The sequence below is a fragment of the Mastigoproctus giganteus genome, chromosome 14 (assembly GCF_048544385.1).
Source record: "Mastigoproctus giganteus isolate SK-2022 chromosome 14, ASM4854438v1, whole genome shotgun sequence".
Lineage (NCBI taxonomy): Eukaryota > Metazoa > Arthropoda > Arachnida > Uropygi > Thelyphonidae > Mastigoproctus > Mastigoproctus giganteus.
This window is the reverse complement of record NC_143588.1, coordinates 43324985-43613342: the sequence shown is the minus strand read 5'-3', so window position 1 is coordinate 43613342 and position 288358 is coordinate 43324985. Positions and strand designations below refer to the sequence as shown.

Sequence of the window (288358 nt, the reverse complement as noted above, 5' to 3'; positions counted from 1 at the left end):
TAAAATAGGCAATTTACCAACGCAAAAGCAAAAAAGTTCTAGAACAAATCCATGCCATTTCACGAACACATATAAAACTCTTCGCATCTAAACCTGACACAGCTTAAGAGACTAATTATGAAGAATCAGAATGCCCCTGAAAATATTTGAGTCCTGGTTTAACAGTGTATTTTAGCGTACATATTAATCAGTCCATTATTATAGTATTCACGGCTTCTCATATCCCTATTGCACATTCTTTTCATTGATCCAAATTTTCCAATTGGAATCAATTAAAATTTCGAATGATTCAAATTTTCGCACTTGTGTTTAGTGAAGAGTTCACGTGAACTGTTTACAAATTCAATTAAAAATTGTCTTCGTTGTAAACTAGTTGAGAATCCTGCAAGTTGAATTTTTAGATCCTAGATCTGAACCCATACTCAATGGATTCAAATCGAAGGACTTGGATGTCCAAATGTAGAGCATCAATTTATTTCTTTGAGGCCACTCCGGTTCTTTCTTACCGTGGGCTAAATCATGTTGAAAAATGAGTGATATCTAGAAAATATTCTGAACAAAATACAGTTCTTCGTTAAGCGTAGTGTAGTATGCACGTAAATTAACGGTCTCTTTAGCAACATGCAAAAGTTCTTTTTTCCCTTTGGAATAACGGATGAAAATCCAAACTCTTCTACTCTTTCATGCACAGTGAGCCTACCTGACGAAGTTCCAGTCATTTGACATTTATTTTGAACAGTTCTTGATAGACAAATAGCAATTTTTCTTTATAAGCGTATGAAGTGCTCTGTCTTTTGTTGTAGAATGAAAGCCTCCACTATATATGACTGGGGAGATGGATAACCATTATTCTTATGTTGAGCAATGACTCCTGATGCTTAAAATGGGCAAGAAGAAATATTTGTCGGTCGAGTTTAAATCCTGCTTCATCAACGTAACGGAATTAGAAATTACTTGCGAATCTCATCCTGCAAAAGTGAAAAATCTAACGTGATGAATGATGTTTTGTTGATGATGTTTTGTTGATGTAATACTTTTGCATGCTATGAAGTTAAAAATCGTATTCTTGATTGAGAATTTTTAAAAAATTGCAGTCCTTCGTGACCGTATAGTGGTTTCGCCACTTGTCACTCATTTAGAGAAGTCTTAGTTCGAATTCCATTACAGATCGGATGAATTTAGCTGATCTCAGGCCGTGGGTTTAGCAGGGCTCACACGACATGCATATCAGTCAATACATAAACATAATGCACTTCTTCAAAACCGTATGAAGTGGAATTAAAAAAACATAGTTGTAACTTAACTTTTAGACGCCAGTGTAGTTTGTGTACACTAATAACAAAATTGACCCTGTTAGCCTTAACTCATTTTTCTGGGGATGAACTTGTAATTTTGTTTGTTCAATAGAATGTCCATTATCTAAACAAATTAGGGATTGACAAGTTCTTATAAACAGCTAGACTAATCGATCAATTCGAAATCAAATCTTGAAACTCCTAATCACATAAGAATGGAACATTATCAGTTCCATGATGTTTCGGATTATCGACGTTTCGGATTATCGAAATCCCGCTAATAACTGACTGTGTTCAGAGCGTTTTGTAGAACTATTTTCCGATGCGAGTTTAAACAGCTAACACTGAATTTTGGCTGAAATGGAGTAATGCATGGAAAGATAAACTTAGCAGTTCAAACTACATTTCTTAGGATGCATTTGTTACTATCATTAATCCTATCGGTAGAAAGAGAAATACCTCTTACTATTAATGACCGCATTATGAGAGATAACGAAAGAAAAAGTGAATTACATAAGTATGATAACGAAAACCACGCACAGATTCTAAAACATTAATCAATGTGTAGAAAACAAACTTTCTAGATACATAGATAGGGACACACACAAAAAATATAAAAATAGAAGGAGCGTTCATAAAAAGGAAAAAAGACTGAATTTTCCTCTGTTTGTTGCCCATCTAGAGAGGAAGATACATTAGCCAGCAAAGATATCAGTTACCAATGGAAAAACTAATTATTTTCAATCAGCAAAGATGCCCGTATATTAACAAATGTTTGTTGGTATGCTACAGTCCAATACAGATGTCTTTTGCGTGGATAATTTGGATAATTTGGATATTTTAAATATTAATTATAAGAAAGTCTTCAATTAAAGTTTAAAGCCACTGTAATAAGAAAGCGGCTCTTAAATTAAAGTTTAAAGCCACTGTCATAAGAAAGCGGCTCTTAAATTAAAGTTTAAAGCCACTGTTATAAGAAAGCGGCTCTTATATTAAAGTTTAAAGCCACTGTTATAAGAAAGCCGCTTTTAATTAAAGTTTAAAGCCACTGTTACAAGAAAGCTGCTCTTAAATTAAAGTTTAAAGCCACTGTAATAAGAAAGCGGCTCTTAAATTAAAGTTTAAAGCCACTGTTATAAGAAAGCCGCTCTTAAATTAAAGTTTAAAGCCACTGTTATACTCTTATACCCGCTAATATTCATTAAAATTTGTGATTAAACTTTAATTTTGGATTTGGGGTTAGGGATTGTGTATAAGGAAAGGGATGCTCGAAATAGAAAACCAATAATTGAAATAACTCGCTGTAAATGTTTTGTATAATGCTTTCTGGGTTTATTGATACGAACAAACACAAGTCTTACAATCTGGTACTGCACAGGGTTTGTGTATTCCCACAGATAATGAAGCACCTGTATAATGTCTTCATACGTCAATCGTGGATGGCAGGCGCTATCGTTGCTACACTTGTCATTTGTTTCTACCAATAGAGCGGTCTGGGCAATAAGTGTGGCGAATGGACTCCCACGAAGCACGTGCCATTTCCCCTTCGACACCCTGCGGGTTAGATGCTGGGCGATTCGGTCGTAAGTACTGCTATCGGTCTCGGGTCAGAATAAAACATCCAGAAAGCACATACAACACACACGCACGCACACAAGAGAGCGAGTGCACGCACGCACACATACACACAAAATACAGGACATTCGAACTATTTTTCCCCTAAATGTAAAAATCGATTCTCGGACTCTGTCCACTGAGCATCAGAATTGATAAGGTGTAGTTAGTAACAAAAATATGTCTTCGAATGGAAAGAAAAAATAATCGAAGCCAAAAAAGAAACTCTTGTGAGTATTCATTCCTCTTTTGTGGAACCGACGTGGGGTTTCACAAAAAAAAAAGGTCGAAAGTGGAACTATATAAGAAACATTTTTACACGAAATACGTGTAATTGATCACACAAGAATCTTCAGACGTATACAGGATGGCACAAAACAGTAATTTACATGAAATCCTATCTTAAGAAGATATTTATAACGGATAGTGTACAGTAGTAGACAATAAAAAATGCAGCTGACCAAACCATGAGAACTTTAAAAGAAGTGTACATTATTGAGGTTTTAAGCTGCACCTGGGCTTAATAATAACCAAGTGATATTAAGAATTAAAAATTATGCAACGAATAAACGCTAATAATATTAGATTTCTCTTACTGTAAGTACAGTTTAAATCGTAGTGTCAAACAGGTGTACGTTTATTGACATTTCGCTTTGCTAAGATGACGCTTTCAATCATCAACAAACGGATGTATTGCCAGTCACTCTTTCAACATTCATTTGGAAGTTGAGTTTCAAGAAATTTGAGAAACATAGCATTATATTCTTGAGACAACTAACCTTTAGAGATAACCCTCGTTATAAATAAAAACTCGTGCAATCTGTTGAAAAAAAATCTCATATCATTCCCATCGTTAAGAAGTATCCATTCAATTGTCCCTTGAAATTTTCCAAACTTTCCACCTTGACCATCGTTTTAAGAAACTTATTTCAATGTTCCACAACAGACTACCCGAAGATAAACTTTATAATATGAAAACTCGGAGATAATATAGTGGTTTCGGAACTTGTCAGTCGTTTGGAGAGGTCTGAGTTCGGTTCTTGTCATACCGGAGGAATTTCTCAAGTCCCCTTCAATCAGAACTTACTTAGCCAATCTTAGACCGAAAAAGTAGAGTTCCCTCCATGAATTAATCGGGGATTTTCAGCCGACACATCAAGCAAAACGGCCTATAAACAAATATATGTACAAACATAATACATATTGGCGCTATATGGTCTAAACCGGTTCTGTACAGAAAAAAAAGTAATATCTTATCTACTGTTTCTTCCTAAGACTTTATATTTGAATCTAATCCCTCCTCTTTGCACATTCCTCAGAAGTACATGTCTTTCTTTTGTTGTGGACCCTAGACTTCGATACAATAACATGAAAATTAATGAAGCTACACTCTTTCCGGCCCGACGTGACAGGGAATCGTAGGATTCAGGGAACCCGATTGCGAGAATTAAGGTTGATGGAAAAGGACATCAAGGAGGAATTCTAAGGGTCCCGATTTGTCTAGGTTTGGTGCTCGCTCTTCAGTTCTAAGTCCAGATGTCCTGTAAAGTGCTAAGCGCCCTTTATAGGACACCCGGGCCCACTTCTGATTGTATCCTGGAATATAAGAAGGTTGCTGAACTGATCATGAACAAGAATATCCATTACATAATGTACTATGAGAAATGGTTATAAATATATGTTATATTCCACTTCCCATGCTCGATGAACAATTTATTTTGTAACCTGACATATGGCCCATCCTCTATTTAGAGTTCAAAGGGTACTGTTAGAAAACAGTACATCAATTTGAGCTTCTGAAAACAACCGCAATAGGTTCAAAGTAATTGGTCAAAGGAATTCTTGGAATGACATTTTATTCAATATTTAAATATACAATAAAATGTCATTCTTCATGTGTATTCTTAATGAAATAATGTGTATTTTTATGAAAGTTATTTTTTTTTATTTTATTTTTGTGGTTGTTTATACGTATCAGTCACATTAAATAGTAAAATTCTATATTCTGCAAATGTACTAAGAAATTACTATCATAGAGGAATAAACAAGCGCCTATTAAAACAAAATTCCGCATCCTGCAATGCAGCACATTGTTAAACATCTAATTGTTGAAACAAAATTCCTGCAAACGTGCTAAAGAATAACTGTCATGCAGCACATTGTTAAATATCTTATTGTTAAAACAAAATCATAACAAATAACGGATATAATTGTTGGAATTTAATAATGTGCTTAACAGACCATTGTTAGATGATTGTTACTGCATATGACGTTTTTTTTCCTCTTAATATAAAAAATGTATTTTAGAAGACGCTTTTTCACCTTCTAGCGGACATAGGAAACAGAAATATTGGTAAATGGGGGAAGCTCTAGCAATTTAACAATTTTTTACGCAGTTATTGCAGGCTCACAGTATGGGATTCCTAAATCATTACATTTAAGTCTTATCTGACAAAGACACAAATAATGATCGTTATCAATCGTTTTAATTACTTTTGCAGTGAAGAGGAAACTTACCTTTTCACTACCCACTGATAGCACGAGTCCGAATCTTTTTGAACCCGTACGAAGAGGAGTTCAATGACTGGAAAACGAGGACCCCTTTCACGCACGCGATACTTAAGTTAATACTAAATAAAAGTGTCCAACTAGACTGCTTCACGAAACTTTTCAGTGCACATTAAGCCCAAGAGACCCGTGCTACCTACAAGATTCTAACTCTTCCTAAGGGGCTGTCCGAAACAAAACAAAACCCGTCCACCGAACTCAGCGTGTTTTAAAAAGGAATCAACTTTTAGCCGGTGACTTTGACAGGCAGAAACAACGTGTGTACTGAAACTATGGTAGCAATCGCGTCTCTGAAGGCGTGCACCGGCCTCGTTACAATGCGCAGTCATGGCGGCACGAGCAAAACCCCGAGTCTCCGTAAGTTGTCTCTGCCTGCTGGGTCATTTTCTCTACCCCCGGGTTCTCGACGAACACAACGACACGAAAATATCGGGGAAAGAGGAAAACCCGTCTCGAGTCGAGGTTCGTCCCGAACAGGGTCGAGCTGTACCGCAGACGAGGGAACTCACTTAATGACGAACAGCGGGATGATGTCGGGCGTCACCACTCTTGGGCCGCTGATTTGTTGTTCATCATTAATTTCTGCTGACACGAGAGAAAACAATTTTTATTGTCCTTAATTGCCCGGCCCTTGGACAGGAATGCGAAACACAGTCTAGTGTTGCATGACAAACAGTCGTGGGTACCATTTTTTCTCTTTTCTCAGCATCTTCGGTAATCGGATTCTTTTTTTTTTTTCTATCTTTCTTTTTTTTTTTATCTCCTTCTCCTCTCTTCTTTCCTTTACGTCACAGTATTCGCAAAATAACATCGGAGATTTCGCTGGAGGCTGTGCACGCGCATGGCGGGACGCTCAAAGACGCTGCTCGCGGCGCTCCTATTCACAGCCTGAGTGACGGCTGCCATTGGTTCCCGCGATCACATGACACAACAGAAATGGTCAGATTTCGTTATCAATCCAGAAATGCGCCTCAATGCTGGCTGAATGCTAGCGGTGGTTAGGAGCAGCTCCCTGAAATTTACGGACAAAATTTTCAACCGGTGATGTTGGGATTTCTGTGAGGATTTTCTCAGCATGGAGACCGGCTGTGAGAGCGGGTTTATCAACAGTCAGCCGTCTATGGCAGAATTTATGACAGCCCTACCTCATATCAATGAAACGTTTCACAGGGGGTCATCAATCAACAGCCCGGTCATGCCACCTCCTACTCTCTGCCAACTGGAAAACGTGAATCAGCTGCACTCCGCTCCTGTCGCGTGCTCGGCAACAGCGCCTTCGCCTTCGCCGCCAGCCAAGCACCCTGGGTCGGGTAACGGGATCAGCGTTGCCGTCGCCGAATATCCTTGGATGAAAGAGAAGAAGACTACGCGTAAACAACATCAAGGTAAGGGCTTAAGTCCATTTGTACTTTAAGTCGTCTTTTTTTATTTTTAGTGGCGCGTGTTTCTTAATCTCCCTTCCCTTTCTCCCTCCCTGTTAGTGTGCCGTTGACAGAGAGGTCACTTGTTTCCGTCCAACCTTATGATGTCGTGTCGAGGGAAGTGTACCCATCAAGACCTGTCACATCCTGTTATAGAAGCCCATGTTTTATTCAGAGCGGCTAGGTATTCAATTTGTAAGTTTGATTTGGCGGGCAATCATTGGAGACAAGCGCCCGAGCTTCGTCCACTTGCCAAGTAGCGGCAAGCAGGCAACGGGTATCAATCATGCCGAGTGGCCCGTGTGTCGGTCATCAATCATGACCTCTGCACCCAGAGCCACGCCGGGTCTGCCGTCAATGGCTCATTTTGGTTGGAGTGAATGGCTTCCTTGCCTATCGCTCCTTGGCTATCACCGAAGAGGAATCAATTTGTAGCGTCGCTTCTTCCCCCCCCCCCGAACTCTCCTCTTCGTTTCCCCCCTTTGTTCGTCCATGTCTAACCTCTGTGTGCCCACAGTTAACGACTTAATTAGTTAAAATCGCGCCTCCTGAATATTTAATAGCAGCCTGGAGGTTGGAGAGAAGACATCGCGGTTGCAAGGAATGGTCCCTCGGAGACGAATTCCTGCGTGCAATACCACCTCCTCTGCAACACACATACATGCACAGAGCAAAAGCCCCTTGAGTAAAAAGGAGGAAACGCGTGCTTTCTGTACTCCTACTCCCTGCGTTGTCGACCGTCTGATTGGTCGGAGGGCTCCCGCCGACTGTTCCCTAATAGCGAAGAACGACTGACGGAGCCGGGTCTTGGTTACTGGAGGTTTAAGCCCGCCGATTACTAGACTGGCCCCTTCGCGCTTGGTTTCGCATGACTAATATGGCAGGCGTATGGGAGGCTGGAAGGTCACAAATGTTGTCGACAAGACTTTCCCTATTGACTAGACCTGTTTAGTAGCAGAAAATCAAAGCTGGCCTCCAAACTATTAACAACACGTTTATCCCTCGAAGAGAACAAAATATTCGAAATCAAAAATGTTATTTTAACAAACAAAGCAGCTTGTTCTCGAGATATATATTCCAAGGCTATGTGAAGGACAATTTAACCAACATATACACCCGAGTCCTTGAATTCCATTTATTGTTTGATGTACCCAATGACGTTTTCCTCGAACGTGATGTTTTCTGCTAAAAGATAATCCGCATATAAAACATCATTAAAGATGTTTAATCCAGGAATAAATTGGTCCTTCAATCCAAGGAAAAATAAATTGGTCCTTCAATCCAAGGAAAAATAAATTGGGTTGTCAATGTTAATAATCATCCTAAATTGAATTTAAGCCATCTCATAAATTTCCTCAATATCTGGACAATTCTGTGCTTTATCCCCAAGACTTGTACTATTATATTCTGATTGGCCACTTCGTTTTAATGAGCTGCTAAGAATATTTATGGCAATTAAACCCAAGAACAGATAAATTGGTTTATTTTTTTGATTTCGGTTCTTTATTGCTATTTATTCCAAAATTGTTTCAATGTACGAATGCCCGAAGCCTACACAATTAATTGTGGTAATGTTTTGCGAGCTGTTGTCACACTATAGCTTACATTAATCTTCGCTACCCCGACGAATGGTCCGTAGGACCGAATTATTAAGGTAATGGAATATTAATGGTGATTAGATGTGGAATAATGCAGCTGATGCATTTGGATTTGAATAATTGTAATAAACGTAATGTGTTGCATGTCACAACCAACTCCATCTTTCTAATGGGAGAATGATAACTGTATTACGATTTTCATCTCCCCCCCTCCCCCCAAGTAGTCTTCCAGGGATACTTTTCAAATCCCAATCTTTCGAGATAATTAGGGAATTTTATAATTTCGTCTACTGAGCTCATGGGATGCTTGACAGCCTTTGTGGTTCTCTCAGAGGATACATCACTCACGAGAAATCATTTGATGTTTCACTGCAGTCGGCTGAGTGACACATTTGTGGTATGTTCTTGACTGAGTGGTAACCCTCCCAACTGTAGTTAAATACTAATAGAGATCTGACAGATATCTTCATTAACAATGCGTGGGAGACGTAGGGAGGGTTGGTGATATGTTCGTTTTTAGGTTTAACACGCAGATTTTCTTAAGGTGTTCTCTGTGCACAGAATTTTACCTGTTGATCAACTAAGTTTGCAATGTTGATGATCTTCAGAAAAGCAAATATTTGGAAATAGTCTAAATATTGAAGAAAATAAGGAGGGTTTGTTCATTAGTTAGCATTCTTGTTTCATTAAAAAGTTAAGAAAAAACTCAATTTTGGCTACGATGGACAATAATATTGTCCATCGTAGCCAAAAATTACTCAGCTTTTATTTCTAAATCTTTCATCTCTTCCATCATTAAGTGTGGCAAAAGAAGTCGATCATTTTCGCCTTGCAAAATGAGAGGAGGAATCAAATGATCCAAGGGTCTGAATTTTCAAGTTCCATAGCAAGTTTTAGAGCGTGAGTTTATTTGCCGCAATTGGCAAAGGAATATTCTTCCTATATAAGCAGCATCCAGCCACATGTACAAATTTTACAATTAGAGTTCGTTGTTAATTATAAAATATATAAGCGCGATTTAAAAAGCCTCTAACACAGAAAGGCTCCACTCCTGAAACGTGCTCTTAGGAACTGCTATAATCTTATACAGAAATTATGATATCAGAGATTGTGTAGTCTTATAAGTTATTTTGAAGCAAGAGTTCAGAAGAACGTTGGTTAAAAACAAAAAAAAACCAGGAGAATCCATAGATGAATTATTCTTTTACAGTTCGATTTCTGTTAAAGAGGAAAAAGACACCAGAGACTTGTTGTGATCATAATCCTCCAAGCAGAACCGTAAGGTCATCAACATCAAACATCTGCAACTCATCTTACCACCTGCAGTGCAACCATGCATCCACAGTCCCCCTCAGGACAGAATGCACTAAGCATATGCTCCATCCTACAACTGAATAGGCAAAACTGAACAGGTAATGAAAATTATACTGGTTATACAGCGTTCTCCCTTTGTCTCTGGATATTTTCCAACCCTTCACCTATTTATTCTGAAAACCTTATATTGGTAACTGTTTGGAATGCGCAAATAAGTTCAGTAGTGTTCCAGAGTTCGGCAACGAACAAAAAGGTTGAATAATTCAAGTTACTCTTTCTTCATTTTAATAAATGTTTAAAAGACATTCTGCTGTGAAAGATTCACTCACAGCCACAAAAAAAGCTTCCAGCTTATTGGGCAATGCACAACTTGCCAAAGCGTGGAACATAAAAAGTAAATTGGACCCGACTATGGAGTACGTACTCTTCCATCTGCAGTACACATCCAGCAAATCTAATGATGGCAAAGAAGAAGAAAGTGCCAATTAAGATTAAAAGGTTGTACTCATTAATCTTTGGACAAGTACAGATATTAAGGTGGTAGCGTTTGATGATTGCTCATCCACGATCAAACGTTATCTGTAAGTTGGTTCCAAGCCATGAAGGATTTCGCACAAATCCTTCAGAAACATTTTTCAAATGTTTTTGCAGTCACAGCAGGATTCAAATTCAGGGCCGGTTTTACATAACCAAAGTGGACAGTCTACGATTATGACCTCTCCACTACCACAAGGACATATATCGCTAATCTAGTGATCAAGTGCCATAACACGCTTATTACATCATGCTAGATAAGTTTGGCGTGCGATTTTTCTCAATACATATATAATTTTTATTTATTTTAAATCATTCTGGACTTATTGATAAATCAATTTGTTTCAAAATTTTTGGACACCTCAATATTCACAGAAAATTTATAGAATGCAGCTAAACGATAAACCATGTCTAATCTTGGGCGAACTGATCTTTATACCCTCCACACTACGCTGAATAGCCATTAAAAATAGTACTCGAAAATCCTGAAGACTTAAGCTCAGATGTTACAGAGAATGCAAGGTAACTTCAATTTATATCGGCTTTGATGAATTCTTCCTGCTTTCGTAGACAGCCATAATGCAAATATTTTCGTGATATGTCTTTGTTTTAGTCTCTAAGTTCTCGCTCTCCATATCTACCACACTTTCTACACCTAGGAAGCCCTACAGAAGGCAATAATATCGTTCAAATCAACATTATGGATCAGTAATTTTGAATTGAATGATAATAATGGATACTATGGGTTTAATCCTTAGAATCCTCTAAATATCAACCCCTAAGAATTGAAGGATGTGAAGAATCCTTTAAATATCAATCCTTAAGAATTGAAGGATGTGAAGAATTCTTTAATGTTAAGGTTAACGTGTTAACCATTAACACCAGTTAACCTTAAGGATGTCATCCTTGAGGTTTAGTGGTCCTACCAAAAAGTTTTTGAAAAGGGTTCTAAAATACGTTTGTATTTGGAAAGGCACGCATAAATGAGTGTCAAATTCTAACAAACATCTGCCTGCACGGAAACTGATAAAATATCGAATAATGAAACATGACTGCTAGTTAAAGCAAATGGTAACAGATATCAAAGAATGCGTCTAGTGTTATCTTATTCATTAGTTGAGGGTATGTAGCGAATGATCCTTGTCCCTTTAACAATACATCCACGCAATGCGCGTGTGTGTGAAGAGGGGGCAAAGCAAGATGGACTACCCCTGATTCCAGAACGTGACAGAAGCGAAACAGTTCTCCCCGACACCCTGAATGATATATTTAGGAGCAGAAGAGGGAAGAGGGTGGAAATACAAGAGGGGTAAGATATCGATCTGTGTGAGGAGAAAGGAAAAGTTGGGATGATGACACACTAGCTGTTGGTACTCCTCGTTGCCAAAGTACTGAATAAAGGCATCAACTAAACCAAACATCCTATGTTGTTGTCGTGGCAAGTCTAAGTGATGATTTGTCTTTTTAGATCCGTTTCGCCCTGTAAGTTTTATCGAGGAAACAATTGCCATAGATAATCCGTTATGCATAATCAAAGTCCTGGATATACTTAAAAAGTTCATCCAAAGGAATTTAAGATCAACCTTATTCCTATGAATCTGTTTGGAAACAAATTTGTATCATATCTTCCCCTAAATTGCTTTGTACAGGATAAAGGGAACCACAACGCAATTACGTCATAATTTTGAAAAATGGTGATCACGCACTGAATAATAAAGCGGGAAAGACAGAAGCAGGAAGAGAGAGAGAGAGAGAGAGAGAGAGAGAGAGAGAGAGAGAGAGAGAGAGAGAGAGAGAGAGAGAACAACAAAAATACACATTTGAAAAGTGGATGATATCTCATTGAAGCGATTTTCCCATTAGATGCAAAAATATGGATGTTTTTCGGCAATCTGATGTTCCTCTTTCTAAATAATAAAGCTTCTGATCTCTATTGAGTTCCAGACATTTGGACAGTTCCGCATTAGCTATTACAGCAGTGCAATCTTAGCTATCACAGAAGTGCAATCTTAGCTATCACAGAAGTGCAATCTTAGTATATCTCATAACGAAACACATCATGGAAAATCAAAGTAGAATGAGGACTATTTTAACACCAAACTCTTATATGAATTCTTAGTTGCTCAAATCTTTCATCATTTCACCACTGCAAGTCTTCATTTGAAACCATTCCTGAAATTAGAGTTCGAATGAAAGCGACACTTACACCAAACCATAAATCATAGCAGAGTTGGGAAAAGACATTTATCGAAGGTAGTTTGAACATATCTCTTATTTTGGTTTATTTGGTAGATATCCTCCACTAAGTTTCATTACACAACCATAGTTGAAAAATTGATATACATAAAAGTGCTTTTCATTCAATTACTGCATCTTGAAAGAATGTAGAATTAGAAGTATCACTGTGGAGCAGATATTTACAAAACCAATATTCTTTTTTTTTTCTTTGTTTCTTCTATAAAATAAAAAAACCTTTCATTGCTTGGAACGACAATCTTCAGTGTTAACAGCCTCCTGTGATAATATTTTAAACCTACTGGAATAAATTCATTCGTTTTTGTCCATCTGCTTGTGCCAAAAATAATCTTTATTGTGGACTCTAGCAATGGATTCCCAATGAAAAAACAAGTTGCATAAAGTTTGTTTATTTGCATAACTTTCACATAATTTTGTTAGTAATCTTACAACGTTGCAAGAGACATTTGCCCCTTTAAATTTTGAGCCTAATTTCTGCATTTGGATTTATTTAGCATCTTTTAGACCAGTTTATCCCCAATTTGGCTATTATTAGACCAGTTTATCAACAATTCGGCTATTAGATACGCTTATCAACAATTCGGCTATTAGATAAGCTTATCAACAATTCGGCTATTAGATAAGCTTATCAACAATTCGGCTAGATCAATTTATCAACAACAATTTGGCTATTAGACCAGTTTATGAAAAAATTTGGGCTATTAGACCGGTTTATGAACATTTGGGCTATTAGACCGGTTTATGAACATTTGGGCTATTAGACCGGTTTATGAACAATCGGGCTATTAGACCGGTTTATGAACAATCGGGCTATTAAACAGGTTTATGAACAATCTGGCTATTAGATAGGTTTATGAACAATTTGGCTATTAGTTAGTAATCCTTTAGCCATAAGAAACCTTCATGCCAATTTCTAGATTGACAATGGCACCAAAAATATATGATCCTTACTCAAGCTACGAAGAAGTTTCGTTATAAATCTCTGTAGAAATTTAGAGAAAACATCAATTCTAAAAGACAGTTTTCGTAATTGGACTTCACGCTACGAATGTGAACTGTTTAAGTATCTAACCAATCTTCTGTAAGCTTTCAAACTTAAACAACGAGAATTTTCGAAAAGATCTGACTTTTATACTGCCATATTAAAGATTACTTCTGCTTGAACAACACAAAGAATGGAATAATAGATGAATCCTTACAGATCTACCAGTCGGAGTTTTACCTGATCACTGCGTCAATAATTTCTAATAAATTCAACCAATAATTCTGAAACTTGACACGAGCCTGTTCTATGTGCCACAATATCGAAGTAATATATCGAAACTACGGTATGAAATGCAATGGTCGACCTCCCCCCCACCCCTAAAGTCGGTATGTAGATTTTTGTAATTTCAAAGGGTAGATGGCGTTAATATTTCTATCTACGCTACGTGTGCAGAATATTCGCTACTTTTTTCCCACTCGCTACAGAATACCAAATAGGTAGTTGCTGCCCACAGCTCTCTCAAATCATGGTCCAAAGTCCTAAATGTGACACTGACAAATTGTTTTTCTCCAAGCACATGGAGGTGCCATATTTACTTCCTCATATTTATTCCTCTAACGGTCTTCCACTCACGGTGTTCTAAGAAAGAAAAAAAAAAAAAAAAATCAGTCGGCAAACAAATTGAAATAAATAATAAAAAAAAGACTGCTGACACAGCTTGGGTGAATAGGAAAGGGAAGAGGGGGTTAGGAGTAGTGCTCGTGGCAGGCAGTCCTACTACGTATGTAACGAAATCCCCCACCTCCCGTTGTCGGTCTGGCTGGAGACCTATATTTGGCAAGGCGCTTTTCCTTAGAATGTGACAGGTGGAAGTGCTGCTGCTTGCCGACACTTGACATGGTTCTTTGCTCTTTATTCAGACTGTTTCTTGGCACTATATCCATTTTTGCAGCAAATTCTTCGGTATTTCAAGGATTTATTTCTTTTTTTTCCCTAACTGCTTAGAAACGCTAACTGCTACTTGCAATCACTAAGTGGAAACAATGAAGCTAAAAGTGTAGGAAAAGTAGCAGTGTTGGTTTTTATTGTGGAAAAGCTACTATGGGAATTTTTCCACCACTTTTCCTTCTTTAGAGTACTATCAGGAAAATGTTTCTTATTGCTGAAAACTATTAACAGAGAATGCAGCTAAATGAAACCAAACAGAACAAAAATGGAATGCAAGTAATGTATTAAATGCTAATAATCAAAGCTAAATGTAGTAAAAACCAACCTTAAAAGAAAGAAAAAATAGCAACTGAACGTTATATTGTTAAAAAGTTGCTATGGAAATTTTTACAGTTGACACAGCATTGTTGAAAAGTTACCATGGAAATTTTTAGTTGACTCAGCATTGTTGAAAAGTTGCTATGGAAATTTTTAGTTGACTCAGCATTGTTGAAAAGTTGCTATGGAAATTTTTAGTTGACTCAGCATTTTTGAAAAGTTGCTATGGAAATTTTTAGTTGACTCAGCATTGTTGAAAAGTTGCTCTGGAAATTTCTACATTTGAATCAGCATTATTAGAAAGTTGCCATGGAAATTAACAGTTTCCTCAGCATTGTTGAATAGTTGTTATGGAAATTTCTACAGTTGACTCGGCATTGTTGAATAGTTGCTATGGTAATTTTTACCGTTGATTCGGCATTGTTGAATAGTTGCTATGGAAATTTTTGCAGTTGATTCGGCATTTTTGCATAACAAGTACATTTTTGTCTTTATTGTAGAACTCAAGGTTTACTTGCAAAATGCTTCTTACTACTAAAACGATAGCGACTGACACTGTCCCTATTCTTCAAGGACACTTCGTTAATGATATTCTAAACCCTACATATACACTTATTCTGACAGGCCATTTGCCAAATCATAATAACTAAAGCAGTTAATCTTCACTTAGGCTTCTTACGTCACAGAGAATTTGATCTAAGTCTGACAATGGGCTTTTGCTCTTCCGCCATCTATAAATTGCTGATTAGTTTTAGTTTCCTGCTAGAGCGATCAACAATCTCTTCGTCCAGCTGTTGTCCAATGTTTCCCACGCATTGCAAGGACTAATTGAGATTTATCGTTAGGAATTCATATCTATTGAACAGCGAAGACTACATATACTCGTTTAACTAATGGTTCTTTTCTTTTAGAATTTCTCAAGATGTTACTATATTCCAACGCCAAGTGACTGCAGGTACAACAGAGTGAGGATGCTAACCATCCCAATGCCGTTATTCTGAATCAGAATAGTGTTAATAACTTGTTTTCTCCATCGTATTAATTAAAAGCACCGCACAAACAAGAATAAGTTAACCAAAACTACTAAATCCGTTTAGGACTACATTTGGCTAGACCAGGTTTCAGAATTAAGAACTGGATGTCCAGGGTTACGTATCTAGATACAGACGGATCGAATACATAAATTAGTGGCGCTTACTCCTGTGGTGCTATCGATATGCCTTTGTCAAGGCTCGAGACATCATCAGGGGTAATTTGCGTGGCCAGATATGATAACAATCGTAGAAATTGACACCAATATAAATCAATATGCTTTGGACTGAGTCAGCTCCTAATGTTTCTTCGGATATTATGGCACAGACCTCCTTCAATATTCGATTTCAATATTTCCACTCGCTTATGGCTTCATACTCAGAGTAGTCTCTGATTGGTCTCTGTCCTGTTGTAGGGACTGGTTTTTCTTTTGGCAGACACACTCAAGCTGTCATTATCCATTTTTGACACTCCCATTATTTTGGTTAATGAAAATGTTTCCGAGAGGGTCCCCCATGGCGTACAGTGGATACGCTACTAATTATCTGAACCACTGACCACAAGAAAAGTGGCCGATGAACTCATTTAAGTTCAGGAGGGAAACACTACAGTTATAATATACAGATATTCCTCTCACACGCCTGTTAAATACTCTGCAAGCCAGAAAAGCGTTATTAACCAGTCATTTCATATCGCACTCACTATCTGAAAGCACTGGTGCTTATTTGTGGCGGGAGGGCAGCTCGAACCCGCGACATATCGACATCTGCAAGTAGTTCTGTATGGAAGTTACTATATATAGAAGATGTAAAACAGACTACTTCTGAATTTAAGTAAAACATATGCTAAATAGATTCGACAGTCTCTCAGAAAATGACTGCATATATACACTAAAGAGAATGAAAACCGGAACGCTCCGAAAGAGTGATCTGATTCTGACCAAAGTTGGTGATAATATTAAGAGGAGTTATAAGAATAAATTATTAAATTTTCAAATGATTACAATAAGTTGTATCTGAGATATCAATGAAGTTGGTCGAACAGGTGTCGGATGTCATCTTGAGGTATGTCGTTTCAGATCTGTTCCGCTTGAGCTGTCAACTGAGGTATCGAAAGTGCAGGTATGGAATTTGTGGTTAGGCATCCTTCAGCAGGCTCGACTAGGGATAAATCTGGCGATCTGACAGCGTGGGAAGAAATTCACATCTTGAAGAGCAAATCTGCATATTTTGGCAGTATGTAAATGGACATTATTCATATTTGCCAAAAAAGGAATGACCACTGGTTCGTGACATTTTTTTATGAAACAATAATACCGCCCTCCACAAGCATAATAGCTGTATTCGTGTCATATTCTACAGCTGCCCCAAACTATTAACACCTGGCGTTTGGGATGTGTAGTCTTCGCCTTATACAGTCTGCTCTTTATTTCAGTCGGTGTCGGACGTCTTCTGACCCTCATTCTTCCATCATTCATACCGCGAGGCCAAAAGAGCGCAATCACTAAACACTGCTGAACGCTATTTCAGCATCCAACGACCCGTGCTCGATACGTCTGAAGACGTTCACAATACTGAGCAGGAGTGAGAGGCAAACGGTTCAATGAGATTCGAGATCGCAGTCCCGCATTGGGCAAACAACTGAAAACTGTGCGAGCACGCAGAGCATAACACCCCTAATCTGAACAGAAGTGGCTAACCTATTCGTAAAGACATCGGTCGGATACGACGGTCATTTTTTTTCGGTGCTTCTGGAAGGTCTGTGCCTTTGCTTCGGACATTTGTACATTCCTCCTCTTATGTATGCCCAGCATCGATGAACTGTAAACACCTCTCATCCAACTCTTTCAGCGTTATGGAGGAACGGCATTCCACCCTCTTGTATACCGACTGTCCATCCTTCCTCTGTCAGTTAGATATACGGAGAAGATTGCCTTTTTCTCAGTTTTATTCTAGCAATTCAATAAATTTTAATCTAAAACTTTCCACAAATTGTGAAGTTTTTATGCAATAAAGCAGTAAGTCCAACTCCAAAATCTGTTCGCGAACAATGTTATATCTTTTAATGCTGTGTCAAATTCCTTGAAATTTTACTCCTGTAATCCCTCTTATCATTATTGCCAACTTTGGTTGAAATCATGCCATTCTTTCGAGTTTTTTCTTTTTTTTTTCTGTTGTAGGATTTCTGGTGCATCAACAACTTAGGCCATATTGGGCCGTTTATAGGTCTGCAAATTGCACGTGTTCTGTGGTCGATTTGCTGTTTGTTGCACGAGAAACCCATACTACTCTCTCCTGAGACTGACTAACTCGGCCATGTTGTGAAACAGACCCATAAAGTCATTGACGAGATTCAAACTTAGGTCTTTTCCACCCGGTGTGAGAAGGACGGTGATTATACCAACTGTGCCACTCACGAGGGCTCTTTCGATGTGTTTCTGTTTTCGTTTCCTTTAGTGAACATCGGAATCAGAAAAGCTACTTGCCCTAAATTGATTATCCAATCGTGTAAAATTTGATTAGGGTAAAGGCAAATCACAACAAAAGTTCTCCACAACCATCAATGACAATGATGGAGACGGAAATCCAATTAAGACCAGTACAAAGTACGTCCGTCCCCTACACCGCTATGGAAGTTATGCATTTTGGCAGTGAGTCAAAAAGTGGAATCTGTTATCCTCTTCAGGAATACCCAAGCCCATTATGAGAAAAACCAGGGGTCTTAGTAGCCCAGGAAAGCACACGAACACTGCAAAGAAATTGACTGACATTCGAGGCAGAGCTGCCCTGTTGGAATAAAGAGTTGTATAACCATGATAGAAGCTCTACTTCGAACTGTCCAAAAGGACAGTTCGAAGTAGAGCTTCAACGCAACGTCTACACGAGCAAAAACTTGGGGCGAATGACTGTCCGAAAAGATGGATTTCCCATATTATGTTTCCTGGTAATCAGATGTGTGTGCTCTTCTGGGAATATCTCTTTCGGTAGGGCATCTCTACACACGAATCCTGTTGTTATCGCTTTCCAAAGAGAACCCAACTCCATCAGGCTCTATAGTTGTAGCGTCTAATCATGTCAGCGATTTCAATGGTAACTAATGTATAGCGACTTCATTATCTACTTATGACGCTATTGATATTGGATGTACCACAGATGAATCAGCATCATCCGTGATCATTCGCAGATCTGTTGACCAAGCGTCACGTCGAATAACTGTCTAAGGATTTGTCCAACTTGAACAGCAATTTTCCGGTACACAATCCAACTAATCCAATGTTTTTTTACCAAAAAAACAAAGTGTGCCATAGTAACCACCCTGATGGTTCCAAGTTGCATTATTTAACAGATCCTGAGCTAGAAATTGACCAATATCCCTATTCGAAAAACGCATACGTGTAAGGCTAGCAATTATAGAATTGTATGATCCGTAAATCCTCTGGTAAAGCAAGAGAACTACTTCTTGGAAAATAGTTAACGGATGATAAGAGGATGTATGTAGTTATATCAAGCGTGTTAATGTGGTTTTTGTGGCAAGTGGCCAGCTACAAAACCCCATGCGTTTCTGTACCATTACAAAAGTTGTCCTTCAGAAAGCATTCGTCTATTTTTTTAGAACTTGGAAGCAACACATAATTAAGGGACTAGTCCGTGTGTGTCTCAGGGAAATGTGAACTCAGTCATGTCGTGTAATAGAGGGTGGTCTATCATTAGTGAACGCAACCACGTGATCGCTACGAAGTATCACAAGGAAGTCAACAGAGGCATGACAGAGTGGCGTCCGACAAGATAGATAATTTATAACAAGGGATGACGTAATGTCATGCGGTGTATTCCACGAGAAAGTGGTGCACTGATTGCATCGGTTGTTGGTGAGACTGCAAAGCGAATGCCATTTGTGTTAATACACTGCTCACATATGAAAGTCGTAGTACAAATCTGCGCATATCTTCAGTGGAAGATTTCTGGATAATAAGGATCTGTTCGTAATCTTCGGACCCCTCCTTAACATCACTCTTTATACAAGTTGAACTTTGATGTTCATTAAGTTTCCATGAGTCTGTTTTTGAAATATTTCCTAGCTCATCAAGAAACAGAACAGAAAACAGAGAAGGTTTGACAAATATTAATACATAATATAAATGATTATTATTATTATAGTACCCCCACAAACAGCAATCTTTGTTTATTAAATAAAGTCCTGTTCGTGGTAATGAGATGTTGAACCCTCCTCAATCTGAAACCCTCTTCATCACATTCAAGTGCATTCGACCTTATTGTCGAAAGCGTTTACAAACCAACTCAATGTCAGGTGGAGTTAGATCACAAAGAATGACTACTTCAGTTACAAAAAGTACATTGAAGCCAAGTTTTTTTAAAACTCGATTTAAACTTCCAGTGAGGGCTAGTGGACCAGAGTGAGAGAATGACCCATAACGCTTTAGATCAGGTATCGGAAACCCAAAGCACGAGTGCCAGAAGTTGGCACGCCAAAGTTATGATACTTTGGCAATTACAGTATTCGAATTGCTTTCTGGGTTCATACACCTGTCCAAGTAGCACGTTCAATGTTCATATACCTGTCCCAAATGGCACGCGTGAAAATTTCTGTAGTTGTAATGAACAAAAATTGGCACTTAGGGGAAAAAGGTTGCCGACTACTGTTTTAGAAAGTGAAAATATATTATCACTTTGTGAAATGATGCAAGGGCTCTGACTCCGTCGGTATTTCAAAAAATGGTTTATGTTGTGCAGGCTAATTTATTACATTCTCAGTGGCTACTTATGTTTTAAATAAATAGCGAGAAATTCGAAAACCAAACTTCATTAGAAATTGAACGAATCTTGGAAATTCACGATTCTATGCCTATTTTTCAAACATGACTAAAGACTCCAAGAAAAATTTCTGCTTTTCTTCCAAGTATTAATCTAGCCCACGTGCTGCTAATTTTAATAAATTTCTTTAATAAACACAACTCCCCAGATGCATTCTTACATATGTTCCCAAAGAGGTTCCATCACAGCTTCTCAGACACGCCTTACCTCTATCCAAGAGACTTGTTAGACTAATTAATAACCTACTCTCTTTATTAAAATCCTCCCGCTCCCTGTCACACAGACATTCAGTTTCTGCTAGATGCTTTTTCTCCACCTATTTTTATGGGCAATACTATTCTGAATTAGCATCTTGGTGTCTACCTCTTTCTTCCAAGCCAACCGGAACACATCCGTCTCCCTGCTTCTGTTCGAAGATTACTCACAGAAAACTGTAAAAAAGTTTCATTTTGTTTACCAACTTTCAACTAGAGAACTTCAGATTTCAAACAGATCTTACTCTTGAAATCGCTATAAACACGAACAATATTTTCCATTCCGATATATCTCTTTCTCTCAAATAAATTAAGGCAGACTATTTCGGAATATAGAAATATTATCAGAGGTGATAATATTCCTAAATTATCACCTCTGATATAGACCGATTTATTTCAGTATTTGTGTATGCATCTCTGATATTGGTCAATTTATTTCAGTGTTTGTATCTCTGTTGTACGCCTGTTCATTGCAGTATCTCTACCATATACAAGAACATTTCTGATGTAAGCGTATATGTTTCAGTGTTCAGCATATAGCGAAATAACAAGGCCTATATTGTAGATATAGGCCTTTAGGCTTTATTATGATGTAAACAGGCCTATATCGTAGATATAGGCCTTTAGGCTTTATTATGATGTAAACAGGCCTATATCGTAGATATAGGCCTGTTTATGTCATTTTCTATACTATAAATAGGCACATGCCTATTCATTTCAGTGCGTACAGTACAAGTCTCTGATGCAGACCTATTTATGATTTGTTATCCATCGAACTAAACCTACCCAAAATACAACTCCTTAACATGGAGGCTCAAGCGCAAAAGTTTCTCTCAAAAGACGAATCCTCATCAGTTCAGAAAATCCATCCTTCGTAGATTGTTAACTTTCTAAAAGATCAAAGTCGTTCGTTGGACACATTTAACGGGCGCGTGTCGGTATTGGCGCGAGACGTGGTCACTGCGTGTTATTACATCGGCTTCAGTTACTACGGTACATCACTTCTATATATGTGGTCACTGTAGACACGTTCTAAGACATGATTACGAACTTTTAGCGGAGCTCATTCTCAGAATTAACAGCATCAGGAAGCTTCCGTCTTTGGTCCAATACGTGATTAATTTTAGTGAACGGTTTGAGAAATTTAAGTTTCATCAAGTTGTAACTTAAATTTTGACAAATGGGCCTGGAGTACTGGGGTCCATAGTTTAACAGATATTTATTTAAAGTATACCCAGTAAAATAAAATAAAATAAAATATTTCCAGAAGCTTTCGGAACTCGTGTCCCTTTCTCAACTATATCGTAGATATAGGCCTTTAGGCTTTATTATGATGTAAACAGGCCTATATCGTAGATATAGGCCTGTTTATGTCATTTTCTATACTATAAATAGGCACATGCCTATTCATTTCAGTGCGTACAGTACAAGTCTCTGATGCAGACCTATTTATGATTTGTTATCCATCGAACTATGCAGAAAGTTGAGAAAGGGACACGAGTTCCGAAAGCTTCTGGAAATATTTTATTTTATTTTATTTTACTGGGTATACTTTAAATAAATATCTGTTAAACTTAAATTTTCTTTTGTATTTCGTAAGAAACCTCTACTTCGTACCCACTTGACATTAAAGTGAGGTCCAAGAACTTCGAAGAAATGGGAGGAAGATCTTTATAAACTAGATTCAACTTCTTTTCTCTCTCTCTCTCTTCATATATTGCATTCTGATTTCTTAAACCCGAAGAGTTATTACCTTTATTCAGAATCTATTAACCAATTGTAATAAAGGATTTGTAGCCAGGCAAAATACATGCAATATGAGCCTCCAGATATATCTTTTCAACTCGCTAGAACATAAATTACTTAATTCTTAAGAACTAAGACCTGACGTAGTCGAGTAGTCAATTCCAAAGTGCACACGTTTCAGTTTACCGCGGTTCATGGTCTTCTAAATACGATAAATGATTCTGTTCTTGTCAACATGATTAGCTGTAAACTCTTCTGACTTACGTTGGAGAATAGACATAACTTAATCTAGCCAAAAAATAATTTGCCATATTCCTTTTAAGTAGTAAATAAAGTATGTGGGATATTGACCACGAGGTCGGAATCTCTAGTCAGTCTTCTAATACAACTTTCTACAAAAGCATATAGCGTAACATTTGCACGTAAAATGAGTTGATCATGGACCGGATTTCCTCTTTTGTGGCTGAAAACTTCCGAATAACTAATGGGAAAAAACTTTCCACCTTAGCCTTTGTTAATTTAACCTCTTAGTGAAGATCTGAAGATCTCCAGTCGTCGATGAGATCTGAGCTAAAATTTTATCAACCGAAAGACAAACAGCGAAGCTTCCACATCAACGTGGAGGATGGTTGCCAAGACCATGTCTCTAAATTACATGTATTCTACTGTAGAGTGGCCTTCTTCTTTGTGGGAGGAAAATCCAGAGTTTCCGGGTGAAAGAAAATCATGCAAGTCTTGTCCAAAATTGTCTAACTCCCTCAAGAGGATCACAGCGACCATTTTATAGTTAAATGTCGCATATTGACAATCAATTTCGCACATAATCTAATTTCAGCTTCTTTTTTTTTAAATACTTTAAAGTGCTTTTGAAAATTGGAAAATATCTGCTATCTAGAGAAAGCTAAGCGAAATTTGGGAAACTGAAAAAGTCAAACCGCGGGTTAGAAATACTTGGAATTAACCAAATTGGTCCAATTCTTGTCCAAATTTTTATTTCGATAGAAATAATCAAGATCTAGAATTATGGTATCTTTTCTTATACACTTGTATAGTTATTTTAAGACACTGTGAGTAAATTGGAATACCCTTTTCTCTCTCTCTCACTCTCTCGTTTAAGTGTTTGATTACCGCTTCCAATTCGGCCATGTTTTCTGTGCTCCCTAATTAGATTATATCCTCCACTCACCACGCACAATGTGCGCTATCCGCTCTTGCAAAAGTACAATTCAGTTATCTAATTTACTCATTTTTTGTACTTCTTTCACGCAGACAATCATTCCGTGAATTATACAACCGTGTCATCTAAATCTTTATTAGGCAACTAGATGTCACCCAGATTCTCACTGTTTCTTTTAACTGCATCCTACAATAAACTGTTGCCAAGTTCACTTCATAAGGCCACTTACACCATACTTTTTAATCCTTATTTGGATGAAGAAATTCTTCACTTCATTTAGTTTTTCATCCTTAAAACAGTTTTATCTTACTTTTTGTCTGTGGCGCAAGATTATTATAGAAAAAATACTGACCCTGTTGATGATTTAAAGTTTCTATTAAAAGTTTATGATTCACCAGGAGGACTGAACTTAAATATTTATTAAATCTAACATCACAGTAGACATCTCAGAAAGCAAGACCTAAAAGTATGCAAGTGCTGTTTCATTGATAAAATCGATAGCTAATACTACATTGGTCAGCATAATGCCACCCATTATTATGTTAATATAGATGAATAACTTATATCAGTCTGATAGAATCTCATACAACTATTTAGCATCCAATTTTAGGTTGATAGGGTCTAATAGAATTGCATCATATTTAGAATCCGATGCAGTGTCCTAAAGTGCCTAATATACGAACTGTAAAAAGTAGCATGTATATTCTATTCTATTTATAAACTATGATGAATATTTTAATTAATGAACTTCTCTTCACAATCCCTTTCCAGGTTCTTTTTCACATGCACAATGTTCAAGAACATAAGTTATAAATTTTCCTTTCTCAAACTGCTGATGTCGTGTGGTAAGAGGTGTCTCTAATCAAGTGTCAAGTACCTGGTAAACAATTTGTAACGTGATGCTCACTTATTAAAATGTTTATCATGGTGTATAGAGTGTTAGAAGAGTTTATATCCTGAACTCGTATTAGGCTAATGCAGTCTAAACAATTGCCTAACATCAGCTGTTTATACTTCGTCAGCTGATATAGCAAGTAGTCTGTTTAGGCAACAATAGTATGATATTTAGGCTGTTTAGGCAACAATAGTATGATATTTAGGCTGTTTAGGCAACAATAGTATGATATTTAGGCAGTTGTTTAGTTAGCTCACTAGTCTTATGTTTAGTGGCCTTACTAGTCTGATGTTTAGGCAGCTGTTTAGTAGGTTTACTAATCTGATATTTAGGTAGTTATTTTGTAGGCTTAGAAATCTGATGTTTAGGCAGTTGTTAAGTAGGTTCGCTAATCTGATGTTTAGGCAATTGTTTAGTAGGTTAATGTCATCTAAGCAGTTGCTTACTATCTCTTACTACACTAATAGTCTAAGCAGCGCATATTATCTTGTATTAGACAGACAACAGACTTGTCAGATATGATGCATTAGACAGCTATATCACATTATAGTAATTTCTCTAACAGCACAGATTTTTTGTTGAATGAACTGGAATAGGAACGTGAACATTTGAGAGATATAGCCGAAGCATCTCCAGAAAGTCCAAGATCCCTTTATGATGACAATGGTGGTGGATAATCATTTGAACGAATAAGAGAAACTAATTTACTTGAACATATTCTGAAATATGGAAGAGCAGTGTCGTTTCGAAAATATACGTTTTATTTTATCTAAGTTGTAACAGGTTTGTACATTACGGACCTTCTGCACTCTTAACTAAATAAGACAGTCCATCTAAAGTCTGCAGTTCATCCATATAAGAAAGTATTCTACAAAGAAAGTAAGCAAAATGATAACCTGCCGAATTTTCCATAATGAAGTATTGTGTGGAGATGTGTTTTTTCTACAATAAGAAAACTCAAATCACCATCCCATTTATACAAAACTCATCAGGTGCTTAACTTCCCAAATTCCTTGTAAGAAGTGTTAGTACTGGTGTCCAGCGCGTGCACCATAAAAGATGGGCTTTTTCATTAAATCTGGTAACAGACTGATGGTTGCTTAATGCATATTCCCTGAAAATACAGCCCCCAATTTCTTAATAAATTCCACTTAAGCACAATCTGATTGTAAGATCTTTTTCACACCACTTTTCCAACTTTTCTGCCAGATGACTGTGGAGTGATGATGGATGTTAATTCTAAAAACTGCTGAAGCCAAGTAGAATATCCACTGTGAACTTCATTTCAACACTGATGGTCAGCTTACATCTACTCTAAGACGATTCTGTTTTCCCATGTAAGCTGCTTCCCCCGGAAGAATGTGGTCTACAGAGGGTGGGAGAAAGAAACGAATGTGTGGAAGCGTTTCAAAGAAAAGCTACAAACACTTAACCTCTAGAAATATCACCAACTACACACAGTTTGTAATCGCTCTAATAACTCTGAGCAAGAAAGAAAGAGAGACCTTTTTATTTTTTGATGTAGTGATCAAAAAATTTCTTCAGTTGTTCTTGTACACAAACAGCTCGTTGGAGTGAACGTCTGTGAATTGCAAGAAGTTCTCTCCCTCTCTGCTCTGAGTAAAACAAATGGCCGATGAAGTCATACAAAAACTAGAGCTGTCATATTTATAGAATTTAGCGCAGCAAAAAGACGGTCAGCTATAAAGAATAATGATAGCTGGAGACGCGGATAAGTATACACAGAAGGTCTGTAGATATTTGGGTTACAGAGTAAAGAACTAGGCTACGCCAGTGGCAATTTATAATGTACAACACAGGATACAAGTAGGGACGAGCGATCTAACTGAATTTCTGGGACGCTTTTGTCGTTACAAACAGCGGAGAGACGATAATTTATTACGTAAATTCTGTTCGAATCCAGTTGACGCGTTTTTAGTATCTGTGGGGGCAGGGGGAGGGGTTGAAAGGCAGCTAATGTGAACTTGGGTCGTAATTTACACTGCGAAATTTATAGAACCCCTTCCTCTTCAGGGCTTCAGTGCGAAGTTATTATTTACCTCCTCTAGGGATTCGTCATGGGGACGACGCCCTTTCTGTGCCTGTTCTGTAAGTTAATGATTGGCTATGCACAGGGGGGTGGAATGCCACAGGCTCTTTCGGTCGGGTTCGCGCGAGTCTGTTGTTAGATTTTGGATGGTTTGACTTTCTTCCTGGCACTCCATTTTACACCTTACAAAAGCCATACGGCAAGAAGAAGAATGTTCAAGACATACGGCAAGAAGAAGAATGTTCAAGAAGAAGAAGAATGTTCAAGACATACGACAAGAAGAGGAATGTTCTAGAAATTCTCTTGAACCACATATGAACGCTGGAACCCAAGCGGTCTGTAAACTGTGAGTTGGACTCTGTATAAGCAATGGTGTTATCTTGTGAGAGAATTGATCTAAAGGAACTTATTTCATAAGCTCTGAAATATGCAATTTGACGAAGACTGTATACTGATAAGCCTAACTACACCACTGCTTGAAGTTGCACCTCAGAAGTCCAGTTATGCAACATTAGTACAATTGTGCCTATAAGAAAAGGATATGATTTTAAGTGGGTGACCAATGCCGATTTTCTTATGCAGCTTTAGGAAAACTAAATTTTCTGCTGAGTGCACTGATCTTACATTGTAGTGGAGGCATTCTTCGCCACAGCTTCCTCGGTATTGCACTCTAAATAAAACGCGCTGCTCCAGTAGAAAAGTGTATCATTTTATATAAAATGCTTTCCACTGCCCCAATACCAGTTTTGATTCTTTTGAAGTTAATGTGGCCTAATTCACAACTCATTTTAGCTTTGGGATGACAAGTCTACCCATACTCACATTTCGACTTATTTCAAGTTAATGTGGCCGAAGCCACATCCTCAAAACTTAGAACCCAAAATATCAGTTCAGCTCCTAGTTGACAAGTCTACCAAGACCCGGGTTTCGACTCTTTTCAAGTTAGTGTGGAACAGAAGAGATCATTGCAAACCAACAGCCTCAAAACTTCAAATCATTTCAGGGCCAAAGCGCCCACCAAGACTCGGGTTTCACTTTTGAAGTTAATGTGATAAAACTCAGAACCCCACAACTGAAAGCCTCAATTTGGCTCCGGATTGACAAGACAACCCAAATCCGAATTTCTACTCTGAAGTCTCATCGGTGAGCAGGTTGGCAATGTGAAAACCTTAGCAACCCACCGACGAGAAGTATCCTCAGTAAATGGGTTGCAAAAGAGTGCACTAAAATAAAATTAAGTCAATTAATGGACTGGCGAAAGCGGGTGCTACGAGCGCTGTACAGTATTTATAAGAGGTCTTGCGTAGCGTTGAGAAATCTAAGTTTGCTACTGAGTACACTGATCTCATGTAGTGGAGGCATTTTCCAATGGAAAGATCAGATTCAGACATATATGGTAGCTAGTTAGATTCTTTTTATTTTTAATCATATTTAATGCACAAATTCCTGAACAGTACTGCAAGTAAAATGAAATAATATAATAGGCTTTTCTGTCTGGTTTTAAGTTAAGCAAAAACGACTGGATTGTGTGAGATTTTCAGCAGCACAATCAGTTCAGCGTTCCAAAGCTGGTACGCATGCTTGCAAGACCAGCTCGAATTGCATTTAATGAATGTCCTGCGTCTATAAATTATGTTGGTTCTTAAAAACGTAATTTTCCCACCGAAATAAAACACTAAAAAGACACAGATAAACTTATACAGCTCATAATACTGTAGTTCTGTAGGGAGGGACGAACCAAACTTAAGTTTGTTCCTACCTTGGTTAAACTACATGAGGCAAACATAGCAATTTATTTCGACCCTAGACGATGCCCAAAAATTATTGATAAGTCAAGTCTTCTTCAATTTCTAAAATTGTTTTTGTCCAAATGGGCAAGAAGTTGTTGAAGAGAGCGGTTGATTCCCTTCAGAAATTGTTGAAGGAGTACTTGTGATTGCATCCTCAACATTTCACAGAATGGCATCGTTTCAGTTTGTAGTCTTTCGTCTATCAGCTACAAAACTGAGTCCAAAACGTCGTTAATAGATTCAGGAAAACAATAGAAAAGGTGTAAATTTATTAAGATAGTTTTTCTCTCTCAACCGCTTCCAAAAGAGGATAATCTTTCATAATACTTATATTTACAAAATGACCCACTGCTTATTCTTATCTTTCTACAGAAGGGAAGAAAATGTACCACCAAGTTTAGCATTTCTTCGAGGAATAAGAAAGACTTCTCTTTCTATCAATAACAGATCAGGATGCCTTTTCTATGTTCTCATAACGGTGGCACTAACTGTCAGGCAAAATTTATCAATTTAATGAGATTAACCCAACTGAACAGTGGGCATCGTAATGTGTCATAAAAGACCTTGTGTATCGGTTGGCGTTTCATTGCCAATTTGTCTGTTGTGCGGGATTAAAAACCCGGAACAGTTCAAGAGGGAAAACTACTCCCTCCTCCTCAGGACTCGAAGCAACACCTGCACAAACGGATGAAAAGTGGTGAAACCGTACTGTCACGGAAGACCCGAATCCTATATGACTAGTTCGTCAACAGTCCAGCTACGAGAACATATTAAATATCTGCTTGTTTGTGAGTGGTTTTTGTATCATAAAAGGGATGTTTGTTTGAAAAGATAAGGGGGGGCAGCTTCAACAGTGTGAATCAAGTGATTTTAATGCACCTATAGGTGCAAGTCGTGTAACGTGAATTCCATACATTGCTGATTCGAACAAAAGACTAACCTTTGCCATTGCAATATGACTATTAGGCCCTGAGAAGACAAAGTTATAATTCATTTTGGACATGTTTAGATAATGTCTTGATTATCCCTGGCTTTCCAAAATCTTAACTGATTAATATCACCTCAAAGACTTAAGGTCTACGCTTTTCGCCGAATCAAATAAAACGGTTTCAGTGAGCGACTCTGCAACTTCGCAAATGTTTTTTTCTCTTCAGTTATAGAGAAAGAATTTCATTAATCAGGCATGTAACTTGGAGCAAGTGGAAGTTCCTTCAGTAAAAAGCTCTATTCCTTCCAGACTATACATCCAGATGGATATTTAGAGCTTTCCGTAATCTCTTGGGAGGCTATACAAGGGCAATAAGGAAAGCATCAAAATTTCTAAAGTTGGGTTGTCAGATTTTTTCCAAAAATTGGACTTTCCCGATGGCAGGCTCTTCGATCTTCATCTGAGACATCTAAGGCCCGGATAAAATAGTTCAAAACAAATTCACCTAATCTTAGAAGGAGACTACAACTAGGGACTTTCTAATTTTCAAACGTGCTCATCAAGTGTGCTGAACATGAGAGAAAGCCACAAGACGTGTTTCTTGACCATTAAGTTATGCGCATGCTCTAAAGCAGGGATTTTCAAACTTTTTTAGTCCGCAGAACCCTTTTGCAAAAAATTAAACCTTCCACGGAACTCCACTACCTTTAAAAACAGTAACTCTAGAATCCCTTGCCGATCACTGGGGTTCCTTAGAAACATTGAAAATGAGTCATCTCCCTCATTGAAACTCACCGAATCGTTGGTTCTCAAGGAACCCAGTTAAAAAACCGTTCTAACGCCTGCCTATTTTCGAAATAGGGGACGTAGCTTCTGTAATGGAGGCCAGGGTAAACAGAAAAGGGGTGATTAAACAGAAAATAAATAATAAAAGCCAATATAGCGCAGTGTAAAAAAAATATATTTTTTTCTCTTTCGAAAGTAGGCTGTGCAGAGTTCAAGCTTTTTAAATTCCTTTACTGAACATAGCTTAATAATCCTGAATCCGCTGCTACACCAATTTGCGAACATCAAAGGATGGGGCTGAATTGGTACGAAGTTTTCGGAAGCTTTTAATGAGAGGCAATCTACTATAAAGATAAAGAAAATAATTACTATCCTTAAACAATGCATCCATTTAGCACTAGAGTCATGTTGTATCAACGGACAACTCGGTTTCGACATTAGGTGCTAAGAGTATAACAGCTGGCAGGAATCAAAGATTCGAGGTGCTAAGTTCAGCATCTTCCACTGCCTCTTACTGCACTGGTCTGGATTAAGCTCTTTCATTTGCGTATCATGAATAAAAGATAAGCTATTACGTATACATCCTTGATATCAAACTTTGCTTCCTAACCAAATTTTCTTCATTAAAAAATAATGAATAATATTAATTATTATTCATTACAGGAGGGGTCTAAGTCTTCGGGGTCATTAATAAGTTAAAAGAATTTTACCCACAGCACTCTAAAACCGTCTATCGATCCTGGTGTAATAATGCATGTTAAATAGCCGAACCCCACGAAATTAATTGGAATTTTTAAAAATACCGCAAAAAGCAGTCAGCAGACAATGACTGTGTATGGAAGTAAGACACTCGGGTGACCAGATCCTAAGTGCATTCGTTTAAATTTCTTCCAAAGCGAGGAAGAGGAGGGAAGAGTTAGAAAGGAGAAAAGATTGGCGGCAGAAGCTATCACATCTGTTAAAAGGTCACGTTTTGCAACTGACCAAAGATAATTCAACGAACTGCGCCCCATCTGATACAACACTAGATCGGAACCGGATGTGAGAACGCATTAAGTAATCGAAAAGCAACATCGTACTCCCAAACACTACTTTGATATGGAAAGAAACAATCTTACCTGCGTGAAAATTTAAACAAGTGGCCTGGTTCTGCCCCATCAACGAAAAATTAAGTGAAGAACGGAGTACATGTAAAAAAAAGTTGGAAGTTTGCAGGAGTAGGAAATGAGGTGGTGTCTGCGGAACAGGAACAAGGTGTAGACACCAGTTCACGATCGTGGGGGGTTGATAGAAGCGATTTTCACAAGAAAATAAGCGGGCAATCTATTTCCTCTCTTTTAAACTGTATTAACGGTTTCCATAGCGATATTAATGATTTTCTTAGCATTCACATGTTTGGTTTTTGCGAAAGGTTCCCAGTTTTGTTAATGGTGCTTTGATGGTTTGTTTGTCTCTAGAAACTCGCGTCACGTGTCTTTGCTATACACGGAATAATAATATGACATCGGTTGATGTGAACAGAGAAGTGGTAGATGGAAGAAATCTTATTTGTACCACTTAAGGAAACCCCCATTTGCATCCTATCTGCATATATGTGGAGTAGATCTTGGTCCTTTCATTTTAGTGATGATCACTCCAAAAACGGTTGGTAAGATCACGCAATCAGGTGTTGTACGAACCTGAGGATTGCAAAACGTTAAAAACATTGAACATTATTTGATCAAGTTGGAGTGTTGCAAAAGAACCGCATGAAATAAAATTAATTCGATAAAGAGCGTGAAAGTAGGTAATAAAATCAACACGCTGTTGTACAGACAAGTGAAATATTCTCAAGAGGAAAAGAAAGCAGGTGAACGGCAAGAGATGCTGTGATTGAGACTTAGAGTCATGACAGCTCTACTAGAAACTTAAAAGAGTTATGTGGTCTCTGAAAAGAGACAGGTTCTTCGAGCCAGCGCGTTTATTCGTGGTATATGACTGGCGCTGGCGCCAACGTTTTATATACCGAAGTAACCTCGAGGGGTTAGAGAATCATAAAAGTCGAGTGGTTGCTATGGAAATACGTTATCACTTCTGTTTGCATAGAAACTTGCACAGCATAGGAGAAATGTAGTACGAAAAAGGTCTGGGCAGACAGGAGTCGTAAGAATATATTCAGTTGTCCACGTCAGTCCTCTGATAGAGAATCGATTGGTATCAACACACACTCGCATTTGTACAGCAACCACTCACCGAAGCGGGGGGTTAACCACAAAGGTTACCTGATGGAAACTGGTGGCTAAAAATACCATTGAAAATTAAGAAGTTAAAAATAGGGAACAAAAAAAGTTTCTGCGCGTTAACAGTATTCAAATGTATCCTACAGTGTTGTAAGATTCGGTAAGGAAAGCAGGAATACCCGGAACGAAACCTTACGATTAGAGAAGCATCCATAAATGTCCAAGTGACACTGACTTTTCGCAGCCCTACCATTTTTAAATCATTGAACTGTTTGATTTTTTCTTCCATCCAACGGATCCTCATAACCAAACTAATCTAGTTAAAAAGATCTTTTTTTTTCAATCTGTCTGCGTACTGTGTCTTACATTCACAATATACTATTTATGAAACTGTTACAAGTCCAGCAATCCCTCTCCCCCTTACAAACAGTACTTGTATGACCTAAATGACATAGTTTGATGTATATTAAATATATTTTTCCTCTTCCTGGAGTACTCTTTCTTAGAAGACTCCAAGGATAATTACAGACTATTACTGCTTTATTAGAAAGATTCAAATATTCACACTATGAGAGAGTATTTAATGCAATAATATTCAACTCAGTAATCTAAAACCAAGCAATATTTTTCTTCTGTGAGAGTGTACAGCGTGTATTTCATGATACCGACATCACTTTGAAAGATCTTCCATTACATCACTTTTTTTTTGGAGCTGTTCCAAGAACCAGTGGTTATGTTTTCATTTAAATAACTACGCATACAAAACGCTACTGGCTGAGCTCTCGGACATCGCAGTGAATCTTTACGGTAGCCTCACGATCAGTTTGCAGAATTTCACTGCTCAGAGGGCTGTCGGTCGGTCGCTATGCTACGGGCAATTTTCATCCTGTTTCTGTTCATCCAGAGGTCAATCACTTTGTCCTTTCTGGTTATTTGTTTCTTCGTTAATTGGGAGAATTTATGTACTACACGTCTTAATATTATTTGCTGATCAAAGTGGTCAATCAGCCAGTTTATCCAAATCATTCACTATTTTTCATATGCTTCAAAACTTTTTGATTAAGAAACCGTAAAGCGAGTAGAGACTTTTCGTGTGCCCCTGTAAGTAAACAGGGGGCACTTAGATCTCTCTCTGTCTCTAATGACCCGTTTATGAATCGAGCGTCCATAGTATACTCTCTTTCAAACCTCAATGTCAACATGCTTTGTAGCTACAGCCATATTTGGACCAACGACGTATATATTCGAAGAATCGGGTCACATACTCAAGACGTTCCACTCAGCTGAATCTCTGCCAAGACGCCTGTTGTCAATACTATGATCAATGTTTTTTCTACAACCAACCCAGAGATACCTATATCCTGTAATGTGGCCTTGTCGAATACGAAGGACGGTAAGAAAATTATGTTCAGCCCATTAATGACATTTTCCCACACGATGAATATCCAACAGGGTTTTTCTTTCACTCGTAAAATGCGAAAGGAAAACCTGGAAAACACGCAATCTTATTCGCCTTCGAAATCTGATCTACAGCAAAGTCTTTAACTTTCCTACTAGGATTTATCTCATTGAAGAATTGAAAGAATCTTTGGAATCCTTAATACCATTAATGAGATAAATCAAATATTTTCTTTGATTACTGGAGAGTGAATCCGTCCTCATAAAATTTGTCTCTGGAACACTGCTATAATTTAGAAATGTCTTGTTTTCTTATATACAGGCATCATTAGACTTTATATTGGAGTATTTATTGAGTTGAGGGGCAGTTTTGGATCCCCACAAGCTCCTGTCTGACTTATACATTTCATTCTGTACAATTAGCTCTTTCTTCTTATTTCCCCTTCTCTCTTCACCCGTTTAATACTCTATAAAAATTTTATGAATTATTTCCGCGTCTACAACATCCCTTAACTACTTTCATACTAAAGCTACTAACTTTCCTGCTGTCCAACAGCGACATGCAGCACCTGGATTAGGCCAAGATAGAATTCAACCGCGTCACTAAAAATCCACATAAACAAAAGGTTTGTTAATGTAATATAATTTCTAAGCATCATTTCCTTCTAGAAGAAGCTATTTAGCAAATCCTGTGCGAATATTAAGGTAGATAGCGTAAAGAGACAGCAACGGACAGATGGAAATGCAAGTTACTGCACTTCTTCAGAACCCAACCTGAATACAAAAGTAAAGTTATATTTTGAAAATCTCCCCATTACGGCAGCACTGTGATTATCCAAAGGACTAGTCAGTAATTGTAGGTTCTCGTATTATTCGCTTGTCGTACTGCATTCAGCCACGGTCTCCAGACAAATATTTCTCGTTTTCCTTCAATAAATCTTGGCGAAAATGAAATGCTTTCAACTGTCAGTGGGAACGTATAATTACATCTTCCTTCTCTACTTGGTCATCAGTGGTTGCATGTAACTAGACCTCAGCCTAAAAGGAAAGAAGCAAATTGAACACCGGCCATTTGTATGATCCTAAAAAAAAGGGGGAGAAAAAACTCTAAAAAGGCGTTTTGTCTTCTTTTGTTGTCAGAGATATGCTAGCAGTTCAACTTTCTATTGAACTGTCTTTACAGAAACCGGGATTAAGATAAAAGTTTTCGGTGAGACTGTTGTGAAATAATCCAAGAAAACCTTCCAACTGATACATCTGTAGTTAATGTAACTAAGTACTCGGATTGAGCTGGAACAGCGTTTCATTATTTCCTTAATGAAAAATTTTTATTTTAAAAAATGGAAAAGTTTTATGTTTGCATTCCCGAAGATATATATTTATTATCCGGACGTTCTGGTAGTTTTCACTTAAACCGTTCCGGTATCCTCAGATTTCCAGTCACAACTTTCTGGTACGCTAGTACATCATATTTCAATCAAAGCGTTCCTGTAGTGCTCTTATTTCAATGATGCGTTCCGGTATCTTCCGATTTCCAATCACTGCGTTCCGGTATCTTCCGATTTCCAATCACTGCGTTCCGATATCCTCCGATTTCCAGTCACTGCGTTCTGGTAGTACATCATATTTCAATCAAAGCGTTCCTGTAGTGCTCCTATTTCAATGATGCGTTCCGGTATCTTCCGATTTCCAGTCACTGCGTTCCGGTAGTACATCATATTTCCAGTCACTGCGTTCCGGTAGTACATCATATTTCCAGTCACTGCGTTCCGGTAGTACATCATATTTCCAGTCACTGCGTTCCGGTATTACATCATATCAATCACAGCGTTCCTGCGGTGCTCCTATTTCAATGATGCGTTCCGGTATCTTCCGATTTCCAATCACTGCGTTCCGATATCCTCCGATTTCCAGTCACTGCGTTCCGGTAGTACATCATATTTCAATCAAAGCGTTCCCGTAGTGCTCCTATTTCAGTGACGCGTTCCGGTATTCTCCAATTTCAAGTCAGTGCGTTCCTGTATCCTCCGATTTCCAGTGAGTGCGTTCCGGTAGTACATCATATTTCAATCAGAGCGTTTCTATAGTGCTCTTATTTCAATGAGGGCGTTCCGGTATCCTCCGATTTCCAATCACAGCGTTCCTGCAGTAAATCATATTTAAATCAGACCGTTCCTGTAGTGCTGCTATTTCAATGAGGCATTCCAGTAGTTTGTCCTATATCCAATCAATGAGTTCCGGTATTCAATCAGAGCGTTCCGGTAGAATTCTCTTTCATATCCAAACATTGTATTTTCTAATCATAATCCGAACTGGTTGCAGATGTTGTTCAAAATACTCTTCAGAAATCTCATGGCAAACCCACCGTGTAGCCTACTGGCATTCAAGCGCAGAAGGTTTTAGTTTAACTACATGTCTTCTTCTGGTATTATTTTATAGCCACTTTCCTGAATAGGTTCGCTATTGTCTGTAGCACCGCAATTATTTCCACTTCGGTTCATCTTCACCACGTTTCATTTCACCTCTTAAAATCGATGTTATTTTCCTCTCTCTTTTTTATACCAATTTTTGCCTTGGACCAAAGATTCTTTATTGATTCGGTAACTTATCCCTGTGGTTCGTTCCTGTTAATGTTCGCTTCTTTGTACGATTGTGCACCGGTTCATAGTGATCGTTTGTTTTACCATTTCTGCGAAATAAATATGTAAGGAGTGGAGGATTTGAAAGAAAGCGTACAAAAAATTAAGGGACAGAACGAACGGATGAAAAGTATCCTTTGTAAAATGTGAGCGAGAGAAAGAGAGATTAAGAAAAATCTGTAGACCAGTCAAACGTGCAGGCAGAAACGTTCATTCGATCTAGCACGACCTCACTAAATACGTGTTAACAGCAATATTGCAATCATGAACTCCTCTAGTCCTTTATGACCGTTCCTGAGGGCGAGTATAAACAGAAATGTATATTTTATTTATGTGGCTAAAAAGTTGATTTTCCCTGGATTAAGAATCTTAATTTTTGGACACAAAAAAGACCTTCCAACCTAATCGGAAATAAACAAAGGATCATCAGTTGTTTAAACTGTACATTAAACAACTGATAATCCTCTGTTTATCAGTTGTTTAAGAAATTGTCTCTTTAGAATTACCAAGTACACAAATCTGGATTTTAATATAGAAGTATATGACGCGTAATTTTTGCTAGGATTACTTTTCTCGATGTAAGAATAATCAGATTATTCCTAAAGGTTTGTGGCATGAAAATATCCCTAATTTCTTCAGTGAGATAGGCGATGAAGTGAATATCCTTTAGAATGTCCTACAAGCTCCTCTCAGGGATAGTTAAATCCATTCCTACGAATCGTAATATCTGTTTTAAATACTCGAAGTGTGATCAGGCTGGATCGCATTTATAATTCCAAAGATTGTTTCGATGCTAACGTCAGAAAAGGCATTCGATTTAGAGATGTGGCGTGTCCCTCTAGAAGAAGAGAATTGACAGATATTGATCAATCCTCAAGTATGAAGATAAATTCTAGGTGAATAAGGAAAACATTCTTATTCACCTAGAATTGATGGTGGTAGAAAGTTGAAACCAAATAAATTTAATGAAGTCTTTTCTACCTGTCAGTCATATTTCTGCTATCAATGGGTTCACTTAAGGTGGCCAATTTTGTGGAGCTGTGGTGACCTTCATCATTCTCAAAGATGACTGCATGATTTTCCTGCATGGTTGACTGCAAGAACATCAAATCAGTGATTTGACATTGTTGACTGGCTTCGGCTATGGTAAGGGGATTTTGCTTTAAAGTTACTCGATTTGGAGACTTTCATTACTTTGCGTGTTTCTCACAAAAGTTTTTAAGACTATCACACAATAAGGAACTAGTACCTAGCAGTTTAGATGGGTTTATGTTAGAGACAACAGACGTCCAAATGTCAACAGGATAAAAGAATGATGTACACCGAAGGTCACATTCTCAACCAAAAACTCAAAAATTGCATGCTAGTACATATTGATATATTCAAATGATTAAAAACTAATTTGAAAAGGAAAATAAGCAGAATACTGAATCATTAGAGTGATCAGCGTGACTCATTCTATTTTTAGTCGGAAACGAATAATAGAGAATATTGGTGAAGCGGTTTGTCAGAAAAGATTTTAACATATCCAGACCAAGAAAACATAAAGGTAACGTTTACCATATTGAAAGAGTGAGAATGGGGTCACTGATTCGAAATCAGTGAGGCAGGATCTTCAAACAGAATCACTGCTTTTCAAGTTGGACGATGCTGGCATCGGTGAGCAGTAGAGCACATACCCAAATCTGTAATTCAGGTTTTGGGTTACTGAAACCAAAATCAGCAGTGTGCAGCTGATGGATTTGCCTGTCTCAGAAGGATTAAAAATAATGTTAATTCATCTTTGAAATAACCAGTATCAAGAAGCACCATTATCAATCTGTGATGGTTGATTGTTGTAGGGTTTTAGGCGCATTGCGGACTTGGACTGTATTGCGCCTTATACATTATGTGTGTAAACTGCGTGTATTGTGTGGTCTGTTTGCTGGGCAAAAATCCAGAGTTTTCGGGAAGAAAAAACTATGCGATCTTCAGCTGAGACTTATCAATTCAGCAACGTTAAACGCCCATAAAAATTCCTCGAGTAGTTAACAGGACTCGACCCCGGACCTTTCCACTCGGTGTAGAGAGAGCGGTGCTTATAGGAACTGCACTACTGTGAGGACATCAGACGACGGTTTGTGTGTTAAGCGCAAAGTAACTAATGCTAGGGCATCATTATATTGTGTCTTTAGCATGTATTCTTCGGTCGGTTTGCTGAACAAAAAAAAAACCGACTTTTCGGTAGTTAACCAATAATCCTTCCCCAAACCAAGTAATTAGTTGAAAAAAACTCATACAGTTCCTCGCGTCAAGCCAGGATTCGTCTCCAGGCTTTTTCCACATGATGCGAAAAGATAGTAGTCGCAACCACTGTGCTAACTGCGACTTCTAAGTATGCGACTGCATCCAAGATGAATATTACGTCCACCCCCTCACGAACCCCTATTGTTCAGCGGTGAAGAAGCTAGAATGAAAAATGGTGGCGGATTGCCGCTGATAGAAGGAAGGTCGGCTTGGTTGTTTTGGATTGGCGCCAAGGCAACTGAAGCAATAAGGCGTCAGTAACTCGTATCTGTAAATTGCACTGGGAGTTCAGTGTCAAGAACGCACAGAAATTCCTCTGCCTTGACGGAATTCAAATCCGGTCATTTTCTACACAGTGCGGAAAGGCGATTATAACCATCGAGCTAGCCGCGATGGTCAACAGAAAGAAGACTCCTTGTGTCTTGGCACGCTAATGAGAGACGTTTCTCCCTTTAATCAAGAAAGGCGTACAAATCTAAGAATAGTAATCATGATTCAGAGCGCTATTTCTTCGCCGCTGGTTTTAGTTTGAGTTTCACCTGTCGACTTTATTCTGCAAGTCTACTTAAATCTTTAATTTCTCCAACAGTATACAACCTTCATTCCAATTGGACAATCCACACTTCACACAACTGATGTCTGAGAGATTCTCTCACCCGCTTTCCCCGTCTCCTATTTAGAATGTCTTAGACACGAGAAGGTAACAAACTGAGCCACGCCTCAACCAGCCCAAAGGAAACAGTAAACCTAAAAATAAAGATATTCTTCCAGCGGAGAGAATATCAAGTACTTCTGACTTATTAAGAGAGGAATAAAACTTTATTCCGAAGTACGCTACTTTCCATTAAATAAAGACCTTTTGTTCAAAGTTTAAATCATTTGTTGCCTTTTTTCTTAAAGTATTTATACCAAGACTCGGAATCAACCTGCCCTTTTAGGGTGGAACAATTTTTCGGGCACTGAGTGCATAAATTGTTTCTATCATTGTCCATAGTTGATCTGTCACCAATGTATTGCAGTCGCTGTTTGTTTATTGGTCGTTGGTTCATCAAGCATCTTAGGCCATATTGCGCTGGGAGTTCACTGGGTCCGATTTACATATTATAAGGGGCTAAATATCCAAGAATAATTATGACAGCGTGATGAGACATGATCCTTCAGCTTATCTGTTTCGCTGATTTAGCCTAACTTGATAGTGTTAAACTGTTTGCTCTAATCCGAGATATCTCTTATTTCTTTCAATCGGATGGACAATGAACACTAATTCAACAAAACTTATTCTGTTTTATCCAATTACCAGACCGGATCCATCTCTCACTTCTTATCTTATCTTTCTTTGCTCCATCTTCCCTCCCTTTCGTTCCACGACATTCTTATTTTCTGTGGTAACCTTTTGGAAACTCCACTAGTTCACGACATCCTTTGTCTTATTCTCTGTAACCACTGTCATGGCTACAAATGTTTCATAAAACTAAAAGGTTGTTCCATTCAACCAGGGCCATTTTCCTATTTCATTTTGATCTTATTTGCTTAATGTTCTTTGTTTGTTTGTCTTTTTCTCTCTTTCTTTTTTTACAATTCGCCGGGGAACCCAGCCAGCCATCAGCTCATGTGCATGCGCGCTTGTGTTCATGGTTGTTGTCTCTGCCTAAGCAGATGAAAGAAAAACACACGATTCACTAGAGAACAGCTAATTTAATCAGCGGATCAAAATCAGAAATTATAAGAACGTAATGCAAGCCGCTGTCCCCGAGAACAAAAAAAAAAAAGGGCCCACCAAAAATGGGAGCATAAAAAAGTATAGTTACATTTTTTTAATGAGATTATCCACGAGAAGATAATTTTATATTTCTCGGAGTCTTTATACAAATATTTCAAGTAAGATAACATATCTGAAATTTTATAAACAGCAGACTTTAAATCAAGCAACCTCTTCATTCCTGAAATTTTGTTGTTGATTATAATTTTATAAATTTTAGTTATTGAGTTTAATTCTTTTGGCTCCATACATTCTTTGACTCTTCCAATCAGATTTTTTCCCATAAAAATCCAGTCAATTTTTCCCTATTTATTCATATATCTATCGAATGGTAACTAAGTTGCACATCATGGTTTTATCAAAAAAAAATCTGTGAATGATCTTGTAATTCTTGATAGCTGTAGTTAAAGATTCTCAGATTGGCTTACAACATCTTTTGATAATGCGCACAACAAATATTTCTTTTTCGTGGTTTGATAAGTTTTGTGAGGGAAATTTTTCATACCATCGTTCCACCAGAATGATGACTTGAGATCAAAGACATCGAGTCCTCATTTCATCTGAGTTGTTCGAGCAAACAGTGTCGGATCCTGCATTTTTGAGTGCCTGGATATGACCCCAAGATCAAGGCACGAAATTTCCAACGGAATGTAACGCCATCACCAAGGCCAAAAAGGTTTTTTTGACGACGACAGTATGGTGTTATCAGAATTCGTTCGTGAGTTGTCCCTATCAATGTAGCATACTACTGAAGAGTTTTAAAATATTCAGAGACGCAGTCCGCTGTAAACGACCCGATTAAATATCAAAATGGTTGGCTCCTTCACCACGACAATGCTACTTTTCACAAGTCACTCGCCGTCCAGCAGTTTCTGACTTGGTACCATGAAACCTTTGGCTATTCCCAGAATTAAAAATTAAACCAGGGCTTGAAAGGCAAACGAGTTGAGCCAGTTCAATAAATGCAGTCAAACAAGACGGACCACCTCAAAATATTTACGAAAAAATGCATCCAAAAATGTTACCATCAGTGGCAGGCAGACACGATGGAACGAATAATGTTAATTGTTTTTTAACATTCACCGAACATTACGATCAAACCTGGAAAAAAATGCTTTAAAACCCCCGAATTACTTTTTTATTTATTTACTAATATAAACGAATCCTAATTGAACCTGACAAAGTAAATGATGAGATGCGCTGTTGATTCCTAAGCTCAGAGTCTTTAAATTTCTTGGAAGTTGCTTAAACCAAAATCTTCGAAGAAACCCTTCTAATGACGTCATAAAAGGTTAGCTCCCAGCGCGAAAGTGACACCCCCAAGAACATTAGTGTGGTACGTACATCCTATTACCCTTCTTCATCTCCTATACGATGCAGGAGACATAAGCGAGTATTTTAATGACGCCAGATGGCGTTAGGATAAGCTAGTCGATTAATTTTAGCCCGAATAATACGTGTAAATAAAATTCTCCCCCCCAGAACACTCCCGTATTTGTTCGTCGAATGGAAGCGTGTGAGAAGTGTAGTGATGCGATTAAAATGACACTGAAAAGCCTTCCAAAAATGTTAACCTTTCATGTAGGCCTATTATATAGTCATGTTGCTAGGTATGGGCTACACGTATTCAGATTTTTGACAGAGAAATCTCCTCTGATGGAAATTTAATAGTCATAAGTAAGAAAACGCGTATCAGTAACTCTTTTAGGCACTATCTGGCATTTTTAAGGCAGACAGTGTTCACTGAATGAATACATTCATATCAGCTGCGGCCTAGCAGTTTCCCTGCCTAATCTATTGGTTGACAATATCATTTGACAACAAGTAGATTTAGTTTACAATCTGTAAGCTAAATTGTTAGAAGGTACTGGGCGTTGAACATGGCCAGGGCAAAAATTTTCTAGTTAGCAGGGGAGAGGGAATATATACTAATTAGTATCTTAAAATAAGGAAAGGAAAAGCCAATATCTATCCGTTCAACATTCTAGTATATTGTCCAAATGCCGATTTTCTTTGAATTGAAATAATTTCAACTTATCATCGACAGTAGAATTGTGTAGTGTCGATATGTCACTCAGCATCCAAGAGTTGGTGGAACCTTAAATCTTCAGATGAGTGTCGTAAAGAGATAAAGTCCCACCAACTCTTAAATATATCTGTTTTATAATTGTGCTCAGGAGCAATATAGATGTTTTGTGGCTGAGAAACCTTTTCAGCAAGCTCATTTTTCCGATAGGATCTTAGAAAAGTGTTATAGGTTAGTTACTATATCCTGTAAGCTACAGGTTAGCTTCACCAGAGAAAATGAGACGTTTCCTCTACATCTTGTCAGGATCACGTAACTCACGAGGGTATAAAACATAAAAAGCACCGAATACAGTACATAGATCTTTCTCTTTAGTGAAAGCCTATTCACGTTCAGTTCTTTGGTGATACAGCACTCAAATTTCTTTAGAGACAACAGAATTCTGTTATCTCTAAAGAAATTGGTGGCACTTCGTCTCCTTTCGAAGCTACCTGCGCTTCTTGTCAACCCACTACCAATCTGGAGGAACTTGGATATTATTGCTCGCTTTGATGGAGGATGCTTTCGAAACTGATTTCAATAAAAGCCTTTTCACAGATTTTCATGCGGTGTATCCACGGTAACAGACACGTTTTACAAAATTATCAACAAAAATCGCTCGAGTTGTGGAGGAAATCCTTTGAAGATTTCCAGCGAAGACGAAGTCAGTCCTTTTGACGTGTTTCACGTGAATTTCAGTTAGGAAAATCAACATTAAATGACTGTGTCCATAGGAAATCCTCGCTAATTCGTCTATTAACTTTTTTTGGGGTGTCCCGTATTTCCACAACTAAAGCAACATCGTTTTCACGTGTCCTAGATCATTCAACTTGTCGTGGTGACCGACTGCTTGGTCATCATCTGACATCGCCCCTGATTGTTGCTTTCTGTGTTAAGGACATTATTCATTAATTATTCTCCCTTTCTGTTCACGTTTCACAAAATATTAATCGGAACACACAAAGTACTTTCCATCACTGCCAAAATCAAGTCTGGACTTTAACTTTGCATGAGGAGCAGCGTGTATCTTTCTGGTTGAGCCCCGATTGCACCAGAAATTTATAAAATGTCCAGAGTATACACAACACTGATGATTTTAAATTGTTAGTCGGGTTCCCACATTACGTGTTGGAATCTGCACATCATTAAAAATTTGAGTTCAATCTTAGCAGAAGTTACTATGTTTGGCCACTGAAAATCACTGCAAAGTAGTCTGTTCCTAAACGACCGTCATAGGCTCACCCATAAGAGGACACGAGCTCCTGAACAGTTTGTTTTCCATTATATAAATAAATAAATTTTCTGTTTATACTCCGGGACGGCCGTACGGTCAGAGCAGTTCATAAGATAGAGAGAGAATACAACAAACAGCACCGTATTCAGCAGTCACGGGCTTGAATCTCAGTTGCTCAAAGCACGTGTACTTATGCGCCCTCGCGCTTGACCACTGGGCTACGGTCGTGCTGAACCTTGTAAAAGTTATTAGTGTGGAACGTACAGCCTCCATTTGCTTCTCCCTACAAAATTTGGGGTGCGCTGCTGACGCCCGTCACTGTATTTCGAGATAGAATGGTTGTTATTATTAATAAGATGTTGGCAAACTTTCCATCTCTTTATCACCGATTTCATTTATGAAATTCTGTTTGATTATGAAATTATAGATTTCTTAATGTTCACATCACGCTCTATGCGTTTAAATACTTTAAGAAAAAACCTCCACACACTGAACCGATTATCTGCAAGAAACTCTTTTTCTATAAGTCCTTTTCTTTAAAAAACGAGGTCTTTCTTAGAAATTTCAGGAACAATTATCGGTTTCCATTATTATGGCATTTTAATGATATTTGCCTTTATCCAATAAGTCACCGACTTCAAGAACTTGTTGACTTGCAACGAACCTCTTTCCAACAAGAATAAAGCAGCTTACAATCTCCCATCATATTGTGATGATTATATTTCTATTAGAAATACAATCATCAAAATATGGCAAAGCTACCATTATTGGACATGGACAGACGTTCTCCCAATGTTTAACTACGCTATTCAAAATCACAACCAAAATTACACCTCATTTATGATTATGAAAATCATCGGTACACTTCGAATGTGTGATCGGGATGCATGTCTGTAATGGTGGCTTACTCACATCATAGAAAGCGTGGGGGTTTGTTGATGTAATGAACAAGTCCTTGTGCTCTTTTTTTAATGTGGTCATACCCTAACGCAGACCAACCATAAAATTACAGTTCTTCTAACATAACTGAACAACTACGGCTTACTCTGCCACCCAAGAAAGAGGAAATAATAATAGAAGGCGTTTTCTGCAACGTTTCAACTTTATTTCATCCTTCTCGAGGCATTTAGTACAGAAGGATAGTCTAACTCGGTGATGACAAGCCTCATTTTGTAATGAAAGGCCATTGCCAAAATTATTATTATCACAGAGTTTCGTTGTGGCCATTTTGTCTTGGGAAAAGTCTGGAATTCACGTGTGCTTTTCAGTTATAAAACCCTGAAACAGCGCATGAACAGATAGCAGAAATGCTAAGGGCGAGTGTATTTCTTCTACAAAATTTATAAAATCTGTAAAATGATGTTTTATTATTTTTTGGTGTCTACTGTTAACAGTTTTGAATTAGATATTTGTGGTTTCTTCTATCAAGTACAGTAGAAAGCTTTCTGGCAGTACTAGACTGATGATGTGTGCACCCTTAGACTAATTAAACAAATGTTTTGGAAGTGCTGATCATCTGGGTGCATCAGACTGCCTACTTATAAGGTTTAGGCAGTACACATCATTAATAGTAATCAACAATAATAGAAATGTTGTTAAGTATACAACTTAAATAGAATGTTTCGCGTAGTATCCGCCTAATAAAATTCCAGGATTCATTAAAACGAAGATTTTAAATTAGTTAACATAAACATATGAAAAATTTTGTGCGTGTTATTCAACAGTTATATTTTGTAAGTAATACTACCAGCACTTCTAATTTTAATTGTAATCTACGAGAATAACTGAATAAAATTTGAATTATTTTTGTCCGATTAAATTGCAATTTTGGGAAGCTGTTTATGAGTTTATTTCGAAATTAATACAAAGATATACAGCACGCATTCAAAAATTTTGTATTCTACAAAGTGTCGTTTTTATTAATAAGTTGAATTAACGATACCAGAAATGTATTAACTAAATCTGTTTGGAGTTATCTTGCTTTAAAATTACTAATACAGAAATTAATTAATAATATTATGAGAATGAACTAATACACATTCTTAGAGTTTATCAACATTAAAGAATTTTTACTGACAAATGGGTTCATGGCTCTATTAACAGTCGTATAGCCCGGGTCATTCCGTGTTTTCTCTGATTAAAATACCTTTTAAAACTAGACAAACAGATACAGTAACTTATTTTTAAAGACTTACACATTCATTTATTCGTAACAGTCAGCAAATCAAATTAAAATTCGAAGGCAGTTTGGCAACTATAAGAACAGTTGCTATTTTCTGTATGTACCACTGGATGAAGTGTCCAGCTGCAGCACGTGTAACCATCAGTTAGGTTTAGCAGATCATCAATTATTTGAGAGTATTGCAAATCAAGCTGCATTATAAAAGTTCACCATTATAACCTCTATAAGCATATCCGGTATTGAATTCACATTTTAAGTATTTTGACAGCCATTTTCATCCAGCAAGACATTCATTATTCATGCTGTCCATTGGCAGTTTACCATCGAAAAACAATTGGATGAAACACCTCCCCCACACGACCTGTTTGCTTATTTTCTGCCGCTATTCAGACGTTATTTATCACGTGTCATTCACGATTCGTGTATACATTATTCATCGGTTAACCCAGTAATATCGCTAGACAAAAAGGTCACATACTAAAGTAATCTCAGCAATATCCTGCTATTCTGAAGAACCAAAAAGCTTCGTGTTTTGGTATGCGAATGGCACGCGTGACAATGGATTGCTAATGCCTGACTTATTAAGACAATGGGAGTCCTACATAAAATAAATCTGGCGCCTTGTTGCCTTTTTTTGAAACACTAAAGCTATCCACTGAAAATATCTATAGTTTCGAGGCATTTAAAGAAATTATAAACCTTATTTCATTTCCTTAAATCAGCTGGTTTCTAAACTCTGTCAACATATAGAGATGTACCGTCTTAGGTGACTTTTCCAGTGTCATTTGTCAGTTTGGTCAGAGTCGGCAAGAAAATTATTCATTTCACTTAATGCCTCAAACAAGGTCTTTTCGGATTTTGTAGGTAATACTTGTGTATTCTTCATGAATGTATTTTGAAGAAATTTAGACACAGCGCTCTGGGTTATTTAGGCCTATTACTGAAAATGGCAATTCCTGATAATCCATATTATCAAAAAACGTTCAAAATACATATGAAGCCGACTACATCTACTAAAAATCACTGTTGGGGTCGTCTACAATCCGTGGAAAAAACGAGGGGAACGTTTAAGACATCCCCATAATCCCACCCGTGAATAGTAAGGGATCAATAGTCATAAGAGGGTGATACAGTTGGGGAACAGAAGTATGTGGAAGTGGGAAAGAAACCAGTAAGCTTCTCCAGAATCCTCACTCTGATATCAGCAAAAAATTCCACCCCTAGAGGAAAGGAGGAAGAACCACCAAGGTTAACGAAACCTTCTTGGTGGGGGGGGGGGCTAATAGTTGGTATTCGTGTTGCAGAAGAGAAAACTGAAATTTGTTGTGTAGTTTGGACTTTCATGCAAAATGTGACCCTAGTCCTCCGTGACTCTGCAAGTATAGTTTGGGTTAAAGAACCATTTCCTGCAATAAAATATGGTAAAAAGATTTTGTGTGAACCAAACTTTATCCTGTTTAGACGCAAACTCAAGGGCGCCTCCTTAGCCAGGTGGGAAGGAGCAGCAGTGCATAGCGCACGCTTCTTGATTAGACCGGGGTTCGAGCCCGTCACCACCAAATACGGAGGATGCGGAAAGGTCAGGGAATGACCACCGCATATCCCGGAGCAATATGGCCTTAGTTGCTAATGCTCCTACAAACCAAAATAACAACAACAACACAAACTCAAATGTAGGTTGTTTAAACATTTGGACAAGTGTCCTCTATCTCTTCCAGTAGGCAGTAAAATGCTCTCTAGACTCAGTTTTTCTTTTTTGCCTTATTTTTCGCAGATTTCTGCACAGATGTTTCAGTTTCTGTGCAAGTTCCTAAATAATAATATACAGAACGAGCGGAAGCTTGCAAGCAAGAAGTTCACACTCTTCTGCAAGCTATTCAGCTGCAGAATTATATGGTTTGGATCTTGTCCAGTTATATGCGGATTCCCACCTTGAATGCGAGATGAAGCACACGATTACACCATAGGTTAGGGCAGAAATTAAAGAGAGAAATTAAAGAGAGTAGATAATCTCAGGTGTTGTTTGTAGGTTCTCAGGCGCATTAACAACTTATATCATATTGCCCCGTTTGTCTCTAAATTGGGTATATCCTGTGGTTGATATGCCATTATCTGAACGAAAAACTCGAGTTTCCAAGAGTTAAAAACCATGCTACCATCATCTGAGAGCGACTAATTCAGCCACGTTGTAAGAAAAGCCCATAAAAATTCCTCCCATCGTTTACGGGATTCGAACTCGGGTCTTTCCACCCAGTTTTGGGAGGAGGCTGTTTATATCAACTGTGCTTCCCGCGAGGATTTTAGATGTGTGTATGCATGCATATACGTATCTTTGTTATGGAGGTATCTAAGAATTCCATTATAACCCGCCTTATGGCCCTGTAATGAGCATATCTGCGTAACCAATCATAGGAATGGATAAAATATCCGTTTATTCTTATCATCTATGGTAACACTCCGTTACAGCATGGTAACTAAAAGGTGATATACGTTGTTGGAGGACTGTGTGATTAGTGATGTGTTATTATGTTGCATAGCTTCTAGAAGCGATCACTTGGCAAGTTAGCCCTTCTAGCCACTTAGTAACCAGACAGAAATGATTGCAGGAATGTTCCTGCTCGTTCCCATTCCTGTCGATAGGAGGTGAGCTATCTACTAAGAAAATGCAACTCGGATGGGGGCTTCCTTTCGCTACCCTAGAGTCTTAGAAGGCTAGTCCATGATGATTTTGAGAAAAATAGCCAAGCGCGACAGTAAACGAGTGGGATAGGGTATATGAACGGTGGGAGTAGAAAGAAGAAGGCTTCTTCAAAAGGTTAATCTCAGATCAAATCAAATTCAAATGATTATTATTTAACAGCGCCAGAACTTTTCGTTCATGTAAATATCGGTGGATTTATCTGTAGAAACTTGTGATCGTGGGCCGATTGCTGGCAACAAAATAACTCACGGGTAACCCTTCCCTCCGCACAAGATCAGCTAACTACAGCACCGAATGAAAAGAATTTCAGAAATTTCTCAGTCAGCGACAGGAATCGAACCAAGTCCTATTCAAGCAAGTAGTAAACTGCGATATATCGTGCAGATTAAGCTGCCACGGAAGATCAGAGAAATCCGAAATGCATATTGCTTGAGTGCGCTGCATATCATTCCCACAGTTTACACTGTATGGAACAAGGCATATGATTGAACATGCCTTGTCCCTCCGAGTTCACCATTAACATTATGGGATGAAATTAGTCCTCAAGGTGGACTAAGATATATTTTTGGAGCGACAGATCCTTCCAGGCTAACAACAGGCCCAGCGCTGTAGAACGAAAACAGGGTTCAGTGAAGAACATCGTCATCATCATCGTGCATAAAGGGTAGGATGTACTTCGGTCGGTTATTTCATGCGGCCTACTGTACACCTTCGTGTGTCCATCAGTGCTAAAACACACGAACTCTGATTCATTTGACCATATTACGTTTCCAGTGCTCCCCTGACCACTGCTGCCTTTTCTCCGAAACCACTGAAGATGGATTCGTCAGTTTTTGCTCACACACGGAAGACTTGCTGATTACCATGCATCTGCGTGGATTGATTTCTCTGAGCTGCACTGGTGGAAATAGGTTCCTGCAGTCCGGTTGAAAGTTTTAGTGATTATCTGAAATGTTCCCTTCTGATTTTTACAGACATCGTGGAACAGGGACCTTCATAGCCGAGTGGTCAAACGCGACAGTACAAAAGTGCACGCGCTTCGAGTAACTGTGATTCAAGTCGCGTGACTATTAAACATGGTAAAATGTGTGGTCGACCCGGTGTATAAACAGAAAATTTATTTATTTAGTTAGGGACTTCGACCAGCAGCCACTAATCCCTAGACAGTTTGCCTTGATTACAAGGGTAAACCATCAAAGGCCATTTCATTTGCCTACTGATTATGTGTACAGCCTTAAACTAAATAGGCAGCACGAATGCGATGTTCATGTAGTGCATCCAGACTGCCTATTTATTATCTTTAGGCAGTAGACATCATCAATCAGAATAAAATAATAACGGAATGTGTTGATTACTGAACAGTTTGTTTTTATTAATGTGTCCAATATCCTGTGCAGGTATTGGAATCCGTTTCTATAAACAAATCGTTCCTACTTGTAATATTCTTTCGCCATATCTAGATCTTTTTGCTTTCCTTTTCAAAAGTAAACCAAATACAGATGGTAAATCTTATATAACTGATATTAATGCTGAGTCCCTCAATTTCGCGCTCCCAAGAGGAAGATCGCATACTTTAGAGATAGATGAGGCAGTGAAAAGAATGTGGCATTGCTTTGCCACTTGTGAAATATAGTAATGGTAATTCGCAGACTAATTAACAACATTTTTTGATTGTAGAACTGTCTGAATATTTTTATGATTATATTTTTATTAGACGTAAAAGCAGAATTCGTTTTACAGCTCAAAACTATCTCAGACAATGAACGTACTTTCCGAAATGAAAAATCTTTTCCGTTATCTCCAATTCATAACTTACCTTTCGGAAAGCTAATAAAGAAATGAATTTTTCCTTAAACCGATTACAATTCTTGAGCAAGCTAAGAGTTTTGTAGAAATATCCAATGTGTTTGTTTAGGGGTGCAAAAACGGATAAAGAACATTCCTCATTTCAAGTAATCTCTTCACAATTTCCACCAAGCTATTAGCAACCCACAGCGACTTCTGCAGTCTTTTTGCATTCTAAGAATGAATCTAATGGAAAGAAAAGGGGGAAAAAACTCCTTTTTTTCTTTTTGAATCATATCTTAAAAATAAAATTTCGCAGCTGGATCTTAACGTTTTTCTCTTTTAAGTTCTGCTTTCCCGGGGTTTGATGGGGCGGGGAATGTCCGCTTTACGTTTTCCGATAAAGCATACTCTGCAGTTTCATTTTCTTGCATTCGCTATAAAATTAAATCTCAGCTTTGATGAACTCAAGACTTGGGCGAGCAAATTTCGAATTATCGTACAGAAGAAAGACTTATACAGAACCAAAAACAGACCAGTTGGGAAAACCCCTTTAAAAAAACGGGACTTCGTTTTGGAGAGCGGTTTTTATAAAGCGATTTCATATTTAGTTTAAATATTTCCCTCGGATATGATCGAACTTCGAAGATTAACATTGCTTTATTTTTTTCAGAGATCGCTCAGACAAGAAAGAAGCAAATCATCAATTTTATAAGAGAAAGAACTGGCCTTACCTTCTTTTTTTATAGAAAAATATTGAAGATATTCTTAATTATTCACAAAAAACACTAAACTACGCAGAGTAGATCATATCCATTTTTACCCAAGATAGTGAGATTTGCAAACGTTTCGAGTTTGTATTTATACGCTCCTCCTCAATGCGATAACAGCAGAACCGAGAACAATTCGAGATATATAAGCGTAGCCCCGAAACCGTCTAAGAAAACAGAGCCCTCTGACATCATCAGTGGCTCAAAAATCTGGTATAAGGTTGGCATACTTTTCTTCATTTGAGGTATCGTGATGTGCCATCTGGTGGAGGTTTCTTCCTGATATCTTCGCCTTGTACGTTAATGATAACTTCAACTTCGTTTTAAAATTACGCAAACAAAGTCAAAATCAAATCTTAGGCGTGTCTGAGAAAAATTTCTCACAAACTTTAGAAATTCCGACATTCGATCTCGTTTAAATTGCGACATTTAGTCACGTGCAGTAAAACTCACCCCGACAAAGGGCACACGCGCACCTCTAGTTTCTGTAAATCCACAAACTGACTGAGCGCACTTGCTCAAATCATTCAGGACATGTAGCGCTTCGGCTATAATCACTATCGTTCCAAACAGACTGGAAAAGACCCAAGTTCGAATCCCATCAATGACATGGAGATTTTGTGTTTATTTTCGCAAACGTGCGGAGTTATCTGTCTCTGGTGGGGCGTGCATGTTTTTTTCAGAATATACAGAAGCCTAATTACTTTAGATGCTTTGGTTCTTAATATGTTCTTAATGCTCACTGACCATCCAGAAGAAATGTTCAAGTCAATTTCTATGTTTCTGAAGTTGAAGAATTATGCCAAGTCTGCCCAGGGAAGTACCGGCCAATGAATTTCAGACTATTCTTTATTATATTCTGTTCTGGGATGGGGAACGGAATGTACCATTTGAGAAGAAGGTATGGCCGGAGAACGTCTTAGTGATTGTTCTATATTGATTATTGGCAAGTTTTCCGCATAGACTTAGTTGCCTTGAGTTTTAAAACAGCTGCCATACATGCGACCGCGCCTTAATCAGCGCTACCACCACCTACTGGTGCCTTTCATACACGACACTTTTTACAAGTTGTTCATTCGGATAGCATCTTCTTAATTACAAACACGAAATTCTGGTTTCAGTGATCGCTTCTTGAATTTCAGATATTCTAAAAAAGCATCTTTCAGTTTTCTTACATTAACCTATTGTTCACTTATGCTGTACTCAAACATCACGTGCAATGTTAATCATCACACTAATAAGAAACAGTTTTGGCTTTCCACTGTATCCTACAACTCTCCTTTCTTCGTGCTCAAGACATTATAATTTTAAATTTTAATTGAACGTCTCGAAGGATCAAATCTGGTTTCAAATCATGTTCATACTTGTACCTAATGAAATAAACTAAAAGGAATTAGGTTTACTTTTAGAATCGTTGCGCATGTGTAGTAATATAATGTATGTTGTTATGGTAACGCCAACTTTTGTATTAAATCTTGGGGTGATTAAAAAGAAATTAGTTAATCGCGATTTAAAACATACAAAAGGAGTAACTATTAAAAGTGAATTAGTATAGTTTGTCATAATTCGAGTACTAAATAGCAAATACACTCATTGGCCAAAAAATTAGAAACCTTGTTTAAATGGCGTCAATAGACGTATGGTATGCAAATGCCAGTTGTGACATGATATGATCACAAGTTCCTTGTTATCGGATAAATAATGTACGCTATCCTGGGTCTTCTGCATCAGGAGCCGAAGAATATTGGATTTGGTAGTCACTAAGTTCTATAAAAAAATCAAAAGATTCAACTGGGGTAGTCCTCCAACCCAAGATTGTGGTGTGGAAAAAGATCATGCGGTTTAACAGGTCTCGATTTATACTTTTCTGTATCAATGGCTGACGGTGGTATCATGGTATTGGGTGGGTTCTGTTGGTACGAATTGGTCCGCTCAACCCGTTAGAAGGTCGTGTTACCTCTCCAATGAATATCCGCCTGTCAATCGGACCAACTTCGCCCTGCAATGCATTGCGATGGATTCTTTTAAACGACAAAGCAACTGTCCACCGTGTAAAAATCGTATCTGAATGGTCCGAGATACAATCCCACGATTTCCAACATCTACTCTGGCGTGTAATTCTCCAGATCTGAATCCAGCTTAGATGTCGGTTACCCTGGAAAGGGCAGTTCGGCTTCACAGTTCTCTACCGACCAAAATACAGCAGCTGACAAATATCCCGATAGAAGAGTGGTCAAATTGGGCTCCCTCAGACACCTAATTCATGCTACGAAAATAACAGACTACAATTCAGCAAAAGGTGGCCCCACTAGATATTGAATAAAGGTTTCTAAAAGTTTTTGGCCAAATAAAATTATCAATGAACTACCACTAATCACCTTTTTAATCACCCGCTAGTATGTAGAGTGAATGAATGTGTTTTTTTTTAAAAAAGGGAGGATGGAAATGTCACTTTAAGCTTAAACCTTGAACTCTGCGTGATCATCTTTCTTTTTTTTCTTTTTCAAGGTAGGAGAGAGTGTAAGAATGAGCTAAAAGCAGAAAGGCTGTTATCTGGCAATGAATACATGCCCGGTAAGTTATCTTTGATCGCCATTGTATACTTTTAATAGAATAATATTAAAGCAAAATAAAAAAAAAGAAAAAGAAATATTAATAAGTTCAATGGAATTCGAAATAATTTACGGAATAAGCATTGCGATAAATTCACCTAAATTGTCTAAGATTTCATTTCCATTAGGGGGAAAGGATATATTTCTGTGTTTAAATACATTTGGGATTCGGCGAAAAGTTTGAGATTGTAAAAGAGTTCTCCGTCCTAAAATGGTTGAAGAGGAGGAGGCATATAGGAATTCCAACATTTCCCGTATTTTCTGGTAAAACTATTTTAAAACACCTCCTCCATTCTCATATTCTTTCTACATAGGGACTATACATTAAAATTTAGGCAGTATTAAATATTAAGGCAGTACGAATTATTACTTAGGCAGTATTATAGAAGTTTAATTTTCCGTTTATGCCATGTCCAAAATCGGGCGCTAACGTAGTTTCTGAGCAAAGTGTCCACCTACCCGTTGGATAATTGCGATTATTAAAAATACTCTAATGGTGATATTCATATGACTGCGAATATGTTTAAGGGGAAAAAATCAGTCTAAAAATTAATCGCTGTCAACATGATAACCTATCTTATTTAATTTTTGGATTAGATGGAATAAGCCTGTTATACCTATCATCTACTCTACATATTTAATAAGCCCGATTTCTTTAAATCAAAATATCTGTACGTGCATCCAAATGTGTGATACTCTCCCCAAAGGGTCACCTTGGGAAATTTCAAGGTGACCTCTTACAAAGGTCACCTTGGAACTACTCAAGGTGACCCCTTCTAACATATTATTCTTTAAAATCGCCACAGAAAGAATTTCAGTGGAAGCGTAACTTCTTCATATGACACAGGGATTACAAAGACGGTAGAAAGCCTTATACATAAAAATGTGGAAACGTTTTAGAAACTAAAATCATAAAATAACAGGTTATATTAGGAATAAATCGCTGTTATCAAATGTATATTATTATTTACGGCATAGTTATTCATGCGCGTATAACCACGTTTGATAAATATTCGAAAGTGTCCTATATAAGGAAACCAAAACTATGAGGAAATAGGCGGCACAAATAGAAGTTAACTGAATACGCCGAAAACCCATCTGAAACCGAGTAAGGAGGAGAGATCACCTGATATTACTTTTACAGCAATTATAGAACATCAAGCGAAACAAACTATTCCATCTCACTGCCCTGTAAATTCAAAATTTTCCTGTAAGAAAAGCATCTTTAGGCATATGTCTGAACTTCAGTTCCTCAGAGAGGAAACTTAAGAGTCACATCAACTGGTTATAGACGGACATTGTGGAAAATGAATCTTTTGAAAATCGGAAGTCCTGCACACACTCCATTCGAAGTTCAACCCAGCTGAGACATTGGACAAATTAAAGATGGCAGCACTTATATCAAGTGCATTGTGTAACAACGGTTGTAATGTTCCAAGCTTCCAGATAGAAGCGATAAACTTCTGTATAACTTCTTGTATAAACTTCCTTTTGCATTTAAATTCTTGAGACTGTTTACTACAAGGGTCTATAAAGAATGACCCAACAACGCACCCCTTTGTCCCACTTTAAACGCCATTACGAAATTCTACGAGTGGCTAATTAAGTTTTATTGGCGCGCATAATGTGACACTTAAAAATGAATTTCTCTTAAGTGTTTATAAATTTTATATCTCTCTCAACAGCGGATTATTTTTTAACACAGAATATAGTGAAGTATTTTCATACGACAATGAACAGTAGGGATCATATCTTGCGAATCTGTCAATAATATTGGAAGCTGTGCAACCCTTCTATGCTTCTTAAAGTGCATAAACATGGCTCATGTTCTCGAGGGCATTAACTTACTTTAAAATTAAATAAACAGGGCCATTAATGGCTGAGTAGTCTAAGTTTTCGTTAATATAAGTGGCTAGGAACTTATCTATTAAGGTTAACGTTTAGACTCAAAATGTCTGCGTCTTCAACAGCAGTTTCTAAGGTGGTTTGTGAGAAATATTACCTAGGAATAAAACACGCACTGCTTATTAATAATAAGTAAACGTGTCATCAGAGAAAACATGCTCAAGCAGTGTGGACAAACAAACCTTCAGCATAAATCTCGGAGAATATGGTTTCTCGCTATTAAACTGCTTAATTTTTCATTTAATATTGAGTATTAAACTGTGGAAAACGGAAGTTTCTAAAATCATTTTCATCACCTAGAAGAAGTTTGACTAATATCAAAAGAACCTCCAACATCAACAAAATTTATACAGTTTTTTAAAATAAATCCGTTTTCAAGTTGTGATTGCAAATTCTGGAGGTTTTTGAACCTTCATTTAAGATGTAACAAATAAATAAATTATTTCGCTGTAAAAACCAGCGCACAAACAGAGGGTTGCGAATAAAGTTATTAGTCCCCTAACGGTGTGTCAGGCAATAGATATAGAAACATATCCTTGTGTTTGCGCTGATGCATCGTTTCACAACCATCTGAATAAGATAAATAACCACTACAAATCCATACATCTATCTTTGTCTCCCTTTCTTCAGTGCTTCTATTTGTAGGCAAATCTATAGGTGCATGCATATATACATAGAAAAGAACGGAAAATTTCGGAGGAGTTTTACATAGTTTTTTTATGTATGAAATTCCGGTTCGTTTGTAACAGTCCAAATGTGTATATAGGTGAGAGTGTTTTTTGAGGAGGGAGAAATAAAGGGGAGCTGACAAAGAATGCATTAACATTTCAATATCTTATAATGGTCTTTCGTTGTCTAAACTTTTTGTTGAGCCCGTATAATGATTGCAATATGGAGATGTAGGCAATTTTTGTGGTGTAATCCGAAATAAAAGTTTCTTAACCAAACTAGTATATAAGAGTTATGATTATAAAGTAATAAGCCTGATTTCTTTAAATCAAAATATCTGGGCGTGCATCCAAATGTGTGATATCCTCCTCAAAGGGTCACCTTGGGAAGATTCAAGGTGACCCTTTCAAAGGTCACCTTGGAATTACTCAAGGTGACCTCTTCTAACCAGCGGTTATCCTCTCATTGTTCTGAACATATTTGGAAGTTCTCTTTGTGGAAGCAACTTTACAATCTTTTTAAAACTTCTGGAAGAGATTTTAAAATCTGAGTTACTTTGAAACATCACAATGGCGGAAAATCTTTGTCTTTTGAAGGTGGAGTTCGCTGCTGAAAACAACTGATAATCATTTGGAGCAAAGTCTGACAATAAGGTGGCAGACTAACTAAATAGGACCATTTTAAGTTTAAAAATGTCAAAATAGACTTGTTTTCTTTAAGAGATTTTTAAGAGGGTTTTTAATCAGGTTATATTTTAAGCGACTTTAAACAGAATTGGTGCGAGTAACTTAATCTTTTCTATGAAATTCTCGGCAGTTTCTTACTGACATCTACAAAATGAAAACGAAAGGGGGAACAGACCTTACCATGAGATTTTAATTAACCAGTGTACAACTTCTCAAGTGGAACCTCAAATTTTAAATGCAAATCATACAAACGGGAATAAAGAATCTTTTGTTATTAGCTCACAGTTGATATATTTCACGCCCTCTTCCATTCCCCCCCCCCCGGTACTGTATTCTATACATATGTTAATCGCTACACATGTTTACAAGCGTCTAATCGATCATGTAGGACAGCGTGACGAAATAGAGTATCGCGTGAATCAAGTGTGACAAGCCTTACATAATAATACTCAATGAGTATAACAGCAAATATCTAGGGATACCGGGAGAGAAGTCATACGCTCGATTTTTAGTAATCGTGACGTCATCCGTTACGTTCCAACGACTTCTTGTGTGTTTTAATCAATTTTAAACTCGCAAATATCGCCCACAACCTTTAATATTTTGATCTACTTCTTCAGAATATGAAACTTATTACCAGATATTGTCAACGATGTTCAAAACAGAACTCAGTAAACACGCTAATGTAACTACTGGGAATAAATATATGTCCAGCGGTACGAAAACACAATTATGCATTCTCATACGACTACAGCGTATTTTAAAATAATAGCAAAATGCATATGATAGGTCCATAGAAAAAGAGGATCACAATAAATGATCCGCACAATTCCCAGATAACGGAGAAAAGACTCATCTTTATGTAATAAGGACGAAACTAAGAGTGTGTCAAATGAATTATTCAAGTTGTTAAAGTATTTTCTCTTATGCTGTTATTCGGCAGTCCTCTGAATATGTAGATGCGAAGACATGAACAAGGACCTGTAGCCAAACCTTCATTACTCTAATGGTGTTTCCGAGACAAAATTCGGTTTTGCAAAAACAAGCGCTTAATACGAGCATTTTCAGAGGGATGTTCGAACTGTATTTTCTCCAAGACATCATTCAAGAATCTCTTTAATTTCACCTGCCATTGGAAAACGTGTCAAAGTACACACGGTACTATTTATTTGTCTTAATATCGCCGTATTTGTCGAATAAATAAGCTCATTGATAAATTCTACAGCGTGGTCCAGATGTGATAAACACACTGCTGAAAGTTTGGGGGAAGAAGACATTACTCCAGTCTTCTCCTATCTCGTTAGTGCATCGTTCATTAAAATCACAAGCTTCCACGAAAGACACGTGCTTCAAGACTGTCCCCATATTTTAATTATCTTTAATCTAAACTGTCTGTCTAACTCCCGGATCTAGAGCGTATTCTATTCCTAGATTTAACATTACGTCACTCTGAATAAGATGCCTGCTACAAAGATAAAGTGTCCTCCATTGTTCAGAATATCTATCACTCGCTTAAGTATTATTTACACTAGTAATATGTTGATAAGGGTGTTTCTTTTAGAGAGAATGCCTTGTTTTTACAGGGAGATAAACAGAACGGCTGAAAGTGAATTTAGAATATGTTGGGTAGGTTAAAGTTGTTTGTAGTACTTACTTACACACACGCGTACGTCAGTCTACATTCTTACAGCCTGCCTGAAAGTCGCTTTCTCCGTTAAAGTGTTGGAACTCTTCCCAGGGCATCTATCACCGGCCCTTCCATGCTTCCTTGGCTGTCAGAACCCTTACCTACGATGTCCCTTAGTAGTTATATGCAAGCGTAAAGCTTGGAATAAAGTTCTTCATGTTTTACTTCGGATAACCTAGCGAAGGGGTACAAATGCGTTTGAAAAAAAAAATAAAAAATAACAAAAGCCAGATAAGAAGAACCTTCCCCCCCTCCCCCATTTTTGTTACTGTCTACACGACAAGAGTCTTGGTGTAGACAGTAACGGTGTTCCTCTTTTACGGCTTTCTTAGGTCACGGGGCCTGGGATAGATACGTCTGGTATTTGTTGGCAAGAACAAAACCCTCCCTCAGATGTCTTCCATCATGTCTGGAGACGAAAATAGTGGAAAAGACAGAACTTAGATAGGATGTAGACAGGAGAAAGACTCTCAGACAATTAAATCAGAAAACTTGTTTTATTTTTATTTATTTATTTTATTTTTATTTTTTTTTTTCGCTCAAATGTACAAATTTTAAGTCGAGTTAAAACTTCAGATGGTAAATGCATTTTAAAAAGCAATGTAGTTCTGCTATTAATAACAATAGTTTATTTTTTAAATCCCATTCGTTTAGTGAACTTGGAGAGAAACACAATTTAACCGAACTTGGACAGAAACACGATTTAACTGAACTTGCATAAAATCACACGAATTAAGAACAATCATAAATATCTATGCACTTCCGGTTTCTACAAAATGGCCGTCTTAAAAAAAGGAAAGGTGTCTAAATAAAATTCAGTTTAATAACTAAACAATTTAACATTTTAATTAATACTTTAAAATTTTCAACTTAAATTTTACTTTCCAATTTTTTTTATAAAAATTATTCAAAATAATATGAAGATTTGGTTTTTAAAATTTTGTGTGCTAAGAAAGTAGCTTCTGTAGCCCAGAAAGTACCCCCTTCCGTCTTTTCTATTTTGCTTTACTTTTTTTTTTTTTTTATGAAGTCTTTCACCTGTCCTCGTGCTTATTTTTTTTCTCAATGTCTAAAAAAATTGCAAGGTGAACGACTTTGTTTTCATGTTCTAAATCTTTAGTGAACAACATGATGCATGCTAAACTGTTGCTTGATATAATTTTGTAAAAAAAAAAATGTTGATTGGCTATTGCTCATTTCTAAAATTCTTCTGGCCCTCGATAACAACAAAAAAAAAGTATAAGATATAACTTTAAATTTAGAAAATATAGAATATTAAACAGAAAGTGTAAAGAAACAATTTATTTTATTCCGAGACACAATAGCTTAATCTGTAATAATTTTGCTTGGAAATTGACGCATGCGCAGACACTCTATGAAGGCTGAATATCAAAGCTTAGGTGGCATCATGGGTGAAACTTAAACAGATGGGTTTTGCACCAATTCCTTTTATTTATTTATTTTTTGCACAAATAATGGACATCTCAACGTTCATTTAGATTTCACAGTAAATGTACTGCTTTAAATAAAAAGGACTGGAATGTTAGGGTGTGAAAGAGAAATTACTGCTCCTGAATGGCGAAAAAGAATGATTGTTTTATTATTTATCAGCGATATTAAAGGAAGCAGTAAGGCTGCTGAATACCTGTTTCAAATATTTGTTAATGACACCGATGTTGTAATTAACAAAGGTTAAGGTGTCATTAAAGTTATAACAGCCTTGATGTCGAAGTGTGCTGGGGGCTACAAAGGTTTGGGAGGGTGGTTAACGACAGCAACGTGTTAGAGACAGCAGTGGAAGTGATGCCAGTTCGAAAATTGGCATCTGCAATTTTATATTCAAAAAGAATATGAAACTGTTAGTGCAGGTCAAGGTTTCTCAGGCTTGTAGTGTGCTATATACCCCAAAATTATGTGCTCTACTCCTATTGTTTTACATTCGCACAGCTTCAGTAGTTTTTCCCGACAGATTCTTCACGGGATTGCTATCACTTAATTTGCAGTATTCTGACTCCTTGCACTCTTTCCCCATGGTCTTTCAGATGTAAAGATCTTTGCAAAGTACCTGTTCGACTTGTCTGCCAGTCCTACGACACTTTCTATGATTCTTACATTTCCATCAAGGGCCTATCTGGTTCACTCTCTCTTCTGTTTTGTATTCACGTGCCGAAAGAATTCTTTCCGTCCATTTTTATTTCGCTTCGTTCACGATTTCTCGTATTGGGCTTTCGTTTGTTTTACTCAATCAGTGGGTTTGTTTGTTACGTACACTCAGTGACCACTGAATTATGACCACTTACCTATTACAATGTTGAGACATCGTTCGCACGGAAAACACCTACTATTCCCTTAGCCATCGACCCCACTAAATGTCTTAAGACGTCCGTAGGGATCTGCAGCCATTCTACCTACAAAACTTTCCATGTCGGAATAGATGACGGGTGCGTGTCCATACGCCTCACTTCCTGTACAAAACATTCCACAGGTGTTCAATTGGGTTGAGTTCAGGCGAATTTGGAGGGCAATAAAGGCGGTTATATCTTCACTGTGTTGTTCAAACTAATTGCGCACAGTGCGGCTAAATGACACGGGACATTATCATCTTGGAAAGTCCCGTTAAAAATGCAACTTGCACATTGTCTCCTAAGAGCTGCCGGTAGACCTTAACCAATGAAAAAACGTTGGTCCTAGTTCTTGACAGCAAAAATGCCCCACCGCCACCTGCCTAGATAGTGGGCACCACGTATGATGGATCCATGGACTCGTATTGCTTGGGCCACACAAAGGCGTCCGTCTGCGTGTTGCAGGTATTTCGGAAACGAGTGTGCTGGTCGAAATCATCAGACCAGCTCACTCGTTTTCAGTCCTCCAGCCTCCAATTGGTCACAATTCAGTGATCACTGTGTACAGCTGAAGAAATACCAATTCCCTATAGTTACCTCTCTCTCTCTCTCTCTCTCTCTCTCTCTCTCTCTCTCGGAAATTGAAGGTTTCACCTTTGACCACTAACCATTTTGTGATTTTGTGGCCACTACCCGCTATTGGTTTCTGCACTGTCCAGTTTATTAGATCACCCTCTACTTTCTCTGACATTTTGGAATAAATAACAATCACCGGATGGCTCAAAGATCTAATTCCCATTAGAGTATTGCCTGCCCACAATTTCCAGTCTACAGAAAGCTGGTTGAAGTCTCCCACGATGACGCAATCACACTTGGCTCCTCCTTTCAAGTTGGCTAAAGATTATATGTTCCTTTATGTTTTAAATCATTAGTATCCACTTGGATCACTGTAGCACCCTTTATTACCCTAAAACCTGATAGCTAGTTAATCATATCATCAATTTTCGAACCTGACAGACATACTGTTCCATCTATCTTTATTACAGAATATATTTAAGGTTTTTCTTACAATCGAATCCACAACTGCCTTCTGTGGAACCAGAGTATACTGCACTGAAAGAGCCAATGATGGAGCCGAACTCAGTAGAGCGTCGCTCAGTATAGGATGAAATTTGGGTTTCTATCGAACCCTCAGTTGAATTTTTCTCCAGAGCATCAACTCGTGTCAACAAAGACTCAATCTCGCCTAATAGCAAAACTAATTGTAATTCAAAATCTTTCAAATCCTACATCTAATTACCCACAGCTAGGGCAAGTTCACACGACAGCATTAAAGTAAAGATTTAAATGGAAAAAATATAAAATTAAGCGCTCAAAGTTTATCTTTAAAATTATCCCAATTGAAAATTAAACTAAAATTACAAAAATTATCGCGATTTAAAGAGAAACTCTCCGAAATCATCTTATTTATAAGAATTTGGCTGGAACCAAAAGTCTTTTTTAATTTTCGTTCCCATCTTAAGTGATAGATTTAATCTGTCGAGAATAGATCGAAATTTTTAAGACAAACCTAAAATAAAATAAGAAAAGGGCACAGAAACAATTCTCCTGAAAGGCACCGGTCATTGCTAAAACACGAGAACAATCTCGACATTCGTAAAGATATCCCGAGCGATGCCAAGCTGGATTTTCTCACCACCCTTTACAATTACATTACCGTTATATTTGTTTCCTCTCTCGAAAGAAAGAAAGCCGAAGAAAAAGAACGAAATTCCTCGAAGACTGTTGAAAGTGAACGCAGAGAAATTTCTAGCATTGACGACAGCGGGATCAGAGGACAAAATGGGTTCGTTTTAACTTTCTTCTCTGGACGCTATCGATAAATGACACCTGTTCCTGACAGCCGCATAAATTAGTCCACGGCGGGAAATTACACTCCGCTTCATTTACATTCCAAATGAGCTTAACACCAACCACGTGACTGAAGGAGGAATTTGTATGAAGACTGCGCGAAACCATTTTTTTTTTTTTTTTAAAACTTCGATCAGAAAGCAGCCACTCTTCCTTCGCTTTCTCCTGCAGTTTCTCCCTTTCTCTATAAGATAATATATTAATATATGTCTGGCAGCGACTACAGTTGTGAGCAATGACGTGACCTTCAAAAGTCTTGAAGAATTTCCACTAAGAATATGCCGTAATTTACGAAATTTTATTCGAAGGACTTATGTCACTTTTGAGCCCGCAATTGTGTACATCGAAAAGCATACAGTAAAATGTTTCCTGTTTTATCTTTCTTTTTTTAATAAAAAATGCGTCCTGAATACGAAGAAAACTTCTGAGAAATTTGTTTCTTTTAAATATTTCAGCAGACCTGAGGGTTAGCAACTTTCCTCTTCAAGTGGATCCGTGTATTCTAGAAATTGCTCAAAGGGTCGGAGGGTAGTCACAAGGGGTTCCAGAAAATGTTTTGAAAGGCCTTCCATCTTTTGCTTCATCTGGAAAATGGTTCGGGGACTGCCCCTAACTTTGTCATCACACCTCGTATAAAAAAAAACTAAGGATTTGACTTATTAGTAATCCAAAAAAGACTGGAAGAGTCAAATGCATAGGAGGTGCAATGAATACAAAATCTGGTGTATTGTGGGTAGAAATATGTTCCAAGAATTATTTATCGAAAGCCAGTTAGCTTTCCTCTTAATTTTTTTGTGGAGTTCTTTGTACGAGTTAATGCAGCAAGTTTTTCAGAATGGTCCAATCTTCGTCTTAAGAGTTCAAGATTTATTTGAATCTATTCCACGTATAATGCAGGCTGTTTTAAAAACTAGGGGTTGGCAAGAGGGACGACCGGATTATATTTCGGTATCTGCTGGCCCAGTCCACCTACGATTGCGAACCCCTATTGAATTAAGAACCAAAAAATGGATCTACTTATTGGTGTCATCCCACGTTTCGAACAATCCATTGGCTTCCATTATGAGTTCTGGTTTCTCATTCCGCAAGCAAAGCGATCTTAGAACACAGACGAAATACCAAGACTTGGATTGTAATGTTTTAAAGGAAGTGTGGAGGCAAGTAAAGCTAAGCGGTGTCAGCATGACATGGGAGGAAAAAATTTGTTCGAATAAAACCGTATGTGTCCACAGAAGATTTTAACTGGTCCGAGTAAAAAAAGAAGCTTTTTTTTTTTTTATAAAATTGAACTTCTGAACTCCACCAAACGGGTAACAAATGGCGAAGAAGAGATATATACAATCCATCCCTTCTTAAAAGGCCATTAAGAGTAAGAAATAATGTACAAGGGAAAGAAAATCTTTCTTCCCCAGCTCCAGTGATTTCTAAGTTTGAAACAGCGACTCAAAATGGCCTACGCATGATTAATCAGTCATCAAATGTTGCTGTCATTATGAAATAAATAAATAAATATTCTTTAAGATAGAAAAACAACACTATGTTAAAGATTACAATTTTTTTTTTTTTTTTTTTTGTGTTTCAAGAAAACCTTTAGGCGTGCAAACGATTTTCTTAAGACCAATCAGTAGTGATTGGTCTTCAGACCAATTCAAAATATTAAAGTTTAATAGCATCAAGAACAGTCTACCACAAAATTGCAAGGTCGTGATTTCTTTAACTCTCTTTCAGTTTATTAAGTTTATTAATAATAAAAGCATTTTTTTATATTTTTTTTATAAATAAGGAAATAATTTTTATTAAAAATAAAAGCATTTTTGTTGTTTTTTCAAGAGCCCAGAAAGAATTTTTTTGTAAAATTAGAATTTTTAAAATCGTTAATCTTCCTCTATTCAAGAATACATATATCGATTATGTTTAACGCTAATAGGTGTATAAAAAAAATTATATCAAACGTTGAACACAAATGCCGATTTTTTGAAAATTGTGTATATAATATTTATGTATTGGTATATCCAATAGCTGTGCCAAGATTTTGAAACCCACATTGGAACCACCCCACCCGAAAATGTTAAACTCACACCTGGATTCAAGCATAATAGGAACAGTTATTATGGCGGATGGTTACATATAGATATAGCGGATGGTTACACATTCTAATTCACAGAATTAGTGCGTTTAGAAACTTCACAGTTCCCTGGGAGCACTTTGTTTGTGCTACAAATTTTCGAGCGGGCCAGAGAATTCCCAATCTACTTGTTAAACCCACAGCAATCTACAGAAAAGCTCAGCACCAATCAGAAAGTCCCAAAGGACTTTTTTTCTTTCAACGACTTCCTTTATAGAATGCTTTAGCTACTAACTAAGACGCTCCCTTTGGGGAAAATCTTCGCGTACAGCCACAAAGGAAACTTTACTAAACTTTTTTTTATATATATATATATATATATATATATATATATATATATATATACACTCCATACTCTTATTTCTTTCAAAAGTTAACTCGCTTTTTTTTTCAGCAATTGTTTCTCAACAGTCGCTCAATTACCATCTTTAGGAGCTTTTAAACTAATAAATTACCAATAATTCTTATTAATCAAGTACTGCATACAGAATAATTACAAAAGTGGGAATTAACTTTCTAGAATATATTTAGTGTAATAGGTATGGCTACAGAAATAAATCTGTATTTATTTACCATTTTACATAAATAAAAGTGCACGTTGTTTCTACAAAAATACGACAAAATATCAATTAAGCTCACTAGATGGCGCTTGTGGTAAGACATGCTGAAAATCAAAGTGTCTGCGGTTTCTTGAGCCACGAAGGGCGAAAAAAATTTACGATTTCTGTATTGGAAAATAAAAACAGTAGAAATCTTTATTCCAGTTACAAAATATGGATCAAACAGTTAGATATTCTATTATCTAGTAACCCAATTCAACCCGTTGTTTGCTAACTGGTAAATCCAAGGCCGAGATCGGGATTTCTCTTTAAGAAACAGTTCGGAATTAAGATGTATCATACACGTTACTTCCGTAATTCTTGAAAGGAGGTGAGCTTATTGGGCCACAAGGATTAAGACACCGGAAGTTACTTCCGTAATATAAGACTCTACTACTGAAGCCAGGGGTGGTCGCTGCATGAGCTGGGAATTCCTACTTGTGTACAATAATCTGTACTAGGATAGTAGACCTCGGCGCTGACGTAAACTTCTGTGGTGCCGCAGTTTTCTGGCTAATGCAGTTCCGGTTCTCAATAAACCGGCTTTGGGATAATGACAGAAGGTAGGAATTTCATAAACTCCACACCTAATCAGTCGAGTCATTAAAGAGGGCATGTTAATAGAAATTATCCAAGAAGATGGCTACATTCAAGTGTTTACTGATTCGTGTTTGCGATAATCCTTTTATCTGTAAGGTAGGATATTTGATAAGTATTGAATGACTAGATGAGCATTTAGATAATTATTAAATATCCTAGAAATCCATTTAATAATAATAATCGTCAGTGATAGAGAGTGAGAAGCTTAAGATATGCGTATTTTCAAGAACACGACTTCCTAAGATAGTTTTCAGTCACTGTTGATCAGTGACTGGATTAAAACGATAGTATCATTTCACTGAATCGATTGAACAAAGTGATTTAGTCACTGTTGGTCAGTAATTGGTCAGTAATTGGATTAAAATGAGTATGAGTGATTCATAGCAAAGAATTTGTTAAATAAATGATTCAGTCACTGTTGTGACCAAATCAGCAACTCATCAACAGTTAACTAATGGAGTGTTAAGGCAGTGATTAGGTTAGAACGACCGACTGTTATTTTCCATTTATATATATAAAAAAGTGGTGTTAAAGATATTAGCAATTTTTGAACACTGGATTATTAATCAATCGGTTAACAATTGAATATTTAATGATAACAATGGAAACAGAGATAATAATTATAATTAAATTTTTGATTTTGATTTTTGGCGATTTTGAGGCAAATTATATTATCTGAAGCACTTTTTAATTTAATAATGAAGGATGAATTTTTATTACCATTAGAAGAGCAGATATAGAGGAAGTCCTCAGCACGTTCTTAATCACAGGTCACGTGACATTGTATCGAATGAACAAAAATGAAGCTTTTAAATACCCAAATCCTCTCGGGCCATTTATGATCGTTATTTTGCTAAGGACTTTTAATTTCTGCTCCATTCTCGAATACTTCGCGATTGGTTTTAATAATTCTTTAGTAATCGGTTGACTTAAGTAATTTGCATGTACGCAGCAGAAATGCGAAAAAACGCTTTGAACTATGCCACCTAATGTATTTTCACGCATTCCATTCGCCGTTTAGCATTTGTGTCTGCATTCCATTACAAGTAAAGTTGCTTCTGCTAATTAGTATTAATAAGATCGTTAATTCATGAGCAAAGTTTTATTTTTCTTCGGTTGCTAAGACAGCTACAGTGAACGGCTTAAATGCGTCGTGGAGAGGTTTCTCATACTTATAGAACGTACTTGTTGGTTGCAAATTTCGACACGAATTTTTCAAAAGTTTTTGTACGAATTCGCCTCCGAGTTTCAGATCCGTGTTATTAATTGAATCTTTCTCTCTTTCCAGAGAACACCGACAATGGGATGCCCCGTAGGCTGCGAACTGCTTACACCAACACCCAGCTGCTCGAACTCGAGAAGGAGTTCCACTTCAACAAGTACTTATGCAGACCCCGGAGGATCGAGATCGCCGCGTCGCTCGACCTGACCGAACGCCAAGTGAAAGTGTGGTTCCAAAACAGACGCATGAAGCACAAGCGACAGACAATGATGAGCAAAAACGGGGACGAAAAGAACGGTTCCGGAAGCAACGGTGACGGTAGTGAGTCAAGCAGCGGCAGCAGAGGAACGCCTACTGTCAACGGAGGCGAAGCGGAGAACAAGGACTCGAACGCCGACGACAGGTCAGCGACGGAGACGTCGTCATCCGTGGGAAGTCCGGACCAGCCTTCACGAAGCAAGGAACGCGTAAAATCGTCGTCTAACAGCGGAAGTGACACGTCGGCTGACGGCTGCTGCCGGCAGCCTGCCTCGCCGGCTACGTCTGAAAGCATTGTCGGCCTGAATTCTTCGGATTCAGAACAATCTGTATCTCAGCAGCATCACCACTCTCCCTCATCCCTGTCTGGCACAGCTGCCACCAGCGCAGACGTATCGCCGGTCGCGACATCGCATGGAAGAAAGAGTCATTCTCCCGGCGACCTCAAATCACCCAAAGGTGACGCCGGCGTCTCGCTATCTACGAACAGTGACAGGTCACTCATATCCACCACTCTGGCCAGTCCTGACGACAAAACAACCCGGATGTGTACGGGAATTTCCAACGGACATATCGGACCACCGACTTCGTCCTCGTCTCGCAACAGCGCGTGCTCACTGACGCCCACGAGCAGGAAGATGCCCGAACTGTGTCCCATCGACAGCGGGCCCTACTGCAGCCCCGTCTGCAACCATCTCAACTGCTCCCCTAGTCCCAACAACGGCGCCCCGGGCAGCCCGAGCAGCAGCTACGTCACCATCAACCCCGCGTGTCCTCCGAGTCACATGTCTTCGTCTTCTACCTGTCATCGTCCCAGGAGCTACTCCGGACCCTACATTCCGGACGGGGTGAGCGGATATGGTCAGCCGAGTACACGTGGTGCTTCGCCAACCATGGTTCCGTCGTACTGCTATCGGACGCCTCCGCCAGCGGCCATGCACTCGTCGCCGCAGCCAATGGAGAACGGCTACTCCATGAACATGTCGCATACCTACACCACCCCCGCCCCTCACTCGCAGTCTCCCCTCTACTACCAGCCGTCTGGACCTTCCCACGACCAACTGGCCCGTAACCAGCACCCCGGCAGCGGTTGCGGCCAACCCACAGCGTCTGTGTGTCCGACGCAACACGTGAACCCGGTACAAGACCACGTGACCCAGATGAGTGGCAACGCCATGTCGATGGCCGGGCCGTCTGTGCAACAGAGGTCCTCCATGCAGCCCATGTCGCGGTCGTACTCGTACAGCGGGGGGATGGAGCCGCTCGCAACCCAGCCGCTCTCCCCCACCCAGTCGCATCATTACATGCAGGACTACAGGGGAACCACGCCCGACTACGGAACCGCCACTCGGGGTTACGGATACGAACAGGACGCAGGCACCATGAACGGCGGCGGCGGCGGCGACCAGTACGTGCCGAACAACATCGGCAACGAGAACTATTGTTACGGCAACAATTACCGCACGGACGGCTACGAGGACAATTCGCAGACTGTCTACTACGACCTGAGCAACAGCAGCGGCAATAGGGTGCCCGACTACAGCGCCACGGTGCCGAAACAGAACTTCACCTCCACCACCAATTACTACGACATGAACGGCTCCGTAGGCGACACGGCCCACATTCCCAACTACGGTCAGTCGTCGGAGCAGTACAACGGACAGTGCTCCGTGGACACGGACATGAACTACAACTACTACGACTCCAACGACAACTACTCAAACGCCAACAACACGTGCGGCACGAGCGAGTTCAACTTCCTCACTCTGGCCAGCGAGTTCTCCTCCCCCGAGTACTACCAGCTCAGTTGATTCGAACGCCAACCGGAAGTGTAGAGTAGCCGGAAGTTGTCTCTCTCTTTTCTTTTGTTTTTTTTAGAGTAGGTCTGCATCTTTTCGAACAATAAAGTTCTAAAAATGAGTTCAACGTCGATGTGTGTGTTCGACTAGTTTAAAACCACGAAAAACTTCGATCTGGACACTTCTCCCCCCTAAGAACTGACGGGGGGTGCAGCTACCTGGACGGTCTTCAAGCTCCCGTCTTAATCCAGCGACGGAAAACAAAAGGCGAAGTGCATTAAGCCTGCTAATGACACAAATCATATCCCAGTGTAAAATAACTTTGTAAATTTTCTTCCAACTGATCTGCGAGAGGTTCAGATAGACAGAAACGTGCCACGTGGTGTCCCTCCTCCTCCTGTCCTACCTCTCTCTCTCTCTCCAAGCCATCGTAACCAAAAACTTCTCGCGACGAATGGTTGTGCAGCCAAAGAATTAAAGATTCATACGCAGACGACACGAAAGACAGATTATGGAAGCAGACGATACTCGGAAGGCATCTTTAAGTGGCTCTTCATCAAAACTTTCCGTGTCATTGGATCTTACTTCGGTCTTGCAACTCATCCATTAGAAACTTACCAAATGCCAAATACTGTTAAGTAACTTTCACCAGAGGAAGTATGACTTCCCTCCCTAATGCTTCATAAGCTCCCTCTATAAACACATCCTTTCTCTCTCTCTCTCTCTCTCTCTCTCTCTCTCTCTATGTATGTCTGTCTGTCTGTGTGCGCGCGCGCAAATGTGTATACACGTGATAGAACACCCCGGCACTAGACACAGCGAGAGTAATTACGGCGAACAGCGGCTGTAATTTCATCTGTGTTCGCCAGAAAATCCAGCCCCTCCCACCCAGAGAGAAAGGTGGGGTTCCCATCTTCCACCAAAGCAGCTTTAACCCCCCCCCCCTAAAGAAAACTTACGGGAAAACTCCAGCCAAACACGCAACTTGGCTATAATTGGATGATCTTTTCATGCCAGTGAAAGTGATTGTCGATAATACCACGAAGGATGCTTTGTATTTTTCCCCCTTTACGGCCCTAGGCCTAGCAATACTGTGTGCAACATTATGTTCTAAGTTGATGATCACAGTCGTAAACCAGACTGCAAACTGTAAAGGTCTACAAAAGGGTAAAACGAGATGTTTTTCTATTCATAGTAATGGCTTTGTACATGTCATCCCTGGAGCTGTCAATTTTAATTTCCCGCTCATTTTTAATTCATAAAAAAAACCCAAAATTCATTCATTTCTAACAAAATATTAAATACGCAACAAACTGCCATGCGCAGAACAGTTGATGGGAAATGGATTTCTATATTACGCATAATTTGAATTTATGCTAAACTATACGAATTTTCTACGAGTGGAGAGCGTGCAGGTACCGATTTTCCACACACCATGTGTTTGAACCCGCACGACGTCACCAAATACGCCGTCAAAACCTTCAGAATTCTACAGACAGAAAGGACAATACTCACTGCGCAGCTCATAGGCGCATTTCACATATCACAGGTTCACGCATGCGTAGTTCATACGATCACCTCTTGGTCTACGATGCCTTTGCATCGTAGGCCAAGAGGATTAATTACAACCTAATTTTAATGATCTTTAAATTAACTTGGGTTGCTCGGATTATCGCCAAGGCTATTTAGGTAATGAGTCGTCCTCTTGAGAGAATTAAACGTCTGTTTTTGTAATCGGGAGAGCCAGCCAGTGCTAAGAGAAATTTACAACTTCAGCATTATGGTATCCTACATAACAGCTCTCAGTCTGCGTTCACATGACCATATACGACATCCTAAGACCAGAGACTCCAATTCAATGTCTTCAAAAAAAGGCTTCTGTTCAAGACTTTTTAAACGCCCGGATGTAAAGAAAGAAAATGTCACTCATCTTCACTGGACAAAGATTCAGTCAATAAATAACTTTAACTTAATTTTGTTAATTAAAATTTTTTTAGTCGCCAGTGTCACGTGACTAAATGGACAAATAGATTGTTGGCAGCTCCAGTGGTTGGCTCCGAGTGTAAATAGACAGTCAAGTGTGTGATGAGCGAAGAATTTATTCTCTTGTTGGCTTAGATTAAGTGGTGTACAAATCCTGTTGTCACCGTTGTCTGTACTATCTAGTTGTAAATACCCGTTTGTGACTTTGTAAAAAAAAAAAGAAATTGCGTTATTAAAAATCTGCGCCACAACGTTTCGTTTGGTATAACCAAAGATTATTGCTGTGTTTCTCTTGTCTTCTACACCAATACGAGTTCACGATTCAGAATAGAATTATAAATTCAAAAAGTCAAATAAATATCGAAATTAGCTGAACTTGTTCGAGTAATGAAATCGATTGAAAGTTTGTGGCTAACCAAAGCATACATACACATATGCATATCCACATACAAAAGAAATTCAAGAATTAAAATTGGCCACATTCCTGGATCATTTGTTATTTTGCCATTCCATGGGATTCTCTGCATCTACTAGCGGCAAATATTGCCAAACTTTCCCACAGATTTCTGTAAACAGTCAAGACATGGCCGAATAAAAAATTCGCAGGATTTTTCACCTTTATTTGATGAAAACCCAAATAAAGGCGAAAAAATTCCAGAAAACGTCTCGCGAGGACAAATCAAAAGCCGTCCTAAGGTTACTTCGCCACAGGAAAACCCTTAAAAAAAATACAATGCATTTTAATGTTGATTTATCCACCCGTTATTCTTCTGCAAGTAAAATATACACCCTTGTGCAAAAGTTAAGAAAGCCACATATTGTTAAAAATATCTATCGCCAACTGTGCAAAATACAATAAAAACATAATGAACAATAAATATTATAAAAAATGAACTCATGAAAATCATACAAATCTCATACCATGAATAAAAACTTACACGTGGATTAATTTGGAGTTTGACCACCTCTCACTATTATATAACTCTCATACCGCGTCCTTTTACCATACTTTGAGGGCTGATATCCCGCACCACATTTTCTTCAGTTGTAATACCATCAATATTAAGGCTGAATCTTGACTCATATAAACAGAAGTTGACTCCACTGCTCGGCATCCTGATTGTGGCACCTTGACCTATATGATAAACCGGCTGTCTTGAGGAATTAGATTTGAGAAACGCAAATCGTTAGTTTCCTATCAATACATTCCCCCTTTGTAAGATACTCGATACCCTTATACAGTACGATGGACAAGCTAATGAGATTTCCAATGCAAGTTGAGTTGCACAGAACTTGCACTGGATGCTATGCCAGCTATTGGTCAAAATTTCGCTGGATTCGTTCCCTGGACAGTCTTCACCTTACCGGAAGACATATTCCTGTCTCCTAGAATTGCTTCCATGGCTTGAGGTGATAGTTTCAAAGACATCGAAGAACCTGACGACTTCCACATATGGTTATTCGTAACCACCCTTCCAACGGTTCTCCATCGCTAAGATTAATACAGATTATAACTTCTTGCCACGTTCTATAGTCCTCTGAAATAAAGCCTATACGACACGTTTTCTCTCCTAGAAGGAATAAATGAAAAATACTGACACCATTAAAGCCTATTTCCAGAAGAGTATGAATTTTGCATACTGTGGTCCTTTTATTACGCATTTTACATGAAATCCTTGTTCATCTGCAAGTCATCCGAATTTCCAGTGAAATTCTGATGACCTTCAGATGACCTCTATTCGAAATTCTGATCTTCTGACCTTTTGACATTGAAAATTAATCTTTTTGTTGACACAATCCAACGTTTTCCACGAGACTAATAATTCAGCGCCATACCGCTAAAAAGAATAAGTCCAAAATAATTAATTATTTCCGTATTCCCGCAGTAGTTACAATTTTGTATATTACTTTAGTTAATTTTATTTAATAGTAGTTCACTTTAATGTTTTTTATGACAAATATTTTTTATCTTCTAGAAGAAGGATTATAGAAACTGTCCGAAACGTCCCTGTATTTTTATTGTATAAAATAAACTTTTTATTGGAATGTAAGATAGCGCCATCTATTCAAACACGTCAAGATAATGTAATGGACTCATGAGGGGGGGGGGGGGACAGAAGGGGCCACAACCTCTGTGGTGAAGTCGGTGGGGAGGTGGATCTTTTTATTCCACTAACACACTGTTCAATTATAGAATTATTATTTTTTTAATTAAGTTCATAACGCATCACATACAAAATATTTCGCATTTTTTCCACCATTTCTCTGTATTTAATTTAAGAATTAATTAATCTGTAATGAATAACAAATTTAAGCGAAGTTTTTATTGTATTAACAATCCTTTTACTTATGCGTGTACAGTACTCCAAAAAAAAAAAAAGGGGGCAACGTAATTAATTACAAACACTACAAAAAACAAAGTTGAAATTACAAACATCCGACCTTTTTTGAAGACATTTCTTTATGAGGTGTAAACACAGGTGTTTCCGTTGATCATCCCGTATCCATAACGTGTGTTTATTTATAGCTTCCGAGAGCGAGAGAGACAGAATTCATCATCTGTCTATGATCCACCTGCACATCAGAGCCGCTTTCTCTTTCTCCTTTTAAAAAGTCATTACAACTATTTCGCTAAGCCTTAAGTCACAGTCATTTATCAGATTAAACTCGCAACGCAAAAGATCCACCTCTAACAACCCGATTAATGGGATTTTTTGCCTCTCGTGACTACAATGTCACCGCCTGAAAGAAGGTTTGCTGTAAAATGATGAAAACATTAAATTATTACTGTCGTGACCACGTGCAATTCTCCTTATAATTGCGGCAAAAGTTCTAATGCGGCGATGGTACATGGGAAGCGTTCAATTTACATATTTCTCCTGAGGGAAGTTTAGATGTCGTGAAGTTTTCAAATATCAATATTTTATTCAATTCTTTGCTCTAAAGGATTTGGAACGTGTTTGGCGTCTACGAATTAGACGATTTATTTCCCCGTATTCGCTTCCATAATTAATACGAAAAGAATATTCTGCTCCTTCGCACGTCATGAATAGTTCTGTTAATATTCGTCCATAAAATACAGCAAGAAGCTAAATACAGAAAAATGCGACAATTTTTTTTTTTAAGCTCTATTGATCGACCAGTTTAATGAAAATTAGATAAATTATTTTTTTTTTCGGCTTGATATTTGCTAAATGAATTATTAAAAACCACTTCCCTTGATAAACAGCTGAACAGAAAGCACCAAACGAATATTTGCAACAATGATGAGCAATAAACAACTTAACAGAAAGCACCAAACGAATATTTGCAACAATGATGAGCAATAAACAACTTAACAGAAAGCACCAAACGAATATTTGCAACAATGATGAGCAATAAACAACTTAACAGAAAGCACCAAACGAATATTTGCAACAATGATGAGCAATAAACAACTTAACAGAAAGCACCAAACGAATATTTGCAACAATGATGAACAATAAACAACTTAACAGAATTCACCAAACGAATATTTGCAACAATGATGAACAATAAACAACTTAACAGAAAGCACCAAACGAATATTTGCAACAATGATGAGCAATAAACAACTTAACAGAAAGCACCAAACGAATATTTGCAACAATGATGAGCAATAAACAACTTAACAGAAAGCACCAAACGAATATTTGCAACAATGATGAACAATAAACAACTTAACAGAATTCACCAAACGAATATTTGCAACAATGATGAGCAATTTGCAACAATGATCAATAAAAAACTGAACAGAGAGCGCCAAACGAATATTTGCAACAATGACTGATCAATAAACAACTGAACAAAATCACCAAACGAATATTTGCGACAATGAGTTGTCATTTTCAATGATATTTTGCAAACTACCGTAGAATTAAGGGTGCGAATCAGAAGTTAATGGAATACCTAAATAATAAGCCTCAAAAGGTGATGCCATCCTTCGTAAACCGAAAGCAAATTGTCCAAAGTAATGCACTGATGAGCAAAAGTTAAGGTACAGTCGAGTTTACACACTTACCCTTCCTAAATCGAACTATAATTGGATACACAGACCTATAAACTGGTTAAAATGCAAATTAAAGCATTGCGCACGTCTATACCTTAATCCGAATAAAGTTTCACTGCACAATGGCTTGGCCACACCATATAAGTGATTAACTGCTATGAAGTTTGGTGGGCAGGCAGCCAGCCGGCCAATCACTGGCGGCATGAGCTCTGAATGTCCACCTATATTTGACATCCCGATTGTGTAGGCAGGTTCCATACCAAATATTTTGATAAAAATCAAAATATTTTGATTTTTATCAATTATTTTTCAAGCTGTTGCACTTTTCTCATCTACATCTTAACTTTTGCCCATTAGTGTACGTAATGGTCACAGAATTATAGAATTTATATTTCTGTTAAAAAGGCGTAAAGCAATATACTGTATATATATTAAGCCATAACCCATACGTATTAAGAGCTGTAGCAATAAAAATTAAATACTAAAAATAGCTTTACAGAATTACAGATAGCTTATCATATTTATAAAAAAAAATTGAGAGAGCCTGTTATTATCTTAGAAACAGTGACTGCTGTTTTATCTATTGTTGGACACAATGAGTTATAAGTTCCAATTTATAAAACCTTAAGCTGACCTAACGCTAGGAATTCTGATGTCATACAGAAGCCCTTGTGGCACTTCAAGAAATTCAAATCCAGTTCTTTGCATCCACCTTGACTGCGTATACAGAGTATCGTGACTGTTTCACCGCCTTCGAGTGAACTTATGATGCCTTTAAGGCAACTGTCGTATGAAATTCTGACAACCTTCAGGTGAACTTCACTGGAGATTCTTATGACCTTCAGCTGACCGCTATTCAAAATTCTTGTGCCCTTCAAATGACCTTTGGACATTGAAAAAACTGAATATACCGCTCGTTTGCATCCACCTTGGTCGTGCAGTCTCTGTGAATACATTAGGCCCATGAAAATCAACGCACATAAATGTTCATGGATCCAAGTATTCTTTGAGAATGAGTTAGGTAAATATGATGTTTAACTTCAAGGCTAGAGTAATGAGAAGAAACTGTTATTTATATAACCGCGTGTATTTTATGGTTGGTTTGCATGTTTCCGAATGAGGAAACCCAGAAAAAATTTCAAACTGCCACGCGAGACCGGAAATCTTAGTGATACAGAAATTATCATAATCCAACGAAATAGCTCCACTGAGCAATCCCTAAGAGCGGCGATAAATCCTTTCCAACGCAGATTGTTATATCACTTATTCCTTCTCTTGAACACGCCGCTTCTTGATGAAGATCCGCTCTTATCGCCGGTCACGTGGATTTCCCTCAAAGTTCGCTTTCATTTCGATAGATCCAGGAGACCATGGAACCCTCGCCTGAGACTGATTAACTCGGCCATGATGTGAAAGAGGCTTAAAATTTTCTCGATCCATTGACGGGATTCGAACCCGGGCATTTTCGATAAAGTGTGGGAAAGACGGTCATTATATTCACTGCGAGGGCATCATCGATAAGTTTAGGAAACTTATGTCAGTATAATCAGAGGCAAAATCCTTCAGACAAACAAATACATCTATGAACAAGTTGTGTTGAGGACAAGAATGGCTTTAATTTGTTGTTTAGACTAAATGCGAAGGCAACCTGGATCTATGATCCGTTTGTTTTAGGGATGAAAAACCCAATGCTCTGGGAGAAAAATCGAAGCAGTGCTCATCCAAAACCGACTAACTCAGCCACAGTGAGACAATACACGCAAATTACATAACCAGACCACATATGACACTGTGTGATTTTAAATTTAAAGCAATGATTAAGGCTCCAGCAAACCCAAATGGTGTTAAGGATTGTTAACTAGCGTATAAAGAGACTAGAAGAACAACGAGGCTGCTGCTGCTGCTGGACTTTTTATCTGCTTCTGGTTTTGTAAACGCTTTTTCAAAATGGCCCCAAGTCGCTGGGATTTAAATCTGAGCTTCACAGAGGCCATTTAATATCAAAACTCCAGCCAATGAAATTATTGTCGAAAGCAATCTTGATGAGGTTACGCGTCATCTTGCTGGAATATGGCTCTGGTAGGAACATTTCGTCCCTCTAATTTGTGCAAATGGCGCAACTGTGGTGGTTTACAGTGCTATCAAGGTACAAATGAGCCTCGTCTATATCCTCACCATATCACACTGTTGGGTAGGCCTTAACATTTTCTCCACAACTCTTAATATTGTCCTCTTTGAAACACTCAGTAATTAAGCCTAAATTTGACAGTACAGCGATCTCTCAATCTGTCACTCGTTTACGCAGATCTGAGTTTGAATCCCATCGAAGATTGGAGAAAATATTACGGTTTTTGTTCCTTCGTTTTAAATGCAACTCAAGCTGTGAATACGCGGGCAGATGAGCCAAAAGGCACAGGCAAGGGCATGAATCAAGGAATTTTTTTTTTTTTGGAGATGGATGGCTAGACACTGTGGTATTTTAAAATCTAGTTTAGAAAATATGCAGTATAGTGCGTTTTGTACTTCCTCATCAAACTGACTAACTCAGTACTGGATAAGGCAGCTCTGAGAAAACGGCTGTACCCGGTTTTGGAGACTTCGAATGTTTACTAAGCCATGGAAGCTTTCAAAGCCTAGAAAATAATCAAAAAATGGCCCCAAGCCATTTTTTCTCTCTCTACTTACTTCGAGATACAATACAAATAGTAAAACCTCTTTTTAAAGAGACCTCGCCCATTACGATCTTATCTAGACACGATGGAAAATTCTATATGAACTCCTAACTGGATATTTGATTCTCGTGCACAACAATTAGAAATATGATTTAACAAACACGTGACACGTATTTATGTTAGCGCAACATTTAACAATTGGATCTTTCTTTTAGCAGACGATTTGCACCGAACATGGCCTGTCCCTTCAGTCTCCGACTGAGGAATTAATAGGAAATGGGGAGGGGAATGAGAGAGAGAAAGAGAGCAGTAAACCGTTAACGACAAAGAGAGAAAGAGACAGAGGGAGAGAAAGATAAAAAAAAAAAAAATCAATATCCAAAGGTTGAACAAGCATTAAAATGCAGTGAGCGAAATGAAATTCCAGCTCTCCAAAGAACCGGAATTCAATGCAAGAAGTTAAAAAAAAAAAAAAAAAACTTTCACTCAAATATGAATTTTTAAAGCCTTTCTTTCTTCTACTACAGGCACTGTTAACAGCTTTCCTTTTTTTTTCTTTCTCAGGACTTGGGCGGTTATGCATGAAAATGCAAGCAATGACATCATTCAGCCTTACTTATTGATTTTCAAGCGTTTATTTAGCGAAGTGATAGCAGGGGTTCTGACGATGCACCTAATCTCCGCATGAAGCAAAGCTCACCCCCCTTCTTTCGATATCCAATTGGTATACAGGTACGAAAAGGAAAAATATTCCCTTAAACAGTTCCTCGCTGTTTTTGACTTCAACATCCAAGTGCTTAATTAAAGCATTATGATCTATTATTTGCTATATTTGCTATTAAAAATGTCATGTACATGCTCCATTCGTTCATAAACCGAACCTCTATATTTCAAGAACCAACCGCTAGGGGGTACCGTATGTCTTGTTTGTTGTGAATATTGCATTCCTATATGAGAAAAGATATGGTGTGATCTGTAATGTTTTTAATTGGCTGTAAAGCTAAAATCAAACTGATAAGTATGAAACAGCTTTTTATTTTAAATACTTTTGTATAAATTGTTTTTTCCTATTTTGATTCCTTCCCCCCCCTGTTTTTGATATGGCTTGTCAGAAATAAACTTCTGATGTCTATAATAAAATCACAATTCTAAATTAAATTTCATTTACTAATTGTTTGTAATTTTGAATTGCTTGTAGTTTTTTTTTTTGCTTATTGCAAAAAGAGAAATTCATAACTCATTACAAAAGGAGAAATTCATAATTCACGACTAAAGGAGAAATTCGTTACAAATCAACTGATTAGAAAGTAGCGTCATTATGACGTCACTCAAAGCAAAACTAAACTAACAGTCAGCATAATTAAAGCTATATGATGTAAGAAATGGTTTGTACTTTAAGTTATCTTTCTACTTAACTAAATTTAAGATAAAAATCAAATCTCATAATTGTATTAATCATCTTTTTTAAATAAAAATGTTCCTATTCAGATTTGTCTTCCGTTACTGCATGATTTACTTTTTCCTCGGCACACACTTATCTATAAATCCGCCATTATTTCGTTGTATTTCTAAGATGATTTTAATTGTTTTCGTTTAGATGTAATTCATCACATGCGTTGAAAATAAAAGACAGCATGGCGGGCGCACAGTGTAAAAGTTGAAGTAAATGACGAGCAATCATTCATAGCTAAAAGGAGTGCTTAGTTCACTGCTTTATCGACACCCACCCCTTGTACACCAGTAAAATTTTCCACACACACACACCAGCGGCGCAAATTAATCCCAGGAAGTAATATTTGTTCAGTCTTCCTAATTATCAGTTGTAGTGCTAATTAATTACTTGTAAGCGTACTACCTTCTAGTCACACTTTGATCACTGTACTCTCGTTCTCACAGCTCACACAGAAAAGGATTGGCAGGGCCGGTTATAGTTTACCACCCAGACAATGTTATTGACCTATTGTTTGTGGATAGGGTCGAGTGGCGTTGCCACTGACAATATTGCAAATAAGGTGAAAGCGTGAATGGTTAATAATGGATTTAAAAGAACTGATTATTGCATATTTAAAGAATAAAAAAAATGTACGTTTTTTATCCGGGTACTCCACTTTTTTTTTTTTTTGTTCTTTTTTTGATTGAAACGTAAATCCGGCAAACACGATTGAAATTGCAACTGCAACACCTGTTTTTCTTTCTTATTGTTTTCCTTCAAGTCACCACAGAAACAATCACGCATGCGCACGAGTTCTTTCTTTCTTCCCCCTCCACAAGTACTACAGCCCCCCAGCTTCTACTACAGACTTCGTGTACCGAGTTTAACTAGATAAACGGGCTTAATAGGCGAAACACAGTCGGCTTTTAAACTCGTTAAGATTTTAGCAAACTTGAGACAGTGTACAGAAAACGTTGTAACGTTCCCCAGCTGAATCTTGAAGACCTCTTACTAAAAGCAGTTGTCTTTATTAAAGCCTTTTGTTGAAGAGAAATCGCCAGTCTCTCTCTCTATCCTGCCCGCTTGAGAAAACAAGGTTGGAACTCATTTCTTCGTTATTGGATTTCAATTAACTGTAGCTACCGATGTCGTCAGCTGAAAAAAAAAATTGGAGACAGAGTACGCGAGTGAATGAACGAAAGAGAGAGAAAGAGCGAGAGATGGGGGAAGAGGAGAGACGATGACAGACGTTGACTCTAGGCATGTCTTAGCGAGGTGAAGAGGTGTTCAAGACATGAGCGCACGACCGCCCATTCTTGTATGCTTTTTGTGCTAATCCTGTTAGGTGGAACTGGCGTTTTTCCTTTGACACGTATTCCTGGTTCCATACTAGCTCGTGTACTTCTTAAACAAAGACACTTTTCTGCCTTGGCGTGAGCGAACCGAAAGTATTAAAAACAAAACACGTTTTTTTACTGCGAAAAATAAAATTATACATTTCCCCCCCTCCCCCCGAATTTAGGAAAATACTTTAAATACACATGCGGAATTTCAGATTTAAAGCATTTTCAGACAAGTTGTGGCAATTGTACTTAGTACGTTATTTTACATTTCTACTGTTGTGATCTGTGGTTTCTCATCCATATAATGTTTCTGGAAGTGGCAGCAGCTCTGAATACAATATAAATACTTGGAATTGTTTCGGAGTCATAGCTACTTCCGCCGTTTCCCTGCGCTTGATTTAATACAATATGAGATCAGTGTATTAAACCTAGTTTCATCATTGTGGGTAAATCGTGTGTGTTCTATGGTCGATTTTTCTATTTATTGGGTGGAAAAGCTATGTTCTCCTTGTCTGAGACCGACTAATTCAACTGTTGTGAAAATTCCTAGCGTCATTGACGGGTTTCGAACCCGGGATAGTCATCGCATTCCTAATAGATGAAAAATCCAGTAACAATGTGGTTTCATTAGATAAGGTGTAAAAAATTTTACTCAGTCACTTCCTGTTTGTCACACACCCATTTTTTTTTTTTTTAACAATTATCTTTAGCATTTTGCTCAGTCGTATACTAATCAAAAGCAACATTAACACCTACTAACTACTTTTTTAATTCAAAATTTCTACCCTTTCTTTTAAATGTTTACATCATAGCATTTTATAATACTTCACGAGAAAATGTAAAAAATGCGGTAAGCATAAACAGTACTCTCTTTATAGAAGATCAGTAAACCAAACCCTATAGACAAGTTTTGGTGCAAGATTACATGGTTACAAGATTACACTCGGCGTATAAATCGATCTTAAAATTATAAATGACTCTTTAGCGCTTGAGAGGTCGACTTATAAGCCGGCATATAGAATTATTTCAGGGTTAACTACTCCCGCGAGTTATCCACGATTTGTTGAATTATTTAACTTGATATTCAGCGAATTTCAGTTTCTAATTTATACATTGTCAAAAGCGAACTTCAAAATAATTTTAAAAATAAAACTAAAATCAAATAACAATGACTTTAATTTCAAATTCGATTTATGTGATGTTAAATGGAAAAAAGATGAGTACTAGGCATGGTGTTGAAATAATGATTTAAAAATCCACTATTGTTGTAGGTTTAACAGTGTAAACATTCAGAATTGTTGGACACCTTCCGCCTTTTACCCTCGCGTGATATTAAATTTCTTACAGTATATTCGCTATCAAAGCGAACTTTACCTTTCTTCCACGACCAATTGGAGTTATTTATGGTTACATAAACAGAACACTGTATACAAATCGAATTTGGAGGTCTGAAATTCTTGTAATTTTATTCAGTTGAAGTTCTTATTTCGCACAAAGAAAAAAGAAAGATATTTTGTTGGATAAAATTGTCCTTTTCTAGCCTCGCTACCAACACATTAGGCAGTTACAAATAGAGAAAGCCACTTACCCACGATATGGGCTAATTACTATGCCGAACCCGACGTTAGCTTCAAGCACCTGAGCAGGAAGTGAGCAGTGCTCAAGACAAGAGCAGACCCGCTGCTATGTTGCGGCCCGTAATTACACAACCCATCTCCCTTGCGGTGCCAATTAAGCCTCGTAATAAGAGGGAGTGAATTAACACATCTCGAGCGGTGTTACGGAAAAGATCCCGTTGAAATTACCGGCGAGGTTTCCACGTGTGTCTTTTGCCTCTCTCTGCCTGTTTTCGGTGTTAAGTCAAAAAGGAAGCGGAAATTCTTTCAGAGTCTCAAAGAATACATTCTTGTGTGTATGTAAAATCTCGCTTCTGTTGTTTAGGGTTCCGCGTGGTAATTAAAACCACGTACGAAAAGGGAAACGCACTTCAGTTCCATTTTGTGGTTAGTTAGGCTGCGAAAGTGGATTCCTAGCTTGACTTCGCTTACGTGTCCTCAGTCAGACATGCTTCCTCCCATCACACAACTCAGCGGGCATTAAAAAGTGCCCGAACAATACGACACTGGTGACTGAGGCATGTAAAAGGTAAAATATCTAAAGCACGACGAAATTTAAAATGAAATAACATCGCTTATTACTATAATTCTTACTATGCACCCGCGTAAATTGTTTAACGCAACGTTTCGATGCAGAATCAATGACATCTTCATCAGAAGTTAACAATTAACCGCGAGGAAAAGTTTTACATCTATCAAACAATTGGCTTCTATTATATGGCTATTGTTGTCTGCTGGAGATAAAGCGTATCAACCAATACAGCACAATCGCAATTTATGAATAACATTCACTGACACATCACGGCCTTAGTTTCCTGGTGTGTGGATTTTAAAAGAAAAAACTGTATTTCGTGGCATTACATGGCGTGCAGAACTCCGTAATGGTAGCGTGATCACTTAACTGTTTACGGCAGCCGATATAACAGCGTTCAGCTTCAATTGCTGCCTCGAGTGTCTTATCTCATAAGAAAAGGAAGGTTGCCATATTTTCTTTAGTATTTACAGAAGGATTTTGTAAACTATGTACTTTGTTTTGTTAATACTTAAGGAGAAATAGGCACTCTAGATCTCTGTAAATATTTTACCTCAAATGACCTTAATTTAAAGACGCTGTTTCCACCAGTAATCGAGAAAGAAATGGCCACAATACGTTTTCTTACGTCAGAGCTTAGTGCTTAAGTTCTCTTGTCTCAAAACGTTAAATTACTAAACTTAAGTCTAAATTCAGCTACCATTAACAGGATCTTAGTTAGAGGAATCCTTTTGTCAAGGTATGCATTTCTATGGAGGATCTCTCTCTGACCACTTAAGGAAAGTCTTTTGTCTTCTGGTGGAAGATAGATAGTTTAAAGTGTGATGTCTACCAGGTCTTAGGATGATGGTGTTTTAGGGGATTTGAGGAGGTTTTCTTTATCAAAAGAAAGTAGTTTGCCCAATGGCTTCATTTTGAATTTTTGTAATGTATTCTCAACAACGTTGTAAAAAAAAAGTTGAAATGTTGAAGAAGAAACTACAGATGGGATAATTAATTTGTGTAAATTGTTCATTCAGTCTTCCTTAATTTTTGAAGTTTTTAAAACTATTTAAAAACTAAAATAGACAATGTCCTTTTTTATACTTTGAAAGTGAAACGGAAATTAGGGTTATGAGAAATTAGGGTTTTGGGTTTTCTAACTAGATAAAGAATTATTTTTTAAAAAAAAAGATGACATGGTAATAGATAAGTCAAAATCACTTAAAAGTTCCCAAAGTAATTACAATCTGGTAATTACTTTGGGAACTTTGATAAGTTGGTCACTTATCACCCAAGCACCACGTGTCTGACAACTATAAATATGCTAGTAGGCCTCAGAAGACAATTGTATGATTGTGAACGCAAGATGCCGCGATAGATGGAGTTAACAAACTTCCAGCGTGGAATGATAATAGGGTGGCACATAAGCATTGGATCTGTACGTGACATTTCAATAGCACCCAAGGTCATAAGGGATCAGAACCACATGAAAATCACAAATGGAAGTGAACTAGTATTGAAACCGTCACCAAGAATCTCTGCAGAGAATTGTCCACTCGAAACACAAGTCGACGTTGTCGCAGCGACACACAAAAGCCCTCGGTGAGACAGTTGGAACACATGTCAGCATCAGTATAGTGCATAGGACGCTGCATGATATGGGTTGCCATGTTCATGCAGCCGTCCACAAGCCACTAATCACCCTAACTAATGACAGACGCCGTCTAGCTTGCTTTAAGGCCGCCATTTTTGGATATATTAATAGCAGGGAAGTATAGGATCAAAATATCTAGGCGCCAAGTGCGAATTCTACTTTCCAGTGGCGAGTGGGCACCTGGGATTGTTCCAGCCCTATCATAAGTCATCCAAAAGAGGATTAAAGAAAACAAAGAGTAAAAACGAAATTGAAATAATTAACATCCAGCGTACATAACTTCGAACATGCACGCTACCACAATCTAACGGATTTTTAATTTATTTCAAGTAGTGACCGTGAAAAACAAATGGATAAATTTTAAGCGATTCTAATTATCCTAAATTTAAAAAAAAAAAAAAATTTTTATTCTCAGAATCATGATTTATATAAAAAGCAAAAAGAAATATAAGCCTTGCCACTTTTAGAATTAATATTAAAACACGTAAGGGAAAACGTTAAAAAAAATAAATAAATAAAAAAAAAGGGAAGCTTTATCAGAAGTCCATATCTCGAAGAGTGCGAAGGTTTGGTCTGTAGCAGGCTGGTACAGTAGCGTGGTCATGTGAAAATATTTAAGCCTCAGCCAGTCCCAATCGATTGTGCTGTTATCTGCGGTATACATAAATCTGTCAAATTATTTGGTCATTAGGTAAAGACAATGCACGCGCGCATGCAGCTGGTTGAACCTCTATAGCATATGCTTCTTGTCGCGGAGGAAGATAATGGAATTAGTCAGTGAATGAAAGGAAAAGAAAAAAATCTAACAAGATCTGTTAGCGGTGTGGTTCACTTTCAAACAAAGACCAGATTGCTCCGTCTCCTGTTTTTTTTGTTCTTATTTTCTCGCTTGTATCCCTTTCGCGTATGGTAATTAACTAGTCTCGACAAGTTTGGCGTAAATTTATTGACAAAAACAAGTCCTTATTTCGAAATAAGTGAGATGTTCCCTTGATATGTGTTCAGTTCACTTGTCACAACGGATTAACAACAAAAGAGATAGCGCAGAAGGATGTCCTAATGTTTTTTCCCAACGAGAAGCACCATTTCATTAGTTCAAAACCCATTACCTTCATGGTTGAATGGAAATGAGGCTTAATCCCAGCATTACGACAACTGCCTTCACGCTTTGACATCCCAGCGTTGAAAGATCTCATGTTGTCCGAAAGACGAATCCTCTGCGTGTCTGGTCCGATGTTTGATTAGAGACGTCAAAAGTAACTTCAATTCTTCCTCCAGTTTTTTTTTAAATTATTTATAGTCCAAAAGAGTTATATTTGTAATAAATTAAAGTATTTATTAGCAAGGAAGAACACTACCAGTTATCTCAAGAGATATGTCACGGGCACGAGCTCAAATTGGTGGTCAAAAGTTATAAAAAGGATAATCAAAAGTACCTCTGTGAGTGGAAGGGAGGTAAAATACTTGAAACGTTAAAAGAAATGGAATCTAAGCAAGAAATTCAAAGTTTATATCTTTAATGAGGGGAATACCTGGTTAAAATCATCTGTTATCAGTAAGGCATTTAGTGAAGTTAAAATAATGGGGCCAAGAAACGTAGGAGCAAAATTAAACGAATCAATAAAAAAACTTCACATATCCATCAGCATGGTGTCAGTTAACTGTGTGACATGTCCGAGAGTGGATCAGCTGTGACCTGCGAGAAGTCTAATTATAGTTTGCCATATTCGGTACTATCTAAACAGGACTATCTTGAGGTTTTAGTTTTAGGGTGCAGAGGGCTGTCAGAAGGCGGAGATTTTATAGCATGTGTTTCTAACAGTCGCAGTGATGAAAAGCAAACGGTGTGAAAGCAGTCATGTGTTAGAGTCACTGTATAAAAGGCTATTCAAAGGGCCCCTTTTTGGACAAGGCCTTTCTACTAGGGATATGACCGTACAATGTAGCGCTTGCGTAGGACATTGTCTAAGGGAGGTGGAGATTAAACGCAAAAAGACAGGGCAGAAAATAATTAAGATTAAAGGTAAAAAGTATCACGTCTAACACATAATGTAAAAAGTTTTGTTGGTACTAAGTTTCGTATCCATGTTGCGTATAACTTTCGAAGTTACAATGGAGGGGGAAAGAACTGACGAGCTCTGGATTTTCTATAAAAGAAGTAAAAATTTCAAACACTGATGGAGGAGAGATGAAAGACCGCATCAGCCAAGCAGATCAAGTCCATTGGAGAGAGATACAAAATGTCCCCTTGCGAGTTCTTCGTTGAAAATGGACTTGCTGTATATAGCCATCGCACTGTATTGACCAATACAAGAGAAACTTTTTTAAAGACGCCAAAAAAAAAATCAATCATTGTTCTCCCTAACTACTGTCATTCTCATTACACTGTGAAATGTCACCGACGCATTTTTTTTTTTCCCCCCGAAGATAATAAAAATTCCGGTAATGACTTGGTCGTCATCTTAGAATCGAACCTGTGCTACAGCGGTACTAGTAAGTCAATCATAATAATCATTACTCTGTCTCTCACCCATCTTACGAGAACTGATAAGAATGAAATAGGAACTGAGTGTACTATAAGGAGTAGAAGTCTGGACTTCTTATCAACAGCGTTGTAAAGTCGCAAAAAACATTACTTTGATGGGAATGATTATTGTAGTACTCGGTCCACTTTACTGAGGGGGGACTGGTAGATCCCTTATTTCGCTAAGCCTAACACTAAGCTTTTGTAACACAGCATATGAAAATATTATAAAACTATATTAATTTATAAACACTATATAACACTAAATTAATTGCTGAATTTTATATAATTAAACTAAAGTCTAATTATATAAAATTCTTAGTATATATTTTTCTTTACGCGATTGTTTTATTCTCTATACATTTTTAAAACAATTACAGAAAAGCATAAACTTGGAGTTTTCGTTGCTAGTTCTTTATCAAATACCTAAAGTCTGTTGTTCTTGAAAGAACAAAATTAAGTGAAGGAAACAGTCTTCGCAATTCAAAGCATAAAATTAAAGCAAAATTTTCTTTTAAAATATGGAAATAATACTATTAGAAATCGAATTCCGTTAAATAGTTCGAATTCTAAATAATTTAGATTTATCATTGGATTGCACAGTGGCTCCCTCTATGACAACAATTTATTAATAATTAATGGCTGACGATTTAGTTCAAGTTTGAATGTTTTATTTGAAGGTAGACATTTTCTGGCGCATTGTACTTGTAAATTCACATGTTGGCGAATAGATTGAATAAAAAAAAAGAATAGAAAGACAGAGAGAGAGAGAGAGACGTGCTGGCATTCCTAAAACGAACTTGTATTCCCCTTCAGCTGTAAGCCTGGATCAAGTCTGTCGTTAGCAGGTTTCCCTTGGACACTGCAAGCAGGACACACAGGCTCGCGCGCGCGCGCACACATCCCCTCCCCCCCATGCAAATGCGTTATCGGTGTCTGTGGACCCGAGAGAGAGCGAACTAGTCGACGTCCATCAATCACTAGCAGCCTCTCGCCTTGACATCCGCTGTCATCTTTCGGCAGCTGTGGCTTGGCGCCAGAGGCTCGTGCTGCCACCACCGCAGCCCGCGGATACGTGACGAACTAGTAGCTGTGTGACAGCAGCGTTGCCTATTGTTGCAGGTGACATTCGCCCGTTTCCTCCGCCACCTTATCTTCGGCTGCATGCTGAGTGTTAGAAGCGACTCCCTCCTTTGGAATTAGCTGACATGTATCGGAAGGAAAGGGGAAAGGATATTTTCGATGGGCTTTGTTTCACTCATTGTGAGTGTGGTTTAATTAAAACACACACCTATATGGCTTTGTAGAAAGCCAAATGATGTTCGAAAGGAATGGCTTGTGTTCTTTATCTGGAGAAGCTGTGGTTTCGCACAAAGGGCTTTGCAAACAGACAGGTGTGGGAAACATAGAGCTAATTAAAGAAAATAATTATATTCGATTGTTTTCGAGTAGAACGGCCAGGTTATCGGTGTATGTGTCTACCTGTTCTGGTCGCGTAATGCGAGTCTCTTAGAAATGCGAACTCGAGTCTTAAAAAGAAACAAAGATTGGTTAAAGTAAAGCGCTTAATAATTGTAATGAACGTTGATAATGAGAACAGAAGCTAATTAAGAGAGATTAACGTATTGTGAGAAGCTCTAGTTCATTTAGAGAAGCATCTGAAACTAAGGATGAACACGTGACTCCAAAATGTAGCGTCTGAACTCCATTTCCCATCATTTACAATAACTTTTCGAAATATATCTGCGAACTACATTTGCCGTTTTCAATTCGAGCGAAAACTGGAGTACCGGGAAACAAACCTTACTCTTTGAGACTAAATAACTCGCAATTGGGCTCCAGTGTTCTATATAGTCAGCTATCGGGTATGTAGACTTGCCAGATCTATAAAAAATAAACTGGAGTACCGGGAAGAAAACTTACCGCTACTATCTTACACCATCTAACTCAGTACTGAGCAATAATATTTCGTACGATGAGAACAGACCTTCAGTTGTGCTTAACAAGCAAGAGATTGTTTTTTATCTAAATTTTATAAAAATAAATTGGATAGAAAATGTAAAACGCTGCAAGCAGCCGAAAGACAGATTGAGGTAATTACACACGTGTATTTGAGGAAATAGACAGTTTAAAGAAATATCCGTTTGCCTGAAAAGTATGTTAAAAACACCGAGTGAAATAAGAGGAATAGTGATTCACTTATCCACCTCATAAGTGTGTCTTCTCTACGTTAAGATAATAAAATTCGCAGACTCACTTTGGTGGAATCCCATTAGGTGCTGATAGTAATAGGTCCCCGGTTTCTTTGGGCAGAAATGGTTGTAGAAATGGCCAGGCTCTTCGCTACTGTGATTTTCCTCTTCTAAAGACCACCTTATTGTACTCTCGGGAGGCTGACAAACATTCCAGACGAAATCATAGTCATTTCTCTTGAAAAAGTGCGGTGTGCACTCTCCGAATCACTTTTTCTTCTGCCAGAATCCACAGATTACGTGGATAATTTCGGTGCACGTGTCATTTACCTTTCACTGTTTGCATTAAGTTCACAAACACCCCCCCGCGAGGCAATCATTATGATTCAAAACAAAGCAAATTAATAAAATAATCTTAAAAAGTCGAATAATGTATAAAAACCCCCCTAAAGTTATCCGGTTGGATTTTTCAGAAATAAAACAGTAGGAGGGATGTTCGAAGTAAAATTAAGACCCAGAAGTATTAAGGGAAATTAAATATTGCCACTCAGAAACGATTAAAATTAGAACATAAAACAGTCTTATTCGAAAAGGTAAGTGGAAAAGTCAGTGGGGTTTGATGGTGAAGTGCAAGAGATGGAAAACTTTGCTGACCCTTTTGTAAGTGGACTTTACCCCAATTAGTTATTTTTCAAATAAACCACAGTGGGTTTATGACAGTTGGGCGCGCCCCTGTCCATCTTAGATGGTCATCTGTTTGGAAAACTACATCAACTGACACAGTTGATAAACTTCTTGTTCTTCAGAAGGATGGGACTCATCTGTAGGGAACATGAACTAGTCTACCACCTCCCTAATATTCGGGAACGGGGGATTACTGTGACTGTGGTCTGTGAATACCGATCTTCGTATATTTCAGAGAAGCACCTTGACTGCTCAGGAGTACAGGGAGGAGATCCTTGGGCCTTAATGACGCTTTTAAGAGATCCATATTTCTTTACAAACTTGAATAGATGCATGGTCTCTTTTCATGGAATTTATTATGCTAAGTATTTCCACAATGTTTAAATAAGTTACTTCGGTGATCGTTACTTTCAACGATCGTAAATGTACCAACAACCCATCTGCCATAGCAACGAGTCACTGTGGTAACATCACAACAATATTAAAATTTAATTCGTATTCATAACGTGGTTCCGATTTAAATAGTCACTAAGTTTTGAGGTCTGCGCCGATGAGATCCTTTCACCCTCCCCCCAACAATATTTGAATGAGGAGACATCGTATTGGACGAAAGGGTGGTGGTATCAGATTACAATAATGTTCCTAGTGAAGAAAACGTCATTTATCCCTAGTGCAATACTAAACAACCCTTTACGAATATACCATTGCCACAACGATCAATAAAACATTAGTTTCAAACCGGAAGTTCTCCCAATACTGACAGACAGCAACCTGCTATTGGCATGGATTTTTTAAAGCTTTTTTCCTTAGAGCTTTCCACTCCATCTGGCAAGTTTCTTTCCAGTCTACCTCATTGGACAGTAAGTATAAACAAGCACTTCCGGTGCATTGTTTTATTTCTAAATTATACCAGTTGGTGTTTATCGCTCTGTCTAAAAGCAGATGCCAATCTACCCTATAATTTTGTAGGTGTGTAAATTAATGTAGTAACCCCTCAATTAAATGAAAATCTACCACTTCTATAAATCATTAAGATTTGATAAACGTTCTTACTGAAGAATACGTTTCCACCTGCTGTTCTAATGACTGTCATTCGCATTTATGCATTAAAGAACATTAAATGAGTCTGCGGCGAGATATTCTTCACTGCCTATTTAGTGGTGCCAGCGTATTCGATGTTAGGTTTTGCTTTTAGAGTCATTTAGTGTTTGTGCACAATTTTTCTTACTGTATCTGTAATGTCCTCGCCTGTGAAGATATAAAAATGCGTCCTTTGGTGCATATTTCATAATTCCAAAACTTTTAAACTCTCTCAGATAAGAAATATGTATCAACTTTTAATGATAATAATAATGAAGATCTACAAAGTCAATCCGATAGTGACAAATTTCCTTGGAGAAACGATGGCGAAATGGAGTACCACCATCAAGATCGAGAATATCACAACTGGACCGATCCCCATCAGGAGAGAAATCTTTCAGGAAGATGCCCTGAGCCCACTGTGCTTCTGTCTAGCACTCAGGCCACTATCCACCATGCTCAACGACAGCAAATAATGGATATAACCCCAAAGAAAGGAAAAACCTAATGAACATGAATAACATCAAGCTGTGACATCAATTGAGCAAAGATATCAGGATGGAATTAAATCTAGACAAATACAAAACTTCGCGGATTGCATCGGTGGAAATTAGTCGGCCGAAACTACCAGAAACAGACTGGTAAAGAGATCGAACCCGTGGCAGAGGGAGATCTATAAATACCTGGAGATGATGCAGGCTCAGCAGTTAGAGCACTAAGAGATCAAGGTCTGCCTTACTGAAAAATACCATCAGAAATCTGTTCAAAGTTTAGCTGAATGGAGAGAACACAGTTAAAGCCTTAAACACCTATACAGTCCCAGTGCTAACGTACTCCTTCGGGGTCATAGATTGGACTAACACCGAGCTGGAGGATATCATGAGAAATACAAGAACGGCCAACACCACTCAAATTTAGCCGTGGAGAGACTGACGATTGCTCGGAAAAGAGGAAGGGGCCTGATAGACCTCATAGAAAGATTACTTCCAGAAAAACCTAGCAGCACTCTACCTGGCCATAAGGAAGATAGACAAGCGTTATACCCCACTCAACCAAAGTGAGGAGTCTCCTCCCACCCACACGAAGCTAGAAAGATGGGCAAAGAAGACACTCCATGGCAGACACTACATGACTTCCATCAAGACCATACAAAAAATGGCTTCCAATGTATGGCTCAAGAGCGGGTCGTTCTTCCCTGAAACTAAAGGATTCAGGCTCGCAATCCAAGACCACTTAATCAACGCCAGGAACTATAAAAAAATACACGCCAAGGAGCCCGGAGTGTCAGATGACACCTGTTCTCAGAAAGGATTCAACACATCACCTTGCATCTTGATACCCGGTCGTGTCTACGACACGACATACATCAAATGCTAACGAGGAAATACAAGTTGATCAAAGTGTACCGTATTACAATTATGAATCCCCCCCCCAGGCAGTACTAGAGATCCCAACCCACAAGCTGTACTGGGACCAAGCCATAACAACAGACAGCACATAATCTTCGTCGACAAGAAGGAAAAGCTACCTACTTAATGATAAAATACAAATAGAATTATTACCAAAAGGTCTAAAAATCAAAACGTGGTGAAGTACTCACATATATTTTTGGTTTTGCTTTTGATTCTGGGAATCTTTTAATGTTCAGTCTGCTAATACCGAAAATTTGATTATTTTGGGCAAAAGAAATACTGATAACGCACGAATTTTATAACTGTCCTGATAGGAAATACGGTTTCATTTGAAATCAAACAATAAATTTCAATTTTAGCACTAAACAATGTTCAATTGTTTTAAAGTCCAAACACTTAAACGGGCTTAAACAATGGATGGTTGCTCATTTGTTTTTGACGTCATAGACGTAACTCTCGCTGATTGGCTACTCATGCAATTCACAATATATGAAGAAAATGTTTGAAATTTTTGAAATCAATAGTAATAGTAATCGTGGAATGTGATGCAAGAAAGCAAGCGTATGATATTATGTAGCATCAGCCAAAAAAAAAAAAAAAAAGTACTCAACCAATCCCTCCAAATGCCTGTCCAGTTCCTCCTTAAATTTATTCAACCTATCAACTTCCACAACGACAGATGGAACTTTGTTCCAGCAATTAACCACCCGCTGATTAAAATTCAAATTTCCACACATCTATTCTACATCTATCTTTTCTTAATTTGAATTTATGCCCCCTTAGGTTCGTAATCTGAACAAGTGGAAGAATCCCATCAGAATTCAGCGTGCTCAACCCATTCAAGGCCTTATACACCCCAATCAGATCACTTCGCAGGTGCCTAGTATCCAGCCGCTACAATTTGCAGAACTTAAGCCTCTCTTGGTAAGAGGACCCCTTCGTTCCTCTCACCAAACTTGTTGCCCTTCTCTGTACTCATTCTAGAAACTCTAAATACTTAAAATGAGGGTTCCAAAGTTGTACGCAGTACTCAAAGCGTGGCCTAACCATTGCCTTATAGGCTTATACAAAGGTATAATCACCTCCTTTTCCGTGCTAGCAAAATTCTTGTATATCATTGACAAAACCCCATTATCTGCTCTTGCAGCCTGTCTGCATATGCTCAGAAAACTTCATATCTGCCTGCACAATTGCTCTCAGGTCTTTTTCATTTTCTACCACACAGTTGGTACGTTCCTCTGGGGTTACTGCTACCCATATGCAGTACTTTTCATTTGTCAATGTTAAACTTCAGCTGCCACTTCTCAGCGCATTATCCCAAACTTTCTAGATCCTGTTGCAGTAACACACTGCCATTACTATCACTAAAAACCCTGCCAACCTTTGTATCATCTGCAAACTTCGACACTAAGCCTGATATACCTTCATCAATATCATTGATAAATATACAGAACAACAGGGGGGCCCAACACCGAACCCTGAGGGACTCCACTAATAACATTAACCCACGAAAAGCAGTGTCCATTGATAACCACTCTCTGTCTTCTCCCACTCAACCATCCCTTTATCCATAGTAGCAATTTGCCTCTAATGCGACACTGCTCCAATTTGTGCAGCAGTCTTCCATGTGCAACAGTATCAAAAGCCTTTCTAAGATCCAATACAATAACTTTGATATATGATATCAAAGTTATTCCCTGCATCCAGTTCCTTTGCCACCACATCATAGTATCCAATCAAATTGGTCAGGCAAGACTTTCCCTCACCAAAACCATGCTGTATCCGAGCTATAACTGAAGTCTTGTCTAAATGATCCTGCAGTGCTTCTTCAACTAGTGCCTCCATTAATTTTTCTGGAACAGAAGTTAAACTCACAGGTCTATAATTACTTGTGCAACCTTTGATCCTCCTTTGTGAATTGGGGTTACATTTCGACATCTCCAGTCCATGGGTGGAAGAAGTCGAAAAAGCCATCAAAGAACTAACGTGTGACAAGGCCTCCACTTTCCTTTCAGTTATTATAAAATCATTTAGCTCACTGCCAGAGTTTAATTCACCTCTGGCATTCCCCTCCCTGAATAACTCCTCATGTGTGAATGTCGATTCAAAATACTCATTTAGTTTGTTAGCCACCTGAGCAGGATCATCAACTGTTGAACCATCAATATCCAGTGGACCAATCTGACTCATCCCCTTCCTTCTAGAGTTTACATAGGTAAAGAACCCTTTTGCTGTTTTTCTTTGCATCCCTTGCCAAAGTTTTCTCATAATCTTCCTTCGCCTGCCTAATCTCCTTTGTGACTTGGTTACAGACCAGCTTATATCTATCATAGGCTTCCATGTAACCCATTAATTTATATGTATCCCATGCATTTTTCATCTCTGTCACATGTCTAATTGGTTCACCTGACATCCATTTAGGCCTAAACCTTGAATAATATTTTTTTGTTGGTATGAAAAGCCTAGCAGCTTCCCATTTTGAATTTGCTGTTGGTAACATCATCAGTTGGTCCCACTGTATAGAATTTGAATACTGTCTCAGACCACCGTTGTCGCCTTTACGAAAGCAAAAACCCTTCCCTTTACCCCTGATGGTAGTTACCTCTTTGAGTAAATCCCACTTGAGCACACTGTGATCACTGCCACCTAGTGGTTCCTTTAGAATCACTACTGATAATCAGATCAAGAGTATTGCTCCCTCTTGTTGCCTCCCGAACATGCTACTGTAGAAAACAATCATCCAATAAATCCACAAAAGCCCTGCTAGTGTGTGAGTGACCAGCCCCCAAATTCCAGTCAATATCTGGGAAATTAAAATTCCCCATTATAAGACTCTCTGATTTACTGGCCCACTCTATTTCCCTGTACATTTTCTTATTGTACTCATCAGAGTCATTAGGCCTATAACACACTCCTACTCTCAATTTTGATCTCCCAATGCTTATGTCACACCAAACTGACTCGACACTGCACTTCCTTGGATTTTGTGTGTTTCTTAACTAACAGCATAACTCCTCCTCCCTTCCTATCTTCTGTACACATTGTACTCCCCAAATTCCAGTTCTGCATTCCTTATATATGTGTGACACCACGTTTCTGATATCCCAACAATATCTGCCTTTGAAGTTTTCACCAACACTTCAAATTCATTTACAAACTCCTAGCATAGGTGTACATGCACCTATTCCTATTCTTAGCTACCCTAACACAACCCATGTGTTTACTTGTACCGCAATGACTTCCAGCAGTCTCTGAAATCCCCTGCACCTTGTTTTCCAGGCTTCTGCTCATTCTAATAGAAGCAGTGCAAGAATCACTTACACCTCTGCCAGTGGCTACTGTTAATCTATTAGTCCGTGAATCTACCACCCTCCCCCAAGCTAGCAGTCTTCCGACCCAACCTAACTGCATCGATAGCATCAACAAACATTCTTGCACCCTTTCTATTTAGGTGTATCCCATCCCTGTAGAAGCAGTCTCTCCTGTTAACAAGCAGAGACCAGGCTGAAAATTCAACTCCCTCGTATCGTGTCTGGGCAGAACTGAATTTGAAATCTGAATTAGGGTTGAATTTGAAAGTGTCTTGCATACGCTTTTAAATTCAACAATTTTGAAACTTTCAAAACAACTTTCACTTTCAAATTTGAAAGTGTCTTGCAGACACTTTCAAATCTGAATTAGGGTTGAATTTGAAAGTGTCTTGCAGACCCTTTCAAATTCAACCCTAATTCAGATTTCAAATTCAGTTCATATTTTAAAAGCTAATTTATACAAATATTTTAGAGGTGTTTTGAAATTAACATTATAATTTTTTATTAATATAAAAATTTCTAAGCAATTCTTCAAACCAATTTTAAAACAATTAATTTCCCATATTATAATTTAGATATAAAGAAAATTAACAATTAACGTAATAAAACAGGCTTCGAAAACAACTGTCTATGAATTATAAATGAAAAAAAATATATAAAAAATACTATTTTTGGCTGATGGCGCTGCAAACATTTTCACTTGTTCTTATTCAGCAGCTGTAAGGACGTAGTAGTGTTATTCAGAGGTTATTTGGAATGAATATATTATGAAGGGAGGATAAATATCAAACTTAATGATAAAATACAAATAGAATTATTACCAAAAGGTCTAGAAATCAAAACGTGGTGAAGTACTCACATATATTTTTGGTTTTGCTTTTGATTCTGGGAATCTTTTAATGTTCAGTCAGCTAATACCGAAAATTTGATGATTTGGGGCAAAAAAACATACTGATAACGCATGAATTTTGTAACTGTCCTGATACGAAATACGGTTTCATTTGAAATCAAACAATAATTTTCAAATTTAGCACTTAACAACGTTCATTTGTTTTAAAGTCCAAACACTTAAACAGGCTTAAACAATGTATGGTTGCTCATTTGTTTTTGACGTCATAGACGTAACTCTCGCTGATTGGCTACTCATGCAATTCACAATATATGAAGAAAATGATTGAAATTTCTGAAATCAATAGTAATAGTAATCGTGGCATGTGATGCAAGAAAGCAAGCGTATGATATTATGTATCATCAGCCAAAAAAAAAAAAAAAAGTACTCAACCATTACCTCCAAATGCCTGTCCAGTTCCTCCATAAATTTATTCAACTTATCAACTTCCACAACGACAGATGGAAGTTTGTTCCAGCAATTAACCACCCGCTGGTTAAAACGCAAATTTCCGCACATCCATTCTACATTTGTCTTTCCTTAATTTGAATTTATGCCCCCTTAGGTTCGTAATCTGAACAAGTGGAAGAATCACATCAGAATTCAGCGTGCTCAACCCATTTAATCAGATCACTTCGCAGGTGCCTAGTATCCAGCCGCTACAATTTGCAGAATTCAAGCCTCTCTTGGTAAGAGGACCCCTTCGTTCCTCTCACCAAACTTGTTGCCCTTCTCTGTACTCATTCTAGAAACTCTAAATATTTTAAATGAGGGTTCCAGAGCTGTACGCAGTACTCAAAGCGTATCCTGACCATTGCCTTATAGGCTTATACAAAGGGATAATCACCTTTTCCCTGATAGCAAAATTCCTGTATATCATTGACAAAACCCCCATGACCTGCCCTAGCAGTCTGTTTGCATTGCTCAGAAAACTTCATATCTGCCTGCACAATTACTCCCAGGTCTTTTTCATTTTCTACCACCTTAAGTGTAGTACCACACAGTTGGTACGTTTCTCTGGGGTTACTTCTACCCATATGCAGTACTTTGCATTTGTCAAGGTTGAACTTCAGTTGTCACTTCTTAGTCCATCTGCCCAAATTATCTAGATCCTGTTGCAGTAGCACACTGCCATTACTGTCATTAACAACCCTGCCAACCTTTGTATCATCTGCAAACTTCGACATTAAGCCTGATATACCTTCATCAATATCATTGATAAATATACAAAACAACAGTGGGCCCAACACCGAACCCTGTGGGACTCCACTAATAACATTATTCTACGAAGCGCAGCGTCCATTGATAACCACTTCTCCCTCTCAACCACCCTTTTATCCATTGCAGCAACTTGCCCTTAATGCTATACTGCTCCAATTTGTACAATAGTCTTCCATGTGCAACAGTGTCAAAACGTTTCCTGAAATCCAAATATATGATATCAAAATTATTTTTTGCATCCAGTTCCTTCGTAACCACATCATAATATCCTGTCAAATTTGTCAGACAAGACTTTCCCTTAACAAACCCATGCTGTGTCTGAATTATTGCTGCAGTCTTGTCTAGATGATCCTGCAATGCATCTTTAACCAGTGACTCCATTATTTTACCAGGAACAGAAGTTAACTAACTGGTCTGTAGTTACTCGTGTCACCCTTCGATCCACCTTTGTGAATTGGGGACACATTTGCACATCTCCAGTCCGTGGGAGCCTCCCCTGAGTCCAAGGATGCTCTCATAATTATGGCTAAGGGTTTGCTTAGTTGCTTTGCCTCCTCCTTTAATATAACTGGATAGATCCCATCCACCCCAGGTGCTTTTCTTATGTTTAACTTCAACAATGTCTCCTCCACTTTGCTCTCAGTTATTACAAAATCATTAAGCACATTGCTACAAATCCCACTGCACGTAGTATCTCGTACCCTGATATGTACTTAGCACCCTCCTAGCACTTTGCCGTCCCGGGGTGGTTCCCTTTACTGGAATAAACAGATGATAATAAAATAATAAAAATAATAATATGCATCCCATGCATTTTTCTTCTCTGTTACGAGTCTCATTAGTTCATCTGACATCCATTTAGGCCTAAACCTTGAACAGTATTTCTTAGTTGGTATGTAAAGCCTAGTAGCTTCAAAGACAAATTCTTTGAATGCTTCCCATTTTGAATTTGCTGTTGATAACGTCGTCAGTTGGCTCCACTGTACAGAATTTAAAAACTGTTTGACCACCCATGCAAAATCAGTGCAAACACTCAAATAGGCTTAAACAAAGGATCGATGCCCATTTGTTTTTGACGTCATATGACGTAACTCTTGCTGATTGGCTAATCACACAATTCACAATATATGAAGAAAATTGTTCGAAATTTCTGATATCAATGTATAACAGATATTCAAATAAGTTCTTTTGTGATTTCCCCAAATGTATTGAAATTATGAAATCCTGAAGGATATACTGCAGAAATATATTCTTATTTATTCTGTCTTCACACTTTCTCATGCACAGCCAAGAATCGTGAAAGCATTTATTTATATTTTTTTTCCATATTCAATAGTAGGGTTAGGATCGGGTGTATGTGCGTGCGTGAGTGGGGGCGCGTACGGTACACGCACACAGACACCGAAAAGAACGCCTGAAATAGCGACACTAATGGTTAAAATATACAAGACGCTGACGGATAAGACTGTATCGCCAGGGACACTGATATTGCCTCAAACTTCTAACCTGCTGTTAGCTGGCTAATGTTCTTCTAATGTAGTCGGGCCTGCAACGTTCCGGCGTTGTAGCCGAAGATTAAAATTAGAAAACGCATTAAGGATGGCCAAGTAGAAGGAAAAGTTATTTGAAACTGAAAAATTTCCCTACGGATAGTGAGATATTGAGGAGTTCATATTAAAAAGAATCCCCCCATTAATTATATTAGTCTCTGATGGGAAACGACTTCACCTGCTAAAGAAAGTTTTCTGATAAAGAAGAAACCCTAATTAAAAGCCATTTTTTGGATAATTGTTGGATTTTTTGGCTATATTTCGCTATAAACGGCTCATCTAGCAGACTTTAATACTTCTTTTCTTTCTCTTCGGTTACGAAGACGCTCTTTGAAGGCCAGTAAGATTGCTCCCCCTCCCCCGTTCTCTTTAAAAATCTTAAGATGCTTGAAATACATATAATAGAGATCCAAGTTAAGAAACTAAATGCACGAAGTGATCATAATGTCAAAAAATGAGTAGGGTCCATGGAAACCTTGGTGGGCATCAGGGCATTAATTACAAGGATGGGGTACTGCGATGGAATCAGGAATTTATGGGTTTCTTTTTTACTATTATGGGAAGGGTTTAAGGGATCCTGGAATATAAACTCATTCTTTCCAGTTGAGAAGTACCAAAAGAGTAAAGAACAAGATAAAGAATGCCACTTCTCAATTTGGACTTGAGTCTCTTTTCTTAGATTGAAGGATTATTCCCTTGAACTGGAGAAGTTCCAATGTCTTCCCAATAACCAATCCAATCCATACGAGGAGTCCCTAAAGTGAGTGCCAATTATAGACCAGTGATCTTGACTTCCGTGGTTGGTAAGACAGGAATCTATGGTTAAAGAGGCAATACAAGTCTATCTCGATAAGCATGGCATCCTAAAAGGGTGTTGGCATGGTTTCGTAAAGGGGTGATCTGCCTCTAGATCTTTCTGGAATTTCTTCAAACTACCCACCTGAAAAACACCAGATGGAAGTCTCTTTTTATCCGTCCGCATGTTACAGAGGGACTTCCAGTGCATGGATTTTAATGAATTTTTATATTTGAACCTTTCACCAATATATGTCGAGCCATTCCAAATTTCATTAAAATAGGACCAACAGAAATCCGGCAATTATTTCTTTTTCCCATATTGCAGGGACCATACATCTAGATTTCAGTAAAGCTTTTGATACAGTTCCTCATAAGAGATTATTGGGTAAATTAGAGGGGTTCGGAACAACAGGGAGTATCCATCAGTAGAATAAAGTTTGGTTGAAGGACTGGAGACAGGGATGGTCAAAAAGGGACATTGATCAGTGCTGAACTGATCCTTCAAGGATCAGTTGAGCACTGATCAATTTTTTAGTCAGTGGAGGAAGGTTATTAATATAAAAGGGATTGAAAAATTGTGTGGGAAAAAGTAAAGAAAACGTTTTCCACTATGTACTGAACCATGAGGAACACCATCATCAGTGAAGTTAGAGGACAGAGAACCATCTACCGCCACCCGCAGTAAGGGGTCAGATAGAAAACTGGATATCCAATTACAAAAACACGATCAAATGTTTTGGAAATGTCAATGCAACTGTTCCAGTTTCAACGAAGTATTCCATCGAATCTGTCCAAATACGAGTAACATAAACAGATATATCACACATGTATCGTAAATGAGAGAATCCATAGTGCGATAATTGATCAGTGGAAGATTTCATGATAGTATAAGAGTTGGAGATTGATGGATTTGTCCATTATCTGAAAAAAATTGAGGTAAGGGCAATGGTGTGATAATCGTATGAGAGAGATTTGCTACCCTTTTTAGGAACTGGCTGTGGATATGAGTAAATTTACAAGCAGAAGAAAAACCACCAGTGGAATAAGAAATTGTAAAAAGGTGACACAGAACAGGAGTAAGCTCAGGAGCATAGGTTTTTAAAACAAGTGGAGAAATACCATCAGGATGTGGAGTTTTCTTGGAATCAAGCTTGTTCTGGATTCTTCAACCATCTTTCTGTTGGAAAACCAGAGGAGGCATCGCGTAGAGTGTACTGAGTATGACAGGATATGATTTACCAAGTTCCCTGTAAACCATCTCCTGAAATCATCCTAAAAAAGAAAGTTAGGATGAAAGTAAGTCGACCTTATCTTTAGTTGAGGATGCAATGGGTCCACTAGATTCTAATGCCTTCTCAGTGCTGAAATTAAAGGTTAGGAGAGTGATTAATGACCGAAAGAAGGCTATGCTGCTTAAAAGAGTGTTAGAACCGACTCTAAGTGTGGTTGAAAAATAGTAGCTAAAGTTTAATATTGACAAATTGAATTTTTTAAACAGAAACCCAGGAGTAGTTTACAGATTGGGAGTGGAAAGAAATTAATGGGTGTACTGAATGAGGAACACTTGTGGATCACAACAGAAAGGTCAACAAATAGGTTGGAAGGGAATATGGGAAGGTTCATTATAGAAGATAAAGAGGAGACCTTGGAAAAATTTAAGGTACTTTTTAATATGGGAATAATATTAGTACTAATACCAACAACAGAGAGAATGGGACAGTCCTAAGTACATGTAATGTCAATAAAGGCAATAGCATTAGCTATTTTATTTTATAAGTATTATCCAAATGTCTGTGGATTTCATATAATCAGTTCTGGGTACTCTCCCTGAAAATCGGGGACATCTAGTAACTCTTAAAAATTCACGATTTTTCGTCAGTATTTTGAAAAATGCACTCAAGATAATTCATACATCACTGAATGATCACTGAATTATGACCACCTACAAAAGAATTTGTCCAAATACGAGTTCAATACAGTGTTGGAGCACCGTTCGTTGCTATTCGCCTAGGCATTGACTCCATTAGATGTCTGAAGACCACCGTAGGGATCTGTGCCCCCGTTTCTGTCCGGGAAAAATAAAACATGGCAGGGTGCACATGGTTTCCTAAGAGCTGAAGGTAGACGTCACCAGTGGAACGTTGGTCCATGCCCACCAGGGGTCCTAGTACTCTAGCAGTCCAGTGAAGCATGTTGACATTGCAGAGAAACTGTTTTCCAACGTTATCGGTATGGGGTTGGGAAATGCCCTGTAGAATAAGGGATTTCGTAAAGGACATGCACAGTTCAAAAACTGATAACAGCGAATGGAACAATTCAAACTTAAAGAAGAATTAACAAAATTTCTTTTCGCATAGGAACGATTATCTTGTATGCAGACGGCAGTCGAATTATCCGGTCCTTAATCCATGCTGCTTGTCAGGGCTGTTCCAGAACAAACTGGTTTTTCAATATTGGCCTCATTTTGCCAATAATAATAGTGCTCGGTGAGTTAACCTGTGTTATAGGAGGATAGCACGATTTTCATCCAGCGTAGTTCGGTCTTTGTTTTCCTAAATTGAATTCTTCAGTCATCTGTTGCGCAATAGACCTCTTTGGACACGCAATTCGCTTTAAATTCCTGCGGCCTCGTTGTTGGAGCACAGACATTTTACGCACTTCTTTTTAGAGCTGCATTCCCCTTTTGTCTTCCACTCAGTGTATACTTTTAAGATGTATGTTTATGCTTTTACAACACGCTCCAAGGTCAACGATTGAACTCTATCCTGGCTACTGCAGTGTTCCAGAGACATTGTAACACTGCAGTAGCCAGGAGAATTCGCGCCTCAACCCAACTGAACATCTTTGGAATGAAACAGAACACAGATTTAGAACAATGCAGCCTTCTTCGTCAACGGAACTCACCAATGCTTTAAATGGAGCGAATGAAACGTATCTCAGGCTTCTACTAGAAAAATAAGTCTTCCAGTGGCACTGAATGAGTCATTACAGCCAAAGATGGGAGAATACGGTTTAATCTCTCTGAATTAATATATATTTTGTCCATATCTGCAAGAGTCAGATGAGGTTTTCTAGGATGGAGTACTTAGGATTGAAAGTTATTTCTGTTGAGCGCGATCCTGATTCAGGACTCGTCTGGAATACCACTCTTACCTTTTTCTTCGGCACTTTAAAGAAAAGACAACCAAAAATGTGAGTTAATGCAAAGAACTGACTGGTTCTCAATCCAAGTGGCGTCCAATAGTATCTGTTTTCCATATCAAGACCAATCTATCATATTAATCTTTCTGCCATACCTTTGAAGCAGCAATTTTTTCCCCTAAAAATCTCCTACCACAACTAATCTCCAAGATCGATACGCTTGGTGTTTTCCAAGTTATTTCCTTCCTGCAGAAAGAAATAATCATGACGTCTTCGTTCAAGTATTTCTTTGAGTTAAAAATATGTGGAATGATAGATATGAAATGCTTTTTGCACCTCTGCTGTGAGTTGGACAACAGCTCTGATATGATGAGATTTTGACTGACTTCCAACAGATAAGTGGAGGTCAGTGAACATTCATCAACAACTGTATCCGTTGGGCAACAGTTCTGATGAAGGTACAATCCAAGGAACTGTCCATATCAAGGCACTGTCGGTATATGAGAGTCGTATATAGATGGACAATGTCCTGGTGGCAAATAACATTTGGAACATAGCGTATAAAGGGCAGAAGCACTGGTCTTAGAATGATTTCAATGTCTTGCCATCAATGTGCTATCAAATACCATCAGCTGCGATAACTGATGGCTCCTCATACCACGATTTTTGGGTTGGTCAGGTACTGTTGCTCTTTTATGTAGGCCGGATGACTTCTGTCCTAGCGTCTCCAGATGCGCATACGGCCATCACTGGATCCCAAACAAAAACGTGATTCATCCCTAAAGACAACACGATAGCATTGTTGTCAGTAAGGGTGCCCACCAGGCACCACTGAAGACGATGAAATGGCGTCATGGGCACACGAGGCAACTTATGCCGAGGATGCAACCTGCTTCTCGCAATCGTCTGCTACTTGTACTTCACCCACACAAACGCAGACAGAGCGACATTGTGGTGATGGAAGTCTTGTGGATTGTGACAAAATAGTTGGTGGATCCGTCGATCGTTTCGTTCGTCTAATGCCACCACAGCCCTGTCGTGTACCTTCCTGTGTTCATTATTGCCAACAGCGTCCAACCATTCGGGCATCAACCCAAACAAAACAGCGATTTGTCACGTTAATCATAAGTCCATAGATGTCACAGTTATGCACACAAGCAGGTTTTTAGGTAAGTCCATCCATTCTTCTTCCTTGAAACTTGAGTGACGAGTAGTGCATTACTGTTTTTAAAAGATGCCGAATTTTCCGAAGGGTTGCGCGAGCGAAAAAACGCTAACGGACACTTACAGCTGTTAAGGGGTAGAATCATTATTATTTTTAAATCAATACAATTGGGGGAGGGGGTCGAAGTGGAAAAATTTAATAAATCATATGTACATAACATCCAGAGCTTATTCGAAAATCAAGAACCGCTTTTTTTTTTCTTTTTTTTTAGAATCAACACATGCGCAGTCGGTATCCCACTACAGAAACCCCCCTTTTCCGTCAAGCAGACAAACTTAAATCTCTTCCCTCACCCCTAATAGCCGGAAACCGCAAACGATCCCCCTATTCTCAAACCACTCGAGGTTCAAAACCGGTTCTACGATCAACAGTGTCCAACAGACTACCGCACCTGCGCACAAGGTACGATGACGTCACCCACAGACATCGGCAAGGTGGATTTGCACTGCTGAACACGATCAGTACGCTCCCAGTGCGTCTGGCAGCCTTGCTTTTAAGAAACGGACAGTATCCTCCACTCCCCCCTCTTTCTGCTCCCACCCTTCATTACAAGAAGACGTCTGAGTGTCGTAATAAGAATTCTATGAAGATTAATTTTTTTTCTGCCTGGCAATGGTTTTATATGAAGACTTAGCGTGTTTTTTTCCCTTTCGGGCTGCTGTCATATTAGGATATTGTTTTACAAGTTTTTATGGTTTCCCTTGTTATCCACAATGTCACTTAATCTAATTCCCTCATATTACGTTCCTTCTTTTGCATGTATCACGTAAGACGATAATGTTTCATAATGAAGAATTATTTCTTTAGGTTTTAGAAGAACTGTTTACAGTCTCTACGTTTCGTGGTGGTTGTTAACTTCGTCATCATCATAAAGTTAAGTAGTGTCACTCCACGAGCCAGCACGAGAGCCATTGTTGGAAGTTTACAGCTAACGAACTCCGGTTAACAAATGCGTGCTTTGAATGACAACAAAAGGAGACTGCGTCTCGTTACCTGTGTCTTCTGCGCTCATCACCTCTCAAGCGTACTTTCATTTGTCACGCGCTCAAGACAGACTGCAAACGGAAGTAAGACTGCACACACATTAAGCTCGAGACAAGTGCCGTCCTTTGTTTTCCTGTCTGCCGTCTTTTTATCGCCCAGTCTTTGCTAGCAAAACATTAAGCCTGTCATTATTTTTAGAGGCGTCTTAGCACTACGATTTTTTTAATAATTGGCCGAGGCAAAGAAAGACAGAAATAATATTGCTGACAATGCAGAAAAGAAACTTTTCAAAAATGCAACCCTCCTACATAAAACCAAGTGTGAATAATGGCAGTTTTGTTATTCTAGAAAGTTTTCTTAATATTTTTTTTTTTTTTTTTTTAAAGGTTTATTACGCGAGTTTTGTCTATGGAAGACTAGCCTTGTAATTAGATTATTTTTCTATGGGAATATTCGAGTAGCCGAGAAAAGGAACAATGTCTTAGTGAAACATCGTAAGATGATAAAAAAACGAGTTTACATAAACGTAATTTATACAATTATACAGCTTCTTAAATAGGTTTAAGTATAATTACAATTATGAAATGTATTTAAAAAAATAATAATAATTAAATAAAAATTTCTTAATACACCATTTTTCTTTTTCGCATTTCTATTTCTCTTTATTTTTCAGGGCCCTAGAATGTGGGTGGTTTTCCTTGTATTCAATATAAGAAAGAGCCTGAAAGGTTAAGGCTTTGAGAGAGAGAGACAGATGTTTGGAATCAGGATAATCATAAGCAGGACAGCGAACTAACTATTATATTCCCTAACTATATTATATCTATTTATTATTAAGACGTTGTTGATTGTGATCTGCAGTTTTCGGAGTTGATCTGTAGCTTTGTTGAAAGAGTACAATACCAGTGCAACTCTTTACAAATGTAAGTTTGTTCTGCTATCAGAATTAAGACCATTGCTGTCTTTCGGCACGAAAAAACAGAAGAAAGGACAAGAGAGTCATTTTACAGTTAAGTTCACTTGACTCAGTTGAATAATCATTGAAATGTGCTCAACCAGTATCTATATACTGCAAAGTCCCACCACTCTTAAAACCTTAATAAATCACTCAAATTAAATCTCCTTTGAGTTAGCCATCATGTGTGCCCACATCGACAATTTCTCCGTTGTGGCCCCTTTCCCTAAAGTTTACAGACTAGTCTCGCCATTCTTTCTCCAGATAAGGATGTCTTAAATCGGATTATAGACTGAATTCGGACTAATCCTTGAATATCACATTAGAACTTGCTGTAGGATCCATCAGCAAAGTTGGAAATGGTGGTAGGGTATTTGCTAAGATGGAGTTGCGCTGTTGTTTGAGCATCAGCATATATTATGCAGCTCTGCGCATTGCTAGAAGCAGTTGTTTGATGTTACAGTTTTCAAGGGACTTTTTTCCTCATCGTCGGAAATATGTCACAGTAAGGTAGGTTGGTGGATCAAGTATTTTAGTTTCTTGAAGGTGTTTTCAAAGTGTACATTCTAGTGCAATAGAATGTTATCAATTCAGGATTGAAGAGTAGCGGTTGATTGGAATGATCTGGAAGGCCTTTTAAGTCTTGCTGAGGTGGAGTGGAGGTTCGTTTGCTTGTATATAGACACTTTTGACAGGGGATGTGGAAAAGCCCCAAGTTCTGTGTGGTATTAAGTCTTTTATAGCTGAATCGTAGGCTATTGCACCATAGTCTAGACGTGACTTGATGAGAGAGCGATACAAATGCAGAAGAGTAAATCTATCTGCATCGCATGCCATGGCAGAGATGGTCCTGAGTATATTGAGTTGTTTTCAAGCAAAGGGTTCTAAGATAAGTTAAATGCACGGCAAAATTGAGTACCGCATCCAATGTTAAACCTGAAAAACGGATACTGCTGGCAACTTGTAGTGTTCAGTCTCTGGATGTAATTTGCGCTTTCTGCAGAAATGAATTGCAATTATCTTTTGTTCTGACAGGCGATAACCATTTTGTAAGGTCCATGTCTCTAACTAATTTATGGAAAGTTGTAACTTCTCTCAATTGTATTAATGTTTGGTGAATGGCATGATCGTCGGCATACATATATATTTCTACGGTTTCGGTTTGTTGTTGTTTTTGTCCAACCTATGACACTGTAAAAAAGTAGAAACGGGAGTTCCAGTGCGGCCGTACATGTGTCTTTGACGAGCCAAGAGAACGAATGCCATCCACATCCAGTGAGAAGTTGAGCAGCTGGTGCTGAATGACAGACGTGTGACAATTCATTTCATCGCAAATGCAGTGGCAATTAATTATGGGTCTGACCACAGCATTTTACATGACCATCTGCACGATGGGATCCAAGATTGCTGACGCCTTTGCAGAAGCAATGTCGAATGCAATGTTCTCGCCAACTGTTGGATTTGTGTAATGCGGATGTTGAGAACTTTTTTGATTGGTTGGTGACAAATGACTAATACTTAGTGTACCAGTATGATCTGGAAACTAAAGACATGTCAAAGCAGTTGAAGCACACCTCCTTCAAAAGGCAAAGACCACCCCAACTGCGACGAAGGTGATGTTGTCTGTATTTTGGGACAGAAAAGGGGTTATCCTGACAGATTGCCTACCTCATGGTTCCACACATTCATGGAGAATACTACAGAAACCTTTTGAAAAAGTTACGCCATGCTTTGAAGGTGAAAAGGTGTGGAATATTAACCAAAGGTGTCCGTCTTCTGTCAGACGATGCACCGGCTCACATGGCCGTTGCCACCACCAACTTTGTTGCCCGGGCGGCTTCGAACTACTTCAGCACCTACCCTATTAATCTCCTGACCGAGCACCGTCAGATTTCTTGTTTCGAGAAATGAAGAAACCATTGCGCGGACGACGCTTTGATTCGTCTCAGGAAGTCACCAATGAAGTGAAATCGTGGTTTCAGGCAAAAAGTGTGGACTTCTATGATCAAGGCATTAAACATCTGATCCATAGATGGAAGAAATGTGTTACTATACATGGAGAGTACAAAGAAAAGGATAAAGTTCCTGTGAAGTTTCACCTTTCTAGGACTATTTTTTCTAGGTAAGGGTACGAACTTTTTGATATCCCCTCGTAAGTGTGATGGCCAGTATTTAGTAAGGTTAACTGCTGTTGGTTCAAGTAAGGTCTCAATCAGATTTCCTCTTTGATCCAAGCGAGACGTCCCCAAAATGGGCGATGCCCATTGAAGTCTCTGAAGAGACAGCAGGGCGTTGGCACTTGTACTATAAGATCTTCTAGTTCCTTTAGAGTGAAGGGACTAGTTGATGGAAGGTATATTGAAGCGAGTGTCAGCTAAATAAGATCGCCAAACCTCCATGTGCGGATTTTGCAGTATTCCTATCTTTTCTATACATTGTGAAGTTTTTGATTGAGAGAGTTACCTGTGGTGTTAAATTGGTTTCTTGTAAACCAACAAACAATCCTTGGATGGTATCTATTGATCAGGTTGTACAAGTCATCAGTATTAGCATGCATGCCTCTACAGTTCCATTGACGTATGTGCTGCATACTTCAATGTTTTTGTTTTCCCTGGTTTTTGGAGTTTAGTGAAAGAGATTACGGTACAGTTATCTATGTCCTTGATCAACGCTGTATAGACCTTTGAAATGCTTCTGTCTTCTGGGATTGTCTCAGCAATCGGAATACCACATTTAAGCGGACTTTTTTCAGTTCTATTTACAAAGGGAAGTTTGTAAGCTCATCAACTGATGAAGGGATTTATAATGACCGGAGAGAGGGCTCCACTTGCCTTAAAATTAGAAAGCTTTGGCTTTCCAAGCCTCTTCCATAATCCGGCATGATTCTTCTGGGTTGAAATGTAGACAAATGTGGTTCCCAAAATTTATGTAATGCAGTCCCCTTAGCAACATTTTCACTGCGTCCCCAATCTTCGTAGAAGGGTGGTCATCTTACAAGAGTTACGTAATCACGTGTTCAAATGCAAGTGGTCCAGAAAATATGGAAATATTCTTGCTATTTCTTTATACGTGAATAAATTTACAAGACGTCAAGCCATACATACAATGGATGACAAAGGCCAGAAGGATTTACACAGATCTTAACATAATATATAAGGCATATAGCACGACAGTTTATTGCGTTTTGTATTTTTCGGGATGAAAAATCTGTGTTTCCGAGTAAAAATGCCATTCTTTCGTTCAGTTAACTCGGCCTTAGACAGTTATGATTCCTGGTTATATTATCTCCTAATAAAGAAGGATCTACTTTTATATAAATCAGAGGATGAATTCTGAGCGGGGGTGGAATCAAAATTGACGAAACCTTCTGGATTTCGTGACACGATTCAAGCTCGCAAATTCCATTAAATCCTTCAAGGCTAAACGAGTCTCTCATTATCTAAAAGTGCCCGAAACATGTTGTAATATTCGAGCTTTAATTATTTTTCGCTCGCCAGAAATATCCTACCTCGGTGAAGAGCTTCCAGAGTGGCCCCTCCAAAGTTAATACGTTCTAACAAACCCGAAGTCGATTTTTATTTGTGCTAACAGAGATACAAGCACTGTTGCTTGTAGCTTTAAAGTTATTAATCCATGTCACCGGCTCTTCAGGGCGAAAAGGTAAACAATAGACGCTGTACATCGTTATCAACAGTTGACCTTATCAGCGTATCACTTAATAGCTCTCTCTAACATTGCGGTGTGTAGTTATCTGAAGGGGTTTTTATTTAGTCCAACATCTAACAAGACACATCGCCGCTTAATCTGAACATTGACAAGTCCTGCAACCACATAAATCATTGTTCTTTCTTTTCGCTATTACACACAGCGTTCAGTTAATTATTGTGGGATTAATCAGTTTCCATAGTGTTCGATTCCCTGTATATTGTGGATGATATTGATCATTGAGAGAAATAAAAGTTACGATGTCTGGATAATCTAAATTAACTCGAGTTTTAATTTTTGGAGTTTACTGCATCGTAGGTGGCGCTGTTGTGTTCGACAACTGATACGTATCGATCACTGCATTGTTTTGTCCATTTTTGAATTCCGATGACGTTAGGCACGTGATAATTGCCTGTATCAGCACGCGAGTTATCAGGTCTGAATATATTAAGCTCTTTGGGATATAGCGGAACATTAAAACCTATCTTTAACCCAATTCTCTAAACAGCGCTAACCAAAGCATGTACCCCAAGTTCGTGACAATATCTGTTGTTGGTGTTCTCATTTATGGGATTTTTCATCCCATAAATGAGAAGACCGCACATAAAATAATCTGAGCGCGTGCCTTGGATTATTTTATGTGCGGTCGCATTAAATCCATAATTTAATCTACCCTTATTATCATCAAGACGAATTATATTATGTATGGTGGCTTCTGAAGGTTAGTTTAACTCTGTATGCAACTGAGACATCCCGTTTTGGATGCTGCCGAAAACCATTTCGAGAAGATCTGAAACTATAAACGTGCCAGAGAATCGTGGATTCCTCGCGCTGAACAAAATGCCTCGTCCTAAAATATAATTAACCTAGAATGGGTCTACAAAGCCGCTTTAAAAATCTAGGTCTTGCAATACAAAAAAACACGAATTCGACTTTTTTTTTTATAGATGTTCTACCAAGGACAGGCCCCCAGCATACACTCAGATAATCTCTCCATATCTTCCTGTTCTCAGCTCCCCTCCTTCATCTGCCCATATCCACCATTCCCTCTCAATCCATCTATTCTTTTCCCTAAATCGCCTTTGGAGCTCTACCTTTCATCACATTCTTCATCAATCCCCCATCTAGCAAAACAAGTCCAATTGCGCTGCTGGACAGCAGCACAATTTACTCTCTGTGGTGCATCGAACAAGGACTGGACAGCGTAAGGTACTCTTTACTGATGAGAGTAGATTCGGTCTCAGCAGCGATTCTGGACGTCAGCTAATCTGGCGAGAGGTTGGCACACGGTATCACACCGCAAACATCACTGAAAGGGATCGATATGGCGGTCGAGGTGTTTTCGTCTGGGGAGGCGTTATCTTGGATGGACGTACACGACTCCAGATACTGGAAGGCGGTACTGTAACCGGTGCACGCTACTGTACTGAGGTAATCCTTCCCTATGTGCGTCTGTTCCGAGGTGCCATTTGTCCCGAGTTCGTGTTTATGGATGATAACGCCACACCCCATCGCACTGCAGCTGTGATATGCTTTTGGAAAGTGAGGACATTGCTCGTATGGATTGGCCTGCCCGTTCCACCGATCTAAATCTCATTAAACACATATGGGGCGCTCTGGGGAGACGCCAAGCGGCACGTCCACACCCACCAGAAAATGTTCACCAGCTGAAGATGGCGCTGACAGAGGAATGGACGATGTTACCGCAAGAACTTATCAACAACATTGTTTTAAGTGTGGACAGGCGATGCAAAGCCTGCATCGACATTAGGGGTGGCCATATCTCCTATTGAGGACCACCTCTTCCCTTTGTTCCATCTTTGGCAGTGATGCATCTGTATCATGGCAGCCAGTGCTATGTTGCCATTTTTGAATAAAGTCCCTTTGTACCGTTTTGTTTCCGTTGTTGTGTCGATGTTGTTTCCTTCATCATTTCTGTACTTCACGAGGTTCCTTTGGGATGCTTTTCCCATATCCAGTTAACTCCTATGAGAAGCTACAGGAGGAAACATGGCTAGTCCTTAAGTTTTGCACACCAGTGTGTCTTCCATTTCTCAATGTGCATGTCTCTACTCCGTAAAGTACACACCATGCGAAACATCTTACCAAAGAGAAAGATTGACACGATTAATCGAAGTAGGCGATCTCAAAATTTGAATCTTTTATATCAAAATATTAAGGATATAATCAAAATTCAACTCTGATCAACCATATGTTTAAATTTCCTAGGACAAAAGAATTCTGCCACTTACTTCGACATATACCATCTTCGGTAGAAAAAAGAGCGTACTCACTGAAACATCTTAAACGAGTTGTTATACTTAGGAGCCCAAGGTCTGGTGACTGAAATTCCATTGTCTTAAAGCCATCCGATGAAGTTCTTAATTTAAACGCGAATAAGTTGAAACTTAATAGCAAACAAGAGGCCTCAAAATGAATCCATATCACCTCAATAAGCAAGCCATAGTTCAACAGAAACATAAAGGTAGCCTGTAGTAGAAGAAAGCCTTCAGATGATTCCACTGTGTCTCACAGAGGTGAGGCTTACTCCCCTGAAACTTATAAAAAAAACTACCTTTGGATTGGAGTACTGGACGAACCGAATCGAGGTGATACCATTCATCTTCAAATCGTTCTGTACTCTAACAACAGTGCCATCCCATGGAAATACTAAATCCTCATCTAGCATCTGTACACTCTCTAAGCTAATCATCAATAGAACTGACTCACCTAACATATTCAAGAGAATTTGCTCTCCTCCCAAAGAGCACAAAATAATACTAATCCACCACTTCCGTTAAAAGTTGATGTATGTAATCTGTGAAGCTTAGAATACCTGCTTATATTCTCACCACATACAACCAGATTGGATTCGATCCTCAGAAACATTGCGCAGACAATCGGTTGTTGTTATGGTAGGGTTTTAGAGCATCAGCGACTACGGCCATCTTGCTCCGTGTATATTGTCTGTAAATTGCGTGTTTAAACGGATAATAAAGGAAGCAACTTTGAACAGCTGCTGTAGATGTTTTCAATTTCTTTTTATTTTCTGCAATTCATAATTACCGTTTAATATTTCGGAAATAAAGAAGTCTCATGAATCCTGCGTAAATCTATTCCTCCACACTGTGAGCTCTCAGCACCAATGTTGCGCTGGGATTGGTGCCAATGCAACACAGATCATGATAAGTTGATGGTGTGTTACTTTCGGGATGAAAACTGCTTTGGATGTACGCCCACGCACATAACTGTTCACAAGGGATCTACTGTGAAGAATCTCCCAGATACCAAGTAGCGAATTCAGTAGGAGTCAACCCCAAAAAGGGAACAGATATATTTCTTAATATCAAAGCCATCACTGACAGACAATATCACCATTCCGACTTCAGTATCATATCGAATTCATATTCCGAAACTTCTACTCCATTATTTAAGCAATTCTATGAGGTTGTAACAAGTAACAATCTTAATCGCACGTTCTTGATATCCAGGTTTATTTCGCAGGGGAGAGTCGGGTTCACAAAGTGCCCAAGACCTGTGCTGCAATCTCCTTGCGTGACACTTTCAAGAAGGCAAAGAACCACTTTCACAATAAACATAAAAGTAGAACCCTCTTAAAATTGGTGTCAAGAAATATTTAAACTCCTTCCTTTAAAATTCCTTCATTATGGAAACGAAGCGTTGCAGTCAAGTTGGTCCTATCGGACCAACTTGACTCTGCAACGCTTCGTTTCCATCTGCCTGCGATGGATTCATTTAAGACGAAAACCCAACTATCCACCGTGCAAAAATTGTATCTGAATGGTTCGAGGAACATTCCCAAGGTTTCCAACATCTACCCTGGGCCGCTAATTCTTCAGATCTGAATCCAAATGAGAATATCTGAGATACGTTGGAAAGGGCAGTTCAGCTTTGTATTTCTCTACCGACTAAAATACAGCAGCTGACAATTATCCTAATGGAAGAATGGTCATATCTGGAGCCTCAGACACCTAATGGAATCTACGCCACAATATGTAAGGGCTGTAATTCGGGAAAAAGGTGGCCCTACTAGATAGTGAATAAATGTTTATAATTTTTTGGCCAGTAAGTATACGCATGCCTTGTATTTATTGTCTATTTCTTAAATTAATATACTAAAAACGTGCACTACATTCATTAGCTATTATGGAATTCTGCACTGAATTCACGCTTTCACTTAAAAATTTCATGTCATTTTTTTATTTACCGTCGTCTGGCTATCTGTCTGTCCGTTCGCATGTAGCAACTCGACTTCTAGAGGATAAATTTTCAGAGAGATTCGCCCATTCATTTTAGATTACATTAAAATGGGCGCAATTTGGAATTATTATTACTGTTTTTTTTTTTTTTAATTTTCCATATTTCTCTTCAAGGAAAGATTGCGAAGTGTCATTCTTCAACATCCGTTCTGAAGTTCATTTTCAGCACCCTTAAAAATATGAACTCTTTCCCTTTTAACCTATTTTTAGAGATTCGGTTGTTATTTATTTATTAATTGCATGACCACATCGAAAAGCATGCCATGTGATGCCAAAGTGGCAGCTGGCAATCAGATTCTCAACGTGGGACGCCCCAACAGACTCCATGCACTTACTAAGAAAAGGCGTTGAGGTGTTATATATATCGAGTGATCAATATCGTGTCAACAAGCTTTGCATATTCTATGGTCAGGACGTCGATTTTTCGGGATGAAAAATCCGAGTTTCAGTAGAACTACCAGATCATTCTATACAAAAGCTAAAGCAGAATATCATATACAAAAACACAAATAGCATTTCTTAGGCCAGTGTGTCTCTTGGGAGAATTGCCTTTTTGATTCACTGGCGAGTTACAGGCTGTTTCCTTAATGATGATAATTTCATAATCATTCAGGGATTGCCCTGGAAAATATCAAACTGGAGGCTCGAAAATTACAAGCGTCCGGTAGGCAGCCAAGGGGCACTGTCCAGAACATTCGGGCATCAGAATGGATTATCGGATGAAGATTACTTATGGAATAACCTCGAGAGAAGGACTCTACAAAGCTTGTGGGGAAAAGTTTTTCCCAACCCGGCCTGCCCTAGTTAATAGAGGAATTTATTTTGTAAGGATGGGATTCATTTGAACAGTAGAGGTGCAAGGGTCTTTGCTAATACCATAGATGAAGCTTTAAGCGTTACCTCAACTGCTAATTGAGGCTGCCAGAATCGGGAAGTCTCTGGCAATACTCAGCTTAAGGGAATCAACCAAAGTTACACTTCCATCTTCCTCGAGAGTACTTGTGCGGTGTTCCTAACTCTATACAAATAGAAAGATCCCATGAATTAGGCACAATGACCTCCACTAGTTACATGTCACAGAAAAAGACGGCTAAATAACTATTAGGGTACTAAAAAAATATAAAACTTAACATGATGGTATAGTAATGCTAAGAGTCATAAATAAAATGAGTGAACTTCAACTCCTGGTCAGATCCCCTAACGCTGATACTGTATGAACAACTAAATTGAGACGGTAGGTGACGAATTTCATTACAGTGTGTTCACAGAAGATGGGGAGGGGCCAAGAGGTGGGGTGGAGTTATGCTATTTATAAAAAGCTGCTTGAAAGCAACAAGGCAGTTCCTAGAACATGATCAAGTGCAGGCAGATGTTGGGTTTGAGTGGTGTGAGATGAATAGTGAAATGGAAAGATGAGAGTGGGAGTGTGTTAGAGGAAAAACAATTTCAAAAGTACGATAAAAATCTCCTCAGGCCAATTTTGTGGGCAAGCAAGAGCCACTGCGTCATTATGGGCAACTTCAATTTCCCTCTTACAGATGGTATCTGGTCTTGGCACGGTTTCGGGAAGGGGTGACATCGCCTAACTAATCTGATAAGGTGCTATGAAGAGGTTAAAAAGCAGTTTAATTTTTCATAATCCTCGTGAGAGGTTGCTGTATAAATTAGAGCAAATCATAATAACACGGAAGATCCATCAGTGGATTATGGTTTGTTACAGGATCGCAGATGAAGTGGTCATAAATGTATTGTTCACACTGGAGTAGCAAGTGAAATCCCTCAGGGATCGATGCTCAGACCTATCATCTTTATCTTCTTAAAGGTTTATGAGGTCGTTTAGGATCAACAAAACTTTGACATTAGGATACAGAAAGGTCAACGTGCAGATGGCTAAAAAGGAACACAACGTATTATATCTATAATTTAGAATTTTGCGATTAGAGAGAGAAGAAAGACATTATCCCTCTTCTCTAAGAGATGGTGCAACTACACCTGAACATTCAAATCCAGGTCTTGAAGCCGCATACAAATAAAGATACAGAACTTCTGGAGAAGATGCAAAGAAAGATGAGTGGATTGATGAAGAGAGTTAAGCATTATCCCTATGAGGAATGACTCAGAAGATGTGGTCTGAAGCGTACAAGGGCTTGAGGGGATTAGTAAAATGAACGAGAGCAAAATAGTTTCACTGGTAAGTGAGACAAGATCTAGATTCTAGAGAGTGCAACTATGAAATCTCTGGGAAGAGTAGACCTAAGTTATGAAGTATACCTTCAGGAACATTTAACTGAAGGGATAGTCGAAACGGAGGTTTGATAAAATTCAGTCTTTAATCGATTATAATGAACTCCATCAAGTCTATTATTTTTCTGGATGAAAATTCCGTGTCCATCCATCAAAAACAGGCATAATGGCCACCAAATACACGCAATTTACAGGCTGTTGTAGGGTTTTAGCCGCATCAGCGGCAGACTACATTGGGCCGCATGTACCGTGTCTGTAAATTGCATGTATCATGTGGTCTTTATGCGGTTTGCTGCACGAAAAACCATACTACTCTCACCTGAAACTGCCTAACTCAGCCACACTGTGAAAAAGGACCATAAAAATTCCTCACATCATCGATGAAATTCGAACTGCACTACAGCGAAGGCGCAATACATTGACGCCTCGTAGCCTTAGTTTCTTTGGCGCAAAAACAAAATTTTCTCCTCCGCCAGAAACCTTAAAAGGGTTATTCCTTAGTGCAAATGGATTTAAGGAAATTAAAACATATTCAGATAAGAAACCCTACATTTCTTATCCCAATGTAACAAGTAGTTGGATCTTTACTCCTTATTCGAAATTAATTAAAGAAGCAATCGGCATCTAGAATTGACATTCAGAATCCTCAAAAATCTTTCGAACTGCTACAAATCTGAAGATCATAACCCAAAGAAGTTTATTGTTACGTGAAAATAAAAATCAATGAAATTAACTTGTCATCAGGAAACAAATCTTACTTCTCTCACTGAAAAGACTATTTTGGAAGACATCCATCCAATATGATCACTCCCAGAATGGATCGTCACCCAAGAAGTCTGTAATCTATAATTCCTTTAACATTCGAACACGCACGCTGTTACTTCTGAACTAATAACCCCCTCCCACCAAAGGGTGCTCGCTGAAAAACACTCGTCAAACTCGCCATGTTCCAATAATCGTAATTCATACGTTATCTGTTCAATATACATTTATTTGGACAATATAATAACCACGTACGACACGTAATTTACGCTTGATAATATCATCTGTTAACTGGCGAACGAGCAAGATTTTTTTTTCATTAGGTTTCTCCGTTTATTTGCCTCCACCTCCCACTCTTTTCCTGTTCTCGGTGGAGCGCTGATATTCACGCTGATTGCCCTCACAACATATTGTGTGAGCCTTCCGTACCTCCACACTTATCGGAGAGTTCCTATCATTTTTACTCTTTTCGCCTTCAACCGTTTCTGTTTTATTGCCGTATCGGTTTATTTAGAATCAGTTAAGGAGTAAGCCAATATAATCTCCTTATTTACCGAAGGCTTCTGGCGTGGGCAAGAAAAGAAAAAGAGGGAAAAAAATTAAAATAAAGAAGGCTTAATGGAATACAATAGTATGGAAGAAAGACGTTTATCGGAGCTAGGAGAAATAATATCGCCTTACATCTCAATGTTTGTCTGTGGCACCACGTTATCAGTGATCTTTGATACTGCTGGCACAAAAGGCAAGGAATTATTGACAGCTCTGTCTTTCTTAGAACTTAAACAGTTTGTGTAGCAGATATTGATGAAGGAAACATTGTTTGGAAGGTTTGGCTTTATTATTAACTATGTAGGAGATAAAAGTAACGATTTTCTCAGACACTCCTTTTATAAGACGAACTATAACACAGATATCACTTCTCTCTTCCCCCTTTTTTTAATGTTTCGTTCCTTCTGTCTTTAGCTAGACTATTGACATGCGTATAAATGCATCACTACGCAATAATCTATAGATTTTTTTCCCTTTCGTTCATGGTTGAATGATAAAATGCTCACATTCTACAGTCAGATAAAGCGCTATCATTTATGTTTTGGTTGGGGGGGAGCAGGGGGGCAGACTGTGCCTACTAGGAATCGCGCGCAGACAAACGTTCAATTACAAAACTCAGTCTTATTCCCAATGAATTGCAGTGCATGTTAAAAGAATTAACATAAGGGGGCTAAAAATCAGGGTGTTATTAATGCAGCATAGGCTTCCTTGAACCATGTGGCCATTGCTAATACTAAAGATTAACCCTTCGTATGCCTTCTCATCAATTTGGGAATGCACCACTTTAGGTCTCATTGACACGCGCAGCGAAAGATGCCAAGTAAGGGAAAGGAAGTCCTCCGCAAGAGGAAAATACATTCTTAGTCCATTATTAGTCAAAATACGTTTGCACAACTTCATTGACCAAGGTGTTTACTATAATAAAACTACGGGGAGAGGAGGGGGGATTCGAGTTACAAAATATCTAGCACACTCTATGATATTCCTTTGAAGGTTCTCTGTTATTTGTACAAACGGAAGTGTTATTAGTAAGCTTTGGTGGTCCTCTTAAATGAGAGAAGCTTTAACACTTATGACTAGCATATTACTTTAAAATACGTTCATATAAAGTTAATGACGCTCAAAATCTAGCAAGACTATTCCAAACCTCCTTTTCTTGTTTTTCTTTTTGAAATTGCAAGTGTTAACAAACATTTAATGGAAGGCTCAAAACCTAAAACATTTAACCTAAAATTTGAACGAATTTTGTCGTAAATACACAATATTAACAAACCCTAAACTCGCATAAGCTATTAATTGTATTGGAATGCTGTAACTCTCATTGGTCTTCATGGTTTTAAAATGTGAAATTTCTTTATCTTAAGTCCCTCTTTTCGTTAGATTTTCGATGATTAAACATAAATTAGACAACTTTATGTCTAATTAATAAAAATAATTGAAATGTTATAAAATATAAATATTTATTACGGAATTAGAGATAATAAATGACACCTACCTTTTTAAATTACACCAAAAATGGATAACAGGTGTTTGATGACGTACACTTTATCAATAATGTCACTAATCCAATTATCAACAACGCATTAACACAATAATTAGCACACAAAAACAATACAGAACCACACTGCAACAAAAACTTTGGACAATAGACGAATGATTGTGACTGCACATGCTTGACTTGTGATGACGTCACTGATACTAGTTTGAAGTGCTCAGAAGTTGAGAGCGCAATCTAATTGCAATGCAATGTGGGGGGGGGAGAAGAAGACAACTCAAGTATACAAAACTAAAGCTTTGTAATATATTTTTTTCCAAATTTTGGGGGATATATCCCCACTGATTTCCCCATCCCCTTTGTGTATGATCCTTGTATGAACGATAATTAGGGTGGTCATATACTTTTGGAGCAAAACCGAGACAATGTGACTGTTTGAAAGAAGGGAATCCTGGGACAACATTAGTGTTCGCGGATTTTTAATTGCATGTACCTTCATAAGTGAAGTAAATTATTTTCTGATTTTCTAAGTACTTTAATAATATTTTATTTGGTGTATTAATAAATAATTTAACTTTAAAAATCCGTTTAAAAACGTGCAACAAAATACGTAATGAATCAAATTTATAATTTTTTTAAAGGTGGGATAATAAAGTTATATTAAAACCTGTTCACGTGAACAGATTTTATAAATGAAAAGAAAAGAACTGTGTTTTTATTTTTTTTTTTAATTTTTGTTAGTTGAGTAGTAATCAATACAAAAAACCAAGTACACTTAATTAAAACCCAAGAACATTTTAACTAAGATAGACCGAGACTGACATCACTGAAAATAAAAAAATATTTTATTAATTATTATAGATAATTAATAGTTAATTATAATTAATTAATAAGTTTGCAGACTGCAGGTGCCCATAGGCTGTCGTATAGTTTAGCTGGTTCACTGTTGTGCAATACTGCAGTGTTTGAAATTTAGTATAGCATGATAATTTATTTATATTTTAAGATCCTACATTTATGAATAATGCTATTATTAAGTAACTGGGAAGCCATAAATTCCTTTGGAAGTTAGTGTTAATTAATCTCTATGGAATAGAAAAATATACCAATAAAGAATTATTAATATGTATAATTAACCACTCTCACACCACGTGGAGTTATTAATATATATTTTATTTAAGCATAGCCTAAACTAATAAATAGAATTGGGTAACGTTTCAGGTATCTTGCCGATACCCATCATCAGACCGTGCTGCTGACAGTCCTCAATAAAATTATATTAGAACTAGGTACGGGCCAATCACTGTCTGTCTTATCCGCGAATTAGATAACTATATTAGACCAATAAACATTTACAGTTGAAATTAAAATATTTTTAATATACTAAACTTGCCGGGACATCAGTCTAAAATCTGGGACTGTCCCGGCTAAACCGGGATTTAGCTAATTAAACAACTTAAATTTAATTAAATTAAACAAAGACGATTCTTTGTTGATAAGTTGAAATAGTATGACAAACTCAATAAAAAAAACCAGAAAATTTGATAATAATAAAATTTTCTGACAAATTTAATTATTAACTAAATACAATAAAATTTAATAAGAATAAATCCGTTTAATAAATTTAAAATAGTAAGATTAATGAACACCATTTACGTTTGCGAATCTTTAATGCAAACCATAAAACTCATACACAACAAAATTGCGCGTGTACATCAAGTGCTTTTGTCGAACGTCGATAACGATTTCATAAATTTTCCGTTGGTGGCGCTGTTTTCCAGGGGAGGTTTGTCTCTCCTACTCCAACTGTTTGTCTCCTACTCCACTGTTGCATGTGATCATCCGTTTCTTTTAAACATATTCCAGTCGCTCCGCATCGGTGTTCGCCGAACGGGAATACCAGCTACGTGTCGAGGTTAGAGATACATTTTCTGTGTCGGTGTTCGTGGCACGAGCTCGTAACCTGCAAAGAGATAGACAGAAAAGACCAATAAGACTACGCATTATCCGATGTATCTGCCTTGGAAGTCATCAGGGGTGATTAACCGGGTGTATAGCTACGGAGGTGCCTCAAATAACTGTAATCAGGGCCTCCGTTACGATCACGTTTGGGACACACACAATAGATACTCTTTAATGGCAAATTGAATTATGAACAATCATGCCAGTCGATTGTTTAATATTAATAACTTCGGGGTGGATTAACGACATCGGATTGGTTCGGGGCGAGAGGGACGGAGGGAAAAGGTCTGGAAAAGCATAAACGTGTAGGATGCCAAATGTTATTATTTATTTTATTGTTTTGTTTGTTTTTTTTTTTTTGCCTCTAATTATGCAAGACAGGGAGAACGTTTTGTTCTGCACATGAATATGAAAATCCAGAGAAATTCTAATCTTTTATGTACACTGTCTGGCCAAAATATTAGAAACCATATCCTCATTAGACTGACGCGTATACTGTATAGACGTGATAAATGTAGTATAAGGATAATAATTATTATTATTATAACAATGATGGTGCTGTCATTAATGGAATTTATTGACGTCATAATAATGACACTAATTACTGTATCAGCAAGGAAAACAGACTAATGATATCGAACTTAAAAAAAGCGAGGGAGAGTCAAGAGGAAGGAAAGTTATACCAGAGTTTATTCCTTCTTGGGAATAAAGTGATATAAGGTGACGCACTATAGACGTTAGAAAACTACATCGCACTTCATAGGTTTCACCATGGGACCAGAATGAAAGAGCATTAAAAGGGTGTGTTATAACGGGAGTTGAGCCACTAGTTGAATCTATATCACGTCAAATTCAGAAAGCAGTTCGAGCACGCGGGAGATCTACACGATACTATGGCTCGGTTTCTAATATTTTGGCAGGGCAGTGTAAGAATTAACGCAATGAGATCTGTGCTATTAAATTTTATTCGTTTGCTAGCAACGATAAAGGTTAAAGGGCTTTTGTTGACTCTATGCCATGGCTGCAGGCTGCAGTTCGAGCACGCGGAGGTTCCACATGATGCTGTGGTTTGGTTTCTAATATTTTGGCAGGGCAGTGTAAGAATTAATGCAATGAGATGTGTGCTATTAAATTTTATTCGTTTGCTAGCAACGATAAAGGTTAAAGGGCTTTTGTTGACTCTATACCATGTCAAATTCAGGCTGCAGTTCGAGCACGCGGAGGTCCTACATGATGCTGTGGTTCGGTTTCTAATATTTTGGCATGGCAGTGTAAAAATTAATGCAATGTCTGTGCTATTATATCTTATTCGTTTACAGGCAACGATAAAGGTGGTCTCGAGGAACTTATGCTTTACTATAAGGCATTTTTTTTTTTTTTTTTTTTTGATATACAATCGAAGCTCTTTATAGCGACCCTCTTTTTAACGTCCCACACGTTATAACGTCTTATGGTTGGGCCCGGCCAATTTCTCACGAACTTAATACTATTTCATGAACAATCTATATAACGCCTTCCGATATAACAACCGTTTTATTTTTTCGTTACCTGAGGGTCGTTATATAGAGCTTCGACTATAGTAGCAAATGGTTGGCCATAACACAAACGTAAACGTTTTTCTATTTTTTCATTTTTCTTTTTGAAAGAGAGCCAAATTTTATGACACCACGGAATATACACCATTTTTGAACCAGAATAAAATTACAATGTAAAAAAAGACGAAGAAATTAGAAATTGTTACTTTAACTACTCTAAACGATTCGAAGTGAGGTCGACATATATTTTTATGTGTACGGTGGGCTCTGTTAAAGATCGCTAACTTCGTCGCATCCCTCTTTTATAACATCCTGTCCTCACGGGTGCACCCGCTCGGTTTATTCCCTCATCGAGTAATATTAGGATTAGACCTTTCCTCCCCACGAAATGTCGCACTTACAAAAGCCGATTCCTAGTTGGACAGTAAGTTAGATCGAATCGCACATTTTAGCCTCCGATACTTGTGCACTTTTATCTTCAACTTTTTCTCGACTTTCTGAATAACTTTATCAGTGCTGCACATTTATCGCAGACTTCCACAGAAAAGTATTTAAGCAAGAGAGGGGAAAAAAATCAAAAAAATCCACGCAGTCCTATCACTCCAGACTTAATGAAGTGATAGGCGCCACTGAGGACGCTGAGGCTGGTCGAGGGCAAGTCATTAACCTACACACATTCTTCTGTTCTCCGTGGCAAGGTGCTTACAACTCCATCTGGTTGTAGTTTGTGAAGTCCTTGTCAGTCAGCCAGCAAGTATTGTGCTGTAAGAAAGCCAGAGTGTGGCCGTTTATTAATCAGCCAAATAATCTATTGTTTTCCTGTTATGATAATTCGATTATTTTAAAAGGGTACAATTTTAGGGCATTAATAAAAGATACAAAGTGAATGAATTCTGAATACTTGTGTTTAGAGATGAGTACGTTTCTTTGTGACTATTCGGCAGTATTTGTGCTAAATATTTGAAATAATTAAATATTTAACTTAATTATGCAGTTATCTACGCGGATATTTTAATATTATTTAAATATATGTGAGTTAAAGTGTAAAAAAATTAAATTAAAGAAGAATTAAGAGTATTAAGAAATACGAGAAAAATTTTGCGAAAATTAAGATATAAAAGACTGGCTAAAAATATTAAGAAATAAGTTAAAAATTAAGAACATTAATGAATAAGAGGATAGTTAAGAATTTAAACAAACTAAATAATTAAAATCGAAATTAAGAAATTAAAGAAAAACAGCGAAATGAAGAAAAAAGGAAAACTTTAGAAAATTTAGAAAAAAAAAAGGAAAAATTTAGAAAACTGAGAAATAAAAGACAGATAAAAATATTAAAAAATAAGTTAAAATTAAGAACATTAATGAATAAGAGGTTAGTTAAGAACTGAAACAAAAATAATTAAAATAAAAATTAAGAAATTAAAGAAATAAAGAAAAAAGTGAAAAAAAATTGAGAAAAAAGGAAAACTTCAGAAAATTGAGAAAAAAGAAAAAATTTAGAAAATTGAGAAATAAAAGAAGTGGTTAGAAAAATGAACAATTAAAGAAAAATTACGAGATTAAATAAGAATTAAGAGATAGATATGAATTAAGACATAAGGAGAAAATGGAGAAACAGAATAATAATTAAGAAATAAGGAAAAATTAAGAATTAAGAAAAAAGCATAAAACTAAAATATAGAATTAAGAGATTAAGAGATTAAGAGATAAATAAGAAATTAAGAGATTAAGAGATAAATAAGAGATTAAGAGATAAATAAGAAATTAAGAGATTAAGAAATTAAGATTAAGAAATTAAGTATAAAAATTAAGAGATAAACTAAAAATTACGAGAGAAATCAAAATAAGAAATAATAATTAAGAGGGAAATCAAGAAATGAAATAATAATTAAGATAAATTTTAAAATGCAGTAAATCAAATAAAAATGAAAGATTAAAATAAAAATTTAGAATTAAAATGAAAAAGAAAAAAATAGAGGCACATTAAGAAATTAAAGTAAAAATTAAGAATATTTTTGTGGCAATAAAAATAACTTTCTATTTTTACTCTTTTTGGAAAAATTTAGAAAATTAAGAAATTAAAGAAAAATTGGAAAAATTAAGAAAATTAAGAAATTAAAGAAAAATTGGAAAAATTAAGAAATAAAACAAACGGCTATAAAATGGAGCAATTAAAGAAAAATTACGAGATTAAATAAGAATTAAGAGATAGAATAAGAATTAAGATATAAGGAGAAAATAAAGAAACAGAATAAGAATTAAGATATAAGGAGAAAATAAAGAAACAGAATAAGAATTAAGAAATAATGAGAAAATTAAAATATAGAAGAAGAATTACGATGGAAATCAAGAGAAGAAAAAATAATTAAGAGGGAAATGAAGAGATAAAGTAATAAGATAAATTAAGAAAAATTTTAAAACGCAGTATTCAAATAAAGATGAAAGATTAAAACAAAAAATTTGAATAAAAATAAAAATGATATAATAAAGATACATTAAGAAATTAAAGTAAAATTATGAACAATTTTGTGGCAATAAAAATAACTTTCTATTTTTACTCTTTTTGGATAGTCATATAGTATCAGAGGAGTTTACACTGCTGTACAATGAAATAAAAGAAAAATTTAGAAAATTAAGAAATTAAAGAAAAATTGAGAAATAAACCAAACGGCTAGAAAATTGAGCAATTAAAGAAAAATTACGAGATGAAATAAGAATTAAAATATAAGGAGAAAATGAAGAAACAGAATAAGAATTAAGAAATAAGGGAAAACTTAAGAAATAAACTAAGAATTATGAGGGAAATCAAGAGATGAAATAATAATTAAGAAAAATTTTAAAATAAAAAATGAGAATTGAAATAAAACCAAAATAATAAAGAAACATTAAGAAATTAAAGCAAAAATTAAGAACAATTTTGCCGTAATAAAAATAACTCTTAATATTTTTACTCTTTTCGGATATAGCAGAGGAGTTTACACTGCAGTATTAACAAAAATTAACAACAAAAAATAACAATTAAATTAACAATAAAATAACAAAATAATAATTTAGTGTATGAGGAAATATTTTACAAATTATGTGGATTCTGTGCTATACTAAATTTGTTGATTCTCTAAATATTAGACAATTTCTGAGAAATATTTTTTTTTAACTGGAAGTTAATAAAAACAGTATTTTATTTTAAAAAAATTACCTTACACAGTCTGGAAACTAAGTAGCATAAATTAAGTTGAGAATTCTTAAATACAACTTTTAAATACTTTCGTTATTTAAATTCTTAATAATTATTTTTATATTATTAATAATTTTTAAGGAAAAATAATTCATTTTAAAAAATGGGTAAAGCATATTCTGTGGTTTAAGAACTAATTAAGATTCTCGATGAAGATTAAATAATACCTTTTTTATCTTTTTTTTTAATACACATCAAATAAAATAAAGGCAACTCTCGATTTGCTCTACCAAACCGACAATCATGACAAGGTGTTTTGGGATCCAACGAGATTACAGGTAAATAAAATCATCACTATGGTGAAGAAGTCTTTGAATACATATTGGAGTGGGGGAGGGGAGGGGAGGTAATCCAGCATAAATTCAAAATATAAACAATAAACTGCCCTCCTCAACCACTTCATATTGTTAATAGACAGCTGAAATTCGAGTGGAGAAAAACTAACAAAGATCTGACACTTTTCCTCCCCCAAGGATAATACCTCACCACACACACACACACGTGCGCGCGTCCTACGCGCTGAAGCCTTTTATTTTTATGGTGTTAATTAGCAGCTAATTAAGCCTTAATTCATGTTAATTACAATGCATAAATTACGGGGTTTATCATTAAATGTTATCATCCGTGTATTAACACGGGTAAATGAAAATCAACAATACGCCACCTAGCGATGGGAAAGATGCAACAGATTTCTTTTTAATGTAAATTGTATGCTGGTTCCCATCGTAGAGCATGAGGTCTGAATACCGAAACAGGTTGATATTAAAAGTGATTAAACGTATATTAAATGCTTTTTTTTTTCTTTTTTTTACGGCAATTACTACAATGTCTTTTACCTTTAAAAGTACGACAAACAAATTATTGTTAAAACAGTTTGGATAATGCACTTAATAAAAAAACGAATGAATAAGTTCCAATTAAAATTATAAAAGGAATTAAAAGTGCATTCGAGCCTAAATAAGTAATCCAAGTCCCTAATTGCTCCTCATTGCAGACAGGAGCCAACCGTCTGATTTAATTAGTGCATTTATTGCAGAACAAATCCCTAATACAAGAAACCTTGTACCAAAGCACGTCTTTGAGCATTTCAACGACTTCCGGAGACCTTGTTTCAGAAACAAAGGTGCCACGAGCTCGTATTCTCTCCTTCCCGACATCGAAATGCGCAAACAATCCGAGCAAATCCAGTTGGCACGAGACATCGCTGTTTAAACAACGCGAAAATGCTCTCTTTTGCGCGCATGTTTTTTCCTCGGAGGAAGTCGGAGCTGCACGTGGAGGCTAAAATATGGAGTAGCCACGTGCTCCGAGTGAAGAATGGGCCCTTGATGACGTGAGCAAACAGTGAAAGCGAGCGGCCAGTCTTCCCGGCACGCTCGGCACGTTTATCATCCCACGAGCCTTCCGAAAATTTATATCTTGTGGGTCGGCCTGGGTACAAGCGGAAACAACTAGTGTGGCCCGTGATAGCGGTTATCGGTGCAATATTTCGGACCTCCTGCCACTAAGAGACGAGATGGGAGCAGGGAAGTCTTGTGGCTGCAATCCGTCATCCTTTTATTCCCTTACAAGTACAAGCTGCTCGGACGGCAGTGGTTTTATCACTCTGCAATAGCCTTGTTGATCGCGCCACAGGATTTGTAAGACGCTCGTACGAAGAGCTAGCACGTTCGCACGTGCTGGAGAGATTATTTTGCGAAACAAAGGAGAGGAAGGGGAGACCTCTTTCTTTCTTTTTTTTTTTTTTTAAATATATTATTCATTCATTCACTCACTCGCTTCCGAATGAGCAAAGTTCGTCCCTTTTTTTTTTTTGTTGGTTTTTTAACTTTTAACCACTGGAGGACTGTGAAAGCCCAAAAGTCATTAATTACAGAATGCGAGAATTAAAAGTGGAATAAAAGAGATTTTAAATTTGTTTTTCGGGTGAAAGGTTAGAAAGAGAATCATTAATTGAGTTGATTGCCTAATAGAAGGGGATAACAAGAGCGAATGTGAAAAATGATCCGCTGATATCAGAACTGTTCGGTGATGGTTGAATCTGAAATGCGTCACTCGGAACTTGACAGTTTGGTCAATGTGTGTGTGTGTGTCCACATATCCTAACTTTAATCCATGGCCGATTTATCTGAGTTTTTAATTATTCGGGATGAAAAACCCAATTAGGTAAATTTCCAAGAAACTTTGTTTTCATCCGAGGGATAAAACTCAAAGTTTCCTGCAGAAAGATCCAGTTGTTTGCTGCGAAGGCTCTTTCTCTCTCTTTCTCTCCATTTAAGATGAATGAGCATAATAAACGTAATTTAGATGGGCTGCCAGAATTGTTACGAACTCTACAGGATCGTTTGTTTTCATATCAGTCCTTGTCATCCACCTGCCAGATTAATGTTGCATTCAACGTATGTGAGAGATCACACAAATACAACACGCTGATAACCAAAAAATAAAACAGCATTAAGCGGCCGAAATTATTCGCAGACTTTATAGCCATAATATCGAGACACAGGATGTAATACAAGGCCTAAGGATTAACGATAATCACTTATAGCTCAAAGCACAACCTCCACTTTCTTAAAGCAATTTTCTTACCCCGCTGTTCTCTACTTGCGGGGATGGAAGACACGTGAATAATCGCCATCTGTGAGACAAACCGTGACGGCAAATTTGATAAACACCAAATGCGACAGGCAACTATAAACTTAGTTCTGATAACAAATACAGTTTAACAGATAAAAACATAAACCTGTCAGCCATAAAGAAGTATAACGTGTTTATTGGACAAGAAAAATTGAGCGCTTTGCCCGAAAAATGTTAATGCATCGAGTGAATAAAAAGTATCACACCAGAAACAACACGTGCGATGTCTGAACAGTGGAAATAAATCTCTTTTAAAAGAATGGTCAATCAGAACTTAAAAAAAAAAAAATAAATAAATAAATAAAATATATATGGTGTCCCAAGAGAGTCATTGAGTATTTTGGTGAAACACTGTGATTTTCAAATAAATTTCATTACAACAAGTATATTTATTCTTTTTTTACATAAAACATAAGTATTTGTATGAGTTAGAGATGTTATTATAATTTTTATTATTTTTTTAAAATAATTTCTTTTCAGGCCCATAATTCATGATGAATGTTCAAAAGCGAATTTTTGTTGTACCATTTGGCATCAAAGGAATGAAGTTTTATGAAATAAGGGAAAGATTTTCAAGGAGATTTCCTAGTCCAGGTCCTAGAAACAACGAGATTCGTGCACTGGTGAATAAAAGAACTGGGTCTGTGCGTGACGAGGAGAGACGTGGAAGCCCAAGAACAGCACGTGAAAAGCATTGAATCAATTCGAGAAATGTTCGAAGAGGACCGAAAATTATCAGTTAGGGAGGGAATCTCGAAAACTGATGAAAAAGCCCTACCGCATCCAACTGTTGCATGACCTGCATGAAGAAGATTTTCCACGCCGAGCTGCAACGTGTGCAGAACTTGTCAACCAAAACAACAGCTTAATGGACCACACTATGAATTCTCCTTGAAAACCTTTCCCTAATTTCACAAAACTTCATTCCTTTGATGCGGGATATTCTTGAACTCTTGAACATTCATAAAGGTCTGAAAAATAAAAAAATATAATAACATCTCTAGCACATTAGTGGGACTTTTGGAACACCCTGTATAATAAGATAATTCTGCCGTTAATAATCCCACCAAAAATTTATAATAAGTAATCAAACGCAACGTTAAAATACTGAAGAGCTTCCAAAAGTACGAAACTAAACAATCCCAACCTTATAGAAATAAACACATCCCACATACAAACAGCTTAAACCTTCAACTTAATGACACGTACTTTAATGATCGACTAGCAAATAAATTAGTCACGGAGGATGATTTGCCGCCAGGGAGCAGCACTAATGTTATCTAATATTCACGTGTCGATGCCTCATAATATACTTTTAGTTGACATCGTAGCAAACTGGAATACGGCAAATCCATTAATCATAGGTGTTCGTCACCGGGAACATTTATCATATAGAGAACAGAGCGGAGTTCATAGCATACAGCGTTTGGCAATGAAGGCTGCATTCAGAATGCTAATAATGAGACCAAACCCGCATAGATAAGCCTACTTTACTTCTTTTTCTTTATTTTGCTATTCGGATGCAAACTAGATAAATGTATACGAAAATCGCGTATTTTGTAAACTACTAATGCCGCACTAAGGCGGTAGTGTATGTGGTGTTTACACCCCACATCGATATAATTAATGGGCTGTTAGTCGAAGCTGAATGTTGCTTAATGACAATGTGTAATCGACTGCCTTTGTCACATTCACAGGTCAATGCAACACAAAGTTTAATACGAGTTTTATATTTAAAATTTAAAGTTAAATGCCATATATATGGCTGAGCTGAATAAATAGGTAAATGACTTATTTTCGTACGCAGGAGAAAGGGAACAAAATAAATGAAAGATATGTCAACAAATTTGTGTTTAATAACCGTTCTGTTTAAGAAATTTGCAATGAATTTAATCAAATAAGTAAAAATTTTAGCGTTCTTATCTGTCAGTAAAATTCATTGTGATAATTTTTAAAGTCAATTATTTAATAAAAATTTCCCTATTTTATAAAGGTCTTACGAAAGCTTGTTATGTAAAAAACGCTGTAATTACTGTATATAAAGGAAAGGTGTATCAATAAATGTGTGTTTAATAACCATTATATTTAAGAAATTGCAAATAAATTTAATCAAATGAAAGAAAAATTTTAGGATTCATATCTTTTTATGAAATATAGTTTATAAAAAATATATTAGGCTATATATTATAGACAATTTTCTTGTAAATGTCAGTAAAATTCATAGTGGAGATTTTTTGTCAATAATTTAATCAAAATTTCTATATTTCATAAATGTCTTACAAAAACTTATTAAGTAAAAAACAGATGGCTCATAAAGAAATAAGACACTGTAATTACTGTAAATAAAGGAAAGATGTATCAGTATATTTGTAATTAAATTCTATTTAAGAAATGAGCAATAAATTTAATTAAATAAAACAAAAATTTTAGCGTTATCTTTTTATAAAATGTAACTTATAAAAATATATTATAGACGATGTTCTTGTAATATCAATAAAATTCATAGTGATAATTTTATATTTATTTGAGGTATATAAAAATATATTACAGACGATTTTCTTGTAATGTCAGTAAAATGCATAGTGATAATTTTTAAAGTGAATAATTTAATCAAATTTTTTTATTTTTCCAAGTCAATAGTTTAATCAAAATTTTCTATTTCCAAGTCAATGTAATCAAAATTTTTCTATTTCATAAACGTCCTCCGAAAACTTACGTAAAAAAACAGATGGCGCATAAATCACACTGTAATTACTGTCAATAAAGGAAAGGTGTATCATTAAATTTGTGTTTAATAACCATTCTATTTAAGAAATTAGCAACAGTTTTTATCAAATGGAACAAAAACTTTAGTTTTCATATCTTTTTATAAAATAAACTTTCTAAAAGTATATTAGAGATGTAGAAAAATATACTATTGACAATTTTCTTGTACTGTCAGTAAAATTGAGTGATAATTTTTAAAGTCAGTAATTTAATCATAATTTCCGTATTTCATAAACGTCTTACGAAAGCTTGTTACGTAAAAAAACAGATGGCTCGTAGAGAAATAAAACACACTGTAATTACTACGACATCTGTTTTTCCAACAGCACACAATCCGTCATCTTGTGGCTGCATAATGATACAGTCCAGATGAACTCTTTATCATCATTATTGGGTGTAGCTCGAGCTAAAAAACCATGCTGTTTTGGCGTCTGTATATCTGTGTCTGTCAATTGAACCTAACATCTGTCCTTTCCTGCTGTCTAATTGCCTGTGTATGCTGCGGAAAACTAAAGAAATATTTTCTTCCTTTTCATGAAATCTAAATATATATACCAATATTCCAGAAAAATATATGCAGATTGAAGAATTACTTTATGAAAGTATGTTTTCATGAGCGAGCACGTTACTTTGTCTATAAAAATAGACAAAGAGATAAATAATAATTAAACATTCGTCGTGCTACCCCTGTAAAGCACGTTTTCCTGTCACATCTTCGACTGTGAAAGAGATGTACTTGCCTTACTAAACAAACTAGGAATGCATCTGTAGCTCATATTTCCATCTTGTTTTTATAATATGATCAATGTATGCAATTAGTATTACAAACAGGTGTTGACAACAAACCCATGTTGTTGACAGAACTGCAGGAAACACAACGCAGGTGATGTTAACAATGTTAATCTCACCCTAAGGATATGAGGTGTTTTGAATAATCAGAACGTTGCATGTACTAATATTTCAAAACGAATTACATAATTGACATTAAAATGATAATACAGCAAAAATGCAAAAATGTTTAAACTTGTGACGTCATGGTTTTAGTTAGTTATAAACTTGTGACGTCAATTCATATCTGCGAAGTTTCAACTACTGATGACAGACTGATAACAGGCTGATAACAATACAAATAAGCAATGCTCACAATGACATCTTAACCTGCCCACTTAGAGTACAGAAAAGAAAATAAAGAAAAGGGTATATAAATGAAGTTGCATTTGGTAATCATTAAAATTAATAATTTAGTAATTAAATCAATTAGATAAACAGAAATTTCAGTTTTTAGATCATTTTATAAAAAGTATTGTGTAGAAACATACCAGCGACGCATTTTTTTTTTTTTATTATTATTATATATTAACCAACCTACATTCTTATTGCAAACTCAGTCAAATCTATTATGCATTATCAAAACTGAAGTGTTTTGTGTATAATGAATAAAAAAACCCAGGTTGTTTCATATATTTGTTCACGATATTGATCAGGAATGGAGCTCATAATATTAACCACAATTTAATGAGTGAGAAATCAAGTAATTAATGCGCCTGCGCAAATGACAAATTGATATTGTAAATCAGGATACCATAACAGCTGAAGTGTAATGGATAAGAAAGTTGCTTGTTTCTATTACTTCGAGTATTCGTGATTAAATCAAGAGGAATGCGCTTCCCCCCTTAATTCCTCGATTCCTTTCACAGAAAAATTAAACGAAGTGAATTTCCTAATTTAAAAACTAACCACTGAACATTAAACTAGAACTTTATTCTTTATATTCCTCATATTTATGTATTCTTCATATTACTCATAACTCGAAAACACTAATGACACACATGAAAAAGAAAAGTCCACATTATTATTTAAAACCATTTATTTAAAACCATTTATTATTTAATAACCGTTGATTATTAAGGATTCCTTTCCTGTCCGTTAAGGATTCCAATGAGGTATAACAACATCTTGGCTAACGAATATGACCATTTCTTATACGAATCTTGCGTAAAATAGTACTAAATATTGCAGACCCACATTCTAAATAGTTACTGTGACTTCACCAGTCAAAATGTTAACATTACAGTAATTAAAATCCTAAACGAAGCAAACAATATTTCCTTTCGTTTAAGGCAAATATTTTGTTTATCTATGGGGTTAAATATAAGGAAACGTGTGCAGAATTGTATTTGATTTGACACTGAAAATATTCATCTCCATTTACGCAAAATATTATATATTATATATATATATATTATATTGCTTATATATCTAATATATATTATATTAGATATATAAGCAATATAATTTGCATAAACATACATCAATGTTTGAAATATGCTTTAGAAGTAGAAACAGTTCCTAAACCTATTTAAGAGTTCATAGTTCCATGAATCCACTCACCAGTCGCGCATGCGCAGTTTAAGACTACGTCACGCAGTGCTAAACCTATTTCATCAATCTTTCACGAAATAACTTATTTTGAGGGGTTAGTTAAACTGAAGCGCTATAAGACAGGAAGTTGGTGTTCCTTAAATAATTTATAGAAAACGGGGAGCTTCAAAAACGAGTTTATTCACTGCGGTGGACTTCGAAGACGTGTTTAAATTTTTGAAAGAATATTCCCATGTCTAAAAGATAAACTGTCCACATCGAAGAGAAGTACGCTGTTAAAATGAAAACACTGAAATAGGTTAAGAAGGAAGGGAAATAAATATATTATTAATAAACGTGGTATTTTTAAAAGAGACAAGTGATCCTTTTGCTGTAGCGGATACAGTACATTTTAAGGTTGGTTAAGCTTTGCTGTCATGCCAACAATAGTAAAGAAAAAGGGTGTCGTGTGCACCAGTTGAGACTATAATTATGCAATCAATCTTGTATGTTAGAAGGTAACTTTTGGGGATGTTAGCAAGCCCACAGCAGGCTCGACATGGGAGATATGTAAATAACCTAGTGTCCGTAACCAGAGAGAGTGTAGCCGTAGTGGAAAGTAACCGTGTTGTTCTGGTATTACAGTGACACTTTGCGGGATTTGCAGTCGACGTTCCACGTGTAATGCTTCATTTCAATGAGTTCCTACCGAGGTGATCCATCATCTGGCGAGTCAGACAGTCTTTAGAACCCATCACCTCTTTCTCCAGGTTCACCTAATTAAGGTTACGGCTTGTGAACGAAGGAGTTTATGCAAACTTGTTCACTTCCGCTTGGGGGCGCTCCTGACAGTGTCGACAGTTAATTTACATGATGCAGCTAATTAGTAGATAAGCTAAAAACATGGGAAGAAAAACGTAAAGGGATCAAGCCGTGACATTCTGAGGTGGTGAAAGAAATGAAACGACGTGATTGACTCCTACATAAGTCGATACCTTCTTAAGGTTTCTTAATGTGGTTATCTTGCCACGGTACAATGATTTAATCCGGACTAAGAAGTATGGCACGCTAACTGCAGTTACTGTTTTATGATAAGGCACGCTGCAGGTGTTGTTAAAATGTAGAAATTTATTTCCAGATGTATTTAAAAGATGACAGAACACGCATGCGCTAGATTATTTTCTTTTAAAAAATTTAACCTTTTTTTTTTAATGTTAAATTCTAAAATTTACATAAATGGACGGAATTTTATTTTTTGAATAAGTCTTGTTTTCTTGAACACATTGTATTTAAATTAAATAATTTTTAACGTACAGAAGACTAATTTTTAAACTTTCCTGGAATGATTCTCAAATAATCCACTAATTTGCGTTTGAAATCCATTAATAAACATTAAGTGCGAAATTTTAAAATTAGTTAAATAATAAATTTAAAATTTAACTAAAAATTACATTTAAAAAATCGACCATAGTTTAATAAAAAAATTAAAATTATGATTTCTGCAGAACAACCCTTTTTTTTAAAAAAAAATCACAGAAATTGCAGTTATGTAATATTCCGATACGAAAAGTTCCCATAAATCTATTAAAAGTTAATTAAAAAATGTATTATTATTTTTTTCTTTTTCATTTCAGTATTAAAATAGTAAACCGCCTTTCGCAAATATTTGATTTAATTGGAGAAAAAAAAAAAAATAGCCGGAATAGTTCCACTTTCTGTCGATAGGTGGCGGCCCATCCTTAGCCACGACCGTGTCTTTCTTTTTCTGCTCCGCGCAAAAGATTTATAAATCGAAATCCCGTTCCGCAGTGTGTTGGTAAATGTGACGGAAGAGCAATAAATCTTCTATTATAAGCATTTCACGTAGTGCCATTGCATTTTGACGCAAAATAAATGGTTTTCAGAGAATTCCGTGTGATGTACTTCACACTCTGGCTGTCACTACAGCAAGAAACGTGCCATAATTCTCATTTAAGGAGGCAGTGGGAGGAGAATGATTAGTTTTAATCGTTTTCACACAAGCTACCTACAGATTATAGCATGAAGCCAAATAGGGTTAAATTAATCTTTTTCGGATGCTCAAACAGGCCTCGAAAGAAGGTGGGTCTTTATAGCCAAATGATGCTCGAAAGCCTATTTATTAAGTTATAAGAGGTAGAAAAGCGTTTAAATTCAAAGAGGTTTGATTAATGAATTTTTCAGACTGCTGCGCGCTTACCCTACCTTACCCTACCTACCTTTAACGATAACAACGGATGGTTACATCCTTTTAAAGATCATTATGAAGGCTGTCTTTCATCCCGCTGCAGTTCTCAATACACCGCCCGTGGTTATACAAATAAGTAGATATTTAAGTTCTTTATTAAGTGCTTTTTAAGCCTACCGCAGTGAATAAAGGCATTGTGAAAAGGACGTTATTTAAGGGATGAAAAATGTTTTACATCGCCAGCGCATGATTCAGCCTATTTACATTTCATTGTTGGCATCGTCTGCTAATAAAAATGATTGTTGGTATCGCTGCTAATAAAAATGATTGTTGGTATCGCTGCTAAAAAAATATTATTGGCATCGTCTGCTAATGAAAATAATTGTTGGCGTCAACTGCTAATGTAAATCTATGTTGGCATCGTTTGCTAATAAAAATCATAGTCGGTACTGTCCAGTGTGGAGGGGGGAAAATACAGACATTGGACAAAAATTAGTGAGCTCGTGTAATTTTTGAATTAATAATGTGTAACCCCCCCTCCTGTAGCACGAATCAATTAATGAATTTTCGTTAATAGGGGTTCAGTTGGACCCCTTAAATACTTTATACCAGTATTAGACCATTCTGAAAGCCCGGAAATCTGACTAAAGAAGTAATTTATTCATGTTTTGAGGATGCTATTGTTGCGTTTCCCTTTAAAATAATCCCATATTTTGGATAGGATTTAAATCTTAATTTGACCGGCCAAGTTAAATGCCCTGCCATTCCCTAAGACCCTTTTTTATGCGCAGCTGGTCTTTTTCGAGGTACCCGCTTCCGTGTTATGCAATTCTCTTCACAGTGTTCTCTCAGAAATCGCTGATGAGGTACTTGGTTAACGGCTTTTGCAGAAATTATTGTCTTGTTTGAAATAATTTTTCTTTTACTAAATGAGATATCCGTCACTGAACACGATCGCTTAGCAGACATTTTGGGCTACAATTCTGCCGCTGATTTCTGGTTGATTTCTACTCACCATTTCTTAAAAACTTTTATATTATCCTTTTTGGATCAACAGCAAATTCGGCTACTTTTTTTTTTTAACAGGATGTTCTTTGGACCTGCCAGATGCAGTTGGTAGATGCTGTCCCTCTTTTTTGCCTCTCACTAACACCTGCGCCCCATATTTTGTGGTGGAAAACCTTGCTTCTTCACTCACAGCTGGATTACCTGTAAATAGAGAAAACGGATTAACCTTATACTCTAATTTCAGTGCTGTAAGCAAATAAGAATAGAAGATAGACGTTTTCAATCAGTTATATACCCTAAATAACAAGTGGCCAATATTTTTCCAGGTGTCTGTAAGTGCTATCAAATTTCTGCACCACACAATGGTAAATTTCCCTTAGAAATGAAGGAACTCTTTAATGATCAAAGCATGAAAATATAAAATTCTACTCAGCATCTTTGTCTTTTTATTCCTCGTGTGTACCACATTTGGTATAATTACCGTTCTCCAACACCGGGTGGAAAACACCTGAGTTCCAGTTTCACGTCGATGATGTGAGGAATTTTTATGGGCCTTTTTCACAACGTGGCTGAGTTAGTCGATACCAGGAGAGGGTAGCATGTTTTTTCTCCAGAAAACTGGGATTTTTCATCCAGAAAATCGACCACAGAACATACGTTGGTTGTAGGGTTTAAGGGACATCAGCAAATTAGGCCATATTGCGTCATATATAATACAATAAAACCTCTAATACCAACCACCTCCTTAGGTGACCAAAATTTGATGGAACGGTTTAAAAACGATACCATATATGCATGCTAGTTACCTCTCTAAACCGACCATCAACTATCTGACACCCTCTCTTCGCGATCACAATTCTCACAACCGAGTTGATGAAAAGATTGATTTAGAGGTATAATTTGAGGGATTTTCCAGGTATAAGGAGTAGCGGGAAGCTATTAACTAATGTTTTTACTATTGATTGTCATATTGTTACTAGCTGCTGGAGCCCTTGTGGGTAGCACAGTTCGTAGAATCGCCATCCTCCCCACACTGGATGGAAAAGACCATTCGAGTCCCGTCGATGACGTAAGGAATTTTATAGGCCTTTTTCACAACGTGGCTGAGTTAGTCGGTCTCAGGCGAGGACAGCATGGTTTTTTCCCAGAACTCGCGTTTTTTTGTGCAGAAAGCAGAAAATTGACCTCACAGCACACGCAATTTACAGATAATATATCAATATGGCCTTAGTCGCCGATGCTCCTAAAACCCCTACTACAACAACTCGTTATTCTCATCTCATCTTTCGAGGAATTAATTTAAGGAGTCTATTGGACTAAAGGGCAGGAAACATTCATTAATTTCAGTTACATAAACTAAAAAGAATGTCATGCCACGTATAAAAGTGGAGGGGGGAGCCAAGATTTCCGTTGCTTATCTTAATTATACTGCAATTTACATACGCGCTTCACTGACTCACCTCTGTCAACTTTCGCTAAACTACTGGTTAGCAAAATAAAAGATGTCAGCGAACAAGAAAGTGAACACATTAGAGTTAAAACGCCGAAAGCGGAATGACTGGATGAAAAATACTACTGCTGAGATCCAGGGATCAATTTGAAAAATAAGGAGACGATAAAGAAGATATGGTCTGAAAATGCCAACAGAAATCTTCAGAAGGAAGTTCATCAAACCTTCAAGGAGATCAACGATTTGACTCGTTCGTGGTGCTTGTGCAAGAAATTTGCCGATAAGTGGCTTAATATTAAAACAGAAAGCAGAGTTTTGCTAACGTACTAAAGATTGGTAATTTTAGAACTAGTAAAGGGTGGCGTAAAAAGTTTTGAAATCGAAACAAATATTGTGCTCAAATATGTTTGTGGTGAAAGCGCGTCAAATAATCCAGATGAAACCGAGGACTGGCTTTCAAGATTAATGGATTTGATTGAAAGCTACGAACCAAACAACACCATTTTAAATGAACTGGTAACAGCGCTTTTTTTTTTTATCACGCCTTGCTCACAAAATCGTTGATTTAAAAGAGTCTAAAAGAGGCTTTAATGTCAAAAAAGCAAAACAGATTCACAATTTTGTTCTGTACAAACGCGAAAAAGAAAGACCACTAATTATAAGCCCTCGTCGGTAGCACAGTTGGTAGAATCGCCATCCTCCCCACACCTGGTGCAAAAGACCCGAGTTCGAGTCCCGTCGATGACGTAAGGAATTTTTATGGGCCTTTTTTCACAACGTGGCTGAGTTAGTTGGTCTCAGGCGAAGGTAGCATGGTTTTTCCTCCCGGAAACCACCAAACAGAAAATCGACCACAAAACACATTCAATTTACAAACACGGAGCAATATGGCCTTAGTTGCTGATGCTCCTAAAACCCTGCTTATCCCCCCCAAGTTAGTTATACAACATTGGCCTTCTAGACGTTTATTATTTATTTTCTATAAACCATACTTTACAGTGCACATCTCCGAATTCAGTTCATGTTAACAAACTTATCTACTAGAACATAAATTAAAATAGGGCTTCGTGTATTAATATATACAAAGAAATTATCCATGGTCCCAAAGGTGATCCTCGTGGTACTGCGTTACAGGCAGATATTACCTGGATAATGGTTGATTTTGGGGTAAAGGATTTCGTGCGGGATTCCTTAACAGAATTAGAATTATAAAATTAGAGAACTAGCTGAGATCATTGGTAACCAAATTAAATTTTGTGAACACTTATTGCAGATTTAATTACGTTGATAAATATTTATGAATGACTGCGTCATTTTATTTATTTTGTGATACTGTTTATTAGGAAGTTAGAAGAAACAGTAAGATGGCATTAAAAAAAAAGAAAGAAAATCATTCTTCTGTTCATCCAATGCAAGAGAACAAAATATGATCCGGTTAGAAAGCTACCAAAATATGACCGAGCTGAAGATTAAATGTTAAGCGTTCAGAGATTTCTGAGTGTGGACATTAACTGCATTTAAAACTGTGGGGATAGATGCCATTCTCTGTGGAATTATTATTAAGACGTTATGATATCCATTCAGGTATCAGGGTGAAACCCCAAAAGACATTAGAAAAGACACAGACCTGATCTTTATCATGCATTAAATACAGTAGAGGAACTACAACTGGCGGCCAATACAAGATCCTCCATTTTGGAGGATCAGTACCGCCTAGCAACTAGATGTACGCGTTCTCTAGTTTATATAACTTAATTAAAATGATATCCAGATTATTTAGTTTACTCAAGTCTTAACACCTCAATCAAATTTCCACGTAATAAACGTCTAAACTAGTTTCTTCTTGTAAAGTGGGGATTTACTTGAAAACTAAGAAGATTGTGTATGCTTAAACCACTCATAACATTACGAAAAAATGCATAAGTGACATCATTACTGGAAAAAGTTCGAGTAATGACGTCACTGAGACAGTTATAACCTAGGAAAGCTGAAATCTTGAAATTACTAAGTGAACGTTTGAAATAATTATTGTTTCAGATTTTTTGAGTGTTTTCTTCCATTGAGGTAATATAATTGATTATTACGCGATGTTGGAGATAAATTAAAGTGATTATAAGGAACAGTAGTGGAAGAAGGCATTAGCCAATCATTAAGTACATAAATCCGTATATTTCACGCATGCGCAAAAACACCGTTCTTCGATCGTTGTTTCAAGCTCTTTATTTATTTTGTATTATCGTTTAATTAATTAAAATGACATCACTAAAACATTAATTAAAAATTAAAATGACCGCGAATTTATTAACAAAAGCCAAAATTTAATAAATATTTCAGAAAAATAATTATTAATATAAGAAAACACCAGCTCATCTATTACATCAGATAATAATTTTCATCAGCTGAGAGAAGAAATATGGGTTTATTTTGCATAAAAAAACTATATTACTTGGCCTTGAAGACAAGTGTTAAAAACAAAGAATTTGTTCATCAGGAGTTGTTTTCGTGTTTACTTTTCAAGATGGTCAAAGAACTGAACTAAAAACTATTTCTAAAACTCCCCGATTCTCCCTCCTAATTAAAGATTAGCTTCTTTCTTCCTTTGAGACCGCGATGGATCAGTCTGTAGCAGATACACTTCCTCTAACCATCCAACATGGGCGCTTCAGCTGGACGCTCCTCACACTGCCCTAGCCAGAACGCAACTCCGAGTTCAAAGCGCCACCTACCCCTTAGAAGCTTAGAGGTGCACAAGTTTAGAAGCGGTAAAGCCCAGTAGAAAACAAGAGGCTGTCAAGATTGTATTTATAATTCACATACGTCCGCTAAGTGTTAATAGAAGAGGACGATGTCCTTGTAGGTAATAAATATTTCTGAGGAAACAGCGTTTGTCCAGCTCTCTCGGCAGGGCATCTAGTGATAATCAATTTCACCACGGACTCGCGGAACAATACTGAACCATAAATATTTAATATATCCTTCTCTTTCTTTCTGTCACCCACATTACATGTGACCGATGTGTCTCTCGCTACATCGCATTATCATCAGCAACTTAAGTTAACCTGACACTCGTCTTGTATTCAAAGACGTCCTTTATGACGTGAAAATTTAGCGGCAAATTGGAAATACGCTTTGCTGTACTCACCAATTTGAAAGCAATCTTGTAGGCTGACAAATTCTTTACTTTACAAGACTTGGTTTTTCTCTCTCATCTCTATTCCCTGGTGCTAGTTATGTTACCACGCTTTGATACCCTAGTGCAGTCTGCCTGCACGAGAGATAGCGATTCATCATGTGGGCTTGTTATTGCTCCGGGTGTAAAGACAGACACTAGCGTTCCTCTTCCCTACTCCTCCTCCTCCCCCCTCCCAGAAAGCTCCTTCCTTCCCCCTTCTATCCAGACCTGTAGCAACAATACCGGGGCCATATAAACAGATAGGAGGGGTGGGCGATATAAAATTCATGTCCAGCGCAGCCAGTCCTACTCGTGGCTGAGAACAATCAGTCACTCAGCTAGGAAACGTGTCACATTTTCCACTCGGCAAAGTCGGCCGTTACGTGAGTCCGATCATTGCATGTCTGGCGGCCATAAATCAACATGCTATAGGCGAACAAAAATTTTAAATATTCACACACGCCCGGAATAACCGCGTTGTTCTTTTCTTAGAAGTTTGTGGGTGCGCTTTTACTGCTCGGTAACACCTACCATTAAAAAACACGTGATTGTGTGTGGTGTTGGAGAGAAACATAAGGGGGGAACAACAAAAAAAAGCAAGCTTTAACAGCTCCAGTCTTTATTTTCACAGGGCGGATAAACCTAAAAGTTCCAGAAGTGACAGGATGAAAGGTTGTGTAGCTTTTTGGGGTTGAGTAACGCGTAAATTTTGAATGAGGCCGCGAAGTGCTTCATCCATACGTACATGCAAGTTGACAGCTGCTGTATTAAGCAGATATCGTGCGTAAAATGTTCCTTCTCTTACCCGCTGTCTTGTCGCAGTCCAGTAACGAAACAAATTGCAACTGGCAAAGACCACACCTCGCTGCAAACTAATTTCGCAATTTTATGATTTCATTTGTGAAGAAAGCGATGTTCGCTTTAAAGGCCAAAGTTACTACGCATGAATCCTAAGAGAAAAACGGTTACTTTTTTAAAACTGTTACTTTTGAAAACTTACTGAAGCACTGAAGTCGTGACGAACATCGAAAGCTGATAGCTCTTCTCGTCACTACGCATGCGCAGACACAATCGTTAATTATCTTTTTTGTCTCTAAAAATAGCCTAATTTGCATATAATTGATTGTACATAATATTGGTGTGACTACACCATAGATCACATTTAAAGGCAAAAAACTACGTTTGTAGTGTAAAACGGCATCATTTTATCTGTATCTCATATTGTGCTCTTCCTTCACAACGAGTTGCCATGTATTGCACTACCTCGAATAAGTAACGCTTCACTAAAAGAGAAGACTATTGTTGCTTATTCTCAGTGAGCACCACCCAGACACCGTTTCAAGGCTTTTTGGCCTTTCATCGGTGGGTGGGCTGGTAGCGTGGTATTGCAGACATGACAATCCAGTTGTGAAGATAATCACACAATATGAGATAAAATGATGCCCTTTTACACTACAAACGTAGTTTTTTGCCTTTAAGAGTGATCTATGGTGTATTCACACCATAGATCACTCTTAAATAGATCACACCATATTACACAGATTATTTTACCCTTAAACCTATGATGCCTTGAGTTTAACCTATAATTGATTGTAAAAATGCCATAATCGATTATTTCAATTATGATTCTCGATTATGCCGGTCACTACACGTAACCTTGCTTTCCAAATTTATTATGGACGTAAACATGGAACAATATGGGGCTTTAAAGTTTTGCACACGATCGAAAGAAGTTTCAATAGCTTAGAAGATCTTGTAATGAGGGTTGAGATGACGAGATATTCATCTCTACTCCAATCCAAGATAGCATTCAACCGTATCAGAGCGCAGACCAACACGTGTGCATTACCGAATTTAGGTAGTTGGTTGGGGAACCTGGTTCGCATATTTTTAGAGCTCCTAAAAATAAGTCCAGGAGGTGTCCAAGATCAACAGTGATTACTTTGGTACGCGCCCTCAGCAAATTTGGGACCGGGGAGCAACTATGCTACTGCTAATCCGACCTTCGGAGCATTCATTAACCTTTCCTTGAAAATCTAGAAAAGACTGCATCAGTACCGTGTCAGCTGATGCAGCAATAAACCTCGTATAGGTTTTTGAATCAACTTTAAAACAACGGAATCAAGTTTCTGGTGGTTTTGTTGTTTTAAAGTTTGGACAAATGGATGACGATAGCAGCGAATTCTAGAAGCCCGTCCACTCAGTAGAAAGGGTTAAAAAGTCGCTGGAGTGTGCGTAATTTAATGAGAAATGGCAAAAGATTGACTATTCGCCAAGTGGCCGAAGAGGTAGCATTTCTTATGGCACATATCTGGTTCTTTTAACTGAAGACCTGGGAAAAAAGCAGTGCATCTGCTTAACTCGTACGATAGTTTTCAGCTTAAGATATTTAACAAGTGAGTCAGCCTCCATATTAACTGGATATGGCTCCCTAAGACTATTGCTGTTCCCCTAACTTTAAAATACACAGAAGCCTCACGATGTTCGTTCCCTTGGCACAAATACTGAACCACACACACACACACAAAAAAAAAGACATTCATCAGAATCAACATCGAACTATTAAAAACAAAATAAAAACTGAGCCTCCACTCTGGAACTTTTTATAACAAAGCCACGGTTTATTAAACATGCAAAGATCAAATCGAAAACACAATCAAACCTCCGAATAGTTTAAAATTTCAAAAGAGAAGGCTAAAATCGATCGCTTCGTCCACTGTAATAAGACGCTCCTTGTAAAGTTTCTTACATGCGAATATACTTTGAGGTGCTGCGAAAAGCATAAAAATACGGACTGAAACAGGCGAGTGTAAACCACTGTGAAGTAAACTCTAGGGAGCCCCGTATCGACATTTCTCGTGTAGCCAACCACACCCCTATTTAATGCAGGGCTTTAGATTCAGCTCTGCCATTTACATAACATTACAGAAGTTATCTAGGTTGTGTCGGAGACTTTGGGCGAATATCAACCTGACGGCGTGACACAGACACTCTCCAAGAAGTTCTTATCGGGATGCATTATCTGAGCGAGAGTTTTGATCTGTTCGGATATTTTTCTTCTTGGATGTTGTTACGAAAGAGGATGAGTTGGCAGGCCAGGTAATTGGCCTCCCTCTTTTCTGTAATCAAACTTATTAATAAACTCTGGGAAAGATGACGGATCACGCGGTGTTTTCCTCCGAAGCAACTTCCAACTGCATTTTTTTTCTTCCCCATCCCCTCCCCTTCGAAAACTGAAGGCTGTTAAGACAGGAACGGCTGCAGAGAATGTAGCTCCCTCTGCCGATTTGTCATAATTTATTATACTAAACTTTGACCACATTTTTCTTTTGATAAAAACCGAAATGCCACGAGCAGCACTCAGTTTGGCGAAAACTGGCCAAGAGCAGGTACTTTTTCAATTATAATTTTAATTGATCTGTGTTGTCTTGTTTATAATGTTGACCTCGAGGCACAAGTGGTAATTAAGAGCTGTTCTTATATCACTTTCGAGTGGTAGCGAAATTGCTTTCCGAGACATAAGTGATCTGATGCTGAAGTTAATTTGATGATCCGAAATGTGAACCACACTTTGAATTTTGATTATCAGTAATAGTAAATTAAGGAAAAGTGTCGTCCATAGTAATATAATGATATATGCATTGCCATTCTCGAAGTGGAGCTTGCCAAGGCGCTATTTCGAAAAATTTATCTCCAGTGGATTACGTCAATATACTTGATTCCATCAGCTGCCACACTTCACCAACCAAATCGGAACAGTTCATGCCAATTGATCTTTGGACCTTGTGTTTGGACCTTGTGTTACCTTTTATCTTAAACGTCAGTAAGAAAAACAAATGGGCTTAATCAGGTCCTACAATGTCCTCCTGATAAGGACCGCAAAGTTAGGCGACAAATGGAGCAGGATCCCATTCTCCACATACCAAAGCTTGTAGAAAGTTCCACCAGAAGGCTACTGATAAATCATTAAAGTCCACGGAGTCGAAGAAATTGAAAAACATTTCTAACGAAATGTTTTTCAATGTCCTAATAATCTTTTAACGTAGTTGTGAAACTGGTCCTCTCGATGCCCAAAAGGGCTAAGATCGGAACTCAGAGTCGGCAATTTTGATGGTAACACATTGTCTTCAAACAAGGTAATCGAAAATTGCCACCACACTCCTCTTCTTCCATCAGAATGTGGAGGGGTGCGATTCATCAGTCGAGAAAATATATTTCCAATCCTACGAACAACAATAAGAATAAGTTATCTTAACAGTAACAGTGGCATGTGATGCAAGAAAGCAAATGTATGAGCTTATGTAGAATCAGCCAAAATATATATATATATATATAAATAAATAAATAAATTCACACATCCATTCTCTCTAAACGTTTGTCCAGTTCCTCGAATCTATTTAAGCTATCAACTTCCACAACAACAGATGGAAGTTTGTTCCAGCAATTAACCACCCACTGGCCAAAGTAAATTTCCGCACATCTATTCTACATCTGTCTTTCCTCAATTTGAATTTATGCCCCCTTAGGTTCGTAATCTGAGCAAGCGGAAGGATCCCATCAGAACCTGACTGCGTTTAAAAAATTAAAATTTCCAGGAGCTCAGGGATATTCCCCCCCCCCCCTCCCGCATACGAGTATATATATTATGTGTGAACTGTCAGTTTCTCAAGGGCAATAACACAAATATTATAAAACAAAAGTCATTTATCATACAAATTACAATACTGGTGTTAATTTACATCTAATTATTAATTTTTCTCATTTAATCTATTAATACACGCTATCATTTCCATAAAATGTCTCTCAATTAACAATCTCAACTCTATAGCTTCAAACGCTAAATTAATTCAATCTTAATCACTTCCTCATATTTCTCTTATTCACCAATATCAATTCTCTTCACAACAGCAATCCACAACTCGCTAATCAATGCTATCAATTCCATGTGATCCCTCTTAATTTAGCAATATCAATTTTCTTTACAACTTCAACCAATAAACAAACTCAATGTTAAACATTTCCTTGTTTCTCGTGTTTCTTCAACTCCAACCTTTCTTTAAAATAATCTCCCACTTTATCTAAGTACCATTTCCAAAACAACACAGTTCAGAGGGACTTCTCTTTCACGGTGGGATTCCTTTGTGCAGGTTCCTTCTACAGAGTGCGGTGATTTCTCGCTCTCTTCTTAGGTACACTGCATCCTGCTGTACAGCTCTTCCAGTACTGTCTTATTTCGGGATTTCGAGAACAGTTCTCTGTTAATACTGAGGGAAATTACCAGAGCAGTAGTAGAAGCCAGGGCAGTATCTGACTGGCTTGTTATTCAACTTCCGGATTAACTTCTAGCACAGGAACATGCCCGGCGGAACCCTTCACTATATAGTTGGACACTCCCAGAATTGGACCCGAACCGAACCCAGAACTACCACTGCAAGTATGCAACCCCTCCGAACAACAACCACAAGCCCCTCTTTTGGTGCGGGCACCTTATTTATTTCCTTCTCATTTATTGAATTGATTGCAAATTACAATCGCCCCTTGTACTACTTTTTTATATGCAAACTTATGTGCAAACCCCTCTGGGGTTTGCACGTATTTACGTATCTCCCCTATCTAATTTAAACCTGACCCAGTCACTGTGTTATTCTTTAAACTCACTCTTCTTCCTTTGGTGGGAAAAACAGAATATTTTTCCCACACAACGAAACGCTTTCATCTTTTACCTCAACATCACCTGTTCACAATTCCTTTGAACTGCTCCATTCCCAAAATGCACTAAATGTCGCATCGTTCAGAAGCTTTTAATTTTAACCCTGCCCTACCAGGCCTGCTGCCACTAATGGAAATATTTCTGTAATGATGTTTTCGTTATTCCTTAAGTGCTTTACTTCCACACACACTATACTTACTAAGAGAAATATATTTGTAAGATTTTATGTCTTACAGTTTCATGATGTTTTCAGGTTCCGTTGCATTTGTACTGCGTATAACAAACCCTCATTTGCAAATTCAGCAATATTAATTAATGATTTATTGTTGTCGATTTTATAACCTTTATGTGAATAAATCATAAACAATTATTTTTTTAAATTAGTGCCGAAAAACCGGTATTTTTGAATCAATACCGGGATTTGAATACCGGAAAAAAATTACCGGTATTCGGGATCCCGGAATCTTGGTATTGTAAGCCCTAATATGCAGTACTTTGCATTTGTCAAGGTTAAACTTCAGTTGCCACTTCTTAGCCCATCTGCCCAAATTATCTAGATCCTGTTGCAGTAGCACACTGTCATTAACAACCCTGCCAACCTTTGTATCATCTGCAAACTTCGACACTAAGCCTGATATACCTTCATCAATATCATCGATAAATATACAAAACAACAGTAGACCTAACACCGAACCCTGTGGGACTCCACTAATAACATTAGTCCAAGAAGAGCAGCACCCATTGATTACTACCCTCTGTCTTCTCCCACTTAACCACCCTTTTATCCATTGTAGCAACTTACCCTTAATACCATTCTGCTCCAATTTGTACAAAAGTCTTCCATGCGCAACAGTGTCAAAAGCTTTCCTGAAATCCAAATATATGATATCAAAATTATTTTTTGCATCCAGTTCCTTTGTAACCACATCATAATATCCTATCGAATTTGTCAGACAAGACTTTCCCTTAACAAACCCATGCGGTGTCTGAATTATTAAGTATGTTATCTTAGACTGTGATTATCTTATAATCTTCCAATACGTTTTATAACAGTCGATGTTCAACTTTATGTTGTCTGAAGTATTAATAACGAGAATCATTCACCATGACTGAGGCTTTAGTCAAAAAATATTAACCTACAAAGTTGTCATTTTGTCTATTGCCACACATGCAGCTGCAGTGTGATTTACTGGAACCAGGCTTTCCACTTTCAAGAGTAAATTGTGTACTTACAACGCAATTTTATTTTACTTCTATCATACTTTTAGGATTGTCTCGACTCCTGCTTTACAAGTATTGTCTGGTTCCATGCCCCTTGACTTGTTCTTAGCTTTTCAAGGATTTTGCTTTTTCTTTAAAAAGAATGTCCCTCTTGACGTTGACGGCTTCAAATTGATCAATCGAAAGATCCGAAAAGAGAAAACATCAGTCTTCAATAACCTTATGTCAAGTTGGGCAGCAACGTTGGAGTGACTCCCCTAACGGTGAAGTTACTAAATCATTTATCCAGTGGTTTGGGCTTCTCGGGGTACGGGATTTATTGATGGCATCCACTGGTATCGCAGTACCTCCCACACCCACTGGAGATACTGGTATAGCAGTACCTCCAGTGGGTGAGGGATTTCGCCCTTTAGGGCGGACAATGATTCTAGTGCCTAAGGTCCACCACGTTTTCTCTCGTGGGTATCACAGTTGGTAGGAACGCCGTCCTCCCAACACCGGGTGTAAAAGACATGAGTTCGAATCCCGTCGATGATGTGAAGGATTTCTATGGGGCTTTTTCACAACGTGGTTGAGTTAGTCGGTCTCAGGCGAGGGTAGCATGGTTTTTTCTCGCTTAAATTCGGGTTTTTCGTCCTGAAAACGGAAAATCGACCTCAGAACACGCAATTTACAGACAATATACACAGAGCAATATGGCCTTAGTCGCTGATGCTTCTAAAAATCTACAACAATAGCAACCATCACGTTTCGTGCTTAGTTGTGGCCCAACTCCCCGTGGTGTAGAGTCCTGTAGACGGACATTGGGCAGGCTTTCCAGGTGACGATCGCCTTCCTCATGACTAAGTGGCCAGAAACAACTTAACAACACAACAACACACACTGCACAAACATAACATCACACACATATCTGGCCTTTTACAGAATTATGTATTCATCATAGTGTACCTAGGCGGAGTTAAACTGATGTTCAGGTGCTGCCCCACATAAGATACCATACATGTCTACGTGTCAATGAAAGCATTGCTATGTTGTTTAGTTGTTTATGGCCAGATGAGTCACAACACTCAGGACTGTGCAAATCGAGGTGCATCGGATGCGGTGCACCAGAACCCCGATCTAGGAGCCCCCAATCGAGGGAGCCATCAAAGTCTAAACATATATAAACGACGCCGTTAACCTCTTTTGCATGAGTTTTACTTAAGATAAACACTTTTAAAGTAAAGTTTTGTAAGGCCTGGAAGTTAGTTCTGTTACTCACAAGATCGTTATGATCAAGTGTGATATATCCAGTAGTATCGAACAGCTGTTGTCTAAAGACTTCATAAAGAAGACAGTCAAAAAGAATATGCGAAGAATCCGCCCGAACACCACACAGACAAAGATCAGCATCAGAAAGATGAAAGTAAAATAACTTTGAATTAAGAGAACTATGTCCAGTCGATATGAAAGTTGTGAACAGACTAGGAGCCAGCCACTTTAAAGTGGCTTTATTAAAAATAGTAGGTGTCGAAAAAAATTGAAAAGTGACTGTACCCTTCAAAGAAATTGTCCAGCGAAATTGGCATCTGTTTGTTAAGATCTGCAAACAGCGTGTTTTTTTTCCAATTTCGGAAGGACAGCAGGATCAGTGGAGATACCACCAAATTCAACAACACAACCTTTCCCAGTGAAAAAGGATAGTCTTCTAAAAACGAAAAATTGATCTAGTGATGGGCAACCAGCAATAATTTAAAGCGCAGGAGTGGAGACCGCGAGACAAGCACGAGTAGTGACAAGCAAAAAAGATCTTTGGATGGAATTGAGTTTGTCTTGAACTGTGAGGAGCCTAGCACGATGAAACCAGGCCCCACCACCATAGGTAACACAACAGCTTCATACATTGGTGCGAATGTTTTAGCGCTCAATCGCCACCGCTGATGAGAAATACAAAGGAACATGGAAGAGAATTTTTTTTCCTAAGTTTTGTCCCAGTGATGTCCATGAAAACATCTCCCAAACCATTATACCACATCCGCCGGTGGCTTGTTTTGTCCAATCTTGCAGTCTGGTTGCAACTGTTCACATGCTCGCCGTCGAATACGCGTCAGGCCATCAGCCTGCTGGACCTGGAACCTTGATGCACCAGACCAGGCGCCTCTTTTCCAGCTGACCAATATCCACGAACGGTGCTCTCACTGCAGGCGAATGTGTCGATGACGTTCGGTTAACATTGTCACATGAACAGGTTGACCCAAGAGCGTCTGTTGGATGGAATGCTCGGAAACGTTCCTCTGCGCCCTGGTTGTGGCCTGAGGTCAATTAAGGGATCGTAAGCCGTCTGTTGTCTAGGTCGACAAGCGCCAACTGCCTCGACTGTCAACCAGTGGTGGTTCCCCCGTTCCGGCACGTTGGGTAGTTGTGTCCCTCTTCGGACCATTCCACCATACTTTCACTATGGTGGCCTTTGAACAGCCGACAATGCCTGCAGCTGGCAAGATGCTGGCCCCGCCTTATTAAAGCCAAAAATAATTTCCCGTCCAACCTTCATCAGTCCCTTTCCTTTCCTCATTGCAAGAGCTTCGTAATGACGAACTGAGAGGCACTACCGTGCTGCCACGTCGGCTAGTGACGTCATTCCTGAGTGCTGTAGGATGCGTACACTCGTGGAAACACGGTTGGTCATAATGTTTTGGCTCATGAGTGTACATAGTAAGATATTTATTCATAGTCAGCACATGATTGCGTATTCTTGTTTATTTATTTTTTATCATTGAAAACTCCAAATATTAAGGCATTTTTTAAAATTGAAACAGATAAGGCTAAATAAACTTAAAAGTTTATACAGCCTGGGACACTTGGTGGCATGAATTCCATTAGGTGTATGAGGGAGTTTAGCGCCAGATTAGACATCAGGATATTTATCAGCAGCTATAGCGTGGTGGGTTGAGAGCTGAGAAGCCAAAATGTCCTTTCCAACATCCTAAACATTCTCAATTGGATCTAGATCTGGAAAATTAAGCGACTAGCGTAGGTGCTGAAAATCTTGAGAATGTTCTTCGAATCATTTAGGTACAATTTTTCACGTTGAATAGTTGTGTTTTGGTCTTGAAAGAATCCATTGCAATCCTGGTTAAAATGAAGCATTGGAGGGTGAAGTTATTACGATACGACAGAAAGATATTCATTGGGAGGAGGTAAAACGACCTTTTAACGGGTTGAATGACCCAGTCCCTACCAATAGAACTCCATATATCATGGTATACTCCATACCGTGAAACTGCCTCCAATTCCCTTGAGTGGTGGACACAAGACAGTCTAGATGCATGAGTTCGTGAGGTTCACACCATACTTTCATCCTACCATTGGTACAGAAAAGTAAACGAGACTTGCAAATGGTTTCTTTAGTTTTTTAACCAGTGAGTGTATAGACATATATCCGTCCAGAGTCGAATATACTGTATGGCTATATGAGCTTCTTCATTGCTTTCTCCATCCTCAAACTACAGAAATGCTGAAAATTCTTAGTTGATTATGGAATTACATCCATAGTTTGTCTTTATTTTTCCTTAGAGTATGTACAAGAGATTTAGCCAATCCCATTGAATCACTGAACATCAATCACGCTATCACCCTTTTAAATGTGCTTAAGCACTGCACGTTTCACTTATAAATTAATAACTCGTAGGCCTCTGAGGAGATAGTAGTACAGTTGTGAGTGCAAATGCCGCGATAGAAAGAGTTAATATACTTCCAGCGCGGACGTGTGACACATAAGCAATCGATCTGCATCTGACATTTCAACACCATTCAGAATCTCTAGGTCGACGACTGGTGACGTGATCTGAAGAATCGGACTGGTTCTGAAACCGTCAACTAAACGACCTATAAATCCCTCGAAGCTGACGGGATGGGACAGAAGAGCCCTACAAAGAGTTGTCCAACGAAGAGCCCTGCAAAGAATCATCCAGCGAAGAGCTCTGCAAACTCTTCCCGTCCGCGTTGTCGCAGCACGCACACACAGACCCTCAGTGATTGGGACACATGTCAGCACCAGTATAGTGCACAGGATAGGGGCAACCACGGTCATGCAGCCTTCCAGAACCCACTGATCACTTCGACTAATCCTAGATGCCGTCTAGCTTGATACAAAGCCCACCGTTCTTGGACCGTAGATCAATGGAAAGCTGTGCTTTGGTGTGACCAGTCGCAGTACACGGTCTACCTGTCTGATGGACGTGCCCAAGTGAGGTGGAGGTACAAACAGAACTACCCGTCGAACTGTATCGTCCAAACAATAAATTTTGGCGGAGGGTTTGTGATGGTCTGGGACTGTTTTTCAAGGTTTTTGCCTGGAATCATTGGTTGTTTTGGACAAACCATGAAATGCTGAGGTATATCTAGACGTCTCTGACAATAAAGCATTCCCTACGTTGTGGCACAACGTCGGGGATAGACCATACCCATATCAGCAGGACAGAGCTCCATGTCATAGTGCTCGCGTTGTGATGGTCTGGATTGAGGACAGGAGCATCGAAAATTTGGCCAGACCAGAACACTGACCTAACCACATCAAAGGCGTAGGTATAAAAATTTAAAGGAAACGTAAAGGTCCAATTAGAAACAAATTTGTGAAAACTCCAGATCGGGGCTGGAACCAGTGCCAAAAGTTCTCAGCAGGCGACATGAATCCTATGATTATTTCATAAGTTGTTCATTAAATTTTCAATAATTGCATTCTGCACTTCGTTTTGTATAAGTTTCGGAGTTATATACGCTTTTTAATTTGCTGAAATAAATAAAAATAAGTGCGTATTACCCTTACTTACCCATTTATTTTTGTTATCCAACTTAAGACTTCCACGAGACGTAGAGCGGCCGGTTAATACTCACCCGATTAATCCACACCCCAGATTAAATTAAAAATGAAAAAGTATGCAACTATACACGATCCAATCAATTAAACAAAATTATCAAACATAATTCTGATAATCTAAAGAATGAACTGCTAGTAGCGCCTCCCTGGTGTCTAACCACGGAAACAATGCGTGGCAATAAATCTCATCATTTAGATAATACACCAGTAGTTCACTGTCAGTCAGGGGGATACAATTTCCTTCTTAAATGTCAAATAAATTCTTAGCCACTCCCACAAAGTCACTGGGGAGATAATTCTACTTACAATATCGTTAAAGGGAACTTCTAGCATTAAAAATAAATTTACAGAATATAAAATAAAAATAATAAAAATATAAAATATAGCTTTGTTCATCGCGAAGGTGAGAAAAATCGCACAGAATCCGCTCTCCTTTGAAGGTCTTTAAATCCCGCTTTTATCAGAGCGTCCTCTCATCGCTGTTTGGCCTCCAATCGGTTCAAACCCCCCACGTAAACAACTTCGAACCAATCGGCTAGCTGGTGCCATCTCCGAACTCGTCTCTCTCTCTCTGTCTCACCTTGTCACAAATGGTAGCGACGTGCGCATGCGTGGTTCAACCGTCAGCGCCGAGTCGTGTGTTCGCTGTTTAATGGGATGTGTAAAATATGGCGGTAATTTGTCGCAGTTGCATTTTAAACCTCGGCCATGGATTAGCAGAAAATCACGGAATTGGCCCATTAGTCATGGGTGTTTAGACGGAGATTACGAGAAGGGAAGGGCAGGGAGGAAATGATGCGCTAACGTCCGTAACTTAACTTACCTTTTCGGAAAGATTAGGGTAACCACCATTAAACTGGTGTGACACAGGAGTCTTTAATGAAGTCATTAACACCCGGGTCACTAGACGTACGCTTCGCGGGCATTATGTGTGCGTGCCGTGTCGGGAACCATTAATAGATAACACTTTTATCAATTAGTTGTATGGAAATAAATTTTGCTAATTAAACCGACACACAGCGTGAAAAAACTGTATTGGTTATCACGCGAGCAGTTGTAAAATTGGGAAAGTGGTCCAAGGCTGGAAAAAAGTTTGAATTAAGAACAGTTGAGCAGCGCCACATCGTTAAAATGTAAATCGGGTTTTCAAGGGTAACGCCAGATGAAAAAAAATAATAATAAATAAGAAAGAAAAGAAAGAACACTCTTTCGTGCGTTCTAAAGGTCGGTGTGTCTGTTTTAGGAAATTAAAAATCGTCAGATTTCCACTGGAAAACGACGATTTCAATTATAAAGGAATCGGAGTAGTTAAAAATTCGCGCAATCCAAAATGAAAGAGCTAGTTTTAATTTTAAAAAAATAAATTAGTTTTCCGTTTATATTCCGTGCACTACTGTGCTCCAAATTTGTAGGATACACTTACATAAACTTATGCATGCCGGTTTGTTCGTGACGAAACCATCATGGCGTATTTGCTGTCTGAAATTTCTCAAAATTTGTGGTTTCTCAAGATCCCCAGAATTAAAGATAATACCAAGGTGAAACTTCGAACATAGACTTTCAAACATTACAAAAGGTAGCAGAATGTGGTGTAAAAATTCAGTGCATGTATTCCAGAAAAAGGTGGGTTTTCAAAATTTATTATATTTTTTGTGATTTCTAATTATCATTATCTTTCTTTACATTAATATAATTTTCCTCCTATCTTTCTTTACATTAATATAATTTTCCTCCTAGTGATATTTATTCAGCCAATGGGAGAAGAGAGATGCGGGTTACGTGGTAATACGAAGCAAATTCAAAAATACGGTTAAGTGTTAAAGGCACCCACCGATGAAAAGCCAACTAGCTTTGAAACGGTGCCGTCTGGGTGGTGGTGCCCACCGAGAATAAGTGACAATAGTATTCTCTATTAGTGAAGCGTTACTTATTCCAGGTAGTGCAATACATGGTAACTCGTTGTGAAGGAGAGCACAATATGAGATACAAATGTAATGATGCCTTTCACACTACGATCGTAGTTTTTCTTTAAGAGTTGTCTATGGTGTATCTACACCGATATTATAGAGATATCGTAACGTATTTATGTATTCATTGCTGAGGAAGAGATACACACAGAGTCGAAAGCTTCTGTAAGTATTTTATAACAATCCTTCGAAACTGCTGTATTTAAGTAATGCAATACCGGGGCAACTCGTTATGAAGGCAACGTTTGTTTTTAATTGAACATTAAGATCTTTGTATAACTAGACAGTGTAACTGGCCATAAAAACACAAAAAGAGGGATAGTTTCCATCATAATACTCCCTAAGTAATATGTCCGGAGATCCTATTAATATCATCATAGTATTATGGAATCAAACTAACATTTTATATTGTTTAGGGATAACAAAACCTTTTCTATAACCAGCCATCTAACTCTTTCCGTTTTACTGTGTTCTTCTTGTCCAAGGACGAGCCCGGGGCAAGTAATATAAAGAAATAAACCATCAAACGCATTGTAAAAGGACAAAACCAAGTACAAAGCTAAGACCCCAAAGACTCTTATTGACTCCCGAGAGCTGGCACGAAAGAAATCTGAAAGGAAGTCAGTCAATAAGAAATAAATCGATCTGCCAGCCTACTGAAAATAAGACATTCGAAGTTTATACAGTTCACAAGGCAAACAAATCAGAGAGATAAACTTTCTGTTATATTGCACAGAACGATAGATACAGTGGAACAAAGAATGAAAGATAAAGGGCTTTCACCGACATTAATGTATCAACAATCTTCTTCTTCGTGATCTTTTGATGCACGGATTACTTTGAGGTGAAAGTAATATCATTTATTATAACAGTATTACGTCAAAGATGGTCAAAAGTTTTGAAAGTTAATTGAACTCCTGTGCCAACCATCAAACATGAAGAAAGATCAATAATTGTTTTTGGGCAGCAATATCTTCCTATTCTTTAGGTTCTATCATAGGCAATGGTCAGTCCACACCTGGAGTACTGCGTACAGGTCTGGAGGCCTCATTTTAGGAAGGATGTAGAGCTGCTGGAATGAGTACAGAGAAGGGCAACAAGATTGGTGAGGGGAATGAAGGGGTCCTTTTACGAAGAGAGGCTTAAGTTCTGCAAATTGCAGCATCTGGAGACTAGGCACCTGCAAGGTGATCTGATTGAGGTGTATAAGGCCTTGAATGGGTTGAGCAGACTCAATTCTGATGGGATTCTTCCTCTTGCTCAGATTACGAACCTAAGGGGGTATAAATTCAAATTGAGGAAAGACAGTTGTAAGATTGGTGTGCGGAGAGTTTCCTTTAGCCAGCGGGTGGTTAATTGCTGAAACTTCCATCTGTCGCTGTGGAAGTTGATAGCTTAAATATATTTAAGGAGGAACTGCACAAACTTTTAGATGGAATGGATGTGTGAAGTTATTTTTATTTTATTTTTTTTTATTGAGAGTGACTGGGTTCATCACATGGTGTAGATACTGTTTCCTACAAAGGATGCCGTGTTTCTAGATGATAATGCTCCAATACACTCAACCAGATGTATCCAATCTTGGTTTGAGGAGCTAAGCCTCAATGTCATGCTCCTCAAACCAAGATTGGATACATCTGTAGGCCCTACACAATCACCAGACTAACGTTTATTGAGCCACTGTGGGCATATTTGGAGAGGAGAGTAAGAAGCAGATTTCCTCCACTTGAATGATGACCTTAAGGATCTTGAAACGTTCTTCCATGAAGAATGGTCCAATCTTCGTCTTAAGAAGTTCAAGATTTATTGGAAGATTGTATTCCACGTAGAATACAAGCTGTTTCAAAAGCAAACAGTGGCCCAACACCGTATTACTGCATACCAATTATTCTTATCACAGGTGCTTCCATTATTTTGTCCACCCTTGTATGTTTGCTTTGAGCCTCTTATTTATCAGACAACCAGTTCGTGGGCAATTGAAATGAGAGCATTAAATTAAACGAAACAATTTACAAATTTGTATGTAATATTAATTTGTAAATATTATAAAAATTTAGAATGTATCGAACTAACTTCTCACAGCAACAGGCTCACACCCTGTAATGTTGGCTTCTTTCAAGAACAGCACCCTAACGAGCAGAAAGTAGATTGATATAATACGCCCCCAGGTCCCCAATGCTTTAATCTACCATTGGCTATCTTCTTTCTTCCTCATTTCTTCGACTTTCTCAACTGGATAGGGGTGGGGGTGGTTGGGGGAAGAAAGCCTCTATTTTCAATTAGAGTCGATCATTCCTCGGGAGCGTAATCTTAATTCAATATCTCTCTCGCCACTCGGAGATATAAACGTCATCCCCCCCCCCCCCCTATTTACTGATCAATAACCACGTGATACAGCGTAAGATAGGAAGTCACTGCACTTAATCTACGTCGAGTAGTGAGCAAAATAATGGTGTACTTCCCCACTGTCTTAGGTTATCTCTTAAAAGCTCGTTTCTGCTAATTAGTCATCAAACTTTTCCCCTTTATTTATCGGTCACATTTTTTTATTTATTTCGGACTGGATTTGCGTCCCCTATTAAATCACTATCCCTTAATGAGTGCCTCGGATAGCTGCGTGCCATTCATAGTTGGAACGATGGGAGATTTGTGAGTGAAGCCGCTGCGGATTTAACAGTGGCATTCTTTGGCCGGAGAATGACGCTGCCGGAAGGTTGACAGTGATAAACTGATATATCTTTACTAACCCTTCCGCTTGGCTTACCCCGCTGAGAGTCTAGCTGTGGTCTGGCGTTTAGCTTACCTACACCGGCTCGCATCTCCCTGTGGTCTTCGGAGAAGTGACAATAAATACAGAAGAGAGCACTTAAGGGGAAACGACCGGGTGGGGGGAGGATAAATAGAATGCCTTCGGCACTTGTTGCTATTCCAAAAGCGAAGGGGTTGACAGGATAAAAGATTCCGAAAAGAGATAATCTAATGCAGGAAATAGATGCACGAAATTAGCATCGTTCGAAGATGCGGAATATTTTCGTTTGTTTGTTTATTTGATTATGACGGAAGACGCGCACCAAGCCGTTATTTATCGCTTTATAATTACCTGTATTTAAAGCTAACTGCTTCTGATAAGTTGTGATTTCGGATACGTTTGTATCACTTGGGGGTCCACTCCTCATTCCCCGCTGAGCGTGATGGATTAATTATACTCTCGACAACAGGTTTGGCCAGACAGGATGCTTTCTTTTTTCTTTTTGCTGGACGTTATTCCCTCCTTTAACTTCGCGAGGACCTCCCATTAAGTAATCGTGACCAGGATTCCCCAATACCAAACTTTTTTTCACGCTTCATACATATTTGGGATTAATGAAAATTGGTATAAACGTTCCAGGCTAACTAAATAATTTTTCATTCAGGTTAAATTAAGGGATAATAAGTTTTTGATGCGAAAACATCTATGGTGGCACTAGAGTAAAATCGATTGGTAGCGAAATTTTCTTGTAACGGAAATGACGCAATCGATGAACTATTTTTTTAAGGAAATGACGCATTTGACGTCACTTCCTAAATGGCGCTAACGATGCTAACTCAGTCACTAATGCTCATTCGGTACAGTAAGCGGCGGGTAATAATATTATGCAAGAATAAAAGCAGAATATTATGCAAAAGAGCGGGTAATGATATTATGCAAGAATAAAATGCAGACTTTAATAAAATCTGCTTCTGAAGATAAGTAAGTTTCGATCAAACCATTCAAAAATTTAAGCAGTTTTACTGCAGTGCCATCATAGATGTTTTCACTTAAAAAAAAACATCTTTTGTGCGTACAGGGTGCACATGCTGATTTTTTTTTCAAAAGTAAATTGAATTAATTAAACAGAGACCAAATACGCTTTTTTACTGTAAACATCATAAAAACCCATAGTGAGCATTCTTCACCTTCACAACAAGTTGCCTCAAAATTAAACTACATCAAAAATCTATTTTCTGTCACTATAGGGAAGTGCTGTTTAAGCAGAGCAGTACCGAGGCTATTCGTTGTAAACAATGTTTATTCTGAGCTGCGGGTCATGTCTCATGCGGCTATTTTTTTCTGTTTATGGCCACAGTGCACTGCCATCTTTGGCGGCAGCACCTACTAAATTTCGGACTAAAGTAAAACCAATTGGTGACGAAAATGTGAAGCGAAAATGACGTGAATTACGTCACTTCCTAAATGACGCTAATGCAGTCAGTAACGTTGTTTCGGTAGAGTAAGTAGCGGGCGTGAGCCCGCTACTTATTTTACTGAATTTGTCACGAAAATGTGAAGTGGAAATGACGCAAATTGCATTAGGAAGTGACGTAATTTGCGTCATTTCCGTGACAAATTTGTCAGGAATTTCAAAAATAATATTTTAATAAATAAAAACAAAAAAACTGGATTATCAATATCGGTAGTTCAGCAGTCAAAGACAGAAATTAAAATTGTTCATTAAAAACTTGAACATAATCAGATGGCCGAAAGCCTTTGAAATTTCTGCAGCAACTGCTTGACTTACTCCTATTTTTTTTAATGGAATTTATCCACGCGAAGATATCACCGCTGAAAGAATCGACACTGGTGATGGTTTCAAGACAGCCTAATTTCTGGCTGTTGTTGAATTTTTCCTTTATTCTGGAAAGATTGCAAGTAAAGTGGGACAAAGATTGGAAGGGACTTGTCGCCCTTTTTGGAACTGGCTGGATATGCAAAAATTTATAAGCATAGCATAATCTCAAGTGTTAAATACGAGTGAGGATCTGTCATCAAAGAATTGAAGGCTACTTCGCATGCAGATTGTTCAGAATTTTTTTAATATCCTTCCAGAAGCCATGGAATGCATTACACAAGATGCGTTTTGATGTCAGGTGCTGATTTACCAAGATCATCAATGCAAGGGTTAGGACATGAATAAGTGAACTTTGTCTTTAAGTGAGGATGGAGAATCATGAAGATGTTAACAGAAGTGGAAATATGGATGGCCAGAGGTTACGGCAAATAGGTTTGACCAAAGATCAGAAGGCTTGATCATCATTTGGATAGGAAGATACTTTTCTGGTCTCAGTCATTCCAAAATCGAGTTTGGATTGATTAACACACAATTTTACAACTTTTGTGAGCAGTACAAGCAGAAAATGAAACTGTAGATTTGGATGCTCACAAATGTAAAGTGCCTATTGTTTTCACCATGTCCGTCCGTCCGTTCGCATGTAACAACTCCATTCCAACGGACAGATTTTCATAAGATTTTATATTTGGATCTTTTAAAAAGATTTTTCGTGCCGCCCCAAACTTCGATAAAAGTGGACAAATAGATATCTGTCATTTTATTCTTTTTTTTTTTTTTCATGCACACGGTGGACCGGATTTTGTCAGTTTACAGAGACATAATTTGCACATTTTAAATCCTGAAATCAATTTCATGTCCATATTACTTTACTAATATCAATGTTATATCTACAAGATATTACTTATGATATATAAAATGGAGATGAACTTTTTTATATATCACTTAAACATCATGTAATATTATTTATTAAAAAATTTCTTTTTATAATTTGGTTCAGTCACATACTGGAAAGAAAAACTTCCTTTCAACTTCATTGTAAATATTATGGCAGCCGATATACCAGCGCCCAGTGAATGCTTAATTTTTAATGTTTTTGCTTATTTGATCGATAATAAAGGACTGGATCTCTTTATAAAGCATTAATATGTGCATTTTAATAAGTTAGTTAATAAAAAAAAAAAACATACAGTGGCCAAAAGATCAATTTAGATGTGATCGCATTTTGAACATCACGTATCTTCAAAAGTTCTTTTTCTTTTTTTCGATTCCATCCATTCATTTCTTCCCTCTTCGCTTACCAAACCTGTTATCGTGCAGGTCACAGATTTCACCACTTCCACCTGACTTACAGTTGTGTAAGAGTCATTCGGAATTTCAATAACACGCACACCGCTTCTTATTATGCGGGTCCTGATTCCTAGAACAATAGTGTATCTCCACCCGACATGAACACACATAAAAGAAAAAAAAAAAAAAAGGCTCGAGATAAGGCTGCCACCTGCAGCAAAGTTTGACAATGAGATCATCCTTTGCCACGCCTTCCCAAACGTCTCCACCCAGATAATATGTGCGACCACCGAGAAACCAAAAGTACTATTTAAGATAAAGAACTAGAATGACATTTAACCTCAAAGCAGGCTTGTCAACTCTTCCTGACTGCCAGCGCCATCTGTTCTTTGATGCCGTTATTAATTAGCCTAGAGCTTTATAAACAAATATAATAATTCGCGTATTAATGCTTCGTTATTAAAATGCATGATCAAAGTCACGTGATCGAACATGGCCCGAGAGGAAACAAGCAAAACGAAGGCTTTCACACGCTAATTTCATAATTCAGTAACTTCGATGACAATTCCAGTAAGACAGCATTGACGAAGTCCAAATGTAGTGAAGCGTGTTATAATTTAAGTCCATTTAAGATAAACTGTCATTTTCTTAAACTGAGTCGTCCGTTCGTTCTATTCAAAACTTCACGAAGACACGCATCGCTGGAGCTATTTACAAATAAACCATGTGTCAGATGAAGAAATCGTTGGCCTAAAGCAATTTGGATGGTTTACTTCTTAAAAGCGTCATGGTCTGTTGTTAGAGAAAACTAGCAGTCATCATTATCTAATTTCGAGCTTTGTGTGGAGTACAGAGCAGACATCTGCAATTCTATCAAGCAGACTTTCGATTTCAAAGATTTTGAATTTCTAGTTGGCCTTCTTCGAAGGATACGTGATTTGTTTATTAAACACGGTTTTTTAAGTATTTACAAGTTTATCAAACTATGCATCACATCTATAACTCATTGATAGGTAACTAAAGCCACGAGGTATCGTTATATTGTGGGATGCAAGTGCAAAACCCAAGTTTCACTAACTCGGTACAGCATGAAATGCCTTTAAAATACTCCTCCTGTTCCATCTCTATGTTCTTGTATAAATATATGAATCACTTGGATGGCCAAGTTACTTTTATTTATTTTTAATAAGCATAAAACAGCTACAAAGCCATAAAACTGTGTATATAAAAACGAGACTATATTCAACTGAAGTTAACACTCATATTTCCATAATTATGCACAGAAATATCAAATTAAAATTATAGAAAAAAACTGAAAGTTCAGATTTATAAATAGAATTTTCATTCGTGAAAAGAGGCTGTGCCCGACATGCGCAATGAAATTCATTATTCATGTCAATTAAAAAGTCATGCCTTTTTAAAACTTTTACATTTTATTTATATAAAACATCCCTTCAACTATAAAGTTATATAAAGATCACAAACAATACTAAAATTAAAATAAATCAAAATACATAAAATCTACAAATAAAAGTAGATAGCAATAAATTTTTAATATGGCAATGGAGCGGTAAATAATTTCATCCCTGCAAAGACTCGCCTGATTTAAAAAAATAATAATAAAAAGATAGAGAGAGAGAGAGAGAGAGAGAGAGAGAGAGAGAAAGAAAAAACCAATCTACTTCAATAAAGACTCTACTCTGGCGCAGTCTTCACAAACCATCAGCAACAAAACTATGGTGGAGAAGGAATTTATTTATAAAAGGAGGTCACTGTCCACAAAAAAAGTTCAACAGAATATCAATACTATCAGGCTCTCCTGAGGTAGACGAAAGAGTATTATGGTGATCTGCAACCAAGAATGGAGGCCACAATGATGTTGGGAAATCGTGAGTGTGCGGGGCCCCTTACGATTTAGAAATTTTTAACAGTAAATCTGTCAGAATTCAAAAATGAATTCAATTCACAGGATGTTTAGAAAGAGCGGGCTGGTTTAAGCGTGGGGGCCCCCCGATACAGTTTCATCGTTGACACCACTATTAAGTCAGCCTTGGGCAGAAAGTGTCATATTAAAACCGCTAGCGTTCCACCAAAACGCCGACTATGTGCCAAATAATTTAAACCAGTGGGGATAGCAAGGGCCTCGTTTTCAAGACTGGATCCTCAATTTCTCTTTCTCGGGAGAAAGTGAGGATCCTCAATTGAAAGAGAATTGAAAGAGAATTTTAATTAAAAGTCAATTGAAAGAGATTCTCAACTGACGGAGAAATTGAAGATCCAGAGGACCCTCAATTGAGTAGAAATTTCAGAAATGATCCTCAGTTGAGTATCCTCAATTTCTTCTTGAATCCAGAAATGATCTTTGATGGGCTTCTGTAACCATGGTCACAGAAGGCCATCAAGAATCACTCCAAAATTGCCAACTCAAGGAAGCAGAGTTACAATTTATAAAAGTCCTGAAATATAAGGTGCCAAATTCACTGATCTTTGAGCTGTGAAAATAAAAAAAAAAGGTGTAAGCAGGAAAAAGAAATGTACTTAGAAAAAAGTCATCTTAGATTCAAAAAAAAAACAAAAAACAGGACGTCTGGTACTAAGCCTATACATTTATAAACAAATTAAGTATGATGAATTTTTAATAACTTTTGTTGTTGTTTTTTTTATTAATTAGCAAACTGCCTTTGTGTGATTAGTTATAAAACTGAAAATTAAAAAAAAAAAAACCCTAAAATCCTCTTTTAACCATTCTTTCTATCTTGTGAACTCCTCTGGCCGTGTGGGACGTATCTTAACAACCATCATTGAAATAATAAAGTCCAAGAACTCGCTGAAAAACAAAATTCGTGTTTCAGAAAGGTCTAAAAAAATAATCAAAAATTTAAAGCAAATTGGAAAACGCATAAAGTACACCATCTTGAATTTTACTTCTGCTTCTTATATAATGATATAATAACAAGTTTGATTAATGTGTAGAAATCAGATACGTTCAGTAAGGGTTTAAAGTTTCAAAACTGATTAATAGGGACCGACGTCCCCCAGCGTGGGGGAACAGACACATCGATACAACACTTGCCATTGTCAGACACATATTGAAAAAGTAGAAAAATACTGAGGCAGTTAATTTTGCGTTTCTTTAAGGCTATTATTGAAACAGTAGATGTCAGGGGTCCTGGAGACCAATAATATTTAGTGCAGTTTCTAAATATTGGCAGGCAAATCGAGCTACACCTGCGAGTCTATAAAAGCAACGGTTCTGGTAAAGTCTTCGCAAAATTATTACTGGGTGACATTATAGTATGACCCAGAATGCGGCCAGGGAACGACCAGGTGTGATTGACATACAAGGCGGTGCCTCTGGTGTTGCTGGCAGTAGCGTGAGCTCAAAAGTTCTTTGTTTCTGCACAGGAAATGCCGTGAGCGTTTGACAAGAGAAAACTTAGCCGTGTACGGTCCAAGTAGACCGCTTCGATGGCGTTTTAAAAGTGGACTACATCTGTGGCCTAAGCAAAATTAGCTTTTGTTTCACAGGGACATGACTTCGATTACAATCATTATATAAGCGAGTAAAAGCTTAAATAGAGGGTATTTAAAGCTCCACTAGTTCAATCAAACATTAACTTTGCTGCTTTTTTTTTATATGAGGTGAAAATAGTCTAAAAAAATATGTAACTACAACCAAGATGGCGAAACACACGTGTGACGCAAGATTCGTGCTTATGCTACGTTAACAAGAATTAAATCTGCCTCAACGGTTTGTTTACTCAGTTAGACTAGACATCGGATTATACGCATTTGCATATGTAAATACGTATAAAACAAGTTAGGGGACGGTAATAATTCATGATTTATAACAACAAAAATGAGCAAAGAGCAACGACTTTTATGCGCGAACCGAGAAAATTTCGTTTCTGCGCATCCCCCACATTGGCCATTTATTTCTCCAACCTTACAGATTTATATCGATTCGATTTTAATGTAATTTTGGACAAATCATGCTAAAAGGTCCAAATATAAAATTTAATGAAAATCCATCAACTGGGAATCGAGTTGTTACATGCGGACGGACGGACAGGGTGAAGACAATAGGCACTATATGTTTAACGCGCCTAAAAATAGTTGTTGATGCTCTGGATACTGCAGCTATTATAGCTATTGGCGCTGCTAAAGCAACCCTTTCTGCTTCTTTGGTTAGAAAACGTGCAGTTCATCGAGACTCATTTTCTTCTTCCCAAGAACTAAAAAAATTTCGAAAATGCTAAAAAGTAATCAAATAAATAAATTATTTACTGCATTCCAACCATCCATAATACACTTAACTTCGTACAGGCATGCTACCACATGTTCAGGAACAGTCTGAGATTCATTTTAAAGCAACACCAGTTTGCCGATAATATATTATATGATATATTAATTAAATCTGTAAAATACACGGATACTGCAAGGTTCTTCGACAACCGTTGGGAAAAGATGTGCTGCCATGGGTTCACACAACCTTATGTTAGATTTCCAATGGTTTGGAGATCCGGTTGTCAAAGTTAAACGATAGGCCACACTTCTTATTGACCATCAAAGACTTGTAGAGGTGAGAAACGTCCATTAATTGATTAACAACACACTTCCCCTTCTAATGAGAATTAGATCAATTGCTGAAGCTACATTAATGAACCAGTTAAGGTGTTTTATCAACTTTAATTATACGATAATCTATCGTTCAACTACGTTTAATTTGGAAAACAATCTTCGAGGGAACAAGGCTTTCAAAACTAATTCATTTTCAGAACTGGGGGTAATGTTCTTTGGTGCTATAAGTACCATTCCTACTTTAACTCCAGCAGAAACAGGGAGAGATGGGGGACGCCACCAACCAGGAAAACAAAAGCAGAGAAAAGAGTTAAGATGGGAAAGAATGCTTCATTAGAGCAAATACGTAGATAAGTGTAAAAAGAGACTTTTTTAGCAACCCTCCCGACACCTCTTGGATAATGAGATATCAATCAACAACGCGTGATGAAAAAACACGCGAATCGAAAAAAAAAAATTGGAAAAAAAACAACGAAAAAATGTCGAAAACGGGGAAGAAGTAAGAAAAATTCAAACCCGAGTCCAAGACACCCTTGGGATGTCTCTGGAAGGTATTTTATCGTGCCAGATGTTCCAAAAAACACGCTAGCGTGTTTCAAGGTCGCTCGTTAATTGCCCTTATCGATCAACGTGTACTGAACCGTCGGAACTGCGGGCCAACATCGCGTGACGCAGTAGGAGCAATAATAGTCGCTTGTGTTCTCCCGACTAGCCATCCTGATTCCACATAACCCGATCCCCTTCCCCCGTACTCCCGAGTACACGACGTTGAGTAAACGGGGATGCAATAAAAACACAAACCAGTTAGTCCAGCTGTCTCCCACTTTCAAACTATGCGTTGGGTCCGTGGAGCGTGGTTAGAATCCTTCACAACATCCATACCGGATCTTTCGGGGTTCCTGGAGTCACCTGTGTAGGGTGACCCGTCACTCGTGATAACAGGCGGGCTTTCGAGAGAAGAATTTGATACCTCCTCTTATGTTCTTTTTTTTATCCTCTGTTTTTCTCTTCGACATCGTTAGCAAAATGCTAAACATTTCTGCTGTCCAATAGCAGTCCCTCAAGTTTTCTTGTTCACTTTGAATACGAGGAACTTAATGTGGTAAATCCAGCACCGATGTATTCTATAACCCACCCTAAGAAATCCAGAAGAATATCTAGTTTCTTTCAGTTAAACAGATTAGTTAAGATTATTTCTTAATTGTTTTTAAGGAACTTCAAGTTGCCCTACAAATCAACTGCCTCTGTATTTATAGATATTGTTCCCGTCATGCCTTGCATTGTGTGTAATGTGCCAAAGCAACTAAGGCTATGAGGCGTCAGCATATTGTGCCTGTAAATTGCGTGTACTCCGTTGTTGATTTGCGTTTTTGGTGGATGAAAAACCGGACTTGACGGGTTTTTCATCCAGCAAAACTATGCAATCTTCACCTGAGATTAACTAACTTGACCACGTTGCAAAAAAAAATTTCCTTGCGCCATTTATGGGATTCGAACAAAGGCTTTCTCCATCCTGTATGAGGAGGATAGTAGTTATATCCACTTGGCTACCAGCGAGGACATTATTTAAGTAAGTTGGTTAGCCGATGGAAACGAGGTTTTATTAATATTAATAATACTTATTTTATTAATAAATTGCTGTTAGTTAATTAGGTTAATTATATATTTATTAATTAAGTAAATTATATTTGTATTCAATGCTCAACTAATAAGGATGGATCAAAGTTTTCGTTCAGAATGAAAAGATCACTCCTTTAACACTTTTTATTATTATAATGCATTCCTTTCTTTAATATCCTGCTGTCGTGGACAATTGACCTCTTTGGATGTCCTTCTTAACAGTTGCCTTCGTATCCTATTTTTCTCCCTACTAATGGAGATCAATTTCTGATCACATATCTAAAATAAGATTGTGTGAGCCAGCCTAAACCCGTGGTAAAACAAACCCCTACTTCGAGGCCTTTTGATGATGAAAAGAACGTTAGGTGCCATTTCCCAGCTGACTAACTAGAGTCAGAGTGTGAAAAATGCACAAAATATTCTCGCCTCTTCCCCCACATGATTCCTGTCTCTGGATAATGGGAAATATGGAAGACGCCTGAAATTTGAGGATAGGAACCATGTCACCCATTCACACAAAGCAACTGCTTTACCCTATAAGTAATTACATTAACGAATTAATGTTCACTTTACATTAACGAATTATAATATACGGGTCGAGGAGTTGAGCTTAGTTACTCTTCCAATGGAGAACCATCGTAAGATATCACGTTAGCAACCAACCTTTGTACCACTGCACTAAAACTGCAATGCCAACGAGTTCACGTTATCATCAAATGGTAATGTCGCGGTGCTACAACAGCCAGAAAACATTCGGACAGATCGCAAAAACTGATGGCAACAGACAGGAGGACATTCAGAAGGAGTGGTATATAAATCCCGCAGGTCCTCATCGAATATTGTCAACCAGGAGCTCAAGGAAGGTCCAGGAACTGATAAAGGGAGATACGTAAGGAGCTGTATAGCATTCCATTGTACGGAAGACCTGCAGCACAAACTAAACATCACAGCGTCGACTTGCCTCGTGCAGAACCCATCATAATTGGTACCTAGAACATTGGAAAGCTTTGTTATGGCGAACGAATTACCGATAATCGCGTTTTGGTTTGGAAAATGCCCAGGGAATGTTATTTAACAGAGCGTGTCATCGTATGAAAAACTGTTTCTCGTAGTTTGGTCTTGCACCATTGCTCGTCGATCCCAGAACAATGAATGCCATGAGGTACTTGACATTCTGGACACTTTCGCTCTTCTTACACTGTGGTAAGTGTATAGGGAGAGCCCTTTTCTGTTTCACCATTACAATGCTCCATATCATCCTGCACAGCCTGTAGTGACGATTATGCAGACATGGGCGCGCAAAATCTCTACTGGTCTATCCTGAGTCCCTACCTAAACCATTACCAAAAGTGAGAGACAGCAAATACAATCTTTGAAGACAGGATTCGCGTCCATTAATAACTGGACTACTCTGTTTAGTATCACCTTTGGGTGTTAACGTATCTTTTATTAAATCTTCGTTTCTTTACGATATGTGATTTGTAGTGACCACTGGGGTGGAGATGGGAGGGCTTCACTATACACCCGCTAAAATCATGTAAGCCAGAATAAAGAATCAGTAGTATAAAATCATTAAGATGCTGGTACTCACACCTGGGCACAACACTTGCAGGAAGTCATCAATCAAAGAAGCTTTCCTCCTACCGTTTCAAAGTGTCCGAGCTGCTTTCTTCTTCCGCCCTCTTTTACTCGCCGATATAAAATTCCATAAACACTTTTCTTGCAGGGAAGAAGAAAAAAAGATAAAAATAAAACTAGCAATGTGCGTACTTTGATATAGATGTGTGTCGCTATCATCTTTAATAGTAAAAAAAAAAATCCATTGAGAATAGATAATGTTATAAAAGAAACATCAACTGTGTGCGATTGGTCAATCGTTATTTTACAAATACAGTACCATCGCATTCTAATGGAATTCACTGATTAAGATACATTCCTTGACGAAATTAACAGAACAAAATGTTTTTCATGGATATTTTATTGTGAACAGTGTCGCCGGAGGCGAATATTTGATATAAGAGGCATCCTGGTATGCAAATTTCGAGTATCAAATAGAGATCGATCTACCACCTTACCGAGCTACACATTATGCAAATTATTCATGCCTATATAAACACGGGTTGGGACCACATCACTTCATTCCCGTTTTTTTGGCATGCTCAGTGGGATAGCCACATCTCCAGTACTCAGGATGGCAAGTCTTCGTCGTTTAGATGATTCTGTGAGATGGCGGGATGCTGGACAACTTGAAGCCGGGCAGTTCCAAGTGGAGGTGGCACATTGGCTTAATGTGGCCAGTGGTTTGTATCCCATTAGCCCCAAATCCCCGCAGAACTCGTCGAAACTGATGCCATGAACATGTGACTTGGATCCCTGACAAATGGGGTACACTTCTCTTCTCTGATGAGACCCGTTTTAGCATACAAACAGATTCTAGACGTTATTTTAGAAAACCATGAATGCGGTACCATCCTTCCAACATCAGATAAACGGACACCTACGGTGCAGACTGCGTTCTCGTGTGGGGCGGAACCAGGCAAACTGTACAGTAATGTGGACAGAATTGTACTGTAAGAGCTGTACCCATGTCGAGGGTACAGCTCTAAAACGATGTTGGCAGGTCGGCCGCTAGTTAGTACACCGGACCGAACCTATTAGTAACTCCTTAGGCTTCTGGATCAGCTAGTGTATAATCTTGCTACCTGTACTCTGCCAGAGAGTGACTGGAGGGAGTCCGAGCAGTGTGTATGCGGGGGGCATTGTCGAGGCCACGTTATGTCAAGGATCTGGGTATATTCTTACCATGTGTACGCCATATCCAAAAATTTCATTACTTCATACAGCATGTCCCCCCCCTCTTTTTCTTACCATTCAACACAACATGAATTGTCAAACTAATAGAGTAAGCTTATCTGCGAAAAGATCTAAACCTCTCAAACACTTCTTAATTCATTTCACAAATATACGTGGTTTCAATTCTAATCTCAACGATGTCCATTTCCACTTGCAGTCTGCCAAACCCCATTTCCTTATTCTGACAAAATCTCAGTTATCAGTTGATTCAACTACTGCTCATCTCAGATGCCCAAATTATTCGCTGTATGATTCCTTTCGCCTCAAAGGTGGTACTTGTGCATATGTCCGTTCTGATATTCCCTGTCAGAGACTTGGCAATTTGGAATCTCCTCTCTTTGATCTTCTCTGGCTTAAAATCTCTCTACCTCATTGTGTCAGATTCATCTGTTGTCTCTACTGTTCTCCCAACTCCACTAATCACTTGGAGCTCTTTGACTTCCTCTCTTTGCAACTTGACTTTCTCCAGTCCAACTTTCCTAACAGTGAGGTAATTTTCCTTGGTGATTTTAATGTTCACAACTCCAGCTGACTTCCGTTTTCTAGTCACACCGACCAAGCTGGTCGAGATGCTGAGGCTTTTGCAATTACTAATGACCTAGCACAGATTGTTCATTTACCTACAAGAATACCGGACAATCCTAACCATACAGCCAACACGCTTCACCTTTTTTTCACAAACAACCCTTCTAAGTATACGGTCGGAGTGCATGGTCTTTTAGGCACCTCAGATCACAATTTGGTGATTGTCTCTTCTCCAAAGGAGCCTTTATCCCGTGGCTGTTCTCACCTTCGTATTGTTTGGCATTACAAGAATGCAAAATGGGATGACCTGCGAGATTTCTTTTCCTTGGTCGGATTACTGTTTCAAAACTGATGTCAACGTTTGCTCAGATCGTGTCAATGAAATTATTCTTGTAGGAATGGAATCCTTTATTCCACACTCCGCTTTAATATCTCGTCCTTTATCTAAATCTTGGTTTTCCAATAAATGTGCTAAGGCTGTTCAAGAGAAGAACGTTGCATATCGTAATTGGCTTTTTTACAATTTTTCAGTTTCATTTTCTGCCTACACTAGAGCTCGCAAAAATTGTAAAGCAGTCATTAATCAGTCCAAACAAGATTTTGAGCAGGCTAAGATTAGAAAACTTGCTTCTTGCCCTAATGGTTGCCGAGCATTCTGGTCTCTTGCCAAAGTTATTGGGCGAAACTTTTGCCCATCTCTGCTCCCACCTCTGTCCAAACCAGATGGTTCTGTTGTTACTTCGGCTAAGGATAAAGCTGACCTGCTAGCATCCCATTTTTCTTTCAACTCATGTATTAATGATCTTGGTAAAACACCCCCCACCATTCCCAACACGCTCCATTCAATGCCTCCTGTGGTCTTCTGTCAAAACGATGTCAGAAGGATTTTGAAACGAATCTTGATGCTAAGAAAGCTCCAGGTCCTGACGGTATCTTTCCACTTGTTCTCAAAAAGTGCACTCCTGAACTTACTCCTGTTCTTTATCGCCTTTTTCACTTTCTTATTCCAAAGGTGTTTTTTCTTCTGCTTGGAAACTTGCTGATATCCAGCCAGTTCCTAAAAAGGGTGACAAATCCCTCCCATCCAATTATCGTCCCATTGCGATTACGTCTACTCATTCCAAATTAATGGAGAAATCAATTAACCGCCAACTCTTAAACTACCTAGAAACCTTCCGTCTGATCAACGATCGCCAGTATGGATTCCGTCAGGGTCGATCCACTGGTGATATATTCTGGCTTATGTTACCCATTTATGGACTAATTCAATGGAAAGGTTCGGAGAAACATAAGTAGTTGCTCTTGACATCTCAAAGGCTTTTGATCGTGTTTGGCATAAAGGTCTTCTAAACAAGCTTCCATCTTATGGTTTTCCAACTGTTTTTAGTAATTGGTTATCCAGTTTTCTCTCTGATCGCTCACTGAGGGTGATGGTAGATGGCTCTCTGTCTTCTAACTTCTCCACTAATGCCGGTGTCCCCCAAGGTTCAGTTCTTTCCCCCACTCTTTTCCTCTTGTATATCAATGACCTTCTTCCATTGACTGGAAATCTTTTCCATAGTTTTGCCGATGATAGCACATTGCATTCCACTTTCCATTTTGAGAAACCTTGTCCTGCTCAATCAGCTTCAACTTCTCGAAAATCTGCTACCAATTCCTTAAATGCCGATCTTCAGGTAATTCTCCAGTGGGGCAAAGACAACTTAGTTGATTTCAACCCTTCTAAAACTCAGTCTTGCCTTATATCTCGCAAAAAGGATTCTTCTACTCCTATGCTTATCTTTGGTGACACTCCAATTTCTAAGCAAGATGATATATCTCTTTTGGGGATTACCCTGACTTCTAATCTCTCTCGGCACAATCACATTACAAATATTGCTTCCTCTGCATCTAAAAAACTTGGTTTTCTCTTTCGTTCTCGGCGTTACTTTTCTTCGAAACAGTTGCTCACTCTGTACAAATCGCATATCCGCCCTACAATGAAATATTGTTCCCACATCTGGAGCAGTGCCTGCAAAACCTCTCTTAGGCTTCTAGATTCCATTGAAGGTAGTTAGGTTAATTAATGATTCATCTCTAACAGAGTCTCTCCACTCGCTCTCTCATAGACGCACTGTTTCTGCTGCATGCCTCTTCTACAGATACTTCCATGGGCACTGTTCTTCTGAATTGGCTTCTATAATTCCCGCTCTCTCCTTCAAAACAGTCCCAACACGTGCCGCAACCAGCCACCATCCATTTACTGTCCAACCTCAAACTCACAGAACGAACTTTTCATCTTCCTCATTTATTCATTCAACTGCCGTTTTCTGGAAGAACCTTCCTTCATACGTATTTCCTGAAAATTACAGTCTACAGAAGTTCAAGTCCAATGTAAACAAATATCTTCTTTCATCTTCTCAACCTCCAACCCAAGCACGGTACTAAGTACTATAGGTTCTAATACCTCTCGTGTTTGGGGTTTTCATAAAAAAATAAAATAAATAAAATAAAATCAAGAGTATGTCTGTATAAATATACTGTAAACAATTCCTGAAACTTATTCTGTGGTTGGCTCTGGGAGATGAACCCGAATCCTCGATGTGAGCACCATTCCCCAAGGCCTTTGTCCACCATCCAATGTAAAACTCCTGGAATTGCTGCTGGAAGGGTATAAAATTTCTAATAAAGCTCAAGAGGCCAGCTGTTTAGTAGCTCAGTTAGGAAACACTCAGTAATGATTGTAAAAAATATGCTACACACAATTGTGAAAATGGTTGATTATATAAAAAAGTAGACCTCTTAAATCATGTCTTTTTGCCAAGCTTTGCAAAGAAGCTGTTGCAAAACATGTTAATCTCCAACTTCATACGGAAACAAGATGGCTTTTTAGAGGCAAAGTATTGCCACGAGTTCTTGAACTCAAGGATGAGATTCATTTTTCCTTTGTCATCGAAAAGCAAGAAGAATTTCGTATGTTACTTTCAGATGATAATTGAAATGCCAAATTGTCATATTTAGTTGATATCTTTGAAATTTTAAACAAGGTTAATTCCAGTATGCAAGGCAAAGTTGAAAATATCTTACCTTCAACTGACAGAATCAAAGCTCTAAGAGATAAGTTAAGCTTGTTGATCATCGTGGTGAAGGGAAGCAACGTGGATGTTTCCACACGTTGCTACAACTAACAATAAAGAAATAATACCATGATTTCTGAGAATCTTGTAGCACTGGAAAAAAAAAACATTCAGTACTTTTAAAACTTACGAAGACCATTTATTGCATCAGTTTCAAGCCATTCTAAGCTCAATGTCATAGATCAGGAGGGGTTAACTGAAATACGTAATGATGGCAGTTTGAAATTAAAACATAAAGAAGTATCTATCGACCAATTCTGGATAGAGATGAAGAATGAATATCCTTATATTGCAAAAAAAAACTGGTAATTCTGTTGAAATTTTCTACATCTTACCTATGTGAGGTAGGATTTTTTGTGCTTACCACTATAAAAACTAACACTAGGGAAAGACTACAAACGAGTGAGGAAGAAATGGGAGTGTGTCTCTTCAATATTCCACCTAATATCAAAACACATACAGGGACGGACGAAAAAAACTGCATCGCCTTAAAAAAAGTAACATTTGTAGTGAAACGTATAAGATATTGTTTGATTACAGTCATTTTGTTTGTCGCAAAGAAAAGGTATTGCGTCAGATAACGCTTCTATTGCATCAGACAGCAATTTCAAGGTATTGCATCAGCCGTTTCTATAAAATTTATTTTTTTATTTATTTAAATACGGCGTTGGAAGGGTGTACACGCTCATTAGTATCCTGTTTTACGGAGGTGTGAGCATGGCTCCATATGTTCAGTTGACACCAAGAAAAAAAAGGTGTAGCTGTTGCTCTGTCACAGGAAGGGCTTTCTATGCATGCTATCGCTGATAAAATAGGCTGCCACCAGTCAACAGTATCCCGGGTGCTGAAATTACAACGTGATGTGAAGAGAAGACCTGGATCAGGCCGTAAGAGAGTGACTACGCCTTCCCAAGATCGATATTTGAAACGGCTCCTGACCTAAAACTGGACTTTGTGAGATGGCCTCTTGTGTTGAAACAAGTGCACGAACTATGCAAAGACGGCTTTCGGAATGTGGTTTGAATATCTATCGGCCCAAGAAGAAGAAGCCTTTTTGACCCAATAAATGAGGAAGAAGCGACTTGCTTGGGCTAAAACGCATGTTTCAGGGAAAAAAGAGCAATGGGACACCGTCATCTTTTCTAAAGAATCGAAATTCAATCTGAATGGCTCGGATGGAGAGCGGTATGTCAGAAGACGAAAATCGGTAGAGATACCATCCTGACTGCATAACACCGACTGTAAAGTTCTCCGCCAATCAGATGGGCTGGGGATGCATAACAAGCAAAGGGGTGGGGCAAATTAAGTTTATTAACGGAACGGTGAATGCAGAAACCTACACTGCTATCTTGGAGGAGTGCCTGAAGCCCATTATTAGGTATCACCACACAGACGTCCAAAACTGCATTTTTCAGCAGGACTCAGCACCTTGTCACACAGCAAAATTGGTAAGTTTTATGCTATTTAGATTTAATGATGAGTTTGTCTTCTTGTCTCACAAGGCTTAAAACATACTTACACCAATGTTTTCCCTCGTCTTTCTCCCTTAAGGTGCAGTCATACCTCAAAAATGTTGGCATTACAGTATTGGACTGGTCCGGCCAGCAACAGAGTAGATTTGAACCCTATTGAAAATTGCTGCTACATAATATTGTCTAAATTTGCTTAGAAGATGCCATCAAGTAAAATTCAGCTGCAGGAGAGCATTGTAAGGGTGTGATACCACGAAATTGGGCAACCGTATTCAGAAGTTGATTAACTCTATGCCAGATCGTTACAAGGCTGTAGTTGCAGCTCGAGGAGGAACAACAAAATGTTGAGGACTTATTTTGCGGTACATAATAGTATTACGTTAACTTGTCATGTCAGTTTGTACACGTAAATGCAATAAAATGTATGTTTGGTTGTCATGGTTGCCATTTGCATAATTTCTCATATTTCCATTAATTACGCATTTTACCCTTTGGGAAGATATTTATGGCAATTAGGTATATCAGGTGGAGTCTTTTTATTGGATTTCATTCACAGAGATATATATCCCATCTGACAAATGCATTTCGAACATTTCTGCAACCCACAATGCAGCGCAAAACACATTATTTGCAAAATTCACAAGTGATGCAGTTTTTTTTTGTCCGCCACTGTATATCTCATTAAAAAGTTACCTAAACCACGTGTTTAAATACCGTCACATTTGTACCGTATCTTTTTAATTTTGTGGTGATCCATAATTGATGTTTATTTAGTATCTCTATATAAAAAATAAAATTATTATATAAGTATATATAATTTGAATTATGAATTGCAATTTTTTTTTATAATTATATTATTGCGATAACTATCGTATAACATATTTTTTAATATTATATATATATACACACAGAGAATCGGATCTGACAGGCAGTAAACATTCATATCGTACTGTAGTTTGTTTTTTCATAAGTGATAGAAATTTAGAGCAAAGAATTGTTCTTAAATTTTTAGTGAAACTCGGTAAAAATGGTGCAGAAACGTTGGAGATGTTACGGAAAGCGTAAGGCGATGAAACCACGAGTCAGCCACGTGCGTACGAATGTGCAAACGTTTCAGAGTTGAGAGAGTTTTAAAACAATTCACAACATTGGAGCACCCGCCTTATTCGCCAGATCTGGCACCGTGAGACTTTTATCTGTTCCTGAAAATTAAAACCCACCTCAAAAGAAAACGATTTGAGGACCAGCAGAACATAACTCAGCAATTAAAGGCGGTATCTTCCGAGGACTCCTGCTGTTGTTTTAAATCCTCGAAATCACGAATGGAGAGCTGCACAGGTGCTGCTGGAGATTACTTTGAAGGGGATAAACACTGAAATTGTTGTACCGTATTTAAAATAAAATAAATGATTTAAAAAATATTTCCCGTTTCTTTTTTACAAATCTGAGACCTAAAACTTCTTGCATTCAGTTTGCTCTCTACTATTCTCATGAGAATGCAATTAATGGAATTTTCTTCTAATTCCTGAGATAAGTTCAGTTTATGACTTTGAGGAAGTCCTCACAGAAATCTCAGTTTTTTTTTTTTTTTTTCAAGGAACAAGAATATCCTACTCCTTTTATCCACCTCTAAGACAGTGAACCAGTTTGTTTGTCCCCGAATTCGTCTAACTTATATTTGAATAATATCCCATTAATACAAATGCAGTGTATAACACTGGTATACATTGCCTGGCCACTTTATTAGGATCACGAGCTAATAACGTGATGAACCGACATTCTTCAGAAGCACTGCTCCGAACCAGCATGGCGTGGAGTCAAAAAGATGTGGAAAAGCAACAGGAGGAATATTGGACTAACAAAAATCCCCTCAATTCATGATGCGGCAGAGGACTGAGCAGACGAACACGCCTTTCCAGTTCATCGCACTGATGCTCAAAGGGACTCAGATCTGCATATTTGGCTGGTCAGGACGGATGAGCTCCTGTCCTTTAAACTGCCACATAGTGTCCATATCTCAACTGCATTTGCTCCTCTGCTAACCAGTCTTGAGACGGACTAGATGATCCAATAATCAATAGGAATATACAAACTGCTACACAAATGCTCACAGGTAGATTAGCTCCAGCATGCACTGGAAGAGATTGTTTCCAAACCTCGCACCACATCTAGATGCAATGGAGAAACAAATCCCCCGGCAATTATTTACAAATCTGGTTGGCCCTCTAAGATTCTACTCAACAAAAACAACAGAAATGTTTAACTTTCTACAGATAGACACACAGAAAAGCTCTGCGAAGATTAAGCGTCCAGGAAAGAGATATTTCAAGATTCTTATAGGTTTACAGGAACCGCGAGTGAGATATCATCCTTCCAAATGTTTATGCACGCTTAAGGACAAATATGAACAGCCACACTGTTATATGAATGTATTATATGCACAACATATGAACAATAATCGGTTACCCATCGTATACAAGTTACTTTTGTCTCCATTCTTCAATATCCAGCTTACTTATAAAACTAAATTGTCAGCTTCATTATTAGCGAGTCAATAAACTGAATATTTAGACTGAAAATCAGTTCATTATCTCCATGTATCTTAAAGGCAAGAAGTTGATAAAAGAAAACTGTTGTGGGCGTGATGAGTGACAAGGGGTCGTCTCTCTCTGAAATGAGGGCATGTCAGCGATCGCTACGTAAGGGTGCTGTTAAAAGTAAGATTTCTATAGGCGTGTCTAATAAAATCACTCAGCAGTTGATCCACAGCAGCAGCATTATGTAAACTAATTCATCTTTTTCCACGTGCCCAGCAGGTGGAAAGACCGGATTGGGACTGACTACTGCTGGATTGATATGATAATGTAATTATTTCAAAATGTCTCGTGTCTTTCTAATTTAGTAACATAATCGCTGAAGACAAGCTATTCGATTATAAAAATACAACAAAGGGTCAACTCACACATGACAAAAAACCGAATGAGTACAGTAGGGTACTGCAAAAACTTCCTTATAAAGTTGTATACTTAAAATAGAGTAAATAAATAAAAGTTTTAAGACACCTTTATTCGTAAACTATATTTAAATATCGATTATAACCAATATGTTTCGAGTCACAGGCTGTGACGTGTTATATAAACAAAGATAGTTCAAAGATGGCCGTACTAACCATAAAAAAATACAGTTACTCTTTTTAAAATTTTGGAGGTGGGCAAAAGAATCTCGGCCGCATGTAGTACTCGTATCAGAGCACTGCAGCCAGATTTTAGTATGCAAAACGACCCAAAAATGGGTTGTTTCGGGTTCTACAGAAATCCTTTAGGATCACGTCGACTTACTTTATAGCGAGTGTCAGAAGTAGGAAACGAAGTCCTGCTTAACTTTATTTTTCTGTTTAAGGAAAAAGAAATATGTCTCACAGAGCTAAGCCGGGACTAGGGAGGAAGAGGAAGGGGGTAGATGCTATACAGAAGAACTTTCGTGTTTTTGCATTAAGTTTCTTCACTTTTCCTGACGTGAAAATATATTTAAATACTCCTACACTCATGATGGTTATCTATTAGTACCAGCATATGACTTGGACAACTCGTCTGCTGTGATGGCATTCGGTATATTCTTCTGAATGTCATAAACACAATTAAATCGGCGTCCTTTCAATCTCAAATTAGGAAACGAAAAAAATTTGCCAGAGCCAAGTGAGGACAATAAGGAGGGCGCGAATGCGCACTGCAACCTGCTTCTGAGCCATAAAACGGCTGCACGTTGATCGCTATATGAGAAGGCGCATTGTCATGCAACAGCCGCAAACCAGACTGTCCCAAATCTTGCCACACGCGCTTGATTCTTACCAACAACGTTTCAGTACCTCTAAGCAGTAATCGCTGATAATAGTCCATCCTTCTGGAACTAATTCCTTGTGGATTATACCTTTGTGATCGAAGAATGCGAAGATCTTGGTGGGATAATGCTGTTTAGGAAACCATGTTCACTAGCTGTTTCTAAAACAACGGCATTCCTCAGTGGAACACCATTTCAATGAAAGAGACGTAACTTTTGATTGAAATCCGTGTTGCCACATCATTTCTAGTTTATACAAAGTTTGCATTTGTTCTGATTTTAAAAGAATTTCATTTTTATTTTCCAAGTTATTGTGGCGTTTACTTTTCATTACCATTCATTAAACGGAAAAGTCTGTCAGCTGAAGTGTGGCTGTTGATGAATACGATGCAGGATTCATTACTAGTCCCTACCATCAATCACTTAATACAGGTTTTAAAACAAACAGTCTAAAAAAGCGGGGGAAAAAATATATTTGAGCCTGTTTATGGCCTTATCTGCTAAATACGCTTCTGTATGTCGTTAGTTCTTCTCTTATTTCTCCGCCTATCGGGTTGCATCATGCCCACCTTGACCTGAATATCTTTATACAATGTATATGAATCTCCAGCATCTCGCTGCCGTGGTGGGTATGTTTAGAGAAAAGTGGAAAGTCAGATGTAGCGGTTACAGAGATAAAAAAATAAAGGATAACGCTTTCTCCTTGAAAATATACGTTTCGATCAGATCTTATGAAAAGGAAGTAACATCAGCACAAATATATAACACGAGAGATGCTAAACTTCAAAATGGAAGACATCTTAGCACACAGACAAGTCATTAATGGTTGTTGCAAAGACCTAGGAAACTTTGCAGACAGTTCTTCATAGTTTTATGGATCATGACAGTGGCACATACAAACTAAAACTTCTCCATTGCTGCAACAGAAAGGAAGACGGGGTTAGTTGAAACATTTTTTGTTTCAACTATCCCCGGTCAACCTGGGTCACTTGAAACATTTTTTTGTTTCAACTAATCCTAGTCAACTTGGGTCACTTGAAACATTTTTTGTTTCAACTAACCCCGATCAACTTTGGTTAGTTGAAACATCGAAGTCAGTGAAAAAACAATGCAGACTTCAAGTCATTTTAAAAAATTTTGTTTGAATGGTTAATTTGATTGGTTAACGCATCTCATCTTTATTATTTATTTATATTTTATTTTCAGCATTCTAGACACTCCTTATTTCTCTCCAAACGCGGCGAAATTTTATACAGCCCCTATTTACTTATCCCCACTAAACATTATCCTTAAGTGGCCTTTAATATTCCTTTGCCTATCTGTGATACGCATTTTAAAAAGATTCTCTACACTCACTTGAATCACAATAGCCTTAATCGATTTTTAGTTTTAACTTTGGGTAAATATACAGCATAAAAAAATAAAATAAAAAAGTTCCAGGTATAAATAATACATAATCGACAGAATTAAAAAAAAACGATTCTTCTTCGTTCTTTGGATTATTTATACACTTTTTCTATTATAGTGTATGTGGTTCTAATTCTTTAGAATATAATTTTTCATTTGTTTTCTCCCAAATCATTTAATCTCAGGGAATAATTTTCAAGCTTTTAAATGTTATTAAAATTTAAACTTATGATCAGAAACGACAAGGAGTTTTTTAATAAATATTTCATACCTATGATAATAAACAGTTCTGAAACACTAGAAAAATAGAGTGGTGAAGTCTACGCTTCTTAGACACTACCAAAATTTGGAGGATACCATGGTTGACAACGAGGAAACATCAATACGTCACGGTGGTGAACACAAAGAAGCTATTGCAGGAAATAAGGGGCAGAAGAGAAGTCATTACAAGATTTATACAGAGGGAAAGACGAACGGAAAGACTATGGAAATTTCCTGCTCCTATACAGCTGTGAGGGGGGTTTCGGATTTGAGGAACACGTCTCGTGTTGCTGGCTTCCCAACTATTGATCGATTCCGATTTCTGGTGACAGACAGAAGTAGGCTGCAGTATCGGATTAACCACAGGCGAGTGGAAGTGATAGCTCTTCTTTCACAACTATCTCGTTCGTTCTTTCACCCCCCTCATACTTCATATTTCACCTCGGTTAAGATTCTACCTGAGGAATGCAACGTAAGAAATATTAAGTTTTTATTTACCACAGACTGCATCCATTTTGATACGTAAGCCCCAACTCCATCTTCTCTTTACCAAATGAGTCAAATCTGTCCTCTTCTTTAATCTGATCTGTTTCTTCAGTTAACTACGAATAATTAATATAAACTACTCTGCAAAGCCTTCTGGGCTATAGCTTGCTCGTGAATACATACATTTTCTCTTTTTATCATGCTTTATGTAACTCCACGAAGAATATGTGCATCAGTAGAGCGAATGTAGTTCTCAGTGTTCATATTTATTACAGAATGCCTCCTTATTGTGAAAATTATTTGGATGCGAGGTGATGTTCCAAAATAATAAAAAAAAATCCGTTTTACGTGCCGCGCTAATAAATGCTGTACTGCTCCTGAAATACAATTGCTGTCACAATGGAACTGCCTTCTGCCACCTGTCTAAAAATATCTCACCTAAAATACAATAACATTATATGCTCTGTTGTTATAGTTATCTGGTTGCACACCGTTGACTAAAGGTTTGAGCAATAAGTAGATAATCCTGCATAATAATATGAATAATACTCTTTCAATAAAAGAAAATCAAGCTAAAATACTTCTAGAGTTTGCGAATACAATTTCAGAATACAATTTCAGGATATTTCAATAGCAAAAATTTTGAACTAATTTATTTTACAAAAATGTATTTATTTTTTAATGTATTACTTATTAATTTAAAAAATTCATTAAGAAAAAAAACGAAACACCTATTTCATAAATTTATATATTTATAATATTAATAGTGTGCTTAGTTTTAACACTGAAGGAATTCATTATTACTTTCGTCGGTTAATTACCAAAATCGAAAATTTAACTTAAAATCAAAAAGGGAGGAAAAGCAAATAATCAGGGTGGGTGGTTCTTAATCAACTTTCACAGACTCCTTTGGGACTCTAAACCATGGCAACTGTTTCTGATTTAGGCTGGACACTGTTGAAACTGCACATTAAATCTTGAGCAAATTGATTTAAAGAAAGCCTATGATCCTCTAGGCACACTCTAAACTGATTTATTAATTTCCGTCATCTGCGACAACATCGGTATTAATCTCCCACTTGTTAGCGGGAGTGGGAGATACTGGTTTCCATAAGTGTGCGTATTGTCTATGACAGCACTAACGAGGTAAAGTTAATAGTTGTGTGTGTGGTCAGAAATCTTGTTAGGCCATTAGAAGAACAAACCTGCCGCTAATATTTACACCCGGCACGTGACATTCGATTCTGTCACGAGCTGGGTATTGACTCCGCAGCGAGGCGAAGTCGGTGAGGGAACATGATAAATCTGTTGAAGACCATCGATCCACCGGTTCTCCGAGTAAGAATGATTAATGAAAACAACTTCCTCCGTTAGCGTGCCTTTTTTTAGCCCTTTTTTTTTCTTTTTCTTCTTCTTCCTTCATCTTTCCCATAGAGAAAGTGTCTGCAGAAAAATTGATAAACACGCTCGAGTTTACCAAGAACACATCATCATAACCTTTCGTTACTGGAAGCTATGGGAGAGCAATAAATACACTATAAAGATAAACACGGGCATTGATGGGGGGGGGGGAATGCATACGCACCAAAATGGGGCATACAGCTCACTTAAAGTTCCGCTTAACAGCGCAACCTGTAACCAGTAGCCTTAGCAAAGTCCGTCACCCTACACGCCCATAATGCTCCTGCACACACTCACACACAGTTAAGTTTTCACGAAGACGAGCTGATCGATGGTCCCATTTATCGATCATATGGTCTGCCTTGTGGCGAGCGGCTAGCTTACCGAACCTAGCTGCACAGAATGCAGTAGCCAGGTCATGGGGTGTGGTGATGCAGGGGAAAGGGGGGGAAGATAGTTGCGATGACATAAGTTCAACAACTGACAGTTCTTCGAGTGAAATAAATCCGAGTAATCAGAGACGTTGTAAGCTATTATGAGTGATTCGTGATGTAACGCTCACACCTTTATTTATTTGTTTACTCTTTCTTGCAGACCTCTCACTAAATCCTTTCTATTTCTTAAAGATTGTATTCAACTAGAATTGAGGTTCAGAAAACCCGACCTTTTATGCTGTATATTCAAAAAAACACTACCCATTACAAGAAGGAAAACATAACAATCCCACGAAACAAAATGTCTAATTAAAATATATAATTAGCAGAAAGGTGCATTTAAAATTTAAAATATACAGGGTCACTATCTATTTGGCTAAATAAGATGAATTTCATAAAAATGCCCAAATAACACGATTATACGCATATTTTTCTACAAAATATAGCTATTTACATTGTTCTACAACTTTTCACAATTTATTAATCATAATTTTTTTCTTTCCAGACCCAAATATACATATAATATTGTTATTAAAACATTTTTTTGAAATTAGCCTTATTTAGCCTAATAAATAGTGACTTTTGAGACACCCTGTATTATTAAAATTAAATTTTTAATAAAATACTAATTTTACAGAATAATTATTAAACAATTTTATATTTTTTCTAAATTTTTGATAAACAAAACAAAAATTATTATGTATTATCATCTCAAACAACGTCAGACAAACAATCGCAGGGGCAATGACCCCCCCCCCCCTCAAGTTACCATGGCACCTACTTGAATAATTACTGTTATGATAAATTACAGTATATAAACACAATCTCAAGAAAATTTAGTTGCTTAAGATGGTGATTAATAAAACTACATGCCCAATATTAGATTTTATTAAATTAAAAAATAAGTAATTCTTAATATAACGTAAAATAATGTTATTTAAAATATTAAATTATTTTATGGCGAAAAAATTAATTGTAGCTCGTTATATTTGTTGTTTATATTATTCATAATGATTCTTCAAATTTGATAGCTGTAAATAAAAATCAAATTCTGTTAATTAATCTTTTTATAAAATGAAACGGTCTTTCTTTACTACACTCCATTTATTTTAATTCGATTACTTTTATTGTTTCCTTTAAAGTTAAAAATTTAAAAAGTTTGACTTAAAATTAGAATTAAAATTAAGAATTTGATTTAGAATTAAAATTATGAATTAGGAATTTGAATTAGAATTTAAAGTATCGAAAAGAGATTGTCATAACAGTATCTCATTTTAAAAATGGTAGACTGACAATGACATTTGTTTAAAAGTAGTGCAACACCACGGCAACTCACGGTAAAATAGAAGTTTATAAAGGTTATCGAGACCAATATTAAGCCAGGGAGGGCAAGTACCAATCCACGATTCCTGCGAAGTGGTCCCCTGTCAGCTCTACAATTTATTACTGATTGGAACGCGGAAAACAAGGCTCAAGTTCATCACAAAAACTGGATTTGAATTCATGGAATTAAAAGTGGATTTTGCAAGTGGAAATGGAAATGTCCTCTGGGCTGGATCTACGACTGCAGATTCTCTAAAATCCTTCGTTCATTTCTTATATACACTGGGTGAAAGTGTTGTTAAACTCTGAGAGGTAAAGAGGAGCAACACGTGGTATAACAGAGTACTCTGGCGTGAAAAGTTTGACTATTGAGGAGTCAGAAAAAAGTTATCATCTGAAAGGGAACTGTTTCGCTTGTAGACAATTTTCATATAACTGATTACATTTAAAATGCCATTAAATGATAGAACTGAGGGGCAAACTGTTGTTTTCAAGGTTCTGTCCTTGTATTTCTCAAGAAATTATTCAGTTTATACAGTTGAAAAAGAAAAACGTTGTCCCACATCTAAGACTAAACTTTATACAAATAAGGAATCAAGAACCTACTTTTTAATGTTTAGTTATTTCAGTAAATTAACTGCGATATGAGATGGAAGACTTAATGCCTTTGCATTTCTGGAGGGGAACTGTTTTGAAACATTATGAGTGAACTTATTGGAGGAATCTGATTTCAAACCATTATCAAAAATTAATTTGAAATTCGTCCACCAGGAGATTAAGCCATTTATTTACTCCAATAAAGAAATTAAAATTTCAATTTCTCAAAAAAGGAATGATTCTGGACTCGGAGAATCCTGGTGTGTGCTCGTCGTGGTCTTATTTTACATCAAGATAAAAAGACTGAAGCTCTAACTTTAAATAACCCAGTCCAGTCAAGTTTGTTTTAAAATTTTGCCTATAGACGAAGAACTTTTAATTAAAATTTATTTCAAAAACATCAATAATGTTGTTGCAGCCCTTAGAGCGTTTCAAGGGCAGAATATCCCAAGGCCTCCACGTTCGAGAAGGAATTAATATTTCAAGCCATATTAATATTGTAAGGCGCTTAAAATAAGGCTACCTAATTCCTAAACCCAGAAGTTATTCAAAGAGTTGATGACGTGCACCACCACCACCAACAACAAATCATCAAATTCGTAGAGATTATCTAGTGCTCGCCACAAATCTCATGTGGCTGGTATTTCCTGGTACTTAAAGGCAGACCTCCACCTTTCCAGATAAAATCAAATATCTGCATCGACTGGAACGGCAAGACTATAACAGACGTCGTGATTTTGCCCGGTGGATGATTGACAAGGTTGCGCTGCATCTAGAATGGTTATTTAACATCCTATTGCACGAATAAACCGCACTTTCACCTCGATGGATCTGTGACAGGCAAAAACTCTCGAATTCAGTTAGACAAATATCTTCATGTACACGATGAGAAATCGCTGCATCCATTAAAGGCCACAGTATGGTGTGAATTTACGGCATGCTATTATTAGTCCCTTTTACTTTGAAGCCATTAATAACTGAGGGCGTTCTGAGATGTGCACGATTATTAGCACACGATATCTTAGACTACTGAGGATCAAAATTATCCCAGAGACTAATGGACTTGGTTTACATGGAAGCATAATTTTTTTTATGCAGGATATTACTACGCTACACATCAACAATAATGTCGAAGAACTCCTAAGAGAAACCTTCACAGAAGAGCGAATTATCAGTCGCCATTTTTCACAACTCTTGCCTGCAAGATCATCCGACCTAACTCCATCAGACTTTTGATGATGAGGATATCTGAAATACTATGTTTAGAGAGAGAGGTCCCTTCAGCATTTCAGATATGAAGGGCGCAAGGGGCTATGGAGGACTACTTAGAAAGTAATGATCGGGACATGGAGATTTGATATTCAATAAATATTGGTGAAAATTTTATCGTGTTATTTTTCTAAATTAATCACATTGTGCCCTGGTGGTCAAATTTCGACTAAATTTTATTGTTTAAAAAAATTCCACGTATTCTGCTTACAATATAAAATAAACTCTTTTTGATGCGAACCAAATTCCAGTTATTAATTATTAAAAATGGAAAAGACTTTATAACCTCCTGTACTTAATTCTGTTTTGAATTAATTTCTAGCTCGATCGACAACAAAAACAGAGCCAAACCATTCACAAGTAGATGCAATCAGTTATTAAGAGCCACAATTTTGATGGATATCGAAAGATCAATTTCTCTTCACAAACTAACCACTTCTTTTTAACATGTCACATTTTAGAATACTTGTATTTCGATTAAAATAGGTTGAATAATTATATTAGCGAATCCCTCATTCAGATGTACATATGATTCACTAACCGCTATTTGAGTTCACAACTGTTCCACTTCAAGACGCTTTATTCTGCCTATTAGTCTGTGGTACAAAGATCCTTCCACAGTATGGAAGGTGCTTTGTACCACTATTCAGCATAACAGCTGTAAGTGGCATTTCGAAGAACGAATCCTCATATTTGAATAAACTGTATTCCTTAAACCAACAATAAGTTCATATTTCAGTTTTAGAAGTTAGTGTATTCTCTATCATATATAAACTCTTGTCACCGATCCGTTTAACAAGATTGTCAGGGTGATTATATAATGAGTTCCAGGAGTTGTGGCACTATGTTCGCCAAAGTACTTATTGGAAACAATAACTTTTGGAAAATTTCTGTATCAGTCATATACTAAAACATACTATACGTGATATTTGCATGATTGAGTTGAGTTAAGGAAGCATTGATACACTCAGCAATACAATACTGAAGATGCGTTATGGGAACATCGGTGTGTGATCATCTCCATTGTGATCCATGTTCCACTAAGTGCAATTTTATAAAACACATTGGAGGCTTGACGTGCGATGGATCGCGCAAAAGACGACCTTATAACGAATATTAGGGAAGTCTTTGCTGAAGCTGAAGAGGATTGAAGACCATTCCATCCCTAAGATTTATTCCTGGTCTTTGTCAGTGCAAGCAGCATGCGAGCCGTCCCATATTGGATCGTGAAAGTACGTTCAATAAATTAATATTTTCAAGAGAAAATATTAATTTATTGAATGATATTTTTTCTAATAGCAAATAAATAAAATTTTTATTATCGTGTACTTTCATTCATTTCAATTTATTATAGCTAAGGAAATATATATCAGTCAATAAATTTCCATAACCCTCTAAGAATTTTAGAGTTTATATATTCACTTACAAATGGCCAAGTGGAGTTTCTAATTTAAAATTAAAAATATAACAGCGAACACATCAGAGCTTTCCTCTAGCACGTACGCAATCATTCTGTTCTTTCCATTAGCTAGAAATTACCCTGGGAACTGTGGGAAACCGCTGAATGCAGCTGCCCTAATCAAGATGTTCTCATTCACTTAAACCTTCCTCTCATAGACCGAGTAATCTTCTCCTTTAAAAACATTCAGGTAAGTCAAATCTTTTCTTGGCTTACAACGCCTCTATCTTCTCGGCAAAGACATTCGACTGTTACTACAAGCTCCCTCCAAGGAGGTGAAGCTAGCGTGACTGCAAACCTCTTCTGGCTGTTGCTTCACGAATTCATTAAGGATAATCTGGGGTTGTTTGTCACGGCGTGGCTGTTGCCTCTCACATACATTTCGAACTTTATTCTACGGTCGGTTCTCGAGCGTGAGCGAATGACGGCCCAACAATTCCATCCACGTCAACACCAATATCACTGCTGCCGACATCCGTTAAAGGGAAGCGTTCGAAGGGCACGAGACTGACGGAACGGTTTCGGGTGGTAGACAACTTCGACAATCGTTCCGGTTAAGATTGCTTAAGAAAGTCGAGATATTTCATTAATTAAAAGAATAAAGGTCATCCTTAAATGTATGCTTTTTGAGATCTCCAAATTCTTTCCAAAATATATCTGTTATCCACAGCTTACGTGAAATAATAATAAAAAGTAAAATTACGACTTTTCTGGGTTCCATTTGAGTTCCTCAGTAAGCCTAGAACGATTAATATATCCATTCTCTTAGTTGAGCACATAAGCATTAAGAGATATATTACTAAAAGGTCCAAAGAGTGACCTTTCCTTAATGTTTATTAGTACTGTCACAGCCCTAACCTGTTGAAGACTAAACATCTTTTGATGGATTTTGAAACGCACGTCCACCACATGATTAACGTGTCACACTGTGTCACGTTGATCATGCAGTGAATGCTAATGAATACAAGATTTATTTGTAGCTCCATCTGGCGATTTTGTTTCATAACATTCTAACCAATGAGTTTTTATTACTCAATTCCTCTTTGATTAAATTTGTGGTTTGCTTCGTACTAGAATTAGGGCTAGACATAATAACGCTGAGCTCACTTCGTCTACCATCACACAACCATCATAACCTTTGACACACATCAACACCATCTAGAAAACCTCTAAAATAAGACTTAACCGACCCTATAAATCATTAACTTAAAATGAAATTTAAACTTGTTCTATTAAATGTATTAATTTTATTGGTTGCTAAACAGAATTTATTTAGACACCTTTTGATTATTTTATAAGTAAAGAACTATCAGGAAAGGACAAGTTATGCTCATAACCTCAAGCAGGAGCAGGCCGTCCTAAGGGTGCACTGCACCCGGGTGCCAACGTTCAAGGAGGCCCCTGAAAATCTGAAACTTTCATACACATATGAAGAAAATTTTAAAAAGGCGCCAAATTGCGATTTGCACCAGGGCGCCACACTCCCTAGGAACTCCCCTTACCTCAAGTGGTCAATACAAAATACCCCAGTGAAGCTTTACCCTAATTTATATTCCGATAAAAATCCGATTTCATTGATTAGTTTTGTATTTCAGGAAAACAGGGTTTTGGTTGCCTCCCTGAAGTTAAAAAAATGCGTATCAATATACTGCACCTCATATTAAACTGCTTTGCGTCTCACAGTTTGTGAGGCACTAGGCTAAGAATTATGAAATAAACTAATCAGAAGAGAAAGGATGGAAAATAAAGAAAATTGGCAGGTATATATCCGGAGAAATACCATCACGTGACATAAAATGGCGCAGACCATCTAGAAATATAGATTACTAGAAATAAATCGTAATTAATTAAATATCTGCGAAAGGAAAGAACATGCCAAATTATGTGGAGCATTTCTTTCTGTTGCAAATCTAATAATAATTTAACCCACCACTTAAAATAAGTTATTAGCTAAATAAAGAAGCGAATTGTATTATTCTGAGTGATGCGACATTTTACTTCTAATTAGACAAAGCTGCACTTTTGCCTTTCACATCCCCCACCCTGTGGTGCTCTAATACCACATGACTTTAGCATGAACTTTTTTTTTTTTTTTCGTTTCCAGTCCTTTAATTTAAAAAGACAAAAACTGAAGCAAATCCACAGCTGTACAATTTACCCTGACAGTAGTTACGAGATAATAAAAATAAAAAATAATAAAAAGTGTGTTCCTGTCTCCAGTGGGATGGCACTCTCCGATATTAGGACAAAACTGTTGGTAGAGAAACATGCCATGTAATTAATAGAAAAACTTGCTGAACACACCGAGACAGAAATGTTAAATTAATATAATTATTTCTATTACGTGCATCTCAAACTCAACGGAAAATTCAGCTAAAGGCTAACACACACACAGAGGTTTTAATTAAATTCGATGGGAAGTAAACGCAAAAATTATCCTACTTGTTTAATAACAGTAATGAAAAGAAAACTTTTTTTTGTAGCTTTAGTTATGATGATACCCTAAGTTTTGACAAAATTATGAAATTCTTAAAAACTAAATATATTTTTGGTCTTCCAGTTTTTTTTTTCCAATATTTAGAGATTCCAATATTTAGAGAGCTAAATTCTGTCTAAAAATAAACAATAAAAATTAAGAAAAATAAATAAATTTCCATGAAAAATTGTGGAAATTTGAACAATCAATTTAAAATTTAAGTAAATAACTGTCAAAGTGGTGTATGAAAATACGAAAAGGGTTTCAGTTAACTTAAAAGTACTCTGAAATACTTTTAGTTTAATAATAATAATATGATAATAAAATACTCTGAAATACTTTTACTTTATGATAATAATAATATAATAATAAGTGATAAAAGTAAAAATATTTTAATCATAAACTAAAATACTTTTCATTTATGATTAGTTAGTCATTTTGAGAACGGCTCTAAAAATTATTTTTAAAAAATAAATCTCGCACACTGCAAGGTGTTTAATGGAATGTTTTTCCTAAAAATATGTTGAAAACATTAAAAAAATGCCTGTTATGAATTTGAATTTGAATATATATATACTGACGTATATATATATTCAAATTCATTAGGAAAAGTAAGGTTAAATTAACTTAACTTTTATATATAAGAATTCTGAATTTTTCGATAAAACTAAATCGAAATTATTCAAAAATGAATGGAATTCTGCCATTCATTATCCACCGTCAGATTTAGTCCAAATTTGTCCAGAACAACAATAAAACACTATTAAAAATCATATTAAAAATCACACCAGAGTAGGAAAATCGCACATCAAATTAATTCAATTTAGTTTCTAAACCTTCGACTGAATTTTCGCGACTTTATTCATAATGGCAACAAATTTCCGTCAGTTCCTGTGTTTCATTCAGTTGGACTTGAGTCATGAAAGCAAGGCTAAGGTTCCACATGCTATAAAATAACAGGGTTATGGTTGGAACATATGCAGTGATCTTAAGGTTATTAGTTGGTTGTTGGTTTGCATAGGGGTTTCACAAAATGTTGTTTTTTGTGTTTGTAGGACATCCGTGCGACAGAAGAACATTATGTTGGACAACATTGGAACAAGTGGGATGGGTTCATGCCAGGACAATGTAATTTAATGTAAAATATATTCCTGTAGTGCAATCAAACGAAGTTCTTCTTCCACCCGTGCACATCAAACTTGGATTGATGAGAATTTCGTGAAGGGACTAGATAAAGAAGGTAACGTAATTGAGAAGCGTGTTTCCTAATTTAACATATGCCAAACTTAAGGAAGGAATTTTCCTAGGAGTCCAAATTAGGAAACTCCTGAAAGACGATGTGTTTGAAACCCAGTTAAAGGAGGTTGAATTGGCAGCTTGGCGATCATTTAAGGCTGTAGTACATGGTTTTTGGGTAATAGAAAAGAAGAAACTATGAAATGTTGGTGTATAATTTACTCGAGTGCTACAAAAACATGGGCTGTCGAATGTCGTTGAAAATTCATTTTCTTCTTCATCCCAGCTCGAAATTCTCCCCCAGAATCTGGAAGATCTGAGTGATGAACAAAGGGAGTGGTTTCATCAAGATATTTCCACGATGGAAAAACGGTACCAAAGTCGCTGGGATCCTGGAATGATGGGGGATTACTGCTGGTTCCTTGTGAGGGAGAGTAAGCAGGAATACAAAAGAAAATCCCTTAGTGGCAAACATTTTTAAGGACGATTACAGGTATGCTGATTATATATTACTGAAATACAACTATTTCGTTATAATTTATGACATATTTTCCGAAGTTAAATGAGTTATAATATTTTTTACACTTGTATTACAAACTTGAATTATACATATATATATATATATATATATATATATATATATATATATATAAAGCATCCATAAAATTACTGAGTTTAGGTTGTAAAGATGTAAAATTATAGTTAAAGTGTAATATATAGAACACCCAATTAATGCCATCAAACGATCGAACATTACATCGGACGTTATGTATATACTAAATAGATACGTTATAGTGTAAAGTTAATATCTTTAAAGTTTGAAAATCCATATAGCCATAGTCCTGCCATATCTCCAGTATACATGAAAACCAAAATATAAATCATATTAAGTAAATTAATAAAATAATAAAATAATAAGCCCAACACAGGAAAATTATTTTGCAAGGAACTTTGTCGAGGGCTAAACCCTTACAAAATAACCAACCCATGCTAGACTGAGCCATCGGTTTCTGTTATCATCTGCCTGTATACTAAAGCCAAAATAATATAATAGTGGAAATGTGGAATAATTTAGTATAACATTAACGTAAGATTTGAGACAAATGTAAGTCTAGAATGCCAAAACAACAAGTGTCGTACCGTAATACATAACAACAATTTATAAATGATACAGGCTGGATGATATCATCCAGCCTGTATCATTTATAAATTGTTGTTATGTATTACGGATGATATCATCCAGCCTGTATCATTTATAAATTGTTGTTATGTATTACGGTACGACACTTGTTGTTTTGGCATTCTAGACTTACATTTGTCTCAAATCTTACGTTAATGTTATACTAAATTATTCCACATTTCCACTATTATATTATTTTGGCTTTAGTATACAGGCAGATGATAACAGAAACCGATGGCTCAGTCTAGCATGGGTTGGTTATTTTGTAAGGGTTTAGCCCTCGACAAAGTTCCTTGCAAAATAATTTTCCTGTGTTGGGCTTATTATTTTATTATTTTATTAATTTACTTAATATGATTTATATTTTGGTTTTCATGTATACTGGAGATATGGCAGGACTATGGCTATATGGATTTTCAAACTTTAAAGATATTAACTTTACACTATAACGTATCTATTTAGTATATATATATATATATATATATATATATATATATATATATATATATATATATATATATGTATAATTATAGGGATATATATATATATATATCCCTTTATTTTAACATTAAACGTTGGTACATCTTTTGATGTACACGTGATAGAGACTTTGTATGGTGATTTTCAGAATCAGAGCGTTTATTTCTTCCAGAATCACATATTTTCACTGATCATTATGACAAAAAAATATTTTTTGTTGGCTAGCCTAATTACTTATAATTCATAGCATGTTTAATTAATTCTCTGAAGCCCTCACTCTCCTTAAACATCAATAAAGATGAACAATAAATAATATACCCATCTAACTTAATTTTAAAATCACGACCTGCGACAAAGCTAAATTAAAAATCCCATTTTGTTTTTGATTGTGAGATGCAGCGTGAAGTTTATCGTGCAAAAGTGTTTATTCCTTTTGGTATTTCCATAATTTAAACTAGACAGAACAAGAAGACACGGGGTACAGACCAACCTCCATAGGTCTGAGTACAACCCAATCTACTGCCCCTTAACTTTTCCTTGTCTGATTGCTCTATCCAGGCAGCCAATCAAAATACTCAGTTAACTTCTGATACAACATCAACACACCGATGTGAATCAAAGCAAATGTTATTGGTTCCAAATAAGTAGTGCTTCAATTAAACCGTTATAGTTTGAGCCATTCTACAAAAACAAGAACCACTCTGCACACAAATTACAGACCTAAAAGAAGCGGGTTTAATAAAATATCCATGTTGGTTGTTTCAGTCTTAAGGTTTCATTTATATCGAATCTAAGACTTCATAATTGCATAATCTTTTTCTAAACACAGTTTTCTTCACACCTACGAATCATCACGTAATAATTTGAGCATTTCCCCCCCCTTATTATTACTATATAAATTTAGTAACAGAAGTAAGATTAGTATGCAGCAAAGTGTTTCACGTAATATTAAATTAATAATAATATGCTAAATCAGCTCTTATAATCTACGAGATATTAAAGCAACAAAAAGTTCGGTGGTCATTTGTTAAATTAAACTGGTCCACCTGTGATTGCATTTTGGGCAGTTCTGAAAAACATTAATTGGACACACGACCATAACCAAATTACAAAAAACAGAGTAGAAAAAAAATGAAAGACTCAGTGGGAATTTCTTTTATATTTTCTAATTATCGAGATTAATCTTTCAGTATTTTTTGGTTCATTTTCAAAATTAGCTTTCTTCAGCCAATTTTTTTACCTTCCTCTCTCTCACTGATAATTAGCTTATTAACCTATTAGATCATTAAATGTATACACACTTCTTATGATTGGTTTTATTACTGCTTTTAGCACATGATTTCGTGTAATAAATCATCCTAAATGTATTCTAATACATTGAAATGAAGAAAAACTTCTGTGGACCCAAACTCTCTCTTTAATGCACGAGGCAATAGAATTTCCCTTAATGAGATCCCCGATATCAATGTCAGCTGATGGGTCAACCGGTCGGGGGTGGTGTTTTTTTTTTTTTTTTTTTTTAATTAGAGCAAATTCAACTAAGGCCATGAAGCATCGGTGGATCTGATTCGTGTACATTACTGTCAAAAAGTTAAATTACAACCACAAATCCCAGATATCAATTAAAATATACACTTGATGAAGTTCTATAAAATCTTTGCTGGAAGTGGATTATTACAAAACTTAATTATATTGTGGTTTGAAAAGAAATAGTCTTCTGGTTAATGAATCATAATCATGACTATCGAAAATAAGAGATCAATCCAATTCTCTATAATGCGGATCTTGATACATTATAATATATATTTTAAAGTTTATTTACTAGTAAAAAAAAAATTACTTCAAATTTATTGAAGTATGCAGATTAATCCTATTTGAATTGCAAGATCAGCATGAGCCAGCTATTCAAACTAAGGAGACACATGAATGGTCTCATAAATTTCAGTTACATTTAATGTCGCGAAATGCAAGCTCCTTAAATTAATATTTATCAAACATATAAAAAGGTTTTCTTCTTTAAGTTAATTGTGTTTAATAAAATTCATTTATTATTTCCTTAAGATCGTAGCTATTAAATTCAAATTTGCTAAGACACCTTTTCTTATTTCTGATATTCTGCTTTTAATTGAAGATAAGATGGCTATATTTGCGCTAATTTTAATAAATGTAGTCGTTAGTACACTTTTTCCGGGCAATGAAGCATTCCTTAATCCCACCATCAGAATCCAGAATGATTTATCCGGTTGTCTTATGACTTTCCTCATGATTCAACATTTAAAATGCTTTTGAGGGGTGTGTTATCGGGGAAGAAGACAAAACTGGGAATGCATATAAGACCACGAGCGTAACGCATCTTGAGATATATTCCTTTGTTAATCCAATGAGCTCTTGCTGTCTAATCCACAAGGCGTTTCGAGTCTTTTCCTTGGCAGTACCACCAATCGTAAATCAGTGACTGGATCACATTTAGAATACTGAGTTCAGGTTTGGAGACCGTATTTAAGGAAAGACGATCCACTTCTTCAAAGGGTCCGAAGACGCGCCACTCGTCTGGTGAGAATAGTAAAGGGGCTCCCATCTCAATGGGGACAGGGATGGGTCTGATTGAGGGTGTAAAAGGTACTGCGAGGAGGAAGCAAATTAAAATACGGTGGATTTTTTTTTCATTTCTATCGTATTACTTTATTCTTTACAATTTCCTTTTAATTTTGGTTAAAAAGGGATGATCCTGAAATCGGAAAGCATCCTTTCGAGAAGGTCTAGATTGTTGGATTCCAATCATCTTAAAAATATCACAAAAAAAAGTAGTTGGGACAGTCTTTTCTTCTAATAGCAAACCTGTAAACACTATATAGCTTATGGATTTAAAATTTCTGTCTCTAGTAAGCATTAGTACAACAAATCTTGTTATTGGAGTGTCGAGGGCTTCAAAAAACGAATGGTGAAATTTCTCCCATGATTTTAACTTAAATATACAGCTTAGCTTACTGCTAATTCATCAACAAAACCGTGTAACCCTGATCTTATTCACTTATTTTGTTGAAAGATTATGAAAATTCCACAAGGGAAAGTGATATTCTCCGCATGGTAAAAAAGAAAGATTCATGGGGAAAAGATAGGGATTATTATTAAGGATAAATGCTCAACCGGAAATATTTAAGGAAGTAATTCTAGTAGTTGCTAACTTTTTATACGATTAAAGAGATTTTTCAAGATATAGATCAAAATGGATGATAATAGAAGTGAAGGAATTAGTGGTGGAAAATAAGGTAGTATGTTAGGACTATAAATTATCAGAACACTTCTGAATACAACAGCAAGTACTCGGTGTATTGTGTCTGTACACTGCTTTTACTAAAATTAGCAAAAATAAGTTTCACTCTCATGAAGTGTACAACACTGTAGTGAACAACGATACAGAAACCACTAACTGGAATGACTCAGTTAATGCCATCCTGGATCGCTTGCTTCCCCTGGACGATCTCACCACAGAAACTGCAGAACAATTATCTATCAGGAAATGCAACTCAACCTACCACTCCTCATATGAAACGGATCTCTTCACTCTTCCCGAAAGCTGGCCCTAAGCAAAATAAATATTCATAAATGTTTACAGAAAATGCTGTAATTCTCAAATTTGCCGAAATCTTTCCAGAAATACTTCTATGTACAACAAATGTCTTACTGAGGGGATCTGTCCTAATCTCTGGAAGTTAGCTTTGATCAAAATTATTCACAAACTTGACAAAAATAAATCTGATCCCAAAGCATACAGACTCATCTCGCTTTTGGCAAACCTTGGCAAACTATTTGAAAGATTGTTAGCACACAGAGTATCAGATTTAATTGAAGGTCAAAACTTGTCTCCATCCCAATTTGTCCTGTGAGGACGCCTTGGTCTCTTCAGTTAACCACATATCAGCTTCCAGGGCTAAATATGAACTGGCCATATTCATTGACTTCGAGGGAGCTTTCAGTTCCCTCTGGTGGGAGAGCGCTCTCAATTATCTTACCAAAGCCAAGTGCTCTCAGCAACTGTTCCAAGTTATTAGAAGCTACTTCCAAAATAAACTCATCCAAGTAATCTCGAAACAGCAGTCTTTCTCAAGGACCATCTCAAGAGGATGCCCCAGGGATCAGTTCTGGACCCCTCTTCTGGAACATAATTTTGGACAGCTGGCTCATGCATAAATCTGACAATATCTTTGCCTTCGTCTATGCCGATGATTTGGTCCTTCTAATTGCAGGCCGATCGCATCTTCAGCTAGAACAATCAGCCAATATAACTTTTTCTGAGCTAATCAAGTAGTCTAGTATAAATAAATTACGAATATCTGCCATAAAATCAAAACTGGTGGTTTTTAAGGGCAAGCTAGATTACAGAAGACCACCTAATATAAAGATAGACGGTAAGCAAATCCCTTTTGTACCTGAATTAAAACATCTTGGCGTAATTTTAGATGACAGGTTAACCTCTCATATTAATCACCTCACCCCGAAGATTAAGAAGTTCACTGCAGCAATTATCCGCATTTCCAAATCGGACTGGGGACTAAATAAGAAGACTCTTACTATATTATACAGCAGTATTCGTACCAATAACAACATATGCTTCGGGAGTCTGGTTCCATAGAGCCGTTAATGTTAAACTCCGTTCCAAACTCATCTCCATTCAACGGTTTATGCTGCTTGCCATGCTCCAGGCCTGCAGGACAGTGTCCTCTGCTGCTCTGCAGGTCCTTGCTGGAGTCTTACCACTAGACCTGCATTTCATCTTCAAAGGACTATGCTATCGTCTAAAGCACGGAGTTCATGGAGAGATTCTCGGCATCTCATGTAACCTAACTGCTAACATCAAAGACGAAAAACGGGGAATTTAGAATGAACTTATCAGTGTGTGACAATCACGATGGGATTCCAGTACTACTGATCAAGGCACCCGCTCTTTTGTTCCTGTGGTTACCTTCCCTCTTAACAAGAAGGTCCGCCAATGGTTTTCTCCCAGCTTAACAACATCATATACTTTCTGGGCACGGCTGGGTTTTTGACCTCAACAAGATCTAGATAAAGAGATCTTCAACAAGATAGATAAATTATTCAGCTGGTCTGAAAAATGGTAGTTAAGACATACACTGGAAAATGCAAGGCTTTGAAGTTGAGTAGCAGTAATCTTAGGTTAATGTACTATTTAAGTATCAACGAACTTAATACGGTGCAATATGATATGAAGTTTTCTTTCCAGGCTGCTTCGACTGCTCACAGAACACATTCCCAATTCTTTAGCGATGTCTGTAAATCAGGCATCTGTGTATTTGAATGAGGCAATGAAAGCTTGAAAAAGGCAAAATAAACTAAAAAAGAATTTAAATTATTAAATTCTTTTAAATCAAAGAAAGGATAATTGCAGACTACATTTAAAAAAATTTACTTTTAGCCCACAACTGGACACTGGAATAAACTTTCACGTAATGTTCTGGAACTGGAAAGATCGTGTATATATAAAGCAGAATTGGATAAATAGTTCGATGAAATATGTGAAGGAATGAAAGAATAATAAGTTTTTATATTTAACTTTTTTTTTTTTTTCTTTCTTGTTTTTAAGTTTAACGTTAAGCGAGCTTTGCATCCTTGCATAATTTTATTAATACTAATATTAATGTTAAATAATATTGAAGAAACCTTTGTATTGGTTTGAAGAAAGATCCATGACAGGGGCAAGGGAGAGGATAGCGATTAACATTGGTGTACAATTAGAGTCAGTATTCAATACTTAGGAAAGCTTTCAGGTTGCTCGGTGGGGCAGAGGACCAAATCCATGAAGCATACAGTGGGATGGGAAGTATACATTTCAACATATACTTTTTGACAAGATCTGGGTTTCTAATGCCAATTAACTCCTGTTTGGCAGCCCAGAGCGCTGCATATGTTTTAGCTTTGATGTAATCAAAGTGCTCGGAGAATGTTAGTCCCTCATCCCATTTTAGGCCAAGGTCTACGTGCGATTTAACCTTTGAAACTTCGCATCCGCTTACCAGCATAGAGATATTGTTCTTTTTCTTTGTAATTGTCATCTGGGTTAGTCTTGGCGCATTATGGCCACAGCTGCCAATGCGCCAATAAAAAACCAAAAACAAACAAACAAACAAATCATCTGGGCAGATTTGTTTAGGTTCAAACGTAGTCCAATACAGTAGGTAATGCTCCAGTTCATTTATTGTGTTATTAGCGTGTTGATTTGTTTGCTTAACTTGTTGTAGATCTTTAGATTTAACGACAGCATATGTGATAAAGTTGTCTTTATGGGATGCAAAAAATGGCTCCAGAGCTGCAGCAAAAAGCAGTGTGACGCCTCCCTGTGGCACTCCCTGCGAAATGGAGTAATGGGCAATAAAATCGTCATTACGGATTATGAGGCGTCTTTCCTTCAGAATGCTACATAAAATCTTCAGAAGATTGCCTTGTATTTTGAAGTAGAAAGATAAAATTTGTTCCAGAGCCGTTATCGAGATATTGTCAAAAGCTGAGGATATGTCTAGGAAGATAATATCGAGCTTATTGTTGAGAGCTTTCTGCATCCGGGGAAGGGTCTCAAGGAGATTTGTGACGGTTGATCTTCCAGATAAGACGGAGTGTAGGTGCAGAGGACGATGCCCGAAGCAGTGTTGGGTGAGAGCTGAGAGAAGGGTCTTCTCAAAAATTTTCAAGATGGTGCAATTTATGGTCTATAGTCTTTGGCATTTTTTTATTTTTTTATTTTGGGAATGGGCCTGACTATATAGATGTTCCACATACAGGGGAGAGTACCTTTTTAAATGATTTCATTGAAGGTGTGACGCAACACCTCAATAATGTAAGGGCTGCTGATTTTTGCCATGAAAAGAGGGAAGTTATCAGGACCAACAGTTGCTTTATTAGAAAGTTCATTTATGGCTTTCATGAGGATTGTTAGAGGTGTCTTTCTTAGTAGGTTTGAAACGGATTCTTCTTTTTCTGCGATTCGGTGAAGGAGGTCAGTTATTCTCGTCCTATTTTCTTCGGTTACTAATTGGTTCAGCGCGGGAGGTTGTCCAAATGTCTTCTTGGACCATTCGGTTAAGACCTCGGCAGTCATGAGACCCTTTTTTTCTATTATCACCAATGATCCTTTTTCTTTGTTTGAGCTTTGATAGTACAGCTGCGTAATGTGCTTGTCTTTTCAACTTTATAAAGTGAGCACTCTCTTTTTTGTACAGAATCTAGTCATTAGGATGTCCTGTCTTCAGCCACTTCCTATAAAGTCTTTGCTTTTTATGAAAGACATATTTTATCTGTGGATTCAACCAGTTTTTGGATTTCCCGGTTATCCTTATGACCCTCGATGCTCCTTCACAAGCAATTTTTGTGAGCTTTAGGGCCAGTAGTTGGACAGCTTCCTCTGCCGGCTTCGTGTTTAGTTCTTGCCATTTGCATTCTCGAAGTTCTTTGAGGATGATGTTTGGCTTGATGCATTTTAAAGAAAAGGTCGTTCTAGTCGGCCATCATCATGCAGGTTTGTAGAGCAGGAAGCTTGTTGGAAATGCTTCGAACGTTCTGGAAAAAACACCGCACGCTGCCAATCCCCTGTCTCAGAGAAGGGGAAGTATTTGGTTGCTACTGTGACATTTCATAAAGGCTGTTTGATCTTGATTTTATCATCCATCTACCTTGAATGAATTACTGTTTGGAAACAAAAGGAAGTATTCTTATTTTAACTGGAAATAATAAGTTTGTGTTCTTACTATTAATTCTTATTTAAACACAAAATGTTCTTCTTTAAGTTAACTATTTAATAAAATATATTTATTGTTTTCTTAAGTCTGTAGTTATTAAATGCAAATTTATTAAGACACGTTTTCTTTTCTCTGATACTACGCTTCTAATTTAAAGTAAGAAGACTACTAATAATGTAGTTGTTCCTGAAGGTTCTGGACAAGACAATAAAGTAGGCTTAAAGTTCAATCATATCCATTTACAAAAACGATTTAAATTGCAATTCTTTTTAGCATTCCGGTTGCAAAACGCAGCTTATTTATAACTATAAATAAGATAGTTCCTGTTCCAGCAGTTTGCCATCACTATTTTCATCATAAACGTGGGATAAAAAATGTGATTCGAGTTTTAAAGAGTACACTGTCTTACTAGCAGACTTAAGAATGTTTGAAATAGTATATTTTCCTTCTAGGACTGCATTTATACACTAACTGTTTATGATAGTCTTATGATGTTTGTGATGCTCCTCACCAGTAGGTGAAGATATTCAGCGTCATCCCAGATCATCTTGGTGTTGTGTGATCGATGGGTTCTGACTGCTATTGGCAGCTCTGACATTTTTCATCGGTCTTCTATGATGTGGGATTTCCTGAAGGGTTCTCGCAGAGACAACTTGATCTCCAATAGCTATAACGTAGCCTTTGATCTCTCAAACAGGAACCTATTTGCTTAACTATTTAAGAAAAATACTTTTAGGGGCGGTGTTGTAGTAATGAGGTTTTTTTAAGAAAAAAAATGGCCTTTTAAAGCGCGACTACCTATAAAAGTTTCGTGCTTCGTTTTCTTTTCTTCTTTTTTCTATTCGTCTAAATTATTATTGTAATTCATATTTACATGCCAAACTTGTTATTTTTTTTCTCCCTCAACAAGTGTATACCTATTTTGCTGCTTTCCATTGCAATCATACCCTTTTCGGTTTAATATAAAATTACTTGAAATAAATGCGATAGTACATTTTGTAACTTTTTATCGGTCTAAGAGTTTCATTCTCTGCACATTGTGGTTCGCTCTGCTTCTTTTCTTTTTAATTTTTTTTTTCTTTTTTCTGTCTAACGTTTCACTATACGATTTTTATTCCGATCAACTATGAATAACACATGTTGCCTCCATCTTACAAACTACTAACTACTGTTTTTATTGTTGATACTTTTTACCTATCTGTTGACTGTTTTAAGCCTAATCAATTTCTTCTCTCTTTCAGGCTACTTTGTCGTTCCCCATACGCTCGTACACTTTCTTACCGCACTCTGTTAAGCCCTCTTAATCATTATTATCTATTCATTGAAGTGCCTTAAGCTTATCGATAACTTATTCCTGGTACTTAATTCCAACCTAAACGTTGTTCTTGATCGTGAAGACTTCGCAGTATTTCCTTGCCAACACTTGCACGTACTTTCCTGAGAAACTTTTAATCTCTCACGTGCAAAAACAGACGCTAACGTCGGTCCAAGCCTGCGTGTAGCAACAACGTTCGCTCCACTAAGGGATTGAAACGCAGGAGTCGATATCGCTTAACGACGGGGCCCAAAAAACGTCCCTGTTAAAATTCATCAGTAGACGGGAAACAACAGCACGAACGAGCCACAAGTAGGGAGTTTCACGCACGCAAACATCGATCGGGCGAACGAGAGAGCGAAAGAGAGAGAGAGAGAGAGAGAGAGGATATGACGGTGGGACCCTAAGCCTAACGTTTCCCTTTTCCCGATACACACAGCGTTGAACACATGGAGTCAGTAACTGTGCACGCTACGGCCCACCTGCACACTTATCGGACTGCCTGCCACGAGACAGACAACTCGCCCGAAGCCGTTTCCTCGTTTAATATGCTCACCTGAAACACAACTGATAGATGTACTCAACTGTATGCGGGTCTTCGCCAGGATCGCTTGAAACTGGAGGGGAGAGGAAAAAATCCCCCCCCTCGAAAAGCGAACCAGCAAAACGACCACGAGTGGACTCCGAGACAACCGGACCCTTTCTGTAATTTAGTCTGCCAAAGGGCAGATCTCTTTGAGTGATTGTTAGACCCCCGCTTAACTCCGCCCCACCCCTGGCTGCCGATAAAACGGTCGGTCTATGCGATGTCCAACAGTGTTAATCAATCAGGTATCAAGTCACTGGTTCCGTCACTGAGGTTACCCGTCTGGGCGATCTATCGAACGACTACTGAGCAAAGTGCGATCACAGCCATGTTCTCAACACACCCAGCAACAGCGCCTCGTGCAGGGCTGAAAGTCTAGCACGCTCTAAAGTTCTGCTCGAACACGAAAAGTGGAAGAGAGGAGAAGAATCCAAAATAGTGCGCGGAAGGAGGGTCCTGGAGTGAAAAACAAAATCTTACCGTGTCTCCGAGTAAGTTAAGAACTTCCTCAGGCCGCACTAAGCAGATGACATCACCTTTAACCTACTTGAGACGAGATAAAGAGACTTACACTTCACTTCGGCTAGCCTGCCACATCAGTCTGCCAGGGACGAGGCTTACAATGATGACGTTGTTGTTGTACCGTCTTGGTAGCGTGCTGGTAAGGCAATCTGTCGTCATCGAGGGAATGCGAAGAGTTCGGCAGCACCTCCGCGAGAACGTGCACGGCGAATACACGCTGCCACCACTGGTATAAACGAGAAAAGTAATTTGAAGAAAAGTTGTCACTCGATCTATCACGGACTAATGCTCGGCAGCTGGAAGGCCCGCCAGTAGCGCCATTGGTCGACCGGAATCACGTGGTTCATTTAACTCCCATATTTCTGTCAACTGCTCCCGATGATTTAGCGACCGTTTATTTTCTGATTTATCTCCTGGTGCGACAGCTAATTTGCGGATCGCCTTTAAAAAGCACGGCTAGTGAGGACGCTGAAAGATTATGAATTCTAATGCCGTGTACACCACCATGTGCCGAAACGGGGAGACCACATCCTACACTACCCAGCCTTACAGTGCCGACCTAGCGGCTCAGGTGTACTACCAGCAATCGGCCGACCCACTGTCGGGGGCCGGAAACCACTACTTCAGCGGTAGCCTAGTCAGTTCGTACGCCGCAGCTCCGGACCCGAGAACACCCCCGGTGCACGCAGATACGAACGGACACGGAAGCCATCAGATCATAAACGAAAGTAACGGGCTCAGTTACACCAACCTTGACCAGCCGGCGTACGGACAGCAACGCCATCCTCACCCGGGAAACAATAGCACCCTTCACCACACGTACGGTCCCGTGCCTGACATGACTCCCAGACCGCCCCACGGAACCTACTACCGAAATCTGGATTACCACCACGACATCAACAGTCACAATGTACACCAGCCTGCGGACCACCAAGGGATTGGGCTGGGTGCCGAAAGTGCTCGCGTAGTTCCCGGATTTGGTGTCTCCACGTCGGCCTATCCTTATCTAGACTCCTTAGGTCTGTCCAGAAGAAATGGCTACGGTTACGACGCCTATGACCCCTCTCTGCGGGACAGCTGCCAAGTGAATGGCGGCTATCAGTATTCTCCGACTGTCAACAGGCCGAGGGTGGCAGTGGCACAACCCGCACCTGTTCCGACGTATAAATGGATGCAAGTCAAACGCAGCGTTCCAAAACCTGGTAAGTACTCCCGTCCTTTCAGTGACCTTATCGAAACAAAAGAGACATTTGGGGGAAACCTGTAGAACATAACTGTACCTTCAGTTCATTGATTGTCCAAATATTTCTATTTGCATGTTAAGTTTGGGGTGGGGGATAGAAAGAGGTGATAAATCAGGATTCACCACAAGCAACATACCTTCACACATTTATTGCACTAAAGACGTTGCTGTTTTTAACTCTTATTATTCAACAATGTCCATCATTTACTTCTTCAAAAGGAATGCACCTTAATCTCTATCTTGCAAACTTCTTTGATCCCGTAGGCCATCCAGAGTATAAACAGAAAATTAATTATGTACTTGATGATCAGGAAAAACACTTCAATCCACTCCTTTTTTCCCATATCTCATTGCATTTTATCACACCAATATAACTGTTCCCTTTTCATTCTCTTGGTTGTAATAGTTGATATTTTCTCCATTACACTGTTATCTAAACTGCAATAATTATATTATATCTTTTTTTTTTTAATTAGCACTTCAGATTTCGTGCAGATGGACCAATGTCCTTTCATACAAATGATGACATTCTAATATGAAGAAAAAAAAAAAAAAACAGAATTACTCAGAGAAACTAAACTACTAAGAATTAAAATTGTTTTTAAACCTTACTGAGAGCATGGTTTATTTAGTAAGAAAATGTGCATTTTATTACCAAATTAACTAAAGGGGGAATAATCCAGGTTTAAAGTATCCATCTGAGATTTATTTCATTAGTTCTCTTTTAGTCTTAGTTTGGATTCTTAATTAAAAGTGACTATTACGATTTAAGCATCAATTATAATGGCTACAAAACGTAATATTTACTAAGCAACTTTCATTTTGATAGCCATAGTGAACTAAACACAATTATCATGTACTAAAAAATCCTGGTTTAATTCTAAATCAAATAACTACTTCAGTGAAATAAATTCTATAGCTAAACACGTGGTCAATAGTACAGCATGCATTGCCATAAGGTTTATTTTTTAAAGCTTAAATAAACTTACTTTTTTTGTATAAATTATTTGTTTACAAACAACTGTGTACACTAAGTTGCGTACATTAATATCACAGCAGTTTCCAAGCAACAAATGAGAGAATAATAAACAAAAATAATTTATTTCTACCAATTTTCAAAAATCATCGTTGAAAAATCATAAGCAAGAGCACTTGTCATATATATATATATATATAGTTATTTATAAGAACTGGCTTATAAAAACAGAAAGGTGTATAAATGAATTTAGTTTAATAACCAAAAAATTTAAAATAATAAACATAAATATTCTTTAACAGTTAATTAAAATTAAATAATGTTTTTTTATATAAAAGCCGGTGCCCAGTTTATAGCGAGTGTAATACAGTGTAAAAATAAATAATTATTACATTTTTACACTGGTGTACTATTATAATATATCAATAGAGTACACTGAATATACCAGTGCTCCATTCTGAAAGAGTATTCTGGGGGGCTTCATTTAGAAGTCATAAAAGAAAGCGCTTTATACCTTACAAAATATTAAATAATAAAATACAATATTACAAGAAGAATTTTATCAATTAACTATAGCTAGGAACGCCATAAAGATACCAAACACTTGCAATAGGTAATTTAAAAATTATCAATTAATAAAAAAAATAATCTTAGCATAAACCAGCTTTTTGAAGATCCCCAAAGTGTTCGTGTGAAGCAAATCTTGTTTAGAACATACTTTCCCCATAAAGACGGTTTAGTATGTTTCTGGCAGTAGAGCAATTATAGGGATCCTTAATTAGGCCATATGTGCCTAATGGCCTGGTATAAGAGATAAAATCTAACTTGCAGTTCACCCCATAATTACTGTAATACAGTACAGGACATTTAAATGACGATGAAGATGGATTACGAAATGACATATTAGAATTCAGACCGTGTATGTATTATTTATATATTTTTTTTTTTCCTAAAATTATTTGTCACGAAAAAAAAAGAAGCCAAGTCAAGGTAGTCGTTTAACTTTGTTAAGAATTCAAGACACCTTCAGTTAAGGTTAGTGACTGTTGCGATAAGTTTATCATGAAGTTACGTTGCGTAAAGAATAACCAGGCATTGCACAACTACATGAATGGAGTCCCAGTTAATTCTTTCATTGCATACATTGTAAGATGAAGCTGGACTTCCTGATCCATTTTATAATTCATTATAGAGTTGTTATCCACCATAGAGCTATTTCACAACGACAACCAGATTTTATATATTCAAATAAATGAGCTGTATTATAAAAATATATTCTCTTTTAGAGAAATTAATATCAATTAGCTTTCTTTTATTATAATTATATCGTATGTTTAAAATAAAATCATATAGAATTAAACGAATACAGTAACCTAGTTTCTAGTTAAAATTCCAAATATTTTGTTATAACCAAAATGATATGTTCAATCATGATTGGTATTAACAAAGTTTGACACCTGTTGCTTGTCATTAGTGAAGTGAAATAATCTCCATGATTTTGATAAAAATAAAATCGTATAGAATACAGTAACGTAGTTTCTAGTTAAAATTCCAAATATTTTGTTATAACCAAAATGATATATTCAATCATTCCTGGTATTAACAAAATTTGAAACCTGTTGCTTGACATTAGTGAAGTGATCTCGATACCAGAAAAAAAAAAAAAAATGAAAAGTGTTTCTCTATAACAACAACTGGGATTAAATGGTGTCGTAAAGCAAATTAACTCATGATGTCAATAGCTCGTTGGTTACCACAATTAAACCAAAGTACCGAAAGCGGTAAGAGTGTGAAAAATAAAAAAAGAGAAGAAAAAATGGACTTGAGTAGAAACGATTAACTTCATCTAAGAAAGGTGTGAAAGCGCAGCGTGAACCTTAAAGGAGCCCTCGAGCCAATGACAAATAGTCTCGGAAAGCAATAATTGTCGCGAAAAACCGCAGGCGGCCAACCTGTAATCCGGTAATTACCCAAACAAGCTCTCCTGGCAGTAATTTATTGCCCTCTTCAGCCATTTTTATTCCGCGATAGCTTCAAAGAGCCTATATGCTCAAGCTGGGGGTGATAATAGCTGGCTTTAACACGGACAATGACGCTAGGAGAAAGCTCTCTCTCTCTCTCTCTCTCTTTATTTTCTTTCGCTGGGCTTTGTCTGCTACGGAACACTATGGAGCAAATACTTGTAAAAGTGGTACGAACAGATGACATGTCTCTCTCACTTAACAAGTCTTCATCGACCTACTTTTAAAGATTAGACATGCTGCTTTCCTTTATTCAAACAACTAGGAAATAAAATTAAAGAAAAAAAATTACTCGACAGAAAAATAACTCGGGCATCACCCATCGTTGTAGCATCTCTCTAAAAGTGACTTCATTATTAATCCTATTGTTTGAGATTCTTCCCAGCATCTGTTTACTTTTGTCTTGACCTGAAAAGGGATATTCGTTGCATTGTTCTGTTTACAGTCGCTTATCACAAATATACCTCATAGGAAATCAGCTTATAGTCCAAGAAAATTAAAATGAGGCCTGTTTAGGAAGATAAAGTATTGAGCGATATTAACACTAAAATATATTTGTGGATAAACGCTTTCTCTCTCCTGACGTCATTGTATTTTAACTTTAAATATAAACTCGGTATGCATCTTAACTTTTGTATAATTTATCGAAAGAGAAGATATTTCAGATATAAAATTGGTGTACAATAAAGATTACCAATCACAGGATATTAAAACAACACACCACATTTCTTTCTCGTATATTTTCTTGTTTCATTTTAAATAATGAACGTTTTATCAAGCGGTATTCTTTTTATTGAACCATTATAGTTGAATTTTTCAATCCCTCCAATCTCGGAACTGAACATTTTAAAGACTGATAGGATGTTGTGAAGAATTTGGATGATGTGAGTTTATTATTCGATTTAAATAAGCCTATCCAGAAAAAAATAATAATTTCTCCATCGAGTAGCTTTCTTTTAGAATTCAGTAGAAAAAAAAATCAGAAAGTACGTCTCGCGTTTCTCTATTTAATGGTCTTCCTTTTAGAAACTTAAATAACTTCCAAAATGAAGAGCTATTTATTAACAGTTAACAGATTTTTGGTATAAAAGTTGACTGTGAGACTTTTGTTAATCCCATAACCCTACACAGATTAGCCTAAATTGATCTAGATATTCATTACTAAGCTGTTTAAGTAATTATACTTAGTACTAGTTGTATAATAAACAATATATACTGTATTTACACACGTGTATGTGCCTCTGCCCAAATTAAGAAAACGATAAAACCACTATGCTAAATGCAAAAAAAGTAAATAAATAAATAATAAGCTTAAATTATTTCATGCCACAGATTTAAGAAAAACAGGGTATCAAAAAATTAAAAATTTAAACGAGAGGTCAAATGAAAAAAAAAAAAAAAATTTGAATTAACCGTGGTTCAAGTTCATGTGACTACAAAATCCTGTATTCTATTTTGTAAACTCCCTCTCATTATGTATTCGTCTCGAAGTGTAAACAGAAAATTTATTTTATATTATTAAAATTTAAATGAATAATTCTTGTATTTTAGTTATGTAATTAAACAACATTAAGTAATAAATCAATTAAAATATTTAATTAAATGAAAATAATGATATGCCATATAATGAAAATAATATTAATTGTTATTATGCAAAATAAAATTAAATTTAATAGTTATATATATAATTTTATACATGTTCTAATATTGTATAAAATTATTGGGGATTTTTAATTTTTTAAGGTGATTAACACTTAATAAACGTTAGAAACTAACAGAACCTTTTCATCTTTTAAATCTAATTAAGATTATTAACGTCATTTATAAAGAATTTGAATTTAGAAAGTAGAAATTGTAATCAGGCTGTTTTTATGGAAAATAATTCTGTACTTCAAAGAGTATGCAAACGACCAACTGGTACCAGAAGGGTGGTATCAAGCATTTAAAAAAAATGACCTTGAGATAAAAGTCACCACAGGTGGTACTGATTGCCTGATCTCAAAAGTTCACCATTGGCATCACATAGTCCAGAAGCGATTAAAACTGGTACATTACCACTAATTAATTAGGATTAATCACTCAGTGATCAACCTTTTACAATCGAATGTTTTTCTTGATGGCATAACCTATTTATTATTTAACCGAACACTACCAACTGAAAACAGTAAAGAGTGTCGAATTATGAACCTCAGTTCAACAAGCTTCGTGTCATGCTGGTAATGTGCCAACATCAATAAGGAACTCCGAGGGTAATGACACTGAAATATAAACAACTGACGTGCAGCATAAAAATAAAGTCCATCGATTAATTTTCTTTACCAACCACACTATATTCGTATCCTACTAGTGACTTTTCAACGTTGGTTTAGGATTTTAATGAAATATTTTATGGTGGCAGGTAAAACCGCTCTTGGTAATGACAATGAATCACATTATCTAAAATTTATGAATTCAAAATCACTCAGACCGTTATATAATTACCAGAAGCATTAATTTAGATTAGGTTACCACGTTAAGGAGAAAATCGACGGATCAGTCACCAAGTGAGCCTTTGGTTTTGCACGAGTCTCACTTGGCGACAGGAAATTTTTCAATGAAGCTCCTCCAAATGAGGAAGGGGAATTCATCGGGTGGAAAGGAAGTAAGGGGGATGGAAATGGACTCGAACAATCTCCACGTTGATAATGCCAACGGCAGCATATTCAACCAAAACACGCTCTCAGTCTTTAGAAGAAAATTAATCATTTGACTAAGATAACAACCTCCATCGTCCCTTACTTAGAAAGTATTATTTGGGATAGATTCAACCGGAAAGGAAACAGGATGACGTTCCAAGTAATCCTGGGTTGTACACGCAGATAATTAGTTTCTGGAACAAACAACAGGTGGCTCTGTTACCAAATCCCACTTCAATTTATATAAAAAAGGCACGGGGAAGGGGAGAAAAGTTTATTTCCCATCAGAAAGATTAATTTTCTTGTAAAGAGGAGCACAAGACAAGCAGCTACTCTATCAAGGAAGTTACCATCACGTCTCACAAGGCTAATTTTGATTTAAATCCTCGACAACAACCCGAAGAAAACAAAGGGATCTTTTAAGTGTTGATGAAGTTACCATTCGATTTATTAAGGTGAAAATGCCGTAAAACTTTAGCCGTACTCTTCCTCCCTTGTTGGAGAATAACCGATGACAGCCAGCTGAGCAGTTAAATGATATTACTGCGAAACAGCCCAGCCGTACTAGCGGCGGCGAAGTGCGAGACTGTGATTAATTATTTGGGTTCACATCATGTCGTTGCTTGTCTAAGTATTTCGCTTAAAGTAATCAGGATGATTAATAGGCTCATATGGCATATGTGAGAAGACGGGAAGGTGCCTGTATTCACAGCAGAAAAGCGAGTCTCTCTCTCTCTCTCTCTCTCTCTCTGAGAGGTATTCGACGTTAGTTTGAACCTGATGTGAAACTCCGGGATGTTTTCTCATAGCTTGCACCAGAGTGTTTTAGGACAAATGACTCATTCTATTGCGAGAACGCATCTGGTCTCTCTCTCAATACACCGGTCTCATCTTCCTCCACTGATCTTTTTATGAAAGAGCGGAGATAATTTGGATCGGTATTTGTGTGAAAAGGATGGTGATATTTTTTTTTTCTCTAAGGATAAAAAAAAAAATTCAAATTAAGGTATAACAACAAATTAAATTTTAATTGACTGGTTGGAGCAAGTTGATCAATTATGGGATCATGATACAGACATAAGGTGCTATTTATCATAGTCAAACAACGACAGGGAGAAAAGTATGAAGGCTTTAAATAAATAAAGGGGGAAAAAATGCTGAACGTTCTTACTTTGTTCCAGTGGGGAAAAAATACCGTTTAATTTTTATTAGGATGCGTGAAGTGAGTAGATAATGCACTGTAGTTTATGTTGAAAGAACACATCGGAGAAGAGTTTAGACTGCGTTGTATTGTTTATAATACATCGGAGCAGAGATTGTTTAGACTACGATGTATTGTTTATGGTGGAATCTTCGATTACTCTGACAATCCCCTAATTACTGGCAGCAGCATCTCTTCTCCTTCTCTCTCAATACCTTCTTTAACTACACACCGCTTCCATTCTCTTGTTCATCTTGCACAAATGCTGTACTCGAGTTTCAATCATATTTCCATTTTCCAACAGCAGAGGATAAGGTTAAAATTAATTTTAAGTAGTTTTTGCGATATAAAATTGAAAATATTGGCGCTTACAAAATGGCCGATCTTTATAAATTATAAGTGTAAGCATCCAGTAATGGTCTTTGAAACGTTAATACATGCTCATGACTGATAGGGATAGATGAGGAATTAGAGGAGGAAGAGGGACGGACTGTTTGGAGCACCAGTTAGGAGAAATAAGAATGCTAAGATGAATGGAAGGAACCGCTATATAGAGTTCACTGAAAATTTGAAGAATGTTGAAATGATGAATAGGGGAGGTTTACGAAGGTAATGAAAGAAGATAAATGCTGGAAAAAAATACAGCATGATCAACTGTTACTTGAAGGTCACGGAAAACTTTGGCACATAACCTACGATGCTTTCCATCACCCAGAAACTGACTACTGCCTCGATAAACTCTCAAATCTCATTACCAGAAGTCACAAAGATTAAGGTCCGGAGAATGAAGTGGCAAACATTGGCAAAATTCAGAATATGATGTGACCAATATCAATATGGCGAGAAGAAAATGTTTGACAGACCGAGTAAGGTGGTGAAGGAGGAGGTTCCATCGTCCCTCTGGAAGGGCATTAATTGTACAGAGTCGGGAAAGATCATTCACTCAAAGCGATACACAGTTTTGGGACCATGTGATCGGATCTCCAAGAAGAAGAGTTCATTTATGAAGTTTGCTGTGAAGCCACATCAAACAGTAAAACCTGAAGACACTGGAGAACTTTAGTAACCCAGTAATCACTTGCAGCACTTACACGGAGCCCACAACAGAAAAAGATAACGATTCTGAAGTAAGAAGTTCTGTATATGAAAGAAACCGTCTAGAAATGTTTAGTGGGCAGAAAGGGGAGTAGGGGGATAAACATTTTACGTTAATCACATGAGTCAAGAGCACTTTGTAACTCAAATGGAGTTTTGTTACGACTTATAAACAGAGCTGAAGGTATGATGTACTCAAGAGGAAAGTGGTACTTTTCTTAGATGTGGCTTCCATTAAATGAAATGGGATACTCCTCCAGTAATAGCACCCCACGTTCGTGCCATAAGATATAAAAGAGATGTTGTATCTATCCAATTCAGTGCGAGAATGGGTAAAATGAAAAATTTAAGTGATTTTGAACAGTGGCAGTCAACATATGTCGTGGCAGACAACACCACATGTGTCGGTATGAATATCTTAGAAACTGCAACCCTTCTGGGGCGCAATATGATCTAAGTCGCTGATGCGCCTGAAACGCTATAACAACAACAACGACACCGGCCCTGAGTTCATTTTCATGGACCACAATGCTCTTCTACGCGGGATTCATCTGGTCGACAAATTTATTCCAAGCGAAAATATCCAACGAATGGAGTTGTCAGCCAGATATACGGACCTGAATCCGATTAAACATATGTGGGACATGCTCACATCTTCGACCTACTTTCAGACCCTTCCACGCTCTAAGATCTAATCTTGTAGAGGAGGGGGGGGGGATTCATTACCACAGGCACTTAACATCAGCCTTGTGAACAACTCATTACAAGAATTGTTTGACTGTCAGAGGTGATTATTTTATAACCCATTCACGCGAACTTAATAAATGATGTTGTTGCCTATTTTTCTTAACAAAATATAGGAATGCAGAACCCCAAACGTAGAAGCCTTCCAGCCTGTTGCGCTGCTAATTCTCTGATTACGTGAAGATTAAATTATGGTGTATGATTGAAATTATTCATTGTCACGTTAGTTAATTTATTCGATTTGGAACTTCGAAAGTGCAGCCTTATGTAATAAACAGAATCCTTTAACCCATTACCTCATCAGACCATACAAGATAGGAGAGTTTTACTAGGCTCATTATCAACATCTTCACTCGATGAGTACATTTTCGCGTGCGTCTTAGCTGACTGTTGTCGTAGATTGGGATCATCACTCAGCACCTCGTTAATGTAAACATCTTTTGTGTACCGCATATTAAAGAAGCGCATTTAGAAAACAATCCTGTGAAACGTGATTGGTCTGAAAATTGTATGAAGATGTCGAATTCGGTCTTCGAAACATAGCACAAAAAGACATAATCATCCAGCAGATAAATCAGGTGGTTAATAATCCAAAAATTGCTCCCCTCCTAAACTTAATAAGAACAAACTTTCAGCATTACATGATCTCAAAAGAAATTCGTAATAGTTGATAAAATAGATTATATAAACAAATTAAATACCGTAATTTCTGACACTTTTACTTATCAAGAAATTAGCGCATACTTGTTTCTGAATCTGGTGAACCAATATAACAAACTGCTGACCTTATATCGAAAGGATTATATTTATGTGGCCCAACTAAATTATTAAAAGCTAGAACATATAATATTCCTTCACTTTTTGGTCAAATTAAGCTACATAAGGCAAACTACCCCATTCGTCCAATCGTCTTGTACAAACATTCAGCTTTCTCGTCGTTAGCCACCCATCTATATAATATAGTAAAACCATATGGCCTCATGGCCTTTCCTTCCTAGGATCACATATTATGGTACATATCCAGATGACGTCCTTTGTATCACTGACTCTACTACTATACAAAAAATCTTATACTTTCAATAATATCCACCCTAGACTACCTTAGAAACTGAGAACATGGATAATAGGTCATTAAATTTTTTAAATTTTACCCTACCCTTACTCGTAACATGAATGACATTCTCTTTTAAAATATATAGGAAACCTACAAACAATGGCATGTTTTTACGCTATGACTTCTACCATCCCTTCACGTATAAAAGATCGATCATGTTAAATCAATTCATAAATGCATTTAAATATTCTTCATCTGAATCTACTTTACACAACGAAATAGAAATATTGACAAACAGATTGCGAAATCGTGGCTACCCCCATCTGTAATTAGACATATTAAAGAACAAGGGGAAAATAAACTGAACACAAATTGCTTCGAATAGAAACAGTAACAAGAAAAAATATTTTATTTCTGTACCTTGCATCGAATGGCATAAACAACTCAATCAACATTTCAAAGACACACAATTTAAAATTGTTTCTAGAAAATTACAGACTGTATTAAATAAATTATTCTATCCGATCATCTTTCACGTTTCAAATAAACGATTTAGTTTACCATATTTCATGCGAAGATTGCTCTTACTATCAGGGATCTACACGATGAATTCTGCATACAAGGGTGAAAAAACACACGGCTTCAGTACTTGCTTCACGTGCCGCGGCCTCAGAATTGGCTTTTCATACTATCAGATATACGCTTTTATTTAATGATGTTAAAATCATTAATGTCCAACATAACTATACAAAATTATTAATAGCTGAAATGCTGGCAATTAAATTACTCTTAATTCGATCAACGTACGGCGCCCCTACCCTATTTCAGACTCCTGGTCTTTTACGCGCATGCTCCATGACAACAAATAATCTCTCATATATAAATTCAACAGTTCATTTTAAGTTTACTATCCTGTGGTCACGAGAAAAGTCGAAAAGTCCTAATTTGACGGGTTTGGTGTTGAAAGTAACCCTCCCTCTGGTTAAAAGAAGAACAGTATTTCTAAAAATTATAACTCAAAACAACCCTTACAAAGTTAACTGTTTGTCGTTCCACACTCGAAATTTTGGAGAGGTAAGCCACACCTTGATAATCTGATGTGTAGCATCTCTCATCAGATCCCTCGCGCTGTTTCTCGATCGAGCGAGACAAGACGGTGTATTCTTAAAGACCTTAATAATGAACCATCTGACCAGGTCTTAAGAGAAGTTGTCTGATCCCATTCGATCCAAAAACAGCAAAGGATCTTAACGAATCCTAGGTGTACTTGCTTAGAGTAATTAGAAAGGCTGTCAATTTAGGCCACGGAGGCTGGATTCGTGTCACGTTTATACGCAAGGAACTTTTAGGGACTTTGTGGACGCTCTGGCTGAGTTAGTCAGGCTCGTGAATTTTCCATTTTTTTTCTCCCCTCTCTTGGAAATTGGAGTCTTCATCAAGCAAAAGCAAATTACGCGCAATAGAGTACACCTCATGGACTTAACCTTGACATAAAATCTAAGCAACAACCATAAGAGCTGATTTTAGTTAATACCTTCGTAGGCAGCATATGAGAAGTGTAGATGCGTTTAAACCGCGCAGTATGGATTTTATATTTCAAACGTACAGGTTTAAAACGGCTTTCACAGATCGACCACCAAATAGTCAATTAGACTGAACCTACTAGCAAAACTAGAAGGCAATCCGATCAGCATGTGTATAATCTCGTTGAATCTTCTCTGCCAACTGTGATGAAGGGAATCCCAGTAGTTTGTATAGGGACTGTCGAGGCCACGTTATGTCAAGCAGCTGATTATATTCTTTTTGGGCGTACACCATGTCCTTTGTGACAACTTACTCGGTACAACACATCAGCGTCTGCCAATCATTTAGGGAGGTCTGAGTTCGATTCCCGTAAACGGCCGGAAGTATTTCTAGTCCTCCTCAATAGCGGCTGTAGTTAGCTAATCTGAAGCGGAGGGTGTAGGGTTTTCATACGTGAGTTATTCAGGGTTTTTTTCAGCCAGCACACCTTGCAAATTGGCATGTCAACTAGGCAAATACACAATATACATATAAGAACAAAAAGCTAAAACTTCCTCATTCATTTCACAGATATCCGTGGTCTCATTTCCAGTCTCAACGATGTCCATTTCCATCTACAATCTGCTAAACCTCACTTACTTTTTCTGACAGAATCCCAATTATCAGTTGCCTCAATCACCACCAAGACGTCTCCAGGTCTATAAATTCTGGAGTTGTTAAAACTTGGGCTCCACAGTTAATATCTGTTTTGTGTAGCCTTTTTACACTCTCTTATTCCACTGTTTTATTTATTTATTTTTCTTCTGCATGGAAGTCTGCTCATGTCGAGCCATTTTCTGAAAATCGACAGGGGTGACGAATCCCTCCCTTCCAGTTACAGTCCCTCTGCACTTCTCTCTGTTCTTTCAATCATGTTCGTCATAAAGATCTAAACAAACTTCCATCTTATAGTTTGTCTTCCGCGTTTTGAAATTGGGTAGCCAGTTCCCACTCTGGACTCTCAATGTGTGCGGTGGTAGACAGCTGTCTTCTCAACTAATGCTATTTTTCTCCAAGGTTTTGTTCGTTCTCTCACTATTTTCCTCGTGTATATGAACGACGTTCTTTCGCTGATTGAAAATCCCAACGATAGTTTTGCTGATGACAACACATCAACATTCCACCTTCTAGTTCGCCAAACCCGGCTGTTCAAAATTCAACCACAACGTCTTGAATACTTCTGGAATATCCATAATGCGTTCTTTCAATGTCAATATTCGTGTAATTCTTCAACACTGCTAAGAAAATTTAGTTAAATTCAATCCTTCTAAAACTTGTTCCTGTTTTGTTTCTTACAACAAAAAGTCAAAAAAGAATATGACGCTGCCATGCTCATTGTCGATGACACTCAATAGACTATTCGTTCCATATCTGTGGTAGGGCCCCAGACCCTCTCGTGAACTATAGACTCCTCTGTCCAGAAAAGGGTGGTCAGATTAATTAACGACCTGTCACTTAGCACCTGTAATTCTAGGTCCATCTTCGAAACCATTCCAAACACGTGCCTCAATTTGTTAAAATCCATTCACAGTTAACCTCCCAACTCACAGAGAATTAACAGTTTTTCTTTCTCATTTATCCCTCCTACTTTTGTCCTTCGAAAAAATGAGTTCTATTACTTTTCGTAAATGGAATTACCATTTAAAAAAATATATAAATAATAATAATAATAAAATTAAATGAAATAAAACAGGGCAAGTTCTTATGAGGGGAGGGGATGCAACACACAGAGGGCTCCAATTTACAAGGACCCCAAATACCAATGAACAAAACCTCTCAGCCTACACAAGAAAGGCTCATATTGCCTTCTTTTTCACCCGACACAAATAAAAAAAATGCTTATTAGTTTAGATGAAATCAAAGATGAAGATTGTCAAAATCTGTTGCATACGATGATGTAATTATCATCACGGGTAAAGGGAAGGTTTCATGCTTTCGTAAGGGTTTCAGACAGTTATTCTAAATGGGAGGCCTTCAGGGAATGAATCTTGGAAGCTACTAGGCTTTTCATTCCAACTAAAAAATACTGTTCAGGGTTTAGGCCTAAATGGATGTCAGATGAATTAATGAGATTCGTGGCAGAGAAGAAAAATGCATGGGATTTTTTTTCACAGGCAAAACAGAAGCCAATGGCAGATATAAACTAGTCTGCAAATCTTTGGCAAAGGATGCAAAGAAATACAGCAAAGAGTTCTTTACTTATGTAAACTCTAAAAGGAAGGGGATGAATCAGACTGGTCCACTTGATATCGATGGTTCGACTGTTGATGATTCTGCTCAGGTAGCTGACAAAATGAATGAGTATTTTGCATTCACACATGAGGAATTCTCTAGGGAAGTGGAGGACAGAAGCTTATTAAACTCTAACATGGTGCTTAAAGATTTTGCAATAATTGAGAGCAAAGTATGGTGGAAATTCTTGAAGTTAAACATAAGAAATGCACCTGAGATGGATGGGATCTATCCAGTTATATTAAAGGAGGCGGCAAAGGACGTTTGCAAACTCTTAGCCTTAATTATGAGAACATCCTTCGACTAAGGGAAGGTCTCCATGGACTGGAGATGTGCAAATGCAATCAATTCACAAAGGGGGATGGAAGAGTGACACGAGTAATTACAGATCTGCTAGTTTAACTTCTGTTAAGAGCGTCTTTAACTTCTGTTAATAGCGTCACTTGTTAAAGATGCATTCCAGGATCATATAGACAAGACTGCAGCAATAATTCAGACACAGCATGGGTTTGTTAAGGGAAAGTCTTGTCTGACAAATTTGATTGGATACTATGATGTGGTTACAAAGGAACTGGATGCAAAAAATAATTTTGATATCATATATTTGGATTTCACGAAAGCTTTTGACACTGTTGCGCATGGAAGACTACTGTACAAATTGGAGTAGAATGGTATTAAGGGTAAGTTGCTAATTAAGGGTAAGTTGCTAAGGGTAAGTGTTATCGGCCCATTGTTGTTTTCGGTATTTATCACTGATATTGATGAAGGTATATCAGGCTTAATGTCTAAGTTTGCAGATGATACACAGTTTGGTAGGGTTGTTAATATCAGTATGCTACTGCAACAGGATATATAAAAGTTAAGCAGAAAAGTGGCAACTGAAGTTTAACAGTGACAAACGCAAAGTACTGCATATGTGCAGAAGTAACCCCAGAAAAATGTACCAACTGTGTGATACTACACTCAGGGAGGTGGAGAATTAAAAAGACTTCTTCTTCAAGAGGGGTGTTTCCATTTACAATGGGTTTCCTCAGCCTACAAGTTATTTTTTGGTAGAAAATTTTTCCCCCATAAAGTGCGGTTCAAGGTATCTTGGTCGGTTAAGCCTCGGGCTGTCATGAACTCCCGTACTCCATCCATCCATGTCCTCCCAGGTCTTCCTTTTCTCCTTCTTCCAGGAGGTATAAATTCCAGGATAGCCTTTGGATATTTGGTTTCTTGCATCCGTTTTACATGTCCATACCATGTTAAACGCTTTTCTTTGATAGTGTCAATAACATTTTTTTTCACTTTCATGTTCTCTCTTTATGTCTTCGTTCCGTTTTCTGTCTCTTAATGAAAAAAGACCTGGGGGTAATTGTGCAGTCAGATATGAAGTTTTCTGAACAGTGCAGACAGGCTGCCGGCGCAGGTCATGAAGTATCATCGATGATGTACAGGAATTTTGCCGGAAGGAATAAAGTGGCGATTGTCCCTTTGTATAAGGCAATGGTCAGGCCACACCTAGAGTACTGTGTACAGGACTGAAGGCCTCATTTTAAAGATTTAAAGTTACTAGAATGAGTACAGAGAAGGGCAACATGATCGGTAAGAGAACAAGGGACGCTCTTACTAAGAAAGGCTTAAGTTCTGCAAATTTCAGCCGCTAGAGACTAGGCACCTGCAAGGTGATCTGATTGAGGTGTATAAGGCCTTGAATGGGTTGAGCAAGCTGAATGCTGATGAGATTCTTCCTCTTGCTCAGATTACTCACCTGAGGGGGCATAGATTCAAATTGAGGAAAGACAGATGTAGAACAGATGTGGGGACTTTTGCCTTTAGACAGCGGGTGGTTAATTGCTGGAACAAACTTCCATCTGTCGTTATGGAGTTAATAGCTTAAATAAATTCAAGAAAGAACTGGACAAACGTTTGGAGCGAATGGATGGGTAAAAGGACGTTTTCTTTTTTTTAACAGTTCCTGTAGACTATTTGAAAATAAAATTATTTATAACCTTTATTTATTTTAACAGCTCCTTTGACTACTTTAAAATAACAAAATAATTTGATTCGCTGTTCGCTGGTTTTGTATTACGTCAAAATTCAAAATAATAAACATACAGATTTCACTCAAAAAAATTAGACAAAATTTCAACATGTTTGTTCCATTTTTAAATAAAGGCGAGTCACACAGAGTTTTAAAAGGTATACTAAAATTTACTGAAATTTTCCCATTAATATTTTAAAAAACCTAAAATTCTCTAGTTATTTTTAAAAAAACAATTAAGGTCTCATATTATTTTATATATATATTATATACTGTTCTCTTCTTTAGGTATAAACAGTACGAAATTAATTAAGAAGCCAGAAAACTATTGATGTCATCGAACAGGTTCAATACATACACTGCCTCTGCAAGAAATTAGTACACGACAGAATTGAGAAGTCGCCTGATGGCAATGAGGGCGCTGCAAACACTTACGCGGAAGTCGGTTATCCGTTCGACTAAGTATAATAAGTCTAGTCTGGGGTAAGAAAAATAGGACCCACACTCAACAGAAAATGTTCGACTTCTTCTACAAAGACAATCGAGTTCAAAACACACAGTAAAATACAATAAGTTGGAGGGGACCGCCTACATCTGATTAAATTTATAGTTATTAATGTTCTACACATTAATTAAAATTGGTTGTCTTAAAAAAAGTATCAATTTAATCGCTACATAGCACATTTTCCAGCATATCCCACACATTCTCAATAGGATTGAGGTCAGATTAATGTTGGGCCCAGGGAAGATCGTGCCAGAATAGTTCGGAGAGCCATTCAGGCACGACCCGCTGTTGCATTGTCATCCATAAAGTGGCCATCCCCTTCGGGATAAAAGTGTAACCTTGCAGAGTGCAGCAGATCTGATACAAAATTCAAGTACTCCCTGGATGGCCTTAGACCTTCCACCGATATCAACGGACAAGTCCGTGACAACAAAAAATTCCCCATATCATGATACCATCTCAAGATACTTCGGTTTTCTTAACAAGGAAAGCAGAGTCCATCTCTTCGAGAGTTTTTCGCCACACTCTTTGCCTACCATCAGTGCAAAACAGTGTATCGTGATTCATCTGCGCACGTGACTTTCTTCCATTTTTCTGTTGTTCTCTGGAACAGGCGACCACCAATACCCAATTTCTTCAATTCTCTGCACATGATACGGTTTAAATGGGCAGTTATGCACTTGGTTGAATTCAAATGTTAGCCGAGTGGTCAGATGGAGGGTGCATACGTACACGTGCTTTGAGCGTTCACTGTTCAAACCCCTGATTGCTAAATACGGTGCTGTTTCTCGTATTCTCTGGCCGTGTGATCGTCCCGGAGCATAAATAGAAAATTTATTTTATTTATTTGTTGCACGCTGAATGTCTTATTTTTCTGTACAACTCTCCTTAGAGTACAACTGCTTCGAAGAACCGCTTGCTTTCCAGTCATTAAAAAGCTTTAAGATGGATGTTTTAGAAACCAGTTATGTCCTTAGTTTCTTGAATCATGGCTCCTGCTAGGTGTACACCCACGATAACACTTTTTTCAAAGTCTGATACGACACGCGTTTTTGAAAGGTTCGTTTTTTTTTTTTTTTTGTTTTTTTGTTTTGGCCACTGCGTGGCTGCAAGATTATGAATAACTTTGCTTCTTTCTATGACCTACAACTTGAAAATAATTATATACACTGAGCGACCACTGAATTATGACCACCCCACCCCTGTGAAAACTGAATGCGACCCGTTGACCACGTGAGGTACAAGAGTGAGCAGTTAGTCGACCTACGTAGCATAGATTAGTTGTCAGTGGTTCAGCAGGTAGTAAAATTCCGAGTGCGATGAGTAAAAGGAAGGATTTATCGGACTTTGATAAAGGACAGATTGTGGGTGCTCAACGAGCTTGTGCCTCGATTTCCCGTCAAAATGGTCAAACAACGACCCGACGGCAAAACTGCAAAGGTCAGTGAAATTTTGATGTTAGAGGTGGGCGCAGGGTTCGACGACTCTTACAGGCGAAAAGGCACAGCACTGTTCAAGGGTGGACTATCCAATACAACATGGGCCAACCCGGAACAATGTCTGGCATGACCATGCGTCGCACGCATGGGCCATATCAGCAGACGACCCCTACGGCATCCTCTCCTAACCAAGGTTCATCGGCGTAAAAGACTCGTCTTGTGCAAAGTGCATGCAAGTTGGACGTTAGAAGATTGAAAGACGGTGTGCTGGTCGGATGAGTCACGTTATTTACTCCACACTGTGGATGGTCGTGTACGGATTTGGCGTCAGCATCATGAGGCTCTTGATCCAACATGCATGGTATCAAAAGTGCAGGCCGGTGGAGGCGGTTGTATGGTGTGGGGCATGTTTCACTGGCAGGAACTTGGACTCCTGGTGCATGTGGAACAAAGTATCACTGGTCTTCGCTATCGTCAACTGCTTGCTGACTGTGTACACCCCGCTATGTTACACTTTTTCCTGAATGGCGATGGTGTCTTCCAAGATGACAATGCGCCGAGCCATCGGGCACTCGTTGTAAGAATGGTTTCAGGAACACAGTTCTGACTTCCAGCATATCGATTGGCCTCCGAACTCCCCCGATATCAACCCCATAGAGCACTTGTGGGACACTATAGAAAGCCATATCAGGTGTCTGGATACACCAATCACCTCCATACCTGCATTACTGACCGCATTACACACAACTTGGTTGGCCATACCATACATCTTGTTGAATCAATGGCACGTCGGATAGCTGCTGTACTGAGGACAATAGGGAGACCTACGAAGTATTAGGTAGGTGGTCATAATTCAGTGATCACTCAGTGTATATTGTAATTATATTCTGTAATCCGGAGCAATTAGTCGAACACATTGTAGGTTTTCTAAACACCGCGTTAATACTCTTTAAAAGATGGGATAAAAATGCTACTACCGAAATGGCATTACTACGACCAAAACCTAGACACTACCAAAAATGAAAAAGATAAAATTTTACATTTTAAAAGAGAAACGGTGTCTTGATAAATTTAAATTCAGTGACCAAAATATTTAATAAATTTATTTTTACTTCATGAAACACAATTACTTTAAATAATTTGTTGTGTTTTATAAAAAAAAAAAAAAAAAAAAAATTACTAATGCAAGCAGAAGTAATGTATTTAGTTTTCTGACATCATTAAAATGCGGCTCCAAAAATTTGGTGTTGTAAATTTATAATTTATCTATTACTAACTCCAGGAAAGACATTTCTAAATCACTAGTAATAAAAGCTTTAATACTCCACAGTCAATAAATGGTAATAAGTGATGCGTCTGTTTAAAAGTCTGAATGCAAATTAATAATGAAACTTTATTAAGGCAGTTTATTAAGCTAACTGGATCTAAACGCTCATTACCTTTTTGTAACCTTAAAAAGTTTAAAACTTTAAGACTTTGTGAGTGAATATTATGTTATCAGATACTGTAATAAAGACTATCCTGTTATATACAATATGTTAATAAAATAAATATAGAAACTATCTTCCTATAAATCCTACGATGAGTAAAATAAACGTAATTGATCAAATCCAGATGTCTTGAACTGCCTGTCCCAAAACATGATTAAGAAAAAAAGTCCAATGAGAAAGTAAATTAGCATTAACATTCGCGTATGATGCAAGAAAGGAATATAGCATCAATAAAAAAAAAATTACATTTCACGCTACCATTCCCTTCAAAAGTTTGTCCAGTTCTTCCTTGAATTTATTTAGGCCATCAACTTCTGCAACGACAGATGGAAGTTTGTTTCAGGTTTCCACACATCTATTCTACAACTGTCTTTCCTCAGTTTGAATTTATGCCCCCTCAGGTGCGTAATCTGAGCAAGAGGAAGAATTCCACCAGCATTGAACCTGCTCAAACCATTCAAAGTCTTGTACACCTCAATCAGATCAGCTCGAAGGTGCCTAGTCTCCAGCCACTGCAATTTGCGGAACTTAAGCCTTTCTTGGTAAGAGGACCCCTTCGTTCCCCTCACCAATCTTGTTGCCCTTCTCTGCACTCGCTCAAGCAACTCTACATTCTTCATAAAATGAGGCCTCCAGACCTGTACGCAGTACTCAAGGCCTAGCCTGACCATTGCCTTATACAAAGGGATAATCAGCTCCTTCTCCCTACTAGCAATTCCTGTATATTATTCACAACACACCATGACCTGCTCTGGCAATCTGTCTCCACTGCTCAGAGAATATCATATCTGATTGCACAATTACTCCCAGGTCTTTTTCATTTTCTACCACCATAAGCGTAGTACCACACAGTTCGTATGTTTCTCTGAGGGTTACTTCTACCCATATGCAGTACTTTGTATTTGTCAACGTTAAACTTCAGTTGCCACTTCTCAGCCCATTTTCCCAACTTATCTAGATCCAGTTGGAGTAGCATACTGTCTTTACTGTCGTTAACAACCCTGCCAACCTTCGCATCATCCGCAAACTTGGACATTAACCCTGATATACCTTCATCAATATCATTAATAAATACAGAAAACAACAATGGGAACAACACCGAACCCTGGGGGGGGGGGACTCCATTAATAACATTGGTTCACGAAGAGCAGCGTCCATTGATTACCACTCTCTGTCTTCTTCCACTCTACCACCCTTTTATCCATTGCAGCAACTTGCTCTTAATGTCATACCTCTCCAAATTGTACAGTAGTCTTCCATGTGCAACAGTATCAAAAGCTTTCCTGAAATCCAAGTATATGATATCAAAGTTATTTCCTGCATCCAGTTCCTTTGCGACCACATCGTAGTATCCAATCCAACTGGTCAGACTAGACTCTTCCCTAATAAGCCCATGCTGTGTCTGAATTATTACTGCAGCTTTGTCTAGATGATCCTGCAATGTCTAGTGACTCCATTATTTTCCAAGGAACAGAAGTCAAACTAACAGGTCTGTAATTACTCGTGTCACCCTTTGAACCCCCCTTTGTGAATTGGGGATACATTTGCACATCTCTGGTCCGTGGGAACCTCCCCTGAGTCTAAGAACGCCCTTATAATTATAGCTAAGGGCTTGCTTACTTCCTTCTCCACCTCCTTTAATATAACTGGATAGATCCCATCCGCCCCAGGTGCCTTTCTTATATTTAACCTCAACAATTTCTCCTCCACTTGGCTCTCAGTTAAAAATTAACTAAGAACAAATTTTGATTAAAGTTTTATCTGTTCCTCTTTCTGCAAGGGAAACCCAAAATAATCCAGGAAGAAATGGTCGCTGTTTATGAAGATGAGACCTCGTGGGCAGCACAGTTGGTAAGATCGTCGTCCTCCTCACATCTGGTGGAAAAGACCTCAGTTCGAGTCTCGTCGATGACATGAGGGATTTTTATGGGCCTCTTTTTCACAACGTGCCTGAGTTGGTTGGTCTCAGGAGAGGGTAGCATGGTTTTTCTCCCGGAAACTCAGGTTTTTCGTCCAGCAAAGAGAAAATCGACCTAGGTTTGTTGCTCATTGGTAAAAACAGTTTAAATGCGGAAAGACCTTAGTCCATGACGAAGACTTCTGATGCCTTAAAACAAGAAGGAAAGGGCACATGTGAACATGAAATGTTGTCAATGAGCCAAGAAAAACTTATATTGCCGCATCTTTTTGCTCCGACCTTGCGCCCTCAGATTTCTTCCTCTTTCTTACCCTGAAGTCCTTCCTTCGTGGAAAACACTTTGCTGCTGATGATGAGGTGATTTCTACTGCAGAGTCGTGGTTTGAAGGACAGAGGACTTCTATTAAACTGGCCTTCGGAAGTGTATTGAGAAATGCCACCTCAGCTTTCGAGCATACAAAAGCTGCCTAAACATGAAAGCAGTCACTTCTGGATAAAAAATGAAATAAATTTAGCGTATATGTCATCAGATAAGTTTCTTAAATCCATCGAAGACATATGCTTTATGAATGGTGACGGTACATAAGGCATAAAACTTGACACGTGACCTTTCGTATGCCTCCGTGATTAAAATATATTTCCTTCGCATCCTATCAAAACAAAATTTCTAATATTTTGGCCAGGCAGCGTACGCATTGCAGTGATGCAATACTCTTAGATGCCATAACTATTAAAAAATTGTTTCTTAAGACTGGGTTTCCTTCCCTTGTTCCCCGGGGTTGTTATCAATGAGGAAGAAATCCCAGGTTCAATAGAAACTGTACACACCGCTGTTCCATAGATCGTTAATCATCGTTTGGCTAGAAATAAACGCAGTAATAAAAGACTTGACACATGACACAGAAGACTTTATCTTCATTGTGACGTAGACGGCTGTGACAGACGAAACAACTTTAAGAAACAGCCTTAACTAGCAGACAGTGCATCTTGAAAGTACATTTTACAGCGTTTACAATCTATTTATTAGGTAAAGACTGCATGCATTGGTTTGTACATAAATTTGACACGAATGTGACAAACTGTTTCATTGGAGGCGCTTAATCTAGGTAAGGGTTGCTAAGATACTGAAAGAGAAAGATCTCACGAGAACCTTAAGTTCTCCAGAGATCTTTAATGACAGTAATTATTTGATTTGTGCCGATGGTTGAAGAATCACGAACACAAAATCGCGCATGCGCATATTGTATCACAACTCAATACACAATAGCGTGCGTGTCGTTGCTTATCTATTTTTATTATTTTTCTTTCTTTCCTCTGTTACCCAAAACAACATAAGAGTCCTTTTCTACAGATCATAATCGCAGTTTTCAGCAGAGCTTTGGACGAATTTTAGAGTTATATTGAAAACCTGTCTCATCGCAATCAACAAACAGATAACGTAAGAACCGGAATCACATATTCTGCTACATCTGCACTTTAATATTCTTTTCTTTTTCTTATAAACAAGCCGCCCGGATGTAGTTACCAGTTTATAGACTGCATTCCGTACTACACAGACAATCCAATGCTGAAAGGTAACTTCTTTAAAATAACTCGAAGAGTCTCTGGATGATTGTCGCTTTGCATAACAAATGAACCTTCACTGCCTTCCTATAGCCTCGCTACACGACACTTCCACGACTTCAAAAAAAAGATCACCTCACTCTCGATTTACTAAAAATCTATGTAAATTTTAAATTACTAACAAATATATCGGTCCGTCCGTCCGCATGTAATAACTCGACTCACATCGGATTGATATTATCTGTTAGAACGACTTTTCGAGCCTTCCCAAATTTCATTAAAATGAACAAATAGAATTTGTCGATTACTGTTATTAATTTATTTATTTTATTTATTTTTTATTTTTTTTTCAATACGTATCACATAGGCTATCCATATACCGTAGCTAAAGCACTGGAATTATTTTTCATTGCGGTTCGCTGATTGAATGAACAATAGGATGGCTGCGCAGAAGCGAAATGGTCATGGTTTGCGCATAACAGTTTCTTTTTTCTCGTTTTATTACTATTATTATTATCTTTTTTGTTATAAATAATGAATTATTACTATTTGCTATCCTGGCTAATACGTAAAGTACGCGCTCGCTCTCCCCCCTTACTCTTTCCCGTTTTCATTCTCTCTTTTCCATCCCTATTTTTCGTTTGCAGTCTCCCTTTTTCGCTCTCTTTTACACATGCTCTTTTTTCTTTCGCTGTATCCCTTTTTTTTCTTTCTCCCTTTCCCATTATTTCCTTTTATTGCTTTGTCCCTTTTTTTTTTTTGGCTTCTCTTCTTTTTTTTCGTTCACTCTTTTTGATACTGTTTTGTTGCATCCCTTCCCTTTCTCACTTTCTCCCTTTTCGTTCTCTCTTTTATATTCTTCGCCTTTCTTACTTTGTCTTTCTTTTTTACTATACCTTCTCTCTGTATCCATAATGGGAAAATAATTTTCTTTTAAATTTAACCGTCTATAACAAACCATTCCTTTGAACAGAACGTTCACTATTTCAAAACCCTCTGGCTGCATGGCTAAGATCATGAATGAAAAAAAATAATCCATAACTGTTAGCCGTTCTCCCTCCATTATACTTGTGTTACGACCGGTTAGGTCGTAACACAAGAAAAAAAAAAAAAACATAAGAACAAAAAATAAATAATAAAGTTATTTATTAATTATAAATATTGTTCATAAAACTTTTAAAAATAATTATTTTTTTCTGTTTGTACTATTAACACCTGAAATATATTAAATGGTCATGGTTCCAAATATACATGGTGCACGTTGTACAATTTTTATTACAATGATTTCTGCTCCATCGACAATTGTTCCACATCCGAATGGGACTATTTCTATCATATTCTCTTATTGGTAAGTTAAGCAATTCTTGCTACGATTGGTAGAAATAACTGCATGCGGGGAAATGTTCTTTTCAAGGGAAGGCAGCAAGCGTTACTTTTATTTTGCTTTTCTGCTTGTTTTTCGATTGCTGTGAGGACTCCTAATCCCCTCCCATTACGGTAATAAGAGAGAAACAAAATTAGGAGAGATAAAACACATGAAATCCCGTGGCAAACTTTGATACTATCGAACCCAAGAGAACGGCTCGTTTGGAAGGTGACTGCTTATTTAATAACAAGTCTCGCTTCATTGGCCACATACAGCAGTAACCAATTAAAAGAAAAAGAAAAAAAACTGGCCTATAGTTTTTAATAGTAGTGAGTAGCCTATAATTAGGGGACACGCTTTGTATCGCTCATCCCTCTTCATGCGTCCAGGGACGCTTTACTCTCCTCCCCTTCCTTGTAGAACTTCTGCAGATATCAGCAGGAAGTTGCAATTTTTTTTTTTTTTTTTAAATACATGTGTGTCATTCTGAGAATGGACGCTAGCATATTTTTGACATATTAAATAAAACAAATATTACCACTGATTTTATAAAGGAAGGGTGTTCTAGAAAATGGAAGTTGAAAGAATAAATTAGGAAGAAGAAAAGTTGGTTCGTGAGTTGGAAAATAAAAGGATGGTGACTGATTGTGGCACGTGTTCGGACTGTTTTGAACCAGAGAGCGAGAATTATAGAAACCAATTCAGAAGAACAGTGCCCATGGAAGTATCTATAGAAATGAAAGCAGTAGAAAGGGAGAGTCTAGTTGAGAGACTTTATTGTTCTTGTTTATACTCCGGTACGACCACCAGGTCAGTGGAGTTTACAATAATCAATCTATATAAATGTGAATCGTATTTAGCAGTAACGAGCTTGAACCCCGGTCTATTCAAAGAGCATGTGCCACTGCACTCGCGCTCCTGACCACTCGGCTACGTCAAGCCTGCTCATTGAGGTTACAGTATAGTTTAGGGCTAAAGCCTCAGGTTACGTGAATAGTTTAACTAATGTACTAGTTAGTGCATTTGCATCATTTCTGTACATAGCCAACTATATAAGTACAGTAGTTATAAATTGGCATCATTAAGTATATCTCATATTGTGAATACCTTCACAACGAGTTGCCATGATATTGCACTACCTCGAATTAGGAGAAGTAGTGACTGAGAATAAGTAACAATAGGCTTCTCTTATGGTGAAGTGTTACTTATTCGAGGTAGTGCAATATCATGGCTACTCATTCTGAAGGTATTCACAAGATGAGATATACTTAATGATGCCAATTTATAACTACTTATGTAGTTGGCTATTTAAAATAAATAAATGCACAAGCATATACTTTAAGAGTTTGGTATCTATATAATATCGGTGTTTAGATACACCATAGATAACTCTTAATAAACTACAAAGTAGTTGTTGTAGGCATCATTTGCTGTTTCTCATATTGTGCTCTGCCTTCACGACGAGTTGCCATGATATTGCACTACTTCGAATAAGTAACTCTTCACTAATAGAGAAGACTATTGTTACTTATTCTCAGTTGAGTACCACCACCCAGACAGCACTGTTTCACGTGAAGGCAGAGCACAATATGAGAAACAGCAAATGATGCCTACAACAACTACTTTGTAGTTTATTAAGAGTTATCTATGGTGTATCTAAACACCGATATTATATAGATACCAAACTCTTAAAGTATTATGCCTTGTGCATTTATTTATTTTAAATATTGACATCTACACCTCTTGGCATCTCTCATATTGTGTGATTAACTTCACAACTGGGTCGTCATGTCTGCATTACCAGGGTACCTGCCCACCCACTGATGATCGGCCAATAGCCGTGAAACAGTGCTGTCTGGGTGGTGGTACTCAACTGAGAATAAGTAACAATAGTCTTCTCTATTAGTGAAGAGTTACTTATTCGAAGTAGTGCAATATCATGGCAACTCGTCGTGAAGGCAGAGCACAATATGAGAAACAGCAAATGATGCCTACAACAACTACTTTGTAGTTTATTAAGAGTTATCTATGGTGTATCTAAACACCGATATTATGTAGTTGGCTATGTACAGAAATGATGCAAATGCACTAACTTGTACATTAGCCTACTCATTAAGTAATCTACCTGCCCTCTTTTGAATGGAATCTAGGAACCTCACAGAGCTTTTGCGAGCACCACACTAGATACAGCCTACCATGGAACAATATTCCATAGTAGGGCGGATTTGCGATTTGTACAGAGTGAACAGCTATTTGGAAGAAAAGTAAGGCCGAGAACGAAAGAGAAAACCCAATTTTTTAGATGCAGAGGAAGCAATATTTGTAATGTGCTTATTCCAAGAGAGATGGGAAGTCAGGGTTATCCTCTAATATATAATCTTGCCTAGAAATCAGTGTCATCGAAGATAAGCACAGGAGCAGAAGAATCCTTTTTTTTTTTTTTTTTTTTTCAGAGGAATCCTTTTAGACAGGAATGAGTTTTAGAAGGATTGAAATTAATTAAGTTATCTTTGTCCCACCTGGAGATCGGCATTTAAGGAATTGGTAATGGGTATTCGAGAAGTTTAAACTGTTTTAGCAGGGCAAGGTTTCTCAAACTGGAAGGTGGAATGCAATGCACAGCAAAACTATTGATAGGATTTTCAGTCAATGGAAAATATACAAGAGGAAAAGAGTGGAGAAAGAACTGAATATTGGGGAATACCTGCATGAGTGGAGAAGTTAGAAGACAGAGAGCCATCTTCCATCTACTCCTACTATCATCGGAGAAAAAACTGAATATATACCGATACATATAATTTTGGTAGATCCATAGCTGAAATCCGATTTTAATCTTAAGAACCTGCAGGTTTCCTGGGATTTATAGTTAAGTGAATAAAATAAGATCAGGAATTTGAACATCTAATCCTGATACTAAATTCGAATTCGAAAGACGACATCGCACCTCACTACAAATTTATGAATATGAAATCTGTAATTAGTCTCACAAACTGCATAAACTGATTTTGGCTTGGCGTTAAATTGGACCAACTCGCCTTTAGGTAATTTTCGTGGGTAGGGTAACTATATAAACAGGCGCAGCCGTTAGTAATATCAACTAGTAGTGCCAATATAAGCAAAAAAATAAAGAAAGAAAGAAAAAGAAAACTGTTACAATATTGCTTTTCCCATAATATTTTAAAAATGTCTGCCTAATCATTTAACTACAAATTTATCATCGCATAATGACAAGAAACTTTTTAATAAATAAATTACTTATTCATTATTCATTGCGAATAAACTCTAAAACGAAAGCCAACAAAACTAGAAATTGGAGCCAATGTTTTTCTGGCGCAATCTAACCATGATTCAGCATTCCAAAGCGTCACTATGCGCATGCGTAGATCATTTGTCTTACGTAACAAAGAGCCACTTTCAAAATCGCATAAAGCTTCGTTCTGTTGACTTACAAATACGAGTTCATTAAATGTTTGTAATCATCGACTATAAATACGAATCTGTAAAAAACAAATTAAATATAAATTAGCGATAACTACAAATATACAAAGCGGTGTTTATTTTTTTTTTTAGTGTTACCATGGCAGTGTAGCTAATAAACGGCTCAATGGCACTTGATAGCCATCCACCACTTATTATAGCTATCATGAATATAATCATTTTAAATACATTATTATACGTATGTTTAACAGAATCTCTATTAATATTATTATTTTTATCAAAATCCTAAGCACGAGAGGTATTATAACCTACAGTACTTAGTACCGTGGATGGGTTGAAGGTTGACAAGGTCCTTGTTAACATTCGACTTGAATTTCCACAGATTGTAATTTTCAGGAAATACGTGTGAAGGGAGGGAGGTTGTTTCAGTAAACAGAAGTTGAAGGGATAAATGAGGAAGAAGAAAAGTTTGTTCTGTGAGTTTAAAGTTGGACAGTTGCGGCACGTGTTAGGAGTGATTTGGAAGAGAGAGAGCGAATTGTAGAAGCCAATTCAAAAGAATTGGCCATGGACGTATATAATTCAAAAGAATTGGCCATGGATGTATATATAGAAAACGCATGCAGCAGAAACAGAACGTCTATGAAACAGAGTCGAGTGACTTTGTTGGAGATGAGTCATTAATTAACCTAACTGTCCCCTTTTGAATGGAATCCAGAATCTCGCAAAAAGGATTCTTCCTTTTTGCGAGATATAAGACAGGACTGAGTTTTAGAAGGATTGAAATCAACTAAATTATCTTTGCCCCAATGGAGATCAGCATTTAAGATATTGGTAGTGGATATTCGAGAAGTTGAAACTGTTTGTGCAGGGCAAGGTTTCTCAACATGGAAGATGGAATGCAATGTGCGTTCCACTTTCTATGGATAAGATTTCTGGTATGGATAGGATGAATGAACAGTGGGAACCACCAGCATTATTTTGAGAAATTAGAAGACAGAGAGCTGTCTATCATCACTCTCAATAAGCAGTTAGAGAGAGAGCTGGATATCCAATTACAAAAAATAGTTGGCAAACCATAAGATGTGCAATGGGATGATAATTGGGTGATAGGGATTTGTCACCCTTTTTAGGAACTGGCTGGATATGAGCAAATTTCCAAGCAGAAGGGAAATCACCGGTGGAATAAGAAAGTGTAAAAATTTGACATAGAACAAGAGTAAGCTCAAGAGCAAAGGTTTTGAGAACAATTGCACTATCAGGACCAGGCGCTTTCTTGGCATCAAGACTGTTCAAAATTCTTGTGACATCCTTTTGACAGAAGACCACAGGAGACATTGAATGGACTGTATTCGGAATGGTAGGAGGTTGTTTACCAATATCACCAATACATGATTTAGAAGAAAACAGGATGCTAGCAGGTTAGCTTTATCTATAGCTGAGATGGCAATGGAACCAAGGTCGGATTAAGGATGAAATAAACCCCCGACCATATTTAACTTTGAGTCCCCTTTAATAAATACACTGCCCTGCCACTAACATCAAGACACCTGCCTTTAGACAAAAAAAAGAGAGCTTTTATTGTGTCATTTAATATTTTGTGCTGAAACCTTTTGCTCATATGACGGCCTTCAATCTTTGCGGCATACTCTCAACCAGCTTTTTATAAATGTCAGGTGATATGTTCCTCCTCTCGGCCTTTAACGCAGCCACCAGTTCGGCCTTGTTCTTTGGGCGATCTCGACGTGCACGTACCCGACGATCCAATACATCCCAAAGATGCTCGATAGGGTTCAAATCAGTATTCTGGGCTGGCCAATCCAACTTTTCACACCCATGTCCTCAAACCACTCTGTTACGACCCGAGCAGTATGGCATGGCTCGTTGTCTTGCTGATATGGGCCTTACCCAAAATAATGCCATAGTGTTGGAAATGCATAATTGTCCAGGATGTCCTGGTATTGCACAGCATTCATAGTTTTGTCGATAACGACTAATGAGCCCAAGCCAAACCATGAAAAGCAGCCCAATGCCCCAAACTTCATTACTGGGAGGATACAATCAGGAAGGAACTGTTCCCCTGGCATTCGCCACACCCAGTTCGGCCATTAGACTGGTAGAGGACAAACATCGACTCGTCTGTCCATAGGACTGTTTTTCATTACTCTACAGTCGAGGATTCGCGCTCTTTACACCATGTTAATCGGCGTCTAGCATTTACTGAGGTGATAAATGGCTTGTGAACAGCTGCAAGACCATACCATTGTAACCCACATCATGGAGTGTCCTTCGTATTGTACTAGTGCTGACATTAGTTCCAATATTCTCACAAAGGGGTTCTGTGACTTGAGACAATGGCAAATTATGATTTAGCGTACAGTTCTTCGCAGAATTTGCTTGTCCCGTTCTGTTAGTTTTCGGGGTTTACCAGGCCGTTTTTTTTTTTGGCAACTTCAGTCCTATTCCTCTCCATTTGCGTATGACATCACTAACCGATGACCTAGGTATCCCCAGAGTGACTGCGACATCTCGTACAGAACGCTTGCTTATGTGGCATCCTACTATCAGTCCACGTTGGAAGTCTGTTAATTCTGTTGAACGTGTCATCTTGCATGACCGCTTTTGCCATTGTCTGTTCGAAGCCCAGTATGCATATTTATAGCAGGTTCTGTGAGGTGTTGCACGCATAGAACTTGTTTCCCCATTCATGGAGGGGCGTCTGGATATTAATGGTAGGGCAGTATGTATAAAAACTATTATTATTATTAGAAATTTTTAGCGCTACTTGAGAAAATATTTACACTGAAAATGAGGCCCCTCTTCGAGTGAATCCCCCAGCCATGGCCGGTTTGACCGTAGCTTTAACGCGGCCCTGAATAGAACCATCTAGTTTTGCCAGAGGTGGGAAGTGAGAAGGACTAAATTTGCGGCCAATAGCTTTGACAAAAGAGACCAGAATGTGACTGCTATTTGGACAAGAAGCAAGGTTTCTATTCTTTGCCTGTTCAAAGTTTGGACTGATTAATAACTGCTTTACAATTGTTGTGAGCTTTGGTGTAGACAGAAAATGAACCTGTAGATTTGGATGGAAGCCAATTCCGATATGCAACATTCTTACCTTGAACAGTCTTAGCACATTTATTGGAAAACCAAGGTTTACATAAAGTATAAGATTTTAAGGTGGAGTGTGCAATAAAGGATTTCATCCCTACAACAATAATTTTACTGACACGATCTGAGCAAACACTGACATCACAACCTTGGAAAATAACAATAGAAATCACGCAGATCATTCCATTTTGCAATCTTGTAATGCAAAAATTATAATGAGATTATGAAATATTATGGGATTCTTTTGGCACATTATAATTCTAAAGCGTAAGAGTAATTTAATTAAATCAACTAATTTATTGACATCTAAAAGATACCATAATGTATGCAGATCTAGAATAACAATTTACATGGTGACCACTAAACACGCAGTGTATGTGCGCAACTTAATATCTGCGCATGCTTGACATACGAATGTACGTAATCAATAGATTCAGACATGCGCACTCAGTCAGTTGCTACAACAGAGATAGTTCTAATACAATACAGTATAAAAATGTCAAAACAATAAATGCTCTGTAGCACTGTATATTGGCAAAGAATAAAATTCATTATATATTTTTCTAAATAAAATTTATTGAGCTGATAAACCGGGCTTACAGAAAATTTATATCGTGATTCTATTGCGGTTTGATGGAGAATATCAGTACCATAATCACTTTTATTACTCTTACTTGAACAAATATGGAAAGAATTCCTTGAAAATGCGAGACAACAACAACTGAGGAAATAAACGTATTCGATGGATCATGATATTCCGAAGTCAGGGAAGTCAGGGAAGTATGAAATCGACTTCATCCTCGCTAACAGAAGATATATTGTGAATGACGTTACCATCCTGAACAAGGTAGATGTTGGAAGTGATCACAGAATGGTAAGATGCACACTTGATATAGATGTAAGAAAAGAAAGAAAAAACTGACTCGAGTAAATAATATGAAGGTCTTTGAGATAACAGAAGAGGAGAAAAAGCAGTATGTACTGGAACTTAAGAACAAGTTTGAGCTTCTGCAGACTGTTCAGGACCAAGATATAGAAGAGGAATACTACAACCTGTTGAAAGTGATAAAGCCCAAGAAACCTATAGGTAAAAAGAAATCCAAAGAAGAAAAAATTAGTCAAGAAACACTTGTCATGATGAACCGAAGACGGCAAGGGCCTGACGTAGCCCAGTGGTCAGGAGCGAGAGTGCATAGCACGCGTTCCTTGAGTGGACAGGGGTTCAAGCCCGTGACTACTAAATACGATAAATATTTGTATTGACGATTTATTGTAAACTCTACTGACTTGGTTGTCGTGCCGGAGTATAAACAGAAAAAAATGAAGAGCAAGATAAACACGGACAAGGATAAAATTGAGTATGCTGAGTTATGCAAAGCCAATAGAAAGAGACTCGGAGAGGACATAAGAAGATTTAACACAATAAAAGTAGAACAAGCACTAAGGGAAAACAAAGGACTTAAATCAGCAGCCATGAGCAGTAATACAGAAAGACAAATGATACTGAAACTAAAGAATAGTGATGGTGTACTTATAAATAGCAGAGAAGGCATAATTCAAATAGCAGAAGACTACTATAGAGAATTATACAAGGAGCGAGGGAATGATGCCAGCAGTGGGAAAGATGGAGTGGGGAAATTAGTAACACATACGACATACCCGATATTCTCCCTGATGAGGTAGAACATGCTTTGAAGAAAATGAAGAATCAGAAAGCCCCGAGGGAAGATGAAGTTACTATAGAGTTGTTAAAATTGGGAGGAAGAGACATGACACAGAAACTGGCAAGACTCTTCATAAAGTGCATTAGAAAACGCGTTACACCTAAGGAGTGGAATAATGCAATCATAATTTTGATGCATAAGAAAGGAGATAAATCAGAAATTGGAAATTATAGACCAATTAGCTTGTTATCCCACATCTACAAGTTGTTCACAAAGGTCATTTCTAACAGATTATAAAGAATACTTGATGAGAATCAACCGAAAGAGCAAGCTGGCTTTAGGACAGGATTCTCAACTATGGATCACCTTCACGTAATATCACAGCTAATGGAGAAAGCAAATGAATATAAAACACCATTATGCCTGGCATTTGTGGATTATGAAAAGGCATTTGACTCCATACAGCACAAGGCAATGTTTCGGGCACTGCAAAGACAAGGCATAGATACCCCATATATTATGATTTTGAAGAAAATATATGAGAGTGCTACCTCCTTCATTAGACTACACAAAGACAGTAGCAAATTTAAAATCGAGAAAGGAGTTCGACAAGGAGACACAATATCTCCGAAGTTGTTTACTGCTGCCCTTGAGGAAGCTTTCAGAAGATTAGACTGGTCGCAGAAAGGAGTCAATGTGAACGGAGAGTACTTAAATCATTTACAATTTGCAGATGACACTGTGGTCATAAGCCACGATCCCAAAGAATTAGAGGAAAATCTTAATCAGTTATACAGAGTTAGTAAGGATTTTAGACTAAAGATGAATATGGCTAAAACAAAAGTAATGATGAACAAGTATGCCACAGAAAGGAAAATAATGATTGAAGGAGCAGTAATTGAAAAGGTGGAGTCATATACTTATCTGGGACAAATTATTAGCTGTAATAATGATAAATGGCTGGAAGTCAAGGGAAGAATAAATTTTGGATGGATAGCATTCAGGAAATATAGTCACATACTGAAGAGCAATATCCCAATTTGTCTGAAACGTAAAATAATGAACCAATGTATACTCCCCACCATGACTTATGGAAGTGAAACTTGCACGAAACAGAAGGAACTGGAAAGTTGCTGGAGAGGCCTTCATCCTGCAGTGGATTGAAAATGGTTGATGATGATGATGAAGGGAAACCAAATCTGCCTACTGTGTACCGACATTACGACTGTTGATGGAGGAGTAACCGCGTAAGGCATGTTTTCATGGCCTTTGGCACCCTGATCAGCAACGTGGACAAAACGTAGTATTAGTATTAGCCATATAGTGCAGGGAAGCGACAGCCGTTTGTTGCACTGGGCAAAAAAGAAAAAAGTAGATAAGAAAATAGACAAATTATGCGTTTCCCTACCCATGTAGGTAACTATCCAGTTAACCTTTGAATTTTTTCAAACTGTCAGACTCAAGTACCTGCGGAGGCAACTTGTTCCAGTCATCAATGACTGGAACAAGTTGGCTAAAAAAACTATGGCTAAAAGAAAACTTCCTACAATCTAGTCCAGAGGTTCCCAAACTTCTGAGATCTACGGACCCTTTCAAAAATCAAAAAAAAAAAAAAGGTTACGGACCCCTTCACAAATCAAAAAACGTTTGCAGACCCTCTATACTGTATATATATCTTTGGGCATACTATACGCTCAGACACGTCCATCCGATTCCTGGGTTATGTAGCGTCATTGATCACTCCACATCACATTCTGCCGTTGCTTTAATATCCATTTCTCCTGTTCTCTGAAGATGTTGACGTAAGATGCTGCAGAGACAAAGGCTTACGTGCAGCTTCCAGAACAGGATAATTCAATTTTTAAATGTTTTTCTAATGGTTGGTGGTCCTACACTTATCCCCGTTCTGTCCACTGTCTAAATGGCTGGAAGTCAAGAGAAGAATAAATTTTGGATGGATAGCATTCAGGAAATATAGTCACATACTGAGGAGCAATTATTGAGCGTATCTTTAATTTCTTCTTAGCATCCGATTCGACTGTCGATATGTTCTGGGGGTCATTAATGGTTGTCTATCTGAAAATGACTATTTTCTATCTATTTTAATAGAAAATAGATAGAAAATAGTCAGAACAAAATATAAAACGAAAATTCAAAGTTTTATGTTTAAAACAACTCAATTTTATTCTTATTTTTACATAAATATATAATAACTGTATTTATCATCAATTTGCTACACATAGAACGAATAATTTGACCAGTTCCAGAGGGTTCGTTTCGCAGGCCCCTGGAACTGGTCTACGGACCTCCAGGGGTCTCCATACCCCAATTTGGGAAACGCTGATCTAGTCTAAATCTCTTCCTCTTAATTTGAATTCATGGCCTTAGTTTTGTAATTCTTTATAGAACGTTACAAACCTCAATCAGGTCCCCTCTAAGGTGCTTAGTTGCCAAGCTCCGTAACCAACACATTCGAAGTCTTCCTTTTACACCTCTCATCATGCGAGTTACAAAAGGAAGCTGCTGTGGCTGCACATAAGTCTTTGGACGCTTTTAAGAAGCTTGAGCCTGTTTTCACATGAGGTCTCCATATTTGGACACAGATCCCAAGTAAGGCCTTATACAACGGGATTATGGCCTCTCTATCTCTATGGACTATTGTTCGATAAATCTTCGATAGGACACCATGGGCTTTCTTGGCAGCCTGTTTCTACTGCATAGAACCCTTTATCCCTTCGTCGATGTTGTTTATGAAAATGAGAAACAACAGTGGTCCAATAACCGATTCTTGGAGGGAGGGGCACTTCTGACGTTTCACCAATCTGAATGTGCCAAAAAACCTCAAATACAACAACACCAATCTGAAAACTATCCATTAATCACGACCCTGTGCCTTCCTCCCTGCAGCCATCCTGCAATACAACTTAGAATCTTACCAGTAATCCTAATATGTTTTAACTTTTTTTGTAACCTCTCATGAGGGACAGTCAAATGCCTTGCTAAAATCCAAATAAACTATATCGAAATTGAACCCTACATCCAGCTCATGAGTAGCCGTATCAAAATAGCTTATCAGGTTAATTAAACCTGATTTTCCCTTAACAAAACCATATTGTGTTATTCAGAATGCCATTTCTATCTAAATGTCCCTGGAACTCACTTTTGATCATTGCCTCCAGGTGCCCCTACCACCGAAATCAGACTAACCGGCCTGTAGTTACTAACTTATGTTTTGAATTACTTATAACAGCCATGGCGATACGTTGGCACTTCTCCAATCCAAAGGAATCTCTCCCGAGTCCAATGATGAGCTCATAATTAACCTAAATTATTCAATACACTCTGATTCTCAAAATTCCTGGGTATATATATGCCATCAATTCCAGGAACCTCACTTTAATACATATTACGTAACCCATATATTTTCAATTTTTATATAACGCTAAATGTCTAACAACTAGCCCACCATTTTGCACACGTTCCACGAATAGAACTGTAGCTTGCTCATTTGCAGTTGCTTCGCTAGTGGATGGGCAAGCTGCAATCTGACACGGCGGCTGCCAACTCACGATCCGCCCATATCGCCGTCACTTGAAGTCGGACAGCTCTAATTTCGAAACCTAAACGGAAACAATTATGAGCATCTTCCGTGAGAGGAGGGGGCAGAGGGGATAAACGACTACCGAAAACCCCCTAAGTTTTTCCTAACACGTCATCTTCTCGACAGCCAAACTAATCTCACATATTTGACCTCTCCTGGCTAATTTCTCCGCGATTTAAGTTTTGAAACCACTTAAATGTTTCGCAACATAAAACCGTCTATTAGCGAAATATCCCCCAACACGTCTTTGAAAATTAGGTTGATTGTTTGGAGCAGCAGAAAGTGTGCAACTGCTGTTAGATAATAGCTTTAAAAGCCAGTAGATTTGCCAAGCCACGCTCTGTTTGAATGGTAACCCACTTGTTTGGTATTTGTGAAAGACTATATTGTATTTCATTAACAACGAGTGCAGAGTGAGCGCAAAAGCCGTGTGCATGCGAACCCTCTTCCCTCCCCTCCCCTCCTCAGACATTGTCTCGTGCAGTTCGTGATAAATGACACAATTAAATTGAAGTGAGTGTGCTCTCGAGTCTTTGTTCCGAACACTAGGTTAAATGTTATCGGAACCACTCGCAATGGCGACCTTGCTGAGGACCCAAACAATCTGTAATTTTTCATTTGTGAGGAAAAGGATTGCTGTTCATTCGATTACCGATACATTTTATTCTGGTGATTGAAGAATAAAAAAGGAGCTGTTTGTAAGAAAGCTTCCGAAGCATCCTGTACTTCTTTTTTTCACGCATTAGCTATTATTTGACAGTTTAAAAAAATAGAGACTAAATAATACAACTGACATATTATAGCTCTTATAATTAAGATACTTCTAATATTATTTATTTATATATAATTAATTAAACGGTTTCGAGCCTCTTCACACAGAAAAAACACTCTGTGAATAAACTTCCTTTAAAAAATGAAAAAAATTAGACAATTTTTTCGATCTCTCTTGTGTGTTTTAAAGTGGGTTTAAAAACGTTTTAAACTGTTTAGCAAAAACAAAACGAACTTTATCCTTTACCACGAGTTGCCTTAATAATGCACTGCTTTAAACAGCCTTATTCGAAAGAGCATTAGTTATTTTATAATTTCGAATTATGGATGTAACTTGTTTTCGAATTATGGATGCAACTTGGTCTGATTTCTGATTTTGAGAAGGGGGGAAACCAGAGCTTCCTACATACCCACTAAATCAGCTTTTTTTTTTCTTTTGTATTTTTAGACAGAAAAAATCATCCTCAGACTCCTTGTAGGAAAAGCAGTTATTCCTCACTTCATCTACACTGTTTTCATTGCTACACTCAAAGTCTGTCAGATTCTTTTGATCGATTTCGAAGCTCTCTAAATAGTGTAAACAACAAACGCAATTAGGAAATTTTTTCAACCTTCTTCCTCCTTATCCAATTACGGTTACAGCTCAAGAATATCATTGCCAGATTTTGTTGTATGTGAAAGGAGAAAGAGAAAGAGAGAGAGAGAGAGGAAACAAGGATGGAAAGAAAGAATAAGACGAGAAAGAAAAAGGCAAAAAAGAGTGAAGAGGGATGGAGAGTAGAGAAGCAAGAGAAAGAAACAAAGAAAAGAAAGATGAGAGAAAGAAACAAAGACAGAGAAAGAGAAAGTAACAAGGAAAAAAGTTAAGGAGAGAGAGAAAGAGATAGAAACAAAGGAAAAGAAAGACGAGAAGAGAGCAAGTGGAAGTTAAAGAAAGAGAAAAACTAAGACCAAGTCAAACAGAGAGGAAGAGGAAGAAAAATGGATAGAGGAAAGAAGGAAACATAAAAAGAAAGAGAAAACAAACATAAAAGAGAGTGAAGACAGTGAAAGAAAGAGTGAGAGAACGAAAAAACGTGAGGGAAAAGAACTTTTGAAAGATAATAAAAGAGAGGGAGAAAGAGAAGCAGCACGGTGCTTAAACAAAGAAAAGGAGAGAGAGCAAGAGGAAAGAACATAGAGAAAGAGAGAGAAGAAAATCTGAGAAAGAGAAAGAAAGAAAAAGTAAGGGGAGAGAGAGAGAGAGAGAGAGAGTGAGACACAGGAAGAAGAACAGAAAAAAACGAAAAAAACAGAATGAAAAGGAAAGATAAAGAAACCAAACAAAGGAAAAGAGAAAGAGAGAGAGAAAAACAAAGTGAACAACAAAGAAAGAAAGAAAAATTGTTCGTAAAGATAAAGAAACAAAGAAAATGTAAGAGAAAGAGACACGGGCGAGAAATAAACAAAAAAGGAAAAAGAAAAAAGAAACATGCAAAAGATGAAGTGAGCGACAGAGAGAGAGAGAGAGAGAGAGAAAGAAGCACAAAGAGAAACATAAAAAGAAAGAGAAGTCGCGAGAGAGAAAGAAATAAACAAGAGAGGGAAGGGGGAAGAAATGGTGTAAAATGACTTCATTTGATCATCTGCAGAAAAATTTCAAACCAAATTTTGTCCACTCGAGCATTTGCAAATATTCAGATCGCACAGACCCTAGTGCGAACTGAAATCAGTTCGCACTACGGCTCGCAATGCACAGGAAGAGTTATAAAAAATCTGAAACTGTCTCACAAAGATGCAGTAATCTTTCCTTCCTTTCAAAGCCAACAAGTGACGCTCATTTTGGTCTTCTCAAAATAAAACAGACTCATTTAAAATAATTTTCTTTCAAGTGCACCAGGTTAAAATTAAACTAGTTGGCACTCGTTAAAACATGAATACAACACCACCTTAAACACCACATTTACAGTTCTGCGATCCTTTTGGTATTATTTGAACTTTTAAACGTTGTAATTAACACGCTCAAGACATTTCCGCATATTAGTGGCCATGCCTAAAGACAGGATGTGGTAAATAGAGATCAACACGATCTAAGGCAGGGGTGCTCAAACCATGTCCCGTGTGCTGATGCCTTCAAAAAGATAAGCTTGTCTCGAATGACTGTTACTAGGAGAGTAGAACTGGCATTGAATGTTGAGGAAACATTGAAAACACAGTTGGTAGCATGCAAATTTTACTCATTGGCATTGGATGAAAGCACGGATTTAACCGATACAGCTCAGTTGGCTATTTTTATTCATGGGATCGACAAAAAACTTAGTCTTTGAAAAACTGTTGGCTTTATGTCCCTTGAAAGGAACCACGAAGAAAACAGACAGCTACGAAAACGACCCTTGCTAGATATCACCTCAGTTTCAAAAACCTCGCAGGGTTGGCGACGGATGGAGCCCCAGCTATGGTTGGAACAAAAGCGGGATTGGTAGCACTTTTAAAAAAAGAACAAGAAATAGATATTAGCAGATTTACCAGCTACCATTGCATCATTCACCAGGAACATTTGTGTGCCAAATCTCTCGGTTTTGAAAACGTCATGAAAGTTATCACAGACATTGTGAATTTCATCCAAAAGAAAGGGTTTGAATCATCGACAGTTTCAAAATTTTCTACAGACGGAATTGGGTGCTGATCGTGGCGATGTTGTCTACTTCTGCAACGTGCGATGGTTAAGCCGTTCAAAAGTGATCACGAAGATTTTTGAGTTGAAAGATGCCATCTAAGAGTTCAACGATCCGAAGTGGTTGGCCGACTTTGCCTTCCTTACAGACATTTCTTCTCATTTGAATGAGTTAAATTTGAAGCTCCAGTCAAAAGATCAACTGGTGCATGTCCTGTTTAATCACATCAAAGCTTTTCACATGAAATTAGAACTCTTTAAGTGCCAACTTCAAGACCAGAATTTAACTCATTTCCAGGAAATGTTGAAATTGCAGCCTGCAAAATATGCTCCTCAATATGTGGCTGCAATATCTCAGCTCCAGACTGAGTTCCAAGAGAGATTCCAAGATTTCTGCGCTCAAGAAAGGATCCAGAACGTGGCAACTAACCCCTTCTCTGTGAATGTGATGGAAACTCCAGGGGACTTCCAAATGGAAATCATTAACCTTCAATGTAACTCAGACCTGAAACTCAAATTTTATGAAGTATCTCTCCTAGAATTTTACCAAAAATATGTAGAAAAGAGAAAATTTGTCAATTTAAGAATGTATGTGGCAAGAATTTTCTCCCTCTTCAGAAGCACATACTTATGTGAACAGATGTTTTCTAGAATGAAGCATTGCAAGTCAAAATTCTTCCCTTAAACTATTATTTGAAGTTTAATTTGATTTGATCTGAAGCCAGGAAATCAGATTAGACTTTGAAAGTGTAATTTGATTGTCTTCGGAGAAATTTAAAATATATAACTGACCATAAGAACTATCGCTTGTGTTTTCAGAATATAAGGATGAAGTTCATGTTGTTGTTGTTGGATTTTAGGAGCATCGACTACTAAGTTCATGTTGTTCCGTGTTTTTTGATTTTAACAAAAAGATCATCTATTTTCGTTTTGTCGCCATTATTACTATAGCAGAGAGAAAAACAACAGGCGGTTTATGGTCATCTGTTAGGCCTTCTCTTCCACAGTTTTAGGGCGGAGTGGGAAGCCAAGTGAGTGGCCTTGAGTCGCTGTTTATGGAAGCGATTAACCATAGATTTAATCGAGCATATTTTTTTCCATTAACCCTCCTTGCTTTTAAAAATTATCAACTTTATTTACCCCTCAATCACGGAGGACACTCGTCAGAATATCATGACTGTAAACTGTGGGTATTTTATGGTCGGTTTGTCTATTTTGCAGGATGAAAAACCCATGAACCTTCTCCCGGAGCCTAATGAAGTTTCCCATTCAGGCAGATGGCACACACACACACCCGATGTATTACCACACATTTTAAATAAGAGCTCGAGAGGAATGAAATCAGGATTCTGCACAATTAAGGATAAGTTTGATAGGAGAATGACCTCGAATAAAAAAAGGAGGTGGCTCAGAAGAAGCCTACAGATAGTGTAGGCAAAAAATCAAACCCAGATATCTCCAAGATTCTCAGGAAAATGCTAATTTATTGTGACAGAACATTAATGCCATTGTCAACTCTTATAACATGGAATGTACAATCCCCTGAGAGTGAAACCTACTGAGAACTTAGATGATTCTCAGCCAATCGAGATGTCTTAAAGCCAGAACAGAACTGCACAGTAAATTTAAAAGTTTCAAAGCTGACAACTGTTATTTGACAAAATATTACAAGAAAATTCTTTCAAAACTTGTTCAATGACACCAACCATTGGTTCTTCCTCAAGAGCCCTATATGTGGCCAAAGGTAAGTTGTGATACCTTTGGCCTCATACTACAAAATCTTTTCACTCCAACAGGCAAGCAGATGTAATGTAAACTGACATGAACCAAAGCCTTCGATTCAATTCTTCTTCGTGTGCTACCGATCAAATACTAGTCGATGAGTACTGAAGGCTAAGCTACAGATGATTAGACAGTTGCCGACGTAATTAAAGTCAGTCAAATACCTATTCTTCAATCTATATTGTCAGGGTGTCCCTCAAGGCTCATCACTAGGTCCATTATTATTTTAATTTTTTATCAGCGAGATGCCCATTTGCCCAGTTACTGATACTGTTCAACTAACATATGCAGGCAACTAGCGAGGTTTACGGACATGCTGAAATACGCATCATTGGTCTGATCCCCTGAAGACAGGGGATTGATCAAGGATATTAAGAGAGTGCACAGGAGTCTTGTAAGGTGTCTGTGTCTTAGGAACCTAAATTATGATTAATTTACTGATGGACTGACTTAGGACTTCAGTAATTTTTATACTGGCTCATTTAATCATAACAACAATTTTTAAATTCAACTTAAAACCACTTTTTTAACCCCCGTTTCGAAGAGAAGAGTCATGGCAAGTTACATTTCCCTACCAATGACAAACCTAAAACAAGTTGGCTAAGGTACGCAAGTGTTATATTTCGGGCACGTTCATTTTTTTTTTTTTTTCTTAAATTAATTATTTTTTTACCTTTTTCAGTAATTAACAGAAATGAAAAGTAAATATAGTTATCTTTTTATCAATTAATTACTAAAATTTTAACTTATAGAACACTTAATAAACTATAATTTTAAGTTCTCTAAACTTAGCCGTTAAGTTTAATTACAACTGTATAATATTTATTACTCTTCTCCTGTACACCGTTTTTTTTTTTAAGTCTCTTCTCTCTCTCTCTCTCTCTCTCTCTCTCTCTCTCTCTCTCTCTCTCTCTATACATAGAGTCTTCGTCTTCACAAGCGACACCACGTTCACGAGTCATACAAAACAATACGTGTGAAACGTGTACCGAATCTACGAATTTCTTTTTTATATACATTATGTATGGAAAAAAGTAATAATAATTACCGAATTTATATTTTTCCAATTTTAATAAAATTTGGGATGGCTCGACATATCTTTATAAAAGAACTAAATATAAAATTTCATGAAAATCAATCCACTGGTATTCGACTTGTTTCATGCGGACGGACGGACAGACAGATAGCCGGCTGTCATGTCAAACTTCAAAGAAAGCATTCTTACAATAATTATTATGAAAAAATATATATAAAACGGAGTTTAAGTTTAATTTTTGAATTAACTTTTAATTTTTTAAAAATTAATAATAATTTCACTGCTATTGCTGTAATTTTCGCGTGTTTCTGAATGACGAACGAAATACGAATTCCTATCAATGAATGTGTTTGTGCGATGCTTATCGATGCTTCATAAAATATATTTTAAACTTGTTCGAATCGAAAATACTGGAACAGGCTGTTCGCCAATAAAAAGTGATTTAAAATCCCCTTCTATAAGAACGTTTTAAAACATTTGTGACGAATACTAATCTTTCCAGTGTTTACTCATGGAATACCTGAATTAGGGCTGCCATTCACTAGAATAAAATTTTTCCACTGGTGAAGGCAGTTATCGATTCTATACGAAGCGAAGATGCTGCTTCAGTGAGAAAAGCAAAAGAATTATTTATTAAAGAAAATATTGAAGATAACTTGGCATGCATTGAAGCCAATTACTACTGCGTGGCACTAGGAATAAAACAGATGAAAGCTTATGGACTTGAATTGCCCAAATATCTTCACATTGGAAATCATGTGGTTCAAACAAACGCCGAGAAACTGTGGGTAAGAAAGTGGAAATGTTGTTTACAATAACAAGAGAAAAGAAATGCTTAAACAAAGTAAATAAACTTTCTAAGTTGCAATGGAGCGCATTAAGGGTACTGCAATAAGCCTTATATATACCATAAACGCTTTAAAATCTGGCACACTCAGAGAAATGAGAGATGCTCGACTTTAGAGAGATTTTAAGATCATAGTAGCAAATTTTCTAACTTTCATATTGAGATTCTATATATGTGGAAAGAAGCAAAGACAATCGTTAGGACACCAAAATGTTTGTGGTCTTGATAAGTGGAAGAGAAGTCCTTTGACACTTGACGACGAAAGGTTGTCCATAGTTTAGCTTTCCATTAAATATAATAATTTTTGTTTTTGTTACAGAAACAGTTAGTTTATTGGCAGTTGCCCAGTTAGAATATTAACTGGTGTCTCTAAAGAGTTCCTTGAATTTATATGAACAATATCGACAACTCATCGGGAGAAACCAATATTTGTATTATTATTAAATCTAAAAAAAAGCCCTTAATACTGGGTCAGTTAGTCTATCTTCACTCTTAAATCCCTTCTACCGTAGCCTTCTTTCCAAGGCTGGTGGTTCCTGGTCTTTGCATTTTGTTTTCTGTTAATCTCTGGTTTCGCTTCCATTCATGTTACTGCTTTGTTGAGTTAATGTCTGAGATGGTCTGTGACTTGCCAGAGGATTCTGTTGAATCTCTGCTTCGGTATGGTGTGGGTCGTCCATTTCTCGAATTCTACTAGGGCCTTCTTCCATTCTGAATATCGCGACCTCGTTTATTTCCACTTTAGCTGCACTGGGTTGTTCTTTTTGTATTTTCTGTTTCTCCTCTAGTTCTGTTTCGGTTTTCTCCGCATTCTTTATTCTTTGAATTTGGTCGCACATCCTGCTTGATTTTTTCCAAGCAGGATGTGCGTTTCCAACCACATGGTGTGTAATTTCGTCCTGTGCATTGTCACGTCGGTCTCTAGCTTCTTTACTTCGTACTATGCTCACATGATGAAAGTATTGATGTTCCACTTCATGCGTTCGCTTTTTCTTCTTTCCTGGCTAGTCACTAGCACAGAAAGCACTTACACTTGGTTGCGCTGGATGATCTTGTCCTTCCCTTGTGGTAGCCATGCGAAGAATAGCGCCACTTGCTCCACTATCTTTCTCGGGAGACTGTCTCCGACTTTTTGAACCAATCCCTCTGCCTAAGGCCTGAACGCAGATGACCGCTCCACACTTTACGAGCTACACTCTTTGCAATACGTTAAATATTTTTACTTCTCATCTTCATCCAACTCGATTCCAAATGGAGCAACTCTCTGTCTCAGCCATCACTGGGGAAGAAGGTCCGATGAAATGACTTTCGCGTAATTTTTTTTTTTTTCACGGCGGGATTTATTATTATATAATTGCGTTGACAACATAAAATTGTACTGCATTGTTTTGTTGTTGAGTATCAATATCTAGATACTAATAATAATGTTTTAATGTTATATCCAATAATAATTTCGATAACAACAATAAACAGCCTGGCAAAAAAGGTAATACGTTAGGCTACTTCCACTCGTAAGTTAATAACCTCTTCATTGCTATACAATCAAACCTCAGAACAACATTTTTCGCTTGTTCAGGTCATTTCACGGAAAGTGTAGTCGACAACGCATAAATCTGAGCCTGATTACTGCTGTTATTCGCAACGTGATTTGGCACTTGGATTAATCATTCTATTCTGATTTCTTAGTTGACCTGTCGATGTGGAATATTATTAAATGAGACATTTCTCGCCGAACGATTAAATATTCTCTCCCTACCCCAGCACAAAACTAATTTCCCACTACTCTCTTATTACAGCCAAGCAGTTAGATGATTTTCAATGATAACAGTGCGTGACTGTGCCCTCACCCCGCCCTCATAAGTTTCAATATTATTATACACACCGGTTTATAACGCGTGGGAGTGGTCTGGGTACGTTGTGCTGGACAGGTGAGTTTACAATAATTCAAAGAAAACCGGTCGTTTATTTTTATATTTATTTGAAATAATTGTAAAATATCAGGCATTAATAAAATGTCAACAGTAGGCCTATATTCAGCAGTTCCTTGCCTATAAGTAACTGCATATAACTGTACACGGTAGGGTAGTTAGGGAGTCAACATGCCCTGTCTCTATGGCAACTAACGACCAGGCCGATGAATCATTGTTTGTGAGGTTCTTCCCGAACTAAGTGCAATAGAAATTGATTCTTTTTCCTGTACGTACTGATGGAAGAAACACTTGCCAAATAATGACTTCATAAATCTTCGATTTTCTTTTTATTTTATGACACAATTTATTTATCGGCTCACTTATATTCGGTTGTAAGTGAAGTTTGGTCTCAACGTCATAAAACACTGCTCTAATCCTTGTTGTCATTTATTACTTTAGTGTTTGTCATAATTATTAATATATATATACTCTTAAACATATTATTATATAAAATACTATAAAATAGTCTTAGCGCAATAAATAGCAGAATGGAAACAAAAGCAATTTTCATTGTCAAATAATCTGCGCATGCGTAGATTATACGTCATCACCACATTCTTCGATGGCTGTCATTATTGAAGAGAAGATTATATAGCTTAGTAAATTTCGATTATTTAATTTAAAAATGCAAAGCCATCTTACCATAAAGGATCAAATTTTGCCAAGCAATGAAAGAGAGCATCTAAACCACTTTCCGATGGCCAGGTATGAGAAAATAAGGCTTCATCCTCAATTCGCTTTCTTGCATCATTATTCCATTTCGATACCAACACTAATATGCAGAAGCATGACAAAGTGTGCCTCTAAAACCCTGTAAAAATAATAAAATATGATAAAAATAAATAAATTTTGTGCGTGGTAAGCACTCTATATATTAATAATATTACGGAACCAACCAGTGTTCAAATCGATCGGTAATTACACTTAATCTGTTCAAGTATAATCATAATTGAAGAGAGGAAAGAGAATACTCAATCGATGTTAAATTCCAAGCAAGCATTAATTCCAATGGAGTGCAGAGGCATTTTCAGTGTGCAGGTAAAGCATGCGTATTATGATTTAATTTTACCTACTGAGAAAGCAAAAAAACCAGCACCTATTTTAAAAGGATTAACGAAAAGGATTAAAAAGATTAAAAGATAAAAAAGCACTATATCCCTGAGTACACAGAATTTTTACAAGACTATGAAGTGTAAAAGTAAATAAATAAATATAAATCTGACGTTGTGCTGCAAAATCCGGCACTTTAGAGCTAGAAATTCTATAACATTCGCCACGTTTTGCAAACACAGGAAAAAAAAAAAAAAATCAACGCATTTGTTTTTAAGAATCCATGCAAAAAAGAGTGACCTTTCTTTCTTTATAAGATACTTTGTAGAATTGTCTGCTCCTTTAATTTGTTTTTGTCGCCAGTAGGATTTAAAGTGAATATATAATACAATGGTCTTAATTCTCACAGCAGAATAAACTCGCCTTTGCAACGAGTTTCCCTGGTATTGCACTACTTTCAAACGCTGTGCATGACAACCTGTTCCAGGACTAACTGGTACCTCATTTTAAATGTATCGCAAAAGAAGACCCAGTGCACTAGGAAATGTTAATCCATTTTATTGGGAAAGAAAACTTAAATAATTTATAATAAAAAAAGTCAACAGTCTTCTACATGGTCTCCTTTGGCCGAATGTCCAAACGCTACTCGATTTCAGAGGTTTGCCGCAACATATCTGCACTGATGATGGCAATTGCTTGCACGACGCATGTACGCAAAGTGACAACCTTGGTGAAATAAACCATATCTTTCACATAGCCCCAGAAGAAGAAATCTAAGGAAGTTATGTTAAGTGAACGAGGGGCCATGGTATCCGTCCACCACACCCAATCCAACGATCCAGAAACGTGTCGTTCAGAGCACCTGCAAGCTCCAAAGAGGCACTGCTCCTCCATTTTACTGAAAGATTACGTTGGGCTGTAGGTGTGCAATCTGAGGAAATGCGTATCGTTCCAGCATGCTAGGTATGTGATTCCTGTAACGGACCTATCCGAGAACAATCCGATAATCGTGTCCTTCATAAGACTACGCCACACATTCACTTTTGGGCTGTCTGACTTTGGGTCAGATTCATCTTTGTGAAACATTTGTCTGAATTTCCTTTGAACCGTGGCAACAGACTTGCTCTCTGTAAACTAGACCATTGTGCTTTCTCTTGCACTGGCGCCATTTATTCCTTAAAACTCGCCTGTATTGTAACGAAAGTCAATATCTGTGTGTCCAAGCGAAAATAAAAACTAATGGTATGTTGCTGCTTGAACTTCAAACTACAGACCAAATTGAGCACTGACTAGTTAATTGTACATCATATAAAAATCCCTGATAATACATGATGCTTCCAGTGAATCACATGAGTGCTAAATGATCATTTAAATAGGTTAATCCATTTATAAACTGTTACTGGAATTTTTCTAGCCATAGGCCAGACTCAGTCCGCTGACAACTTCATTCATCTGGTTTACACATGCTCATAAATTTGTCATATCTTAGCCTGGCTCCTAATTCTGCCTCACTCATACTCAGATTTTATTTTTATCTGCCCTCTTTAACGTCTCCTGAACTTATCTGTTATTACGAAGAATATGAGAAGAGAATTATTCAACGAATACACTTACAATTGAGATTCATGATGCGTTTTTACAACATGGTCTAGTCAGAACAAACAGACTTTACAAATAATACGTCAACAACCAATTACTCAGATAACAGCTCTATTGTGCATATAATTTATGTCGCAGTTGACATGGAAAGGAAGTTCATTGCTAAATGTACACGTCCGCAGAAAAGCAGTCATCCAACCCTTTGTGAGTGAAGTTTTTCTGTTAGAATGCCTCCAAAATTAAATGCACTGCACGGTGTTTTCTGTCCTAAATCTCTAATTCAACGCTTGTTTGTCTTAAGCAGTTACAAATTGTGTTGTTAAAACCCCCGTCCCATTGAGAATAAATAAATATAAAAGATACGAAACTTTGACCATTATATTTATATTATTTAAAAGTGTAGTAGCCAAATTTATGGGTAATTTAAAAATCTTAATATAAATACACTCACTAACCAAAAAATTAGAAACTTTTGCAATTGTGGTCAACAGATAATTAAACGTACAGATGCGAATGTAAGATAACTAAACAGATATGTTTAGCTATCTTACATTAGTTTAGTTATCTTACAGTAAGATAACTAAACAAAATGTAAGACAACAGATAATTAAACGTACAGATGCGAGTGTTGGCACATGGTAAGATCACAAGTTCCTTAGAGTCAGATAAATACGTAGGAAAGACGAATGATCTTTCCGATTTTCAGAAAGTGTTGTTGTTGTTGTTGTTGGAGCAAGTTTAGCAGGAGCCACACCTGAGGAAAGGAAGGATGGATGCAGCGGAAAGTCGGCAGTCCAAGAACGATACCCCAAGAATTTAAAGCGAATTGTGCGCCAGAACAGAAGGACCAGTTGAAAAATTCAATTGAGGCAAAGAAAATCCGATTTCCACCCGAACTACACCGCAAGAGTTGAAGAATATGCGATTTTGTAGTTGTGAAACTATACGAAAACCATTTCTTTCTGTAAAAATCGAAAGATTCGACTAGAATAGTGCTGACAATGCCAAGATTGGACCGTGGAAAGAGGAAAAAGATCGTGTGATCTGGCGAGTCTCAATTTACACTTTTTTGCACAAATGGTGGGGTGAAATTGCAGCGTGAACCTCATGAAGCCATGCATCAAGACTGTCTCATGGCTGAAGCGATTGAAGGTGGTATCATTATATAGAGTATGTTCTGTTGGTATGGATTGAGTCCGCTCATACCATCAAAAAGTCGTGTTATTTACTCTGAATATCTTTCTGTCTTTGACACAAACTTTATTCTGCAATGCTTCATTTCAACCCGGACTGCGATGGATTCTATCAAAACGAAAATGCAACTATCCACTGTTGCAAAAATTGTATCTCAATGGGCCCAGAAACATTCCCAAGATTTCCAACATTTACCCTGGCCGCATAATTCTGCAGAGATGAACCCAATTGAGAATGTCTGGGTTACGTTGGAAAGGACAATTCGGCTTCGCAGTTCTCTACCGACCATAATACAGCAGCTGAGAAATATCCTGACGGAAGAATGGTCAGATCGAAAGCTCGACTCATAGTGGAATCTACGAGTCTCCGTGACGTGTACAGGCTGTAATTCGTGAAAAGGTGGCTTTACTAGATATTAAATAAATATTTCTAAATTTTTTTGGTCACTATATAGCCCTCCGAGACAATATAGTCGGTTCTTCACTGGCAGTTCAGGAACTGTAGTTAGCCGAGTTCAAGAGGAGAAAGTAGGATGGTTTACCCTGTCAGTTATTCCAAGTTTTTTGGCCCACACAGCAACCAAATTGTCCCATAAAACACACTTGATGCATGTATAATAATATATGATAAACGTACTTATTAATTTATACGTAAAATAATATTCTATGGCCAGCTGAAAGGTCAAAAAATCCCCAAGCATTGCTACTTAATGGCCAAATATGCCTATAGTTAAACATACATGTCAGTCAGTCATGAGTTTTTGCGTTCGCGTATCGACATGTAAATCATATATAACATATATTTATAATACGTGGTTTAATTTTATTAATTTGTTTTGTTTTAATATCCATCACAATTAGCTTGGAAAGCCGATAGGTCTGATACAAAGTTTAAATACGAGCGAGGCCTGTTATATTCAAAAATTTATAATAGCAAATTGTCAGAATTAGAAAACAAATGAAAAAATAAATATAAATCATAAATATATAAATAAAAATAATAAAAGAAACTATACAATAGTGATGTGATCACCTTTGCTACATCATAATGAAACATGAGACCGCCCAAAATATATTTTAGAACGTGATCACAAATGTAAATGAACTTCATATAGGCCAATGGTCTCAGGAGCAGAACACTCACAGCTTGAATCCGAAAATGAGAATGCAAATTAAACTGGACTGCAGGAACTAACTAATTCACAACACAAACAAAACAGTATACAAGCACCCTCCACCAAACCTACTATTATAAAGGTGAAAAGGCCCTCTCATACATCATTTGTCTGGATAACTAGACAACCATTTTAAGATCCATCGTGCTCTGGGTAGCATTCCAGTAGATCTCAATACTTAGGTCAGGCGTATCTAAATCAAATAACCCCCTTCATTATACTTTTTTTAGGCTCCATCCCTCTTTAGAATGCGTTCACGAAATTTAGAATAAGCTCACGTCTTTGTGATTGCCACCTCAGTGGCCCAATGTGACCAACAATAATCAACATGAGTTCCTCCACTAGCCACCCTTCCAACACATGCAACTGAAAATTCACTCATAGGCATTCTGTATCACCGTTATTCTAATAGTATTATTTGTGGAATTATTATTTATCTGTTATTGTTTATTTATCAGTGGAAAAGTCTAAATCTCCACCATTGATGTTGCTTTATAGAATATAAATAAAATGTTATTTTGTTTATTCATAAGCAAGTGAGTCTACATTGCTAGATTCAGAAGACCAATTTTAAAATTCTCAATTTGCTTAAAATAAGCTAAACAAAATACTAAATGGATCGTTTTAATACTATGAACAAAAGCACACGCAAACTCTTTTGCTATTTTAAAAGAAATAGCTTACAAAACAAAAAAAGGTATTTTAGAAATCTTTTGTTTAGTAATCAGTAAATTTAAAAAAAACAAATTATGTTTCGTTATTCAAAATTAACCAAAGAATTCAAATCATTTTTTTATAAAAAAAAATATGAATAAATACAGAAATAAAAACACGATTTGCACTAAAAAGAGTACATTTTACTGACTCTCCTATTCAACTTTTCGGCCAATTAAACGAACTGCTGAATTTAAATGAAACAAAATGTTCAGACCCCCTTAACAAAAACTTTATGGCTGATTATATTCCAAGTTTATAACTGGTTATGTTCTTAATAACCCATTAAAAGTGATTTAATAACTCGGTGTTTTTTATCATCATTTAGTTTTTCCTGGTTTTTTGGCCTTCTGTTTTTATTTCTGTTCGCTTTTCCTTAAAGTGTCCAGTTTTGTTTTATATTTTTTCGTACCAAACCCACTCACTCGGAAACCAAGTGCTACTTTCTGTACACCTGTATAATTATAAAGAGAAACAGGCCCATAACATAATGAGTCCTCCACGATATTACAGGAAATAATGCATGTACACGGGAATATATTACAGTGTTATATAGGTCAGGTAAATTCTTTAATTTGCGTGATTACTACTGGCAACATTTACTTATTAAAATATAATATGAATCTTTCTATAGATATAAGCAAAGTAAAAAGCGTTATTAGCATAGATTACAACAAACTAATAAAATAAATACAGAAATAAAAAGGTGATATGCACTAGAAAAAGTATGCTTTAGCTAACTTTGGATCAAAATGAGTAGGATTGTGGATAAATGTGATCTGTAAGCTTACGCTTGTGTGCTATATATACAGTAGTGCTCAAAAAATTGCATCACCTCATTTTTTAGATTGTTTGTTCTTATATTGGCAGCTAATCTTTTAGAAACAGCTGAAAGAACATAAATAAGTAATAAGAATATTACTTATATTACCGATACACGTATGAAACTATTAATTGCGGAACAATTTACTTTTACGCCTTATTCGTGTATATACAATAAGTACTTTTCTCCATAATAACAGCATGTTACTTATGGTTCATATAATAACAAAAATTCTATGAAAGCAGTAATTTTTTCATTACTTTGCTCATACTAGGACGACAGGCAGCTATATAACCAAACACACAACAAAATGCACACTAATATTTCGTAGGCCCACTCCTTGCTTTCATGACTGCTGCACATCGTCGTGGCATCGATTAGATAAGGTACTGAAGGTATTCCTAGGAAATCTCATGGTACCAAACACGGATTAATGTCTCCTGAAGCTCTGAAAGTAATTTCGAAATATCTTTTGTATTACTGAAGCATTTGGTTTCAACAATTTTCAATTGAATTGATGTCCGGACTGTTCCCAGGCCATCTTATTGTGCGAATTGATTTATCCTTCAACCGCTTTGCACCTGTGGACAGTAAAGAGAGCGAAATAAATTATATTCATTTAAGTAAGATTGCGACGTTTCATAAATTTAAAACCTTTGCTAATTTTTGGTTTTGGCTCTATGACATGGAACAGAATCGTCCTGAAAATTACAATTGGGAACATCCTCATAGTGATCTCTAACTTTGACAAGTAATTTTGTCTCAAGAATGTTCTGGTATACCTCAGCATTCACTGTAACCTTCACAAATTCAACGACCAACTCCTCCATGTGAAATATAAACCCATATCATTTTGGATGCAGAAAATTTCACTGTGGAGACGATACAGTCAGGATGGCTGTCCGAACTGCGGTTATACATGTTGTTATATACAGGGTGATTCACTACCAGTGCGACAAACATGCAGGAGGTGTAGGGGGCACAAAGACGAATCGGAATCACATAGCATTGCAGGGTCCGAAATGCCTTCGTCATTCGGTAGAGGACGTTGAACGGGAGGTCGCGTGAACAGCGATTCCGCTGGAAGTCAGCATTTGCGAATCGGTTCCCGAGGCAGTAGGATGGACGAGTATTCAAACGTTGAACTGGCCGACATGCACCTCGCGTATGGAGCTGCGGACTGTAACGGGCGCGCCGCTCTGCGCTTGTACCAGGAACGTTTCCCTCACAGGCGTGCTCCTCATCATACGATTTTCGCACGTGTGCACAGAAGATTACGTGAGACTGGTTGTTTCACGAGAGGTACCATGAATCGAGAGCGAACGACGAGGACGCCAAACAATGAGGAGAATGTCCCATGTCTTGCAGAAGGCAATCCGAGTACGAGTACTCGAGCGATAGGCCAACGATTGGGTATTTCCCAATCCACTGTATGGAGGATACTGTCAACAAACCAAATGAGTTCATACCATCTGCAACGCGTCCAATCATTGGAGCCTGCGGATTATCCACTCCGGAGGACTTTTGCTACTTGGTTTCTTCAACAGAGTGCGGCAGACAGCGCATTTGCTGCTTCCGTATTGTTCACGGATGAGGCAAGTTTCACAAGAGAGGGAACCTTCGATCAACATAACACCCATTTGTGGGCTTTGGAGAACCCCCATGGTGCGCGAACACGTGCAACTCAACGCCGTTTCTCTGTCAATGTTTGGGCCGGCATTGTTGGAGACCATCTCATTGGACCGTACCTTCTGCCCCCTCGTCTGGACGGTAGGGCATACTTGATCTTTCTACAGCAAGTCCTGCCCGAACTTATTGAAGAAGCACATGTTCCTTGGTCGTTGCGCCGCTCAATGTGGTTCCAGCATGATGGGGCTCCCCCACATTAACCAATGACGTCCGCCAACACCTAAACGTTACATTTGGACAGCATTGGATAGGTCGTGGTGGTCCGGTTCAAAGGGCCTGCTAGATCGCCGGACCTATCATGCCTGGACTTCTTCTGCTGGGGTCAAATGAAGACATTGGTGTACGAGACCCCCGTTGATTCAGTTGAAGACCTCGTCGCTCGCATCTCTGTAGCTGCCGGGGAGATTCGGGACACGCCAGGAATCTTCCAGAACGTTAGGGATTCCATGCGGCGGCGCTGTGAAGCCTGTGTGACTGCTTCTGGTCGCACTTTCGAACAACTTCTGTAGCATGGCCTTTTGCCAATGTAAAACTTGTCATTAAAATGATTTCTGTTACACTAACGAGTTGCTGTTTCTGTTCTTTTTCTTTGCTTACGCGACCTCCCGCATGACGCAAGCATTTAGGACCCTGCAATGCTATGTGATTCCGATTCGTCTTTGTGCCCCCTACACCTCCTGCAAGTTTGTCGCACTGGTAGTGAATCACCCTGTAGTTAGCAAGCGTTTGTAATAGTAAATTTGTAATGTTTCGTATCATTCATTCTACAAAACGTAACAAATACTGAAACTTCTCTACTACTGTGCTGTCTGTCATATTAGGGCCACCGAGACCAACTCATCTGCTCATAAACTGCGTTTGTTCTCTGATTGATTTGCCTGTATTGCTGGATTAAAAAACCCTAATTTCCGTGGGAAACCTTACTATCCACGCTGAGACCGACTAACTTAGCAAAGAGCAAAAAAAAAAAAGGCCCATAAGTTCCTGGCCCCACTGACGGGATTCGAACTCGGGCTTTTTTCATCCGGTGTGAGGAGGACAGTGATTGTAACCATCGTGTCTTTCTGTTGTAGTAGCTGGGATATGCAGAATATTGACAACAACTACATTCAGTTTCAATCCAAAGCAAATACCTCTTCGCCAAACTGCAGGATCCACATGCAAAGCAGACTTTATAACAAAAGGCTTTCAAATAATTCTTCCTTCGATCTGCGTTCAACCAACTCTACCATTACTTCTACAGATTATTAACCGTAAACCTGTGTTACTAAACTGTATATGAACTTACTTCCACGTGATCCTCTCAAAAAAAAGAAATCCTTTCTCTTTATTTCTCCTTTCTTGAAGTGTGATTGATAATTATAATTCTTGCTTCAGAAAGTGGCTTTTAAGAAGTACCTGTTCAAAGTATATGCATATTTTGTGAAACATTGGGCAGCTACGATTTTTCTTAACTGATCGGATTGCAATCTTGTAATCCACTTCACAATGGGAGTAACTAGATCAGATAGTTTCTGTACACGCATCCAAAATGTGCCTTTATCCAGAAACAACGTAATACTGTTCTTCCTTAAGGAACCGCCCTCATGGATACTCATGGTTGGCATAATCACATCATGGTTGGTATAACCACCGTCCTCCCCACACCCGGTGGAAAAGACCTGAGTTTGAATCCCGTGAATCCCGTGAATCACGCGAGGAATTTTCATGGGCCTTGTTCGCAACGTGGCTGAGTTAGTCGGTCTTTGGTGAGGGTAGCATGGTTTTTTCTCCCGGAAACTCAAGTTTTTCGTCCAGCAAATAGAAAACCGACACAGAACAAACGCAATTTACAGACAGCGCGCATAAAACCCTATAACAACCAAACAACCTTAAGGAAACTGTAAAATATTCTTTCACAACAAGAAGTTAGCGCTTATTTCGAATCAAATGAACTCTTTAAACAAAGTAAAACTGAATTCAAAGTGGTATTTACTGGTAATTGAAGTGCGCATTTTATTTCTTTTTCGTCTGGATGTAAATTAAGTATTCTGCAGTTTTCAGGTTCGTTATATCACCAGTTAAATTCAGAGTATGTGGGTCACAAGTACAGATGTTATTTATAAAAGTAACTGATGTAACTCTTACTACTGCTGCAGTATTATCTGTCACAACAGCCAAAAATTTTGAAAGACCTATTTCAATCATGACTTCGCGTATCTTTTCAGCTATATACTCTTTCATGTGACTGTCAGTGGCCAAGGTCTCATAAAGTAGCGATTGAGATGTCGTTACTATGTAGTTCATAACTAATTTGTTTCTTGAGTACTCTACGCATCACGCTGCAACCCAAGGCGAAAAGCTTAAACTAGTATCGTCTTTAGAAGGACACCTGCATTATTTGTTCTACAATTTGTAAGAAACTTCAAAGAAGTAACTTCTCTTCACACTTCTGAAACACCTTATGTGTATATTATAATCAGTGGATTCAACTGGAGTTCGTCTATTCCCGCGCATATTCAGAGAAAACTAAAACATAAGAGTTCTTGAAAGGTGAACAATTTTTTGTACTGCAATACCAAGGCAGCTTGTGGTGATAAATCTACATAAGAGAAATCAATACCGAAAAACTATTGGGTTTCCTTTAGAATTACTTTACCGACAGCGTAAACCTCATTATCTTTATGTTTGCATATATTATTTTTAATTGCTAAAAAGCATACAATAAAAAAAAGTTATTTGAATTTTATCCAAACGCTTCAAATCACACATCATCGAATTAAGTTTTCATTTATGTGAACTTAGAATAACGCGCATGCGCCCTTGAACTTGTGGATAACGTAAAATAACTTGAGGATAACGCGCATGCGCCTTTGAGTATGCATTTCTTTCTCTAAAAGGTGTACAGTTATAACTGTTTATAATTGGAAAGCATCACACTAACTGGAAGACAGGTGAATGAGGATAAATATCTCGAAACTTAATTTGCATAATTAATGAATGTAATTAAAAGATTACTTTCGTTAAAAACATACAAGTATTTGAAGCAACTGTGCCAATAACTGTCAGTCTGCAGCTTAGTTAGCTTCAGAGTACGTCACTTTGCATCACCTACTAAAAACTCGAAGAGCTTCTTAAATAGAACCGTAAAATGCAGAACTATCAATATGCAGAACTGTAAAGCTCAAAATATTTAGGCTAAACTGTTATTTTGAAAACTATTTAGAGAAACCTCTGTAAATGTTAAGAGTATTTGTTTTCTTAAAAAATATGCCACTTCATATTTTACTGTTTCGCCAGTTAAAAGACCAAATGATTTTTAAATTCTGGGATCAAAGAAGAGTACTGATATTGGCATCCGTTATCCAGACAATTTTACAATAGCTAAAAACCGGAAATATAAATTGCTTGTAGAGAAGGATTATAATTTTGTCACCCACGAAAGCCGAGGGCGGTCAAATCGAAATAGAATACCTAAGTTCTTGAATGTATTGGTAAACTAAATGAGAGAATTTCGAATAAAATAATCAGAGAGTAAGGTTCAAACTGTACAAGTGGAATTGAAAAGAGAATTTATTTTTCAAATATGTTATTTTAATTGAACCAAAGTGAAAGAGAATGGAGACAGATCTGGAGATTGTCACTTAGTCCGAGGACAGATGACTTTGTAGAGATTAAGATCGCGTGCAGAGTTTCCATTCAGCATTAGAAGACTGAAGAAGAAGAAGAAAATCTTTATTGTACAGTAAAGATACAGATACAATAATGTGCCCGCCACAGCCAGGAGGCCAGGGGCTTGACAATGATATAGGGTAATATAAAAATATGTACAGTATAAAAATTTGCAGTATAAAAGATTACATAACAATTAAAAACGTAGCATTAGCCATTCAATAGATACGAGTATGTATAGTTGTGAGGCAGACAGTACACCAAGGTATGTGCATAATATTTAAGCACATATTTAAGCATATTCACACGAGTCAGAATTTTTCAGTGCCAAATTGATGTTCGGTATCGTCTTTTCTTGTGAGACAGTTCGTCGATTTGCCTGCGACGTGCCGTTATGCGCCTCATAGGAGATAGTAGATGGAGTTTTCAGTATGAGTCGACATCAGGGGCCAAACAAAAGGGGAACAAGTTCGGCCAACGAGCGCCTGTAATTGCGATCAGAAGCGAATTTCTGGAGGTCAACTCCGATCATTAGCAGGGCTTGTACTGTAGGAAGTACTTGTCCAGGTAGGAATCTGTCACTGATCTTCAGCCTGTTCCGTTGTAGCTGAAGAAGAGGGGTGGCTCGTAAGGAAGGAAGTGGAACATGCCACTGGCATATATCCCAGAAGTCAGGGGAGTTGATTTTTCCAACCAGCATTTTGACTGTGGTCGCAGTTCTCCTCATGCTGATTATTTGAGGCAGCCGCGGGATTTGGAGTTGGTCGGCCATGCTGGTGGTCCTCTGCTGAGGGGGGAGTCGATGTTTGTGGGTTGCCCACTTCAACATCCAGTATTCACTGGCGAAGATGGGCTTCATGAGAGAAGGTACTGCGGATGCCCATATTTCAGAGGCATATAGAAAGGTAGGATACACAATGGTTTCCAGATATCTGATTGTGGTTCTTGCGTCTGTGTTATGAAGAAGATGTTGACGGGCAATCCAGCGCATTCGGCTGATCTTGCGTAGAACACATTCGATGTGACAGTTGAACCTAAGGTTTGGGTCGAAGGTTACACCGAGATCTTTGTGTTTAGTAACACTTGGAATAACTGCACCCTGCAGTGAGGGTTGTATGGATGTGGGACACTTCTTCAGAGAAAAAACCATAATAACGGATTTTTGGGGGTTCAGTTTGAGACCGAAATGGTTGAGGTGGTTAGAGAAAGCTGTGATCTTATTACAGATTTCCGATGTGATCACTCCCCTGTCGGCAGATGGTGGTATTTCCGTTAGGAACTTTATATCGTCGGCGTAGGTAATGACATCATCTCTGTTACACACAAACGGAATAAGGAGGGCGGTAAAAAGTAACCCCGATAAAACGCCACCTTGCGGCACACCAGCATTGATGGATCGGGTATACAATTGACAAATCGCTAAGGTAAACAATAAATAGAAGAAGACCTAAGGGTGAGCCTCAAGGGCCATCTTGTGAAACAGTAAACAAAGTTGACGTTGTACCTTCTACAGTGTTTTTAAAATTGCCAAACCTCTACGGGAATAACATATAATTTGATTGTTTAGACCTGTCATCTAAAGTCACCAAGCGTTATAAATTCTTGGACCCGACGACACAGAGAAGCATGTTTTTGGGAATTGCCAGCAGTTAACTCAGTGATGGTATCTTTTAGATCTTTAACTGAGTGTATATTGTTCACAAATGGCGGCTCTTTAACGATATCCCCACAGATAACTTCTGGATGGGTGATCTTTACAGCCAGAGTCCCTTAGAAATCACATGATCTTAAAATATAAATTTCCACTGTCCTGTAGTGCCGGCTCAAATCTGCGTGGCTTGACGTAGCCGAGTGGTCAGAGCGCCGCGAGTGCAGTAGCACACCCTCTTTGAAGGTACCGGGGTTCAACCCCGTGAGTGCTAAATACGATTAACATTTGTATTGACTGATTTATTGCCAGAATATAAACAAGAACATATATCTATCTATATTTCGGTAGGAATCGTACGAAATGTCCATCTCACCTAATAATCTTCTAAGTGATACCTTGGGATTTCGCCATAATCGTTCTCAGACATCTCCAACGCAGCATCCAACATTTTAGGCCTATTGCCTTGCTCTTTATCGGTTACATAGCCAGTCTCATAAACCGTTTGCAACAACATATTGGTGGACATTCACTGGAGCACCGATGCTGCCTTAACAACACTCTCGCAATCACTTTTACATATAGCGCAAGAAGGAACTTCTAAGGAATTAAAAGTATCAGAGAGGGCAAACCCTTGGTTCAGCCCACAATTAAAAATAATTTTCAAAATAAACAAAAACTGTACAGGAAATGGAAAAGAACAGGGCATCCAGAGGATCACATCCGGTGCAAGCACGAAAGAGCACGTTTCACGAAGGCTAAGAAACAGGCACACCTTGAAATGATTATAACAAAATTAAAAAAGGGCAAAAGAATTGCCAAAAAGAAAAAGCTACATGCATAAAATGACTGAGAAAACCTTTAAGGATTGAGCTGAAGCTAAGTTCGGAACACCCCTCGAGGAAAATCAAGTTAACGGTGAAGATAATATTAACAAAATGCAGGATGTAATCAAGAAAATTAAAGACATTATCAACACTAATCAAATTGTGACTAACAACGAAGAATTGAAAGAAATCAGTATCAGCAGAGACAACTTAAAAAGAGCAATCAACAGTCTCCCAAATAAAGCTACAATCGGGCCACACAAATTCCCACTTTTTATGATTAAAATCTGTAGCTGTTTCATCATCGATATATTATTACATCTATTTCAGAGAATAATGGTGGAAGAGGATTCCCCGAAGCTGTGGAAAAGCTATTACGTAAAACCTATCCCCAAAATAAAAAACCCTAAATCTGTAAAAGACTTCAGACCAATCGCTGTTGGATGCTCTTTGCAAAAAATATTCGAAAAAACAATCCTGGACATCATCCAACATTGCTTCAAACACAGACCTGAATACCTGCACTCAATACTTCCACAGAGATCGACCATCACCAACCTCATGGGAACACTACAAAGGATCCTACAAGCGCTAAATAACAAGCAGCAACTGGATGTTGTTTTTCTAGATGTGGCAGCCGCATTGGACAACATATCCAGTTCTAATAGTTATTCTGAGGGACTACTTCCTCATTACGGGAAATGTCCTCCAATTTTTAACGAACACTCTTCTGCGCAGACAAATCACAATAACAAACGGGAATGTGTGCGCTACGTACCACGTCGATAAAGGAGTCCCACAAGGCGGCGTATTGTCCGCCACACTCTTTGCCATAGCCCTCGAACCCTTCTTAGCTCAAAACAGGATGCTCTTTGCTTACATCCGGAGGAAAACAAACGCAGCGCTCTGGACAACCAGGCAGGAGCTCACGGGTATTAGAAACCCCAATTTAATGATTCAGTATATTAATAGATGTGTTATCCCTATTCCTCTATACGCGTCACAAATCTGGTCTTCAGCTCCCGAAAGCACTATCAAGGCTTTTCTAGGAATAGAATACTGGCTCTCGAGATGGCTGAACAGATTTCAGCTAAGCCTTTTACCATCTCAAGAAGTATACTATACTCCAATTTAGAGGTGGAGACAAACGATCACTACAAAGAATATAATGACACTTGCTCAGATCTTAACGGGACGCCGACCGGGCTAGCCGAGTGGGTAAAGTACCTGCCCGGCAACCCAAAGGTCGCGGGTTCGATTCCCGCCTCGGGCTTGGATCAAAGTACTGCAAAAACCTTGGGAGGTGCAATATGGCCACAGAAGCCGATGCGCCAACAACTACCAAATCAATCAATCTTAACGGGACGGCTGGATTCACCGAAAGCCTGAGTGGATAGTAACACCCGGAGAAAAACAAAGACGAGTTGCAGGTAAGGAACAGCAACTCAAGCCCGCATTTACGCAGTTGGATAATCTGGGAAGATTCTTTCCAGCAAACACTCTAAAGCTGTTTAATACCCTAAAAATCAACCCTGAAAACTCTGCACAAGCAAAACATACAGAAAAGAAGTTCTCGAAAACTGCTACCTGCAGATAAAGATGTAAGAAAAATAAACAGTACTAAGAACCTTCATACAGTAGCTGACAGGAATCCCGACCTCATCTGGAAACACTCTCCTGGACATGCCTCACCTACTCCATTCTACTCCCACAGAAGAAAGAGACTGATGAAAACAGTAAAAACGAACATTTTACTCTCTATTATATTGTATTCTGTATACTGTTCTGCTGCGAATATCCGTGCTAATGTAAATATGGTGATGTTATGCTTTAAACGCAGTAGTATACAATTTTTCTCGTTTATTTATTAAGTCTTAAGCAGATTACAAGTTATTAATGTATCGTATAATTCTGATAATAAGTACAAGATGTATTGTATAATTTAGTAACGAGTGTTACATATAATGAAAAATTGTAATATTATTCTCTGTTGAATAACAGAATATGTCTCCTAGGAGAAATAAAGATAATAATAATAAAATAATAAAAAACCACATCTTGAAATACTGTCTAACTTCTGCAAAGGAACTTGAGAGCGAAATATCATTCTACAGTTAATGCGTGAATTAACCGTAGTTAAGACGAAAGACACATCAACGAAATTTCATGTTGTTTCCGCAAGTACATAACCGAAAATATGTGCAGCTTTGAGGGTTCAGCAACTTTAAAAACGCTACTTTAAAAACGCTACTTTAAAAACGCTACTTTAAAAACCGTAGGATGAAAGCTCAACTAGAACAAGACTGATATAAGCCGAGGTAACTGTACGTATAAAGTGCCAAGGACAAAGAAATCTGTTTGATTTTCTTCTCTTTGTCCGTAAAGGATTATAAAACACGGTTAGACTTAAATGCGTGGATTTTCTGGGAAGAAAAGTGTATTGGCAATTAGTGATAAAAGAGCGAAGGTCACAACTAAAGTATTTATAGAGGAAACAGTGGGTTACTTTTTATCAATCACCAAGCGATTTTATCAACTATCCGATGAAACAGATTGGCATTCTTTTACCAAATGAAAAAGACTCCATTCGTGTTTCTTATTGGTCCTGTTTAGCAATTTTGGGTTCAAGATGCTGGTTGATTTGTGGCGAGTCTAAAGATGATTAAACGTCTTACCACGACCGTTAAAACGATCGTTGGCCAGATTTCGACACCATCATCATTCTGGGACTTGTGCTCTTGGAGAGTCTCTCAGCCTTCTCTCAGAGTGATTCCAACTCTATGCCCACATCTGAGCCGCCTTCACTCGTTCGATAGATTTCTGGCTTTTTAGCTGCTCTCTTGTGTCCAGTCATCAGATACTGACCTTAATAAGTTTGCTTGAGACAGGGAATACAAACGCCGCATCCTTGAGGTGTATGTCCCTGTCCTTTTTCTTCGATCTATCGAAAGTCAATTGTCAATCGCATATCAAAAACGGCATCCACCATGTCACCTTTTCAAAGACTACTTTGAAAAAGACCTCAAAATATGGATGATTAATAAAAGGTAATTAAAAATAAAAAAGATACCGATGTTTAGGGAAAAACCAAATTCAAGGTATTTCACAATACGCAAGTTTTACAGACCAGAAAAAAACATGTCTGTTCTATTTCTTCCAGGACACCTGGCCTTACTTTGTGCCGCGAAAGAAGACAGCAGGTACCCTGCTCTGATACACATTGCGAAATTTGAGAAGTCTAAATTAGACCCGAGAGTTTCCTCGACTTTTTAAGTCCAGCCATATCAAGACATTACTTTCCTTCTTTAAGTAGCCTTGGCACATTTCCAAGCGCTTTCCTGTCTTTAAAGAACAGCACGTTCAGTTAAAAGCGCAAAATCGAAATCGTGGGTAAGATTTCAGATAAACTAACTCTTGGAATTGGTAGTCAACAGAGTAATAAAGAACACAAAGGAACAAAGAACTACATGGACTGCGCTACCATCCACCCATCAACTTCCAAACATGTTAGAACTTGCACTGCTTCCAGATAATCATAATGAACACGACATGACAAGTTTTATGTTCTGCTGTCTTCCGAAGATTTTATTAAGATTAATTTTCTTTCATATTCCTTCACCAGTCGCACCAAACCCACTCAAACAGGAGGAGGACACTTGAAAATAACCCAACTGCTAATCTCCGATTTATGACACGAATGAAGAACATGATACAGTGATACATTTTAATATGTTGTGGCAATCAATCGATGTAAGACTTTTGAGTTGAATAATTATGCCAATAAATCGGTGTAGGATGTATGGTTTGAATAATTATTCCGAAAACAGCAGTTTTAAGTCGAAATCAGTTACTTTTAAATGTTGTGAGCATAATTATATTTGTTTCTTTCACCAAAATAATCTGTTTGAGAAGAAAAAATTTGCTTAAAGGACAGATATCACACAACTATGGCATTATTTATTCCTACCGTGTACTTATGAATTTCTTTCAACGAATTTGCAAAATCGATTTCTAATTGGAAGGGGTTTGAGTTGGGTTGGATTAAGTAGTTTAGAATTAACGCAGAGACCATTAGGCATCAGCAAGTGTCTGCAAATTGCACATATCAGTTTGCCTGGATATTTGTGGAGTTTACTTCACAAGTATCCAAGATATGCAGTTGCCTTCACAAGGACCTTGTGAAGTAAACTCCATTTTGGAGTTTACTTCAAAATGGAGTTTTGAACACCGCAGAGATCGTCGAAACTGGTGCCATGAACTTGTGACTTGGAGTCCTGACAAATGAGCTACAGTTCTGTCCTCGAGTCCCATTTTAGCCTACAAACAGAATCCAGACGTTATTTCATCTGGAGACAACGAGGAATGCGGTACCATCCCTCTAACATCGGAGAAAGGGACACAGGGTGAAGGCGGCGTCCTCGTGTGGGGCGGAATCAGTGCTGTAGTCTAAAATTAGCAGAAAGAGTCCTCTATGAATGTTACGAAAAGCAGGGAATATACTGTGCATATCAGGCTTATAGAATTCCAGAGAGTATAGGGCGTATACCCGCGTATACCCTCCACTACAGCCCTGGGCAGAATAATGATCAACTGTTGCACCCCTCTTCATGTTTTAGATAGGGATATCGTAACTGCGCAGAGGTAACGATAACAGATCCTCGAACCCCATGTGCGGTTAGCCCGGATTTTCTTTTCATCCACGACATGAAAAGAAAATCTTTTCATGCTCGGTCACTTGGTGAGCTAAGGTCTGTGCTGGTGAAAGAATGGGATTTGTTGCCACAGAATCTTATAGACGCCCTTATATTGAGCGTGGTTCATCGCTATCAAGCCTGTTTATCCGTTGGAAGGGATCATACGACGTACTGATGTCGTGAGACCACATTTTCGGGCATCTTGTCTATCGAATTTTGTAATGTGACCTTTTTTGGTAATTCTCATAAAACCCCTATAAATGTCCCTCAATATCTGTCCAAATTTTATGTCGCTTCATCGCAAGCTGTACTTTTTCTACGTGTTCTGTTAATTTTTTTTTGAGCAGTGTATAATGATATATTTGATATATTACAACAAAATTGTTTTCTCTAAAACATATCAACCTAGAAATAAAATGCACAAATGTCCGTCCCCACTAGTAAGATATTTGGAGGGAAAAACTGCCAAATTTTAAAAATTAAAGGAAAATATTAAGTCAGAAATGTTATTGGAAGAACGCCGTCTTCCAATGGGGATGCCAGGGAAGATGGTGGAATTCTGTGTCATATTCTTGAACCATTCTTGTACGATTCTGGCACGATGCGCTGTTGCATTGCCATCCATAAACTGGCAATCACTTTAGGGTTAAAAGTGTAACATTGCAGGATGCAGTAGATCTGATACAAAATTGAGGTACTCCTTGGATGACACTCAACCTTCCACTGGTATCAACACCTAGTCAGTGCCAATAAGAATCGTGGTTCCTGCTAAAAGTGCACCCACAATAAGACCTTTTTCAAAGTCCGATAGATCACGTGTTTTCCTCATTCTGACGTCACATTACTGCAGTCTTTAAACTCAGCGAGACAACACGTCATTACCCCATTACAGTTTTCTTTGAATCTATTTGCATTTCTTCTATACGTGACTGCCTTAATACAAAGATTCGTATTTTTTTGGCAAGTGTATGTATGTATCACACTGGTAGCGTAATCTACTAAACTTATCCTATTTATACTACAGTAAACTCTGTAAAAATTCTGTAATTGGCCATTGTTTAAAAGCCCAGACTTCCATGTCAGCATGTTTTGGGACTAACTGGACCCTCATTAAACAGCGTGTGGGGTCTCTACTGACAATGCACACACACAAAACTGCTATAAAGAAGTTGTCTGATGCGAGATGCTGTGCAACATAAGAAATCAGTTTTCAAAGAGATAAAAAATATCATCTGATTCTTTATACTTCACACCTGCGCAGTTAAGACAGCTTTTTAAAAATATATACAGCAAAATTTTTGCTAGTGCATTTAAGGCATCTCTTTAAGAAGTCTGATTATTTTATTCTCGAAAGGCATATCACTATAAATTGCATTTCTTTGGGATCAAGTAGTGTGGTATAAATGCTAAAAGTAGAGATGACACCTTTCTGGTTTTCAAATATTGAGAGTATGTTTTGTAAATAAATAAAAATTTAACTAGTTCATTATGTCACGTAGAAAGTGCTCGTGATAATCAATATTAACTCTGTTATGTATAATGTGATCTGAATAAACTTAAAATCTGTTCTGAGCATCGATGTGATTTCCCGATAGTCGGGGGATGTTAACACCCACCATCTCTGCGAGGATGTTGACGATACTGGCTACTTGTAACTCTCCACCCTCTGTTTCTCCAAGCACTCACCCGATCAATAACTCGTTGTCGGGATCGTCGATCCCCGCTTTTATGCATCATCCACATTTCCGTCCAATATTCTCCATTCGAACGCACACTCCTTGAGAAAAAGATTCCTTTGCACCCCACAAACGATAAATACGAAAATAACCAGAAAAATTAATTCGCCCAAAAAATTAGCTCCTCTTTTATTTAAAGTCGCATCTACACTTCTCGCTGAAAGGCAGGAATTTTGATTTCGTTTTTGTACACCTTTTATAGGTTCTTTCTTCTTTCTCTCTTATAGTCGGTGAAGCCTATTTGTAGGTTTCGCGTTCGTCTGCTTCGGCATTTCTCATTGGCTCAAACGATCTCCGAATTCCTTTTCGTCTGCACCTAATTAATTCGATTCCGGTACGCCGTTTGGGGACGTTCATTATTCTATTATAGGCTATCCCCCACTCCCCCTTCGTTTTTAATTTTCTTTTAATTATTTCCTATCAACATTTGGCCTTGCGGTCTCTGACAGCGATCGGTGACAGCAAAATTAACTGACTCATGGATTGGAACGCTTCAGTCACGTGTCTGTTGCCGGTTGGCCCTCCCCGTAACGTGCGGCCGTGTTCGGTCGTTCGTGTCTCCTCAGGGAGTGAGATGATTTCTCGTCAGTACTCCGGGCGCTCGTTAAGGGTCACGTCATGTAGGCGACGGAAATCGTCCATGAACGCGGAATAAGCGTTCATTGGGTCGGATAACAGATGACCAGGGTTAGGCCGTTGCCGAAGGTTCGGATTTCCAACAGGAGGGAGTGGCCACAGTCAACCACGAAAGGGATTGAATACAACCGCTTAAAAGGTTTCATCCGACAAACAAAATTGCGTTATGATGGGAAGGGGAAATTGTGACGTAATGAATTTTAAAGAACAAAAAATACATTAAAAAATAACTAAATTGTTTATTTATAGAATATTCACTCACACAGCGCTCAGCCTTCAACAATATCTCTGATTAGAACATAAAAATCGGACAAGGCGTTTCTCAACGAAATCCAGAGGTCTGTGGCAGGGTAGTCAATGATTGGGATGACAAGTTGCTTGTAGCGAAGGATCGAAGCATCGGCGTTAAAATAATGTGTTCGCGAGTCTTTCAATTAAGCCACGTTTGAAGAGCAAAAAATAGAACATCAGAGGAAAAATGCATAAGTCCTTAAGCTGCTTAATGATTCTAAGATGGAGTCATTCAGAAAATAAACAAAATAAGAAACAGAAGAGCGACTTGAGATCCCATTCGCGGAGTATAGATTTAACCCCATTCATGACCGAGATTTTAAGGTCACTCACTGATGCAAAAATCAGGTCCTTGCACGCTGTAGACCACCAAACTAAAGATTTTGATGCCTGCCCTTAGTTCGTTTAGATACGATAAAAACAGACGCAACCACAGTAGAAAAGAAAGTTAAGCTGGTATAGCAGATGAAAGCTCGTGCTTTGTTGGTAAACACATTTTATGAAAACAACAGTAACGCCTTGGCTACCATTTGGGATTACAATCGCTTAAACAACTGTTATCTTCTTGTAGAGTGGAAGCTATGGTCCTGGTGGTAGCACAGTTGGTATAATCATTGTCCTCCTACATAAGATGGAAAATACCTGAGTTCGAAATTCCATCAATGAGGCCAGGAATTTTTACTGGACTTTCAGGAACGCGGCTGAGTTAGTCGCTTAAGACCGACACTCAACCACGGTCTCCACGCTATTCCTCAGCGAGAACAGCGTGGTTTTTGATCCCGGAAACTTTCTTTCGTTCAGCAAACAGCAAATCGACCACAAAACACATGCAATTTGTAGAAATATATACGGTGCAATATGGCCTAAGTTGCTGATGCGCCTAAAACTCTACAGCAACCAACCAGGAAAAGCTATCCAATTGAGACAGCTTTTGTTCAACTCGCTGTTGCCCATAGTGCCACACGAATGCACAATTTTCTGCTAGTTCCAGAGCAGGGTCGTGACAATGTATATATTCCATAGGCCACAGACCATAAAGTGCTACAATCCCTCCTGCAAAGGGAATCAAAGGGAATCTTTGCAGGAAGGACTGTAGAGGGTGGATGGAGGTGAATTATGCACACTATAACGAAGTCCCAAACATGCAGCATAAAAAGTTATGGCGGTAATTTATTCGTTGAAGGATATACAGTAACCAACCAGTGAATCCATTAACAGTGAAACAGCTATAAAGCTCGCAACAGCGGAATTAGGATATAATTAACTATGGATTAGCTGAGTGACATTATCTGGTACATAACTGTCTAACAAAGACTTGCGAGAGACAGACATGGCAACATACCCCTGGTCTAGTATTTCAAATGGTAAAAATCAGTAATTTTATATAACTTTATTCCAGCGTAGGAATGAATAAAACTATAAATCCTTCATCCTTCACATTCGATCTCACCCCTGATCTCTTTGGACGCAGCGAAACCGGTTCCTTCCCATCGCGAACTTTAACATTTAGTTTCCAGGTGCAAACTCATTCTCAAGTTTCATCTGTTGCGATGCATTTAAACAACTCAGGCCCACTACAAAGTGCCTCGAAGATTCTGACAGACACAAATACGGTTCTTTTTCTGATCACGCGTTAGTGGTCTCAGCGCCAGCTCAACGGAGACGCTTCGAACATTGAAGCGTTGCCTAATAGGTTAACTGCTTTACAGCTGCTTCAAAGCACCTGCAGATGTTCAAACATTTTTCTCAAAGCACGCGTTAGTTCCTTCTAGCTAAATTATTGACGAGTTGAATACTATCATCCGTGTTGACAACTGCTGGACCTCGAGGTGTTTGCGACCATCTGTAAGCTGTTCCATATTTGAAGTTAGAAAACCCTTCATCATCATCATGAACTTGGTCCGGCTTAGGTCTTTTAAGACCTGTTCCGTTGTAGCTCTTGAAGGTGGTCTTGATCTCGCCATCGTTGTCTTGGTCGACCAACATCTCTCTTGCCTGTAGGTTTATAGTTAAAAGCTAATTTTGGGATCCGGTCTGGGTTTGTTCTTTCTATGTGGTCGATCCATTTTTCCTGATATTAAATTTCCCAAATAGGTGAAGTCAGATATTTGTTCTATTATTTTGTCATCAATAACAATCGACTTTTTGTATGTTTTTTTTCACATAATTCAATTGATTTTGAGGTGGAGATTTTCATCTCGTACTTTTACCTATTTTATTCCGTTGTTAATTGTTTGTTTCCATTCTTTAAGAATTTTATTGATGTTAAATAAATTTGGCGATAGTCCACATCCTTGTTTCACTCCTTTATTCGTGTTAATTGGGTCTGATAGTTGGCCATTAGAATATTTTATACAGACTTTTGAGTTTTTATATAGGCTTTGGATCGCTTTCCGGAGTTGGGTTGGAATATTTTCTTCACGTAGAATCTGTCAAAGTTTTTCCCGGTTTACATTGCATATGCTTTTTTCATAATCAATAAAGAGCAGAAATGTCGGTAGATTGAATTCTCTTCTTTTCTCCAAAATTTGTTGTAGTGAGAAAATGGCATCTATTGTGCTTCTCCCTTTCCTGAACCCACATTGTTCTTCTTCTAAGAATTGTTCACTGTATTTATTAAGTTTATTCTTTAGTATATTATCCTCTGTAGTTGTTAGGGTTATTTCTGGAGCCTTTTTTGTGTAAATTGATTACTATTCCTGTTTCCCAACCTTTGGGTATCTGTTGCTTATGCCATATGATGTTAAATAATTTTAGTAGTGAGTTTTTTAGTAAGGTGCCCCCATATTTAAATAGTTCTACATTCAAATGGTCTACGCCTGGGCTTTTTCGGTTTTTTGATTTTTGTAATATTAACTCTAGTTCTTCCATTGTTATATTTTCTTCATCTGTGGTTACCACAGATTCATCTTCCAATTCTCTAGTGCCTGGGTTATACCATAGTTTGGAATAGTGTTGCTTCCATTCTGCTTGGGAGATGGAGTTGGTTTTTATTTGATCATTTGTGTCTAATTGTAATTTCTTAAAAAATTTAAAACCTCTTCTCTGTGGGCCCGTGATATCGCGTTCTAAAGATTTAACAAATTTATCCCAGTCATCTCGTCGGATTCTTCTGGTTTCCTTAAAATATCCAATAACGTGATGGATCTTTTTTTCTTTAAAAGCTCCTTCATGATCTAAGAATAGAAGATCCAGAAGACACCTCATGGGTTCTTTGATAAATATTCCACATTTCGCTTAATGACAATATTATGAAGTTTAAGAAACGAGTTCTCTATGGACAGTGCGATTTAAATTCATTGTTCATTGCAACTTCAACGCCGAGATAGCAACAGGAACATCACAAGACGCCACATGCCTTAATTTCGGTGGCAAACTCCATTACCTTTACGTAAGATAACACCGTTAGCGCGTGCATTCCATTGGCGAAAAATTTGTCACAGAAGAGCAGACATAAGCGATTGAGCGAGCTGCTGATAAGTATATGTTAAGCGAAATCCTTTTCCAATACTCTTCCATGCCAGTTAGATTACCTCCATATTTACTCCATTGTGTCAGTTACGTCGTAAATCAAAGTACGAACCAATAGCACGTGCAGAGTGAACGGTGGAGCGATATCATTCACAATTAATACCGGTCGTCTGTGAATATGTGGCCTTGTTAATTTAACTGTCGGTCACTTGTCTTCAAAAGAAGTCTATGATTTATCTCCTTATCAGAGCAGGAGATAATCTGGAGAATTGTAAAAGGAAGAAATGTCTTTCAATTAGAAGGCGATGGATTCCAAGCAAACTAAACGAAATGTTGTTGTAAAGGAAGGCTTCATTTAGAGTTTTAAATGTTTTTAGTTTCATAACTGCACTGATTTGGGGTCTCATCATTATATCTGGATGTTATATTTAAACTTTTCTGGGTTATAACATTTTAATTTTTTTAGTTTATACTTTGGGCTTTTCTGGAAGTATATTTACGCTAGTTTTATACACGGGCTTATTTCGCTTTTATATTTGGACTTGTTTGGATGCATATTTGGATTGGTTTATAGTCTTATATAAAACTATAGTGCTGCCAATCCTTCAATTCAGCTCATCCATCTGGAGTCCTCGTTCCAAGACTTTGAAATGATCGCTTTGATCGTTAATGTAATGTGACACCACTAAACACTAGACGAATTACTGCTGACATCAACCTTCTTGCCAAAATAATCGGTGGAACCTAAGAAGAAACTGATATCCTAAGCAAGTGCCTTGAGTGATCGGAGTTCAAGCCCGTGACTGCTAAATAAGCCGCTGTTTCTTGTATTCTCTTTATCTTATGAACTCCTCTAAACGTGTGGTCTTCCCGAAATATAAACAGAAAATCTGAATTAAATTTAATATCAACTTCCATGCTCAGGAATCTCATGCTATTTCGCCTTGACTCTACCAACTCGGACTTCATGAAGTCCACTGAACAGAATCACCAATGGCTCTCTCACTGGCAATTCTCAATCTCTGATGAACTGCGTCCACAAGTACGGCTCTCTTGGACTGCAAAGTGATTAGTTCTCTTTTAACCTTTGTGGTTTATTTTTTAATTTTTTTCTGTTTTCCTTTTCTTTTATTTCTATTATTATTTCTTCTATCGGTAATTAAACTCACCTTATTCCATTCCCCGACAATATCCGCCTGAAAATTTAGAATATTCATAAAATCATTATTCTCTAAACAGTCTTTAAATTATCCTCAAACTTCTTCCAATGCCCAACATATCCTTTCCGAAATAGCACATATCATCCAATAACAAAAAGACTATAATTCTTCAAGCAATATAAATATAATTAATTAACACCTGGGGTTACAACAGAACAGCGCAAAATGGTGGTACACTGGATTTGACGCACCCAAAAGCGAGATCCCCAAAAATTTCTTAAATTGTATAACATATCTATAAAAAAACAATGGGAGACTCCCAAAACCAATCCCTGGATACCACTACAGAGTCCTGGAGCTACGAAAAATCAAGATGAATTCGGTCAAAGACATATTAGTGGTTTCGTCGCTTGTCCGGTTTGATGAGATTTGGGTTCGAGTCCCGTTATAAATCGGAAGACTTCAATGAGAAAGAAAGGGATGTGAGCGAAAGGAGGCCTTTCTATTTGTTTATTTATTTGGCTGATCACAAAGCATATACATCTAAAACATTAATTATTAAAAAAATTAATAATGTATTAAATATATAAAAAAATAAATATATATTAATAAATCAATTAACTATTAAACACACCAATAGCCTTATTGAATGATCAACTTCTTAGAATAATGAATATTTAAAACAGAACAAGCTTCCTTTCTGTTGGTTCAACAATTGTGGTAGTACCAAGTCGTCTATTAGTATACACACCATAAAATTGCAGGCGTAACTTATAAATTTATTACATCTACTTCTCAACGCTAAGAAAAGAAGGGGAAAGAAAGAGAAGTCGAAGAGAATCAATCTGATTTAATCGTGATCAATTAAATAGTATTCAATCGTGAAGTTCTTTCTTTTATCACTCTGATTTTGTGTGCCTTAACCAACACCTCCTAAATGTCTCTTAGCGAGGCTAAAAGATTTCAATAGCTTTCAAGAAACCATCTTTCGTATGTCTCGATAGTGGTGAATAATGGACCATGATGGACAAATCAATTCGACGGTGTCATTATTCTTCCTTCAATTATCTGTACTGCCAGAGGCGTCAGCATGGGTAAAACACAGTTCATTCGTAGCTTGCCTTTGTTTTGCTAATTTTAAAACCACCGCGCTACACATTTCGCCGTCCCAAACTGACGTCTACTACATTGTCGGCAACCACGTACGACACTCATTACTACGGAATCGGTCAATACATCTGTCGTCAAGACCGGCAGCGGAAGAAACGGGCTAAAGATTTATTGCAGTTTAGAAATAAAAGGTTTCGACTCTCCACTTAATGCGCTTATTTGGAGAAAGCAACAGAGAGACAGTCGGGGAATGAGATGTAAAGGGGTGGGGAGGAAGGAGAATTGATGTCACGAGTAGGTGTAAGTGAAAGAAGAGAAAAAAAAAAGGACTTAGGTTAATCTAAGTGCAGACACTTGTGAAAGCCTGGGAGGAGGGAGAAAGAAGAGGATAGACGCAGCTATGGTGTGGGATAATTACAGTGTATTAACGCCCACGGGTGGAGGACAGATTTTCATAAAAGTTAAAAATAGGATGCACGTGGCTATTTGGGTTGATATGTTAATATATAGAGAGAAAAGTAGCACACAACTTGCAGAAGCTGGAATATTCCATCTATACAATAATCTAAAAGGGGGTTCGCGAACTCTATAACCAGAGGAAAAAATATATCATAATCTTAAGTGTCCAAACAACATTCAGTGTCGATTTTATAAACTACATTATATTCTTAAAATTAAATAAACATTTCATACACAAATGTACATAAAAATGACAGTTTAAAGTTTTTATATATTGCTCCTATTAACAGCCATACGTGTGAATGGTTCTTTGAATTTTTATTTTTAAATTGTAAATTTATCATTAATTTATAATTAATTTTATAAAATAAAAATTTAATAATTTAAGTTGTAATATATTTTTCACACAGTTCTGGATTTCTAAGACACCCTTCATTTCAAGCGGACTAATAAGTACATATAACGAAGAAGGGGTTCTTGCGTAATTTGATTTAATCTAGGCAGGGATGAATAATTCAATTCCTATCACGAAGACAGCATACTATTGTGATTTATTAAATTATGTACTCCACTGATGTATTTTTGTTTGTTATGATTTGCATGAACAACCTTTATGCAAATCATAAACGTTGTTCATGATTCAGAAACGTTGATTTATCGTAAATAAATCTATCATAGAAGGGGTTAAAAGTGAGGAATAGTTCTGCAGTTATTTTACATGATAATCCTGTTATACTTGCATTGAATTCAGTTTTAAGTGAAACTTTCCCGCCAGATACATCTGACATTAACCATTCTCATAATTCTATCATAGTTCGGGTAAAAATGATTATTTCATCTCAAAGTAAGCGTTGAAAAAATAGCAAAGACAGCTAACTCCAACAAAGTGCTATCTTAACATCTCACGAGTACTGAACAGCACGCAAAAAAAAAAAAAAAAAAAAAAAAATGAATCTCAGCAAAAAAGAAGAGGTAGAGAATGTCTAATTTATAAAAATAAAAAAATAAAAATTAATTAGTGTAAGTGGTGGGTCTCATCCAGGAATGGTGATCTTTCGTCATCTCTTCTGGTGTTTCTCAATACAGCAAAGTAGTGCCAGTCCGGTGTGTTGTCATTCTTCCTGGTCCAAGTATACTGTTACATGTGGAGTTGAGTCCCGTCCGGGAGTTGTGGTCACTTCTGTGTGAAGTCAGTGACGGTGTAGTGCCAGTCCAGTGTCAGGTGGCTTTCAGTTCTGATGACGTCTCTAACATCTCATCGGGACGGGGCCCGTCCAGGTGAGATGGTAGTGGCTGTCAGGGTTGTTCCATCTTAGTCAGTTCTAAACTGGTTTCTTGTTCTCTGAGCGGCGTTTGATTATGATCTTTGGCTGATGATTGCAAGGCTGTTTTCTTTCAGTTTTGGTAGATAACTATTAAAGTTCGCCTCCTTGCGAAGAAGTGTTGAGCAAACTTTGTTAGGGCTTGTTGTTCCTCCTCTGTGTCCAGGAGATGAGACTCTCGTCCCCTCGGAAGGAATCTTATCCGTGTGATCAACACGCCTCTGAGGTCCTCATATTCTGGGCATTCAAACATAAGGTGGTTCCAGTCCTCGATCCCGCTGCAGAAATAGTGTGGATCCTCGATGAGACCAAAGTTGAAGAGTTTTCGATGGAAGGGACCATGCCCAGTCAGTAAATACATTGTATATAGCCCCAGGAAGAACATAAGAAAAACGGCTTTGGCTGCCAGTTGCAATAAAGTTTTTTTTAGCTTTCGTTAATCAATAAAAAAATATATTATTTTTAAAAAAACTACAAATATGCATACATTGTTTAATAATATCTAAACCTCATACACGTCATACTTTTATTTAAAACTTACTCATAGAAAAATAATGGAGGGGAAAAAAAGAGAGAGAGAAAAGCTACTTTATTTTATAAAACATTCCCTAAATATTTTCCCTTTGTTTTCACACAGCAAACAAGATCGACTACGGCTTTTCAAGTGGAGACGCGAATGCCGCATCCGGACCAGGATCGGGGAGGACCAATTTCACCACTAAACAGCTGACTGAACTCGAGAAAGAATTTCATTTTAACAAGTACCTTACCCGGGCGAGGAGGATCGAAATAGCTACTGCGTTGCAGCTAAACGAAACACAGGTAAAAATTTGGTTTCAAAACAGGCGGATGAAGCAAAAAAAGAGAATGAAGGAAGGACTTATTCCAGCAGAGTCTTCGAACGACAACGGCACTACGACGCCAGCTCCTAGTTCGGCATCCGCTGCAACGACGGGGTCAAGTGCCCTCACGTCTTCAGACTCCAGCCAGTAATTTTTCTCGTGAGAGGACACTTTTTTTTTTTTTTTCTCCTTTCTCTCTTTTCTCTTCTGATCGCTGCCAGAATATGTTGCTAGGTAGCTTTCCTAAGCGTGACAGTGAGAAAAAAAAAAATTAAAAAAACGCAGCCGTGACGCGTTCGAGACCATATCCAGAGTCCTGGTCCAAAGTCATGCAAACCGAATTATGTACAGTTTTATCAGTGTTGTTCATGTATATAATGCGTTTGTAATCTATGTAATGTGTTCTTGAAATGGCAGACAATACCCTGAACTGATGTGCCCTTACGTTTAAATTTTACTCGCGTGCCATTGATCGAATTTCGAGTTACGAACTAATTTATTAGCTAAGAAGAGTTCATCGATGTTTGTGTACCAGAACCACTTCGTGGAAGTTGTCAAAGAACTTTGACGTGTATATATTTATTATGTATGAAGCTCTAATTCTCTTCTGAAGGTACACGTTTTATTTTCTTTTAAATTTGCTTTTCTGCACTGTACATTTTAATGTTTTGATATTTTTATGATTTTATTATTATTTGTTTATCGTACTGTGATGGCGTATAATACTTATCTGAAAGACGGATTTTATTTTGGCTTAATCATGTTGGAAAATAGCAAAATCCTTAAAGTTCCTAAATCATACCATTGCCAGTAATTTATTAGCACCATTAAACAGTGTCTTAAATAAAGATGTTAAAAATTTTTATTTAAAACCTGCGCATATAATAACAATTTTCAAATTAAACAATCAAGATTCAGGTTTTCCCCTTTTTTTTTGTTGAATATATTTTCTCTACTTAATATTTTTACGTATTAAAAACTAAATATATATTTCTACTTAATATATTTTAACCATAAAGGAATTCTAAAATAAATAAAATACGTATCACTCGTTGTGTTAATGTGACAGAAAAATGTAGTTCCAAAAAATCAAATATTTTTTATTTACAAAAGCTTTGCGATGTTTTTTTTAATTAATTTATATAGCAATTGATAATAAACATAAAACTTAAGCAGGGCACCGTTCTTTACCAGAGAAGCAATTAAAAAAATAAAATAACAATTCATTCAGCTGCCAGTTGCTAAGCCTAAATTCATAAGTTGCTAAGCCTAAATACATATGAACTATCAAATACGTGTATCTTATTAATTAAACTATTTTTCATTCAAATTTCAACCGCTTGCTTAATCAGACTCAATTATCTGGGGAATAACTGGAGGTCTCAAAGAATTTTAACAATCTTCGGCTTTATTTTTAATTTTTATTTTAATATTATTTTTTTGAATTTGCGTTTGTGGGCATCCATGATATTAAAACCAAAAAGGATTGTTTTATTTCTATTAAACGAAAGCTTCAGCTCTTCTTTGCTCATTAAAGTTGACACAAACGTGGATTCGCATCTTTTCACGCTGTAGTATACTTTTATAAATGTTCATTCACGTTTTACAATTCTAAAATTAAGAAGCATGTTTTTTTTCGTTTTTAAATCTTAATACAATAACAAACCTTGACCTCCCTGAAAGCTTTGTTAATACCGATGTTATGAGCACCTTGAAAGTCTGCTGGCATTTTTCCAATGAATCCAGTAAACAAATTATCAAACTGGTAATTGGGGTTAATATATACGACAGGATTATAAGAACCCTTCTGAGAGGACAATTTGGGCAGCATGTCACCAGCAACAACAGTTTATATACGCACGATTTCACCCCCCACCTACTGAAATATTGAATTATTTTCAATATCTACTTTTAGCTTATTAAAACAATTATTAAAGTTGTACACATTTCTCACGCATGCTCGATATTACACTGCTCACATTGTAGTAATTAAAATAAAGTAGATTGGTTTCACTATTCGGCCATCTTTAGACTTACTATAACTTTATCATCTTAGCTTCATCTTTCGTTAATCGGCACACTTTTTAAATAATTCAGTTTATTCATTAGATATGTAAAATACAAGCCTTATTGTTTGCCATTTCAAATGTTTGTTATCATTTAAATTATTCGAATCTGTGGAGAAATGACATTTTTCTACAAAGAACTACAGAGATGTACAGTATATCCTAAATGTTTTTATTCTGATTGCCTCTATATTGTGTTGTATTCCGATCACGTTGTTCTGAACTCAAATACACTACCCGAAATTTTTATTCGGTGCATACAGAAAAACGAAGCTCTTATTTAAAATCTTGGTACTTCTTGGAGGACCTAAAACAGAAAGAAGACGAAAAGAAACGAAACCATTAATTCCCCTAACTGTTCCTGCCTACCTTTCACATGTATTTTTCTATCATCACTTGTTGTAAGTGGATAAATACACTTTTGTGCCATAAATCTGTTGCCGGAATTTTCAGAACAATAAACCTCACGATTATTTACTTCATTTGTGTCTTTTTCTAAATCATCCATGCATAATGAACAAAAATGAATCATTTGCTTAATAAGAATAACCGTAATTATGTGCCTCACAAGGATCCAGTTGCCAGGATACAATTCCTAAGGACCAGTGGGGATGGGCGCCTCGAAATCCTCATTCTATTTGTGGCCTTTTATACATTTATTTTTAAAATTTACTAGAGTTTATATTTAAATAAAATGTAAAATTAATAAATATAATTTTGCTAATTAATTTAAAAAAATTAAATACTTTAATCGGCAAGAGTTTAACAATACATATTTAAAAATGCAACGTTCTTTAAAATATTCATTAGCAACATACTTTAAACGGAATAGAGGTGTTAAGTGAATTCCTGACTACAAAAAGAACATTTTTCGTCACTGGTATCATTAAATGGATGTTAGCGAGGTACCGAAATCTTTTCTTTCATCCCTGTAGCTCCAGATAGCCTCCATTATCTGAAAAGATGCTCTACCTTTATTGCTATAGTAACGATTGTAGTCCTCAATGGCACGCAGCTTTCTAAGAAGATCGGGTTACCAAAATAACTTTGGGCATCGCTGTTGTAGACAGGTCACAATCATAGCAAACTTAACTTCGGTGGATAAGACTTGTTTAGGATGAACAGAGCGCCTGCTTTGGTGATTAGGACAGAATGATAAAACTGTGTTAAACTCTCCAGAGAAATCAGCAACCTTAACTTCAGTTTAACTCTCGACTAGCGAAAGGTAAATTGCTTCCAAGAAACAAAAAAATCATGTTGAGAAGCTATAAAAATGAGGCTGGTAAAAGTAACAAGTCCCCTTCTTAATCAAAGATAAAGAACATATTGAGTTAGCTTTTTTGAAGTTCAACCACCCCCCGAAAACTTTTTTTTTGCATAATAAGAAACAGTACCAGTAATACTAGAGTTTCATAACATGCACGTCCACCTCAACATCGCAAGTTCTGAAAGCAAAACCAGCTTTAGGGTGCAGTTTGCTGATGACAGCGATGATGTGGAAAGATGGATCACTTCGAAGAGCAAGATTAGAATCTAAAAGTGTGCATTTTTCTCTAAATACAGTGTTCAACAGCTCGATCTCTTCTTGACATGTTTTAAGTAAGAAATATTAAGAAAACTAAAGTTTTCAAGACAGCGGACTGAGTAGTAAACACAGACCAAATGGGCTTTACCAACTTGGCCTTGAAAAATCCATGCGCTCGTCTTATTTTCTTGAAGAAAAGCTTCTCAATCTCTTGATTTCTGTTAACAGTGGTAGAAACAATTTTTTTGCGGTTTGCCTCTCATTCATTTATTTTTAGGAATCTTGAAAGACGCGACATGGATCCCATTCGCTTTACCAGAAATAAATCTCTAAAAAGGACCATCTATTTCAAAAACTGAGCTCCTATACTATTACATATTAAATGTCAAAATAGTTTTGACATTATCCATTAAAATATTGGTTATATTTGTGCCATAAAGTGATCTATAATCGAAAATGATAAACCAATCTTCAATATTACGGTACACCGAATATCGTGGAAGATGTAGTCTGTTACAACAACATCCAGAGATTATTCTATGAGGCAGTTTGATAAATTTTAAAATTGTGACATAATTTAACAATAAAATTAAACATTAAAGCTTTATATTAGAAGGAACTAACTGACGAACTAAAATCTGCATTTTGATGTTAAGATAAGATGGATTCGTCACTCGTTTGGAGAGGATTTGGCTCGGAATCCCATTGTAGACTGGAGGAATTCTTAGGCCTCGTCAATCGAGGTTGTAGTTAAAGAATCTCAGGTGGAAGGTTCCCAGCGAATAATGCTGGCCTTTCCAGTCTGTGCAACGCGCAAATTGTCCCTTGAATACACGCCCATGAACAACCATAATAATAAAGTTGTGGTACGAATGAAACTAAAGCTTAATGCACACACAGAGGAATTCAGTCTTGAGGTTAAATATAATATTGCCTGTTCCGTGTTACTGTGGATTCTTTTGTGAATTTTTATTGTGGTTTTTTCAATCTACCATTCCCCCTCCCCCTTAAAGAGACGTTTCACACCTGAGGTTTTGAGGCATGCAAGGAAGATGCCTATTTTTGGAAGAAGATATTTATAAGTTCGAATAGATCATGTCTTACAGTATCATATCAAGACTGCAGATTGTTTAATATCATACCACAATTTATGCTCCATTTAAAAACTCTTCAGCCGTCAAGATAAAAAAATAATAAGACAGGCTTAGGAGTTTCCATCACATCTTTAACCCTACCTGGCTGTCCTTATTAGAATTTAAACCTTTATCAGACAGCTTAGAAAGTTTTTCATTACATACACGCGTCATGCACAGTGGGTGGGGAGTAAACCTACTTTAGTTTTAGGTTACAAAACGGAGGTGTGTCTTACCTGGTTAGTTTGAGGTGCGGACACCCGATCCCGCTGTTTTATTTATGCTGACCATCAAAGCAATTACTTTTATCTTGTACAGATAATTATATCCATACGGGGACCGAGTAGGTAGGTACGGAATGACATGTTGAAATGAAGTGCGTCATTTAAACTGCCTGTCTAGACCTTGAAGGAGGGTAGGGTTGCTGTTTCTTCCCCTCAAAGCATTAACCTCTCTTGAACACCAATTCACACAAATCGCTCTGTACAAACATACGTTATCTATACTTCGAAGAAGACAGGTTCTGACACCTGTGTAAAAAGAGATTGTTAAGTGTTGGTGAAAAATTTATATCAAATTAATCTTAATAAATCGAAAAATAAGAAAAAAGAAACACGCCACCTAGAATAATATGCATCGTCATAGAGCGGATCCACAATTATGATCCAAAACTGCTATTAATTCAAAATTAATAACGCTTTTATTCACCTTGGGGGTGGGGGGTGTTCGGAGACTGCAAAACAAGGAAGAAACTCCGGATTTTCCAGTAGTATACAATTATTATCTTTATATAGCTATAACTTTTCTTTTTTGACATTTTCGTGAATTATGATCTAATATTTCCTTTTATAAAGGAAATTCATTAAAAAATAATGCATTTGAACATAAGAAACATAAAATCCAAAACAAAACCACGTTAAGAACATAATAATAGCAACAAAAACAAAAAAAAAAGTGGTTTTACGTCTAATTACCATAAGTACATACCTATTACAGAACATGGTCAAAGCTTTGAAAGAACGACAGAAGAAAACAGAAATTAAAAGCAGTCAGAAACTTAACATCTTTAATGACAGATGTTAAGTATTTTAACTAGAAATTTTTAATTCAATAATTGAATTAATAATAGCAAAATTAGAGATACGCGCCACATTCAACCGAGACTGCTCAGTTGTTATCCAATATATCTAAACACCCCGTATTTATTATGCGACCCAAAATCCCATGATCTATACAAGGACTGGTACGTGATAAAACTTTTAAAATATTGAAATAAGAATGGTCATTGACCTAAATGCGAGATTCATCAGAGTTAGAAAATCAGAGAATTGTTAGTTATTTCGAAAATCTCAGGGTTTCTACAGATTCAGCTTCCAGCATCTGTTGATAAACAATATTACTTCATATTAAACAAGACGTTGCAATCCACTTCTGTATCTGTGCCAAACGTCATGCTATTTAAGATTACATGACCTAAATATAGGCCAAGCTCAAAATTACATAAGCGGCTCCATCTACACTCTGATGTACTCAATGATCTATTTATTATATTTTATTAACTAATACAGCTGAATTATAGCGCATCGTCTGTGGTTAAATGTCGTAGATGGAAGAGTTCATCTCGTCTGCGGCGCTCATGAGCCCCGCCAGACGATCACACGTTGAGACTCACTAAGGTTACCTGTTGCGTAAGTGCACACGAGCTAACCATTCTTTTGTACCCTAAAGCACATCTCTGCATTATAAACGTATGGCGTCACTTGTCACGTGATCACATCGAATGCAGTCAGTTCCCTCAAAAGGAGTGCTTATATTTCAAAGGCTCGTTTATCACCTTTACGTCACTTTAAACGATGATCTTTTGTTGTTCTGTAAGCAACTGTAGTCAACGGGGTGTTCTAACCTCACGAGGAAGATCGTCAATATTATTATTATTATTGACTTATAAATGCGAGCCGATTTCACGATATATTTACTTCACGTTATGGCGTATAAAACTCTCGTTAAAAAGCAAATTAAGATTTGGTCATCAGTTAATTGTAACCTCCAGTTTAATCCTTGTTTAATTCTTATCTAAATTTCTCTGAAACCGCTTTTGTAGTCAGTAATCTGCAGACAGTTGCACCAAACGATAGACGCGGATGTTCCATTGTTGCATCTAGTATCCGCGTGCAGACGTGTAACAATTAGTTATTTCATTGGCTTCATTGTTGGAACATAATTACCAAGCGCTAATTCAAATTCGTCTGTTGCCGCGTGTGTCCGATTTACATACAGTTAGGCACAGTTGATCCATCAAAATACAGCAACCACTGATCCGCTAGCCAATCGGGAAACCTATCTACTATAAACTTAATGCATCTGGGCTTTTGGTCGTGGCAAAACAAAGTAAAGCAAAACAAAATAAAGTATGGCGAAACGCCAAATTTACTTTTGAACACGAATTTATATATACTGTTTAGTAAATTGCAAAAATAAATTAAAAGAAGTTGGCAGATATTAATTCTGAAAACATAATGTAGGCCTACATCTGAGTTTACTCTGTCCTGATTCCAGAGTTTTTGTTTAGCGTGAGTGGGACTTCTTTAATGGGAGTTATTTCTAAAGATGCCGCCCACTCACTCCTTGAACCAAAAGAAACCTGTTTATATTGTTCGGAGGTAACAAAGACACCTTGGACAACTCACGCCCAATCTGAAGGGTCATCTTCATCCAAAGATTTAAAATAAAAAACACACGATATTCATCAGGGTGGATCCTTCATTACCAAAATGTACTTATCTTCGGTTACCATTTTTCCAGCACCGAATTGCAAGTGCAGTCCATCTTTTAATATCACGAACTTGAGTTCAACATCCTGGTTTTCCATTTTTCGCTCTTATGATTACGATTCTCGTGCATATAGGTACCGTTTTAAGAGGATTTTGTATTTAGAGTGCTGACAAGGTCCCTTCCCCCATAGATTGGTACTCAGACAGACGTGTTCACTTCTTCACGCTAGGATCGTTGGTGTATTAACAAGGTTTCCTTTCAGTTTTAATGGGGACTAGTCGAAAGCGAACCGTATTAAGGTCATGAGCTAAAATCGCTCCAAGGATAAAAAAAAAAGTTCTTTGTTTTCAAACATATTACACTTTAACTAGCTCTTTAAGAAAGCAAATAAAAAAGTAAAAAGAAACAGAGGCTTTGTTCGTAGCTGGGAATGGCAGTTTAGACAGTTGCTGAAAGGAAAATTTGAAATAACCTCAAGTTGGCGTTATTAAGGGGGTAAATGTTAATAACAGAGCCATGGCTTTGTGCCCTAGACTTGTTATTCAACTGACGGCTAACCCCCACCCTATTCTCCTTACAAAACACGTTGGCCTACCGACATTTATGT

At 37.5% G+C, this 288358-nt stretch overlaps 2 protein-coding genes and 1 long non-coding RNA gene across 7 annotated transcripts; 2 read left to right on the top strand and 1 right to left on the bottom strand.

Annotated features, from left to right (window-relative positions):
• Positions 1 to 6470: 6470 nt before the first annotated feature.
• LOC150075093 (uncharacterized) lies at positions 6471 to 71864 on the top strand. Of its 2 annotated transcripts, XM_090389185.1 has the most exons (3): positions 6471 to 6862; positions 53888 to 53953; positions 67804 to 71864. In XM_090389185.1, the coding sequence occupies exons 1-3, from the start codon at positions 6553 to 6555 to the stop codon at positions 69804 to 69806; spliced, it is 2379 nt and encodes a 792-aa protein (XP_090245311.1). In that variant the 5' UTR covers positions 6471 to 6552; the 3' UTR covers positions 69807 to 71864. The 2 variants fall into 2 exon arrangements, with proteins under 2 accessions (XP_090245311.1, XP_090245312.1); XM_090389186.1 differs by lacking the exon at positions 53888 to 53953.
• A 49834-nt stretch (positions 71865 to 121698) lies between these two features.
• Positions 121699 to 204469, bottom strand: LOC150075092 (uncharacterized). 4 transcript variants are annotated; one of them, XR_016547882.1, is made up of 3 exons: positions 204140 to 204447; positions 137754 to 137947; positions 121699 to 121999 (listed from the first exon to the last, which is right to left on the bottom strand). It is a non-coding gene; the product is annotated as an uncharacterized LOC150075092 (long non-coding RNA). The 4 variants fall into 4 exon arrangements; XR_016547883.1 differs by having other exon boundaries at positions 204231 to 204446; XR_016547884.1 differs by lacking the exon at positions 137754 to 137947 and having other exon boundaries at positions 204140 to 204469.
• A 141-nt stretch (positions 204470 to 204610) lies between these two features.
• On the top strand, positions 204611 to 280406 carry LOC150075091 (homeobox protein Hox-B1-like). Its single transcript, XM_090389089.1, has 2 exons — positions 204611 to 205383; positions 280051 to 280406. Exons 1-2 carry the CDS (start codon positions 204660 to 204662, stop codon positions 280404 to 280406), a joined length of 1080 nt encoding a protein of 359 aa, XP_090245215.1. The 5' UTR covers positions 204611 to 204659.
• The last annotated feature ends 7952 nt before the right edge of the window (positions 280407 to 288358 follow it).

What these genes read in the sequence shown, in the direction of transcription:
- LOC150075093 (XM_090389185.1), top strand. Translation starts at nt 6,553, where the DNA reads ATGGAGACCGGCTGTGAGAGCGGGTTTATCAACAGTCAGCCGTCTATG. An exon ending in TACGCGTAAACAACATCAAG is followed by an intron (nt 6,863 to 53,887) that starts GTAAGGGCTTAA and finishes TTCTTTTTCAAG; the next exon opens with GTAGGAGAGAGTGTAAGAAT. An exon ending in TGGCAATGAATACATGCCCG is followed by an intron (nt 53,954 to 67,803) that starts GTAAGTTATCTT and finishes CTCTCTTTCCAG; the next exon opens with AGAACACCGACAATGGGATG.
- LOC150075091 (XM_090389089.1), top strand. Translation starts at nt 204,660, where the DNA reads ATGAATTCTAATGCCGTGTACACCACCATGTGCCGAAACGGGGAGACC. An exon ending in ACGCAGCGTTCCAAAACCTG is followed by an intron (nt 205,384 to 280,050) that starts GTAAGTACTCCC and finishes GTTTTCACACAG; the next exon opens with CAAACAAGATCGACTACGGC.